This window comes from Symsagittifera roscoffensis, chromosome 6 (assembly GCF_963678635.1).
Source record: "Symsagittifera roscoffensis chromosome 6, txSymRosc1.1, whole genome shotgun sequence".
NCBI classification, from domain to species: domain Eukaryota; kingdom Metazoa; phylum Xenacoelomorpha; order Acoela; family Convolutidae; genus Symsagittifera; species Symsagittifera roscoffensis.
The window spans coordinates 6429372-6717729 of NC_087067.1; the positions used below are offsets into that span (position 1 = coordinate 6429372).

Sequence of the window (288358 nt, forward strand, 5' to 3'; positions counted from 1 at the left end):
CTCTTTGCAGGATTTTTTGGAATCTTTTCTACATCTATAAACAAAATTCTTTTAGACGCACAAATAAAAGAATATAACACAAAAATAGCAACCAGACAGAACACATACGACGAAGAACATAACAATGTAGACACAACGCCAACAGCACCACAGTTACCACCCCTACCACATAACCATCCATTATCCCTAGTCCCACGTAATTTTCGAAATTTAGCAATAACACATAATCCAAATTTTCGACCAACCATATCACAAAGTCCCATCCAACATATAATGCCACACCACTCACAAGATGAAAATACTTATGAACAAATTATAGAACAACCCCATACCACCGCTTTTCAGTCTCAAAATAATAATTTTTTTAGCCCACGATGAGCCGACAACTTGGATCCCTACACCGATCAAATTCCCACCCAACCAACCTCACCACTCCAATCCCAATAATACCACTTTTTGCTTTTCCGCCACCCGATTTCCCATCCAGTAATGTAACATCAGGCATGAATTCCGATACTAATTCACACATCTCAGTTTTATACTCCACCTCACAACTCAGTAACCCGAATATTGAAACCCCCGATGAATTTGCCGACTCTGAACCATCTCCATCCAATAATTTTCACACCAATTCTTCAAATTTTTCCCAACCCCCTTTTCAACCCATACTACCAAATAACCCTGACCCAATCAATTCTACACCCTCTTATGCTTCCCAAGTCACTCCAACCTACTCCTCACTTCATTCAGACCAATCATCTCATTCTCCAGACACCCCCGAATCTCCCCAGAACTAGATAATTTTATTACCCTACAACAACAACCCTACCACCTTGACACCCCAACCATAAACCAAATTTCATCCACAATAGATTCATCCAACCCCCCTACCCCTACACCCTCTTCAATTTATACTGAATCATTAGCACCATCATCCACATCTACTAAATCTTCACTCAGCACTAATAGAGCTTACCGCACTTTTAAAAGAAAGTTCCCCAACCATCCTTTCCCAGCGAAACCAGGAACAGCCCGTGAATATATCAACCATCCAAAACACACTAACACAAAAGAATTTTTAGCTATCACCTTACCCTCATTTCCACAATACACCTTAAACACCCCTCACGACACTAACGAAACACGCAGCTTTGTAGACGAACACGTTTTAATGCCTACACTCCATTGGACATCATATTATCATTTTACTAATCCCCTTTGCCTACCTTTATCTAACACTCACATCGATATAGAACGAAATAAAGACACGCTATATCGACTCACTACACCACTAACACCTAGACAATTTACTTACATTGGATATAAAAAATCACTAAAAACACACACTGCACCCCGAGCTAATGAATATACACTAGAATATTACGATCATAACATCATCAGAACTAACCAAGATCAATTCTTAGACGACGATCGCTTCGCTAACCCACAAATCACCGAGAAATTTTTCATTAAAACACCATATGTATTTACACTAAATATCTTCGACCGCAAGTTTGACCACATTATTTCAGAAGCACTAACAGACACGCAAGCCTACGAAAGTTTTAAAGAACGTTTCCAAATATTTTCACTAACCTTTCATTTCCTTGCACCACATGAAAGAGATTTGCACTGCTCACACGATATTATGTTGCGCACTAAACAAACTCACACATATACATATTATCGTTTCATCCAAAATCACTTTGATCTACACACTCCCTCCAGACAACCACACCATCGTTTTCAATTCATCAATTCCAAATACACCTCACCATTCTTTCTTAACTTCACATATTGCATTAAAGATACTAACCTTCACGGTATTCTTCGAAATTATGATCCCATAACCCAAATGTATATTTTTTGTCCAATCACCAAGACCTTCAACGCAGAAGAATCCCGACCCTTCCTTATCCCACACGAGTTTGTACAACCTATAGAAATCCCCATTTTAGAATTCATCCATAACACTAAATTCAATCACAAATTATATAATCTAATCCAAAACACACCTTATGAATTTGCAGTTGGCACTGAAGAACTAACCACCATTAAAGCACTTCAATTGCTTTGGCCACTGCTTCAAACTAAAAATATCATCCGCACTTTAGCTAAATTACTAACAACTTCAGATCTCATCCACGACATCTTCCCCCACGGTTTCTTCCCCGACGACTAACAGGTAAGTATGAATTATACATATTACTAACTAATTAAAATATTAGAAACTCACCATTCTTTATCCACGTCTTGTTTAGCATTTTAGCCTACATCCAACGATCATCTGAAAAATTCGCAAAAGAAAAATAAAAAATAGCAAACTTCTTCAAAACTGTTTAAAACCCTATTAAATTTTTGCACCAACAATTAAATAAATATAATACCAATGCAGTAATTTAATTTATAAATTTTTCCCCCACAAGCATTAAATCTAATAATGATGAAAATTTGTAACTTAAATTTTACCAACAAATAGCAGTAAAATTTGAATTTCTATGTAATAAATTGATAAAACGAAAATGCAGTACTAACTTTTTGATATTTCCATTCATTCGCACAAACATTCTATCCACACTCGCACAGCTCGCCCACGAAGAATTGTTTAAAATAATGAATTTCAGTTTCAAGCTTTCACACTCAATAACTCTAACACAAGATAACACGTTTCAAACTTTCCTTTAACCCGGTTGGAAAGGAATTATACACTAAACAACACTAACCAACGCAGCTTACTAAACACCACAAATCATAGAATAACAGCATGATTAAGAAAAGGAAACCAACGGTACCCAAACCGGATTAACCCAGTTTAAAACTGGATAATTTATTCTTTTGAAGACTATTATAAAGTCTAAGAAAGAAATAATAAAACACAAAAAAGTCGAAAGACAAACCCATACCACAAACAATTTGATTTTTGAAAAAAGGACACAACCAACAAGACATAAGAAAAACCACAACAAACCCAACATAAAACGTTGTCACATAACAGGACCTCTCACAAAAACCGCATGCAATCATACTCCCACTCCTGGCCTAACACACCAGAAGAGGACGTCCTGAGCATGCTCTATAGCCGGCCTAACCCACCGCGCTACATCCACGCTTTGTGACACACACTCCTATTTTTAATAAGAGCTACTCAAGGGTGAGTAACTCTTCAAAATAACTGAACTAAAACAAAAAGCTTTTGTGAAAACAACTAACTAAAATCATAATTAAAAAATATTAAACTAATAAAAGTTTTATAAAATGTAAATTACATTATGCAATACATAGATCAGAATACAACACCAAGGACGAACATCCAAAGACAAAACGACCCCACTACACTCGAGAAAGAATGGCCAACTACAATCAATATGCCGCTCACAATCACAACTCAAAGGATTTAGAGTACGACTTGACTTCGCAGAAAAGGACTTCATTGAACTAGACCAATGACCACCTCGATGTTCAAGTATACGTACAGATCCGAGTAACCAGGCATCCCCTCCACGCACAATCTCCACGCCATTCCCAGACAAGATCAGACACAAAAGAAGTTCTCCACGAGAATCAGAAAAACCTGACATAGCCAACCATTCTGAAATCAGATTTGAGTTTGTTGCGGAAACACAGTCGTTGTCGCAAGAAGACACAACGTTTGATGTCCCTAATTCCAGCATCCTGGAACTTCTCTAACAAGAGAAAACGGACAAGAAATATGATGTTCGCCAGAAACCAACGTCCATCATCCATCCTTCGAATTGCAGAAAAACTATTCTAAAAAAATCTGTAAAACCCGGATGGGTGGAACCTGATCTAAACTACATTTTATGATTGGATAAATTAGATATTTTACCAATGTAAAGTATTTAATAATAACCAATCATGATCCATCTAACTAACAATCCACTTATTTGTAAGTGCTGAAATTACTTGTAATTTCAGCACCAGAGAGATTTGAATTTAACTTAGAAGTTAGTTGAACTCTCCCGAGTACTTCAGCAGCCGCAATAAACCAGAATACCCTAGATCTATTGAGCCTAGCAGAGACTAGTTAAACAACCTGAGACTAGATAGTATAAGAGTAAGATTAGGATCGGTATTAGACTAAGAAGTTGCACGAATCTATCCGGCCGAAAATAAGATAGCGTGACGAGCAGACGGTGTACCCTATCCGAAATTACTCTATGAGTTATACACTTTGGTCCTAACTCAATTTCAAGCAACGATTTCACAAACAACAAAAAGCAATGCTGATTTTAACACATTTCAGGCTTAATGCAGAGCAGCCAAAAAAGTCACATTGAATAAAACAACATCAGAAACAATCGAGTTTGTGCGTCACTTACTTAAATTTTCCTTAAAACCCGATGTGAACGCCTCAATCACAAGTTTCTAGAAAATTTTGATAACTGAACAAATAACCGAGTTCTTACATATTTTGCTCCTTGCTTGCAAATGACGCCATTTTTTCTGCAATAAACGATCTTACGGCCTAATAGTTTCTGCTCAATCAAGTGAATAAAAATTCCAAATTCAGATGCAAAGTGTGTATGAATCAGTGTTTGTCAATGGAAAGATAGCTCTGCTATAAAATTAAAGAAAAATTATTTATTTTTTAATTCCTCGAGGTTCTACCGTCTCCGCGTCCCAGTTAGAACAATTAAGTTTTATTAAACGGAAAAAAACTAGAGAGTTTGGAACTTTTATTCATTGGATTGAGCAGAAGCCGTTAGGCCGAAAGGTCTTTTTAGCAGAAAATCTAAAAAAGATGGCGTCATGGTAAAATTCGTCTGGTAAAAGTCTTTTTTCACTTGTAGAAAAACAAATTCTGTCTGATAAAATGCATCGCCTGGTTTGACAAAAGAAGTTTTTTCACGTTTGTTCATTTTTACAATAAAAACGCAAAATGCCTCCAAACATCTAATATTCTTTGTTTATTCTCCTGCAAAGATGATGACCTCAATCTTAGTCATGAAATGTTGAAATTATCGGACTCATTTGAAACCCAACTTCGGACTGCGAATTTTCGCATCGAGTACGTCTTGCTTCCCAGTATTTGTGCAGTCGCTGTTTTGTGCAATGTTTTGATAATTTTGGCAGTGTTGCGCACTGGGGTAAGCAGATCGTCCAAATTAATCATCATTCTCGTAGCTGCCACCGACACACTGCAAGCAGTCTTCCTGCTAGGGTTAGTTCAGTTTGAAAAAGGCAGGCTTAGCGCTAGGTTGCAATATTCTGCTTTACGGGATATGCCTAAGTTTTCTTTCAAACAAAAAATTATAGCCCTCAGGAAAGTCAAAAAATTGATTTTCTGATCATTTTTGAAATGTTTTGTTATTATCAAATATGCAATTTTGAGTTGAATTAAATGATAGTGGCTAAATCCGACTTTTTGAATCCTTATATTTTTTCTCAAAACTAGCCCCCAAATCAGACATTATGGGTTCGATGAAGATAGCGGGTGGTGTGAAGTTCCACTACATCAGCGACCACTTCCAAAACTTAGTTATCGCCCTCGGAAAAATCAATTTTTTGAATTTTGACCGTTTTTTGACTTTTTTTCTATCTCCCAAACTAACCTCCCAAATCTGAGATTTTGAGTTCAACTCAAAAACTAGTCGTCGAAACATCCTTTGCACACTCGAGAAGGCCCAAAATTTCTACACAAAAAATTATGACCTTCAGAAAAGCTAAATATTCGATTTTTTGATTAAAATTTGAAAATTTTCAATTTTTCTCAAGAACTACTCTCTCGAATCTGTGACCTTGAGTACAATAAAAAAGGAATTGCATTAAATTCTCCTGCCTATTCGTCTAAGCTCAATTTTTTTTCACAAAAAGTTATTGTTCTTGAAAAAGTCAACGTAACTTTTAACCGCCAAATTTTTGGTTTCAACCCAAAGTAAAAGTTACGTAAATTTCTTCTGCATAAGCAAATTTTTCTTACACAAAAAGCTGTTTCTCAAAAAATCAATATTTTGTTTTGTTGGCCGTTTATTAGATATTTCATAATCACTGCCAGAGGATTTTGTACAGGTGGATTAAAACTATTTTTGTGAAACATAGGAAGATTGCTCGTATCATAGCAACAACCTGTTTGTTTCGACTGCCCGATTTGGTCCAAGGAAAGAATCATTTTTTGAAAGAGTTCAAATCCTAAAAAAACTGAAAATTTGAAATTTTTACAGATTTGTTTTTTTGAAATGTTCATTTGACGCTATGAAGTGTACGAAATTATGTAATTAGCGTCTAGCAACGCATTAACACATCCACATGGCTCACCTCAAATCAAATTGAAACCATTTCTGAGCCGGACTAAACTGCCGTGCTCCCGCAATAATGGAAAGAAAAATAACCCTCGTTAATTGCTCCAATTTAGCCGTTTAAAAGGCTTCATAAAGTTATGAAAAATTATCAAATGTTTTTTTAACTCTGAGCGCAGAGTGTCAATAGTCTTCAGATAGTATGAAAAACTCAGAAATGGCTAGTTAAAAAGTCTAAATTTAACTGAAAATAAAAACCATGCCAATCACAAACGAACCATCTTTTCTTCGGAAGGCGGAGAAAAAATGCAAAAGCTCTCTGCAGTGAAAATGAAGTGAGCAATTTTGTTATCAACCACTGATTTGTCTTTTTAACAGCCAGTTAGCATGCTTTTGCCAAGTAAGCTAAAAGTCACTCTAATGAATAAGAGCTAACTTGGGCTCTTTTCCAGTCCCCCCCCCTTTGTTAAATTACAAAAAGAGATGTTCAAAAATTGTTCACACGGCAATTTTCATGTTAGAAATGTTGTGAATATTTGTTCAGCTGTTCACGCTGAAACGTTTTAATGCAGTTTATAACATTAAAAATTATTTTAAAAAGACTTTCATGTAATGAATTTCAGAAAAAATGAAAGGGGGGGGCGAAACTGGAAAAGAGCCCTAAGTTGGTACAAGCTTGATTGATGGTTGTCGATCGAACTATTTATTTGCTTTAAATTATTCGAATAGATTTTAAAGCGATCAATCCTGTTTTTGAGTCTTTGGTAATAAAATGACAAGGTTGCTTCTTTTAACCACCCAACCACCTTTCCATTGTACTAGTACCACCTACCTAATATAAAATCAATTTTGCGTAAATAAATCTGGTCCGACGTTACAAAATAGCTGAGAAAAAAATAATGAATATACAAAACAAAGAATTGAATATTAAGTATCGATAAAGCTTAGTCTAAATAAAACTCTCCAATTTTTTCCTTTCAAAATCACCCTGATTTCTAACTGCGTGCCTCAGTTAACCACCTTATCCATAGTACGTTCCAAACATCAAAAAGGGTTCAAAAAATTATTACACAACAAATTGGAATTGAATGTTCTATAAAAATGAGGCAAAAACATCAAAACATCAAAATAATTTTTACATTTTTTTGTGTACAAATCGTTTAAAAAGCCCAACTTTATTTTACACAAAATTTATGGCCCATTGGAATAGTGAACCATTCGATATTTTTTTGACAGTTTTTAGAATCCTTTGAAGCTCCACTGCATTACCCGGGTCGAGATCCCGCTCAAAAACCGCTCAAGATATGAGCGGTTTTTCAGCAAGATTTGGGCGGTTTGGGAGGTTTTTTTGGAAAAACCGCTCAAACCGCTCAAATCTTGCTTAAAAAACCGCTCAAAAACCGCTCATTTCTTGCGGTGATTTTTGAACGGTTTTTCAAGCAAGATTTGAGCGGTTTTTGAGCGGTCTTATAAAGAAAACCGATTAAAACCAACAGAAAGGCCTGGAAAGGTAATGTGACCCCGGGTTGACCTCCATAAACCGAAAATGCTTATTTGAAATTTCCCCACACCGACAAAGCTTATCATACAATTGCCTGCATCAAATGTATGGAAACATGCTAATCATACAATTTTCATACAATTTCAAAAAACCATTGAAAAAAGATTCAATCAAGTTTCTCCGGCTATTTGAACCAAATACAACAGTCTGGTGATGAAAAATAACTACGTTTATTTTTTTTTTGAAAAAAAAATGGTTATCATACAATTTCCATATATGAAAATTGTGTGATAACCATTTTTTCATGGAATGCAAGATTTTCAGAAATTGTTCAAACTAGTTTATAAACAAATTTAAATTATTTAAGAGTGCTTTCGCTCAATTTAAAGGACATTGCTCATCAAAAACGAAAATTTAATTTTAAGCTAAAAAAACAATTATCATACAATTTGCATATATGTTTATCCTACAATTTCCATATATGAAAAAATGTTTATCCTACAGTTTCCATATATGAAAAAATGTTTGTTGTACGATTTCTATATATGAAAAAACGCTTATCCTAGAGTTTTTTTTTTACAATTTTCTGAGTCTATGAAACTAAAAAATTGTAGGACAAGCATTTTTTCATATATGCAAATTGTAAGACAAGCATTTTTGGTCAACTCACGCTAAGATGCAGTTGAAATACTATCTACAATTTAAAAAAAGTGCTTAACCGTTCTCAAATCAAGCAATATTTTTTTCGATGTCCTGACCAAAAACAATGTGAGCGACTTTTTTCAAATGGTCGAGCAAAATAACCACTGGAAAATATGTAAGATTTGAGCAGTTTGAGCGGTTTGAGCGGTTTTTTAGACTATTACGCTCAAAATCTTGCTTCAAAATGAGCGGTTTGAGCGGTTTTTGAACGGTTTATCTAAAAAAACGCTCAAAAACTGCGCAAGATTTGAGCGGTTTGAGCGATTTTTTTTAGACAATTACGCTCAAAATCTTGCTTCAAAATGAGCGGTTTGAGCGGTTTTTGAACGACTTATCTAAAAAAAACGCTCAAAAACCGCGCAAGATTTGAGCGGTTTTTTTAGATAAACCGCTCAAAACCGTTCAAATCTTGCGCGGTTTTTGAGCGTTTTTTTTGATAAACCGTTCAAAAACCGCTCAAACCGCTCATTATGAAGCGAGATTTTGAGCGTAATTGTCTAAAAAAAACCGCTCAAATCTTGCTTCAAATTGGGTGAAAAATCTCGACTCGGGTAGCGATAACAATTCCAAAGTTGTTTATACCAAAAGTTATGGCCTTCGGAAAAGTCAACTGTTCTCCAATTCTAACGGAAGAAAACATTAAAGCTGGTTAAGCTGCAATGCACTAGAAGCGTCATAATGTGAATTGAAGTTGCAAAGTTTATTGAGGAATGCGTTTAGGATGGTGAACTTGAGCACGTCTGACCTTGCCTGCAAAGTTTCTACCTGGCTGGCCATAGTGGCTGTTGTTGCCGCTCAGAATGAGATTTGTCTGATGACTGTGGACCGATACATAGCCTTGAAGAAGTTTGTGTGGTATCGAGAAAACCTAATGTACAACATGCGATACCCTGCCATAGGTGAAACTCACTTTCGATCAAAACCGGCGTTCATAAATGTGCTCAAAGAACAGTGCTTACCCTCAATGACCTACGACTAATTTGACCCAGATAAAAAAGTATTTATTGATCAAAAACCAGCTCTGTTGGGTTGCCAAAGCACCGTAAAAACCAAAACTCTATCCTAATCAGGGGCAGGTCTAGGTTTTTCGCGAGGAGGTGTGGGATGAAAATTTTGTCGACCGTTCTTTATTTAGGCCGACCAAATGATTTTCTGAGCGCTCTGAAATACAAAATAGCAACATAGACCTTATTGTGGCCCAGTTTTTGGACCCGCTACTGTCCATTACTGATGTTAATACATTTAAAAAATGAATTACAAAAACAAGGGGCGTCCACCCTTTTGGTTTTTATTCCAAAATATCAAGTTTTGGCCAAATAACCCCGAATCTATATGACATGGACTAACTTTGAGTGAACAGCTGAGTCAAAAGCTTCAATGTTTCATTTGATCACAACTTATTAAAGAACTCCAGGGTCAAAAAAAGTTGACTGATTTGTTTTGGATATGTTAAAACTTTGAGTTCACCATTTGCAGTAACCATATTATGGCCTTGGCCTAATTGTTCATATTGTTATCTATAAATTATATTATGTTATTATTTATATCAAGGTCAATAATGCGTGACCTTTATTGTTATTGAAGAGATTCATTCTCTTAGCTGTAGCTCGGCGTACAGTTAGCCACAGATCTTAGGCTGATCAAACAATACCGTTTCAACATTAAATTAACTCTTAGAAACGACTACTTTTTTCAATATAAAACACCAGAGGTTCTATCCGTTATCACATGGCGCAACCAGCAGGATCCGGTTTTACAGCTCAAGACAATAGGACAGATATGGGAATCCCAATATTCTGGGCTTCTGCAAACTCAGATCCACCGTGGAATTTCGAAACATGGTTTAATCAATTCCTATTAGCTGTTACGGTCAAAGAGAATGTGGATCCAGAAGTAATGTTGAAAGAACCTAAAGTTGTTCTTGAAGAACCTGTACCAGTTCCTGAACCACCGGTACAAAACGAAGATGCGCCTGCAGTAGCAGAGAGAGAAGCCCGCAACAGATTGGCACGGGACAGAGTTGTTCTAGAAAATTAAGAACGGGTTATGAGAGGACCTAAAGTAGGACAACGTATTCTATCACGAAAATGGAAAACGTTTGACATCACGATTATTTCTCGCTTTGGGCGCAGAAGGAAAGAAAAATTTATCCAAAAGAATCTGCTCACAGAAATATCCATGCGGGAAATAGTGCGATTAGCAAAAATCTCATTTGAGAAAACGAAATGTACTACTTACGAGAGATACAAATTGTTTACACGATCTCATGAAACGAATGAAACTCTCGAATTTTTTCATGCGGCATTGACTGCACAAGCAGCAAAGGCGGAGCTGGAAGGACTGGAAGAAGAGTTGGTGAGAGATCTATTTATATCCCGGATGAGGAATGTTGTTCTTCAAGACACACTAACTTTTGAAACACTTTATCCTGAAGAAGTTCTAAAGCGTGCAAAAAAATTCGAACAGAGTAAACAAACTACTCAAGCATTTCAAAAGTCTTCAACGAATACTAACAACTCAGGATTGTTTTCAAGTTCACAAATAAAAATAAAACAAGAACCGGTTATGGCAATTGGAATCAAGGGGTATAACCATAGACGACAAGGTCAGAATCAGAATAGAAGGAAGCAGTATGACAACAGAAATACTACAAGATCTAAGGGGGATCAAAAACAATGCACGCGATGTGGTAGAGTGTTTAGAGAAGGACATCTGAAAAACTGCCCGGCAATGGTTAAATCGTGTAAGAACTGTAACAAACCCAATCATTTTGCAAAAATATGCAGATCACAGCAAGTTAACGAAGTTGCAATTGAAGATTCCAGTTCGGAAGAGAAATGTAATTTAATACAAAATTTTGATTCCTGTGACAAATTTGAGATAATGGCGGTAGAAGAGGATTTAGCTTCTATTGCGGAAATTGAAAAATACATCAACAAACCAGTATTAGCGAATGTGTACGAAGAAGGAAACGACGAGAAGAAAGCGATGATTGCAAAGTCTGAAACTATTGAGAAAATTGAGATTCGAAGGAATCCAAAATCTCATCAAATTAAAGCATTGAAGGCTTTAGTGAAAACTGATAGTCATATTTTGAATATGACTATAGACACGGGTAGTCCAGTATCACTTCTGAATTGGGCGACAACGAAACAAATTCTGGAAGGACCTACGAATTCAAAATTTATTCCAGCGGAGAAGCTTAACCTGTCCGCGCAGTTTGTGGATTACAAAAAACGACCTATTTTGATATTAGGAGCATTGAAAGCGAATCTGCGTTCGGCGGGTTGGGAAGTGTTTGGAGCGATACTGTTAGTCACGGAAAGACGTATGCGGTGTATACTAGGTCTGGACCTTCAAGGTAAACTAGGAATTCAGACTACTCAGAAACCAGCTCCAACACGAAGATCCAGGTTTGATGTGCTACTGTGCGAGCAGTCAGAAGGTTGGAAACAAAAATTCTATAGTCAATTTAAAGACCTTTTTGACAGACAAGGGGAGTCAAAGAACCATACTGTGAATACAAAATTTAAATATCCTTTATGTCCGATCCAAGAAAAAGGTAGGGGAATCCCTCTACACATTCAGGATAAAGTACAAGCAGAGCTAGATAAACTACTTGTGGAAGGACATATTCAAAAGTTGGATAAATGTACAAGTGATTGTTTTATTGCTCCAATTGTCATCACAGTTAAGAAAAATATTTCAATTAAGTTAGCCTTGGACGCAAAACCCATCAATAGACAATTGTATAAAAATAAATATCAGATGCCAAACGTGGATGAACTGATAGATGGGGTTAGTCAAATAATCACGGCAACATCAGAAGGTACACTGTATTTCACTGTGTTGGATTTAGAGTATGCCTACAGTCAAATAAGGCTAACTGCGGACACAGCGAAACAATGCAATTTCAACATCGTAGGAGGTCAGGCAACGGGAACATATAGGTTTCTGACAGGCTTTTACGGGCTGGCGGACATGCCTGCTGAATTCCAAAAAGCAATGGATAGAACATTGAATCATTCCAAAAACACCTTTTGCTTCCTGGATGATATTTTAATTGTATCAAAGGGAGAAGCTAGGGATCTTGAGAAATTGGTTCGAAATGTGTTGCAGAACTTGGATGATGAAAATCTCGCATTGAAAATTACAAAATGTGAATTTTTTCAGCCCTCAGCGAATTGGCTAGGCCATAATTTATCGGCAGAAGGTATAATACCGAAAATTACGAAAACTGAGGCCATTGCAAATCTACAACCTCCCAAGTCACTAAAACACTTTAGATCCTTCATGGGCAGCATTAATCATTTATCTAAGTTCATTCCGAATGCGGCTAATTTAACTGATAAACTCCGACCACTGTTGAAAGAAGAAAATGAAAAAAAGAAAATGAAGAATGTTCAACTACCAGTGAAAAAATTTGATTGGGACAATGAACACTCTGTAGCATTTGAGGAAATAAAAAGAGCAGTAGCCAATATCGCTTTGTTAAACTATTATGATCCATCTAAAGAAACTCGGGTAAAGTGCGATGCCAGTCACAGTGGTCTAGGGGCTACTCTTGATCAATGGTCTGATCAAAACGAGTGGGTACCGATTGCATTTGCATCCCGGTATCTAAATTGCCAAGAAAAAAAATATTCTACTAATGAACTCGAGCTGCTAGCAGTAGTTTGGGCTGTAGATCGCTTCAAACATTATTTATTGGGAAAAGAATTTGTCATAGCACAAACTTGATTTGTCAACAGATTTATCAAGGTTTAACGTCTGCTTTGGGGGAGCATAGATCAAATAAAACGTATCAATCTCGACTAACCAGGTGGGTGGACCGGTTACTACCGTATCAATTTAAGGTTATCCATATTCCTGGAAAAGATATGGGTATCGTTGATTATCTCTCGAGAGAGCCCAATGGAGAACAATGGCCTGAATCTGAATTAGATGAAAGATTTGTAGTGACTTCGATTGAAAATTTTCACAAAGCGCTCGACTGTTTGAGCAGTCGGTTTAGTGAAACGGATCAAAAGATTGCTGTTAACATTCTAGAACATTCTGGAATAACAAGCGAAATTAGCCACTGTAAAGACAACTCATCACACGGTTGCTATGGTGACCGATTTGTTCAAAACTGGAAAAAGCTCGACCGGAACGAAAAAGGACAAAGCTCACGTTTTCAAAGAGAACAGAATGAGAAAAACACATTAAACAAGATGTTTCGTACTAAACAGTCGGATAAAAAGTCAAACAAAAAAAGATTGGAAAAAAATTTCAAACCAATCGGCGATCACTAGAAGGATGGATAAAAACCAATCGGGGTCAGGAAAGTCGAAGAAGATAACGAACAGACAAAATGAAGAACGGCGGGACGAGTTGACAGAGCAGGTGACGGAAACTACCTTTTCCCGGACACGTATGGTGAAAAGAGGAGCGTGCAGCAGGCAGGACTCGGACACTTCCGATTCAGACTTACCACAAGTCGAGTGGCGAACAGTAAAGAGGTCAATCAAACCCAAAGGACGTAAAGAGATCACACCTGCCAACTCAGCAGAGACAAACCTAATCTCATTTTGGGACCTCACGGGGGCAGAAAAATCTGAGAACCCGAAAAGCTTACTCGAACTCGAAGCACGGACAGTATTGGAAGATAGAAACAGACGAGAACAGGATTTGGAGACAAATGTCCAAAGAGAAAAACCACCGATATTAGAAGTGGATCTCACGGCTGAAAGTCCGTCCGAGAGCCCAGAAGTCTGTGTGATGAAAAAGGAAAAGATAACTCACAAATCCAGGAAAGACGACCCTCGCCAAGTGGAGACGAGTACAGAAAATAGTCTCGACAACCTTACCAAGTTGTTCGATAGAAGCCTGTTAGCAGAGTTGATCTCTGAGGATGCTTGGATGGATAGACTTCGGCGAGTAATTGAAAGAAACGATCTTCATAGTTTCGAGTTGATGGGTCCGTATACAAATCCTATCTGGCACCAACTCTCCGTGGTGGATGATTGTATATTGGTGGACAACAGGCTGGCTGTTCCGGGGCAATTGCGGCAAGCAGTGCTGAAGAAAATTCGTCGCGGTCACCCAGGTCAGGAAGCGATGCTAGATGTTTCGAAATACCTGTGGTGGCCGCACATGCACAAAGATATAGTCAATCTGGCGGAGGAATGCAGAAGCTGCACCCGCTACGGTAATAATGCTAAGTACATCATACCAAAAAATGCTAGTAAACCTCTTCCGCTGCTAACGCAGCCGGGTCAAGAAGTTCATTTAGATTATGCTGGTCCACTCGAAGACTACAAAGGGAAATATATATATTTGCTGGTAGCAATAGATAGGTATTCTAAGTTTCCGTCGGTAAAAATCACTAAATCAACAGGGGGAAAATCGTCGACGAAATTTCTTCGTTCCTACATTGATATTCACGGAATACCCGAATCAATAAGAACCGACCAGTTCTCCGGTTTATGTTACTAGATGAAAATGTAACATCAATAAAACTATGTCCTAGTACAATACTTCGTGATCTCCGATAGAGTAAACAAAAAACAATACAAATGTTGCCATTCGAAGCCCATTTTGGTCGATTGCCAAAAACTGAAATTAAAATTCTGAGTGACAAATTTTTACGAAATTCTGATCGTTTAGATAAAGAACACCTGGAACGTTCTGCGCTCACTGCCTCACAACTCAAAAGGCGCATTGACCAGTCTCGTGATGGCCTGAAAATTGTCAGAAAAGGACAAAACAGCCGAGATGTGAGCCCATTATTTAAACAGCAAGTTGACTCCGCACAGGATCGTGCGAGAGCGCGGGCATTGAAGGAACTCTTGGAAGCTAATGCCAGGTGGAAACAAACCAGACGTGATACATCTGCAAATGACCTAAGGCGTACTGTGGAGGAGACGAGTACGATTAACCCCGAATTACGTAAAGGAAGGTTGTTTTCGTGGGAGCGTGGCTTTATCCAGGATAAACCAGAAGATATCGTCAGTCAGCGTCAATGGTCACCCATACTGATCAGGAAAGATGAGGAGAGGAGAAGTTGAAAGGCCCTCACGAAGCCGTTGAAAGGAAAAGTCCTTTCAGAAACGCCCTCTACTGTCAAGGCAGCAGCGGGGGCCATATATAGAAAGAGTGACATTGCCAAAGCTAAGGTCGTCGTGCAGGACAAAGTGAACCATCGTCGTTCTCCAACAGGAGAAGAACTAAAAAAGAAACAGCAAAAACAATCACAACGGCAATCCGAGGAACAAGAAGAAGCTGAGGATAGTGGGTCTGACGAGGATTTACTGCTAGAGCAGCGAACTTTGGATCCAGTAGAGGCACAGAGAAAATTCCAGGACAGTCCGACAGTGGTCACATCAAAAGATATCTTGCAAGGTGGTGGTCTAAATCTAGTGGTGAAAAGGGCTAAACATAACATGGCCGGACCCTTCACCAAACCGTCTAAGATAAAAGGGGGCGGAGGCACAAAAGATTCGAAACAAGTAAATCTTAAGAATAAGTGCCCTGCCGCGGCAGACGAAGGACAACAACCTCAAGCGTGTTCGTCAAACTCAGCGGTGGTCCCAAAATCGACTTCTACACCTCACAGCAGCACAACCGGTAAAACGAAAGAAATATCACGTAATACATCTCCAGAAACCATTCTGGACACTTTCAACAATAAAGATTTAACGGCAGCAGATTGGAATCGATTGGCTGACCAATTGCTTGAGAGAGGAGTACAGCGTACGGCGGCAGATATATTACATTCTAAAGAGAATGCGGGAGATGATGAAGAATCTAATAACCCCCCAGGGTTTTCAGACGAATCAGAAGAGGAAGAAACGTCTGTACGCAAAAGCGGGAGGTCGAAAAAAGGACCGAGTAGATACGGTGATCCAATCAAACACTCTGTAAAGTCAAAATCATACCATAATGATCTCTTGGATTTGAATCAGGCCGAATTAGAGGCTTACAGAATTAAACTAGCAATTTTTAAACCCGATTCGACGAATTCGGTGGAAACGAAATTTGGTCTACTGGAGAAACATCCCTTTAGAAGAAAATTCGGCAGCGAGGCGCTTCATATTAACCGGTCTTGGAATGCTGAGTGGCGGGTTCCACTACAATTTGAAGAAGAGCACGAGGAGAAAGAAGGAAAGTGATGAAACCAAGTCGTGAATGCACAAAAGACAAATTAAAAACAAAGCCAAAAGAAAAAAATTTCTTAAACTGAGTATTAAAACTCCTATGCATTATTATTAAAATTTGATAATGTATTATAAAATTTTCTTGGTCGAGCGGGGTATGTGATACCGCAACTGCTCCTGCATTTGCAGTAACCAAATTATGGCCTTGGCCTAATTGTTCATATTGTTATCGATAAATTATATTATGTTATTATTTATATCAAGGTCAAAAATGCTTGACCTTTATTGTTATTGAAGAGATTCATTCTCTTAACTGTAGCTCGGCGTACAGTTAGCCACAGATCTTAGGCTGATCAAACAATACGGTTTCAACATTAAATTAACTCTTAGAACCCACTACTGTTTTCAATATAAACACCAGAGGTTCTATTCGTTATCACACACCCGTAAAAAAAATCATCATCAATCTGACCTTTCCTATAACGATTTCTTCAATTGGCGAAATTTTGAAAGCTTACGAGAGCTGTTCACCGTAAAAAAAAACTTAGGGATTGATCAGAATAAAATAATAAATAGGGAAAACTTCTGAATAACAGGGGTCGAATTTAGGAGGACTTGTATGCAAGTATCCTTTCTATTACTCTTAATTACCCTTTTTTGGTTGAGAGGTCATTTAAATTTGTGAACAATTGGTTACAATTGGTTACAATTCATAGGAAATTTGAATTTGTGGGTGGGGTTAGGGAGTGTAAGAGAGTTATGAAATGTCCAGTTTTCAGAAAATAACGAAAAACGATAAAGCGAACTTGGTTTTGCTTTATATTTCAGCGACTGTCATCAACTACGCCCTGGGCGTCATCATATCCTCGCCCGCTCTCTTCAGCTCAGTTTTCAATGAGGAGTTTGGAAATTGCGAGCAGAGACAGGAAACCTCCAATGGGTCAGATTTGATGTGGAAGAGAATATTGTCGCGTCTGCCAGGGTTATTTACTTATCTATCCCTATCATTGTGATGACAATTCTCAGCCTAATAATTGCTAAACACCACAGGTAAGCAGAAACAATCGAACGCTTGAAAAATTTTCTAGTTTTACTCAAGTTTTGGTCGTTGTACTTTGAAACAGATAGACAGTCTGTGAAACTTCAAATTTAAAGGGTTACTGGGTGCTGGGTGCAAGTAAAGGGTTACTGGTGCATTGACATTTGTGTCACAGATATTTGTGTCCTTGACAAAACAGTCCGATAATATAAAATTTTACCAGACATTATGTCCCAGACAAAATAGTCCTAAACTGTTTTGCGAAATTAATTTCTTTGATTTGACCTTGTGATCTTTTATGCTTTATTCTTTTGAGGTTGTTTGATCGTACTTTAATTAGATTCTATGCGTACCAATTAGCCATAGAACAGTCAAAATGGGACAAAACTTTCAACAACAATTTGAAATTTAAAAGCGCATTTGGCCGAGCGATGAAGTCATAAGTTTCAGGGACAAAAGGTCTGAAGTTCAAATCTCGGGTCTGACACAAAATTTTCGTAATTTGGTCATGTTTTAAAATTGAAAAACCCAAAACTGGGTAAACTAGGGCAAAAATGAAATAGGTTGACTCGATTGAGCCAAAAGAGAACAAGATGGTAAAAGCTTGATTGCATTGATAACTTTGCCGTTTTCAATACATGTCCAGCTCATTTTTGAAAATTTCTGGGAAAAAGTTCAACTGCACCCTTTTAGGAAACTCAGAAGTTTACTTGGGTTGTAAGTCGCAACTAGTTTTGGCCGTTTTTTGCTGTTTTACTCAGTTAACCGTTCTCTGGTTGGCCGAATAGCTCGGGATTACTGCTGCATTCTTTCTGTGAATGTCTCTTTGGACGGAAAGAATTGTTTGACGTGGTGGCTCATCTGCAACAACTGCTCTTGTTTTGAGAGCTGTCCTGAATTTTAGTTTTTAAACATCGGCTGGATCGGGAAAATGACTGTGATCATTTATGATAGTGATGTTATCTTGGAAAGTGCGCACAGGGCCATTGCATTTAGATAAAAACATATCTCGACGAAATTGAGGTGTAAGCGTATGCATCATAAACTAGCTTTCGTTGTTTTTATTTCTCACAAAAATTCCCGTTGTCAACACGAACTCGAGAGCAATAACTGTGTCACTATGAATAAAAATCACGCTTTGAACCACTAATAGCCCGAAAAATTATTATGAATATATAGAAAATAGCAAAGGGGGCTGGAAAAGAGGGCTCGTTTTCCACTAGCCCTCCCCGCATTTGAATTTTAATTTGAACAAGAGTGCTCACATCAAGGCGAAGCCCTGAATGTTCTTACTGCTGTTTATGGTTTATGGAGCAGTAATAACCTAAAAAAATTAAATGTAATAAAAAAATAAATATTTTTCCCTAAAATTTGAAATTTTTCATGAATTTTTCATCACCCCACACGCCATATAAAGTACAAAAAGATAGATTTCGCTCCTTGTAACAAATCAATTATGGCAAATAAACTTCTTTCAACCAATTTGCAACAATTTCTAAGACGGATTAAATCTCCGCTCACACGTTAATAGCGCGAAGTATATCGCGCGTAAATTGTCCATAATTGGCCAAAAAGTCAATCTTTAAACCCCCATAACTTTACAAAAAATAATCTCAGGTGAAATAATTTTTGAAATTTAAGCTTAGGACAACAATACCTCTTGAATGATGTTAAAAATACCGTCAACAATTGCTAGTTGAAAAGTCGAACTTTGTTTGAAGAAAAAAAACTCACCCGAGCACAAATATTCCGTTACTTTGGTTACGAAAGTCGGTACAATAACGGCTTTTCCCTCACTTTAAAAATTGTAACTTTTTAAACGTTCATTATGAATGAATGCATAATCTTACAATGTTTCCTGAGAAGAAACAGTCGGTTCAGAATAGTTAGTTTGTTCACAGTATGTCAAACTACATTGTGTTATGGCAATGTCAAAATAGTTATACAAAATTGAAACTCAGATTTTGGGGTGGTGGAATAGACACAGAGGAAGAGGGAAGCTTTGTAGCATGCGAGATTTAGAAAATGAAGCAAAAAATAGCTATGACGAATTCTAGACTCGATAAAGACTAAAAATGAAAAAAAAAAAATTAGCAATATCAGGAAAAGTATTTGTGAAAACAGAAAGAAATTAGATGTACTCTTAATATCAACTCACATTGATAGCATCAAGGGCAGTAAGAAGATAAACTACTAGCGTTTCCAAGATGAGTAGCACAAGCGAGTTTAGCACCTGTGAATTTGTCACGTCCAAAAGAAGTCTGAACTGAATCGACCTTTCTGGCTTAGCAGTTTCAAACATGCCTTTCACAATAAACTTGAAGAAACTTGAACTTTAAAAAAGTCGGGCTACGGGAACTAAGCCGACAAAAGCAAACGAGACAGATGATAGTCAGAAAAAGCATTCATCACGGTGGAGGTCAAATTTTGCGTTTTGTGAACTTTATGCATATTCCGCAACCAGGACGCTCCCTTTGTTCTTCTTTTGTTTTTTCAATTTCTATGATTGTTCCGACACATTTCTAACAGTTTTAACGAACAAAACATAACCAAAACTTACAGACACAAAACTTTGCGCCTCTTCGGTGCACAGTTTGGCCTCGTAACGCAAAGACTCTTGTTTCAAAAAACAGGTCCCGGCCGGATTCGAACCACAAACTTTTGCCTTCTCAAGCAGTTCTATTAACTCTACACCAGATGCGCTGGTTGGTTTCTTGAATTTGAATTCATAATTACCAAGCTGAAAATACCTGAGCTGAAACCCTTCAAGACGAATAAAACTCAAACTATTAAAAACTTTTTAGGTGCCTTCAGAGCACACATTCGCCCACAAATTTTTTCCCGCCCTCAAACGGCGCGAAAGTCGATATAATAAAAACGAAAACAAATTTGGCTGGAAGACGACACTTACAAAGTAAATTAAAGAAACTTAGTAAAACTTAGTAAAACTTAGTAAAATAGCTAAGCTATTTACGGCAAAAACAAACGATGCTTAGATGTGGCAACTAAGCCGACAAAACATAAGTTGACAAATATTACGCCGAACATTTTATTTGAAACAGAAAGTTTCTGTTTGAAAAAAAAAAAAACAGGTTCTGGTCAGATTCATTTGAACCCAGGACCTTTGCCGTTCCAAGCGTATTCGTTACCTCCCGGCCAAGTGTGCAGGAGACACTAAGAAACTTACATTCATTATGAACCAAGGTACCAACAGGAGTCCAGATGAATCCTGTGAAAAAACTTATCCACGGGGAAAAAATCTAGCACCCGATTGTAATTTCCTTGCTCGTCGCAAGGGTCAAAAAAGAGTGTCAAAAACGGTAAAATTTTTCCAAAAAAACTTTTAGCAATTTTTCCGGATTTTTTCTCAGATTTGCCATATAACAAGTAAATCTACGGTATTTTCCAAAAAGTTGTAAATTTTGCACAAAAAGTGAAATTTTGTATCAAATGAATTTATCGCAATTTTTTATCGAATTTGCAAATTGAAAATTTGTATCGAGAGTGCAATTTTGTATCGAAAGTGCAATTTTGTATTGAATTTGCAATTTTGTATCGAAAGTGCAATTTTGTATCGAACTTGCAACTTATCGCTTTGTTGATGTATAAAAATTTTTTAGTCGGCAAACTATATCATTTTTTTTGCTGGTCGCTTTGCGGCTAGTAGGTCTCTTCAAACCTTAATTAAGATATTTTCAACAAATTTCTCTCGACAATGAGAAAAATTGTGGATATCTTAAACTGGAACATAAATTGCAGCACAAATCCTTCATAAATTGCGCCACAAATCCATCAAGCGAAAGGACTTCAGTATATTATAGCGCTCAATACTACTAGACTCTAATTCTCATAAATGATTTTTGAGTGATTTAGAAGTATGATCAACTCTCTCGTGGAAATGAATCAACTCGACGAAGCTGAAGCAACAAACGAGCGCAATTTGACCCATGGCACTCTGATTTGCAGCTGCAGCTTCATCGCAGTTGCCTCTCTCACTTTATCTTTGGTTGGAGTCCGGCGAATGGCTGACCTTGGGCTGATCATGGGGAGCCTAACAGGTGAAACGTTACCTTTTAATCAGAGAGTTATAACTGTCAATACTTAAAAACGTTTCCTGAATATAATTTCGGCTCATTTTTGCCCAAAAAATATAACTGGAGTTGGAAGGAACTTGAAACATATGAAATCATCCATGGGATCTTTTTCCTTTTCCTCCCACCTCGTATGAGCATCAATTTTATGATGTAATGAGTGGTTTTACAAGGTTAGTTATGAAGACCAAATATGTTTGTCGTGGCCCGGTTAGTCCGCATGCCAATTTTCTTGTTAATCGGTTAGTGAGAACAGTAATTTTACTTGTAAAAATTGCAGGTGGGGGGAAAAGGAAAAAGAGCCCATCCATGCATTGTGCAGCAGTAATAGATAATATCATCCATTATCCATTTAAATTTCGACAATACTTATACACACATCAGTAAGCGTGCCAAGGGAAGGGGGCGCTCCCAACCCCCCCCCCCCCCCCCCATCCCCCCCCACCCCCAATTCTGGTTGCCAAAATTTTACAAAGGGTACTTCTACCTTTGGTACAATTTAACGACATACATTTTTGGCTGATCAACCTCAAATTTTTTCTAAAGGCGCCTTTGGCGGCGCCAATATAACTAAATTTAAGGTGGGAGCGCGAGCCGAAAAACCGCGATTTTTTGGGTTTTTATAGTATTTTCGGAGAGCTCGGAAAATCAAATTGATCGATCTTAAAAAAAAGCTAATGAAAACTTGCAATTTGAAAAACCTTGCCCCCCCCCCGCCAGAAAAACTTCTGCGCACGCCACGGACCCACATTAAAGTAATTTTTTATGTTTTTCAGCCATTTGATGGCAAATCTTTCCCATTCAAAAATCCACTAATCTACAGAATAGAGTGGAATATTTAGTTTCAGTTCCAGACCAAGTAAGGTGAAACAAAACATTCCGTTACTTTTTACGAAAGCTTGAACAATAAAACAATCCAAATTTAACAGTTTGAGTTATTTTAAAAAAAGTTGTTTTAGAGCCCGCGCAGTTCTCACTTGTGCGAATAATGATAACCAATCTCATCTTTCTGTCCATTTGTCTCAATATGATTATTGTGTTCGCCTGGCTTTCTTTTCAAAACCCCGAATTCAGGGGAAGTCTCAAGGACATTTTTATCTCCTTTTACTGGAAAATTACCCAAATCAGCCAAACAAACAATGAGCCCACAAATGAAATCAACGGCTGCCAAGCAGAAGCAGGTGGCGAAAACAGGCCGGCTGACGAAATTCAGGACAGCAATTTATTTGATGCGAAAGCTCAATTATTTATCATGAGCTGTTTTCTCCCTAGACCATCAAGTTCGAATGTATTTTGTATATGCGTTCACTAGATATGCATGATCAAAATGATTATAGAGAAAAAGAGCTCTAGTCGATTGAAAACGGATGTTTCAGTTTCAGAGAAAACATTTCATATGAAGTTCGAATTTTTAAATCGCTTGTCAATTTATTTGACAAGCGAACTACGCCAACAAAAATTTTGTCGCGGAAGTTTTCTTGTTCGGTGGAGTTTGGGGGGGGGGGGTGTGAAAAACAGGTTTAAGTTAACTGCCCCATCCTTAGTTAATAATTTGGCGGGTAAATGTTACAATTTGAAACCAATCAGAATTGACATTTTAATTCATTCTTTTGAACCGATGAGCACAGTAGGCGCGAGGAGCGGGGTGTTGCTATAGATTGATCTATTAGAAAATTTAGGTGGAAGAAGCTGGTATGACCTAATTGGACCAGGTTATTATCCTCCCCCCCCCCCCCCCCTCTGAGTTCGAACTTTCAGCCAATCAGAATAGAGCATTTTACATGCAGCGCTAAGTAGAATTAAATAAAAATGAACAATGGGACAATGGGGTTGAGGATCTTAACTTGGTCTATTTGGGGGGGGGGGGGATTGGAGGATGTTAACTTGTAACTTGATCCACCTACTTTTTTCCTGGTTGCATCAAATAAATGTAGGAGCCAAATGAACAACCACTTGTCAATCGTACCAACGTATTCCCAAATGCATCATCTATCAACCGAATTCCGACCGGAAAAGCTGCTAATTTGGAGACTGAGAGGCTTCAGATTCAGCTTCGGAAACTAATTCAGATGGAGTACGGCCGACAAGATTCTGACGAAAACCAAGACTTTGATAGGAACCACGTCTCTCACAAAAACCACCATCCTGACAAAAACCAGGAAGCCCATCTGACAGTAAAAGAACCAACAGAACATTCGAATCAATTCACCCATGAAGATAGCGACTTTAAAATTACAGTTTTCGCTAAAACTTCTGCCGCTGCAGTTAAGAAATGGTAACTTTGATTACTGTTTAAGTATTGTATCCATTTATAGAAGCATTTTTATTTCGAATTGTCAAAATCAAATTTAGGACAAATTTAGTGTTATGTTAGGCTTAAAAAATTTTGGTCCAATTATGTTGATACTTTTAAAAGATAAAAACTAATATTTTGCTCTGATGTGAATTTATAATACAAAAAAAAACTTTATAAATCTCCATGTTATTTTCTTTGTTGGGTTTCGTTAATTTGTCAAAATTGTGCAGATCCTCTTTATTAAATATTTTGCTGCGATTCATTAAAAAATGTCGACAAAATGTTGATACTTTTAAAGATAAAATTAATTATTCTGATGAGAATAAATTATACAATGAAAAGCTAAAAAAAGTCTCCAAGGTAATTTTTTCGTTGCGTTTCGTTACTTTGTCAAAATGTGTAGATCCTCTTTATTAAATTATTTGCTGCGATTCATTATAAAAGTAAGAAAAATGATGAAATTTTTTTGATACTTCTGTCAATAATAAACAAATTTCTCATTGTTAAATTATTTGCTGCGTTTCATAAAAATACAAAAAGATGGTGGTTTTCAAATAAAATCTTTTGCTACCACTTCTGTTATTGCTGTCAAAAAACCCAAAATTAAATTATCGTATCAATGGAAGCACTTTCAGTTTCGAGTTAACATCAAATTATTGTTAATTTAAATATATTTTGGTTTCAAATGTAAATTTTTTGCTAATACTTGACTAAGTTAAGTAAATAAGGATTTTTGTCAAAATTTATTGTACATTTTCATTGTAAAAAATATCGAAGCCATTGTCAAATTGTTTAGTTAGATGATTTCTTTGATAAAACTCAAACATTACGAAGCCAAACTGTGCACTGGGTAGGAGCAAATTTAGCATGTTTAGGTTTCCGGAACTCGGAGACAAGTCTTTAAACATATTACAATTTTGTCAGAATGATCGAAGAAATAAAAAAAAGAACTAAGAAAGATCAAAGAGCTTTTTTGGAGCGGAATCTGCATAAAAAATCATAAAATGTATAGTATGGCCTCGTAATGAAGCTAAAATACAACATCCTTTTTCACAACTGTCTCTATAAGAATTGCGTACTCATAAATTCTTAAAGGTTGTTTTTGTTCAAAGTTATTTGTAGATTTTTTAATTAGTGAAACAAAAACTCTCCCCTGATGTGAATTAATATACCGATGGTAAGCTTTCAAAATATCTTTGATATGAATTTGTTGATTGCATTTCTCGAAAGTCTCAATAAAACACATTTCAATGGAGGAAGGAAACAAAAGTTTTCCGAGGTGGATTTTCAAAGCGCAATTTACAAAATCATTAAGATTTTCTTCAACCGATTTTCAACATGGCAGACATTTTTGAAAAAACAGTCAAAAAGTTTCAAGGTTTGTAAAACAAAATGGATGCCGTTAACTTGTACCAAAAGAGGACCCTTTGAGTGGGCAGGGGGTAAGCCTATATCATCACTATTCCCTAATCACATTACCCCTGTCTGATTTAGCACAATTACAAAATGTGCCAAAAATCTTCTTTTTAAAAAAAAACACGATAACATGATTTAAAAATTTTTTGTCAATGTTCGATTTGAACGGTCCTAACATTTCCTTAACAAACCAACAAAAGACAAAAAACGTTAGAGATTTTTATTGCCGAAGTTATTTTAAAACATAGAAAATTTCTTTTTCATGAAGATTTTTTGTTGAAGTTTTTATTGCCAAAGTTATTTTAAACATAACAAAATTTCTATTTCATGAAGATTCTTTGTTGAAGTTTTTATTGCCAAAGTTATTTTAAAACATAGAAAATTTCTTTTTCATGAAGAGTCTTTGTTGAAATTTTCTGTCGCTTTCTGTAACAGTTGGAACAAAAAATCGCTCGTAAGTTATAGCAGTTAAAAATTAATTGGAGCGTGACATTTCTGAAATTGATTCAACAAAAATAAGATAGACCTACATATATTAGATGACCCTTTACATCAAATTTTGACAAAATCAATCAAGTTCCAAGAAAAGAAAGCAAATATGGAAAACAACCTAAAAACTAAGTTAGATGATTTTTGTAGTGCTTTTATGACCCAATTGAAAAAAAAATGCGGGGTTCTGAATTAGTACAATGAGATGGAAAATATTCCCGGCTATACAGTCATCGATTTCAACCGCCAATTCTTAAGCTTCATTTCAATTTTTGCACTTTAAAATAAAGAAAAGACAATAAAAATTGATGACTGTAAGGCCTAGAATGATTTTAATCTTACTGTACCAATTGTGAACCCCACGACACTTCCAATTGGTTTGTAAAATCACTACAAAATCTATTTAACTTAGCTTCTAAGCATGATTTTCATATGTGCGTTCACTTCATTGGAAAAAAGTTCATGTCAACCAATTTTTTAACAGCGGTAAAACGGATTTTTGCAACACTTGCAAGATGTTGAATAGAAAACAAGTCATTCTTCTGAAAAGTTATTGAAAAAATTACTTGAAAAACTCGAAAAAAAAACTATCTACAAAAATTTCACACCGTGGTTTCGGATGAGGCTCATTACCAGCCGTAGTTAGCATTGAGAATCAATGAGTGAGCGGCAAAAAAGATGAAAAAACTTGAGTCGACATTCGTTCAGCCAAAAACGAAACGTCATAAAACGTTGTTTAATTAAAATACAGTATGAATCAAAAACAAAAAACATAATATAAGCTGCTTTTGGAAAAAACGGAAAAGCAGCCGACAAAATTTAGGACAAAAACCAAAAGCCCAAAAAATCAACTTTTAAAAATTAAATACATATTTGAAAAACTAATCCCTTCCTGAAATGAACTAAAAAATAATTTTACTTGATTTTTTGCAGAAAATTGAGCATGTCTGGATTGCAGCAGAGATTGAGCAGATTTTATTAGAAAAAATGTTGAATGTCTGGGAGGATGGATAGGCCGAAATCGCCCCTGTATTCCCTAGGTCATACGTTTTTTCTTACTACACTTTCGCAAACTTGTACCAAAAATAAAAAAATATATATTTCAAATTCCGACATTATTTAGGAATTAAATTTTTCGCTAAATATTTTTTCAGCACTTAATCCCATTTCTGAAATTGATAAGATCACAGCCTTATCATTTCAATTGAGTAGACCTAAAACAATTATTTTACCCCTTCTCAATCTGAAACTGTATCGATTTAAAAAGATAAATTCGTCTGCGTTTGACTCAAAGTATTTGTATTTTGACCATAGCGACCCTAGATGGGTATGTTAAAACTCGTTAAAAATCATTAAATAAAATGATAAGCTCCTCACCGACAAAGTCAAACTAATTTTAGAGATCAGAAATCAGCGATTACACTCCCTACTGCATCAACTCTTTATTACAGTTAGTCTTACTAAAAAAAATCTAACTTTTTGGATTTTTGCCTAAAATCATCTAAAGCCATTTCCTTCAATTTCACAATCCTTTGACTCTCAGTTCGACCAATGAATACAACTTTCTTTTGATTTGGAGTTCGATAAAGTTTTGCCCTATCTGTTCTACTTTGTCGTTTTTTTTTCGTGAGTCAAAACCTTGATTTCTGTCGGTTGTGGATCAAAAATAGTTCGCCTGTTCAACCTTTGCGCTCAAAAAATAAGTCACACACTTCGACCCGGGTTTGAAAAGGAAACACTAGCAAGAACACGACATAAATCAGCTCATGGGTTCTAAAAGTCCAATAAAAAAAGTAAGAATTAGCTCAAATTCGTAAAAACTCAGCGATGTCTCGGACATGATTCTAGGACCCACTGCGACCAAGACATCAGTCTCACTCACTTACCACTCAGCTACGGGCTCTTCGTCCTTCACAAACACTGCCAAAAATAAAGCCGAGAACAGTTGCTATGAAAATTCCACTGCTACATATCATAATTATAGCAAAAAGGCACACGAGAGAACATTTCAAATGAACATTTGTTTGCAAGTTAGGTTAGAAAAAAAGAAGGTTCGTACTAAAACACTAGCTGCTAGCTACCGTAAGAACGAAACCAGAAAAAAAGAAGTAAGCCTGGAATTAGTAAAACTTTGATTTGTATTGGCTTCGAATCTGTGACCTCGAAAATTGGAGTCTCGCCTCTGGGCCACGAACGCTTACCAACCAGCAAACACTAATCTAAAACAAAGCAGCTACATATGCGATTAAATTGCACCGCCAAGCAGCAAAAGTGGCACCAAATACAAACAGGCACAACTTTGCAAGTAAAAATTTGGAATATAACAAACTGAAGGCATCCACGCTAACTTTGCATTGAATAAATTGGAAAGCATAGAACTACATACTGCATAAATTATGTATTTTAAAAATAACGAGATATATTGAGTCAAAAAATTTCTGGAATCAAGTTTTTATTATTCTTATGTTGTTTGAAACAAATGGCTTTTTTGGGTTCATCTGATGAATTAAAAATGCATCAACTTTGTTAACTTAAGAAATTTTTCCTTTTCCTCCAACCTCACATAGGCATCAATTTTATGGTGTAACGACTGGATTAAAAGGTTAATTATGAAAACAATCATGTTTGCCATGGCCTAACGAATCCGCGTGCAAATTTTTGTAACAACCCGACAATGCGAACGGATCAATTTTAAAAATATGCAGGTGAGTGGAAACGGAAAAAGAGCCTCAACTCATTACTATTCGAATGTCAAAGCAGATGCTATCAAAACGCTGTAAAGGTTCCGCCAAAAGTGGCACCATCCGTTAGAAAAAAAAGAATAGTCGTACTATTACACTAACACTATCTAAAGTTGGCAAGTGTAAACACCCGGCAAGACTTCATTGACTTTATTTCAGATTTGAAGCATTAGTTTGAAGCAAGGATATTGAAGTGAACAAAAAATTGTGGAAGTTAACAGCTTTTCAGACTAACAGCTTTATACAAAAAACCATCATGACCTAAATAGGTATCTACACTTAGTTGTTTGAGACTTGAAAAAGCATATGAAAACGAAAAACTGCAATGCGACACCGCTTTGCAAGCTATTGTATCACTTTGCCCAGTGTGTATTTAAACTACTCGGGTTTATATTGCATCAAAACGCGCAAGGTTAGACCATAAATTCAAATATACTGGAACCTGGAAACAAGAACTGACGGCGAGACATAAAATTTCAATCACAAAATGTCAATATTTAACATGTATGATATATATGCAATTAGAATTAGCTACAAAATCCCAAAATTTACAATACTATTTTTTCTGGCACCGGGTTGGAACTATCAGCAGCGAGCGCCGGAACACACCTGCGAGAGGAGTTTTACTGTTCACATGGACTGGTTATGGTGATCTATTTGGGTGTGATGATGACTGCTACTGTTTCTGTCCACTCTGTCCGCTGTTGTAGAATCAAAAGAGTGGTTCATGACTGCTTCGTTGTGTTGGTTCCCGCTGCATGGTTCCTTGTGGTGTTGCATCATGTGGTGATGATGGTACGCATGGGCATAGTGGCCCATACCTGTTTGGTATCCCGACTCCGGCTGGTGTTGACTAGGGTTCCGCACGCCATTTGCATATCTCGCTGAAGATTCATCGGGACCTAAAGAACACGCACTTGAAGAACGCTTCTTAAGGGTAAATAAAGCCAATTTATCCGATAGTAATACACTTTGTTTTCGACTAAACCGGTAACATCATCACACGCTTAAGTTTTGCACAGATCAGACTTCCAACCAATTGAAAAAAGCGCTCTGGGAATACGCGTTCAAGGCTTGTTTAAGCACTTACACATCAGCTGCAGAAACAGATTTTGCGATATTAAAAATTAATTAAAATTTTGAAATAGCGGCAGGCTAATCAAACCATCACGAGCGGAAATTTGTTTAAAGATTTCCCACAAGTTAAACTAACCTTTTAAGAGTTAATTCAAAACGACCTCCGGATCTCTTTTACTATTTCCTGCCAATAGCGAAAGCAGATTCGTTAATGGTTACACTATTAGCACATTTTTAACTGTTGAATTAGTACTTAATAGGGGGCTATTCTTTTCTAGATACCATGCAATGCGGTGGCGGTGGGGGGTTGTGAAAGAGATCCCGGCCTTCAATTTGATCCAAGAGAAATTTTCAGTTCTCACGTATTCACTTGAATAAGTAATGTTCTCAGTTAAAATGTTAAACAGTTTTTTCTTTGATTTTCACAAGCAGGGAGGAAGCCGAGATGAATATTGACCAGCATCAAGCTTTAATTTAATTTACTTTGCGTACACTCACCATGCTGAAATAGAACTCATCGCTGTTACAAGAGTTGAAACGTACAAAGGTAACTGATTAAAATTGAAGGGGCCAAGGAAATTAGACGACAAGAAATTAGACGACCGTAAAGAACCGAAATTTACGGACAACCAGTATTTACTCAGGCAAAAGATAATTTAAGTCTGTAAACAAATTTCACGCAAGTTATTGTCTAAATTTCGTTCTTTTCTGATCGTCTAATTTGCTTGTCCTCTAATTTCCTAACCCCGAAACCCCGAAATTGAAACATCGAATGATAAAAATGAAAATGCTGTCAGTTTATTTCCGACAAAACTATTAATTTCGGAAATGGACTTAGATCTTAACCTGAACAAAGTTCAAAGCAGGGGACACTTCCAAGTAAAAACCAATTTTGTAAACTAATTCAGCTAGCAGTGCATGCGGCCATTTTTGTTGGATGATTAGAAATTTATCAATTCTTTATTGATTCACAAAAATTTATTATCCAAATTTTATTGTATGTCTGAGAGAAGGGTGAATCTAACGTGAAGTGTTCACATCTCTGCTGGGCTCTGACAAGTTGTCGCCATTGGTTCCGCTGCTATTCTGTTGGTACTGCTGCTGTGGGCTCTGAAAACACGCAGATTTCAATTGAGAGGGAAGTTGATGTCATCTAATATGGTAGTTTTCAAAAAACACGACGCCAAATCAAGAAAGAAAAATGCTCTGATACGGCGACGAAAAGATTAAAGACGGATAAGAAACATCGAATCTTGTTAACCATTCTACCCCTATTGCAAAAAGCGTATATGCTTAACTGTTCAATTCTTTCTGAACAAGGGGGATATTTGTTACAAGGTACCATAGGGGGGGGGGGGGGGTAGTTAACAAGATCTGAAATATCGTATATATTGGATATATTCACATTAAAAATAGAACAGTGCATGTGGAACAAAGTATAAGAGACTAATGCAATTATCTGACGTGATCACTGCCTATTAGCACAGTTGTTGTTGTTGTTGTTAGCCCACGCGGGTCGGGTTGGGCTCTTCTGTCTCCAGGTCAAGGAACTTAGCAACCTCTACCGGCCGAAGCCACAGGTCTGCTGGGGTGAGTGGGGAGGGGTTTTGGGAGCAGTTGAAAAGGTGACATGTTGTGTGGGGGGCAAGGGAACAGGTTGGGCAAAGGTGGGAGATGGAGCTGTCGAGGCGGGATAGGTAAGTGTTAAGGAGCCGGCTGTAGCCAGACCGGAGTTGGGAGAGCTTACAGCGCGTGGGACGTGGGAGAGATTTTTCAGAGGGGTCAATCTTTGGGGGAGGGATACAAATAACTTTAGACGGAGGGGTTTCGGCTAGGAACTTGGTTACAAGGGAGGTATGGTTGTCTTTTAAAATTGGTTTGTAGTAGTTAAAAATAAAAGTGGAGACTTCGTCTCGGTCGTCCAGAACTAGAGGGTGGTTTGCGTAGACTGAAAAGTCGGTTAAAATTTTCTGGGTGTCTTCTTTGAAGCAGCTTATAATTGAGGGGCGAAGTAGACGGGGAGGAGGGGGATGTGAATGTATAAAATTAATGGGATGGTGGGAACGATATGTAGAGATAAAAAATTGAGATGACAGAAGGGTATGGTGGTCTTTGACCGTTAGGATTTCAGATTCACTGTGCAGGTGGGCAGTTGAACTCATTAGATTTGATCCAGTAACAACGCGAAGGGATTGGTTTTGGGCAACCTGCAGGCAATTTATGGAGGTGTTACTTGATGCGTGGGACCATGCGGGGGCTGCATAGTCAAGTATGGGGCGAATTAAAGCTTTAAAAGTTAGGAGGAGGGTTTCTTTGGAGTGACCCCAGGTTGATCCTGCTAATGCCTTCAGGATTCCGATCCTGCGTCTGGCCTTTTCAGCGGATTGTTTGCAGTGAGTGGCAAAACAAAGTGTTGGATCAAATGTCACCCCTAAGATTGTTGGATTTTTGTTTAGGGGTAGCGCCTCGTTATTTAAAAGAACACTAGGTGTTTTATTAAATTCTTTGTTATAAGAGGAGAAAAGTGTAACTGATCCTTTAGAGGACGCGAAACTTAGTTTGCGTGAGGTGAAAAAATCGTAGAGCCTTTTTAGGTAGCTATTGAGGGAGTTTGAGGCGATATCAATATTGGAACTGCTTGCGAAGGGGTGGAAATCGTCTGCATACGAAACAAGGTTTACATTATCGGGAGGTGGCGGTGCATCATGGACATAAAAATTGAAGAGTGTGGGTGATAAAACAGAACCTTGGGGTACGCCACAGTGGATTATTCGATGGGGGGATGTGTGTTCACGGAATGAGGTGGCAGCCTGTCGACCATTAAGGTAATTACTTAGCCAGCGGACTAGACTTCTTGGGAGGGGAGTGTCATGAACGAGTTCCACAAGTGAGCGATGACACACCATGTCGAAAGCCTTAGATAAGTCAAGTGTGGCCAGTACCGTACGTTTAGGGGGGCGATTTTGGTTAAAACCGTCTGAAATGTAAAATTCGAGAGTGGAGAGAGCTGTGGTGGTGGAGTGAAAAGGGCGGAAGCCGTGTTGGTGTTTGGCGTTGGGGAGATGTTTGGTAAAGATGGGGTGAACGAGCCTCTCCAGAATTTTAACTGCTGGGCAGAGTAAGGATATAGGTCTGTAAGATGTTGATTGTTTAAGATCCTTATTGGGCTTTGGAAGCGGTGCAATTTTTGAATTTTTCCAAATTTGGGGGATAATGTTTTCGGACAAAGAGATATTAAAAAGGTATGTTAAGTATTGAGTAGCAAGTGGGCCGAGATGTTTAAGATGTATATTACAGAGGCCGTCGGGACCTAGCGCTCGCGATGGTTTGCTGTCTGCAATGGCTTGTTTAGTATTTTCAGGGGTAAAAATTGGGCTGTCTGACAGTGGTAGTTTGGCAATTTTTCTTCTCGTTATACGAAGGAGTTTGTCAGAGGCGTGGGGTCTGGCATTGGTGAATTGTTTGTTAAAAGAGCTGGTAATATCACGAGGTGAGTGTATGGGTTTAGAGCCAAAAGTAATGGGGTGTCTTCCTGCCACGGGCTTAGATCCATTTAAGGAGCGTACCACTTTCCAGAACTTTCTGGCACCAGTGCGGTAGTCGCAAGTCCGGAGGAATTCTCGCCATTTATTTTCTTTGTCCTTTGCTGTCTGTTTCATGAGTCTACAGTTCAGTTGGGATATGACTTCTGGGGGGAGATTTTGTTTTCGGCTTAAATCTCTTTCGGCGGCTAGGGCAGTGGACTCGGGGGAAAGAGAGGGAGTGAAGTGGCGAATACGGCCAGCGGGGATGTGGTGGCGTGCTGCCCTGAGCACCAGGTCCCTCAAGAATTTCTCTCCAGCGGCAACTCCGGAAGGTGGAACCGCTGAAAAGAAACCCTCCTCAATTTCCTCTGTGAATTTGATCCAATCTGCTTTTAAAAAATTTACAAAAGTCCTTTTAGGCGAAAAATTTATAAAATCATCCAAGGGTAGTTCTAGAAGAATGGGTAGGTGATCTGATCCTAGAGATTTAATTGGGGTCCATGATGTGGAGAGTAAGAGCGATTGGGATGCGAGGGAAATATCTGGTGACGAGAGTTGGTTTTCTGAGTTAAAAGGGACTCTGGTTTGTGTGTCATCATTTAATGGAGCAAAGGTGGATTCGGTTATTTCATTGCTAAGTACAGAGCCGCGTTGATCTTCCTCGATGTTGGAGTTCCATAGTTGTGAATGTGCGTTGGCATCTCCGAGTACTAAGGCGTCCCCAGGTTCAAGTAGTTCGGCAAGGGACGCAGAGTAACCAGGGGGACAGCTCGAGCGAGGGGGGATGTAGAAATTATAAATACGAAGCTTGGATGAACTGGCTACCACTGATATGCCCATAGCCTCTAGTGTTCCATCGTTGTTAATATTTATTTCTTCGTATTGTATCGACTCATGTATGGCTATGAGAAGACCGCCCCCTTCTTTTTCTCGATCTTTTCTAATTAAAGTGTAGTGTGAGCCAAGTGAGGGGTTTCGAGATTTCTTTCTTAATTTAGTTTCTTGGAAGACAGCAATATGAATTTGATTTTGAGATAAGAAAGCAGCAATTTCGGGTGCTTTTCCGGAGATACCGTTGCAATTAAATTGAAGGATTTTTAAAAGGCCTTTGGCAGGGTGTGGTGAACTATTTACATTATTAACAGCAGTATGATTAAAATGGTTGTTTGAACTTGAGTTATTTACACTATTTACACGATTACGATTTGCGCGATTTTGGGAGGAGGAATTATTATTCGAGGAGGTGGGAAGGGTGGGAGGGGGAGGGGGGTTAGGGAGGTGGGGTTGGGGGGCGGTTAGGGAAGTTGAACAAGTTTGGGAGTTGGGGGTGGTCAAGTTAGAGGACCTGGTGCCTGGGGGAGGTAAAATGTAGGTAGAGGTACAGGTAGGGCAATAGTAGTCAAGGTGGTGTTGGTTAAGGTGGGTAAGACCACTACATTTAAGGTGAATGTAACCACAGATGTGGCACCAGACGCTGGGCTGGGTGCGTTTGATGCGGAAAGAGCAAGGGGAGCAAAAGTAAGGCCCTGGACCAGGGTTTGGATTAATGCCGGAGCGGAGTAGTAGTATAAGGATGAGCAGACGGAGCAGCCTGGCCGGCTTCAGACGCTCCGTAACCGAAAACCCGGAGACTTCGGAGCTTCTCCCGACCCAATGGGAGGGGGGGCTTGACGCCATTTGCATCTTGGTGGGGCCCAAGATGTCGGATCCACCACTGGAAGGCGGCGTCGTCTGGATCCTGTTAACCATTCTACCCCTATTGCAAAAAGCGTATATGCTTAACTGTTCAATTCTTTCTGAACAAGGGGGATATTTGTTACAAGGTACCATAGGGGGGGGGGGGGGGGTAGTTAACAAGATCTGAAATATCGTATATATTGGATATATTCACATTAAAAATAGAACAGTGCATGTGGAACAAAGTATAAGAGACTAATGCAATTATCTGACGTGATCACTGCCTATTAGCACAGTAATGAATGATCTATAGAACATACAAATTGTTCATACCGTATATGCTGCCATCATGAAATTGTCGAACATTCCGTTGTGATTGGCTGGATTGAATGCATGCATGGGATCCCCTGGCATTCCATGTGGGGGCATCATCATGTGTGGGGGCGCCCCTCCATTGGCCCCTGGGTGGTGAGGAGGAGGGGGCATGCCCATCATCGGCAAGAAAGGGGGAGGGGGCGGCAACATGGGCATGGAAGTGTCGAATCCCATCCACTCGTCTGAACACAAACACACAACAACTTGATCATATGAAGTACGCGCTAGAGTCAAACTGATACAATAGCAGTTATCTACCACCTCGAAATAACTCCCGACCACCCAACCAAATATAAAAATACATCGTTATTTAAGACAAATGACAACTAAAAAATAACGTTTTATTTTTATTATAAAAAAGTTCGTTCGTCTATTAATTGATCAGCCACATACACAGATCATGGTTACAAAACGATTTGTTTTTCCTTTTTTAATTCTCATCAATAGCCATGTATTGAAGATTTCACCCTGGCTCAGTAAACAACTCGCCTAAATGAAAAATCACAAGTGCTAACCAGAAGATTCACAACCATTAACCAGAAGATTTACCCGTTTGATACCTGGATTGCTAATTAGTAGCCCATATACCCACCCGCTCAAATTAATAGGCATATAAATTTTTAGCATGTTCTTATTTGATTTACCTTCAAACGACACGTTTCTCTCGCGGTTTTCATCTGTCAAATTCAAGCAATTTTATAATTTAGATGTAAAATAGAAAAAGCATTGCTCCGCAAAAATTAACGAAGTAAAAATGAGCTTCTTTGGCCTTTGGAGGATTTTTTTAACGGAAAACATGAAGCTCTACCAGTACATATAAGCTACAACGCCGTTCATGAAAGGAACGAGTGTTGTAGCTTATAAAAACCCTTTCATTAGTAATTCGAAACATTAAAAATTATTTCAAAGGGTCTGCACGAAACAACCCTCTTAGAAATTGTAAATTTCTGCAAATAGTCAAGCAAATAAATATGAAGCGAGATGTGTGAGGAGCATAACGCGCCATTAAAGCTGTCTGGCCGAAACGTGTCTCATTTATTTCAAAATTTTCTTAAAGTGCGAAAAAAACCAGTCTGCATTTTCGCTAATCAGACTAAATTAATACAACAGATGCGACGCAAAAAACCTGACACAGAGCGAAGTATGCATGCATAAATATGACCGATTATGCTACAGGAAAAACTGAAAGAGTAAAACTTTGAGTCTACATAATTTCTGAAGTGACGCACGCCAATTATGAGTCTACATAATTGGTAAGTTACGCAAGGCAATTATGACCCAGTAGCAGTACCATCCAATTTGAAAAAAAAATTTACCAAGTAACATGCCTAAATTTATAGAGCGGACGCATTTGAACTAGTGTACGAAAAAGTTCATTAAAAACATCCGACCCTGCCCAGGTTCGAAACCTCTTATTTTGTTACAGGTTTCCTTCCCTACCTCTACGCTATAGATCCATGATACCTTGAAGCTAAAGTGCTATTTGTATAATAGTCTGTGTTAATATCCGTAGCATTGGCTGTACTTGATAGCTGGTTATTGATCTTATGCACATACTGCAATAAAAGAACATTTTCAAAACGAATACTAATATTTGCGACTTAGTTGGAAAAAAGAGGGTTCATACTACCACACAAGCTTTGCTTGAGAAAAAAAAGGTTGAAAAGATACCCTAAAAATTTCTGAACAATTTAATTGAAAAAATAACTATAAACAATAACCTGAAAAGCTGAAAAAGATACAGCTACAAAAACTTCATGGGTGTGTAGAAAAAAAGTTCAAAAACAGCCTTAAAAAGAATTGAAAATCAATTACCTGTTGTCTTTGTTTTAGCAAAAAAAAAAAAAGCCATCTTCACGTCGTTTTTTACACTTAATAAAGTTTTATAGAAAAGAAAATACTTTCATAAATCTAATAAGAACAACTTTAAGAACATAATATATACACTCATAAAGATTTTTGCTCGTCACTTTTTCGATAAAACAAACCAAATTTGAGAAAATTGGATCAATAAATAATTTTTCTTTTCCGCTGGGAAATCTGAAAAATAAACTCTACTTTTGAAACTGAAGTCATTAAAATCTTTTAGTGCTATTTGCACACTTTTGGTTAGCAAAATTTGCATTGCTTAGAGAAAATTAAATTGAACACAGAGGCGAAGTTGCACTTCGCATACACAAGCAAAATATGACCGATAACGCTACTGGGAAAAACTGAATGAGTAAAATTCTGAGTCTACAAAACTTTTTAAGTGCCGCACACCAATTATGAGTCTACATAATTGCTAAGTGACGCAAGCTTATTATGATGCATTAGCAGTACCAGTCAATTTGAAAAAAAAACTTACCAACAAACATACCTCAATTTTTAGAGCGGACGCATTTTAACTAGTATACGAAAAAGTTAATTAAAAACATCCGACCCTTTCCAGGTTCGAACCCTCTTATTTTGTTGCTGGTCGCCTTCCCTACCTCTACGCTACAGATCCATGATAGTTGGAAGCTAAAGTGCTATTTGTCATATAATAGTCTGTGTTAATATCTTTAGCATTGGCTGTACTTAATAGCTTGTTTAAGTACAGCCAACGCTTAATAGGCGGCACTCAATAGCTTGATATTGGTTATCGATCAAAATGAACAATATTTGCGACTTAGATTGAAAAAAAGACAGTTAATACTATAACACAAGCTTTGCAGTTTTTTGCAGTTGTTTGAATTTTGAAAAATTTGATTCCAAAAAGGCGCTAAAACACTCAAACTTAACTATTGTTACCCAAGTAAAATTAAGTTTTTACGTTTTAAATTAAGCTATTATAAGCTTTTATGCAATTAAAATGAAACAAAAAATTAAAACAGACTGGGAAAAATTTCTCGAAATAATATGGTTCGAATCACGACTGTAAGGGCTTTACTATGATATATCACTCAACCCAGTCCGATCATTACTTGTGGTACCTGATTTTGCGTGGAAAACAAAGAACTAAAACACACCCGAATACAAAGTTCCTCCCCATTTTCAATGGTCGCAATAATAAATTCCAAACAATATCAAACCGCATAAAAAATTAATTTTGATCGTGAAAAACCAAACGATCTAAATAAGTGTCATCATTTCGTTCATTGACACTTGGCAAATGAAACTTTAGTTTGCTCAATAACACTCAGTTAGTTGAACATTTAGTCGAGTGTGCATTAACCATCCGAAGTATGAACCAGCCGTAAATAATGTCATTTGAAACAAGCTAGCATAAATGTAACAATCGTTACACACTTTCATAACTGCTACTCATTTGCTAAAAAAAACTATTATGTAACAGTTACACATTTTTTAGATCCAATGCGAACACCTCCTGCTATTCGCATATTAACCAGCTGCCCTTTCCAAACTGCATTATTATCTTTCTCCATGAACATATCATATCGCTCACCGGTATATGTCGGCGAACTGGAGCGCCTGTTCCTGGTCTTTCTTGAACTTTGGTTACCCGAAGACTTCCTAGCGCCCTCTGAAACAAACCCATACACCATAAAAAAGAAATACTTCGCTAAAAAACCACTTGCGCAAATGAACTATACAAAATACGGGGTTCAATCAGCAAAAGTTCGCTACTCGCTGATACGAAATTGTGGCTCCGTTTTACACTTCCGGACAAATTTATTAAAATGAAGATTAAGCATGCAATTTGGTCATCAAGGTCACGCAGAAAAAAATGTCCATAAACTTGGTACAGTTGGTAATTAAGTGAAAAAATACTAGTTTTCCTAAAATACCGAACGAAAATACCTCTTACATTGCTGATTTCATTCATGGATGATGATTCATGGATGTATGACCATCGAACTTCATACCTTTTGACCTGGAGGTGGAGGACCCTTTGGGAGCGGGTGATTCCTCATCCGGAACGCTGTCGGCATCCACGTGCGTCAGTCTAAATATTAATTGTTTAAAATTTGCTCCAGAAGGCAATTAAAAATTACATTTGAAACAGGTGAAAAGGTTTAGCGGACAGGATTCAAAGAGTTCAATTGATTTCAGTTAATATTGCGGTTTCAATGTTGAATCTCATATTTTGTTCGAAACGTTCTTGGTAAAAATAATTATACAATTTCGCAACCAGAAACACTGAAACCAATAAAACTCACCAGCAGAAATTGAAAACGTTTGTTTTTACCTTTTCCTTAGAATGTCATTATCTCGTTGCATCAGCTGCAGTTTCTGCTCCAGTTTACGCGAGTTGATCTGAAAAAGAAACCAGCAAAAAATGACTGGACGAAAGGATTGCGAGTATAATGAAATCTTAGTGGCAGCACGACTAATTGCAGATTTAGATTTCTTAGTGCTTTTTTGTTCTTGAATTGGGCGCATACTGCCTACCCATGATGTGTGAAGTGACTTTTCCAGTTTGGAGATGTCTTCCTTATTTCTAGCCTCCGTCGTCTCCAGAAGCGCCCGCATCTCTTCCGCCTGTTGTCTGCAAATATAAAACCACGGTCCATTATTCTGCAAGCTTGATCTTATCGATATAAAGAGCCCATGTCTTCTAGTTCCTTCCTTATCCTTTGGAAAAACTTTCTACTGACTTTCTGTATTTCCGCTATTTTTTAACATTCAATGATTTTTCCAAATAAGACTTGTACTGAAATTTCTGATTGCTCAGCCCAAGTCCAGTTTTTTTGTCAAATCGCAGCCAACAGGCAGTAAGAATTGACTTCGCTCGCATAAACTGACGGATGTGTTTTTAGTACTAGAAAATTCTTGGTGACAGGAGTCAATTATTTATCGGCGCTTTAATACAGCATCATTGATCTTACTAATTAGTACAGTGAACCAGATTCAAAAACATAGCCCACTGGCAGTTGAAAAAGAAAAATGAACGCAAGGAATCAGAAAAAAAAAACTGACTTGTTTTTTTGAAAAAACTTGTACTTTCGAATTTTAAAGAATAAATAACTGTCTTTTAAGCTCTTTGAATTTCACGAACAATTATGATGGACGCTTTTTTGATAAAATTAATCCATTTTGAGAGCACTGAGCTAATACACTATAATCCTTTTTTGAAAATTAGAAGTCGATCATGTTTCTTAGTGACCTTTACACTTTTGCTGTTCGATAGTGGAGTTTGCCTCCTTTTAACGAAGGAAATGAAGTGAACTTAACTAAAAATCAAATTGGAGAAAATCAAAATTGAACGTGAAATTGAGCGTGAACAAATTTTAGAACTTTTTCCTGAAAAAAAAAACAAAAAAAATCACCAAGACCTATATAAGAGTCTTTAATACGTTCATGACTCTTATAAAAGAAACAAGATTCAAGTGAAAAAACTGACTTGTATGACAGTGAGCTCTCGGTGGCCGAGTGCTTGACTGTTTCGGCCGTGCTCAGCAAATGGTTGATTTGGAACTTCTGTTGTTGCATCTCTCCTATCTCCTTTCTCAACTCCGCCTCTGTCGATTTCCATAACCTTAAAAACGTGAAACCATTGAAAAGTATAACAATTATAATTTCAAGCTAGAAACTTATAGCCAAATATTGTATGAAATTGTTTGGCGAAGTCCAATTTTGGCTGACCAATTCTGAATTTTTGTACATGCGCCTTAGATGCCAATACAGATTAATTTTGAGTCATTGAGGCAAAAAAGCATATTCGAACCGCGGCTCCGAAATTTCGAGTAAAAAGAGTCTTTTTGGGTCTTATGCATAATGAGAAAATCAGTTTCACTGCCAAGCGACTTCTTTTCAGTAGTCTTTACTACCTAAACCCTCCCCACTTTACACTAGCCTCAAATTTACTACAAAACTGCGTATAAATAGTAAATATGTTTAGTCAGCTTAGGAGATATGGATGAAATTACAAATTTTCAACAAATTCTAAAAAACATTAAAAAAAAATCTTTTCCTGATAGCGAAAAAAGCATGCATAGCTAGGGTAGGGGTTTGTGGGTCATATGGCCCCGTTGTCTATCCTCTCCGAGTCTCATTTTAAAAATTACTTATAACGATGAATTGCCAAATTTATGTAACGAATGACCGGAGAAATTTTTCTTTCTTTCATTCTTTCTAGTAACTAGTATATTAATTAGACCAAATGCCAAACTTAATTACAATCGGACAAGAAGAACAATTGAATTAGTAATAAATCGGGGGCGGTGGGGACGGGGCAAAGGAGCTTATTTTTTTTTACCTCTGAACCACTTCGAATTCAATAGTCTTCTTCCCCAGTCGTTTCTCACTCTCATTCTGTTTACTCTCAGCCGACACTGCACGAGCTGCAACAAAACAAAGCATCTCATTTTAAATGACGAACAAAAACTATTTGTACACTCAAAAAAAATTAAGGTAAATTTGCTTCAAAAAATACCTTAAAACACCTTAAAAATTAAGGTAAATTTGCACTACCTTAAGTACACCTTAACTTACCTTAAAACACCTGAATAATTTACCTTAAATCACCCTAAAAGTTAAGGTGCATCAGCCTTCAAAAACACCTTAAATATCCATACATACATTCATACATGCATACATACACACACAAATACATACATATATACATAAAGAAACTTTTTTCCTTATATGGTTGAATTGAAATTTTGATAGGTTGACTACGAGATCCAATGTTTATCTTAAATTCCCTTCTTCCTGTTTAGTTAAATTCATTCCTATATTTTTTAGTTAAAGTTAAAGTTAAGTTAAAGTAAATTACCTTAATTCAGTTAGGGTAAATTTTACTTTAATATTTTTTAAGGTAAAGTTAATGTAATGTTAGGGTAAATTTTACCTTAATTTTTTTTACCTTCAACCAATTAGAGTAATTTTACCTTAACATTTTTTTGAATGTAAGCAAGAGATTATTATCATGAAGAAGTTGAATCGCAACAATAATCATAGGCATAGTCAATATACCGATGGAAAAAAAATAAACCCGAGTAACAAAAAACTACTGGTGTTTTGGGATTTTTAGTTTAGAATTTATTTAGAATTTTTTTTAATTAGTGGAAATATTTAGAATTTGTTTTAAAATATCTCCACTTTCAAATTTCGAAGAAAAAGAATGTATGGCCTTAAGGCTCTTAGAATTCCAAGAACTGTTGCTTTTCTGATTAAGCTAAGCAATTTTCTGAAAACTTCATTTTACACAGAGGCGAAGCGAGAACACGACCAAAAAGCAGCTCTATCAAGTAAAAAAAAGTAGATACAAGCCTCGAATTAGCAAAAACTCGGCTGCGCGTAGGGTGGTTTGACAATGCAATCTTGAAACTTTGAGTCTCACGCACTATCCACTCAGCCACGGATGCTTTAGTTCCCCAAAAACTAGCCACTTATCACCAGGCTACTTAAGCTAATAAATTGCCAATTCGATACCGCAAAAGGGGTACCAAATACAGGAAGACAAAATATTGCATGTAATAAATTGAAAAGCATAAAGCCAAATAATGTATACATTTTGCATCTCAAAAAAAGTGCGAGATTCATTGAAGTGGAAAATTTCTGAAATTGAGCTGTTTATCATTCTACTGCTGTTTGAAACAATTAACTTTTTCGGTTCATTTGATGAATTAAAAATGCATCAACTGTGTTAAATTCTTACTAATCAAATGTTAAAGCACATATCACATTATTTTGCTAACTTTTATTTGCGACTTAGGTAGGAAAAAAAAGAAAGTTCATACTAATACACTCGCTTCGCAAGTGTAAACAAGGAAATAAAGTTAACTTAACCAGAAATCAAAAGACAAACCGCAAAAACCAAACTTAAGCGTCAACAAATTTCAAGAGTTTTCCAGGGAAAAAAATCATCACGACCTCTATAAGAGTTTTCACTGATTGAGCTATACAGAGAAAAACTATCAAAAACAACAACTTTTTTGCTATAAATACTCCAAACCTTTCACAATAGATCTCATACCAGTACTATGGGCACTGTAAGTGGGCAATTTAACTTGTAAGCCAATTTCTGCAGATTATTTCTGAGGAAAAAGAATTCATGAAACTTCAATCGACGTATTAAACCTATGCAAAGGGTCAAAAGAGATATCGTATTTCGAATATTTACACAGAGACGAGGCTCCGCTTTGCAAACACAAGCGAGAAAATGAAAATGCAGCTCTATAAAAAAGAAAAAGTAGAAATAAGCCTGGAATTAACAAAACTTTAGCTATGTGTCGGATTCAAACCAGCGACCTCGAGATTTGAGTCACGAATAAATTACCTTCGCATGCAGCTGCCTTGTCCGTTTGTTCCTGGAGTTTGGCCACTATCTCTGAATGCAATGACTTCAGAGCCTCCAGCTCTTCCTTAATCTGAAACGGATCGTAGTTGACTTGTAATGAATAATGAGTATATCTAGTGGTCTTTTAATAGGACTCCTAATAATAAAACTACAAAATTATGATCCCAGTTAAATTAATATTTCCGACTACCACTGAAAAATCCAAATATCTGCACTCGGAACATTTTTGATATGCGTCTATTTGCTACTTTAACAAACCTTGGCGGCGTTGAATATCTGTTCGATCTTTTCTGCCGCTGATTTCTCATCATCGCCGTCTCCACTGTCAGTGTCCAAGTCGGCATCAAACTCATCCCACCCTTCTCCATTCTCCTCTTTCTCTTTGCCCTCTTTGTTCGCTGCAGTTACTGAAGACTTCTTCCTTTTGCTTCCTCCACTACCATTACCATTATTTCCGCTCAGAATAGATTGCACTTCACTACTTGCTAGGGTTCGCTTTAGCACCTACTCAACACAGCAGAAAGTCAACATTTATCTCCGAGGTAAAAAAAACCAATTAGCAAATATTCAACAGAGAGGTGCGACGCTGAGCTTCGCATCACTTGCGACACAAAAATGCATGACAAAATCATAGTTGTCAATTTTTTGAACAAAATTTGCTGAGCCCAAAATATCCGGAACAAAATTACCAGCACCGTTATAAAATTTACAAGGAGCTTTTGCAATGATAGAAAGAAGCCGAACTTTTTGAGAACAAAAAAAGTCCTTTCTCTGCAACTAAGGCGACAAAAATATACATACTCTAAAATGGCCACAAAACTAGACAATAATTAACTAAGGCAGGCAATAAAATAGCCTAAAATTTTCATTTTGAATAAAAAAAACAGGTCCGGACTGGAATCAAACCCACTGGTGTTGTCGTCTCAAGCATAGGTGTTACAGCAACCTGGAGGAAAGCTGAACCTTTCGCCACGGGAACTAAGCCGACAAAAATCAACAAACTCTCGTTTGCAGAAGAAAAAACGGGTCCCGGCCGCATTCGAAAAAAAGTTTACTAAAGTTCCAGGAGTCGGCTTCACTTGTTATATCAACCCTTTGTTATACCTCATGGAAGAAGTTTAGACATTGAAACATGGGAATAATGATTTCTTTCCTCACCTTAATGTCTTCCTGCAGTTTCTCTATCACGTCGTCCTTGCTCTTTGCCGCCAACTCAACCAAGGCCAATTTCTTCCCCAGTCCATCTCTATCCGCGTTCAATTGCTCAATTCTGAAAAATGGAAAGAATGGAAAACCCTGGAAGGAAAAATGACACAAGTCAGCCAATAATAAGCATTGCAAACCAAACTTTCTAAATTCTTTTTGTTGGGCAAATTTCTAGAAAATTGAATGGTTAATTTTTTCTTGATGAAGTTGAGTAGAACTAATCCGTGGCTTTTTTGTCTTCATGGCAAAGCTAGCAGTTGAAATCGAAGTCTGAACAAAACACGGTGATCAAATGAGATCTTTACACGCAATCTTCAACCCCTCTTTATTCGTTAAGCAAAAACCCCAGGAACTTCTAAAAAAAACAGTATATAAAAAAACAAATTTCAGTATTTTTGACTGCTTCTTGCAATGACTCCAGAAGTGCTATATTTGGAACATAGAAATGTGCAGTTCAGCGGCACGTTTAGAGCTGTAACTGCTCCTCTTTCCCGAAAAATGAGCCAGAAAAATTGACGCTTCTCTTGTGGAATAAATTAAAAATGAACACGGGATGTTTCGACCCTCTCACGACTCGCTTCACACTCTTCACTGCACATAGTGTCTGAGACTTAAGACGAGGTGGTATGCGCTATTAAGTTTCAGACTGGAAAAGTTTGAGGGAGGAAATGTGTGAAGTCCATCAAAAGTGAAGTTGCTTACGTTGCTTGCAAGGCCTCTGAGTGTTGCCTCTGCGACTGAATTTGTTCGTGCTGTGCTTCCAAGTCGATTCGGAGTCTCGCATTTTGCTCCTGCAGCACCCCACACGACTCTGACATGCTCGAAGACTTCTGGCTGAGCTGGAAACAATTCAAACATTCAGCAAATAATTAATTATACTTCCAGAATGAAATTAACAAAGCAGTGGCAGCAAATAACTCCTTGGCACATAAAAAGTTTATTTCATCCCTGCTGTGTCGTTTTTTTTCATACACCGTTCATGAACTTTATCAAGTTGAACTTTCCTCGATTGAAGACAAGTCTCCAACAAGCTGCAATTGCACTAATTTCGAAGTGTGGACCAACTTAAGCTGCAATTTACAGAGGAAAAGGGGCAATAAAAACATTTCACGTTATCTTTAACCATAGCCAACAGACAGTTGGAAAAGAGTTAATGAATGCATGTAAACAAAAAACACTGACTTGTTTTATGAAAAAACCTCAATTTTCGAATTACATCACACTTTCAAATCTAGAAGTCGATCACGTTTTTCGGGACCTTTAACATTTTTGCTGTTCGATAAAGGAGTTAGTCTTCCTTTTAATAATGGAAATGAAATTAAAAAATCAAAAGTCAAACCGCGCAAAAGTAAATTAGAGCCTGAACAAATTTCCTGAAAATAAAAACGAAAAAAAGACCATCGTGACCTACTTAAGAGTCTCAACTGCGTTCAACGACTCTTAAAAAATTCTTTGTTTAACCTGGAACAAATCCTCTTCCTTGTGTTTTTTGGCGGCCACTTCCTGCTCATAGAGCTGTTTGGTCTCCAATAATTCTCCTTCCATCTGTCTCACAATGGCCATATTGCGTTGGTTGTCCTCCTAAAACACCCATGACTCGGTAACGCATTTATTAAGTAGTCACAATTTCTTTCACAGTTTTTGAAAGAAGACTGTTTGAAAGAAAACTGGTCCAGCGTATCAATTATATTAAATGAATTAATATATCTTTAATCATACAAGGATTGAGAAAATATTTAACGCTATTTTTCGGTTGTACGCAACTAAATATTGCAGCATAAGTTCAGGCCAGACCACCCCCCAAAACCATATTTAAATAAAATGAAAAAGCAAAAACTTCCGGCCTTTCTCAACATTGAGAACTTTTTTACCAAAACTTTTCATTGCAATTTGAACCACGACTAAAAAGGCCTTAATTTCCTTTGGCCCTATTTGAAGTTTATCCTGATACCTAGATCTGAGCGCAAAAAAAACACCTGAAGAGTAAAAAATTCTTACGCTTTGGGGGTCAGAACAACACCAAGATAGAACACCTTTTGACTTACCTCCAGTTGTCTGATGAGATTGGCGGCTGTTTTAACTTCCGAGTCTGACTTTGCCTTTTCGCCCATCAGATTCCCGTATTGCACCTTCAGGTTCTCAAACGCCTGTCGAAGTTTGTCGAACTCTTCGGCGAAAGCCTCTTTCTAAACGAATCAACAGAAAACTATATAAACGTTTTTTATTAGCCTCCGGTCCTGCTCAATGCAGGACCAACCATGGGGGAGTATATCAACGTAATCAAGCCCCGTTATCTTTCAGAAAAACAATCAACATACGCTGTAATGGTGCCGATAACTTCCATGCAACTACAAGTTACGTGATTTTTAAAAAATAATTATTTGCTGGCAAATGCTGTATCAACCTCCAAGGTGATATAAACTGCATTCAACAATGTATCTGGGTACATTATTGCATAAAAACAACCGCTTTATCAAAAACTTACTTTATCAAATAGTTATTTCACCTCAAATTACTTCGTATATTTAAATGCGTATTTAACAATTTGGGCAACTTCAATACCTCGGAGTCGAATGAATCAATCTTGCGTTTCATGTCCGCTTTTTCCCTCAACAGAGACAGTTGTCGTCTTTCAAATTCTTTCACGTTTGTAGCCAGCGGATCATTGTCGGTGAACGCCTGTGAACAAAAAACAATCACTCAACGCACGAACTTACAACACTTCTTGAAAAACCGAATCAAAGGAAAAAGCATCGAGGCTTCAACTAAACATTTCCGCCCATATGATGATAATGATGATGGCTTTACCACCTATTCTTCTCACCAAGATGCAGTATAATCAAAATGCTTAGCAAAATAAATTCGTCTTGCGATCTCGTTTGAATTTCTCGCAAATATTCAAATTGCGCACAAAATAGGCAGAGCGTTCCATGTGACTGCTCAATTATCAACAATCGACCTCTTGTGTAGTTCAGAGGGGCAGATCGTTTCTTCATAATTCCTTCTTCTTTTTGATCTTCGTGAGGGTTTGGGCAAAAAAGAAACTAGTCAGATAGCATGGGACACTTTTATGGTGATTTTCGAACATCAGACACACGACGTTCGTAATGTACCTTTGGTATAACTGGAAGTCAATGTAACTTTGAGGAATGGACTGGTGCGACAGTTACGCCTGGCCTTGTCAGCAAGCCTAGCAGTCGCATTTTGAATTCATTGTAATTTGGGATCTACTTAACAATCTCCATCCCTTTCAAGAAAGGGGGGAGATTGTTAAGTAGGTGAAAATGGTCGATTTTTCAACCAATCAGAATGCAGCAAAATTATAATTCTCAATAGAAAGCTCAGTGCTAATTTACTGTATTTATTTATAGGGGTGGAGATTCTTAAGTCGGTACCATAGGGGGGGAGGAGATTGTTAAGTAGATCCGTAATTTGTTCAGTCTTTCTGGCAGAATAGAAGACATTGAGTTGCAATCGTCCGGCAGATGAGAAAAAAACAAATGGCAAATAAATAGGCAAAAGCAAATTATACAGACTATTATATTTCCAAAGTCATGGAGTTTTCAAGATTAAAACCAAGAATTTCTAAAATGTGAATCATTTCAATACGACATTCAACGAAGTCCAAACGACTTCACGAATAAAAGAGTCTTCTTTTTTGCCGAGAAGCAAATAATGCCTGTCTTTCCGTGTAGAATTTCAATTGAAGCTAGTTGAAAAATCGCTCATTAACTGCCATATAAAAAAACTCCTTTCAATAAGTTACTTGAGCAATACACGCGGAGACTTCACTTCGTATTCATTTTGGTAAAAATGGAGCATATAACGGACTAATAATCTCAGGAAAGATTAAGAGAGAATAAATTAGCGGCTTGACGAGAATGATATAAAAACTCAAGTTCACCGATATTTTCTCAATTTTAGAATGATCAATGAATTATATACTTGATGAAAAATTGGTCAGGAAAGTTCGTTTACCCGTTTGAGTAGAGAGAAGAGGCAGTAGGGGATAGCGAGGAAGACGAGGAGGAGAGTCCAGAACCAGAGTGGCAGCTGGAACACCTTCTCCCGACACAGCCATCCCACACTCGCAGAATACTAAACACATAAACACACCACTCAATCTTACTCATCATGTAACTAAGTATAGTTGTGTCGATTGCCCAACACCGACTGATTTTCATCCTAACTTGTGTCGAAAGTTTAACTACTAAGTTTGTATCTGCTAAATGCACATGCACATTTTGACGTGATGTCAGTCCTTCTAATGCGCTCTTCGAAATTTTTGCAACTATTTCCCGGCAATGTATTTCTCCATATAAATCACTAAATAGCCCAGAAGTTGAAGATGAACTATTGAAAACGAATGGCAATTAAAGGACTAGCAAACACAATTTTCAGGCATTCGGTGTTTCAAGCATGAGAAATTTTAAAATCATTGATCGGCGTTGAAAATTATTTGGAATCTCTCCCAGTTTCGCCAAAATAAAACAAGACTGCTCGTATCAGGGCGAAGCCCTGAATGTTCCGACTGCCTTTTAAGGTCTATGAAGCAGTAATAACTTGAAAAAACTTGATAAAAAAAACTGAAAATATAAAGCCATATTTTCAGTTTTATAAAGAACAACGCCATATAAAGAACAAAGTGATAAATTTCGCTTCTAGTAACGAATCAATTATGGCAAATAAGCTTCCTTCAACCAATTTGGAACGATTTCTAAGACGGATTAAACCTCCGCTTACGCTTTAATAGCGCGAAATATATCGCGCGTTAATTGTCCCAAATTGGCAAAAATGCCAATCTTTAAACCCCCATAACTTTACGAAAAATGATCACAGGTGAAATATCTTTTCAAATTTAATCTCAGTGCAACAATAGCTTTTGAATGATATTTTAAAAATTCCGTCAAAAATGGCTAGTTAAAAAGTCGAAATTTGTCTGAAGACAAAAAAAAAACCCACACGGAGCACAAATATTCCGTTACTTTCGTATCGAAAGTCGGAACAATAACCGCGGATCCGACCAGTCTATTGACTAATCTAACAGCTGTGACAACAGTTTGCGCATAATCACTTTAATATCCAATTAGCAATTCAATTTTTGCCTCCGGACTTCAATGCCTCTGCCAATTCAACGCTTGCTGACATTTCATTCACTTTATAGAACACGTGGATTTTTGTGAAGAGCTACTCACTTACGATTGCCACTTTTTTTCATAGCGCTATCTCATTTAGAGAAAATTGGATCAATTTTCAAAATCAGTAGTTTTTTATTCCGCTGGAAATTCAGAAAAGTTTAACCCATTTTTGTTCACCTTTTTTCAAGACCTTAACAAAGTTAACTTAAAAAAATCATGAGTCAAAACGCCAAAATGGTAACAATGGGAATTGCAATGCAGTAGATCGAAGCAGCAATGCAAATTAGTATTTAAAAATGAAACGGCGAGTTCCGCCATCGGGTCATATAGTCGAGAACACGAGCCAGATACGCTTTTATGGAAACTAACACAGAAAGCATTGCTTTGCTGGCGGCACCGCATTGCCCTGCACAGGGGCGGACACCCCCCCACCCCCTCAGGGATTCGACACCCTGCCGACCCAAAGGGTCCCCCCTTTGGTACTTTTTAAGAAATCCACTTTTGGCCGACCGACCCTAAAATTTTTCTAAAGTCAAGGAAATGGACTGAATCTCAAAAGCAACCAAAAATCAAACAGCCGAAAATCAAAATTAAGCATGAACAAATCATAAGATTTTTCCTAAAACAGAACAAAAAAAAAAACAAAAAACATCACGACATATATAGGAGTCTTTACTACGTTCATCGACTAATAGTCGGGGATTTTGTCCACTGGAAATGAGCACTATGGAGCAGTTGGTCCTCTGTCCTTGCGGATTATAATATGTGGGGTTTCATCACGAGGGTTTTAGTCGGAGAGCGTTTTTATATAATTTTTACAGCAAAAAAAAACATCTAAAATATATTTAGGATATCGTAATTTAGTGTTGACTGGAAAAGAGACATGAAATGTTCCTTCTTTTATTTCAATTCAAAACAAAACGTTCATCGGCGTCAAGTCCCATTTTGCATAGCGGCAGCTGTTTCTGAAAGTCCTAAATTCCATCAAGATCTGCGAGGGGGGATTACACTGGTTATATACAATTTAGAAAGATGAAAACATGTTATAGATAAAAAACCATCATTCAGCATGAAAACTTCCATCATTCAGCATGAAAACTTAAACTTTTGTTATATCAAGAAAAAAGTGAAAACATGTTCACTTTTTAATTAGCTACATTGACGTACACAATTTAAGCTCCATTTTGACAAATCGAATAGAGGCGGCCTTATCAGGGAAAATGTTGAAATGTGAAATAGTTCAATCGAAAACACAATCAAAACAGAAAAAGGCACGTAGAAGTAATATCAGGTATTTCATCTTTTACGTACAAATATAAACCACCAAATATCAACAATTAATTATTGCGGAGCTTTCAGACAGAAGTGATATCACGAGTCAAAGAGAAGATTAACGTTTTACATCATTGAAGACGACCTTTTCACCAGAATACAAACAAATCAACGTCACAGCTTTTTTATAACGAAGCCAGAACACAAAAACAACATAGAACCGAAAAGCTCTTAAAGCAGATAGACTTTTTAACTAAAGCAAACGAACCATAAGAAACCAAAACTTCATCCAAATCAAAACTAAAAAAAAACTCAAATTAATTTCAGGATAAAATTCTTCAGATCTTCAGGTGAACTAGATTATGACATCATTTTTACCATGGGGACTACAGAATAAACAAATCCCCGAATTTGAAAAAAAAAATTAAATTAAAATAGTTAAAAACATAGCCAACTAACAGTTGGAAAAAAGTAATGAACGCAACTAAACAGAAAAAAACACAGACTTGTTGAAAAATATCACTTTCGAACTTCTAAGAAAAAAAGATGCCCAGTAGGCTCTTTGAATTTCTAGAACAATTTATAATTGGCACTTTTCTGATAACAACAACTCAACTTGAGAAAACTGGATCAATGGGTGAAGTTTTTATTCCGCTGGAAATCTAAAAATTAAATTCCACTTCCAAAACTAGAAATCGTTCACGGTTTTTTGCGCCATTTCCAAGTTCGTATTTGGAGAGTGCTATTTACGTAACTTTCAGCAGATGGAATTCAATTGAACTCAAAAAGTGTACATATACCTAACTGCATTCACAAATGCATTAATATGTATCAATGCACATCTGGTTATTAGAGCATTTAAGGACTTTTTCTAGAAAAAAAAATCACAAATACCTATTTAAGAGTCTACACAATGTTCATTACTCCTAATTAAACAAAAATAGCCTGACTTATGAGACAATTACATTCAGACAAAAAAAAGCTGAGAACAAGAAAATCGCTCTTAATTTTCGAAATTCAGCTAGTTATTTTTGCCAAAACTAATTTTAGAGGTGTTCTTGCTGTGGAAACAACATCGCAAACAATATAAGGAATTTGAATTACGGGCTCAATTTAGTTTTTTAGGAAGCGTTTGAGTTTGACTTACTTTTTATGCCGACTAAAACTGGCAGTTAAGAGAACTGAAGGAGCTACTTGAATTGTCGTAACAAAACAGCCACAATTTCGTGATAAACTTGCGCTAATGATCAAAATAAGTCAATGAAAGAACTGTTCCCGCGAAAATTTCGGAAAAATTACTGCTACAATCCATGCACAGAATTATCAGTAGCACATATGTTGTGTATAAATTTTGTTCAATTTACATGTAAAGCTCTCAAGAACTTATAATGGAAGTGTGTGGTCAAAACAGAAATGACCGTTTCTCGACGCCGGACCAAACAGCTCTTTCAAGTCTCTTGACTGTCAGTTTTTGGCAGCGTAAAAAGTAAGTCAAGCACAACAGCTTCTCAAAGAACTATTTTGAGCCCGTAAATTTAAACTCCTATTGTTGGCGAGAGTGTTTCCACAGCAAGAACACCTCTTAAATTAATTTTGATATACTGGCTGATTTACGCCTTCAAAACAAGATTTCTCAATTTCTGGCCCGACAAAGCCCTTCCAATAGTTTCATCTAGCATATGTCAAAATTTTAATTTTATATCATAAACAATTGCAGAGAAATTCACAACGTTCACAACGTTAATGACTCCTAATTACACAAAACACCCAGTAAGTATGATGATGGCCCAGCACAATGATGGTAGTGAAGAGTATTATTACTCAAACATCCGCTAAAACTTTGTTAATTGCTTGCAAGTTTTGCCACCTTATTTAGTAAAATTGGTTTTAGGTTGGTTCTGAAACAAACAAAAAACACTCAAAAACAGAAAGTTCGAACATCAGATATTTTTGGGTTGGATAAAGAATTCTATTTTATAAAAAATTAATAAATCAATCAGGTACATTTTGCGCAATTTTCGACCAAATAAACAGCTCCGAGAAGGGTTCATTTCAACATAAAACTTTGGAAATGAAATTCACAAATTAAATTTGCATCAAGTCAATTTTGGCAAAATTCAGTATTTTTCACTCAACCTACTCTTTCTATTTTGAAAAGCAGCAATAAAATTAAAACTTCACCACACTGATTTTTGTACCATGAGATGGCCATAATCTATATATATTTAAATGCGGGTTTAACGGCCTTGCCATGTTCAAGCTTTTTCAACGTATTATTTTTGCATGTTTAACAAAAATTTTTTTGCTCGTTTAAGCTATATCGTATATTTAAATTCCCAAGCTTGTGGTTGGTTTCTCTGCGGGTACTCTCAGGAGTTTCAAGTTGAAAATTTTGCGTCCAAATGCGACTGCCCAGATGCTCTTAATTTCCGAGATGTCACGTTTGTTAGGTCATTAAAGAAAAAAATGCTCAAACTTAAAAAGTTTGAAGTTTGTATCTCTATAGTGAAGCTCTTGCAGTGTACTCCCGGGGGTTGCAAACTTTACCTCCAAATTTGACTGCTCAATTTCTTGTAGTTTTCGAGATAAGACGTTTTTTTGTGATTTTTTCAAAAATTTAACGACAATTTAAAACTAGTTTTCAAAAGTTTTAAATTCCCAACCCTGTAGTTGGTGGTGGTCAGAGTACTCCCAGGTGTTGCGAACCTTGCATCCAAATATGACTGCTAAAATCATTTTGTGATTTTTTTGAAAAGTTTTTCAGAACACTTAAATTTGAAACTTTTTTCAAAATTTAAAATATCTAACTCTGTAGTTAGGGGCTGTCATAGTACTTTGAGTCTTTGCAAAGTTTTGTAGTTTTCGAGATCTGAGGTTTCTTATGGTTTTTTCAAAAATAATTTGGAAACCTTGAATTTGAAGTTTCTCAAAATTTGATATTTCCAACGCTGTAATTCGGTACTGTGAGATTACTTTCAAAAGCTACAAATCCTAAGTCTACATGCGACTGCTCAATTGCTTTTAGTTTTCGAGATAAGAAATTTTAAATGTAATTGAAAAAAATTTCGAAGAACTAACAAAAACTTTCAAATTTTCTTACTTAAAACACAAAATTTTCTTGCCTTCAAACTTGAAACATTAAATTTTCAAAGCTATACAAAACTTTTATGCTTTTTAAAAATTTGAATAAAGAAAAACTTGAATATTAAAATTTTTACAAAATTTGAAATTACCAACCCTGTAATTGGGTGCTGTCAGAGTACACTCAAAGGATGAAGATCTTATTTCCAATATATGCGGTTTTTTATCAGTTGTTAAACATTAGATGCACCGGAGGTGCGTTACACACATGGGAAAGAGTCCAGAGATCTTTAATCAACTCAGTGTGACGAAAAAAGCTTGAAACCTTTACATGAACAAACTCAATATCGAGTAAAAGGACGCGAAGGCCTTAGTGAACCCTGGACTCCACAAAGAGGTCTAAGAGAGGGATGCGCCACGTCTCCGATATTGTTCAACGTTTACCACTCAGAAGCCATGAAGAGAGCGGCTGAAGAGAGAAAAAAACTAGCAGCCAGTAACAACCACGACTACGGTTTAGTGTGGTTGTGTAATCGAGGAAACAACCTCCCTCCTACGGACATAAATAAGGGTATCAAGAGTAGTACACGGGAAGAATATAGAATATCGGAGTCGCTCTTTGCCGATGACTCTACCCTTATAGGTTGGACTGACGAACTGGTACAAGGTAAAGAGGCTGTCAAGAAAGCTATGTACGAGTTCGAGGAAAGGTGCCATGACGGAAAAGAGGAGAGCGCTGCTTTTGGAACGCATGAGATGCGAAAGATAAAGATGCTGGAAACCCTAATAGGCAAGACCGAAGACCGTAATGCGCGGACTAAGCGAGGATCGCAAGCGTGGTTCAAAGTCAAGAAATGGTTGTGGAAGTCCACATTGTCAAAACGCACCAAAGCCCTGATTGTCCAGGGAGTCGTCGAGGCCTCATTACTTTTTGACTCCAATGTGAGATCATGGTCAGCAACCGACACGGACAAACTACAGAGTATAGCAGATCGATGCTACCGTTTTGTGTGGAATAATGGCAAGGCGGGCGCGCTACTACGGATGCAAAATGAAGGAGTCAATAGCTTCCAAATACGGAAGGATCTGGGAATTGAAAGCATCAGAACAAAAGTAGAGATACGAGCCCTCCGGATACTCGGGCATGTTTTGCGAATGCCGGATTGCCGCGCCGTCAAGAAAATTGTACTCGGGAACTGGGCTGAACCCCAGACAAGCTCAGGCTACCTGAGGAATGGCCTCATTAGCTACTGGAAAAGAATGGTTCAGGAGGCAGGGGAAGACTGGACCAATGCAGGAAACCTAGCAAGCGACCGTATGAAATGGAAGAAATTCATACGAATGAGGCACCAATACCTACTGAAATGGGAGGAAGCAGTAGCGGAACATGGTAGGAAACAGGAGGTGGTAAATAGAAAGCAGCAGATACAGGATGATGGACTGACATGCAGGGTGGAGGGGTGCGGTAGAATCTGCAAAAGCAAATCGGGCAGAGCAACACACGAGAGACGCGGTCACCGCCAGGCGGGAAAAATATTCGAGTGCCTTGGATGCAAGCGAGCCTTTCCGGAAAAATCCCAGCTCACCAACCACTACAAAACCTGCAAAAATCGTGACCAACAAAACGACGAAATCACAACCAACAAATACACAGGTCTCAGACCTAGAGTGAAGTGCCCAGGTTGCGGTAGGCCTATCACATCGAACAACCTGACCAAGCATATGACGCGACACGGATGCCAAGATCTCCGAACCCAAGGCCCCAGGGCGTAAATGGGAAACAAGACAAGACAAGAGTCCAGAGATCTTTAATCAACTCAGTGTGACGAAAAAAGCTTGAAACCTTTTTTCAGCCACAGAATTTCCCGAAATAGTAGCTTCATCTTGAAGTTGTTTGAAGATTTTATGATCGAAACTTTCCTGAAAACTTGATCAAAACCTAAAATTTTCATTCGCCTTGAGTTTCTCAAAATGATATCTACTTTTGCGACAAACAATTAAGCTTGATGTTTGGCACCCTTTCGACTTTTTACAGGGGAGCATTTTTGCTTTTAACATGAAAAGTAATAAAAATTTAAACAGAAATCTAAACCCGGTCAAACTTTAAAATGTTTCCCTTAAAAACACTTGATCGAAATAACTGAAAACTCAATTCTTTGAACTTTGAACGACAGTTGTTAAAGAGTCCAATATTTCAATTTCAAGAAAACCAGATATTTCTTCATGTTGCAGATGAATTGAGTATTACATCACATACACAAAGATATCGATTACATTTAACTGATTAAGCCTCAATAACTTATCAGGAACTTAATGATTAAAATTATCAAACTTTTTCTGAAAAAAATAAACACGACCTGAATGAATAAAAAGCATTTCGCTCACCATCAATTTCGAACAAAAAACAAATCAAGTCAACATAAACTGAAAGGATAATTCTTCAAAATACAGACGAACTAGATCAGAACAACATTTCCACCTAAAAAGATTATTCGAAAAGAAGGCGCACATTTAACACAGCCACCTGCGATACCCAACAAACATAGCCTTGTAGGATACGCCATCCTCGATTACACACTAGCCGATTTCACATAAGCCGATTACACAAAAGCCGAAACAAGACGACTACACATAAGCCGAAACAATTGACGCAAATGAATTTACAGCACAAAACTCCATGATGGTGCACCTAGAAACCGTTGAAAGCCGAATACTCAAAAATTAAAAAAAGTTTCAACAGAAAGCTGAACAAACTTAACGACAAACACTCCTTTTTTCACCAACACTCAACCGAAAACGATGAAAAGTCAATCCGCTCAGCAACACTGGCAAAAGAACCAATTACTTCAACAGAAAATCAGATAAAGTTTCTTCATGTTTCAGATGAACTAGATTATGACATCACACTAACATAATTATAACAAAAAAATCCGAAACCAAACTTCCTGAATGAATTTTGTTCATCAACGCTTTATAAAATACAATCATGGAAGCTCAAACAATAACTCTTCTACTTTCAGATGAATAAAAATGCGACATCAATTGCACTGAAAAACTGATTTTAATCATATTGAAAGCAGCATAGAAACCGTTGAAAGTTGCATATTCAAAATATCAAACTGTTTCAGCAGAAAACTGAAGAGGGACCAACGTAACTGATGAACACTCCTATTCTCACCAACATTCTACCGAAAACAATTAAAGTTTACCTCGTTCAGCAAAACATGTAAAAGATCCAAGTACTTCAACAGAAAATCAGATAATATTTCTTCATATTTCAGATGAACTAGATTATTACATCACTCTAACAAACATAATGACAAAAAAACCTCAATACCCAAACTGCCTGAACTAATTTTGTTCATCAACGCTTAAAAAAAAACAAATTATGTCACATAGTCTCAAATGATCTCTTCTACTTTCAAACGAGTAAAAATACATCACTTGCACTAAAAAAAACTGATTTTAAAAAAAGATTGAAAGCAGCATAAAAACTGTTGAAAGCCCCATATTCAAACAATAAAATTGTTTCAACAGAAAGCTGAAGGTGAACCAACTTGAAGACCGAATACTCCTTTTCTCACCAACACTCGACTGAAAACAATGAAGTTCAATTCGTTCAATGATACTAAAACCTCAAAAACAAAACTGCCCGAATAAATTTTTATCATCAGCGCTTTAAAAAAAACAAATGATGTCACATAAACTCAATGATAATACTTCTATTTTCAGATGATTACGAATACATCACTCGCACTAAAAAACTACCAAAGAAAGCGGCTCAAAAACCGTTGAAAGCCCCATCTTGAAACATTTAAATTGTTTAAACAGACAACTGAAGGTGAATCAACTTATTGACGACCAAACACACCTTTTCTCACCAACACTCGACCGAAAAGAATGAAAGTTCCATTCGTTCAACAACACTAGCAAAAAAAACAATTACTTCGATAGAAAATCAGAAAACATTTCTTCATGTTTCAGATGAATTAGATTATGACATCACAATAAATAAGATGATGAGAACTAAAAACCTCAACAACCAAACGGCCTGAATGAATAAAAAGCATTTCGCTCACCAACAATTTCGAACAAAAAACAAATCAAGTCAACAAAATGAAATGATAATTCTTCAAAATTCAGACGAACTAGATCAGAACAACATTTCCACCTAAAAAAGATTATTCGATAAGAAGGCGCACATTTAACACAGCCACCTGGGATACCCAACAAACATAGCCTTGTAGGATACGCCATCCTCGATTACACACTAGCCGATTTCACATAAGCCGATTACACAAAAGCCGAAACAAGACAATTACACATAAGCCGAAACAATTGACGCAAAAGAATTTACAGCACAAAACTTCAAGATGGCGCACCTAAACCGACTTATCATAAGCAGACAAACAAAATGCGGACAGTTTTTTAAACGGAATATGTTCCGTTTACAAAACAGGTACTAGCCAGAAACGAACCTTAGACCTTTGCCGTCCAAGGCGTGATAGTTACCTTACCACATGTGCCGGAGAAGCTAAGAAAACCGAATGGATTTAAAACAAAGCTAATCAAATGATTCAACTGATTTTGTAAAACGGAATTTAAACCCGAAAAAGTGTATATTCCAATTCGATAACAATGCTAACCGCAAGCGAACAAACCGTTGAAAGCCGAATGATCAAAAATTAAAAAAGTTTCAACAGAAAGCTGACCAAACTTTAAGACAAACACTCCTTTTTTCACCAACACTCAACCGAAAACGATGAAAAATCAATTCGCTCAGCAACTCTGGCAAAAGAACCAAATACTTGAACAGAAAATCAGATAAAGTTTCTTCATGTTTCAGATGAACTAGATTATGACATCACACTAACATAATTATAACAAAAAAGAAAATCCGAAACCAAACTTCCTGAATGAATTTTGTTCATCAACGCTTTATAAAAAACAATCATGGAAGCTCAAAAACAATAACTCTTTTACTTTCAGATAAATAAAAATGCGACATCACTTGCACTGAAAAACTGATTTTAAAATCATATTGAAAGCAGCATAGAAACTGTTGAAAATTGCATATTCAAAATATCAAACTGTTTCAGCAGAAAACTTAAGAAGGACCAACGTAACTAATGAACACTCCTATTCTCACCAACACTTGACCGAAACCAATTAAAGTTTAACTCGTTCAGCAAAACATGTAAAAGATCCAAATACTTCAACAGAAAATCAGATAACATTTCTTCATGTTTCAGACGAACTAGATTATTACATCACTCTAACTAAGATAATGCCAACAAAAAACCTCAATACCCAAACTGCCTGAACCAATTTTGTTCATCAACGCTTAAAAAAAACAAATTATGTCACATAGTCTCAAATGATCTCTTCTACTTTCAAATGAGTAAAAATACATCACTTGCTGTAAAAAAAACTGATTTTAAAATAAGATTGAAAGCAGCATAAAAACTGTTGAAAGCCCCATATTCAAACATTAAAATTGTTTTAACAGAAAGCTGAAGGTGAACCAACTTGAAGACCGAATACTCCTTTTCTCACCAACAGTCGACTGAAAACAATGAAGTTCAATTCGTTCAATGATAACAAAAACCTCAAAAACAAAACTGCCTGAATGAATTTTGTTCATCAGCGCTTTAAAAAAAACAAATGATTTCATATAAACTCAATGATAATACTTCTATTTTCAGATGATTACGATTACATCACTCGCATTAAAAACTGATTTTACTGAAGAAAGCGGCTCAAAAACCGTTGAAGCCCCATCTTGAAACATTTAAATTGTTTAAACAGACAACTGAAGGTGAATCAACTTATTGACGACCAAACACACCTTTTCTCACCAACACTCGACCGAAAAGAATGAAAGTTCCATTCGTTCAACAACACTAGCAAAAAAAAACAATTACTTCGATAGAAAATCAGAAAACATTTCTTCATGTTTCAGATGAATTAGATTATGACATCACAATAAATAAGATGATGAGAACTAAAAACCTCAACAACCAAACGGCCTGAATGAATAAAAAGTAATTCGCTCACCAACAATTTCGAACAAAAAACAAATCAAGTCAACAAACTGGAATGATAATTCTTCAAAATTCAGACGAACTAGATCAGAACAACATTTCCACCTAAAAAAGATTATTCGATAAGAAGGCGCACATTTAACACAGCCACCTGGGATACCCAACAAACATAGCCTTGTAGGATACGCAATCCTCGATTACACACTAGCCGATTTCACATAAGCCGATTACACAAAAGCCGAAACAAGACAATTACACATAAGCCGAAACAATTGACGCAAAAGAATTTACAGCACAAAACTTCAAGATGGCGCACCTAAACCGACTTATCATAAGCAGACAAACAAAATGCGGACATTTTTTTGAAACGGAATATGTTCCGTTTACAAAACAGGTACTAGCCAGAAACGAACCTTAGACCTTTGCCGTCCAAGGCGTGATAGTTACCTTACCACATGTGCCGGAGAAGCTAAGAAAACCGAATGGATTTAAAACAAAGCTAATCAAATGATTCAACTGATTTTGTAAAACGGATTTTAAACCCGAAAAAGTGTATATTCCAATTCGATAACAATGCTAACCGCAAGCGAAAAAACCGTTGAAAGCCGAATGATCAAAAATTAAAAAAGTTTCAACAGAAAGCTGACCAAACTTAAAGACAAACACTCCTTTTTTCACCAACACTCAACCGAAAACGATGAAAAATCAATTCGCTCAGCAACTCTGGCAAAAGAACCAAATACTTGAACAGAAAATCAGATAAAGTTTCTTCATGTTTCAGATGAACTAGATTATGACATCACACTAACATAATTATAACAAAAAAAAATCCGAAACCAAACTTCCTGAATGAATTTTGTTCATCAACGCTTTATAAAAAACAATCATGGAAGCTCAAAAACAATAACTCTTCTACTTTCAGATAAATAAAAATGCGACATCACTTGCACTGAAAAACTGATTTTATAATCATCTTGAAAGCAGCATAGAAACTGTTGAAAATTGCATATTCAAAATATCAAACTGTTTCAGCAGAAAACTGAAGAAGGACCAACGTAACTAATGAACACTCCTATTCTCACCAACACTTGACCGAAACCAATTAAATTTTAACTCGTTCAGCAAAACATGTAAAAGATCCAAATACTTCTAAAGAAAATCAGATAACATTTCTTCATGTTTCAGATGAACTAGATTATGACATCACTCTAACTAAGATAATGACAACAAAAAACCTCAATACCCAAACTGCCTGACCTAATTTTGTTCATCAGCGCTTTAAAAAAAACAAATTATGTCACATAAACTCAATGATAATACTTCTATTTTCAGATGATTACGAATACATCACTCGCACTAAAAAACTGATTTTACCAAAGAAAGCGGCTCAAAAACCGTTGAAAGCCCCATCTTGAAACATTTAAATTGTTTAAACAGACAACTGAAGGTGAATCAACTTATTGACGACCAAACACACCTTTTCTCACCAACACTCGACCGAAAAGAATGAAAGTTCCATTCGTTCAACAACACTAGCAAAAAAACAATTACTTCGATAGAAAATCAGAAAACATTTCTTCATGTTTCAGATGAACTAGATTATGACATCACAATAAATAAGATGATGAGAACTAAAAACCTCAACAACCAAACGGCCTGAATGAATAAAAAGCATTTCGCTCACCAACAATTTCGAACAAAAAACAAATCAAGTCAACAAACTGAAATGATAATTCTTCAAAATTCAGACGAACTAGATCAGAACAACATTTCCACCTAAAAAAGATTATTCGATAAGAAGGCGCACATTTAACACAGCCACCTGGGATACCCAACAAACATAGCCTTGTAGGATACGCCATCCTCGATTACACACTAGCCGATTTCACATAAGCCGATTACACAAAAGCCGAAACAAGACAATTACACATAAGCCGAAACAATTGACGCAAAAGAATTTACAGCACAAAACTTCATGATGGCGCACCTAAACCGACTTATCATAAGCAGACAAACAAAATGCGGACAGTTTTTTGAAACGGAATATGTTCCGTTTACAAAACAGGTACTAGCCAGAAACGAACCTTAGACCTTTGCCGTCCAAGGCGTGATAGTTACCTTACCACATGTGCCGTAGAAGCTAAGAAAACCGAATGGATTAAAAACAAAGCTAATCAAATGATTCAACTGATTTTGTAGAACGGGTTTTAAACCCGAAAAAGTGTATATTCCAATTCGATAACAATGCTAATCGCAAGCGAAAAAACCGTTGAAAGCCGAATGACCAAAAATTAAAAAAGTTTCAACAGAAAGCTGACCAAACTTAAAGACAATCACTCCTTTTTTCACCAACACTCAACCGAAAACGATGAAAAATCAATTCGCTCAGCAACTCTGGCAAAAGAACCAATTACTTGAACAGAAAATCAGATACAGTTTCTTCATGTTTCAGATGAACTAGATTATGACATCACACTAACATAATTATAACAAAAAAAAATCCGAAACCAAACTTCCTGAACGAATTTTGTTCATCAACGCTTTATAAAAAACAATCATGGAAGCTGAAACAATAACTCTTCTACTTCCAGATAAATAAAAATGCGACATCACTTGCACTGAAAAACTGATTTTATTATCATATTGAAAGCAGCATAGAAACTGTTGAAAATTGCATATTCAAAATATCAAACTGTTTCAGCAGAAAACTGAAGAAGGACCAACGTATCTAATGAACACTCCTATTCTCACCAACACTTGACCGAAACCAATTAAAGTTTAACTCGTTCAGCAAAACATGTAAAAGATCCAAATACTTCAACAGAAAATCAGATAACATTTCTTCATGTTTCAGATGAACTAGATTATTACATCACTCTAACTAAGATAATGACAACAAAAAACCTCAATACCCACACTGCCTGAACTAATTTTGTTCATCAACGCTTAAAAAAACAAATTATGTCACATAGTCTCAAATGATATCTCTTCTACTTTCAAATGAGTAAGAATACATCACTTGCACTAAAAAAAACTGATTTTAAAATAAGATTGAAAGCAGCATAAAAACTGTTCAAACATTAAAACATATTCAAACATTCAAAACTGTTCAAACATTCAAACATATTCAAACATTAAAATTGTTTCAACAGAAAGCTGAAGGTGAACCAACTTGAAGACCGAATACTCCTTTTCTTACCAACACTCGACTGAAAACAATGAAAGTTCAATTCGTTCAATGATAACAAAAACCTCAATAACAAAACTGCCTGAATAAATTTTGTTCATCAGCGCTTTAAACAAAACAAATTATGTCACATAAACTCAATGATAATACTTCTATTTTCAGATGATTACGAATACATCACTCGCACTAAAAAACTGATTTTACTAAAGAAAGCGGCTCAAAAACCGTTGAAAGCCCCATCTTAAAACATTTAAATTGTTTAAACAGACAACTGAAGGTGAATTAACTTATTGACGACCAAACACACCTTTTCTCACCAACACTCGACCGAAAAGAATAAAAGTTCCATTCGTTCAACAACACTAGCAAAAAAAACCAATTACTTCGATAGAAAATCAGAAAACATTTCTTCATGTTTCAGATGAACTAGATTATGACATCACTCTAACTAAGATAATGACAACAAAAAACCTCAATACCCAAACTGCCTGACCTAATTTTGTTCATCAGCGCTTTAAAAAAAAACAAATTATGTCACATAAACTCAATGATAACTCTTCTATTTTCAGATGATTACGAATACATCACTCGCACTAAAAAACTGATTTTACCAAAGAAAGCGGCTCAAAAACCGTTGAAAGCCCCATCTTAAAATATTAAAATTGTTTAAACAGACAACTGAAGGTGAATCAACTTATTGACGACCAAACACACCTTTTCTCACCAAGACTCGACCGAAAAGAATAAAATTTCCATTCGTTCAACAACACTAGCAAAAAAAACAATTACTTCGATAGAAAATCAGAAAACATTTCTTCATGTTTCAGATGAACTAGATTATGACATCACTCTAACTAAGATAATGACAACAAAAAACCTCAATACCCAAACTGCCTGACCTAATTTTGTTCATCAGCGCTTTAAAAAAAACAAATTATGTCACAAACTCATTGATAACTCTTCTATTTTCAGATGATTACGAATACATCACTCGCACTAAAAAACTGATTTTACCAAAGAAAGCGGCTCAAAAACCGTTGAAAGCCCCATCTTAAAACATTAAAATTGTTTAAACAGACAACTGAAGGTGAATCAACTTATTGACGACCAAACACAACTTTTCTACCAAGACTCGACCGAAAAGAATAAAATTTCCATTCGTTCAACAACACTAGCAAAAAAAACAATTACTTCGATAGAAAATCAGAAAATATTTCTTAATGTTTCAGATGAACTAGATTATGACATCACAATAACTAAGATGATGAGAACTAAAAACCTCAACAACCAAACGGCCTGAACGAATTTTGCTCAGCAACGCTTTGAAAAATACAAATTATATCACAAAAGCTCAAATGATATTTCTTCTACTTTCAGATGAATCAGAAAACGACATCACTTGCACTAAAAAATTGACTTTACAATTAGGTTGAAAGATGCATAAAAAAAGTTGGAAGCCGCACATTTGAGAAGTAACACCATTCTAATAGAAAATTGAAAGGGAACAAACTTACCGCCTTTCAAAACAAGCATTCAAAGACTGAAAACTCAATTCGCTAACTAACACAAAAAAGCAAGGAACTCAACAGAAAATCAGATAACTTTTCTTCATGTTTCAGATGAACTAGATTATGACATCACATACATTTAAATATTGATTGCACTAAATCTCAATAACTTATGCACTTGACCAGCAAATTTATCAAACTTTTCCTGAAAAAATCACACGACCTGAAAAACACCACACGACAAGAGAACCATTACAAAAATCATTGTCTTAACACTTCAGAAAAAATCGTATCAGGGCATAACTTCGCTTCTAATCATAATTTTTAAACTTTAGATTAAATAAAATTAAGGCACAATACACAAGCCGAAAACCTTCATACATCACAATTTGGACGCAAAAATTAACTTGAGAATTAACAAATAGTTGATTTTTCCAAGAATTAACAAATAGTTCATTTTTCCAAAAACCATTTCGTTTTTCCAAAAACAACGAATCGCCAGAAAAGCATCAAATCTTGAAATTGACAAAATCTTGATAACGGCAAATACAATCAGCTTCAATTTCTTCAATTTTCAGATGAACTAGATTATGACATCACCCTCAACAAATTCACTCCATAAACTATCTTGAAGAATAGGATCAATGAGTAAATTTTATTTTGGTTCAAAATCATCCCACCGAAACCTACATCTTAGTTTAAACCAATCTCAAAGGCTCATTCCATTTGTGCTTTGAGAGAGCATAACTTGGGCACCTTTTAGAAAACTGATCGGATAGCTAACTGCTAAAACTCAAACTGAAAATAATTCAGAGAGCTAGAAAACTTCCGACAGCATAAAATAACATGAACCACACTACATCACTTATGCAAAATATAGCGACTAAAATCAGCAAACATTTCTTCATTTTTCAGATGAACTAGATTACGACATCATGTAATAAACAAATCAATTAGAATCTGTTAATACTCACGAAGTGGCCCAGGTTTTGAGAACAATAATCCACTCAACTTAAATTGCACGGGTAAGTCACAGTGTCATCCGCCTCCTCAGAGTGGGACAGAAAACGGCAAAATGGATGCCAGGCATCTCCCCCACGAAAGGAAGGACCACGTTTGACAAGCAGAAATGAGAAAAAAGCTTAACTCTTACGAAAAACATCATGACAAATTTTGGACAATGCAACTTGAAGACAGAAGCGAAGCTCTGAGCTCCGCACCACTTGCAAAGCAACAAGTATAGAGTTAAAACAAAATTAAACTCAAGAACTAGACAAGAGGTCTTCGAACGATGTTACTCTTAAAAAAGATATAGAAAAAAAATTGAAAGTTATTTTTATGTTTAAATTTATTGAAGTGTTTTTAAGAGGTCATAATGGTGCTGAAATTGAGCATTTAAAAATGTGGCGCCGGGGTCTCAAAAAATTTTCAAAAAAAACTGAAAAAAGCAGGAAACAATATATTCGGTAAACAAACCGACAGAATAAAAGACGTCAGCCAATAAGCTGAATCTCAACCGAAACAATTCGGCAAATTAAAATTGATTGAAAAAACATGTACTGCCCATATAAAATCCAAAAATGCCAAATAATTACTGAACGCAAGGTCGTATACTTATTTCGAAAAAAAAACAGCTTAATCAAAAGCAATAAAAATAAGAATATTGAAGATACATAATTAATCAAGCAACTAGATCTAACAAAAATTAAGAAGATAGTTTGAAACACCCAGACAAAAGAACACAAAATAAGCATAGGAAGAAAACGTACAAGAAGTAACGAAGCCGAAAATATCTGAGCAGAAACCCTTCATGCTGAAAAAAGACAAAAATTTAAAATGAATAAAAAAGTTTGAGGACACTTAGCCAATATAAATTTAGTTTTTTGAAGAAAAAATATAGATCTAAAGCTCTAGAACAAGTTATGATTGACAGTTTTTTGAAAATTAACCCAAATATAGAAAATGATAACTAGGTAAACTTGTTATTTTACTTGGAAATCTGATTAATTAATTAAATACCGCAAGGATAAAAAAATAACATTAAGAATTAACAACTCATTCTCTGAGTAAACAAATGGAACACCGAAAAAAAAGAACCTTTGGAACACTTTTTCAATTTTCGGAGAAGTTTAAGAATCTTTTTTTGAATCTTTCAAAAAAACAAACTGAATTGAAGAAAACCGCGTCTAGAGGGACTTGTTTTTTCTTTCCGTTGGGAATTCTGAATTCATTCAAGTTTTTTCGCTCCATTTGACTTCGTTCTACCATATGAATCCGAATTGAACTCACAAATTAATTTTCAAAAGAACCCTCGAAAAAGCTAATTGAGACGTCTTTTTGAGCAAAGCGGAAAAATTAACACGACCTAAGCAAGTGTTTTCAGTATGTTCAATGAAACTTAAAATCCGCAACATAGCATCATCGCGTCACCAAATTTTAGAGAAAAAAAAGACAGTAAAACTTGAGCTCCGCTTTACTTCCTCTAATTTTCAGATGAACTAGATTATGAGGGAGCATAAAACGTTAAATCTGTTACAGCAATTACAATTGCTTTTTAAATTTAGAGAGTAAACAAATGAGAACAATTTTAATTTCACAATCTGTCATGCATCATCGTCAGCTCATCTATTTTTCAAAAACTACGTCCCAAAATTTCAGTTAGGGTAGGCATTACGTCACGTATAAATACAAACTGAAGCAATTTAATTTCAGATATTAGGGCATCGCATACTGCAATTCGATTACAGAAAATCGAGACATATTGTTAGAATAGCGGTCAGTAACTGAAGGAAACGCACAAAGGGATGATTTGCTGCCGTGTTCAACTACACCTTTCAAAAGCCTAAGCGAGACAAGTTGCGAGACAGCGCGGAGAGCTTCAATGAGCAAATATCAAATTAATTAATTAATTAAATCAGAGGGACGTATCATCATTTTTTTCAACGAGAAGATTAACTTTCTGCAACATAACTTTAGCAAAAAAATATCAAGGAACAAATACACTTGCATTTTATAAAATGCATCAAAATCAATGTTTCATCATCATGAAAGTTTTGAAACATTGGATCTAATCAAAAACATTTGATCCGATATGAAAGATCCAAATTACACAATGGTAGCAACAACCAGTCAAAATTCACTTTCTCTGCGCTGACTTACAAATAGGTAAGCCTCTAAATCACTTCTGCTTTTGAGTTTCAGAAACCTTTCATGATTGGCAAGTTTCTTTAAAATAACCCAATTTGAGAAAAATGGGTAAATTTTTTATTCCTTAGGTAAATAAAGAAACTGGAATCCACTTTCAAAACTAGTCATTCACGTTGCTTCGCTATTTGCACTCCTTAGTTGTAAAGCGTCATTGCCTTCCTTTAAACTTATGAAATAGAATTCAACGTGAGAAAAGATAAGAAGCAAACTGCAAAAAATCAAAGAGTCAGCAAGTTTGAAGACTTTTTCCTGAACAATTTATTCCATGCGTCATATATAAGAAATTTTACTATGTTGATTCAAAAATTTAGGACAGGCAAATTTATATTCAGCTATATTTTCTTTTCAGATGAACTAGATTATGACATTTTTCAGATAAACTAGATTATGACATCACATAGATTATGAAATCACACGGCAATTTAAAATGTTAAAATGAGAGCAATGTTTGGATGTACATGTGTAGATTACATTCAGTAAATGAAAAAATATAACTGACTTAGTTTTTTTGAAAAGATCTCAACTTACGAACTTCAAAGAAAGAAATAGATGCCCTTGATGCTCTTTGAATTTCTAAAATACTTGATGATAGACATTTTTTTGATTTTTGCGAAACTATTTTAGTATACAGAGGCGAAGCTAGACTCCGCAATCACAATTTTCAAGCGAAGATGTAGGCTTTTTTCAATAGCCCAAAATTTACTTGACCAAAAATCAGCGGCGAGTATCATCAATTGTTCAACGAAGCGACCAATTTTCCGCATCATAGTTATAGGAAAAATGTCAAGGAAGAGATATGTACTGAAGAGTACTGAAATGCTTCTAAATAGAAGAACCATAATAACTAATGCTCTTAAACTTTGAACTAATCAAACTAAAAGATTGAAATCGTTAAATACTTCTCACGATTCTCCGTCACCATTCCGATTTTCCTTGCACTGCCGTAGAAAAAAGCCTCTAAATCACTATTTCCTTTGATCAATTTAAGTCAAGTTAGATGACCGTTAAGGGAAAAACATCATATAACAGCTTTGAAATTCAAGAAAAACTTTTTTGATTGGCTTTTCTAATTGAACATAGCCAACTGAAAGTTGGAAAAGAGTAATGAACACATGAAAACTGAAAAAAAACCTACTTGTTTTTTCAGAAATCTCCAACTTTTGATTTTCGAAGAAAAAAATAGATGGCCTTAAATTCTCTTTGAATTTCACTAACAATTTATGTTTGACCCTTCTTTGATGAAATTCTCCCAATTTGAGAAAACTGGACCAATAGATAAAATTATTGAATGTTTATTTCGCTGGGTAATCTGATAATCAAATTCAACTTTTGAAACTAAAAGTCGATCACGTTTTTCGAGACCTTTACAAATTTGCTGTTCGATTGTGGAGTTTGCCTTCCGTTTAACAAAAAATGAATTAAACTGGAAAATCTCAAGTCAAACCGCAGAAAAACAATTTAAAGCGTGAACAAATATTAAATTTTCCTTAAAAAATCACCAAGACCTATATAAGAGTATGCACTACCTTCATCACTCTAAAACATCATAAGAATAGCACACAAATTGCATAAATCCGTCATGCGTCAGTAAACAATTCTTCAAGTTCCAGATGAATGAGATAAAAAACGTCACGTATGACTTATGCAAAATATCAGGTCTCAAAATTTCCAGCAAATACATATTGAGCGAACTTAGCTTGAGAAATGATGTTACCGCTTACAACAAAACTATTATAGAAAAGTGAAACATGTAAATAAAAATTCAAGTCAAGTAAAAATACGAATGATTTTCTTGGTTGCTGAAATTAAGCTTTCAAGGGACGAAGTTTCAGAAGACAAATTATGTCACCGTTTAAAAAAAAATTTTTTAGGACTGATGTTATTTTGGTGAAATTCGCCCTTATGATTTAATCAAAATAATATTGATCTAACATTGATCTAACTTGGACACAATTTCGATACACATAAGTGAAGATGCACTCCGCAAACAATGTACGAGACGCTAAGATGTTTATTTTCAATCAGCCAAACATCAAGAGAAGTGACCAAAATTCAGAGATGTGTATCATCATTTGTTCAACGAGAAGATTAACTTTCTGCATCACATGTTTTGCAAAAAATAGCCACAGAATCAAGATATACATCAAACTCATCATTCTTTCTATCGAAGATCCATCATTATAATTGCCCTTAAAATAATCAAATCTAATCAAAACATTGGTTCCAAATAAAAGTTTCAAGTCGCAAAATAAAAGATGACCTACAATCAAGCACTGTTCACATTTCCCTAGTGCTGACGTACAAGTATGGATATCTCCAAATCACTATTTCCTTCCATTTAAATAACTTCAACTTAGTTAAATTACTGTTAAGAACGAAGATTCAGATAAATTAAAGATCAATTGGTACGAACCTTTTTGCATGCCACAGACGCATAATCCAAATCAAGACGCGACAGCAATTTGTCGCATTCTACCAGGTGGCTGGCCACTTTCTCATGATGAATAACTTGTTTCGGAAGTATATGTCGCAGATAGCGTGGAACCGACTGAAATAAAATATCTCTACTTTATTGTTTGACATCGCGGTTCAGCTTGAATTATCAAATACTAATTAGCTAAAAATTCGCATGTAACCAAACCGGAACAACAAGCAAAAATTGATCTGCTTCAAGGACTAAAAAACAAATAATACCTGACAACTTCCTTCTTTAAGCAGCGAGTCATCCGTTTCATGCGAGCAAGAAAACTCATCGAAACCATTTCTTTCGTGATTTTCATTGCCGTGAGAATGATCATCATGACCAAATGAAGGGACTTTATGGTAATGGATTCCATGGTCGTGAGAATGGCCTTCATGCTCGTGAGAATGGCTTTGAGAGTGGCCTTCGTGGCCATGAGAATGGCCTTCATGGTTGTTAGAATGGCTTTGAGAATGGCCTTCATGGTCGTGAGAATGGCCTTCATGGTCGTGAGAGTGGCCTTCGTGGCCATGAGAATGGCCTTCATGGTTGTTAGAATGGCTTTGAGAATGGCCTTCATGGTCGTGAGAATGGCCTTCATGGTTGTTAGAATGGCTTTGAGAATGGCCTTCATGGTCGTGAGAATGGCCTTCATGGTCGTGAGAGTGGCCTTCGTGGCCATGAGAATGGCCTTCATGGTTGTTAGAATGGCTTTGAGAATGGCCTTCATGGCCATGAGAATGGCCTTCATGGTTGTTAGAATGGCTTTGAGAATGGCCTTCATGGTCGTGAGAATGGCCTTCATGGTCGTGAGAGTGGCCTTCGTGGCCATGAGAATGGCCTTCATGGTTGTTAGAATGGCTTTGAGAATGGCCTTCATGGTCGTGAGAATGGCCTTCATGGTCGTGAGAATGGCTTTGAGAGTGGCTGCGGGAATTGATTTCATCATCATCGCCATCAGGAGAATGGGAATCATGATCGTGAGAATGCTCGTCATGGTCAGATTGATTTCCATGGCCATGAGAACGGATATCATCGCCCTGAAGACTTGTTTCTTTTTCTTCGCTGAAATCAGTAATTTTTACAGGATCAGGTTTAACTCCGCTCTTCGACAAATGATCCTCAACAATTCCTTTGTGCAGTGTTTCATGAACATCTTCAGGTGTTGGCTCTATATGATTTTGAAGGTTTGTCGTCAGCGTTGTTTGAGCTTGCAACTGCCCATCGTCAATTTTTGCAACGCCCGGTTCATCAAGCGCCAAATTATCCTTTGATGCATTTTCTACAGAAAACAAATCAGATGACAATCTTTCAATGCTGATATTAACCTGATGCTGAAATGCGCAACTTGCGTTGGAGACGGTGAGCTGATTATAAAACACTGCAGCCGCACTACATTTTCCTACTTTTTTCCGCCCACGCCCCAACTATTGGAGTTAGAAGAAACTTTGATGCAGTAAGTCTTGTTCGCCTGACTCTAGGTATCTCTAGGAAAACTCTGGGGCTAGGATTGGTCAGAGATCATACTAAAGCCCGGTTGATTGGGATGTGCATTCCAAAAAGAAAATCCAAAAATATGCCTGTCGAGAAAAATGTATAAACTTCTGGGCCTAATTCAATTGGATTTTACCGTAATTTGGCTCTTTTATTTTTTAACAAAACTGTTTTAGCTTGAAATGTTCGTTTTTTCAAAGAACAGAGCCAATCGAAGATTGGAAAAGAATAATGAACGCAAGTAAACTGAAAAAAAACTGACTTGTTTTTTCAAAAACCTTCAACTTTTGACTTTCGAAGAAAAAAATAGATGACCTTAAAGTTTTTGAATTTCTAGAAAAATGTTTGATTGGCGCTTTTTTGATAACATTAACCCAACTTGAGAAAATTGAAACACTTAAAAAAAAGTACATTCTTCGACAAACCAGTGATCTTTAAAAAAAATTTATCTACATCGCAGCTGAATCGTGCATCAAAGCTTCTTTATGTTTTATGCTAAAAACACTTGAGACTAAACAAACTTGGGCGAATGAGCAGTCAAAGTTTTTAATTTATTACAAAATAAAAAAATAGCTACATTTGAAGAAATCCAGAACTTTGCCGCTTTAAATGACAATTAATTTTTTTGGGGTTCACCCTCTTAAATTAACTCTCTTTTAGTTGCGGTCAATTAAGCTTAGTGGGTCTGCGAATCGATGTGAAGTTTCAGCCGTTTCTCAGAACATTTTTTTAACGAACTTAACGAAGTTGGGAACTTAACTCTGTTGGGAACTTAACTAAGCTCTCGGTTTGGTTTTGGGGACTGAAGTATATATATATTCCAGAAGTTTTCGCAAATTTCAAAAATGTGTATATATTTGATTTTATACTAAACCAGTTTAATTACTCGAATTGAATTAAATTTGAGGGTAGCCTCTAAATGGGGATTTTTATGTGGCATTTGCCTATCCTCTCCTTTATTGTACTGTCTAAATTAGATACACAGATGCACAGCAGAGCTTCGGACCGATACGTAACAAAGCCTCTAAGTCGTAAAACGTTTCAAACATTTCGAAAAAAGTAGATCTATCTGAATGAAAAAAGCTAGTTTCAAAAAACATGCCAAGTCAATGAAATTGGAAATTAGCAAAGTAAGAAAACTTGAAAAGCATTAAGTCAAAAATACCTAGACAGAAACCTTCTAAGCCGAAACAAATCAAAAAAATACAACGAAAAGTTTTCGAGCCCCTCCCCTCAAAACACACACATACACACAATGCAGGAAAACGACGGTCATCAACCGTCGCTACGAGATGCCATTAAGTCGATATAATATAAGCCGAAACTTATCAATCCAAAAAAAGCGGAACGAAAAAAAGCGGAACGACAAAAAAATTAAATGGGTTGGTAAAATTACAACCTAAATCAAAAAATTTATGCCGACAAGGACGGATATTCAAAATGCTAACATGCTATAAAAATGTCTGCTACAGTTTTTCCAACATAGGTGAAGCAGATTAACGAGTCCAGGAGATGAGCCTTGTGAGCAAAGTTACTTACTGTTGAAAAAATCTAATATCCGATTGTAATACCCTTGCTTATCGCAAGGATAAAAAGTAATGATGAAGATAATTACGTAACTTTTTCTATGTACTATAATTAAGGAGAAACAAGGCTAGCCGGTTACTGTGCAAGTAGCACAAAATGTTCCAACCAGTCTTTAAAAACTAAAACAAAATTAATTTGCCAATTAGTGTCGTGAGCAAAAAAGTAGAACTACTGAGCAAAAAAGTAGAACTTAGGCATTTTCGTCTGTAATTGTAAAATATGCAAATTAGAAAACAATTTTTGAAGACAAATAACAAGAAAAATAACAAAAAAATTAATTTTTTTTCCAAAGTTTTTGATTCCTAAGATGAAGCTGAAAACGCCAAAAACTAACTTCATTTGAGTCGAATTAAATTTTCAAAGCTTAAATTAAGCATTCACCGGGAAAACTTATTTGCAATTTTTTGATGTCGTTCGAATCACCAGGTACTATGTAGAAATGCATATCATATTCAACCCAATGCTTTAAACAGCTCCGGATTCGTAGTTTTATCTGAGGAAAAGACCAACTCTTATGCAGTTTCAGAGCTAGCTTTTGGCGGTTGGAGTGTTCGATTTTATCAAGATCAGTTCGAATTCAGTTGGTAATTGGAAGTAAAATTACGCTCTACAATTAAGAAAGTTTTTCTGTTCAAATAAGTTTTTCTGATGATTTTTGAATTAGCAGCTGTGTTCAGCTGTTCTATGCTATTTAGACAGCAGCGGAAAACAGGCTAGATGTTATGTTGGAATTAATGTGCTCTCACAAGTAATTTTTTTTGCAGAAGAAAAGCTTATTTCCAATTTTGTTTGTGTAATGACCTCACTTGGAAACAATTTCTCATGATTATTATGATTATTATTATTATGATTATAATTATTATTATTTTTATGGTTATTATATCATTATTGTTATTATGATTATTGTTGGGATTATTTTTAAAATAACTGGTTAGAGTTGTTATCTGTTCCTTTTTTTTTTGCTTAGAGCCTCTAGAGACACTGAAGTTTTCACCCAAGAAAGGATCCAACTGCAACTTCTTTCTAGATCGTTCACAGATGAATTCGAGTGACTTCCAAGAAGACAGTCTGCTGGACATGATGTTCACTAGCCCTAAGAGGATCATTATGCGGGTGAGTGTTATTCAAAGTTCGGCTTTTTCTTTAACCAAGTATAAAAACTGGTTCATTTAATTTTGATGTCAAATGACTGAACTGAAGGAAATAAAAATGAATAAATCGAATATGATTTAAGATAACTCGATCTTTAAATGTCAAAATTGCCATATTAAATTGTTGTGAAGATATTTTTTCAGGGCATACGTTTTTTGTATAATCTTTTTCTTTGACTTGCTCATTTCGTTTTTGCGTTGAAAAATCAACTGACTCGATTTTGAAATTTGTTTTTGAAGTCTCTTCAAATTTAAAAGGGATACAATGCATTATTTTTTGTTTTGAAGTAGATATAAGTTGAAAAAAATTAGTATGGGACATTCGTCACTGAGCTATTTGCTGTCATTACACTTGCGACTAGCTAGTGTATTAGTACTACGAATCTTCTTTTTTCTAACCTAATTCGCAAATAAAAGTGTTCACTTAAATGGAAATTTCACTGTAGCATTGCAAATTGCATAGCATCTGTACTCTGCTTTTTGTGACTAGTGTTTGGAAGTAATTAAGCGTCCTTGGCTGAGTGGTTAGTGCGTGAGACTCATAATTTTTAGGTCGCAATAGCTAGTAGGTTCAAATCAAAGATGTAGCCAAATTTTTACTAATTCGAGGCTTATTTCTGCTTTTTCTTATTGCACTTTATAGAGCTGCTTTTTCCGTGTTCTGGCTAGTGTGTGCTTTGCCTCTGTGTATCTTGTGTTTTTTGGGTGTAGTATAATTAGGTAATGTGATCCAATGAGAGACGTTTAACATGAGAAATTTTGTTCAGGGTCAATGTTTTTTCCCGGGAGATTCTTAAAATTGATCGCGCTTAACTTTAAATTTTTCGATGTTTGGTTTTTTGTTTCTTTTTAAGTTCAATTCATATTTATTTGAAAAAAGGACGGCAAATTACGCTCTCAAGTTTAGAAGAAAACGTAATTGTTCCGACCATTGAAAACGGTGAGGGACTTAGAATTCGCCTGTTTTAGTTTTTTCTTTTTGTTTTCCACGCAAAATCAGCTACATGAAATAATTATCGGACCGGTTTGAGTGATATATCATATTAAAGCCTTTTCAGTCGTGATTCGATTGACATCAAAAATATTTTGAAAAATTTTTCCCAGTGTCGAAAAAAGCCGGTTTGAAATTTTTGATTTTTTGTCTTAATTCGAGCAAAGAAAGCAAGCGAGCAAGCTTAGCACAGCTGCATTATCCCTAATTCAAGACCATTAAACCTAATTGTAAATAAGTAAAACTAGTTTTTGGAGTTTTTTTGCTTCATTTTGGGAATCAAAAACTTCAAAAAAAAATGACGTGCAAAAAGTTTTGAAACATTTTTTTTTTAATTTTTCAGTTTTCCTAATCAATTTTCTACAAACATTTTGGTAGAATTTGCCTATATTACTATAGTTGTCTAACTTGACTAAATTATATTATTACGTCACATCCTTCTATTACACCAAGCAGAAAAAACTAGATTAATTTGGAAAAAAAATTTCTGAACCGTAGATTTTTATAGATTATGGTCGGATTATTCTCTGCTACTCGCACAGTAACCGGATATCCTTGTTGTCTAATTTGCCATGATTTTGCAATTTCAATCTCAGGGGTCTTTGGAGTCTTCTGATGTTTAAAAAATTGAGAGAATCCGGGATTCGGTATATTAATTTCGCCTGACATTCTGAAAACGCTTAGCGGAATACCAGGTACTATGCAGAAATGCATATCATATTCAACCCAATGCTTTAAACAGCTCCGGATTCGTAGTTTTATCTGAGGAAAAAGACCAACTCTTATGCAGTTTCAGAGCTAGCTTTTGGCGGTTGGAGTGTTCGATTTTATCAAGATCAGTTCGAATTCAGTTGGTAATTGGAAGTAAAATTACGCTCTACAATTAAGAAAGTTTTTCTGTTCAAATAAGTTTTTCTGATGATTTTTGAATTAGCAGCTGTGTTCAGCTGTTCTATGCTATTTAGACAGCAGCGGAAAACAGGCTAGATGTTATGTTGGAATTAATGTGCTCTCACAAGTGATTTTTTTTGCAGAAGAAAAGCTTATTTCCAATTTTGTTTGTGTAATGACCTCACTTGGAAACAATTTCTCATGATTATTATGATTATTATTATTATAATTATAATAATTATTATTTTTATGGTTATTATATCATTATTGTTATTATGATTATTGTTGGGATTATTTTTAAAATTAACTGGTTAGAGTTGTTATCTGTTCCTTTTTTTTTGCTTAGAGCCTCTAGGAGACTGAAGTTTTCACCCAAGAAAGGATCCAACTGCAACTTCTTTCTAGATCGTTCACAGATGAATTCGAGTGACTTCCAAGAAGACAGTCTGCTGGACATGATATTCACTAGCCCTAAGAGGATCATTATGCGCGTGAGTGTTATTCAAAGTTCGGCTTTTTCTTTAACCAAGTATAAAAACTGCTACATATAATTTTGATGTCAAATGACTGAACTGAAGGAAAAAAAATGAATAAATCGATTATGATTTAAGATAACTCGATCTTTAAATGTCAAAATTGCCATATTAAATTGTTGTGAAGATATTTTTTCAGGGCATACGTTTTTTGTATAATCTTTTTCTTTGACTTGCTCATTTTGTTTTTGCGTTGAAAAATCAACTGACTCGATTTTGAAATTTGTTTTTGAAGTCTCTTCAGTTTTAAAAGGGATACAATGCATTATTTTTTGTTTTGAAGTAGATATAAGTTGAAAAAAAATTAGTATGGGACATTCGTCACTGAGCTACTTGCTGTCATTACACTTGCGACTAGCTAGTGTATTAGTACTACGTATCTTCTTTTTTCTAACCTAATTCGCAAACAAAAGTGTTCATTGAAAGTGTTGACTTATGGAAATTTCACTGTAGCATTGCAAATTGCATAGCATCTGTGCTCTGCTTTTTTGTGGCTAGTGTTTGGAATGAATCAAGCGTTCTTGGCTGAGTCGTTAGTGCGTGAGACTCATAAATTTTAGGTCGCAATAGCTAGTAGGTTCAAATCAAAGATGTAGCCAAATTTTTACTAATTCGAGGCTTATTTCTGCTTTTTCTTATTGCTCTTTATAGAGCTACTTTTTCCGTGTTCTGGCTAGTGTGTGCTTTGCCTCTGTGTATCTTGTGTTTTTTGGGTGTAGTATATGTAGTTAATGTGATCCAATGAGAGACGTTTAACATGAGAAATCTTGTTCAGGGTCATTGTTTTTTCCCGGGAGATTCTTAAATTTGATCGCGCTTAACTTTAAATTTTTCGATGTTTGGTTTTTTGTTTCTTTTCAAATTCAATTCATATTTATTTGAAAAAAGGACGGCAAATTACGCTCTCAAGTTTAGAAGACAACGTAATTGTTCTGACCACCATTGAAAACGGAGAGCGACTTAGAATTCGCCTGTTTTAGTTTTTTCTTTTTGTTTTCCACGCAAAATCAGCTACCACAAATAATCATCGGACCGGTTTGAGTGATATATCATATTAAAGCCCTTGCAGTCGTGATTCGAACGAGATCAAAAAATTTCAAATATATCACTCAACCCAGTCCGATGATTATTTGTAGAAGCTGATTTTGCGTGGAAAACAAAAAAGCCTGCTCGCTTGCTTTGTTCGTTCGAATTAAGACAAAAAATCGAAAACTTCAAACCGGTTTTTCTCGACACTGGAGAAACTTTTTGAAATTTAGTGTGGTTCGAATCACGACTGAAAGGGCTTTAATATGATATATCACTCAACCCAGTCCGATGATTATTTGTGGTAGCTGATTTTGCATGGAAAACAAAAAGAAAAAACTAAAACACACCCGAATACAAAGTTCCTGCCCATTTTCAATGGTCGGAACAATAAATTCTTTGTTTCTACCGTTCTTTCAGCCGTATGCACCATTCAAACCGTTTGGAAGTTTTCTGGAGTACCCGAAATTTTCAAAACAAGTCACATGTCAACACGTCTTGAGCGCTAAAATATTACAAGCTATCAACCTTACCTTCATTAGTAACTGAGGCTTCGTTCGACGTTACTTCTCCCTGTGGTGTTTGAGGAGCTGCATTATATGATTCCACAGCTTCTTCTGTCTGAATAGGCTTCACTTCTTCAACTACTTTCTCATCAGAAATGCCATCTAAAATTCAGACCTCGCTTGAGAAACTAACTGAACAACTTTTTTCTGAGTTAACATGCTTTTCTCACTGAGATATACAGACACATTCTTGCCAGTTAAGATTTCACAATAATTCAGTATTCTAAAGATTTTTGCAGCAGCTGAAGTTTTAGGATCTTTGAGTTAAATAACCGCAACTCATGAATATTAGCCAAGCAACTGAACTGAAACAGTATTGGGTTCGAAAAACATTCAAAGGCGAGTTAATTCACCTTCACGTTAATATTGATAACGCTAAGCGTCATGCACATACATGCGTGATTTGAGGGAGTAGGAACCACAAGCACTTTTACACTACACTACACGAAAAACGTACCAGTGGTGGAGTTTGGTTGACAAAAATAGGGTAACAGGGCACAGAACCATTCACCGATGGCTTCCAACCACTCTAGACATAAAAGAGAAAACCCAACATCACCAGGAATTACAGAAGGGACTCAATTGCATTTCAACAGCAGAAAAAAACCATAACCATGTGACTCTTAGAACCCACCACCTTTATTGATAACAAACTGTTGAATTTATGTTACATTGATTACTTTTTTAGAGATGACTTTCAGTGGAACTCGAGTGCAGCTGTGAGTGTATTGTGACCCTTTAGAGATGGTTCGATTCAAAATTAGGGTATTAAGGAAAATGTGAAGATATTATACATGTCATTTCCTTTTCTTACGTGACATTTGATGCTTTACACGTGACATTTCACAATTCCAACTGAGATTTGACCTTTATGAGTCTGCCATTTTCTAGATGCAGTTGACCTTTACCGTGTTCCAATTAACCTTTACCACGTGACATTTGACCGTTCCCACCCAAGTGACCCCCAGCCTTTCTCAGTATGACGTGACCTCTCCAAGGTAACAATTACCCTTTCCCACGTGAAGTTTGATCTCGACCCTTTTTTGTTACCTTTCAAACGGGCGTGCAATGGCATTCCAGAGTCTACTGAATTGGATGAGTGCGTTTGGACAATATGGGGTTTTACTTGGTCAGACGAAGCTGCGACTGCCAGTATTTTGGCGATTGATGCCGCTTTCAGGTAGAACTGACCCGAGTTAAACACGAAGTCTGATGTCGAGATATTCGAAGAGTGGAGTTGTTTAAACAGATCTGAAAGAAACTGCAGCGTTAACTCAGAATCGTTATCCATTTCAGTTGGTTCGGACGATGCTTCTTTTATTTCCAACTTTGAACTTAACTCGTGCATTTCAGAATCAGGTTCAATTTCAGTGTCAAATCCGAAGCCAAATTTAGATTCGTTACAGGAGTAATTCAAGATATCCTCAACTGTTAAATTTGCGAAACTAAGTCTCATTTCTGTATCGAAGCTTCCTAATTTCTTTTCAAAGCTGAAGTTAGAATGAATTATGTCTGCCGTAACTTTAGCATGAGTTTGATTTTCCTTCAAATTTATCTCCGTAGAAACGTTGCTGTGAACACTCTTAGTTACACTAGTTTCTTTCAATTGTTCACGACTATCATTTTTGGCTTGCCCTATTTTGGCATTTTCTATAGTATCAAGAGCTTCGGATTTCATGGATTTGTCTGGAATTGGTGCAGAGGATCTTAGGTCTAATGAACTTCGCTGCTCAGTATGTTTACTTGTTTTTTCAGTGCCTTCTAAGTTTTCATTAGTCTTCTGATCGATAACTGTAGCCTCATCTTTGCTTTCAATTTTCTTTTGCTTCATTCCTAGATCTTGTGTCTTGTCCTTAAACTGATCTTCATTTGCTAGCGATGATGTTTCTGAGATTATTTTGTTAATCTTAACAGTATTATTTGAATTCATTTCGTTCGTCGTTGGCACTGTTTTGTTCTGAATTAGTTTCTTTTCATCTTCATTAGATAATATAGACATATCTTTCACATTTACCAACTGATCAGTAGAGAATGATTCGTTCACGACAGACAAATTTACTCTCGTAAGAAGAGTTTCCGACTGAGGTATTTTTGAATGACGAAAAAATTTCACCGAGTAATACTTTTCAAGCATGCTCGAGTTTTCGAAACATTTTCTGTCGACTGAAAATTGAGCTCTTTCAACGATCTCGAAATATTCGGTTTTGATACTTACATTAGTGCTAGATTTTTCATCTGCACGTAAGTGATTAGATTGCAGAAACAGTTCGAGGTAACTTTTCTCGAGCATCGTTGAATTTTCGAAACATTTGTCGTCAATAGAAAATTGATCAAACATTTCTGTTTCATTAACCAGTAAATCTGCCGAACTAACAGTTAGATTGACTTCAGACTTGCTTCCGAGTAAATCTATGGTAGTTTTGAAGAATTTTTCCAAATAAAAGTATTCGAGCATGGTCGAGTTTTCGAAACATTTATGGTCAGAAGAATACTCATCCGTTACAGGTTTCGAATCATGACTCTGGTTTATAGCTTTGATCCAGCTAAAAACATCGGAGGGATTTGCAGTGGATATGCTGAACCTTCTGAACTTGTAAATTTCCAATGATGTTGCGTTTTCAAAACACTTTTCGCCAACATCTAAAATGCCTTTTTCCATTGAATTGGTAGCATCAATTTCCCGTTTCCTCTCTTCAGATTCATTTTCAGTCTTCGCCTCATTTTCTTGGTATTCGCGATTAGCTGAGAACTTTGTGTATCGGAAGATTTGAAAATCGGATGAGTTCACAAAACACAGGTCACCAAATTCAACAAAAGCGTCTAGATTTTGAACTTGAACAGTATTCGAATCAAGTGATTCATTGAAACACGTCGACAATGACAGATTCAGGCTAGTTTTTTCATTCAATTCCTTATAACTACTTCTCGATAGAAATGTTACCAATTGGTACTGTTCAAAGCCGCTACTGTTCGTGAAGCAAAATCTATCGGTCTCAAATATATCTCGATTATTCAACAGCTCAAATTGGTCAAAAACTGCATAACTTCCAGCTATCTGTGAGAAATTGCATCCATCTATTAAGAAAATGTTTTCAGGCGACGATACCTCTGTAAATGTCATATTATCTCCTGCGAGACATGTTAATTCCAGGCCAACAGCTGAACGAAACGGTGAAAAACTTCGGTCAAATAACTTGTCACCATTATTTCGATCACCTTTGGCGTCTTTCGCGCCATCATCAGATGGTATCAAATGAACTTCTAAGTGAAAATTAACCGAGTTATTGTCGTTAAAAGCACACTCTAATTGATGGACAAAACACGTGTTACTAAAGATTTCAAATTTTGTTTCAAGTGAATCATGAGAAACTTCCTGGGCATTTTCACAAGATTCAATTTCAGTATTACCGTAATTGATCGCGTCAGTGAAATTGTCATCAAATGACGAACAAACATCGATTGCGTTAAGATCTAGTAGATGGCACATTTCATGAAATTGTATCAATTCTACCGTCGATTCAGATTCGCTCAGATTAATTTTGTCCTGCATTTCAGTGATATGTGAATCTTCGCCTTCTCCGAACTTAAAACTAGCAAGTACTGGCATGCTAGAATCTCTGGATGCCGATATTGAACTTGTTACATTATCAAAAATGCCACAATATGGCCATAAAACAACCCGTTTGGCCTTCTTTTCATCTTCAGTTCGAATTGTAAATGGGAACTCTTTATTTAGATTTCCAACTGACATACTTTTGTTGATATTCGTTTCAATTTGGTCATCGATAGAGTCTTGGATGATAAAATTAGAAGCATCAACTGGACATGTTAATCGTAAATGATTCTGAAGAAACATCTGGTTATCACAGACGTTACGAAGGGGACTCATTTTTGCATTGCTATGCTTTCGAATCGGGGTTGTCGAAGTTTCATTTTCATCATCTCTTGTTTCGTTAGAATGAACCAACTTAGAAGCATTCATTACATTGATATCCATTTCTCGTATTTCAGTTTTAGACGAAATTTGTTCGTTCATTTTTTCTGATGCCTCAACTTTATTATCGAGCTTATTCTGTTCTACGAAGAGTACACCTGCTAGGCTAGAATAGCTCGTTTGAATTTCGGATTTAGTTTCCGCTAATGCACGAGCAATGTACACTTCCAGTAACTTCAATTCAAGCATAGTTGAGTTGTCGAAACATTTTCCTTCGAACTGAAGCTCACCCCATAAGTCAACTCGGGAACTATTTTGCAACTGAGAAATTCTATCTGCAATACGGTCACGAATATTGAATGAGGTTGGTTTGTCGGTTAAGTTCTCAAGCGAATAACTGTTCTGAGATTTATTTATCAAATTTTTCGAATCAGTTAAATTTTGGCCTTCATCTTCAGATTTTATTGTAATATCTGATTTTTTAGGTAAGCCTGCTTCTAACAGTGCTTCGACATTGGCTTCTTTTGTCAATAACAGTGATTCAGAGGTAACTTCTTTTTCCTGTGATTCAAATGTAACTTCGACCAATGGTTCTGCAATATTTTCAGTAGATTGCACTTCAGTTATTTCTTTAGCCGAATGGATTCTAAGCAGAATCTCTTCGTCTATTTTTGCCAAATCAGCATCCAGAGACTCTAGAATGCCACTTGCAGTCGATTCTTCACCCTCAGTTGGTCTTTCAGGCAGAACTTTTTGATCCCCCAACTGCGCTACGCGAGTGGCAGAAGGCACTTGGTCTTGAAGTGAAACTACCCTTTTTAGTTCAAAAAGCATACAATCAAAGATACAACAACGCTAGCACACTAACCCCTTTGTGTTAACATATAAATTAAGAAATCGATTAGTACGTAAATCACAAAAGTCGCTACAGATTAACTTAATTGCAGGCAACCATAATTAAACCGCAGAGCTTCTTTTTCGTAGAAAAAAATCTGAAATACTCATAATTGTATTTATTGGCTTTTTATGCGTCAAAAGTCTTGGAGCTCTTAAGTTAAAATTGATCCAAATATACTCAGTACGAAAAAGTACTCCTTACCTTGGGTAATTGATTTAGTGCCATTAACTAGCGCCATTATCGCTGAATCAGTAGCCTCCTTGGTATCATTTCTTTCTGAGCCCTCGGAACCACTTGCTGAATGTCCAGCAGATTCCTCAATTGATTTGTCACTTTCTTTTTCTTCTGTTTTAAGTCCAGTTTCAATTTCTATGGCCGCATCAGTTGCTACAACTTGATCACGAGAGATCTCGCCTGTTTCGGTCGCTGAACTTAATGTCTGATTGCTCCCACTTGCATATATTTGTTGCTCTGATTCTGCATTGGATTCTTTATCTGTTTTCCGATCTAACTCTGTTTCAGTGTTAAGGGCCAATTCATCACCTCCCATTTCTTTTTCGGACGTCGCAAATTCTTTAGTTTCTGATTTCGGTTCAACTGTGGACGGTGGCTTCTCTTTGGTTTCTGGGCTCAACTTATCCGAGTTCAAATCTCTGCCAATTGCAGCTTCATTTTGAAATTCAGTTTTAGATAAATCTATTTTAGGAGCTGCGATAATCGGATCATTTTCCTTGGAAGCTGCAACTTTTTCAACTTCATCCTTACGATCTGCAGTAGTTGAGATCTCTTCATTGAATCCTGCATTAGTAGAAGCATCTGTCTTGTAATTTGTCCCGATCGTTGGTCGATCTTGACTTTGAACATTGACTGGTTCCTCTCTGCTTGAAATTGAAGAAGTCTCTTTCTTAACCTCGACAGTTTTATAATCCTCATTCGACTCTGATTTTCCCTCCATCGTGGTTCCCCTTTTTGCAGCTTCATTTGATTGCTGCATTGATTTTCCAGCCGAGTTTTTGCTTTCCTCTGTTGTTACTTTCTCGACACTTTCAACTGATTTCGTTTCATGTTTAGCCTCGTCTCCTGTCGTGATTCCATTATTTTTTTCTACGCTGGCTCTGATTAATGCAATAGCCTCCTAAACAACAGTCCCCATTTGAAACATTTCAAACAAAGGCGAAGCGGAGTTTCGCACTAATTACGATCCCATCGGCCTCAAAACACACATGCACGCAAAAAACTTTTTCTCTTGTAGAACGACTCAAAATGAGTTTTCTAGGCCGAATTATTTTAGGTCAACACCTATCAAGCCAAAAACGAATTTCAACAAACATTTGCGACAACACGATCAAAAAGCAGCTCTAGCAAGTGAAAAAGAATAAGTAGAAACTAGCCTCAATAACGAAGCTACAAATGCTAATAAATTGTCAATTAAATGAGCAAAAGTAGCACCAAATACAAAAAGACAAAATACAGCCTACAGCCAAATTATGTTGCGATATACTTTGAATTAGATAATTTTTGAAATCGAGCTTTTTGTCATTGTTTTCCTGTTTGAAACAAATAACTTTTTTCGGTTCATTTGATGAATTAAAAATGCTTCAGCTGTGTTAACTTTTTACAAATCAAATGTCAAAGCACAAATATTTACGACTCAGGTTAGAAAAAAGACAGTTCGTACTAACACAATTTGCTTCGCAAAGCTAAATACCAACAAAAAATAGGAAAAAAAAACATTAGGAAAAAAGCCGACAGAAACAAATTTTTGCAGCTCTTAACGTTCACCCAACGTGCGTATACAGTTAATACCTTCCAACAACGCTATTACGGAAACACAAGTCAAGTACCCGGTTGCAATAACCTTGCTTATCGCAAGGATAAAGAAATCGAAAATCAAACTGAAGACTTGAGCCAGAAGAACCTTTCCTTAAAAAAATGGAAAAAAGTCATCGCGAACAATATAAGAGTCTGAACTACGTTCATCGACTCTTAAAAAGAATAGTTTACACAGAGGCGAAGTTGCACTTCGCATACACAAGCGAAAGTATGACCAAAAAAGCTACTGGGAAAAACTAAACGAGTAAAATTTTGAGTCTACAAAACTTCAAGTGACGCACGCCAATTATGAGTCTACATAATTGCTAAGTGACGCAAGCCAATTATGACGCATTAGCAGCACCAGTCAATTCAAAAGAAATTTACCAACTAACAAGCCTCAATTTATAGAGCGGACGCATTTTAACTAGTATACGAATAAGTTCATTATAACATCTGACCCTGCCCAGGTAGAAACCCACTTATTTTGCTGCTGGTCCCCTACCCTACTTCTACGCTACAGAAACATGATACCTGGAAGCTAAAGGGCTATTTGTGATATAATAGTCTGTGTTATTATCCTTAGTATTGGCTGTACTTAATAGCTGGATCAAAATGAACACACTTTGTCGCAACAATATTTGCGACTGAGGCTGGAAAAAAAGAAAGTTCATAGTATAACACAAGTTATGCTTGTGTAAAAACTAAGTATTTAGAGATACAGAAAAAAACTACAGTGAGGAGAATCTTCGCTTCGCAAACACTTGCGAGAACACGACAAAAAGCAGCTATATTAAGTGCAATAATAAAATTTAGAAATGAGCCTCGAATTAGTAAAATTCAGCTGCCTCTGAGATTCGAGCCGGCGACCAACAGATTGAAATTCTCACACACTAACCACATAGCCACGAAAGCTTAATAGGCACTAAATACTAGCCTCAAATAAAGCAGAGAACAGATGCTATGCAATTTCCAATGCTACTGTGAAATTTCCAAATGAGTGAACACTTTTAATGAAAACTTTTATTTGCGAGTTAGGTTAGAAACAAAAGAAGTTTCGTAATAAGAAACTAAGCTGATCGCAAGTGTTAATAGTTGTTTACAACCAACATAAAAAAATCAAATACAGAAGCAATTCAAAAGATCGATAAGCTCTGAAAAATTAGTAGGCCAAAAACAGATAAGCCTACAACTGGCCCTGACCTTTCAAAGGAATTTGTTAAACTAGTTCGTTAGCCCGAAAAAACTATGATTACGAATTGATAACGCTTGCGATAAAACAGTAGAGGCTGAGTTGGTAAGACGCTAGGCCTTTAACACAAAAGTCGAGGGTTCGAATCCCGCTTCAGTCATGGTTGGAGGATTCCCAGTATCATCCGCCTCCTCAAGGTGGGACTGGCTAAGGCTAAATGGATGACATCTCTCTCCCCACGAATGAAAGGCCCGATGTAGAACGGAGAAAGTGCCGAAGGCTTATTCAAAAAATTGCACGCATAAACAATAGTCTGAGAGCCATTCTACCATCTAAAACTCAGCTAACAATTTTCATGTTTTCCTGAAAACCACAGCGCAGTCAAGTCAACCAGACTTGCGAACAGTTATACTCTGCTTTGGCTAAAAAAAACTGCTTGTGAGGCTTGTCATTTTCTTTCTTATGTCTAAAATGAAGACATCGCCGACTGTTCTGTGATGTTGCAAAAAAATTTAGAATTTCGTATAAAATGGATTTACCTTGGCAGTCATTTTGACTCTGGACGCGAAATTCTTTTTGATGGGCTTCAAACACTGAGTCAGCTGATTGAGAGAGGGATAAGCAGTGATCATCTCCTGCTCTTTGTTCGATCTGTTGATCTGAAAACATAGCCAACAAACAATAGCAAAGAAAAGTGTGTTGAAGTCACGTAAAATCGAAATATATGAATGCCTTGTCTTGAAACTTCTCCAAAAATACAATAGAGCTCTTTTAAACTCAAGAAGTTTTTGTGATCACCGCTTTTATCATAAAAGTAGCCCAATTACAGAAAATTGGATCAATAGGTAACTTTTTTATTCCAAAAATTAGGAAATATGATTTTAGGATATCTAAAAAATCCACGGAACTCCACGAAAAATAGATTAAAACAAAAAGTCAACAAGGATATCCGGTTACTGTGCGAGTAGCAGAGAATGTTCCGACCATAATCGTTAAAAATCTACGGTTCAGAAATTTTTTTTCCAAATTAATCTAGTTTTTTCTGCTTGGTGTAATAGAAGGATGTGACGTAATAATATAATTTAGTCAAATTAGACAACTATAGTAATATAGGCAAATTCTACCTCAATGTTTGTAGAAAATTGATTAGGAAAACTGAAAAATTAAAAAAAAATTGTTTCAAAACTTTTTGCACGTCATTTTTTTTGAAGTTTTTGATTCCCAAAATGAAGCAAAAAAACTCCAAAAACTAGTTTTACTTATTTACAATTAAGTTTAATGGTCTTGAATTAGGGATAATGCAGCTGTGCTAAGCTTGCTCGCTTGCTTTCTTCGCTCGAATTAAGACAAAAAATCAAAAATTTCAAACCGGCTTTTTTCGACACTGGGAAAAAATTTTCAAAATATTTTTGATGTCAATCGAATCACGACTGAAAAGGCTTTAATATGATATATCACTCTAACCGGTCCGATAATTATTTCATGTAGCTGATTTTGCGTGGAAAACAAAAAGAAAAAACTAAAACAGGCGAATTCTAAGTCCCTCACCGTTTTCAATGGTCGGAACAATTACGTTTTCTTCTAAACTTGAGAGCGTAATTTGCCGTCCTTTTTTCAAATAAATATGAATTGAACTTAAAAAGAAACAAAAAACCAAACATCGAAAAATTTAAAGTTAAGCGCGATCAAATTTAAGAATCTCCCGGGAAAAAACATTGACCCTGAACAAAATTTCTCATGTTAAACGTCTCTCATTGGATCACATTATCTAATTATACTACACCCAAAAACACAAGATACACAGAGGCAAAGCACACACTAGCCAGAACACGGAAAAAGCAGCTCTATAAAGTGCAATAAGAAAAAAGCAGAAATAAGCCTCGAATTAGTAAAAATTTGGCTACATCTTTGATTTGAACCTACTAGCTATTGCGACCTAAAAATTATGAGTCTCACGCACTAACCACTCAGCTAAGGACGCTTAATTACTTCCAAACACTAGCCACAAAAAAGCAGAGCACAGATGCTATGCAATTTGCAATGCTACAGTGAAATTTCCATGTAAGTCAACACTTTCAATGAACACTTTTGTTTGCGAATTAGGTTAGAAAAAAGAAGATACGTAGTACTAATACACTAGCTAGTCGCAAGTGTAATGACAGCAAGTAGCTCAGTGACGAATGTCCCATACTAATTTTTTTTTCAACTTATATCTACTTCAAAACAAAAAATAATGCATTGTATCCCTTTTAAAACTGAAGAGACTTCAAAAACAAATTTCAAAATCGAGTCAGTTGATTTTTCAACGCAAAAACAAAATGAGCAAGTCAAAGAAAAAGATTATACAAAAAACGTATGCCCTGAAAAATATCTTCTCAACAATTTAATATGGCAATTTTGACATTTAAAGATTGAGTTATCTTTAGCCATATTCGATTCATTCATTTTTATTTCCTTCAGTTCAGTCATTTGATTCATTCATTTTTATTTCCTTCAGTTCAGTCATTTGACACCAAAATTATTTGAACCAGTTTTTATACTTGGTTAAAGAAAAGGCGAACTTTGAATAACACTCACCCGCATAATGATCCTCTTAGGGCTAGTGAACATCATGTCCAGCAGACTGTCTTCTTGGAAGTCACTCGAATTCATCTGTAAACGATCTAGAAAGAAGTTGCAGTTGGATCCTTTCTTGGGTGAAAACTTCAGTGTCTCTAGAGGCTCTAAGCAAAAATAGAACAGATAACAATTCTAACCAGTTAATATTAAAAATAATACCAACAATAATCATAATAACAATAATGATAAAATAACCATTAAAATAATAATTATTATAATCATAATAATAATAATCATGAGAAATTGTTTCCAAGTGAGGTCATTACACAAATAAAATTGGAATTAAGCTATTCTTCTGCAAAAAAATCATTGTGAGAGCACATTAAGTCCAACATAACATCTAGCCTGTTTTCCGCTGCTGTCTAAATAGCATAGGACAGCTGAACACAGCTGCTAATTCAAAAATCATCAGAAAAACTTATTTGAACAGAAAAACTTTCTTAATTGTAGAGCGTAACTTTACTTCTAATTACCAACTGAATTCGAACTGATCTTGATAAAATCGAACACTCCAACCGCCAAAAGCTAGCTCTGAAACTGCATAAGAGTTGGTCTTTTCCTCAGATAAAACTACGAATCCGGAGCTGTTTAAAGCATTGGGTTGAATATGATATGCATTTCTGCATAGTACCTGGTATTCCGCTAAGCGTTTTCAGAATGTCAGGCGAAATTAAATTTACCGAATCCCGGATTCTCTCAATTTTTTAAACATCAGAAGACTCCAAAGACCCCTGAGATTGAAATTGCAAAATCATGGCCTGAATATGCAAAAATCAAATTTGAGCGTGAATAAATTTGAATGTTTTTTCCTGAAAAAAATCAAGACTTAAATATCTGAAAATCATTTCGTTCTTTTACAGTTATCGCCAATTAAACAAAATTTAGCCGGGTGATGCTCCTAGGTAGGCTGTAACTATTGCACTTCGATTATTTTCTTCTTCGAATTTTTTTTTCGAATATCATTCATTTTTATAATGCCTACTGGATTTTAAATAAAAAGGAAAGTTGTGAAGATGGCGCAAACTCCCTCGAAGAAATTGATCGCAATGACAGCGCCCAATCGATGGTCGGGACTTTCCTGAGACTAATAACCCGCGTCAGTTCTGATGCCAGCTTCCATAAACGGAGCTAGCAAAAATTAAGGTCGCTTTTAGTCTCTTATCAGGCATCACTTTTGTGGAAACCCGAGGAGATGGTAGACGCATTTATTCAAACGAAGAAGCCAATAAAAAAACTATGCCGATGGATACATTTCTCGCAACCACCGCCGCCGACCACTGACATTCTTTCGCTTGCACGTGTAAACCATACTAATTAATGAGGTGGTCACAGCCCTTAGGCTGACAATGAAAATTGTTGATTAACATTTAGTAAAACACGCAAAAAATTTGGCGGTAAAAATTAAAAAAATAAATAAAAAAAATTCCGAAATTATATGATACAGACATGATGGAAAACAGATAATTACTGGTCAAACTGACAAGAACACTACTCTGCTTCCTCCAACGCAGTAATCGGACCAAATTGACTAAAAAAAGTCGACAAATAATTGTTTTTCGTGGCCTTTGCACTTTTGCTGTTCGAAAGTGGAATTTGGTTTCCTTATAACAAAGGAAACGAACTGAACTTCAAAAAAATCAGAAGTCAAACAGCGAAAAAGTAAAATTTGAGCCTGAACAATTTTCAGGACTTATCCCGAACAAAAAAATTTAAAAGTCATTGCGACGTATATAAGAGTCTGAATTATGTTTCAATTTTTTTGCATTTTTTATTTTTCGAGAACTGTTGTAGAATATGCCTAACTTCTAGACTTACGTCGTTCCGATCCTCTTAGCAATTTACGAACAAAAAACGACATAATTTGGAAAAAGATAGTTTTTTTAAGTTTTTTTTTCATTATTGTGGCCGGAATTTTCTGTTCCACCGGCACAGCACAAGCTAAGCTACACTTTGCTAACAAAATCAAGGAAACGGTCATTTCGTGGCACTTTTGCTGCATAGCAATGACAATTTAATAGCAATTGTTTATCGCCATATGACGAATTTCGAAAGAAAAAATAGATGGCATCAAACCTCTCTGAATTTCTAGAAAAATTTATAATTGAATATTTTTTCATGAAATTAACCCAATTTGAGAAAACTGGATCAATAGGCAAAACTTTTAATTCGCTGGGAAATCTGATAATTAATTTCCATTTACAAAACTAGAAAAATCAAAACTAAGCGTGAACAAATTTTAAGACTTTCTCCTGAAAAACAAAACAAAAAACAGTAAGACCTATTTAATAGTCTTCACACGTTCATTACTCTTAAACACTAGTCACCAATAAGGCAGATTAACGCATGCTATGAAGTTGACAATGCTATGCCGCAAAAGTGCCCTTAATTAGCATTTTTGTTTGTGAGTTGGGTTAGAAAAAAGTCGCTTCGTAATTCAACAATACGTTCGATTCTGTAATAAACTGAATAAAAACCCAACTCGAACCCTTGATCTTCAAGTCATGCGTCATTTTTAACCCCTAAAACTACAGAAGCAAAATATAGCGATACATGCGGCTCAAATAGGCAGTTTTATTATTTAACCAAGATGAATCCAAATCTGCCTCTTTAGGACATCAAAAAAATGTGGTTTTACAGTTTATTACTACGCTCCGCTGGTGATATTTTCTACTTCAATTAAAATCTATCGCTATTATATGTACAAACGACTGAGTTTCAGAATAATTACATTTAAAGCTAAAATTCATTTAAAAAAAATCAAAAACAACTTGGTTTCATCTTTTCTTGGAAGATTTTTTCGTTTTCGTTTTGCGCGGTTGTCGCCCTGGAATGATGCGCACAGTCTCAAGTTGATCTGAAAACAACACTCGTTTGTTCGCTGGTGAAATTGGAGGCAACTTTATTTCTCTGTCTTCGTTCAGTATAAGTGGCGCAGGTACAATTCGGAGCGTGATTGCGCCTCGATTGGAACTTGAGACCGTGAAATCATTAGATCGCGACCCTGATTCGGATTGCACGAAAGCTGTGTGTATGACAGCGTGATAAAGAGCATGGCCAAATTCAAAGCTATGAAATGTGGTAACATACGACTTCGTGATCGAAACTCCTTCGGATGTTCGAGGTATTAATTCATTTCTATTCGTCATTAGCTCGTTTTCTGTTTCGATTATATTTGTTTCACCAGCATTTTCCACTATTTTGTTATCGTATTCATAATTTGATTGCTGCTCTACCGATTCATTGTCTAATTCTATTGGCGAATTGGTTCGACTTTTAATGCTAATTTTTCCATCGTCAATTTCAATCTAAACAATTAATTGAAGAACAGATTATTAATAGATCAGCCTAACAGATTATTAATAGATTAGTAGAACAGATTATTAATTATAATCAAACTACTAACCTCCGGCATGTAAATGCTGTAATGACGGATGAGTTTAGCCGGCTCGGATGATGATTCGTCTACAGGGGAGCAAAAATGTCGATGAAATTTTCCAACATGATTCGGTGGAGTTTGCACTGTCTCTTCCCATTCCGGTCTAGGAGTCACTCCTCCGTTGACAAAAATAGATCTCTTTGTCTGCAAGGTTTCAAAAGACTTGAGCCAATCAGATTCTGTTCTGGAAGCTCTGTTTAAACTTGCAACTATAGGACTAGCCCAATCTATTCTCGGAACGGGGTTGCTAGAGTTCGTTTTCGAGTTTGAAGGAGGCGCGCTCAAAATGTGCTTCTTCTTATTTAGACCTTTAAACACACATCTTCAGATAGTTTTTTTAGTAGAATGTTGAAAAGAATTGGAGGAATAAAGGTTACCTAGTGGATCAGTTGCAGCTCCTCCTTGAGAAAAAGACTGTTTGTTCCTTTGCAACTCTTCCGCTGGATCCCTTGCCGTTTTTAAAGCTTCCTCAGTTGGTCCGTTGCATTTTGTGAGAAGCGCCTTTTGGGAAGTGAAATATGGCTGCCACGAAAAAACATTCATTGCGGAAGCGCCAGCTACAGACGTCTGCAGGTCCTGGTGATTCTCCTGGTTGTGATTATGATTCCGGTTTCGATTCTGATTCTGATTTTTTAGCCGGTCTCGGTTTATAAGAGTCGAGTAAAAGTCCGAGTTTCTGTTCGGCTGGAATGATTGTTTATATACACTTTTTACTGTTCTATCATCGTGGATAATGGAGTAAATCTTTTGCCTGTATTCGTCGATTTTCTCTTCAATCAGAAACTTCGACGACGGAGACGATGTTTTACACATTACCGCACGACTGCTGTTCATCTTCGCCAATTTGCAGCAAATTAATTTTATAACCATAAAGTTAGTCAATGAAAATTTATACACAATGCTTCAATAGAAGCCTTTTATGATAGTTTACTCATAGCTATTACATATAGATCGCATTTTCAGTTACCTTCTAATGGCTCACTTAAAGAAGCATAAGGCAGAAAAACAATAAGAACATCATAAAACAACTTACAATAACCGACCTACTATTGATAGAAAACATTTCAAATTATGTGCCATGACTGCTCAAAACAACTTAATTAATCGCAAGCCAAAAATGCACAGATGAACTGAAGCCCCCTTTTGGACTGACTTCTTTGAAAACAAAGTGAATGGAGTAGGCAAATTGGCAAGAAAATATTAAGACTAAGAAAAAGTAAGAGGGATGCTAGTTTTCATGGACAACAACTGAGCAATCTAGATCGCGAAGAAGGATTACAATTACCGAAGACGAACCGAAGCTTCGATCTTTTGCAATACAGAAAAAACGGATGTTTTTATTTTCGAACACCAAAAATAAGCATCAAGATAACAATTTGCTGTTATAAAACTCAAGTCAAATAATCTGCAAGGTTTATCAAATCTATAGCGCGGTAATTTATCCGATAAAATGAGATGAAAGGGATTTAGTCGGAACACTAGCCATTGAATTTTTAAGAATTTTTGTTAAGAAATGGGATTTTGACCTATAAGAAGTGCAATACAAAAACGCTACAAGAAGTTCAATTCCGAACGCTATGTAGACAATGACAAATTTTAAGAAGAAGCAACTAAGCCTACTTATCTTGGGTTGAAGCTTATTGCACCAAACGTCAACTGAAAAAATAATTTCCCGTAGAACCGAAACTATTTTTTTTTCATGAAAAACTTTGAAGTATAAATTCTATTCTAAGAACTTCAGCATTTTGTGCGATCCGGAATCAAGCATTAAACTTATGCTTCCCTTGGAATGACCCCAAATTAGGTCCCTAAGACAATAAAATATAAGTCAGAATCATTTAACCGAATATAGTTTTTAAACGAAAAAAACAGCAAAACATCAAACAAAATATAGAAGTCAAAGCTAGTTATATTAAAAATTGCGGTAGTAATTCTAAGCACTAAAAGCAATTAAATTGAAAATAGTGTGCAAAAAAAATCATTTCAACGATGAGACAACTAAGTCGACAAAACATAAGCAGGCAAACTCGAGGTCGACAATTTTTTGGAAAGGATATTTCCAGTTTAAGCAAAAAAGTTACTGTTCAGATTCAAACCAAAGACCTTGGGCGTCCCACATGTTTTCTTTCTTCGCCTACAGGCAAAGTGTCGGACACGCATAAAAATTTGAATTCCTTATGAATCAAGCTAAAAGTGAATCAAGAGATTCTGTTAAACAAGTTGTAAGCCCGAAAAAGTCTATATTGCGATTTGATAACTCTTGCTAATCGCAAGCGTAAAAATTGAGCATGTCAGCTCAGTGAGTGAATTATTTAATTAGTTACATATTGATCACTTTAGGAAAATCTAATTCCCGCTTACGAGACATAAGCTGTCACAAGTGATAAACAGCCAACTTACAGTAATCAACGCAAGAATATAGAGCTAAAATGTTTCAAAAAATTTCAAAATTGAAGCACCAATACATGCCTTAAGGTTCTTTGAAAATCAAGATAAAATTATCATCGGTGCTTTTTTGATTTAAAAACCCTAACTTGAGAACACTGGATCAATAAGTAAATTTTAAAACTCAGCTGGAAATCTGAACATTAAAAATCACTTTCGAAAATTAACTTCATCACATTTTTCGTGACCGCTACAATTTTGTTGTTCGATAGTGGAATTTGCCTTCTTTTTGAAAATAAAAATGCACTGAACTTAAAAAGAAATCAAAAGTCAAATCGCGAATCAAAATTGAACGTAAACAAATTTTAAGACTTTTTCCTGAACAAAAAAAAATCACCAAAACCTATATAGGAGTCTTCAATACGTTCATTACTCTTAATACTGATTTTATTTTCTCCCAGTCACAGGGGACCTATCAATATTAGACCGGCTTAATAACAGACCTTTCCAATCAAATTGAAACCCATTTTCGAAATAAGAAGTCGATCACGTTTTTCGTGTTATTTACCCTTTCGCTGTTCGGTAGTGGAGTTTGCCTTCCTTTTAACAAAAAACAGAAGTGAACTGAAAAAGAAATCAAAAGTCAAACCGTCAAATCAAATTTTAAACAGAGGCGAAGCTGCGCTTCGCAAACATTTGCGAAAACACGACCAAAAAGCAGATCTATCAAGTGACACAAGAAAAAGTATAAATAAGCCTCGAATTTGTAAAACTCGAATCAGCAAAAATCTGCGAATCAGTAAGCCACAATATGTATAAGTTATGCAATTCAAAAAATTGCGAGATATATTGAGTAAGAAAATTTTTCAAACGAGATTTTGTTATTATTATGTTGTTTGAAACAAATAGCTTTCTTCGGTTCACATGATTAATTAAAAATGCATCAACTGTCTAAACTTATAACTATTCGAATATAAAAGCACACGTTATCAATAAGCTGTAAAGGTGCCACTAAATTTCAAAGGTGCAACAAAATATCTGATTGCCTTCGATGCAGCAAATTCGACGCAGCAAATATTGTTGCTTTAAGACTTAATCCCAACAAAAATCGCAACAATATTTGCGACTTAGGTTGAAAAAAAGAAAGCTCGTACTATATCATATTGCTTCGCAGGGGTAAATACTTGTTCCTGAAAAAAAAATCAAGACTTATATAAGAGTACTCATCACGTTTAGTACTCTTAAAAATAACTAACGTTTCGGCGCATACTTACTACATACCACCAGAGCAAATACAGATATTTGAAAAAAAAACAGAGCCATATGTTGTTTTAGGGGAGAAGGTAGCTTGAAAAAACCTGTTCTGATCACTCACTTGAGCAATTGTTGTCTCCGCAGACTCCCATCTCTTCAGCTTCAGCCGGGGGGTCACTTCTCACACCACTCCAAGCACAAATCAGCAGCAGAACAATAATGAACATCTTTTCTGGCCTAACAGAACGAGCATTTTAGGGAAAATTGAACATAAAAATCATCATATTCATATTTTAAAAAAAAGCTCATTTGAAAAAATTCCTTTGCTATACAAATCTGCAATGAAAACGTTCTTATGCATTGGAAACGTATAAATACCTGGAAAAAACTCTTCTTAATTCGAAAGATACATATAAAAAAAATTCAGCTCTACGTAAGATTTTTCAATAAAGTTTCCAGCGATAGAAATCTCCAGCGATAGAAATCTCCAGCGATAGAAAATGAAGAAAAAAAATAGTCAGTAACGCAGAAAAATTGAAATTTACAACGATTCACGTGTATCTGCAGCTTCTAAGGGTTTCTGAAAATTCAATACTAACATTTTAGATTTATTGAGAGACGTTTCGATTACAACGAAGGAATTTTAATTAGGGAAAAATTTCACTCCATTTCTGTAGTTGAACTTAGTTTAACTGTGTTGCAATTTTCAAGTGTAAGAAAGAATGTTGGTTTTGCGATGCGCATATGGTATAAAAAACTACATGAATAACATGGATGATATTTTTAAAATGTTGTGGTAGAAAAATTATTTTGTTTTATTTGCTGAGATCTGTATTCCATTTCGGTCTCAATGCTCATTCACGCTCTTGTCAAGCTAACAAAATCGCATTAAAATAAAACAAATACTTTTATAGAGACAGCAAGTGTAGCCGGTTGCTGTGTACGTAGAACAGAATGTATCGACCAAATTTGGAGATTAAAGTTGGAAAAGAAGAGATGCTTTTTCTAAGTTTTGAAGTTTTCTTGGTATCTGGCAGGGACTGAACAGCTCAAGGGTCAAAATGATTAGAACAATGTTTGAGCTATAGGCGAAGCATTAGTTTTCTATGTGGACAAAACCACAATCAATAAATTCCACCCTATGCCATAGCTAGTTCCACTCTCCTTGAGTTCTTATATCGATTTCAGCCAATAAAATCGTCAAAATTCTCAAAAACTTTCAGCGTGTGAATCGGAAACATAAAGTTCTCATGATATTCGGTTTTCTCGCCCGACAACGACGTTTTATTCGAAGAATTTAACTCACCGGCTGGACTTATATGAAGTTCCAGATACTGATACAAAGGGTCCCCTTCCCATGCCCAGGTTAGTGACATGTCCGCTGATGCCATCAAGCATCATTAATCTGAAATCAAAAAATTACTCATACTAGGTATTACACACAGAGGCGAAGCTGTGCTTCGCAAACACTTGCGAAAACACGACCAAAAAGCAGCTATCAAGTGAAATAAAAAAAGTTGAATAAAGCCTCGAAATAGCAAAAACTCGGCTACGTGTAGGATTCGAATCTGCAACCTAATGCAATCAAGAGATTTTGAGTCTCACGCACTATCCACTCAGCCACGCAAGCTCAACCACCGACAAACACTAGTCACAATAAAAGCAGCTACTTATTCTAATAAATTGCCAATGACATTCAGCAAGTGACACCAAATACAAATACACTCTATTTCGCCAGTAATAATTTGGAATATAACAAACTGAAGGCAACCATACTAACTTTGCATGTAACAAATCGCAAGGCATAAAACCACATTATGTAGAAACTATGCATTTCAAAAACCTGCGAGATTAATTGAGTTAGAAAATTTCTGAAATAGTTTTTATTATTGTTATGTTGTTTAAAACAATTCACTTTTTTCGGTTCATTTGATGACTTAAAAATGCATCAAATATGTTAACTTATTACTATTCGAATGTCAAAGCACATGGTATGAAAAAGCTGCAAAGGTGCCCTAAAACAGGCACTAATATTTGCGACTAAGCTAGGGAAAAAAATAAGGTTTGTACTAATACACTCGCTTCGCAGGTGTAATAACAAACCGATTATTTAAACAATATTGTCGTAAAAATTACGAAGAAAAAAAGATTTTAGAGGATGATGCAGACGTTTTTAGAGGAAAAATACCACACCCTATACCAAAGGTTCCACATATTAGAACTATCTGGCGACATCAGTTTTTAACATGAAACTTTCTTTCCGACCCTTAAAAATGGGGAAGAACTTTGATTCGAGTGCATTTTAGTTTTTCCTTTTTTCTTGTTGTTTTCCACGCAAAATCAGGTAACGCAAATAATCATCGGACTGGGTTGAGTGATATATCATATTAAAGCCCTTTCAGTTAAAATTCGAAAAACATTAAGAAATTTCCAAAAAATTTTTACTGGTGTCGAGAGAAACCGGTTTCAAATTTTTAATATTTCTTAATTCGAGCTAATAGGGTTACCGTGTAAAAACTTTCTGTAAAAAAATTTGAATTTTTTTTGATTTTTTTCCGTTCTTTCAAGTTATTTTTCTACGTAAATTGTTCTTAAATCCGCTTTATTTTAATATTACTGTCGAATATGTCTAATCCCCAAATTTTTATTCAGCTCATTTTATCACACCATGCCGAAAATACAAAAAATAATTTGTCAAAAAAAAACTTTTTTTGTAACTTTAAGAGTCTGGTCGGAACATTCTGTAACCGGAACATTCTGTAACCGGAACATTATGTAACTGGAATATTCTGTAACAACAAGTAACCGGCTATCCTTGTTTGATTTTGGCCTCGTTAGAAGAAGCTCACACTTCGTTAACAATGCAAATCGAAAAATCGTTATGTATTTACCTGCTCCAAAAAAATTATAGGCCCGCAACCACTAGCACAACAGAAATCGACATCAAATACACGCCACTTAAATTTACAATCAGAATGAGCCAATCAGAATCAAGAAAAAAATATATTTCAATTGTTTGTTTTCTTATCTCGATTGGCTTTCTGCTTGTCTACTTTATGACTGTCTACTTATTACTACGTAACCATCTGATGAGTAACATGGTCATTCTTTTTGTCGCTTAGAAATAACTACATCAAGAGGATGGGGCATTCAAAAAAATTCCCGATCAATGGATAAACCTTTATGAGCGTAAAAACGACACAAACCGTTGATTTGAAGCAAGTTGCAAAAAAATGTCTTAAAATGAAACCTTACTATTTTAACTGTTTTTACAACCCATTTCAAATTGAAAGAGCTGCAGTACAATTTATCATTCGCTCCTATGATTTGAAGCCGTTGATTTGAAACCGTTGATTTGAAGCAAGTTGCAATAAATGTCTTAAAATGAAACCTTACTTTTTTTACAACCGATTTCAAATTGAAAGAGCTGCAGTACAATTTGTCATTCGCTCCTATCTGAAGCTTATTAGTGGCAGAAGAAAACAGCTGAATAAAAACGAAGAAAAACCTTTATTTTTTATCAATTAAATTCTTTATTTAGAGCCATATTGAAAAAAAAACCAAAAAAACTGTGACAGAAAAAATTCAGCCTGGACAAGTTTCATGGAAAAAACGAAAACACACAGGATGATAATACACAGAGGCGAAGCTAAGCTTCGCACCACTTGCGATACATAACAAGAAAGCCTCTAAGTCGGAAAAAATTGAAAATGTCGAAAAAACTAGATCCATCAAAATGAATAAGGATACTTTTGACAAAAAAAACCGCCAAGATAGTAAAACGTGAAGATAGCAACGGAAAAAATACAAAGCGGTAACAAAGCCAAAAACAGCTCAGCAGAAACCCTTGATGTCAAAAAAAATCAACAAGACTTAATAGGTCCTCTCTCCCTAAAAACACACACACATTAAACTTTTTTAGCTCGTCATATGAAACAATTTAAGGCAAATAAGCCAATATAATAAAGGCCGAAACCTATTAAGCCGAAAAAAAAATTAAAAAAAACAAATCGAAAAAAAAGTTTTCATGAAAATCTATAATTTCTAATAAGATTTTTTTGCGTTTTGAGCAATCTAGAGGGGCGCACAGAAATAACGTTTTCATTCAAAAAAATAGGGCACTTAGTCCATAACATATAAGCCAAAATTATCATTTTGGCAGAATAAAGTTTTTAATCGATTAAAAACAAACAAAAAAGAAATATACGAAGAATAACAAACAGCGGGAAAAAATCAGAACACTAAAAGGAACTATAAAGTATCTTGCGTACAAAAAAACAATTCTACGATGCGGCAACTATGCTGAAAAAACATAAGCAGACAAATACTAATCCAACAATTTATTTACCGTTTGAAAAAAAAACAGGTCCTGTCCAATTCGAACCCAGAAACCATTTAAGCCGATAACGAATTCGTATAATCTGCTTAACTGAACAAAAACAATTAATATTGAATATTTTTTCACAACAGGACAAAAATTACAGAGGCGAATCTGCACTTCACACACTAACGACGAAAAAAAATACAGTAAATTAGCCTTTGAAAAACTTGAGCTCTACGTTATTCGAGCTGCAGACTTCCAGGTCAAGATTCTAACGTCCAGACCGACCACTCAGCCACAAGTGCCTGAAGCTTCTAAACACTAGCAACTAATACGCCACATAGATACAACACATGCTATCAAGTTGCTATGCTATGCATAACACATTAAGGCCCTTTAACTCGCAAAACTGCTCGTCCGGCAACTCTGGCATATGAGCCCGCTTCGAAGAAACATCACGCCACCAAAAAAGTTAGTGTTCTAATTGCAGTGCTCTGTTGTCCTACTTTTTACTGGTAACTATGCATCAGCTCAGCGGGCCTGAAAACTTACTCAGTTGAGCCTAAGATTCATTGTTGAATCAACACCTGTCCCAAGGAGTAGGCTCAACTCATGTGTTCAATTCAAAAAAAATCTGTCCTGATTTAAGAGACAGGGGAATACGTTGTTTGTATTATCGGAAGCAGAGTTGAAGCACTTGGGATTAACCGGAGCGATAATGACCGAGCCAGCAGCGGGCCCTGCGCATGAAAGTGACCATAGTATGAGATACTTTTGAGTGATATCATTCAGCGTATGGGGTACGTACATGTAAATATACTTACACAAAGCTCGTCTAGGGAATTATAAGTGTTTTTTTTAACTATGCGCCATCTGGAATTACTAGATTTTTTACATGGGGAGCGTCGCACCTAGTGCGCGAGGGTCAAATTAGTCTGTGACGACTTTTGCTTTGAAGGCACTTACGCCCGAAATGATCGCTCAAGCTTTCAAAGTAACATGGGAGTTACGTGGTGAGATATTGAGCATCCTGCGGGTACATATCCTATTTTGAAGCACATCGTGATTGTACGAGCCGAAATTCGCACTCTATAATTTTCGATAGAACCCTTTCGATCATCACTGCTACGAGATCAGCTCAAAAAATTCTTTTCTTTAGCGCCAGGTGACTACTGGCTAAGTCGTTTAGCAGAGCCTGATTTTTGAAGCTTGGCTGGTAGTTCTTGTAATTTTTCGTAGTTCTCATTTTATGGAGCTTGGGTGATTAATTAGTAGAAGTTGAATATAGCGGAGGTGGCAATGACTGATTGCTCCGGGAATGTTCTACGTATAATTATGAAACATGAGCTCGGGTCTCTAAATTGACTTTGTTGTCTGCCACTCAAGTAGCTCCTGGTCCATTGGTAGCTTAAATCAGGCAGGAAAGAAGCATTCTGCTTGTCTCTCAGGGGGTGGTGATTTAAACAGTCAAAGGCGTCTCAAAGGCTGCAAGTAGTTCTAATTGGGCCTTTTTCTACCTCCACTCTAGAGGTGGCGTTATCATGAAAAGACACAGTTAGTACACAGTTGGTGTTATGTATGGAGTGCGTAGAGCCACCATGTTAGTCTTCAGAGTTAAAAACAAATAGCCTCAACACAACAGACTCTCTTAAAAATGGAAAGGGACTTGGAATTGTCTCTAAAATTTAATTGTCTTTTACTAAGTTTGAATTGTCTTCAGAGAGCTCTCACAATCTGTGACCATTAAATTTCACCAATCAGAGATCTTCATAGGCAAATACGAAGTACTTTATGACTGAAGAGCCGTGTGGTAGAGTTTCATAGGTCATGAGGACAAATTTGCGGGCAGTATAATTTTCGTTTTCACAGAGTTCAATAGAAACATTTACTTGTTCAGTAGCGTTTCAATTTCTCGGATTGTTTGTGATGGAACATTCAATATCCGAGCCGACACTTTCTTATATTGATTTATATGTCCCCGAACGAAAGTAGAGAACTAAGAGATGAGAAAACGGGAATAACTGATACTAGCTGGCAAGTATGAATATTCACACAGAGGCGAAGCAGAGCTTGCGATACAACAATGAATGCCTATCGGTACTCGCAGATGAGCCAACTAATCGAAAAAAAAGTATTCGCAGAAAAAATCCGAAACCTTGGAATGGAACTGAATTACTAGCATCTTTAGAAATTTAACAAAACGAGGCGAAGCAAAGCTTCGCACAACTTGCGTTACAACACATGCACAAGACAAACTAATCAATTAAATTTTTTTGTCATGATTTCGTCCTGGGAAAGAACCTTTCAATTAAATATGCCAGGAAGTAGTACAACTAAATGTTTAATAAGCATCGAAACAAACTTACACGACGCAATAACAAAGCCGACAATTCTTGAGCAGACACGATGGACCGCAGTACCCACTCAAAACTTTTTCATACAGTTCATACAATTCCGAGATATTGTCAGTCGAAATCTCTTAAGCAGAAAAAAGCGAGAGAAAAAATTTGAAAAATAAAAACAAACTGATATACATCAATCGGTGCTGATAAGCTGCAATGGCGAAGACACTAATTGCAGTCATCATCCAAACAAAGTTGTTTACGGGAAAAATGTGTAGCACCCTATTGCAATTCCCTTGCTTATTGCAAGGATAGCACACTTCCGAGACAACAAAAGCATTGAGTAACAAGAGAGCGAATAGAAAAGTAGAAGAACTTTTTTTGAAGAATTAAATTTACTTAAAAATTACTTGAAAAACTAGAACTGCGAAATTTTCATGCTTGTATTAGATGACGTTCAAAAACAGCCTCGAAAAACTGGGAATTGTTTAGCAAGCGGAACCTAAGGCTGCAAATTTTAAGTCGACCCATGCTGAGCCGAAAACAAAGCTGTTTTCATTAAAAAATTTGAGCTATAAAGTTTAAACGACCCATCCATTACGAAACACATCAAAAAATAAGAAAACGTTTTGCAATCAAAAGCAAGCAAAATTAATTAAACCAATGAGCTGAAACCATTTCACAAAACACAGAGGCGAAGCGAAGCTTCGCACCACTTGCGATACAACAAACATAAAAAACGAAGTCGAAAAAATAAAAAAAAGTTAAAAACTGGGTCTACCAAATTTATAATTTTCGCATTTCTCGATGGAAGTTCATTCTAGGCAAGTATGACAGACATTCAAATAAAAAATAGCAACGGAACAAAATCTCAGAAGAGGAAACAAAGCCGACAATCTGCGAGCCAGCAAATGAGGTGAAAAAAAAAGATTTCAAAAAAAATCTCTTAAGTTTAATGTCCCACCTTTAACTGCAAAACAAAACCCTTGCGGTTACAACTACAATGAATTGTTTATAGCACAAAAAACATTGGTGATGGGCAACTGAGCCGACTATTTTCGAGCAGACACCATTTGAACCGCGAAAAAATGAGTTATAAAAACAAAACTATAATCTTTCAAACACACCCCTGAAACTACAATGAAAAAGACTTGCACTTCCAACTGCAATGAAATTGCTTACAGCAGAAGCAAAATCTGTGATTTTTTATTTAGTTGCCTAAACTTTAGCAAAGAAACGAAATTCAATTCAATTTTAACCGAAAAATGTTTCAATTGTATACATACTGAAAAAAAACAAGGTCCAGCCGAGACTCGAACCACAGACCTCAGGGTTTAACGGCGACAGTGTTACACCTAGGCCAAAAAGGAAGGAACCTTGAAAAAGTGAAGTGACAAAAATTAGTGAATAAAGAAGTGGAGAATTTGTAAACACTACAAGTGTAATTAAATCTTAGACCCATGCTTTAAGCTTTCGAACTTCCTAGCTTGCTCTCACTCAAATCGAGAAAACAAAGTTTTTAGCATGTTCAAATTTTTCGCAATGGATCAAATCCAGTAAAAAAAACATAGCCAACGGAAATTTGAAAAGTGTCAATGAACAAGGAAACTGAAAAACAAATGAAGTTTCCATTATTATTAAAAATTTTCTTATTTAAATACTTTCAAATTTTGGAGAAAAAATGGCACCTCAATGCTTTTTAAAATTCCAGAATCTAAATTGGTTGACACTTTTATGATAACTCTAATCTTCTTTGAACACAGTTTCATTTTTTGCAGGGAAATATAAATCTTAAAACCTAATCGTGAAATAAACTTCAAAAAAATCAAATCAAATTTTAGCGTGAACAACTTTCATGATTTTTTTTTCAGTAACAAGCAAAAAAAATCAGTATGATTTTTATAATTGTCTTCACTACGTTCATTGACACTTAATAAACGAGAAATCATTGTTCAATTATCTATCAAAGACAACAAATACTGACTGACTACTATTTGAAAGAATAGAAGCAACATTCAATGCTGACTAATAAATTTCACAGAGATAAGGGAAGGGATTTGAAGAGCGGTGATTCACAATTGTTAAAATTAATACAGATGGTTCTGCTGCATCTCTGTCTGTCTCGACTGCTGATAATTCATGTTCTGACCACCCATGCTTGGGTGTGTTCCTTGTTGGCTGAAATACATGGAAGCTGCTGCTCCTGTAGAGTCCATCATTTCTGACTGGCCTTGGGAGGATATACTAATGTTAACAGGAGATGTTGAGCCGTCCCTGCTGTTGTTGTTTACATTCACTTGGTGCTGCTGGTAGTTCGCCGCAGCAGCTGTCATTTGTTGTTGAGAAGGGTGAAATTGAGGTAGCGACTGTTGATATTGCTGCATGAACATTTGCCCTGAGTTTCTGAGCCCCCCTGTTCCCGAGTTGGGGGGTCCCCCGAGGACTTGCGACTGTTGAGGGGGGTTGAAATTGGGGCTGGCTCTCACTGTTGCGGTAGCATTTGTCTCTAGTGAGGCGGCATGTGAAAACAGTTGGCTGCATTGAACAAGATGCTGGCGGATTTTTTCACTCAGCACATTTTGTCCCACAAAACGGGCTTTAAATACCTGAACAGAGCAAAATTAAGTCGCAAACATAATCATCTTTGTCAAAATAAAAACAAAACGTTACATTATACAAAACATCTTGATATAAATTAACGATACCTTTGTTAATTAAATGAAAATCTTCGCCCTTTGAGAACAATATGCAAAGTATGCAAAAATACTAATAACCCCAACCGCAGTTGTGTTTTATTAGAGTACTCACATGCAGTTCTTCAAGACACCTGTGGCCGACTGTTCTGAGACAAGGTAGCCTCAGCAGGAGCCGGTTGCCTCTGGAAGGATCGTCCGGATGACGGGCAGTGACATAGTCCTCTAGAGCCAGGAACACCTTGCAGAGCAACATTTATTTCTCAGCATTACATTCCATTTTTAAACCCCAGTCCCAATCAAAGCAGGGCCCACATGGGCGAGGGAGGGCCCACATGGGCGAGGGAAGTTCGATTCGAACATACGTCGGATTCGAACATCGAACAAATTAATGTTGAGAGGTGTGTGCCTAGCAATGATAAACCAACGAAAACCAGATCCAAAAAAGACAGGCAACTGAAAAAAAAACGTTCACATTGCAATGCTCTTTCTCGGGGAGTGGATAAAAGATATCCAGTTAGGCTCTTTTCCACTTCCCAATATTTCGAATTTTCAATTTTCTCAATTGTTTCTCGCCTCATTTATGCTAAATGCGTGATGACACAAGGTAAAGTAAGAAGAAAAAATCTGTTCACGATAGTTTCTTTGTTCACCGCACCAATTTTCATTGAACTACGAAAACAATAAATAGTTTTCAAAATTTAAAAACCAAATATGGAAGTGGGTACAGAGGCAAAGAAGCTGCATTTCGCAAACACGAGCAAAAAACGCCGGAAGTAGCTTTGAAATACAAAACAAGCAAAAAAACTAGAGAAATTGACATCGGATAACCTTTGAAAACTACGGACGAAGATTCCACATTTACCCGGAATTTCGAAGTCGTAAAATCGAGGCAAACAAAAAACAGTAATCAAAACTTGCGAAAATTTAAACCATCACAAACTCTAACAAGTCGTTTTTTTATTGGGGTTGAGACAAAAAAACTAATCGAACGCGTAGAGTTACTACATTAGGCAGAATTGACAACAATTTAAAAAAAACACCCGCTTCCTCATTTTTTGCAGCACAACTTTACTTTTTTCTTAAAAAACATTTTGCCAAGGAAGCGCTAAAAGCTTTCAAACCAAGTTTGCTGACGTGAAATTAGGATTCTCGAAATTAGGATTCTCGAAAAAACACCGTAAGACCTAATCGCTTGCTTTATTTGCCCGAATTTAGACTTAAAATTTCAAACCACGACTACAAAAATTTTAATAGAATACATCACGCGACCCATTCCGATTGCTATTTGTTGTAACTGATTGAAATGGAAAACAAATTAGGCCTGCTCACTCAATTAAATCGCTTGAAGTTAGACAAAAAAATTATTACCGTTTTTTTTTCAACAGTAAAAAAAACATTTTTTGAAACTTTTCAAAAGTCGTTTGAATCAAAAGCGATTAAACATGATACATTACTGGTTCTATTTCGATGAAAAATTCATGCGCATAGCTTTACAAACAAAAACATAGGCAACATATTTTTGGAAAAGAGTAAATGAACGCAAAGAATCAGAAAAAAACTTACTTTTAGAAAAATCTCTTTCGAATTTTAAAAAAGAAGATGCCAGTTAAGCTCTTTGAATTTCTACAACAGTTCATGATTGGTCTTTTTCTGATTGAATTAACCCAATTTGAGAAAATTAGATTGATAGGTAATTTTTCTTTATTCGGCTGAGAAATCTGGAAAGATAAACTCTCGCAACTAGAAGACAGTTCATGATTGGTCTTTTTCTGATTGAATTAACCCAATTTGAGAAAACTAGATTGATAGGTAATTTTTCTTTATTCGGCTGAGAAATCTGGAAAGATAAACTCTCGCAACTGATATCGTCTTCTAGTACTTTCGCAACTAGAAGACGATATCAATTTTCGTGACCTTTACACTTTCGCTGTTCGATCCTGGAGTTTGCCTTTATTTTAGAAAAGAATTGAACTGAGAATAATTAGAAATCAAAATAGAGCCGCGTAAAATCAAATTAGAGCGTGAAAAAAATAATGAACTTTTCAAGGAAATAAAAAACTGAAAACAAATCATCAGCACCCATATAACAGTCTGAACTACGTTTATTAACTCTCAAACAGCCAACATACTGTTGTAAAAGAGTCAATGAATGCACCAAACAGAAAAAAAACTTGCTTATTCTTTGGAATTCAAGAACAATTTGCGATTGACTCTTTTTTGATAAAGCATTTCAGAAAACGGGGTTAAAAGGTAACTTTTTTTCCGATGGGAACTGAAATCCATTTTCGAAATACAGTCGATCGCATTTTCGAGACTTTTACACTTTCGCTGTTCGGTCCTGGAGTTTGCCTTTATTGAAAAAACGAATTGAAATGAACTTTAAAAGAAATAAAACAGAACAGCGTAAAATTAAATTTAGGCGTGAAAACATAGCCAACTGACAGTTGGAAAAAAATAGAACGCAAGGAAACTGAAAAAAAACCGACCTGTTTTTTCAAAAAAATCTTGAATTTTTGAATTTCGAGTAAAAAGTTGGATGGCCTTAAGCCTCTATGAATTTGTAGAACAATTTACGATGGACACTTTTTAAATATAAAGTAACCCAATTTGAGAAAACTGGATCAATAGGTAAAACTTTTATTCCGCTAGGAAATCTGATAATTAATTTCCATTTACGAAATTAGAATTCGATCACGTTTTTCGTCACCTTCACTATTTTGCTGCTCGATAATGGAGTTTGCCTTCCTTTTAAAAATAGAAATGCACTGAACTTAAATTAAAATCACAAGTCAAACTGCGAAAAATCAAAATTGAGCTCGAACAAATTTAAAAAAAAAATCAGCAAGACCTTCATAAGAGTACTCACTACGCTCATTACTCTTAAAAATTGTGAGAAATTTTCCTGAAGAAATAACGAACAAAAAATCACCAAGGCTTATATGAGAAAATTCACTACGTTCATGACTCAGAAAAAAACTAAAACACAACCGAAGACCAAATCCATCCCAATTTTCTTAACAACAAGGATAGCCGGATGCTGTGCAAGTGACAGAGAATATTTCAACCACGTTAACCTGAAGCGTGGCTGAGAAAATGTGAAATGAATGTACGGAAAATTGAGACGACTAGAATTGAGACGATCAGGTACACAAGACCAGCAACTGAAAATAAGGAAAAAACTAGCAGTGCCAGATGTCTCAATTAGATGATAATTTGCAGCCATTTGGCAACTATAGCTGAAATAACTTTAAAATGCATTTTAAACTGGATAGGAGGTTTATTCTTTAACTCACTTCTCCTCGTAAACTACTTTGAAAAGCGAACAACTCAAACCCATTCTTCTCGATACTGACAACTTTTTTCAATTTTCTAGCTCGGAATCCGAATCTCGTCTAATAGCGCTTTATCACGATACAGACTTGACCCCCGAAGTGCTTTCCTGGAATTATTTGTAATTGGTCAGAAGAAAGATCAAACCTACGCTTTAGTTCTATCATTATATCTGGCGAAAAATGTTGGGTTTTTGACGAGAAAGAGGGATTCACCTGGTCTCTCCGCCTCTCGATCTCCAACTTCAGATCCTCGGCCAGGTTCTCACTCTCGGGATTGAACAAGATGACCGCTTTCAAGCAGCCAACTTCGGCCTTGTCTGCAATAATCGAGTCCAGCTGAGACTTAAGTTCCAATGTCAATCTTAAACAGACAAACGGCGTTACCATCGTCATCATTATCATATTTAGCATCAGCGCCAACAATTCAGTATTATCAAGCCTTAATTTATTCAAAAGGTGTATAAAACTTCACAGCCAAAATATCAATTTTCAGTCAGTTCGTATAGATCAGACAATCAGGGCAATTATTACTCGGTAAATGAAAAATTAGCTTTGAAATTACGAAGGCAAATTTGAACTAATACAATCAAATCAACTTTGATTCAAAAGTTTCAACAAACATTAGCGAAAAACATAAAGCCGCATAAGTGTCGATGAACTCAAAGAAAACTAAAAAAAACTATGATTTGAACCTTCAAAAAACGAAGTCAAACCGTAAAAATATAAATTAGAGCGTTTAAAACTTCAAGAGTTTCTTTCAAAAAAAATAATTATCTTACTTTCTTCCATCAAATCAACAAAAAATGAGCTCAAATTTCTGATGGATCTTCTCCTGAACTTACCTTCGGATCCTGGCAGCATCTGACACGTGTGATGCTATAGCTCCAATATTTCCTTTTTTGTTGAAGATTAAACTCATGATGAAAAGCTGAGAGAAAGCTGAAACAATCAGTGGGTCGAATGGAGAGTTGTCAGCGTAGTAAGTTTTTTAAATAAAGCCATTTATTTTGCTTTTAGAGCTACATGTTCATGGATTTGAGAGACATGTTATGGATTTAAAAATGGCCAAGGATTTGGTTTAAAAAATTTAGCGCGGTGTAATACAAATTAAGTGGCTCCATAAATTTCAATAACAAAAAGTAGAAATAAGCCTCGAATTAGTTAAAAATCGGCTACGTCTGGGATCCGATCTGGGACCTACTGCAACCTAGAAAATTGGAGTCTCACGCACTAACAATTGAAAAAAATTCAAAATCAGAATTGGTAAATTTCAAAATAATGGCCTGTCACTTACAGTAAAAACGGTTTCAATCAAGAAAAAACCCATGCTTTCGAAATTAAGTGGATAAAAAAATAGTGCATGCCAGATAATATTTATGAGATTAAAAATACGAAAAATGAACCGACAAAAACTAGGACGAACACCACGAATACGAAAAGAAATCAGATTTTTACAAGAATTTTTTTATTCTCAGCTAATTACCACTTGAATGATGATAGTTCTATTTGAATTTTCAAGAAAAAGAGCATGCCAGAAATGAAACTGCCACTCCTAATAAATTGACTGTTACGTGAACAAAGTTCATTACAGGGGGAAAAAGTCTAGTACCCGATTGGAATACCCTTGCTGATCGCAAGAGTAACACAGAGGCGAAGCTGCGCTTCGATAACACTAGCGAGCACACAACAAAAAGCAGCTCTAGAGTTCTAAAAAGTGTAATAAGAAAAAGTAAAAATAAGCTTCGAATCAGTAAAAATTCGGCGAAGTCTCGGACTCGAACCTACGACCTAGAAACTATTGAGTCTTACGCTCTTACCACTCAGGCATGGATGCTTAGTCCAATACAAACACCAGCCAAAAACAAAGCCGAGAACAGTTGCTATGAAATTTCCAATGCTACAGATCATAATTATAGCAAAAAGACACGCAAGTGAAGAACACTTTTATTTGCGAGTTAGGTTAGAAAAAAAAAGTTTCGTACTAAAACACTAGCTGCTCGCTAGCGTAATTACTCTTATATCTACGAAAACCATAGCTGCTGGAATTTTTGCATAGGATAGTACTGACCTGAGACCAAGAGGGGTGTTTTGACGTCATCCGGGAGGTCGACAAAACTTGGTATTTTCATTGCCCACTCTACTGTGTCTCGGAGTGAGTCATCAATAAAAACACTGAAAGTGAGCAGATTGCTGTCTACATTGTTTCCCATTGAGTCTGGCAGCTGTTTTGAATCTTCTGTGAGTTCCTTCTCGGCCGCGATCAGTCTGTCAATGAGAAGCCGGAACCTCTGCTTATTTGTCTCTTCCTCCGGTTGGACGAAATTACTCCCATGTGACTTTCTTCTTTCCTCTTGCACGGCTAAAATTACATTTACAACCTTCTCTGTAACTGTATCACACCATCATTTTGAAATTTGTCATTAAAGTTCCGAGTCGTCAAAAGGACAAAAACTTGAATCGGAACAGTATATATTTCGGATCCTTTTAGCTATTTCCCCTTTTTTGCAAGGCGGGGAGAAATTCTTTTCTAGGTACAAAATTAACATGGCTTAACCATATAATTATTTCTTTGTAGGGCTGGCATATCGTAACCAGGCACGCTAAAGGGACCCTATATTTAAGTATATTAATAATTTTATGAAACTCATTGATTGAAGAGCCAACCAAAAATTGAGATATCGACAAAAATATCCGACAGACGGTAGAAAAAAATAAATCATTATTTTCTTTTAGAGCAAACTTCAGTTTTTGAGTTCAAATAAAAAATATATCGCCTTAACGCTCTTTCCATTTCAAAACTTTTATGATTGAGTTCTTGAACCATCATAAAAATTCGGAGCTTAGCAACACTAAATATAAACGCAAGCATAGCATTGCAAATTAGCTTATAGAGAACGAGACGGAAAAAAATTGTAAACAACTACCACTAACACATCTATAAAACTTTTCTCTCGACTGATGTTCAACTTCAGGAACGCAGTCGAGAAATGCAATCATCAGCTTTAAATTAGCATTAATTATCGCTCAGCCAGCATCCACTAAGCCGAAAAAACTTCGGTAGACTACCGTTCAGAAGAAAATAAAAAACATGCCATCGGAGAGTTTGAAGCGTCAACGAAAGCAGTTAACAGAAAAAACTTAGTTTTTTGAAAAAATCTCAACTTGCGAATTCCAAAGAAAAAAATAGAAGCTCGCTAAATTTCTAGAACAATTTGAGATTGACTTTTTATTTGATAAACGCAACCCACAAAAAATTTTCCACTGGGAAACAGAATTTAATCCACTTTCGAAACAAGAGGTCGATCACGTTTTTCGTGACCTTTACACTTTTGCTTTTCGATAGTGGAGTTTGCCTTCCCTGTAACAAAATACCTATAAAAAAGATTATCTTAATGATTATCTTAAATGATGATCTTAAAAATAATTTATTACTTATAATTTATCATATTCCATAACTAACTTTGATATTATTTTCAGTAAAAATTGAGTGTCCGCAGTCAGGCCGCTTTTAGATAGCACATAATATAGTTGACCACAAATCGTTTTGCCAGTATCAGTGATCAGTGAACAAAGTAAAAGCCAAAGCGGTACGGTAGCATTTGTTCTAAGTCGGAACAAATTGTTCAATATGCTCAATCATACAATTTATTTAGTCATGCACAGAGGCGGGAGCTATACACCACTTGCGATACAACTGTGATGTTCCAATGCTAGGGGTGTTAGTTTGTAATAAAACAGAAGAGTAATAAATTTTAATTTAACTCTTGGTGAAACTTTGGTTTTGTTTAGAGATCATGTTCATCTTTTCATATCTCTCTTCAGATTGCAAACGTCCAAATGACTGTTGCGTTCGGCCAGCATGAATGGCCTTGAATAATACTAACAATACATAACAGAATATTAATACCACTTATTGGCCAAGGTTACTGTGGCAACAGTACTACACCGTACCACATTCCCCTGAGGACAACAAAATTTTATATAATACCTTATAAAATTTTATAATCAATATATATGAGTTTGTATCTCAGTTTACTAAGTTGTTTAATGTTTGATTCAGTTTCCTTTGTTATTTTTCTTTACTTCCGCTTTGTTTCTCGCAGCGCTCCACGACCCAGAATCGTCCAATGATGTAGCCCCAAATTTCCGTTTGAATAGGTGTCTCTCTAATAGGTTGAACGTGTTGTTTTCCGGCGTTGTTTCTTTGTTGTTGAGTTTTAAGTTCGCTAATCTCGTTCTGTAGGCCTCTAGTGCTGCCAAATTTATCTCCGTGACATCGTCCTCACAACTAATAAGTTTGACCGAATGGGATACTGGGCTACCATATCTCTTTGGCCCCTGGTTCTTCGTTTGTCTATTACTCCTTCTAACTGTCGTTTCCTCCTCTTCTTTATCCGACTCGTCAGAAAACCCTGGTGGGGGAAAAATATCGGCTGGTCCTGCTTGTTGAGTTAGTAATTTTTCCGCTATTGCAAACGTCCAAATGACTGTTGCGTTCGGCCAGCATGAATGGCCTTGAATAATACTAACAATACATAACAGAATATTAATACAACTTATTGGCCAAGGTTACTGTGGCAACAGTACTACACCGTACCACAACAACAAACATAAAAAAAACTCAAGTCGACAAAAAAATTAATGTTGAAAAAATCTAGGTGAACCAAAATTTTCTTATGTCTAGATAAAAATCAATTAGCGGCCCAGCTAAAGCTTGAGGGGTTTGTTTGATATTGAATCAATTTGCTATACTGAGGCGGCACAAAAATGTGATTTCAAAAATTTGACAGTGTGACCTCAATTGTTTCTTCAAAATAATTTAGTAGAAGAAAAATTCGAGATAATCAATTTCCCAAAAAGATAACACTTATCTAACAAAAAATTAGGAGCCGCTCTTCTCAAGGAAGCATTATCGCAACAGGTTCTTTCAATTTAACGTTTCATCTCCGGCTTGAATTTCTAATTTGTAAATTAAAAAAGTTTCTAAAAAAACGGTCAAAAGGATTTCCAAAATCCCTGATTTTTTCTTACTAAGAGAAAGTTTTAGCCTTTCAAGCAGAAACGATTCCCAAAACCAAGTTTCTCGATTAAATACAACCTGAGAAACGGCACGACAGTTTTCAAGTGAAGTCGAAAAAGTTTGCAAAAAAATGTCAAAGTTTCGAAACTTCGACTTGCTTGAGGGCCATAACTTGTTTTCTTAGACAAACTGGGCCTAGCCAGATATAAAGGTAGGCTTCCAACAACCTGTTGTTTCGATTAAACCTATTATAACAAAATTGGCACGATAGTTAGCGAAAGAAGTCCAAAAAACGGTCAACTAATCAAATATTTGATACTTCCGATGTTATAAAAAATAGGGCGTATTCGCTTATCCAGAAGGGATTCACTCAACCTGCAATTTCGATTGAACACAAAATCTCATATTTGGAAGGTTAGTTCTCGAGAATTGTCTAAAACTTTTTTTTTTAAAAACGGTAAAAAAGACCTTTTCCGTTGGCCGCAAGTTGTGGTGTCAGAAAAATTTGGGAGTAGTCGCAGTATAAGCAAATGAGCTTTCCAAAACCCGATCTTTGAATTGAACTTAAAATTTCTGAATTGAACCCAAAGGAAATACAAAGTCAGAGTCAGTAAAATAACAAATTGTAAGAGTAAACACAGAGGCGAAGCTGAGCTCCGCACCACTTGCGATATGAATATGAAAATCAAACGGAAAAAAAATTCAGAAAAGTTGTTTATATCAATAAAAATTGCTGCAAAAGCCCAAAATATCCGGAAAAAAATTGGCTGCACCATAAAAAAAACTTAACAGAATGCTTTGGGAATGCTATAAAAAGCCAAATTTTCAAAAAAAAAAATAGTCCTTTCTGCGAAACTAAGCAGACAAAAATAAGCAGACAGACCATCCAAATTGGCCAAAACTTTCTACTTGCAAGAAAAACAAGTCTAAACTTGAATCAAACTCCCGGGCTTTGTCGGCTCAAGCATGGGGGTTACAGCAACTTTGTATAAAGCTGAAGCATCGAGCTTCGGGAACTAGGCCGACAAAAAACAGACGGACGATAATCCGAAAGAGCAAAAAAACTCTAATTTGCAAAAAACGCCCCGCCGGATTCAAACCGCAAATCTTTGCCGTCTCAAGCAGTTGTTTTACCTCTATGCCAGGTGCGCCGGATGGTTGATTGGATTTAAATTTATATTTAACAGGCGGTAACAAAACCGAAAAAATCTAAGCAGAAACCCTTCAAACCGAAAAGAAAATCAGAAAAATTCTTCATTATAAAAAAATGCCAAGTCCCTTTTCACCTCACAGCTCTCACGCGCACAAAATCTTTTTCGGGCGTAATGACGCAGTAAAGTTGATATTAATTTTATTAAGCCGATAAAAAGACGAAAAAATTGAAAAAGGGAAATTGTAACAAATCGAGCTGGTAAAATTACCACCAATGTAAAAGCGAATTCCGATTCAGCCCGATTTTCAAAATGCTTAAAATAAATGCAGTTAAAATTGTTTACAGCTAAAATAAACTGTTCTTAGATGTGGTAACTAAGTCGACAACACATAAACAGACAAATGAAAGGCCGATTTTTTTTTGAAACGGAACAATTACCGTTTGAAAAAAAAAACTGGTCCTGGTCAGATTCGAACCATGGACATTTGCCGTCCCAGGCGAATTCGTTACACCCGGCTAAATGCGCAAGAGACCACAAAAGTTGAATTCATTATGTGCCATGGTACCACCAGTTTAATGACTCCTGTGGACATAAATGTTTACTGGAAAAATAAGTCAAGTACCCGATTGCAATTCCCTTGCTATCGCTAGGGTAAAAACACTAAAAGCAACTTTAAAGAAATATGCGCGCTGCAAAAAAAATGATTTCAAGATGTGCCAACTAAGTCGACAACAGATAGGCAGACAAATAATTGGCCGAAAATTTTATTTACCCGAATATTTCCCCTTACCTACAGGGGCATATTCGTTACCTACAGGCTAAGCTGGCCGGCAACGCATAGAAGTTTGATTTCGTTATGAACCAAGATACACGAGATTCAAATGATTCTGTTAAACAAGTTGTTAACTACAACAAAAATCTATATTCCAGTTTGATATTGCTTGCTAATGGCAAGCATAACAATATGATTGTTGACTTTAACCTGTTAGACAAAAAAAATTATGGGATCAGAAAAGCTTATTGAATTTTTTCTCCGGTGCTGAGCTTCTCTACGATTTAAATGTAACCTCATATACAAGGATGCACTATCAATTAAACGCATTGCAAGCTATGGTAGTGCAATTATAGCCAACTAGACAGGTTGTGGCGGACTTTAAGCAAGCAAATAAAGATCTCAACCTTCTATATTTACACCTTTTCCTGGCTTTCTGGGAGTTTTAGATGATAACCAATTTGTTGCACGTCGCTTCTTCTAACTTGAACGAAGTTACTTGAAACGATTTGCATTCTTATAAGCTTGTGTATGAAAGATCCAAATACAATCTGGACTAACAGAAGCAAGCTATGAATCCAAACTCACTTAGTTCTACTTTTCAAAAAAGGAACATATGAAGAGGCACACCGAAGTATTTTAAACATGTCTCTTATTATTAGATTGTTTCCTGGCGCAGACAAGTTTAGGATAATTAAAAGCACCCGACTTGTTATATCAAGATCTCAATTTTAATGTCAATTTCAGGAGAATACTGAACATAATCCTGTTCAAGAAAACCATTTCTTATTAACATCTTTGTTCTTGAGTCTATATGATATATTTATACATTATAACCACAACCACCACACTTAGATACCAGACGAGAGAAAATCATAGAAAAAAAAGAGAATAGGAACCTTCTTTTTTCATTCCGTGAGCGAGGCACTTTTTGAAGCGACAAGCTTGACATCTATTTCTGAGGTTCTTGTCAATCGGACAGTTCCCATTATCCCTGCACTTGTACGTCAATCCATTTCTTACAGTTCGCTTGAAGAAGCCCTTGCACCCCTCACATGAGAACACCCCGTAGTGCTTGCCTGAAGACTTGTCGTTGCAGATCTCACAGGGCGGGATCGAGGTCTTGTTCATTGCAGCGGCGGCCGCTTGCGCTGCATTCTAAAAACCGCACTCAAAAATTACAAACCCGCGAAAAAAATGGCTCAAAGTGTTGCACAGTCTCTAGGGAATGTTTAAAAGCGAGCCCAGCGAAAATCTCGTGACCTTTGATTCCAAATATCCGTCCTTTGAACATCAGAGAATAGAGAACAGAATAACGAAATAGAATTGCTAAAGTTTATTCACATGAAACGGATATTATGTATTTAAAAGACGATTCGTTATTTTTTAACATGCAAAAGTTGCGAGCTATCTTAATGCATCAAACTTAGCTGCATCAAAAACTTGCGTGAATTCCCCTACAAAATAAATTCAATCACTTATATTTTGCAACTTTTAAATAGTTTTTAAATAAACGAATGAAACTCAACAAACAGCAATAAAGAATAGTTGAAATACTTTGTGTCTGAATAGTTGAAACTTAAGTGTCTTTCCTTTCAATGTTAGGAAAATTGCTGTCGCGGGTAAAAACCGAGGAGCAGCTAATTCATTCGCAAATAAATCTACAAATGAACTCAGCAAATAATTGCCAGATTATTCAACTTGAAACAAGTGATTGCGTTCACAATCGGCAATAGAAGGGTTTACGCGCACGTGAGGATGGGTTCTATCGCGCTTCGGTTTTGTATACTGATTCCTCCAATCGCTAATCTCCTTGAGGAACATTTTTATTTGAATTTGAACAATTGAAATTGGACATCGGAGTGTCTTTTTACTGTATCCGTACAAAATTAAAATTTCAACATCTTGAGCTGAAGCTTTTTTGCTTCAATCTGATTGGCTACAATCAGCCAATCAAACTTGATCACCATTACAAAATATTTTGTTCAATTGTAAGTTGGCTTATAAATTAGCCGATTTAGCCAAAAAATATATACATTGTTTGGTAAACTGTTCAAATTTATTTCAAATAAGCTGCAGAGTTTTGTCCAGAGTAGAACAAAACATAGAAAATATCTCCAGGTCAGAAAATGACCACCACGTCTGCTCAAAATTCGGCCTTGTTAAATATCGGCTCAACAATAAAGTGATTGCATTTGTATAAACCAAACCGGACATCAAGCCAACGGGACTTCAAGCCCATTCGTAAAGAAAAGGACCTCAAGCCGAATATTTTCTCAAAAGCCCTAAACTATGAGTCATTTGAAGACTGATGTTTAGGAAAGTTAGAACTTATAACATCGTTGAATGAGTTTTTCATATTAATATATTATGTATTTCAAAATCCGGCAGACGTAAATTACGAATGCCATTTTTAAGTGCTGCATTGTCATGAATGACATTTATTATGGACCTGCCTGAATTTTAGAAAAAAAAAACATTTTACAGACGAGAAAATAAATATTTGAGGTGCTTGTAAAGTTTAAATTTCGGCCTGTAGTCCCGTCGGCTCGTCCTAGACCCAACAAAACCAATCACTCCGACAGTGCTTTGTTCTCTGCATTTCTATATTGAGCCAAAAATTGTGTAAATGCGATATATTGAGTTGGAAAACTTCTGAAATCAATTTATTTGAAATTGTAAATTGTACTGTTGTTTGAAAAAATCACTTTTTTCGGGTTCTTAGATGAATTGAAAATGCAACAACTGTGTGTTAACTTATTACTAATCGAATGTCAAGCCACATGCAATCAAAAAAACCGCAAGGTTATTTGCAACTTAGGTTTAAAAAAAAAGGAGCCTTACTTTTACACTACGCTCGCTAAAGCACCCGAGTATAAACATAGATTATTCCAAACTCGATTCATCCATTTTCTGTGAGTTTTACTGACAAAAATTAACAATAGAAGCGAGAACCAATGACGTCAAGTACTGTTACAACACTCAACTTCTCGATTATTTTCTAACAATAGTCTTGATGGTGTCCGGCAAATAAGGTGCCAGCTGTTAAGACGACAGCCGTTTTTAATGCGACTTTAAGATGGCGCTATATGGAATTCATCAATATTTCTCAGAAATACAAATCTCTAATATTCGAACCGTTTTAACGTCTAATTGTCGTCTCAATGTCCTGTCGTCTTATTTACCAAGAACCACTCTTGATATATTTTCAAAGATGATGCACGAAATCCCTCATACGCGAAGGATTGAATGCGCGAAAATAAAAACCAGCCAATCAGATTTCAGTAATCTAAAAGTTGGACAGAAAAAAAGAACGTCAACATTTCCAGGGACCTAATATTGATGTTGGCCGAATATAAAAAGGACAGAAGTATGCAAAATATTCAAATTGTTACTGACCGCCGCCGAATTGGAACAAATTTTATATTTCAAGGGTTTCGTTATGAAAGAAGCAAAATATTGCTTCATTTAATTCATTTTAATTGAATGGCAATTGATTCTTTTAACAAATTGACTTTCGGCTAATTTTGTTTTCGGTCCTTCCCCCACGAGTTTTTCGCCCATTCGGTCCTTCGCGCATGAGAATAGCCCAGCCCCCGATAAGTGCCGCTGTTCACCTTTCAATTCGTAAACACCAACGCATTTAACGTCATTTGACAATAAAAAGTCATGATCATTAATTATAGCTCGGAAATTGAGCCACAATAAACTCGTTTTTGCATTCAATTATCCAGAGTTTACAAATGCAGTATATATAAGACAATGATAAATAATTATAAAAAACAACGAACGCAGGAATTTGTTAAATAAAATCCGAACTTCTAAAAAATTCTCAATGTCTTCAGTTCGTTTCAACTTACATTTCTCCAACAGCTGTCATAGACCCATGAAGCAACGAAGCTTCCGTCACTGTTCTGACAACACATTTTTAAATGATTTCAAAAATCAAAACAGTTAGGTTAGTTGTTTAAGAGCCAATTTTCAGCTCTTCTGGGAAGAATAAATTGAGAGCGAGTTTTATTGTTAAAGAGAAGAACTAGAATCCCTCCTGTAAAATAAATTTGAGAAACAAGCTTTAAAGAAAAGCAAAGTTAAGACAAGATTAGCCGATATCCGTGCAAGCGGCACAAAAACTTCCAAACACAGCAAATTTGTGTCAATGTTAGTTGCTTGGTGTAATGCGAGCATCAAAACTAAAGCTTATTACACTAGTAAATTAGTTTAAAAAAGCTCAAAAAGTCAATTAGTATAATAAGTTAACATGAAAGAGTACAAAAATGCAACAACAAAATTTTCTTAAATGGTCTATATTTGCAGATTTTATAGGAACTTTTTATTGACAAGAAAGCGCTAAATGAAGCACCGCAAGCTTGCATTGCTGCGACACAAAAAAATTATGGCAAGCTAGCCGGCAGAAAAAGGAGACGAAGTCCAATTCTTTTTTAATGCCGACAAAAAACAAGATCTACCTTAATCTACACTTTCATATGTTCGTCGGAAAAAAGTTCTAAGGAAAAACGTCAACTTAGTCTATTGGATTTTGAAATACCAACTAAACAGAATTTAACGTATGTCTAGAAAACAGCTTAAAACTTGCGCTGACACCCATTGAATACAAAATTTAAATTTCATACAAATTTTAAAAGCTTATAAAGTTTTAACCTACCTCAAAAGTATTGGAAACTTTTTCCACTCATCAAAATCCGCTCTTTGAGACCACTCAGCAGACAATAACAGCCAAAAAAAAGAGAAAAACTGAAGAAATATTATATCAGATTTGGTAAACTTAGCACCCACATGAACACAGAGGCGAAGCGAAGCTTCGCATCTTTTACAATGCAAGACTAACATTAAAAAAACAGCACATCTAGAGAACAGTTTAATCTAGGCAACCTTGCATAGCAAAGTATCTGAATTTTGAACACAGAGGTGAAGCCGAGCTACGAATCACTTGCGATACAATACAAAACAGCCACTAAATCGGAAAAAAAAATCAGAAATGCCAAAATCTATCAAAAAGAATTTAAAACAAGGCTAGCCGTTAACTGTGCAAGAAGCACAAAATATTCTGACCTTCTTAAAAAAATACAATAAAATTATTTTTCCAATCAGTGTCGTTTTTTCGGCTTGGTGTGATAACGGAATCTGAGCGAAACACTAGAGCTTAGGCATTTTCGTCAGTCATTGTAAAATATGCAAATTGGAAAACCATTTTTGAAGACAAATAACAAGAAAAACAAACTAAAAGAAAAACTAACTTCATTTGAAAAAAAAACTTAATTTTCAAGGCTTAAATTAAGCATAAATAAGCTTATGTAAGCCTGCTCACGCGCTCGAAATAAGACGAAAAATCAAAAATTTCAAATTATTTTTTCTCAACAGGGAAAACTTTTATAAGATATAGCACTCAAGCCAGTCTGATCAATTCTGGTGGAACCTGATTTTGCGTGAAAAAGTAAAAAACTAAAACATATCCGAATACAAAGTTCCTCCCCATTTTGAATGGTCGGACCAAAAAGAATTTAAAAACTCTCACCAAGACAAAAGACGATAAAAACAGAATCCGAAGAAAACTTACCAAGCTGTAAAAAAACCGAAAATAACTGGGAGAAAACCGTTCAAGCCGAAAAAAAATCAAAAACAATAGACTTCACTTCAAAACTAAAACGTTTATTTCCCCTCCCCCCCCCCATTTCTCTCAATACACACAGGCACATAAAAACTTTTTTTTGCTCATTAAACGACAAAAAATGAGGCCAATAAGCCGATATGAATTAAGCCGAAACTTAACAACCCGAGAAAAAAAACGAAATTTAAAAAGACCTTAAAATTTTTTAAAAAGTTGCTGAAGCCCCATCCATTTCAATACACACACACGCACACTTTTCTTTTCGCTGATTAAACGACAAAATATGAGGCCAATAAGTCGATATAATATAGGCCAAAACTTATTACACCGAGGAGAAAAGAGAAAAAATCAAACTTAAAAAAAAGACTCAAAAATATGTAGTTGTTAAAGTCTCACCCCTTCATTAAACACACGTACACAATTTGTTTTTAGTATACTCAAGGACGCAATATGAGCAAGAAAGAAAAGGAAAACAAAAATTTTGAAATTAGAAAAAACAAGCCGGTGAAATTAGAACCAACCTAAAAAGCAAATTTCGACACACTAGCGAAGAGACTATTAAAAAGCCTCAATATAAATTGAAATAAGAAAAGTAGAAATGTGGCTCGAATTAGTAAAACTTTGCTACGTATGGGCTTCGAAACTGCGACCTCGAGAGTTGGAGTCTCACGCACTGCCCTTTCGGCCACGAACGTTTAACAACTGGCAAACACTAGTCACAAATGGAGCAGCTATAGATGCTAACTAACTGCCAATGCTATGCAGCAAAAATGGTACCAAATACAAATGGTCACACTTTTCAAATTATAGTTTGGAATATAAAAACTGAAGACTTCCACACTAATTTTGCATGTAATAAACTGGAAAACATTAAGCAAAATTATTTACAAATTCCGCATTTCAAAAAATTGCCAGATATACTCAGTTAAAAAATTTCTGAAATCGACTTTTTAATATTGTTATCTTGTTTGGAACAAATAGCGTTTTTCGGTTCATTTGATGAATTTAACATGTATGAGTTTCCAACAGAGAAACGACTGCTGCAGTTCAGAGTTCAACGTGCTGAAAATGGAGATCTTGAAATTGGAGATCATCCTGTGGACAAAGTTGTTTCCGGGAAAAAGTCTAGTACCTGATTGCAATAGCCTTGCTTATAGCAAGGGTACTAAGTAACGAAACAAAACTAACTTAGCGGAAACAAAGCCGAGAATCTTTGAAGAGAAATCAGCTGAGCCAAAAAAAATCAAGCCCCATTGAATTACAATGAAGAACACTTACAACTATAATTGAAATGGCTGACACCAAAAGAAAAATCCGTGATCTGGCAACTAAGACGACACAACTTGAGAAGGCAAACGAAAGTACGATAATTCAGTTTTTACCGAAAAAAAATTCCATATATACTGACAAACATTATGTCCGCCATGATTCGAACCCCAGACATTAGGGTATAAAGGGGACCACGTTACTTCTAGACCAAGTCGGCACGAGCCTGGAAGTTGTTAATGTTCAATGATAAAGCAAGTAAGATTTGTAAGAAAAATTGTTAACAGGAAAAATTCGTGTTACCAATTTTAAAACACTTGCACTCGAAAGTGTCAAAACGATTTTCGAAAACAACGGTGATTATGTTTGTTGCCATATGAACGTACAGATTTGAGGAAATGTTTTGGTTTGACTGTATACAGCGTTTAACCAATGAGAATTATCCTGGTCGTCCAATTTTTTCGATCACGAATAACAAAAACTTTTTTTCTGAATTCAATGAGGTAAAAAGGGCAATTTTAACTCCAACTAGCGTAAAACGCACCTCCGGTCTTTCGAAGTTTTAACAACTCATAAAAAAAACAGCTGATATTGGAAATAAAGCATCCTCTAACTAAGTTCGTTGAAAAATTTTAAAACGAATTAAGAAAAGTCTAATCTAGGAAACTAATAGCAGCTGAGATGTCGCATTTGGACGCAAGATTGTTAACTCGTGAGAGTACTCTCACAGTACCTAATAACAGTGTTGGAAATTTCAAATTTTGAGAAACTTCAAACTTAAGTTTTGTAAAAATGTTTTTTAATAAAACCATTCAAAACGACATATCTCGGAAACTACCCAAACTTGAGCAGTCATATCTGGAGGCAAAACTTGCAACCCCTGAGAGTACGCTGACAGCCCCTAACTACAGGGTTAGATATTTCAAATTTTGAAAAAAAGCTAACTTATGTTTTCTGAAAACTTTTTGAAAAATCCATTAAAAAGTCATATCTCGGAAACTATCAAGATTTGAGCGTCAAATTTAGAAGCAGGATTCGCAAACCCGACTGCCCAACTTAAGGGTAGAAAAAATCAAATTAAAAAAAAAAAGAAGTTTTCTGAAAGACTTCTGAAAATCACAAAAAACGTCATATCTCGAAAACTACAACGATCTGAGCATTCATATTTGGTATTTGGAGTAAAGATTCGCAACCACCTAGAGTACACTGCCAGCCCCAATTACAGGGCTAGGAATTTCAAATTTTAAAGAAAAAAATTAATACAAGTTTTCTGAAAATTTTGTGAAGAAATGACAACAAACGTCATGTCGAAACATACAAAGGTTTGTGCGGTCATATTTGGAGGAAAAATCTGCAACTCCTATGAAAACCCTTGCAGAGCCTCACTATAGAGATGGGAACTTCAAACTTTGCCAAATTTCTATATCTAAGTTCTTTGAACAATTTAGAAAAAAAGACAACAAAAATCACATCTCTCAAACTAAGAGCATTTGAGCAATCGCTTTCGAACGCATGATCTGCAATTTGGAAGATCTGAGATCCTGAGAGTACCCTCACAGTACCCAACTACAAGGATGGGGATTTCCATGCTTTTCAACTTTTTGAAATCTAGTTTTCTGAAAAAATTTTAAACAAATCATAAAACACGTCATAACTCAAAAACACCAAGGGTTTGAGCTGTCATATTTTGAAGCAAAATTCGCAATAATTGAGAGCTCTCTGACAGCACTCAAATACATGTTTGGGATTTTCAAGTGTTAAAAAACATTTTTGTAATTTGAGTTTTCTGAAAATTTGTGAAAAAAATCACAAAAATTGTTGTATCTCGTACACTAAAAGGATTTGATTATTCGTAATTGAAGGCCAAAGTCGCAACCCCTGGACACCCTGAAATCGTCCCATTATTGGGTTGCTAATTTCAAGTTAGGTTAAAAAAATCAACTGAAATCAAACTTGAAAACCAAAAAAAAATCTTAAAAAAGGCAATATACGATTTCGCTTAAACGTGAAATAATTGTTTCGTTAAACATGCAAAAATAACACGTTGAAAAAGCTTAAACATGGCGAGATAGTGAAGCCTGCATTTAAATATATAATAGATTTGACTTTAGATCTCATGCAACTCAATTGGAGCTACACATGTCAAATTGCATTGTTCAGCTAGCAAAAAATTCTCAATACAGAGGCGAAGCTGAGCTTCGCACCAATTGTTATACAATACAATATAATATAAAAAGCCGATATAATATAAGCCGAAAACTATCAAGCCGAAAAAAAAGGAAAACAAAACAGCCGAAAAAAAACTGTCATAAAAAACTTTGAACAACGATTTCTTTTAAGATTTTAAGCATTTTGTGCGATCCAGAGGTGAACATAAAAATATGTTTCCATTGAAAGGACTCGAAATTTGTTCACTACGCAGATTTTAAAAAAATAGGCCGAAAACACTTGCGGAGAATAGTTTTAAAGCAAAAATGTATTACAAAGTTAAAAAAAATTGCAAAGGAACAGCAGAGGTGAATCAGAACACTAAAGCAGCTATAATGTTAATTAACTCTACAATTCTACAATGTGGCAATTAAGCCAACAAAACATAAGCAGACAATAAGCCGACAGTTCTTTTTAAACTGATTATTTCCCGTTTTAAAAAAAGGTCCTGTCAGATTTGATCCCATGACCTTTGCCGTCCCAGGCGCATTCGTTACCTCCAGACCAAGTATGCCGCAGACACAGGAACTTGAATTCATTATGAACTGAACCTTAATTTACCATTTCTAATTTTGACCATTCTGTGAACAAAGTTGTGTAAGGGAAAAAATCCAGTGCATTATTTCAAAACCCCGCTGTATTGATCACTTTAGTGCCTGATGTAAGATTTTGACAAGTCCGGGAAAAGGTGCTCATGAAGACTATTTTAATCAATTTTGTTCTGTCAAAATGCTGCGGTAACGTTAAAAAATGCTATGCTGACACAGAGGCTAATCTGCACGACGTAAACACAACCTAAAAACGTCAAATAGCTTTTCAAGGATCAATAAAGAAAAAAGGTACGAAAATCATGATATTAGATAACTTGATTGATAATAATATTACAATCTTATCTATAAAATTATTCTTGTCAACCCTCTTTCGAAGGCACCTTGATAACTAAAAACTGCCAGTTTTAAAAAAATGCAAAAGAAAAGAAGTCAATTATTTTCACCACATATTCATTTGTTTTTATCGCATATTCAATTAGAAGAATTAACCGAATCTGATTGTTCGGGCCCCAAATAAATTATTCGTTTTACACAGCAGCTTTCAAAAAAAATCACTATGTTCCAAATTCTCCTAAATCACTATGAAGACCCCAGTTTGACCAAATTTTCTGCGCAGCAGGCAAAATTTTGAAAAAACCAGGCACAGGCCAAAAAAGGCGTTTTTATGCACTTTATGGAAAATTTTGACCAAAAATTGTGTTTTTTCGGCCAAAGGCGCCTTTAGACAAATTTTAGGCTCATTCAGCCAAAATGGATATCTCAAAATAGTACAAAGATGGAAGGCATTATTTCGAAGACAAAAAAGCGAAAAAATAATGTTCATAGACAAAACTATGTCAAGAGCCACATCCATCAGCAATAAATCAGCAAAAAAATCAATTACCGGGCGGCAAATAAGCCGAAATTAACGAAGTAAACACCACTTGAGCCGAAACCGAAACGTTGTCATAAGTATGATACAAAAAAGCATAACACACTATTACATTTCAAACGACGTAAAATGAGGTAATTAAGTCAAAATACCATAAACCCAACAGATTAACATTTTAAAAAAAAAACATCCTAATTAAATGTAAATTACAAAGAAAGTTTCAACAATAACTGAAATTTGTGGATGCTTTGAAAAACATAGACTCAATCCTTCGTAAAGAAAGCCGATCAAAAATCGGCAGGAAAAGTCCGATAATTCAAATCTTCCCAAAAAATTCTATTCCGACAGAAGAAAAAAAGGTCCGGCTGGGACTCGAAAAATAGACCCAAATAGTCTATAGCGAAGCAGACTTTTTTGTGATTTTTTCCCTAGACCCACTTAATGCTTTATGCCCCGAAGGAATAAAAAAAATTATCCTTGGACAAAGTGAAAAGAAACTACAAGATATTCAGGTATCATAATAAAACAAGATCAATTTCTCACATAATTGTATGGAAAGTCGTACCAATTTAAATTACTTTGAAGAAAGCTCTCAGAGGTTCAAGTAAGGTATCATAATAGAATCCTTTCAGCAAACCCAAAATGGTCGGATGTTTTTTTTCTATTTTCACCCCGCAGATTTCAAACTGAACTTATTTGAATCTAATTCGTCCGGAAATTTCTAATATGTTTTCTCACTATTCTTGTATGTTGTTAACTAGTTCTTCTTCCTTTTTTATTGCATATTTTGCCAATATTTTTTTAAAATTTAATTGCATCAAACTAATTCCGTGGTCGGAACATTCTGTGTTACTTGCACACGTGCTATCATTGCTTTTAGTTACTAGGTACGTGCAACTATACTGCAGAAAAAGATGAATTGAAGACAAAAATAAATGAAAGCTAAAATTATTGTGCTGGTCTTTTTTGTACCGATCATATCACTTGAGTGAAGAGACGCAGACGGAACTAAGTAATAACTAGTGCTTTTTCCGTCAAATTTTAGAATCCTCAAAGAAAATTCACAATGATCAAGAGTGAAATCATATTCAAGTTATCTTCGCCATCATTCGGCTTCCAAAGAAAAAATCAAAAAGGATTAAAAAAAGGTCTGAAATTTTCCATTTTTCCGGCTTAGTCACGCATTATTTTATCTGTTTTATCGTCACATCAAACTAATTCAAGCCCTTCACATGAAAAAAAGAACAAGACATTTATAAATTCAATCATTGTGGTCGCAACAGTCTGCGCTACTTGCACAGTAACCGGCTATCGTTGTTGTACTTTAAGAATCCGAAATAGGTAACTTACCACGGAATTACTGTCGATGTTGAGCATATTCATGTTGATTCCGGGGGAGAAGAGAGGCATGGCCCCTCCCAGAGACTGGTGGCCCATGATTTCCCGGTTGGGGGGAGTATGGGCATTGCTCCCCTCGGAAGCGTGGTCAGCGATAAGATTTGAGTAGTTCATGGAAAAAGCATTTGTAATGGTTCCATTTGATGAACTGCTTTCCACGGGGGAAGACATCTGCTTCAACTCATTTTCACCTGGACTTGGAGTGCTAATCTGTGATTGGCTATTCGAATCCATTGTTTCAACCTCATTGGTCGAATAGATAACCGAATGATATCAATTTAATTTCTCATTAGATATGGTTTCAAACTAGGTGAGACAAATTGCTAATGCAATTCTTAATTGAAATTAGTAGTCAACGCGTTCTTGCAGTCCAGCTCCTTAAGAAATCTTCTTCAATATTAAAGCAACAATGCTGTTAAATTTTTAATTCATCTCAGACGATGAAAAAAACATAAAACATTGTACTCCAGCTGTAACTGAAAAATACAAGCTGATAATATATTTATACTCAACTCTGTTGTCAAATGTAATCGTCTCAAAATTACCTCCGCCAAAATCAACGCAACACCAAAAAATAAACGTAGATTTAATTCGAGATTTTATAGTTCGCTTACACACTAACGAAGTAAGTGCCAGCACATATCGTCAAAAAATTATACGCGATTACTTCTAACTTTATTCTTAAAACATTGAATTGTATCGACGTCGAAAAGTAATCAAAAGAGGCGACAAAAAACTGACTTACCAAATTAAGAAAAATTTCTGGCACATATTACGATGTGTATTATAGTGGAGACTTGTCTGTGTATGCAGCTGCGATCATTCGCCTTACTAGGGTCAATCTGGGTTAGTTCAACAATAAATAGGTTACCTCAATACACTTCTACTAATCGAATCGTGCCTTAAGCTGATTTAAATTCACTTTTTTACGAACATCTTCGGAGATTCGGTTCATATTAAAATTTATATGGCTGAAGAAAAACAACAAAAGCGCATTAAATGAAATCAATAAATCGAGAAAAAATATATTTTTTGCAATAAAAACCGAAAGAGATAAAAATGAAAACAACAGAAGGTTCTGAAATTACATTTAATTGGGAAATACTGATCAATTAACACCATTTATTCAAGTTACTTAAGCCAACCGCTGTATAAGATATAACGTCCATTATTTAGTATTAAGGATCAAAACTCGATGCTTCATATTTCAGGTATGGCTCACATGCATTCCCAACATGTCCATACATGTTAGACAGCTGAAACTGCTAGACGACGAGGGAATTTCAGTCTTCAATTCAGCAGACATTAAAGACGAGACGCTTAGAGCCACTTCCTCCTTCATTCTATTTCACATTGTCAGCTCATTGGCAAATATGTTCTCTTCTCTGGTCTGTTTCGTGGGCCTACAAAGAGACATTAGGCTCACACTACTACCCTTCATATTCACCCTTGTCCTCGGAACAATTGGTTACTATTGCTTCAATATATCTTAATTGCACATATACAGTCTATTATTTGCAACTGATCTTCGGAAAAGAGTCATGAACAAGAGGACACAAAAAACTGTGTTTTTTGAAAATGTTTTATGGCCTTAAGGCTCTTATAATTTCAAGAACAGAATCTGATTGGTGCTTTTTTGATAAAAATAACCCAATTTGAGAAAATTAGATCAATAGGTAACATTTTTATTTCGCTGGCGAATCTGAACATTAAATTCCATTTTCGAAATTAGAAGTCGATCATCTTTTTCGTGGCCTTTACACTTTCGCTGTTCGATAGTGGAGATTGCATTCCTTTTAACGAAATCAAACGTCAAACCACAAAAAAGTAAATTATTTGAGCCTGCACAAATTTAAAGACTTTCCCTGAAAAAAAAACAACAAAAAATCACTAAGACCCATAAAAGTGTATTCACAACGTTCATGACTCTCAATCAAGAGACAACAGCGGATCTCTATAAACGAAATGAAAGCGAATTCTAAGCCGACAGAATTTCAGTCGGAAAAAATGAAGTCAAAATAATCCAAGAAAAAACATGTGAATAGAATAATAATATTAGAAAAGTTCATAAAAACTTCTCTTCTACAAAATTAGCCACTTAACCTCTTAACCACAAAACTAAAATACAGCTACCGACAGATTTGGACTTCAGCACATCGAAAAACAAATGGGCAATCCCAGGCGTAGTCGTTAACTCAAGAACACGTGTTTCCGAGAAGCCTAGAAATTTGAAGAGTCATTATACACAAGCTATCAAGTGATTAAATTGATTTTGTTCACCCCAAAAAAGACTATTTTCCGGTTTGATACCACTTTACTAATCGCAATCGTAAAAAATTAAGATATAAAACTCCATTCATTACTTTTCAAATGTATCAACCTTTGTTGTTTTTGTAGGTGAGTTCGTCATTGGCATTATGTGTTGGATGGTGTATTGGGACGACTACTACTACCCCTTATCAACTGCATGGAGAACTTCCTCGGTCGCTTTCTATCTACTGCTCACAGCAATTAATTCTATACTCATTGTCGACCTAATATCGCTTTACGCTTCAATGAAATACGGTTAGTAACATTAGCATCGGCACTGAACGAACGCACAAAAAACTTAAGAAATTATCCGACCACTCGTGTTTAGGTTACGAACTACAAGTTTAAGCCACAAAAAACTAAACCGTAACAGGAATCTTTAAAGCTGTATAGTTAATACATAAACAAGATTACCCTGTAACTAGGCAAATAGCACCTGGATGTTGCAACAGCAATCGTGCTTGCATTTACAAACAAAATTTACTTAAAACATTTAAAAAAAAATTGAAAGAACATGCCCAACAGACAGTTGGAAAACAGTCATAAACGCAAGGAAAGAGAAAAAAAAACTTTTAAAATTCGAAGAAAAAAATTTATTGCCTTAACGATTGACAATTTTTTGATTAAACTAACCCAATTTGAGAAAACTGGATCAAGAGGCAAACTTTTTATTCCGCAGGCATATCTGAAAATTGAATTCCACTGTCGAAGCTACAATTCGATTACACTTTTCGTGACGTTTACACTGTCACCGCTCGATAGTGGAGTTTGCTTTCCTTGTAACAAAGAAAACGTGACTGAACTTAAAGAAAATCATAAGTCAAACCAAACCGCAAAGAATCAAACTTGAGCGTGAAAAAATTTCTTGGGAAAAAAGGTTTTGAAGCCTTTTGAATTCTAGGAACAGTTTCTGATTGACACTTTTTTGATAGAATTAACTCAATTTGAAAACACCGGACCAAAAGATAAAATTTCTCTTCCGCGAATCAAACCTCGAAAAATTAAATTTGAGCGTGAACACAGTCTTTCGCTGGAAACAATCACCGCGACCTATATCAGTCTTTAATATTACGTTCATCGACTTTTGATACAAGCTCCAGATTTTTTTGAAAAAATTTCTAAAAAACAAGCCAACTTGCATTCCGCGAACAAAACCAAAAAAAACGGCAAAAACGACCTGTTGCGCGACAAAAAAAACAAATGCATGCCGAGAAATAATACAACTTGGAAAAGGCCCAGAGGTCCACCTTTCAGTTGTGGACCCGACGGTCGTGCCAATGTCGCTTACCCTACCCTACCAAACAGGGGGGCGCAAAAAGCCTGCTTGGACGGAGTTTTTGGTTACGAGGCTACCCTCAGATCTTAAACTTACTCCCCTCTAATCCCAAGAAAACGTGTGGGGCAAGTTTGACGATGGATTCATTTCAACCAGCACAGCGAAGCTGCCTCTCCCATTTAAAAATTCGCATTAACGAATGCCAGGAAAATTTTCCAATCATTAAATAGCTCTTAGGTCTGTGGTAGGAACCATCCAATCTTTTTAATAACAAAAAGATTCTAAGGGCTTAATTTATTTCAAATGCCTTCAAGGTACAATACACTATGTTAAGAACACAAAAGCAACGAAGCTCAAGGAGTAACAAAACGAAAAGCTCTAAAACACAGCTTAACTGACTCTCAAATTTTTTATCGCTTGTAGTGGGAAACTCTATTTAAATATTGAAACCGTCAAAAACCTTAAAACCAGACGGCATATGCACTGATTATGACAAATAAATTGGCCCGGTAGCTATTAAATTTTATCACACAAATTAAACCGCTCTTTATCTCTTATTATCAAACCTCAGTAATGGAAAAAAATTCAAGGTCGTACCCCTCCCTCAACCAAATAAAGATCTCAAAACGTCAGAACCTTACCGCCCGGCCAAGTTGTTTGAAGTTTAGATTGGTTATATCACCCAAACCTAACGAAACACATAATCAAAGCCGACCACCAACATGGCTTTCGACTATGCACTTAACTCAGTACTCGTATTTTTTTATCAGTGTCGATTTTCGACAAAGGCTACCCACTAGGACAGTTTTGGCCATACTGGACATATCTAAAGCTTTCGACATGGTCAGTCATCAAACTCTCTTGCATCTGTTACCGGGAAGCCTACCCAGATTGAATAATTATATGAGTGGTCACCAAGCGAAGACACTTTTTAAGGATGCTCTTTCAACGTCAAGGATTGTACGCACTATTCTACCACCTTCTTTGTAAATTTTACGTCCATGATGCGCCATTCTCAACCCTCGAAGTTAAATAACAATCGCACGCAGACATGTTTCACCCCTCGAGAAATTTTTAAAACGCTTCCTTTATTTTAACCAACTTTTTAACAAAGTTACACCACTGTTTTGCCTTCAGACCTCTTGTCTTATTCTTATCAGAAGTCATCCTTTTCTCCTGGTGAAATAAGAAGCTCAAGGCTGGCTCTTAGTGAAAATGGCCAATACTTCAGAAAAGCATTCCAAAAAACTCGGTGCCCACTTTGACCCTTCCTTTAACTTCGCAGAAAACTGCAGGTGAACTCCAGCAAGAGCCTGGCCCAGGCTAGCGATTCTCGGGGATAAATTGGGATGAAGTAAAAAAAGACGCTACTGGTAACCTACAAGTCCTTAGTCAGACCAATTTTAGATAACGCATACTTAGCATAATGCAATGTCTCCAGTTTTACATCTTTGAGCAAACTTCAAAATCAAAACGCCGCTGACCGCACTATAATTGGTTGCGCAATAATGAGTGCTTTAGAACATTTATATTCAGAATGTAGATTTTTAAATATTGCTTACCATCATAAATTACTCTCGGCTCAGTTCATCCTCAAAACATTCATCTGCTCAGACCCTTTGCTTTTTTGTCAGCACCACCCTAAGCCTTCCCGGAATATCCATCCGACAGTTTTTGAGATGTAATATAAAACCCCGGAATAGATAATAACCTACAAGACACAGCAAACGCCTCTTTTACCACTTTAAACAACTCTAACGAACTGAGTTCTTTGCCTCTCAAAATTACAAATCGATACTGAAACAAATAAACTCTTTGGACCAAGTTAACATCCTCAGCCCAGAGTCGTTTGGGGGGATGTTAACGTGGGTTCTAAGTTGGGATTTTCCAGCCAATCAGAATAAAGCAATTTACATTCAGCGCTTAGCAAATTTAAACTATATTACGCGCTGGGATGGATCCAACAATGTAAAAGTCGAGGCTATTGAGGATGCACCTCCCAAAAAACCTATACTCAGGCCCCTCAATATCTCGCTTTCTGAAAATTCTCTCCCCGCGACACCAGGGGAACCCGTACCCTATTAACTACCCGTCATAAAAACTTACTGAAGTAAAACAGACCAAAATTATCTCCAAGCTGTCCCCACTGTTCTTCCCCACATATCACTTTCCACCTCTTTAACTGTTCCAAGAACACCTCTACTTTAACCCCCGGCTTTGAAAGATTGGAAATATTACCCGACTCAGGATTCAAACCACCTCTAGAAAGGACCAATTCAAATTGAGTCAATTGCTCTAGAAACTGCTGTATAACCCTTGCTGTTTTAAATATTAAACAAAGCGAGCAACACACTTGCTATTAAAAACTTGACTAACAAGCGAAAAATTCATCGCAACGAAAATTCACATCCTCAAATCGAAATAAAATGCAAGTTTTTTGCAGATTAAAAAATCCAGAAAATCATTGTCAATATTCATACTTCTCAGCCTTTTAAGTCAGCGAAATAACCAGACATTCACATATAGGATAATGAATTCAAAGCATGATATTTTTTCCCCAACCTTTGTAAATTTTGCCAGCTACATTGGTAAAATTTAGAAATTAAAAACCATTTGGTGGCACGAAAACGCTGCTTTTTTCTTTAATAGTTTCCCAGGTCATTAGTTATGTTCAACTTTTAGGTACAATTTTTTGAACTATGCTTCCCGCTAATTGTGATACATCACAAACAGCATGGCAAGCAAGCCGGCAGAAAAACTAGACAAAGAACTTGGTCAAAAAATAAATCAGAAAAAAAACAGAAAACAGTCAACCAAAAATTTCATACGTACCCTCGAATTAGGTTGAATTTTAGGGGAAAAATTTGGGTCAAAAAAGACAATTGTCAGCAATTAGCGAAAAAAAGAAACCTTTAAAACCGAAGAAACAGTTAAAGCGAAAAAATTGTAAACGAAATGCGAAGAATTCAGAGCAGTAGGTTTACAATCGACGTCAATACACATTTTGAAATAGAGACGAAGCTGCACTTCGTGAAAACAAGCGAGAAAACGACAAATAGCATATTTAACATAGACGAAGCTGAGCATCCGCCCACCACTTGCAATACACAATTAAGCTCCAAAAATCAAAAGATAAATGGTCTTAGACGAAAATTGAAAAACATGAATGAATTTTGTTGAAGAAATCGTAGGCCCAAAAATCAGAAAAAATTTTATTGCAATTGTTACAGAAGTCAATTACCTTCAAACAAAGGAAGGATTTGGGCTGAACGCATACATTTCTTTTTGATAACAAATAGATGAAAACGATAAGAAAACATTTCGGTCAAAACATTGAGATACCATACTTCCTAAATGTACTCAAATACTTTTCAATAAAACTTGCAACCAAACAACCCGCATATCCAAACATAGCCAATCGAAGATTGGAACAAAGTAATTAACGCAAGTAAACATTGTAACATTCGCCCAAATATCACACAGCGACGGAGCGTAGAAAAAGTACCTATCAACGACTGGCAGGCGTCAGTTACCTTAATTCTACTCGTTTTTCACCGTCTCGACCTTGCCAGTTGATTTTCTGGTCTGTTTAGGGCAAAGTAAAAAGTTACCATTTTTAGGCCATCAGTCAAACGACTTTTGATCAGCTTTCGTTTGCATGCGAACACAACCACATAGCTGAGTCTCGGATCCTCAGACTACGTGATTGTCATTAAAAACACGGCTCGAACAACCTATTTTATTATGTTTTTGTGTGACAGTTTTATATTAAATCCATTGGAGATGGATTGACCCTTTCCTTTTTCTATCTACTCATGCTCTGAAATATTAAATAATAACGGTGTTAATTACGATCTAGGACATTACAGCAGCTGTTATAGTTAGTTTACCCAGTCCCTTCACATATAACAGTCTCTGGGGGACCAAGCCTCCGCTCCCGTGATTTTCTTGAGATAACACTCTTATCTCCTATATTTCGTGTCCCGGGAGGGTTCCGTGGTATTTCTCTTCCCCCCACTGAAGCCTCCGTCTCCACAAATATCTGTCACTAAGGTCCTTATCGTGTGTTATTGCCACGATAAGAGGCTCCGTAATTTTCTCTTCTCGGATACAACCGTTCGTCACAAAATATGGCGTCGTTCTGATTTTTCTCTATTTTATTCAAAATGGCCGTCTTTTTTCTATTTCTCAGAAATGTTCTCCTTCAAATCGAAATTTTAAAAATAAAAATTCCAGAACATTCTGACCCTCCGTCGCAACACTTTTCTGTTCGTAAGGCCTTTAGTCACTTTTTTTTCCGTCGCGGGAAGGTTATACTGTGTCATCCGGCGGAATGGCACATACTCCCCGGACAAGTCTCCATCAATGTCCCTATTGATCGCACAACACCGGGTTATCGTCAAGTAGGTATCCAGTTTTCTGTAACCAATCTTACAAATCGCATAAGAAAATGAAATTTATCTACTCCACCTCAACTCACTACGTGTTCACAAATGGCATCGTACTACATCTCACTGCCTTTCAACATTTTCACAAAAGTTGCACCATGAGGAGTGTCCTAGATAAAATTTCCTTTCTGACTACTTACGTCATCTCGCCATAAAACTTCTTTTCGCTTCTGATTAAAAAGTGGGACGTGGCACGGCCACGCACCCGTTAAAATTAACTTAACTTCACTCACCAAGTATAATTAGTCATTTATGCGGTCCTTTCAATATTAAAACTAAGAAACTCTGTGGCTAGGAAAGTTATTGAGTTACCCACCCTTCTCGAGCGAGTTTACTCAAACTTACCATGTCGCCACACAGTGAATTTGTGTCTTACACAGGTTAAAAACTTCAGTCGGGAATAAATAGGTAAATATACTCACCTATGCTCCTTATATACATACATAGATAAAAGTAACTAAAATCAACAATTTCAACAATTTTAACAATTGCAACAATTTTCAAAGTTTGGTCTGACCAAACTAAATCAAAACAAAAAGTTTCACAAGTTCAATAATCAAAACTTGGTTGATTTGTTCAAGTTTTTACACACAAAGACAATCAAGTTTTTTCTCCTTCTCTTCTCTTCCTCCGTCATCTTCATTCCATCATTTCTCCATCCTGATGTTCAGCGTCACTGTCTTCCAGAACTTTCTCTAACATGTCCAGAGAGTTGCGGGCCGTGCCCCAACCCTCCTGCTCCAACAGCCTCGGTTTGCAACAAGGTAGTAAGTCCACATTCACCTTCTGCTCCCGGTTCCTGCAAAAGCTGTTGTGAAGACACAGGCTCACGTTTCGTTCTAGGTCAGCTCTTAAGACCTCTTTCTTTTCATCTTCAGTAACACAAGGCGCTCCAGCTACTCGCTTCACCGCAGTGGTGACCGCGTTTCTATGCGTCAGGAAAGCTCTCTTATAGGCTCCTGGTCCTATGTCTAGCTGGAAAGATTGATAGGCTTCCGTGTTCCTTGACATGTGACGCTTCGCGCGTTCATACATCCAAGATGTCATCACTGCACGGAACCAAGGCATCAATCTTTGCCTTGACCATATTCTTTCAATGGCTTTAGGTATTCTCAGAACCTTGCAAGTGGTTCTGAAAAGATCCAATTCACTACTCATTTTCACGTTGCTCAGCTGTTCAGGAGTCGGCACGGCCATCTCCTGCTCATTTGTGTCCGCATAAGCCTCCAACCATCTCACTGCTAGCATGGCGCTAACCACCACGATTGACACTGGTTGATTCTGATCGGGCAACCCCGTGGAGTACAACTCCTCCACGTCCCAAATTAGGATCAGGTTCCCACGTTTGGGGTACCACAACGTCTGCGCTAAGCAGTGGCAAGGATATTCCCCGTGGGTTCTCACTATGTTCCTTCGGGTTCGATACCCTGAGGCTCCCAGCAACGGTTCCACTTCCATCAGGATTCTATGTAGATCGTCTTTCTCTTCTATGGTGGGGAATTCAGTGGGTAACGCTCCACTCGCTTTCTGCTTCTGGAACTCACTCACGTTGCCTTCGTTCAGTATCATGAACTCTTCACCCACAACGTCTTGCAACTCGCCTTCGGATCTCTTCGGGACTGCCCGAAAGATCTTTGCCAACAAGTCATATGACCTCTCTGACATTCTGGCCAACCTCACGCATTTTGGCACAGAGAAAAGCTGGTCAACCAACACCTGTTGCGTCCTCGCATCCATCACCACCATGTGCGTAGGATACTTGCTATTGCAGTATGGCGCGGAGCTTGAACCCACCATATATTTTGAACCAGTAGGTCTGTGATAGGCTTCACTATCCCTCAGATTCATTTCATTCTCTAGGGCTTCTCGCCAGCCTCCAATCTTTTGCTCTGTCTGTAATGCTCCAGGGAATATCTCCACGCTGAGGGACGCCACTAGCTCATGGGCACGCTCCAAGCGCTCAAGCGATTCTATCGAACTCGTCATGCTACAAAATCCCAAGGCTGTGATCAGGTTTACGTCCGTCACCCCATGGCAGTCTGCGACCAATTCCATGGCACTCTTATCTGACATGCTTAATCTTCCATACAATCGTGCCAGTTGTCGATGCTGCTCGCTCAGCGTAATCAGGCAGTGTCCCACGTTACAAACATGTCCTTCCATCCCACTGTGTTGAGCCAAGCATGTGCCTTGCTCCAACCAATCACTCGACGTACCTTCCTCGGACAGCTCCGTGGACGGGTTGCTCTTCTTCTTCATCAATCTCATGCTTAGCAGGTGATGTATCATGGCCAGATCATGTAAACTCGCATCATCATCCCTTTCCAATATGACATCCGCGGTCATATCCCAGATTAAGCCTGCGTTAGGATGGGGACACCAGGAAGGCTTCATGAGTTCCCACATCACCACTAGACTGGTTTTCAAGGGACCGTCCCAAGAACCACAATCAAAACTCACTTGCCCTTTTAGCTCGGGAATCGAGGGTTCGACTACTCGTTCCTCCAAAATAATTCCCAGCTTGGGTTGTTCCACCATCAGCATTCCGATCTCCTTAATTCGTTCAACCCAGAAGTTGAGCACTGTGACTTGCTCGTAGTCGAAGTATGCTTCCCTGGCTTCTTCGTTCACGAAGGGATTATACGCCATCCCTGGTATGCCAGACACGTATTGGAACGACTTCAGTCTCCCTAGGGTTGCAAACTCTTTTTGTCCTCTGACCGCTTCAATCAAGTCTCGACTCACTTTCAATTCTTTGTTGGAGTATCTTCTCACTTCTTCCAACTTGCGATAGCTTTCCATATCATTCGACTCCTTGTTTGGCACGGTCAATGGCATGTCCTGATATAGCTCTAGGAGTGCCCTAAGGAAGTTCCTTTCGCAATCAACTCCCTTTTCCCGAATGATCTTTATACATTCTCCCAACACAGGAGTGGGGATGCGATCCACCACAAACCTGACAAAGCAAAGGGCATCCTTCCGTTTAGCCCATGCTATCGCTGAATCGTCTTTTGAGATCAATGTTCGTAAAGCTTCCATCAATTCTAGCTCCTGTTCTCGTGATTTCGAGTCGTTGCTGGCTTCATACTCCGCCCTTTTGATGCCCATCAAGCACCAAGCCAGTCGTACTTGCAGATCAGTTCTCACGCAAGGATGAGCCAGGTATGCTGCTACAGTCGCAGGTGCATTCATCGTCTCATCAAAGTATTTCTGGAGGGCCGCCCTCCAAGAAATCTCTAGCAACTTTTCTAATCCAATTTCGTTCGCTTCTGATGACATTACTGTCCCATATTCTTTTCGATTGATTCTTCGTGTAATCTCTTCTGATTCAGTGTCAGTAAACAATTTCCGATCAATCAAGATCTAAAAGACAGGTCGCGACTTAGAACCATCATTTTAAGATGCACATCAATCAATTCTCTAAAACTCTCCATTGAAATTCTCTTTTTCAATTCTGATTTAAAATTTTAGCACCAAGGTGGATCGTCCACCTTTACTTTTGTCAGAGTAGCATGAATGTACGCTGTCACCTTGATGACCTGGGGTGCCCCAGGTCTTTTATGACACTAACATAAAACATAACATCACAATAACATAACATAAACATCACATAAAAACCTAATCCCTAATACTGTACCTAAGACCTAACCTAATCTAAAACTTGACTCTAATTCTTATCGAGCAACTTAATAAAAACCACTTATCGCCGAGCGCAATTCTTAGCATATGCTCAGATAGTATTTTTTATGTAAGTAAACCTCTATGTCAGTCTCTGAAAATATCACATGCACAAGAGCGTACAACTCTCTCGGATGTAGCTTTCCCCTATTAGGATCGTACACTGGCAACGAGAGAGAGGTCACACCTCTCTCAACCAGGAAATCCCTAAGTCGAGTCAAGGCCAACACCAAGCTCTCCGGATTCACGTGTTGCCTATCAGTAGCTTTCGTAACCAAAAAACACAAATATTTCCCTGGTATCTGTGATGCAACAGGGGGCAACGCTATCACTCCTCCTACACCCGGCCTCTGTTTCCACAAAAACTCGATATTCTTGTACTCCCTTTTAAAGTCGGCCGCTAGTGCTGTTTTGAAGCTTACGTCCGCAGTTATCGCTATGGCGCATGTGCGTTCCGTGAGTATGAAATCGCTGTCCGTTATCACGATATTGTTCGAATAATGGTTCGGGAGATCAAAATACGATTCAAAGATTCGTCCAAAAGGTGGTTCTTTAGCATTCTCGCCCTCTGTCTCTAGTTCTCCGGTTTCCCTTGCCGATTTTAATTTTTTTATCATGAGATTTTCGGTGTGGGTGAGTCCTACCCCCACTCCCCGGACAAAAATATCCATCGACGTCCCCGTCGATCGCCCAAAGTCTAGGAGACCGAGGTTGGATTGTGGAACACGTAGAGGACCATCTGGGGCGACCCAGTTGGACTCGGTATTGTCATGACTGATGTATCTGACGCCATCTCTGTCGACGTCCTGAATCGTCAGGATCGTCTCTTTTGGATCTGTCGGCAGATCGTGGAGCCATTCGAGCACGCGCAAGTTTGTTAGTTCTTGCTCATGAGTCTGTTCCGCTTCTGGTTCGAACTCCACTTCCGGTTCTGATCGATCGTCGATCCAATCTTGATCCATATCGTTCACAAGGTCGATTTCTTTTAGGATTGCTACTTCGTCCAGCCCCACCAGCGAGTCTATGACATCACTCACTACTACCCGGTCTACAACGAAGTCCTCGCCATACGGATTGTATTTCTTCTGGTTTTTTCCCCTCTTACTTTGGCGTGTCTCCATAGTGAGCGGAAAGTCAGGCTGTATTCCTTTGTCAATTTCGGTTTGTTCTGGGCAATCCCAGTCTTCTTCGGCATATGGTAGAGTTTCATCGTCCACCTCTACTCGCTCAGTCAACTCGAGATCCAGTGGTAGATCACAATTGTCCACCATCTCATTCCCGTCGTTCTTGTCGCGAGTACCCCTTTCATTCACTTCACAAGCAGGATCCACTATTAAATAGTCTCCCTCTTGCATGTCCGCTGGGATGCACCAATCCTCGGACGAGGCGTTGTGTGGTTTGATATTCTCGTAATGAGCCGCTCTTCCGGTGCTCAGCCGATAAAAACGACCTCCTTGATGCACCTCTGTTATCTGAAATGGACCACGCCATTTCTTTAATAGTTTCTTGGTTCCTTTTGGTGGAACCACTTCCTGGAACACCCAGACGTAATCGCCAACTGAGTAGGCTTTTGCATCGGCTGTTCTTTTATCAAACCTCCTTTTTTGTCTAATTTGCGCCTGTTGCGTATTCCTCCTGCATAAGTCATTGAGGTCCTGTTGTCTTCTAATAACGTCCCGCACGTACGTTTGCGGTGCTGTCCTCTTCCCTTCATATTCAGGGTAGAAGAACGTTAACGGGAGTGCTTTTTCATGACCCGTGAGCATCATATGCGGACTTATTCCCGTGGTGGAATGCTCCGTGCTGTTGTAAGCACCCATCACTTGCGGTAAGTGCTTGTCCCAGTCATCCATGTAGCGTGAGCAGTAGACTCTCAACATGGATACCAGTGTGCGATTCTGCCTCTCGACTAGGCCATTCGTTTGCGGGTGATAAGTGGTCGAGTGGGCCTGCGCTACCTGCGACCTTTTCATTAACTCTTTCGTGAGATCACCTACGAATGCTTTGCCATTGTCAGATTGGAACGTGATGGGGCAGCCATGCCTTGCTATCCACACGTTTATCAAATGATCGCACGTTTCTTCTGCCGATGCTGTCATGCAGGGTGCCGCCTCCGCATACTTCGTAAAATGGTCGATCATTACCAGCACCTGATTATAGCCCGTTGCTGTCATGCAGATTTTCTGGTGATCAATTTGCACCACTTCGTTGAAACCTGACGATTCTATTGACTGTAGGGGGAACCTTAGTTTCCTGGGATCCTTTGCCTGTTGACAAGACAGGCATGCGGCTATCCATTTCTCACAAGCCTTCTTCAACCCCGGCCATTCGAATCGTTTTTGTATCCTGTTATACACTTTGTCCACGCCTTGATGTCCCATCTGATCATGTGAGCGAAAGAGCAACTCAGTCTGGTACAACTGTGGTAACACTATTGAGTTGTATTTATAAAGGACCTTGTCCTCCTCCTTGCGCTTACAGGCTACGATTCCGTCCTTATTCAGGTACAACAAGTCTTTTCTCTTCAGGTAAAACTGCTTCAGGATTTTGTAGCTGTCTTCTTCCAAGTCTCCCTTGTCAGGTGCTCCATTCTCGATCCATCTTTTCAGACTGCTCGTCATTCTATCATTTCGTTGAGCCCTCAGGAGATCCGACAGCCTGTACCTGGCTTTCAAATACGTCTTCACCACGTTCATTTGCCCACTCATTATCTCCGGAGCATGAGCATCGTCCATCAACTTGACACACCATATCTTTTTCAAAGGCGTCGCTTCTTGCACAGATGGTTCCAGATTGGTACGGACGACCGTACCATGTGGCAGCAATCTGGTTGGGCGTTTTGAAACTGCTATCAGTTCGAGCTCGTCTGCGGCATTGTCTACCACAGTGCCCTCTTCATCTGAGGTGTATCTGTCCCTGTCTGGATCCTGATGTATTTCCCGGTCCAGCCCACGCTGCTTCCAGTCTACCAATAAGGAGTGGATCGCAATCTCTGACACATCGGAATTGGAAGTTGTTTCAGACGTGTTGTCCCAGGACTGGGGTCTCGAGTCACCACTTGAAACGACTGATTCCTCAACATCATATTCCAAGTTGTCTGAGATGTTTCTTGACTCCCCGGACAAAACTCTGTCCATCGGTCGCTTTGAACCCGACTCCCCAGACAAAATTCTGCCCCTAGGTGGTCTAGTCAACCTCTCCCCGGACAAGTCGTCCTGCACGGGCTCAAAGATGTCTGACTCATCAGAGGAGACGTCCTTGACTGGCTCGAAGGTGTCAGACTCCCCGGACATTGTCTCGTCCATGGACGAACAATCTGGGCTTGGCTCGTATTCCTCTTTTGCATCCGTGAAGTGCACTCTCCTCGTGAAGCTAGATTTCGATCTGATCCTGACTTCCTCAGTAGCTTGGTTTTGATTCGATGTTCCATATTCAGTGAACGAAGTTCTCAACAATACTTCTTTCGGCATCGAGGTCACCAGCTGGTTGACGATCGACCTGCAATCCCGTTCAACGCCTCGGCTGCGAATGGACACTGGCCTCTTCTCCGTTCTCTCGGTGACAGTCAACCTCTGCATGGTTTCCCTCCATTCACGATCATGCCTATCCACTTCCCTATCCAACAAGTCACGGAGTTTTCCCATGACGTCCGGCGCCACGTTCACCGTCTTATTCAATAAAGCGATGCTGTTTATACCCAGCCTGGTCAGTTCTTGCTGTACCAAGTTGGATCGGACTAGCAGATCCAACGGAACGGGTTCGCCTCTGGCTAAAAGCTTTATCTCCGCAGCCGTCTCCACTGGAAGGTCAGGGTGTCCAGGTATAGGATGTCCTGATTTGTCTAACCACCTAGTAAGTGGCAGCTCATCATAGGTTTCTTTGTCCAGAAAGGAAAACCCGTCTTTGATCTCTGATTGGTTAACTTGCTTCTCTTCGAGGCGCTCATAAAATTCTGTCTTTTTGCTGAGGCTATCTGCGTTCTGGTGCTTGTCACGGGTACGGTGCTCTATGATCATGCGGTATCCATCCAAGCGCACGATCCAACGACCAATGTAGCTCTGGTCCATCGAATAGGTTTTCAGCCAGGCAAGGGCACGATTGTCCACACGCAACTTGAAGGGAGCACTCCCCAAGTAGGCCCTGTACTTTTCCACAAACGTGATCACAGCAAACATCTCCGCTTTTGGTGCGCCGTACTTCATCTCAGTGTCACTCAGGACTTTACTTCCATAAGCTATCGGACGAAGAACCGTTCTCCCGTTCCACTCCTGCTCTTGGTGAAGTATGCCTGATATCGCAACCACTGATGCATCCGTGTCCAGCACGAACATCCCCTTCTCCGTTGGCATGCCGAGGACCGGTGCCTCGCAAAGTTCGCGTTTGATGTTTTCAAATGAGACTTGTGCCTCATCAGTCCAGGTGAACTTTTTGCCCTTATTTCTCATCAACTTCTGCATGGGGTATATTTTGTCAGCATACCCCTTGATGAACTCGCGATAATAATTGGCGAATCCGAGAAAACTCATCAACTGTGTATCTGTTTTAGGTGCCTTCCAGGTCAGCACCGCTTCAACCGCTTCGGGATCTGGTCTCACTCCATGTTTGTCAACCAGGCGGCCCAGATACTTTATGGAATCTTTGAGGATTTCGCACTTAGAGGGTTTGCATTTCAGACCCGCCTGCTTCATGCAAGAAAACACCTCTTCCAACCTTTCGATGTGGTCTTCCAAGGTTGGTGTCGCGATCACTACATCATCGACATAACACATGATGAGATTCCCATACTTCTTAGTGACGCTCGTGAGTGCCTGAGCCATCAGTCGCTGGAATGTGGCTGTCGCGTTGCACAATCCGAATGGCATCCTCTTCCACTGGAACAGTCCCAGCTCACAAGCGAAACCTGTTTTCTCTCGATCTTGCTTTCTGAGCGGCACTTGCCAGAATGCTGAGCCCAAATCCAACGTTGTGAAGAACTTGGCGTCTCCCAGCTTGGATAGGCTCTCATCGATGCGGGGAATCGGATATGCGTCCTTTATAGTCACTGCGTTCAGATAACGGAAATCGCAACAAAATCTGAGTTGTCCCCCTTTCTTTTTTGCCATGACCACGCCACAAGCCCATGGGGACTTCGACGGCTCGATCATGTCGTACTCCATTAACATCTCGATTTCCTTCCTACACGCTTCTGACTTGTTTGGGGTCATTCTTCTCGCCCCTTCCCTATGAGGTACCGAGCCCTCTTCTATCTCAATCTCGTGCTCTACAAAATTGCAACAACCTATGTCGGCTTTATGTTTCGAAAAAACGTCTGCGTTCCGATTTAGCACCGCCCTGAGCGAATCTAGTTCCTTGTCGGATATTTTACCCTTCAGATGCTCTATCTCAGGTAGGACAGGCCTATTCGCTGCTAACTCTGCTTCCGTCGGTCTCTCAGGAAAGTTGGAACAACTAGACAGCCCATCATCTGTTTCCGACTTCATTGAAAACAATTTCCTAGAAGATTTCAATTCAATTACTCTTTTCATTATACATTCTTGGTTCGCATGTAATGGACACTTAGTTACATCAAACTTCTTCAAGTTCTCCACACTCAGAAAGTCTGTGTTCAGAGGCAAAGCGTAGCCAAGTTTCTTTCCCCTCTGTATTGTCACTGTTGTTGCCTCTGTGTTCAATAACACACTCACACACAGTCCGCTCTGAGTGAGCGAGAAGCTTCTTCCTAAAATAGCCGAGCTTTTACTGTTTGGATTTGGTACCAGACACACCTGTCTGTCATTGCTGAGTTCATTCAAGTTCCTCATCCTAAACGTTGCTATTACGGCTTGGTTCGGTTTTAATCTAACTTTTCGATCCAGAAAAATCGGCACCTTGGCCTGATTAATTAAGATCTTATTAAGGGGTCTTTTCTCATACTTTCTTTCAGGATCCCTGATCCTAATCAATCCGTCATTGAGATCTATCGTGACGTCAAAGTTGCGAACGAAATCCCTTCCTAGGATGAACTGGTCGGATTCGTCCAAATTCTCTACTACTAGGAAGCTCATCCAAAGATGTCTCCCTCCGAGCTGCAGTGAGATGATCGGGGTTCGCCCGGTGACATAGATCGCTCCCTGATTGGCAGCTGCCAACCTGATGTTTGTCGGTATGAGATCCGACCTCTCAAAACCCATGTCGGTCCAAGTTTTGACTGGCATGACACTGACTACTGCTCCCGTGTCTAGCAGTCCCTTTACTGAAAGCTGTCTGCCTTGCACGTCCAGAACGTGTGCGGCCAGATCTGCCTCGCAACCAATATGCACAGCATCTTGCTCGAGCATCGCGTTGTGTCCGATTCGTCTGACCTTCAGTTCCTCTTGACCAATGTATATCCGGCCAACCTGATCGTTCGCATCAGTTATGTGAGCTTTCGTGTAGATATTGATGCCATCCACGTTCATCAGAATCGGGTAAGGGCCATGGACATCGATATAATGTCCGTCCACTTTCATCAGCCTCGGACCTCCCGTTGTGAGCAGCGCTCGCACTGCCCTGGAGTCCAGTTTGGGATCCTTCTCCTTCAGGTAGTCGGCATAGATGTCCAGGTGGACCAGTGTAATCTCGGATGGCTCGCTCAGGTTCTTGACCACCTGGTGCCCTGCGACTGAGATGATAGACATTATTTTGGTCCCTGCCTTCGTCATGCCGAAAGTCTTGCCAGATATAACGTTCAGTTTTAGTCCCTGTTTCTTGGGCTCTTTTTCATCTTCTGCTCTTGTCGTCTTACTCAGGACATTAAGACTTTCCCGAAGATCTGTGCTCTCCAGCTCCGACCTTACCCATTGCTCCACTTCTTTCGTGGCAAGGTCCTGTTTGACATTCTGCAGCGCTGTCCTTGCCGCCAGGCCGTAATCCACCTTGAGTGGACTAGACGACTCTGCTTCGAGGTTCGAGGCTACCACCTCGTCAGGCCATGTCTTAACCTTTTTGGTCGCAAAGGTGCTCGGTGTCGTTTCCTTTCTCCGAGATTCAGCCTCGTTCATCAGACGTGCTCGACTGGCCTTGACACCCGAAAGCGCCTCTTCGTGGCGGGGATGTTTCGCGTCCGCTACTGCGTCCCAAAATTGAGTACAATCCGACTTGAAGTGTCCCTCCAAATTACAGAAGAAACACCTCGGACCATATTTCATGATGAGCCCTCTCACGTACTCTTCATGATCCTCGTCGGTCGCGTCAGCGTCCTCGAGAAAGTAGCCTATGGCCTTCATGTTCTGTTTGTATGCAGAACACGCAGAAACGTGATGGTCCATCGAACCACAATTCGCACACGACCTCCTCTTGTCCATGTCATCGCGAGGTTTGTACCAACTGGAATTCGCACCAGTGTTTGTCCCGCTATAGTTGCCATAATTGCTGTAACGGTTTTGCGCCCTCGGTTTTATCAGTAAATACTCGCGTGACTTCATACGCAAGTCGTCGGGCGTGGGTACCTGGTCAAGCGACAGGGTGAAGTGAGTGGCCAACATCGTCTTCAACTCCTCACTCCTTACCCCATCCATGAACTTCGAAGCGATCGCCAAGTTTCGTTCGGATATTCTCTCATCCGGGTTGCTCCTCCTCCTGAGCAATTCAAGGTCGTCCAAGAATTTATCTATTGATTCTTCATCTCTCTGACGCCTCTTCTCGAACTTCACCATGGCCTGGTGCCCTTGTACTCCAGAGCCGAAACGATTCAGCAGGATGTCGAATATCTTGCGAGCGCTATCCCTCTCATTGGCTCTTTTCGCCATTACACAATTTAGTGCAGTACCCTCCAAGTTGCTCGTCAGCGCGCTGCACTCTTGTTTCTTGGAGAGATTCTCTTCCTCAAAGTGTAACTTCATCACCTCTATCCAAGTATCAATGCAGCCGTCCGACTCGTCTTTATATGACTTTGGCTTTTTCAGTGTTCTTCTTGACCTCTCTCCTCTCTCTGTTGACTTCGAGAGCTTGGTGATGAATGTTTCAAGAGATCTGTTCAGAGGCTCAAACATCGAGGCATACATCGTTGTGTCTTGTGAGACTGTAGTCAGATCTGGTACTGAACTGACTTGTGGCACGTTTGGCAATCTTGTCTCCGGGGTGGCATCTGCCTCCGGTGGGACTGGATTTGTCCAGCCAGGCCTCTGCGGGGCTGCCCTTGGCCGCTCCTTGTTTCTATGTTCGTAGTTCGTTCTCGAGCCTTGCTGGGCTCTGGCACTGTTGCCCGTACCATCTCCAACATTCGCATGGCGTGAGCGCTCCCTTGAGTTGGAATGCTCCTGCCAACTATTCCCATTCAGGATCGCGTCAAGCTTCCGCATCATCAAGTCAGATTTGGCGTCCAACCTCCTTTCCAGGCCAGTCATCGTTTGGGCGTAGGTATTATCATGATCATTCAACAATCGCTCGATCTCTCTTGTCATCCTAGCCTCTCTTTCCTCTGACTCTTTGTTTGCCTGTGCCAGGCTCTCGGCCAGGCATTGATCGGTGTCACGAATCAATCGAGCCTGATCAAACCTCGCCTGCGACTTCACGTGCGTTAGCTCATCTTTCAAATTCTCTCGACCATGGTGAGCTCTCTCGTCAACTTGATCTATCCTCTTAGTCATGTCTCGCCTCAATTCATCCAGGCCATTCATCACACCAGCGAACATATCACTTATGTCACCAGCTGCCCCCAATGGCGGGGTTAGCCCCAGAGAAGACGAGGTCAGCTGCGGCGGTAGCCTAGTACTCGATGACGCACCGTCCTTTTGCTTGTGCATTGACGTCATTAGTCTGTCAAACGTTGATGATGCTCCCATCGTTATCCCATCTGACATGGGTCTGGTCGGCGAGACTGATGACGCCTTCCTGCTCTTCTCGTTCCTTGGGCACGGTGTGAAGTTCACATCCGGATGGGTTATCTCCGGGTAGTCATCACTGGAAGTCAAACCTACGGTTGGTAGTGACGCCATGCGTTCGTCGTACAAGGACTTCCAACTCTTCTTGGCCTTCGAGAACGTCTGCTCTTTACCCGGACTCATACTCGACATCATCGCGTTGTTACTCTGTTTGGCCAAGGATGAGTGTGCACTTGTCAGATGTGAAGGTTCCCTTCTCCATTTATAGCTCTTAGTCTCTGACTTGGACATTCCCCTGTACAACACCTCCTCCCGAGGTTCGACCTCGGAACGCTCCGAGGTCTCCTCTGTCCTCTCGACTTCCTCTCGTTCGAGGACCCCGTCTGGCTCAAAGTCGGGTCGAATGAGCGTTCGCTCCCCTTCGTCAAAGGGATCCACCGGCGTTTCGCTCGCAGGCTCGGCCTCGGCGCTCCGCCCTTGATTGCCATCAAGGTTTTTCTCGCTCCTTAGTCTCATTTCGATCACTGAAAGATCAGGTTGACCTTTAGTCGATTCGTCTTCAGCAAACGCGTCGGAAGCGCTGCTAAACGAGGTTTGGCTACGCCTAGTTCTAAATTTCCGCGTGCTTCCCTTGCTTAGCCTGGGAATTTTAGTAGTCGATCCCAACGAGTCCCTGCGCTGCATAGTTTTGTACAAAATGAAAGTATTCGTAATTTGATGGCAATGCAAACGTACCACAAACAAGATCTAGTTAAATCACTTAACGCTGCCTACTCGATTCCGTCAGTATCAAAATGTCTCTTAGATCTCTCACGACTAAATTAGTGACTCAGCTAAAGTTACACACAGGGTCTACCCAGTATTGATATAATGCTAACTCAACCCGGTTGTATAGTATAACAGTATCACTAAGTTTCCACAAGATATAATCGACACACAAAACACAATCGATAATCAGATAAGAATATCCTACAGGTGACAGCGACCTTTTGTCAGTATCAATTTATCGCCACACAATTTATCAAGTCACTGCTTTGTTAAAATTAAACAATCTTCGATAAAAAGCAGTGATGATTCAGAAATAGATAAATAAAACTTAGTCTTAAAGAAAAAGACTTCCCCCAATCGGAACGATCCGAAAGAACGAAGCCCAGGACACAGTCTTCTCAAGTGGGTGTGTATTTGCCTAATACACCCACCGAGGTCTTCTTTTAGGTGTCCTGCGATTGCCCGAGCTGTCCTACTAAGTAGCTCAAGGCAACCTCTTGGTCGAAAATTCGTCAAATCTATGAAAAAGCTCTCCCACACTCGGACTGCTCCAAGTGCACGAGAGTAGGGAACAATTCTTCTTCTCAAGTGGGTGTGTATTTGCTTAATACACCCACCGAGGTCTTCCTTTATTTGTTCCCGGATTGCCCGAACTTTCCTATTAAGTAGCTCAAGGCAACCACTCAACCAAAATCACAATCAAAAAAAAATTTTGTTCGGGTACTTCTAATACACCCAATATAGAATCCAAAGTTGATCACGAATTTCCGGGTCAGAATGGATTCTTATGATCCTGATAAGCACGCCTAATATCCTAATATGATCCTAATTAAATGGATATTTTCCGTTTCCCAAATTGCCACAGAAGGTTTACTCAAGTCTCTTACAAGGAGGGTCGCTAGAAGGTTTAAGACACTCCGGAGGGTTACCTCGGAGGGTACCTCAATCACTCAAGTTACTTAGGAGGGTATCTTAATCACCCAAGTTACTTCGGAGGGTCCCCTTAAATTTACTAAGGAGGGTCAATAAGATGCTTAATACGCTCCGGAGGGTCACTTCGGAGGGTACCTCCAAAATTTTCAAATTTTCTGATCTCACTTGGAAGGTTCTCCTACTAGCTTCAAAAAGCGTCAAAATAAGCTAAGGGTTCTAGGGGGAGCTGTTTCAACTTCTTAGGGTGATCTCGTGGAAATTTTCCACTAAGGAGGGTTGCTAAAGGGTTTAGCTGACTCCGGAGGGTCACTTCGGAGGGTTCCCCCTAAAATCAAGAAAAAGGGTTAAATCACCGCAGTAAAGCCTCTGAAAGCGGTCTACCTGACTTAAGACTAGGTTGGCTGACACGGTCAACCTTCCCAGTTGAATAAAAAGATGTTTTGATAAAATTTTCTGCCGCTCGGAGGGTTGCCCGTTACTTGGACCCTCCGAACCAACAAATTCTAAAAAATTTTTCTTTTCCGAAATAATCAACCCAAAAACGGTTGCGATTCGGAAAAGTGGTCAAAAACGTCGACTTATGGTACCAAAATTATCCCGATCGGATAACTAGTCTTTGAGAAATCGCCAAAAACGCGTTCGTCAAAATGGCCTTTTTCACCACCTGTGTAGGATCTGAAAGACTTTTTTCGCAATTCCGGTCGAAAGTGCCTAAAAATACTTGAAATGAGCGTAGTAGCCCTGTACGGCACTGGAATAATGCAAAAAACCGGACCAAAATTGGTTTAGAAACAAAAATTTGGCCAAAAACTATCAAATTTGGACCCTCCGATTCCTTCCTTTTCCAAACCTTAAGTCGTTAGCTCTGTCCACGGAGCTACTCGGAGGGTTATCCAAAAATTTCTCTAGTAACCGAGCACGTTATGCTAGCACGCTCCTAACGCAAAAAATTTTATTGCTCTAACTCTAAAAACTCAAAAAATCGATCCCCAAAACAGATTGACAAAATACAGAAAATTATCAAAATTTTGGTCGAAAAATTCTCGTTTTCCTAACTTCTACTGAATCTTTGCTCACGCGGTTTCTTTAATAAAGGGGATCGAACTACGTGGCTACTCTCTATATAAAAGCTTTTTGCCTATCGGAAAAGCTCGGATATCCGAAAATTTGGGGGTCTACAGTTTGGTCGAAAATTGGTAATTTTCGACAAAAAAATGGGTGTTTCTTGGGTCTAAATAGGAGATAAGTAATATATAGTAAGGACAATAATCTATAAATAGTCGTTAATAAATAGTACTATACCCTCCTTTGCACCAAAATATTCGAATTAAGACCCTTAACTCGGAAATTTGTAATCGATGGAGGGTACAATCGGACCGCGCCAATCGTGCCCCCCACCACTTAAGTTTTAAGGAAATAGTACCCGAACGATACTAAAATTGCTTCAACGATACCCAACAGTCGTTGCGGATGTTGTCCTTGATGTCCCTGTTGAGTGTGGAACACGTTGATCAGCCTGCCACTCTACCCTCCGGTCACCGGCAAAATCACCATTAACGTGCTTAAACACTCAAATTACACTCGAGGGAGGGTACCCAACCCTTCACCAAAACACACAATCTCTCTATCAGAAACGATATAAATCAATCTGAAACAACAACAAATAGGAAGGTCAGATCACATCTCGTCCGGAAATAACATATAAACTGTCACTTTATGTTTTTTTACTGTTTTTGGTCTTTTTTGGATTTTTTTTTTGTTTTTTGTACTTTTTTTGTTTTTAAATAATTATTTTTGGCTTTTTCTTGGTTATACACTATTTTTTGTTTGGTTTTACGCTTTCTCTTTAATTGTTTTTGGTCCTGGGACCTCAGGACAAGCGGGCTCTAGATTTCCCACCTAACCCTCCGACCCCCGGAATTTTCGGTGTTAACTAAGTTAAAAAGCTAAATCGTACTAGACGGAGGGGTACGCACCTTCCCCCTAGTACGAAAACGGTCATTAAGGCCTCTAACTCGGGCATACGCCCGGAGCGGAGGGTACGTCGCTGAAACGCTTGCTGATCATGATGGTTTCATGCCTTTAACAGGCCCACCCAGGAGCGCCATAAAAACGTCTATGTAACATTCGCCCAAATATCACACAGCGACGGAGCGTAGAAAAAGTACCTATCAACGACTGGCAGGCGTCAGTTACCTTAATTCTACTCGTTTTTCACCGTCTCGACCTTGCCAGTTGATTTTCTGGTCTGTTTAGGGCAAAGTAAAAAGTTACCATTTTTAGGCCATCAGTCAAACGACTTTTGATCAGCTTTCGTTTGCATGCGAACACAACCACATAGCTGAGTCTCGGATCCTCAGACTACGTGATTGTCATTAAAAACACGGCTCGAACAACCTATTTTATTATGTTTTTGTGTGACAGTTTTATATTAAATCCATTGGAGATGGATTGACCCTTTCCTTTTTCTATCTACTCATGCTCTGAAATATTAAATAATAACGGTGTTAATTACGATCTAGGACATTACAGCAGCTGTTATAGTTAGTTTACCCAGTCCCTTCACATATAACAGTCTCTGGGGGACCAAGCCTCCGCTCCCGTGATTTTCTTGAGATAACACTCTTATCTCCTATATTTCGTGTCCCGGGAGGGTTCCGTGGTATTTCTCTTCCCCCCACTGAAGCCTCCGTCTCCACAAATATCTGTCACTAAGGTCCTTATCGTGTGTTATTGCCACGATAAGAGGCTCCGTAATTTTCTCTTCTCGGATACAACCGTTCGTCACAAAATATGGCGTCGTTCTGATTTTTCTCTATTTTATTCAAAATGGCCGTCTTTTTTCTATTTCTCAGAAATGTTCTCCTTCAAATCGAAATTTTAAAAATAAAAATTCCAGAACATTCTGACCCTCCGTCGCAACACTTTTCTGTTCGTAAGGCCTTTAGTCACTTTTTTTTCCGTCGCGGGAAGGTTATACTGTGTCATCCGGCGGAATGGCACACATAAATAAAACATTAACCTTCTTGAAAAATCTTAACTTTCGAATTTCAAAGAAAAAAAAGACATGCCCTTTAAGCTCAAGCTCTTTCAATTTCTAGAACTATTTATGACTGGCGCTTTTTTGGTAACATGAACCCAACTTGAGAAAACTGGATCAATAGGTAAGTTTTTATTCCGCTGGGAAATCTTAAAGTAAATTCATGTTAGAAATAGTTCACGTTTTTTCGCTCCATTTCCACGTTGGTATTTGGAGTGCTTTTTACGTCACTTTCAGCAGATGAATTTCAATTGACCTCAAAAGTCCATTATACCTAAGTGCATCAAAAATTTGTCTTTTTCCTGAAAAAAAAACAAAGAAAAATCAGCAAGACCTATATAAGAGTCTTCAACACGTTCATTACTCTTAATAAAAAACAACCGGGGATAAAGTGCCTATCCGTTATAGTATAAAATCGAAATGAAAAAAAAACAACATTAAAAACGAAAAAAAATCATGACTTTTCTCAAAAATTTCAGCCAGAAAGAACCACACGCCTAAATTTTGTGCAGAACTTGCCGCCACATTCCTTTGTTGACAAAAAATTGAAACAAATTTGCAAAAAAAAAATTTGTTCATTTTCTTGAAATTTTTTAACAAATTGAAACAACACGTTAAACCATCAACTTGATACGATTTCACATAAAATTGCTCAAACCATAAACACTCCTAACTAAACAAAACTACAACTAGTTTCAGGTACTTTAGAAAAAAATTCAAAAACGATGCATCCGAAAAAAAAACTGAAAATTTATTTGCAAAAATACTATAGCAGAAAAATTCAAAAAAAAGTTTTATTTCTAAGAGAAAATTTTGGCGCCTATCAAAACCAAAAAACCATGAACTATATTTACCCTCATCAAAATGAAGGAAAAAAATATCAAAAAATCTACCAAAAACCGACAAAAATTGGGTCGAAATCAATAAGCCGACAAAAAAATCAACGTGCATCTTAAAATCTTTTTCAGTTGTAAAACAATTATTACTTTAGTCGGAGTAGAAATAGAGACACATTTGTAGATGACCGAATTTCAGTCATCATGTGGACAAAGTTGGTAACGGAAAAAAGTGTAGTACCCGATTGTAATACCCTTGCTTATTTCAAGGGCAAACAGTGGAATAAGGGAAAAAATAGCGAACATGCGAAGCGGAGCTAAAACTTAAATATGCTAAAAATCTTTCGTTAAACATGCAAAAAAAGTATAAAAAGCTTTAAAAATGTTCATATGTTGGATACGCATTTAATATGACTCCATAAGATAACCACGAGGCGTATGATGTTCCAAAAAATTGAGCCAACCTTTTTCTTCGAGAGTAACCAAACAGACCCATATGCCAAACACTTATGCGCCGCAGACAAAATTGTTGAACTAAAATCTTCGAAGCAAGTTTTCGCATCTTTAAATATTTATGGTTAGTCTGACAAATGATTGTCAAAAAAAATACAACAGGGTGACACTTTGGGTGATTAAGGTATCGTAGGGGCTTTTTGCTGATGCAAGCAGTCATGTTATATACTATATACTGTAGATAGAGAAACAAAATACACAAAAATTGTAGATTATGGCCGAGCGAATTGAAAATTTCTGCCTACAAGAACGATACAAGAGGATGCAGCAACTCAATGAATAAGTTTTAAAAACTTAATTCAAAACATCGTGGACCTAGAAACACATTTATGCATTCTCCAAAGCTACTTGGGCACACTTTCGAAAACAAAAAAGAAAAGAGATGAACATAATTTAACCAAGTACATACATAGATTACCATAATTTGCTGCTAGAAGCAAAATTTCCATTGTTTTAATTTTAGGAACAGGATTATCAATGACAATGAACGACAAACTAAAAGAATCTGTAAACGAAGAACCTGTTCGTAACCATTCGTTAGACCGCCAATCAACTCCTAGAGCTCTTCCACCTCCTCCAGTGCTCGACGACAAATGTAAAGACATAATAGATTCGACACTGTCGTCGCATGCTTCATTCAGGAACCTGCAACTCGATTTGACTTATATGAACTCAACGCAGCGCACAAACTCCAAAATGCTAAGCTTAAAAACTTTGGGCTCTATCAACAATACACTAACACGACATTAATTCAACAAATTCACTTTATAATAACGACATATCAATGTAAGAAACTAACATTTAAAGTAATGCAATAACAATTTCCGGAACTTTGGTTTAGAACCAAAATTAATGAAATTTTTGTATAGAACATTTGTAAATTGAATTTATATCGTCATTTAGATTAGTTTCTAGTAACAGTCCTTACGATGCACATAATTGCGGAAACGTCTAAAATTTAATTCTTATCCAAAATTTCTTCTATTTATACCATTGACATTTCAATCTTTGCAAAGAAACTAAGTTTCTTTGTTGATCATTTGAGCAGTTCGCGAGTTGATCAAAAAAAATTATATATGAAAAAAATGGACTAAGTCAACAGACGATGCAACACAGCTTCGCACGACTTCAGATACGAGAAAAACATAACCTTGCAGCTTAGCTTTCAGGTAAGATGTGGCACTCAACAATGAGCTGAAACTTCTGTACACTCCTTTAGAAAATTGATCGAATGTAAGGACAACCGGAACGTTCAGTTTTACTGAAAATGAATATCTGTATTTCATTTAATTTGCTTTGCAGGGTATCTATGTTTAATCACGTTTCTCGAATCACCTTGAATTTTTCCCAAAAAGGAGGTTCAATTAGAATGGGCCTTTCCGCCATGTGACGGTCCGTACACAGGTTGAATATGGCGATACCAACGCTATATAAATACATTGCCAAAATTGACAATTATCAAAAAAAGAATTGTCAATGAAAATCTAACCTCCTCGATGATAGCACTGATGGAATTGTCAATGTTGTCTGTATTTTTAAGTTTTTAGTACACCCTGAAGCAGAGAATTGCACTTCTCAAAAATGCAAATCTTTTTTTGGATCTTGCAAAGTTTATTGTGATGATTCGTTCCGTTATTCGCTTAATTTCTCTGCTAGTTTTTGGCCATTTTAGTAGAGCCGGGTGCTGCTCCTCCAGAACATGCAAAATTAGCGGAACAAAGCTGCAGTGTTCTGCATCCAGAATTCCTTGTTGGTATTTTAATGTTTGGACACTGATGATAGGTGTAGGCTTCAGATACACTTTTACGGCAGATTTGAGCTCTGAGGAGCTCAATTTCCTGGATGTTATGTCTAAGGTTATCTTCAGTAAAGGTTGTTTTGTTGCGAAATTTTTAGCCTTTCAACGACTGAAATTTCGACTCTATCTCAACATGAGGTCATAATTAGTCCAGGAGTGTCACAGTGGTGTTTCGAATTGAATTGTGAGTGTATCCACCTTCTGGACAAATTTGAGAGTGGATGAGTGTAAACCGTGGTCCTCATGGGCATGCACGTGGAGTGTTTGATGGTTCCAATCCAAATCACAGATGCAAACCATCTTTAAACTCTGGATTGTAGTTGGAAAAAAAGTATTTTGTGATGTTAGAATTAGCGTTTTTTCCCTCTGATGAGCAATTTTGAATGATTTTAGCCTTTTACGAGAGTGTGATGTTCTGTCTCTCAGTTTTGATGTCCCAATGGCGGCAGATGTTTTGCCTGTACATATTATCATTTCGAATTATTTAATTTCTTTGTTTAATTCGCACTTCTTCTCTTTTATTTGTCTAATTTGAAGAGGTTTTGCTTCAGTGAAAAGTTCGTCTTGTATGTTGACATACTCGTCTATGATTGGTTATTTTCAGACATGGTTGTTTAAAACCAAAAGGCTATGAACGAAACTGTAAAAGCTATTTTTGAGAGAGGAGTGAAACAGTATTCACTGATGACTTTTAACTTTTTAAATTGACATCAAAAATAATTCAGTTATGTGCCAGTCGTTTAGCGATAGTGTGAAAATTTTATATGGTAGTGAATTTCGGAAGGTAGATAAACTTAAGTCTGCTGCAAACTTCTGTAAATGACCACTGGCACTGTATCTTGAGCGACACTCGGGTTTCTGGGGATTCACTGACAGGGACAGCACGCGATGAGGACATCGATCTTGAGTCCGGGGAGTATGTGCCAGTCGGTCATATCTGGAACTTTGACCTTGAGGGACATAAAAATACGTGATTTTCATGTGAAGTTTTTATTTTTCAAAATTTCGAATGGAGCCTGTCATGCTCAGTTTTCTCGCACCAACTGAAAACACAAAAAGAGAAGAATCAGAACGACCGATTTACAATCGCGGGAAAGTGCTTGAATAGAACAGCGGGAAATTGCTATTCGCAATTTCCAGATATAAAATAGGACACGAGTAGAGCTGTCTTATACCGAAATAGGAGGAGAGATAATAAAAAGAAGAGAGGACAACTATTCGGAACAAACTAGAGTGAACCTTCAATGGAAAGGTGGACAGCTTGAGTGTCCCAATGGTTCATACAAAAACTCAAATTCAGAATTTGCTGAAATTCTGAACTTGAGTTCTCAAATTCAGAACTCAGAGTCAGAATTTACTTCTGTTACCAAAACTGACCAGTATTAAACTTATCTAGTTGTAATAACTAAATCTTGAGTTGCTTACCAATTTAATTACTCCTTTTACTCGAGTGCATCAACATGTGAGTCCCTAATTTAATTTTCTCGAGTGTGTTTTATGATTGTTATGTTGAGATAAGGCGAGTTTTGGGTTGATCCATCTGAAATGGATCAAAGTTCCACTGTCCAATAAAAAGTAACTTAACCGATTGTTCCGACCCTGTTTTCAACGGCGTTCGTGTATTTTGGGCATTTTGAGACCTAAGTATGGGAACGTTCTTATTTTCTAGAGTGGGGGGATATTTTGGTAGTAGCCTTTAAACTATAACGGGTAACGGGTTCTAGTCTCATGTCGCTAGCGAACCGAATTGGCTCCGACCGTTCTTGAGGTAGAAAAACACAAGAGATAGTGTCCCTGACTCTTGAGCCAATGGTTATAGGGCCTATTTTTCTGAAGCCTCATATGTGACCGAAATAGGCGACTGTTACATAGTGTTTTTATGGCGCTCCTGGGTGTTTTTACGACATCATGACTACGGAGTCGAACCCACTTGACACAGCTCCGGGCTGCATGCCCATTCTAGAGTACCGGTGGTACGGTTCAGCGGGAACGTGTAAACCTTCCGGTTGTACCGTGATAGCTTTTTAAGAAAACTTGAGAAAACTTCCTGGTACGCTCTCCGAACGAGGCCTAGCTAACCGAGTAAAGGGGGAGGGGCAACTAGGGAAACAAAAACAAGAAAAAAGTATAGAAAAAGGAACAAAAACCATAAAACGAAAAGACAGTGACTTCGATACCGGACCATTTGGATCAAACCTTTATATTAATTAGATAGTATACCCATACTGTTTTATAAGACCGATCGTTTCGATCAATCTAGCAATTTAAACCAGTGACTTCAATAAGGTGCCCGAGTGGGGGGCGTTGTTAAGGGTTTTCAGATAGATTGCAACCTAGCCGGACTACTAGGAGACTTGACTGGAAGAGGTGACCAGTCGAGTGGGAAAGTGGTTCACAAGGATCGAACCGGACCACTAGGAGACTTGACTGGAAGAGGTGACCAGCCGAGTGGGAAAGTGGTTCAGAAGTACTGAGCTGAACCCACTGGAAACTTGAATGGAAGAGGTGACCAGCCAAGTGGGAAAGTGGTGCTGCTGTCAAGTGCAGAACAGAGACAACCAGCACAGGGTCACTACAAGAGGACGCACAGGAGTGTTCTCAAGTTGGGCAGCGGGTATCGTTAGAATCCACATTACATTATAGGAGATAAGTGTAAAATTGGATAAGCGGAGCCCCGTTGTTTTGAGGAAGTTTTTGCACAAGCAGGCCTGGAAACAGGTCTACGGTTTTCTCTCGAGAGGTTTAGCACCCGGCGCTTAAGGGATTTTTCGGCTTAAGAGGGGGGCTAAAAAGGGGGGAGGTTACCAGGGGGGCTGGTTAAGTTAGAGGTTAGCGGTTGTAAACAGGGAGGACACGTTAGAGTAACTAATTGTTCGGCATCGTCGATTTAATTACATTAGATATTCACACGCGTTGGTTATAAGAAGCGGATATCCAAAATTAAAATCAGGTTAAGGTAGGTACCCTGGTCGGATCGGTAGGGGGGAACGGACATAGACAGTTTTTGTGATACCCCATAAGATTGCTAGCAGGGGGGAGGAAAACGCGTGGCAATCGGGTACCAGACATTTTTTTCGGACAAAGATTGACATCGGTCAACCTTGAATTTCAGGAGAATTCATCCATCTGTTTTTGAAATTTTTCCAGTTTAAATTTTTGCGTTTTGAAAATTTGTTGTTGATATTTTAACGAACAGGTGATCACAAGATACCTGCGGGGAATTTAAGGTTTCAAATACAGGGGGATCAGTATTTGGGTTTTGACTAGTCAGATAGGGATTTTGGGAAAAATTTTACTAGAGCTTGAGTGGTGGTAAAAAGTACAGTGGTTCAGTAGTCCCTACAACGAAGAAGAAGAGACCCGATATCCAAACACTCAGTAACGAGTCTTGGGACAGTACCGAAGAAGTCTTTGGACATTGCAGTCTGGGGACAGTCTTGGAGCAACACGGTCTTGGGACAGTCACGGGACAGAGCAGTCTTGGGACAGTCTTGGGACAGTGCAGCCTTGGGACAGTCTTGGACCAGAGCAGTCTTGGTACGAAACAGTCTTGGGACATCGGTCTTGGGACGTTGGTCTTGGGACAGTGGTCTTGGGACATTGGTCTTGGGACAGTGGTCTTGGGACAGTGGTCTTGGGACATTGGTCTTGGGACAGTGGTCTTGGGACATTGGTCTTGGGACAGTGGTCTTGGGACATTGGTCTTGGGACATTGGTCTTGGGACAGTGGTCTTGGGACATTGGTCTTGGGACATTGGTCTTGGGACATTGGTCTTGGGACATTGGTCTTGGGCCATTGGTCTTGGGACAGTGGTCTTGGGACAGTGGTCTTGGGACAGTGGTCTTGGGACATTGGTCTTGGGCCATTGGTCTTGAGACAGTGGTCTTGGGACATTAGTCTTGGGACACTAGTCTTGGGACATTGGTCTTGGGACATTAGTCTTGGGACACTAGTCTTGGGACGTTGGTCTTGGGACATTAGTTTTGGGACACTAGTCTTGGGACAGTAGTCTTGGAACAGCATAAAGGAGGGGGGTACTAAAAGAGTACTAAGTCAGGGTGAAGTAACCAATTGTAAAATCAAATTCTCTATCCAACCCTAACATATAGAATTTCCAAGAGCTCTGGAAAAGTTGTTTTTAACAAATTGTCAATTTCTTTTTATAAAATTTTGTCAAAAGAGGTTTTAACCTTAGAGTAGAATTTTGCAGATAGTAATACTGTAAATAGCAACAATTGTAAATAATGAGGCGGAGCAGGGTACCGGTAGCTGAAAAAAGATCTACCGAAGCGAAGACAAAGTATAACTCGTCGCTACGTAAAACAACATCAATGTGTCCGAAGGTAACAAAGAAGAACTTTTAGGTTAGTATGGCCAGCACGAGGAGTACCACGGAGAACAGAGCAAAAGAGGGCACGGAAGGGGAACAAGTAGAACCCACCATTGAGATTGATCTAGAGACACCTGATCAAAGTGTGGATGAAGCAGGAAAGAAGACGTCAACTCCAATGCCCAATGCGGAAGAACCTAACCTAAAACCCATAGAGTTCTCACCGATAGACAACGTGGAAGACACAACAGGCAACACGCCAGAAACAGTTAAGGATGAGTCTCAAAAGATAACGTCTTTTACTGAAAGATTAGCGATGATGGTCGGAATGAGATCAAAGGACGCAGCAGTGGAGGAGACGAAAGTCGAGAAAAGCAAAACATTCGGAACAGTATCCACGAGAACGACAGAGACCGATCAGAACGAGGGTCAGAGAAAACCGGGACCAGTGACCGACTACAGGACAACAACGGACCATGGAACCACGACTCTTGAGCTAAGCGACTTGATGGCGAAGCTAGATCAGATAGATGAGAAACTGAAGCACAGCGAAGAGGATAGAAATGTGATAAGAAAGGAAATGAGAAACAACAAACATGAGTACTTGGACAACTATTTCCATCTAGCGAGAGCAACGGAGGAAAAGCTTCAAAAGATGTCTGACAAAGTAGAAACTACTGATGAAGAGCGAGACAAGAACATCAGAAAAGACATGCGAGAAATGAAGCAGCGATATGACGCAGTGAATAGCCAGTTAGGGAGTTTAGAAACGAGAATGGATACTATGAGTAGGGAACAGGCTGAGAGCTCAAGTGCAATACAGACAAAGCTAGACGCTATTTTGAGGAATTCAACACAACAAGACAGGCCAGCTGCAGAGCGGCCACAATGTAATAGAGTGGACTTCGTGGAGCCTCAAAGGAACAAACGACAGTCAACACCGTTACCAGCAACCCGGGAGGCCGCGATTACGGCACCGGTGGGGGCCAGGGCCATTATAAAAAATGGAACAGCGAACACAACCAGTGGTCCAGGGGACTCCACGACTCACAACAACGTGGGACCGGATGCCATGACGTGGGCAAGCACCTGGGAAATGATGAACAGGACGCTAGAAGCCTTCGCCACAAGGAACACCGATTCGAGTGACAGAGGAAGCAACAAATCCAGGAAAACCTTCAAGAAACCAAAGGAGTTCAAAGATGATTCAGATGGATGCATTGACACTTGGTTAGAAGTCATGAAGTTGCACTTAGAACAAGACAACTTGAACGATGAGAGACAAGCATGCACGGCGTTACTGAGCAATCTGGAAGGCACGGCATTGAAATGCATGGTTGCGAAGAAAGAAGAGGAACGCGATACAGCGGACAAAATCTTTGAAATATTGTTAAATCGATTCGGCTCAGGCATGAAGGGTCATCAAGCGATGATGCAATTTGAAAAGAGAAGACAAAGAGACGATGAGTCGATAGACAGGTTCCTAGATGATCTTGAGAGCTTGAGAAGAAGGAGTGACCCGGAAGAATCTACCAATCGAAGGAACTTCAGCATCGCCTCAAAGTTCATTGATGGGGTAAAGAGTGATGACTTGAGAACGATGTTAGCAACATACTATACATGGTCGAAAGACAGTGCACCAACTCCAGAAGAGATGAGGCAGAAGTCAAGAGAGTACATGCTAATGAAACCCAAGAAATACTCGTACTCAGACAACAGGAACACACAGGGGGGGAGTCAGCCACAAAGGTCGTCATGGTACAAGCCCAGAGATGATATGGACAAACGCAGATCATGCGCTAACTGCGGGTCAGCTGATCATCATGTGGCGGATTGCACGACATACAAACAGGGCATGAAGAGTTTGGGATATGCACCCGATGTGGAAGATATGAGCCAGATGGAAGAACACGAGTTCTATCGTGGCTTGATCATCAAAATAGGTGCAAGATGCTTCTTCTGCAACCAGGAGGGGCACTTCAGGATGGACTGTCCGTTGTTTTGGGAGGCGGTTAAGAATCAGAGTCATCCAAACCACAAGTTGGCGCTAGCAGCGGTACAGAACCAGAGAAACAGACAAGGTGAATTTGAAACGAAAAACCAAGAAAGGCCAAGTGCGGAGCTACCGACAAAAACAGTGAAGGCTGTAACACAATGTAATAGTGCAATAGAGGCCACGGCAAAGAACGCCCTAGAAATAAATTATGAGAAGGCGGCAGCGGAGGCTATCAACAAAGTGAAACAGGACCTGGCAGCGAAAGAAATAGAACAACGGCTGAAGCAAGAAATCGAAAGACATAAAATGAAAGAAGCATTAAGTTGCTCACAAACAATACCAGAAGCTGCTGAGGGGTCGACAAAAAATGGAAACTGTAACACTGTAAAGATGGTTACAGGAAAGCCATTTGGCATAACAAAGATTGGGGCAAGAATAATGTCAATAATCACTGTGGGCGGCCATGAAGTAACGAGAAACTTGAACGAACCTAGTGATCAGACAATAATGTACATTGATGTGTACGCAGATTACTTGAGTTGCATAAGCCCACAGACGACTTCTAGAGCATTGAGGGCACTACTCACGAGAGGGGGCAGCAAGTCGGTACGTGTTGATAACAGGTACACAGAAGCTTATGGTCCACATGAGGTGATGCTAAATATAAATTGGGATCAACATCTATACGAAAACAATGATAACATGTGATGAAGACCTAATTGGGCAAATCTACGAGGGAAAAGAAGAGTTGAAAGTGAGATCCATTGGACACTGCGCCATGCTTGAAGAAGATGCAATGCACATCGGGACAGAGGCAGATGTGACAGGACATGTGCTAGACATAAGTGGCAAAAAGACTCAGTTACGTGGGTTACTTGATACGGGAGCAGTCTTGAGTGTCATACCAATCGAAACTTGGGAACGAATGGGCTTCGACAAAGATGATTTGATAGGTTCGAGAATACGGTTGTCAGCTGCAAACAAGGGGGCCCTGCTTACGGAACCCGGATGTTCAGGATACGGAACCCGGATAGGAGGTACGCAACCAAACCGGTAAATTTAATAATGGCAAATGAAACCAAAGCACCGGTATTCTTGAGTAGGAGGGTGAGGTTAAAGGCGAACGAGGCGGCGATCGTAAGCTTACGAATGAAAAATTACAATGAACTAAGTGACAACAAGCAGGTATGCATAGTCCCAAATCCAAATAGTCAAAGTGCTGCTGTTTTAGGAAGATCCTTCTCGATCACGAAGAGCGGCCTCTGCGTGAGTGTCTTGTTGAATACCCTTGACATGCCAATCACGATACAGAGGGGGAGGAAACTGGGATATGCTTTACCTGTAAAAACTCGATATGAAATGACTGAAAACCATAAACAAAATGAAGTTGTTGATTGTCCCAATCATAGGGACAAAATTTGTATCTTGAGACGATTGAATAAAATAAAGGATTCATCAGGTCTTGTGAAGTCACTTAAGTCAGAGACAGACGATGGACTATCGAGCTGTTCGAATTTCCCGGAACGGCCCACATTAGACGAAATACAGAATGATAAACCGGTCCTACCGGAAATTGAACACTTAAGAGGCAGGTTGACGGACGAACAGCTCGAAGCCATCAAGGACGTACCTGAACGGAACGAGGACGTTTTTTCAGACATAAAGCAGACATCGGGTGTTGTAATTTTGTTGAGCATGAAATAGAACTTGAGGAAAACGAAATACCGCACAGGGAGGGGGCGAGGCGCATGACCCCACACAAATCGGATGCGTGTAGAAAGGAGATTGAGACGCTACTAGAGTATGACATGATAGAACCATCCAAATCACCGTGGGCGTGTGGAGTAGTGATGGCCAAAAAGAAAGGCGACCAGTTGAGGTTTTGTTGTGACTTTCGATACCTGAACTCCGTCACGGTGAAAGATGCCTATCCCATACCTAGGATTGATGAGAGTCTCTCGAAGTTAGGTGATGCAAAATTTTTTACGACTCTTGATTTAGGCTCGGCCTTTTGGCAAGTACCACTCAGGAAACAGGACAGGGACAACACAGGGTTTGCCTGCGAGTTGGGTCTGTTTCAATGGAAACGGATGCCGTTTGGAAACTGCAATGCCACAGCCACGTTTCAGCGGTTGATGGCACACGCGCTGATAGGCGTGACGAAGAAGTATGGCAATCTGGTAATGTGCTACGTGGATGACGTGGTAATAGCGACACCCACACTGGAGGACCACATTGAGAGACTTGACGAAGCATTTGCGTGCATGAAGAGGTCGGGGCTGAAGTGCGAACCGTCAAAGTGTGAGATACTCAAAGACTCGATAAAATACTTGGGCAGGATGGTGGACAAACACGGCATCAGACCAAATCCGGACGCAGTAGAAGCAGTTCTAACTTGGAAAGCGCCGAAAACGGAACACCAGTTGATGAGCTTCCTGGGTTTTGCAAATTATTACAGAGAATTCAGAGAAATCAAAGGCTATGCAGACAAGGTTTATCCGATGCAACAGTTAATGAGGCACAAGGGCAAGAAGTTCACGTGGAACAACGCAGCGGAAGAGTCATTCCAGAGAATAAAGAAAGAGTTGTGCGAGGCACCAGTACTAGGGATGCCAACAGAGAAAGGGATGTACGTGCTGGATACGGACGCGTCGGTAGTAGCGATATCGGGAATACTCCACCAGGAACAAGAGTGGAACGGGAAGACAGTCTTGAGACCGATAGCGTACGGGAGCAAAGTCCTAAGTGACACGGAAATGAAGTACGGAGCACCGAAAGCAGAGATGTTCGCGGTGGTTACCTTTGTCGAGAAATGTAGGGCATACCTAGGCAGTGAGCCATTCAAGTTGCGAGTCGACAACAGGGCACTAAGCTGGCTGAAGACGTACTCAATGGACCAAAGTTACATTGGGAGGTTGATAGTTCGCCTGGACGGATACAACATGATAATTGAGCATAGAACACGAGACAAACATCAAAATGCTGACAGCTTGAGTAAGAAGACGGAGTTCTACGAGAGACAAGAACAGAGGGAGGCAGATAGACCTGAGATCAAGGATGGCTTCTCCTTCATGGACAAGGAAACGTACGACAGTCTTCCTCTCACGAGATGGTTGGACAAATCAGGCAAAACAATAGAAGATCACCCCGAGTTACCAAAAGATACTACGAAAGAAACAATCTGGAATAAGAACAGAGGAATGCCGATAGGAATAATGCTCAAGTCAAAGATCGTGAGGGAGACGCTCAAAGCAAAAGGCTACGATCTCAACCAGGTAGAGACGGGGGAAGCACAAATAGACGATGACTTAAAGAGGTTACTCGAGAAACTAGCAGATGATAAGCCCGTGATTCAAGAAAGCTGTAAGGAGGAACCTGAGGTCACAATACTGCGAAAGAGCGGGACAGCTAGTGATGGAAATCCCTCGAAGGTGACTAACCTTGATGGGAAGGAAGTGGTGCAGTCACTGGTTGAGAAGATCCCAGCTGAGTTACTTGAACAGACCAGAGTCAGGAGAAAGAGAGTGGAGTTCAAGGAAGAAGCTGAATACCTGGGAATAGGTCAAGAGTCCGGGGAGCGGTCCACGTCCACGGAAGAAGAAAACACTGAAGGAGAAAATTTGTCCGGGGAGTGTGAACTGTGGGATGAGGACTCGGAAGCGAGCAGTGACAATCAAGATAGTCTCTGCATGATATTGGCAGAATAAAAGATCAGACACCACGACCGGGAATTACAAACGGATCCGTCCTCAGGAACGTTCAACTTGGACGTGCAGGAAATACGAGGTGGTGAAGAACTTGAGAGGATTGCAGTTTCGAGGAAGCCATTCAGGGAACTATCATGCAATTCAAATGTGAGAACAAATCTGGTGCCAGAAGATGACATGAAGGTAGTAAGGAGGATAGTATGCGTGAAGCTGAATGACGACACCCACAACCCTGGGGAGATGAATGGGCAGATCATGGCGCTGAAGGAACATGTCAAGGCGAGATATAGGCTGTCGGACCTGATAAGAGCCCAGAAGAATGACAAGATGACAAGCAATCTCTCCAAATGGATCCGAATGGGGTCCAAGGAGAAAGGGGAACTTGAAGAAGACAGCTACAAGATCCTAAATCAGTTCTACAAAGAGAGGAAAGAGTTATTCTATCACACGGCTGACGGGGTGGTAGCATGCAAGAGAAAAGACGAGGACAAGATACTACACAAGCACAACCTCATCATATTACCACAATTGTACCAGACAGAAGTGCTGTTCAGATCACATGACCAAATGGGGCACCAGGGGATAGACAAAGTGCAACAAAGAATACTTCACAGGTTCGATTGGCCGGGATTGAGGAAAGCCTGTGAGAGGTGGGTGAATGCATGCCTGGCATGCTTGCAAGTGAAAGATCCAAGGAAGATGAAATTCCCACTCAAGTCGGTGGAAAGCTCGGAATTTAATGAAGTGGTGCAAATAGACCATGAGAAGATCTGTATGACGGAGTCGGGGTATAACCAGATACTGGTTATAATTGATCACTTCACAAAGCTGGCAGAAGCGGTGCCGTGTCAAACAGCTTCGGCAGAGGAGACTTGTGACCCCTTGATAACCCATTGGATATCAAGGTATGGTTGTCCAATGACTTTTCAGTCAGACAACGGCAAGGCCTTTGTGGGGGACTTGACTAAGGAATTAATGAAGAGGTCAAGCACACTCAACGACTTACCATCCTCAGACCAACAGGCTGGTAGAGAGACAGAATAGAACGTTGGTGAACATGCTGAGGGTATACTGCTCCAGATACATGACGGACTGGGATAAATATCTGCCGCAAGTCGTAGGGGCATACAACAGTACTCAACACTCAACGACGGTATCAGTCCATTCATGATGTTGACAGGCAAAGAGAGAGCGATGCCCCTGACGTTCTTTTACCCGGAGTATGAAGGGAGGAGGACGTCACCCCAAGCTTACGTGAAAGAAGCGATCAGGAGACAGCAGGAGATAAACGAGCTATGCAGGAGGAACACTGCGCAGGCACAAATGAGACAGCGCTAGAAATATGATGAAGAAATATTACAGGCAAAGCCATATGAAGTGGGCCAGTATGTGTGGGTTTTCCAGAATGTGATACCGCCCAAAGGGACGAAGAAACTGCTCAAGAAATGGAGAGGACCATTCATGATAACTGAAGTACATCAGCAAGGACGGTTCTACCGCTTGAGTACTGGGCGAGCAGCACATTATGAGAACCTGAAGCCTCATGTCCCATCCCCAGAGGACTGGTGTGTACCAAAGGACATGGAGGGACTAGAGTACCTACTGGTGGAACCAGCATGTGAAGTGAACGAGAAAGGCACCAGAGATAAGAATGATGGCAATGAGAACTTGAGTTTGGATGACAATGAAAAAATAGACGCGGACTCTGAAGCGGAATCTTTTGTGGAAGAAGATTGGAACGATCCGGAGCAAGGTGAGGTGCCGAAGTGGACAAAACCAGAGTTGTCAATACCAGCGGGGACAAGGAGTGGCAATCGCAAACGCACAGGCATGAGGTACAACAGGTACGGGGACGATTTCCTGATCGACAAGATACAGCCCGATGACCTAAGCAAAGAACTAATAAGTGTGGGCGAGCTGGCGGCAGATGGTGAATGGCAGATCATTGATGATAATAAACACTACCCACAGGAAGACTACTCAACACCGGAGCGGGAGACGGATTTAGAACAGAGCGAGATAGAGAGGAGGGAGAATACGAACCTGATGATATTGGAATGGATGCGCGATGTCAAGAACGGAAGCGAAGAAGGACAGAGCATACAGCAAGTTGACATATCAGCGGGGAGGTACATGAAAACGGAGGATCCTCTTTTCGGCTGGACAGCAACAGACAGCCCGCTCGACATTCCGCCAGATAATTCAGACCCAGCATCATCGACGGGGACGTCGATAAATATTTTGTCCGGGGAGTGGGGGTAGGACTTACCCACACCGAAAATTTGATGATAAAGAAACTCAGAGAAGTTAGAGAAAAGTGCGGATTGGAACTGGAAGGGGAGGAGGCCGAGCCTACCATAGGACGGAATTTCGAAACGAAGTTTGAAATACCAAACGAATACTCAGAGAATATCCTGATAACGGATAGTGACTTCATTCTGTCAGACAGGACTAGCGCAATCTGTATCACGGCGGACATGAGTTTCAAATCAAGACTGGAAGCTGACTTCAAGAGAGAGTACCAGAACGTGGAGTTTATGTTTAGACAGAGACCGGGACTGGGAGGAATGGCCGCGCTTCCACCATCAGTAGCACAAGTCCCGGGCAAATACCTGTGCTTCCTAGTGACGAGGGTCAATGACAGGAACACGATCGATCCTAACACGTGATGTTGGCACTAACGAGACTACGAGACTTCATGATTGAAAGAGGGATAACGGAGGTCTCAATGCCGGTGTATGACCCAAACAGGGGGAAATTGAGCCCAAGGGAATTGTACGCTATCCTACATGTGGTCTTCGCAGAAACTGAGATAATGGTGCATCTTCACAAGAAATACTACTTGAGCATCGCCTGAGTCGCGTACTCGGGGATCTTGAGTTGGGCATGAGGGAAGAATCTCGAGTTAGGTGTGGGTGTACAAAACAGGTAAAAAATCTTAGAGGTGATTGGCATGACAATAAAAATTTTAATGATTTGATGGTGCTAAAACATAAAATGAATCTGCATGTTTTTAGAAAATTTCCAATTGAACTATTTTAGTAGGACGAAAAGGAAAGGGTTTTAGCTATAGTAGTAAGGGGGGTTTTTAGGTAAGGAACAAAGCCTGTTAGTCTAAAAATGGGGTGTTATTTTCTGATTGATTTGGTAAAGTCAAATTGACTACTCAACTGTATTCAATTGAAGAAAGAGAACACACGTTGAACGACGCCTCAAGAAGTAAACTCAAGTTGCTCAGGTAAACTCAAGTTGCTAATACTCAAGTTGCTCAGGTAGAACTCAAGTTGCTAATACTCAAGATCACTTGGAAATTACGGAAATGGCAGATCGATTCTGGAAGTCCATGCCATCGGCTTTGAAAAAACCCACACTTGACGAATTGTACAGACGTCTAAGGGACCTGGATTATACTCAAGTGGATGAGAGAATGACAGTGATGTTGAATGCCATCCTCCAGTTGGAGGATGAGGGCGAGTGCCGGGAGTCTGCGACAGAAGCAGTTTTGATGGTGGGCTACACCACCGATGGAATATCCAATCAAGAGCAAACCAGGTGGCTGTCCTGGAACGTAGATGGAGCAATAAGGGGGTTCGACTTGGCAAGGAACCCTGACTTGAGTAACAATGTTGAGTATGGTGCAGGGGAGTTCCCACTGCCGGTCAGACCATCAGTCAGATCCACGGGCCAAAGCACGAGTAAGACACCATTGATGTCACGGGCGCAGCAAACGGGGGAAGCGAATCCGGACGTCAGTATCATGAAGAGAGAGCTTGAGATGACTCAGCGGGAGAGGAACAAGGCGAACCTCGACCGGGATCAAGCGAAGCTCGAGAGAGATCAGGCAAAACTTGAGAGGGATCAAGCGCGGAGGGAACTGGACATGTTGAGAGCTGAACAGCTACAGGCGGAAAGGGTGCGAGAGAATGCCGCGAATTGCGAGCAGCTGAAGTCGGAGCTTGAAAGGATCCAGCAACGACAACGCGAGCTCGACATGCAGAAAGGGGCTAGGCCCAAAGAGCGGGTGGTGACCAGCTCAAGACCAGAGTCACGAATGGAGGTGGATGAAGCTCCTAGGTCAAAGGGACAATTTAACCTCGATCGCGCGGCTCAAGAAAATATGAACGAAGGGTTGGAAGTGTGGATACCGACTGAATCAGCGTCCTCCCTGCGTGGTCTAGAGACACAAGTAATACGCCCGTTGATGGACGTCGCGCTGCCTGGATATTCACCAAGTTCGACCCCGGGTAGTAGTCAGGTGAGTGGGAGCTCGTCACGTCTGAAAGAGTTGCACGAGCGGCTACAGCTAAGGAGTTGCGAGAGTTCAGCAAGAGCGGAGCAACCCTCGACGTGGGGGGAGCAACCTGTCAGGAGCGTGGTGATCTCAAGTTACAAGAAGAATACGGAAGGTAGATACCACAGGCACAATCGGATTGACTGGAGCACGGCGCAGAGAGACAGATGAGATTGCTTCCATGACGCGGCTTGGGTGGAATACCTCACGTAGCCACGTGTGCCCGAGGGGGTGGTTCACCTGATCATAGGAGACAGCTTGTTGCGGGTGCTGACCCGGATCCAGTCCCATTGGCAAACGGGGATCTTGAGCTTCGCTGGAGCTGCGACGCCGCAGATGTTAGCAACACTTGAGTTGCTAGGGATGGCAAGAGTATACACGGTGACTCTGATGGTCGGGACGAATGACGTGTCCAGGGGGAAGCAAGGAAGGTGACGAGGCTGCACGACAAGATGAGCTGCATTCTTGAGGAATTGCGGATTCAAATGGATCCGGCTATTCTTACGGTGTGCACCATCCCTTACAACATGAAAGCGGACCAGCATGCGATGGAGATGAACACAAAAGTGCGAAACCTGAACGAAATAATCAGGCAGATAAACCGAAGAAGTGTCCTCCCCGTTGGGTTGTTGGATGTGGCCGAGCAAATGGAGCTATCTGCTTTCCCTGACGATGCATCCTCGGATGGGATTCACTTTGACAGGCCCAGAGAGGTGGAGTGGTTAAATGACGTCTTCCAAAGGCACATAAGTGCATTGGAGGCAGAACTGCTAGAGACGGCACAGGTCACATTCGGACCACCCCCAAATCCACCCTTCTTCAACCCGAGGGCTTTGTCCAGTAGCTTGGGTGCGATGGCCGATTCTAGAGACAGTTCGAGGAGCAGCCGGACCAAGTTGCCGGGCGCCGCGCCCATGGAGGCTGAGGAGGCAACGTCATCAACTCCTCAGGAATCAGTAATATCCTCGGTGGTGGCGGAGAAGAAGAAACCAGCGGAGACCAGCAGGTCGAGATATATGGAGAAGGTGAAGGAGCTCGACTTGGAAGACCTGGAATGCAGGCAGGAGTTAGCGAAAGCTTTAGGTCTTGAGTGGGTGTCGCACGAAGACTTGGGTAGACACCAGTGCGTGGACTGGCTGAAGGCTCACGAGACACATTTCTCGAGAGCGAAAATGATGGAGACGGCGGATCTGACTGGGTTTCCTACAAAATCGGTGATGGGACCTATCAACTACAGACCTCTCAAGTCATTAGGGAGTCCGGGACTCGTGGTGGAGCCTCCCAAGCACCGAACCAGCATTGCCAGAATTAGGGTGGCCACACCAGCACAGTTCAGGGTGGTGGACAAACTGATGGATCCGAGAGAGATGGAATTACCAGACGCCGCGTATGAAGGTGCAAGATTGGCCAACGATCCCAGATATGGGAAACCCTGCGGGAATACGCAGCTGGCCAAAACCTTGGCAGTATATGACAGGGCAGACCCAGCCGCTGCGAGGGTGGTAATCGTGGCGGGATCGGACTTTGAGGGAACGTCTCCCAAGTTATTTTGGCCGGAAACTCTGATATATTCACTGCCGGGAGCGGAGCTAAACCAGATGTTAACCCTGATGGTGGCGATAAAATCGGAGATGCCTTGCGAGCCTGAGCTACTGCTGTTTGCAGGGATGAACGATCACTTGCATGCGATGGGGTTTCTTGAGCAGCTCAAGGGGGATGAACCGGTACCGAAGAAGATCTGGGAGGCCATCCAGACATTATTTGCGGCCATGAATGAAGTACAAGAGAACGTCGCCTCACGATTTGGCTCCAAGACAAAAGTAGCGTTCACGACGTCCCCCGGGTACGCGAGCATGCCCCCAGCTCTGCAATTTGTGTATGCGATCTTGATCTTGATAGCAGAGGGCAATGGGTGGCGTGTTCTGATGGCAGCTCCCAATCGGGAGCTGGAACCTACGAACTTGAGACTTCGCAAATCAGAACTGACGGCGGCGTGGGCGGACGTGTCCCACGCGTTGAGGGGCTTCTACGAGTTGGCTGACATCCTCATCGTATTGGACGAGGTCCTCTTGCTAGAGATATCCAACTTCGCTAGACAACTCAAGCTCAGTCCGATTATAGGGGTTGATCATCCAGTGGTGACTCACCTGACGGCCAGTCTGTGGTTTCGAAGCATGGAGTTGACCATCACAAGTTCCACCAGTGAAACTAGAGGGCCGAGCAACGAGAGGAAGAACGTGGCCGCAGCGGAGAAACAGCTGGAGTCGATGGTGTATCGACTGACGCAAGAGAGAGGCAGGTGGCCCTTCCTGACACCAAGGCTGGAGAACGTCACGGAGAAGACAAGGGAAGGTGCACCACTTCTGGTAAAGCAGATCTGGGATTTTCTGAGGAGCAGCTGGAAGTGGCCGAGAAGAGGGAAATGACGGTTGGCAGGTTCGTCACGGCAGCCAACGAGGTCACGATTGGAGGATTCTGGAGGGAGCACGCAAGGGGCGAGCTGAGGACGAGGAGGGATCACGAGATTCTTGGGTTCTTGAGTCCTTGTTGGAAAAAGGAGTTCCTGGCTGGAGTGTACCGCGCGAAAGAGACCATCTTTGGAGCCTTCATACAGGAAATTTTGAATATGCCCATCAGTCTGTTGCTGGCACTGTACCTGGTTTACCCAAGGTACCTGTTCAATATGGGTCCAGCGTACATGTTCAGTCGGGGCGTGGACACACTCCGGATTGACGGGTACTTGGCATTGGTGCTTCTAACCCACGGGGAACTGGTGTCATTTCACCGACTGATGAAGTACGGAGAGCCTCTGTCGATGGGAAGAGCACACTCGAGCATTGACACCTATTCGTATAAGTGTGCTGCCGGACTAAAGACGCTGCTGGTGCAGTACCTACTGATGCAAAACCGGCACCTGACTGGTGAAGAAAAGAGCCCAAAGACAAGAGACGAGTGGAGGAAAGTGAATGGAGGCATGCCTCTGTTGACGGACCTATGCCTGGCCATGAGATCGGACCCCATGGGGATGATCCGGGGGCTAGAGGAGGTCGTAACCTGTATCTATGGACCGGCCGTCACGTTCGCGTTTCCAGATCCTCTGGTGACAACTTATCGATACTCAGTGACCCACGTGAGCCTCATAAGCATATTAGATGGGAAAACACTCAATTGGTGTCAGCAGGAGGTGCTAAGGGCACAGATGAGCAACACGGTGCTCTTCGGAAAGGTGAAGGATCCGGAGTTGGTGGTATACAGTTTCCGAGGACAATTGCAGTGCAGGATGGGAGGCAAGCACGAAGGCCCCATCGAAACCTATCCCAAGTTCTGGAATCTAAATCCCCTGACGGCAAATGGACAAGAGATCTTGAGAATCCCCGCATGGAAGAATAGCTTCGAGCTGGTGAAAAGGGAGCTAGAGGCGATATTAGAGAAGGAGGTCCTGCCAGCAAGCATTCCATAATTTCCAACAGTGAGGAGAATGACCCTGGGGATGAACAGCTCCCTGGTGGTCCCGTCCCTTTTCGCCAGAGCGGCAACCGAAGAACAGCAGAAAGAGTTCATCGACGGCTGGGATCCTCTCTTCATCGGCTACTCTGCAGCCATTTATTTTCATACTAGCGATGCGAAAATAAATTCTTGGACAACTCAAGCCAAGAAGATGAGAGGGTCGATGCCCCCGAAATTTGAAGTACGAGATGCCTTGAGAACACTCGAGCGGGCGGGTCTAGAGAACAAGTTGCCGGTGTGGGACGATGGCAGGATGATCGTGAATGAAGGACATATCGCGCTGAAAGGAGACGAGATGGTGTTTGACACAAGGAAATACCGGGCACCTTATGGACTAGAGCAGGTGGAAATGAGACAGGAGGGAAAGGAGCTGGATGCAGCAGGCCCATTGTATGTGGCTCTGACAGAGTATAAGAAAACGGGTCCAGCGACACCATCACTCCTATCAGTGGACACCCCTGGGGATAAAAGGAGTGGTCCCGTAGAAGATCGATTCAGAAGGATTCTTGAGAGGATAGAAGCAGAATCGGGAGAGGAGAGCATGGATGAGACTCTCAGTGAGGCAGGAGAGGATATGGATGTGGGAAACACACCGGAGCAGAAGCCATCAGAGGAAGAGTTCACCACGCAAGAGCTGTTGAAAGATCTGAGTGGAGAAAATTGGGCAGACACCCCCACGCCACCTCTGACCTCATCTCCCCGCAAGAATCTAGAGTTGCCACTGACGAGCGACAATCCCAACATGGGAATGATCTTCCTGAGTGCGGAGAGAAGGGAGAAGAACACCTTCGAGGGAAACAGGGATGCCTTCCTAGGCACTCTGGATGAGGAGGCTTGGCGAAAATTCTTGAGTGATTTTAATCGAGAAGTGGAGGACGACACCACATTGGACGATTTTAAGGAGGAGCTGTGGGACACGGTGGTGGAATTTGGAGAGCCTGTCCTGATGGGGACAGGTCTGGAGGAGAAAGCTAGAGGAGAGCTGCTGAGCAAGATGGTCGAGTTGAGGAAGGCATCACAAAAGACCAAAGAAGACAAATGTAAAGACAGCTCTACTCTGAAACAAAAAACTAGCAATAAAATAATTGAACATGTAAGGGGGGATAAGGTCGGAACTAGTAATATAATTAAAAGTACTAATATCCTTAAGGCTCGAGCAGGGGGGAGGCAAGAGTTGGAAGGGTTGGATGGAGACAAGGAAGTCGAATCAGTGATGATAACGACAACGCCCCCGAGTAGAGACGTGAGGTCTCGCAAGAGGAAGAGAGACGTGGAGGGATTGGGCAGTCCTTCAGCGGATGCGGTTTCGGACAGGAACTTGAGAGAAACAGCCCCCATGGTTCTGGCACGATGGAAGACAGCAGCCTACAAGAGTAGCTACGAGCCGAGGAAACTGCTCGACGTAGAAAGAGAGATGGAGATCCCCACATGCTCAACAACGGAAGAAGACTTCAAACCTCAGAGGATAAAAATGAAGCGAGGTTCGACGAGCGGAAGACCTGGGAAGTGGACGTCGGCAAAGAATGGGTCTCAAATGAACACCAGGCTACCGGGAAGCGGGTGACTAGCAATCCTCTTGAGAAAAATAAAACGAGGAACACCGCCCGACCGTGGTGGGTGGCCCTGGAAACGTTACAGGAATTGGAAGACTGCCTGAAGAAGCTCGACAGTGGAGTGTCACGCAAACGACGCAACTGGGCTACCCAGCAGAAGGCTGATATCAATAAATTGGAATTGGGTAGCCAACTGAAGAGAACTTGGCAGAACTTGTTAAAAGATCTTTTTGAAGAAGCGATGAGAACATCTTCATCGGCATCGCCGTTGATGGCGAATCCCTTTGTTAGGACCGCAGGACAACTGATGTTCGCGTGGAGCCTGTTGGGGATAGAGTTAGAGACACTGACTTCGTACGACAAGTTGAAGTTGGGAGGCAAGAATCTAGAGGTATATCGAATGCTGATGCAGCACGTTGCTAGGGACAACTCAGGCTTGAGTCTGGCAAGGAGGAAAGATGCTACCTGTTTCTTGAGATGGACAATGTCGATGATGACTGACAGTACCATCCTAGCATGTCACCAGAGAGCAGTTGGAAGCAAGACGCTGGAGAGGAGAGTCTCCACAGGCATCTTGAATGTGTATCAGAGTACTGGGATAGAAAAAGAGGATGGTTCTAGGCAATCTCTAGAGAGGGTGGAACCCATTTTTAGTTCCAAGTAAAAGGGTGGAACTAAAAATGGGTAACGGGAACGGCATGTTGACCACGAATCTGGGAGTAGTGTGGAAATTGCTCAGGCCCTCCTGATGTCCACATCCCCATGCGAGCCTGATCGAGGAAGTCACTGAGCGAGTGAGATTAGCGCCGACCGAGGATGAAGATTTAGCGACCTTGAGTATAGTACATAGACTGATCCTGCCTCAAGTGAAGGAGTCAAGCGAGATGACGAGTGGAATAGGGTCGATAAAAAAGATGGAGCCGGGCAGTTGTCTTGACTCGACGTGTGGGAATGGCGAGCACACCTGCGATGGACGATCATGTGTCAGGATACAGTCTTTCCAGAAAGAAGACCTAGTCACCTGGTTTGAGGACGTCACCGAAAGGGAGAAAAGTGAGATACAGATAGTAGCTGAGTGTTACGCGAGTACCACGGTGAACCTAGCAACAGCTCTGGGATTCTTCTCAAGAATGTGCAGTCTCCAGTCACTGGAGAGGCTAGAGTCAGAACACAACTTGGTGACCGCGTTGAGCGTGGAGTCATGGCCCGGAGTGTTGCAAGTGACCCAGAAACAAATCAAGAGTTGGAAGGTTGGACTCGAGGCGGAGATGGGATTTCCCATGAGCGCAGCCTATGGTCTGCCTCTAAATGCGAAGTCCCTGGTGGGGTCAGTGATGGCCAACCTATGTGGCAGCCACTACCCATTACACATGGCGATGGTAGAAGTGTCCAGCCAGAGGGTATTGATAGACAAAGCCTTCTCAGTGCCCAAATGTGTAAGACTGGCTCGGATGCACATCATTCACACAAGCTGTTGAAGAAGATCCGAGGAACAGTGCCGAAAGAGCAAAGGGACGACTTGAGTGAAATCTGGGGTGAAGAACTTCTGGGCTTGGAGAGCGAAAATACAAGTGACCACGAGAGACAAAACATGATTGGGAAGCCCATAGTAGGTGCTCCAAACTTGGAAGAAGCCGACGTGATACACGAGAAGATGATGGAACTTGAGCCTCTCCTAGAAGCCTCGGGAGAACGCAATCTTAGGAGCATCGACCTCACACACGGGGATTGTCCATGCCACTGTCTGGCGCAGACAGTGTGGTACCCAGACCACGCCAATCTCTGCCTGATCTGGGATGTAGAAGAAATCAGGTCGTTGCGACTACCCGAGCATCAACAAAAAGTGACCATCTTGGTGGTGAGCACAATGCTGGCTCTACGATGGATGGAAGAAAACATAGCAAGGTATCGGGAATCGAAGACGCCAACAGCAGAGTCGATTCACGCGATAGACTACAGCCGGAGACTTGAGTTGTTCGAGACCGCATGCAAGGTATTCGCCATACCAATGGAAGTCAGACACATGTGGAGCCGCTTGAGATTCTTTCCTTGGTTTCGCGCGACGTTAGTATCCTGGTTATATGTGGTGACGAAGGATCACACGAGGAAACATCAAAAAGAATATCGACAATTCCAGGCCGAGATAGGGCCAGATGCCTTCAAGAGACCTCTGCTGACCCATCGAAATGCGATCACGACGGGGTGGAAAAGAGTGGGTAGAGTATCCAGAGACAACACTAGAGCGAGGGAGTCGATCCTGGAGGAGGACCTAGCGAAGAATGAAAGCCTGAGTCTGCACAATTCCTTCTGTTTGAACCGGGAGTCGAAGGTGAAGAGATTACCGAATCAAGTGAAGAGATTGCAAGAGCAAAGGGAGTGGATGCGATCCTATGAACAGCTGAAGGCTTGGGAGGAGATTGTGATCAGCTCCGATGATGAAGAGGCACTATTGAGACAGATCACAGTGTCAAACATATCTGGATCGGGTATCTCGAGGGCGAAGAACACGAGGTGAGCCGGTGGCTCAAAAGGAAATTCTAGAGTCTTGAGTCTTGAGGGGGAGGGGGCTCAAGGATGAACTCGGATGAAATCTGGGTTCACGAAAAAGAAATTTTAACAAATGAGATATTGTTATTAATATGCTAGATCTATTATATGAATCAAAATGCTGCATGACAATTTGTTGATCGAATAGGACAAAAGAAATTTTAAATTATCAGCTTAAAAAGCGAGAATTCAGAAGTGCAGGTGTGTGCAGATTTTGATTGCTGTTTAGCGATAGTGTGAAAATTTTATATGGTAGTGAATTTTGGAAGGTAGATAAACTTAAGTCTGCTGCAAACTTCTGTAAATGACCACTGGCACTGTATCTTGAGCGACACTCGGGTTTCTGGGGATTCACTGACAGGGACAGCACGCGATGAGGACATCGATCTTGAGTCCGGGGAGTATGTGCCAGTCGGTCATATCTGGAACTTTGACCTTGAGGGACATAAAAATACGTGATTTTCATGTGAAGTTTTTATTTTTCAAAATTTCGAATGGAGCCTGTCATGCTCAGTTTTCTCGCACCAACTAAAAACACAAAAAGAGAAGAATCAGAACGACCGATTTACAATCGCGGGAAAGTGCTTGAATAGAACAGCGGGAAATTGCTATTCGCAATTTCCAGATATAAAATAGGACACAAGTAGAGCTGTCTTATCCCGAAATAGGAGGAGAGATAATAAAAAGAAGAGAGAACAACTATTCGGAACAAACTAGAGTGAACCTTCAATGGAAAGGTGGACAGCTTGAGTGTCCCAATGGTTCACACAAAAACTCAAATTCTAGAGTCAGAATTTACTTCTGTTACCAAAACTGACCAGTATTAAACTTATCTAGTTGTATTAACTAAATCTTGAGTTGCTTACCAATTTAATTACTCCTTATACTCGAGTGCATCAACATGTGAGTCCCTAATTTAGTTTTCTCGAGTGTGTTTTACGATTGTTATGTTGAGATAAGGCGAGTTTTAGGTTGATCCATCTAGACATCCACACGTAATATTATAAGAGAATATGGGCAATTGAAGCTGCCAATCACCAAAATCTTGATGGATTCCGAACAAAAGAAACTGCTCATTTTCAATGGAAAACCCGAAAATGTTCCTTTATGATTTGCACGATTCCTAGCCTATATTGAAAATAAAAATCTAAATGTAGTATCTGAAAATCTTAGCAAAGCCAACAGAGATGCTAATCAGAGAAGTTGTATCAGAAAATCTTTATGCACCTCAATGTTGCTACTTTGCAGCTGATCACTGCTCAGAATAACAAGAATGGATTCGAAATATAGAAAAACTTGCAAAAAACATTTGGGCAGATTTGAACACATCAAAGAATTGTGCTTTGGCGAGAGTTTCTGGAACTCAAGAAGAACGGTGAATCAATGATAGAAATTCTAAACAAAGTGGACAAATTTGTGTTCAAACTATAATCTGCAGATGAAAAGATCAGCAACAACCTGAAAATAGTCACAATTTTTACAGCATTGCCACAAGAATACGACTCATTCATAGCTGCAATACACTTCCAGCAGATATCGCATCTACAATTGAAAGATCGACTGATTGAACGGTCACTTGGGGGGAGCTCAAACAAACAAGATACGATTTCTACGGCCATTGCAGCTTCAGCGATTCATAGAACTGGTCGAGATCGATAAAATGGAGGAATGGAGGAACTGGACAAGGAAATAAGAAAGCCTTGTACTGTACCAAGTGTGGACGTAACAATCACACTGCTGACACGTGCTATGCAAAGCAGCATGTAAACAAGCAAAATTCGAGTAACCGTCAAGGCGGTTTCTCTGGGTTTGCACTAATTGCAACTTCAAATGGGTCGATGGATATTGTTATAGACTGTGGATGCACAAAAAATATCATTCCGGTCAAATCAATGTTCAAGACGCTTTCTATGCTGGAAGGGGACGAAAGTGCGATGCTTATTATTAATGGGATGGGGCGCAATAGCGAGTACTTGGTGTTGGAGAAGTTTGCCTCCCATTTTACGATTGTAATAAAGCTAAGTACACGTTTAATCTCCAGCGCGCATTGTATGTGCCGAGCTTCAAATTTCAATTGATATCAGTTTCATTTCTAGTTAAGCAAGGAAACACAGTAATTTTTAACCAAAATCCGCATATACCTTTGGGACAAGAGAAAGCTTATTTTTTGAAAGAGATGGTCTTTTTTGGTTTTAACATAGTGCAAAAGAACCGAATATGTCGGCATTGTCTTTTGCTAAGTGGCATGCGAGGTTTTCACATGCAAATTAAGAAACTTTGAAGAAAACTGCATATGAAGCAGTAAAAGGCTTGGTTATTTCCGGTTCATTGGCAACCGATTAGCGTACTACCTGTTCAGAATGTAAGATATCTACTTCTGACGTATCTAAAAAAAACTCAAAATAGGGCAATATGAAAATTTGAACTAGTTAGCATACGTTCTGAGCATGACGTTTGTGGACCTTTTCCGGAGTCATTGCATGGAAACAAATAAGCATTATATTTTATTGGTGGTTTTTCATGATATGCAACGGTATGTTTTTTGGCCTCTAAAGGCAATTGGTTAGCAAAACTACAAATTTTTTTAAAACGGTGGGCCAACCATGTGATGTAACTGGACTGACACTCAAATCATATGATGGTGGGGAATATTTTTCACGCAAATTTCAATTTTTTCTTAAAAATAACAGCATTGCACAGCAATTTACAAGTCCTCAAAATGACATGGCCGAGCGCTATTGGCGAACAATTTTTGGCAATACACGGGCTTTTTTTTTATTGTCAAAAGTACCAGAGTCTGTCTGTGTAAGGGCAGTTGATACACTAGTATACACAAGAAATCGTGTGCTAACATCTGCTATGGAAAGCAACCCAGTGTTCATCATTTAAACGTTTTTGGTTGCTTATCTATATCAAAAATTTAAACCCACCAGCGCAAGTTATTAGCCAAAAAGCAAAAAAGCAGTTTTTACTGGTTATGACGGTTCAAGTCCCGCATACATTTTATATGATTTACTGAAAAAGAAACTTTATCGCTCTCGGAATGTGACATTTCACGAAGAACAATTCCCAGGTCTCAATAACGGATCATGGCCTACTATTGTTTTGCTTTTTCTGGGCAATGATCCAGTGGGGGCAGTCACAGATTCAGTGGGGGTCAGTAATGCACAAACAAGTGCAACTGATGAAAATGAAGTATTGCCTACTCTTGAACAGCCGTTTTTACCGACAGGGCGAGCTACTTCTACAACTATTGATATTTCTTAAAGAGTATCTTCAGCATCTAGTCCTCAAAAAATGCAAATCGAGCTTTAAGACACTCCAATCTACTTAGATAAACGTGAAAATTACACAACTCACAAAGAAATTAATATATCTGATGCCATTGAGTCTTTTCCTCACACTCCAACTGCAGACAACTGAAAAAAAACTACTTTCCCCAATCCTGACAGTTTGATACACTTTTTACCAATACATTCTTCATCATCTCAATCAAGAGAACAATCTGTGAGTGATGAAAAACATTTTACTGCTTTGGGACTTGACATTCCTACAACTAATAGCACTGGTCGGATGATTCGAAGACCAGCATGGCACTACGAGTTTGATTTTTCTACTAATGAAAACTGTAGTTTTGCAATGGCTGTAGCGTCAATGGCAATACTCCATTCAATTTTGAGGAAGCAATTTTGTCAGCTGATGCTGAAAAATGGCAGGCTGCATTGTAAAATGAATTCAATAGTCTTGTCGAAAATAAAACATGGGTTCTTGTGTTTTTACCTTCTGAAAAACCAATACCAAAAGGCAAATGAGTTCTTGATATAAAGCGTAAAAGGGATGGTTTAATTGAACGATACAAGGCACGTTTTTTGGCAAAAAGATTGAGTCAAATTTATAAACAAAATAGTACCGATAATTTTTTACCTACTATTAGTATGACGGTTATTCGCTCATTATTTGCCTTTGCAGAAAAACATGGTTTAAAAATTCAAAATATTGATGCCAAAACAGCTTTTTTGAATTCTACTTTAGAGGATGAAAATTTCGTTGAGCAAATTTGTGGTTTTGAGTCTGGTGAACGTGATGTATGCAAGCTGAACAAAGGTATTTACGGTTTAAAACAAGCAAGTCAAGCTTGCAATCAGTTTCTAACAAAAGGTTTCTTGGAGCTTGGATACTTGAGAAGCTCTGTAGACACCTGTTTATTTGATCATTTTAAGAAAAAGAGTTTCTTTGCTGTTTATGTTGATGACATAATGATTTTTGATGTTGACGAAATTTTAGTACAAGAGCTGAATGCCAATCTTGGAAAGCCGATTCGTATTGACGATAAGGGCGTTACCGAATGGTTCTTGGGAATAAAAATTCACGTTGGTAAAAAACATATAATACTTTCTCAAGAAGATACGTCAAAAAATAAATCGAAAAATAGAATATGGAAAATTGCAAACCTTTATATGAACCTGTGGTTACGCCTAAAAATGCAATTGATAATAAAAGTCTAACAGATCGTTCCGTTTTTCAGCAATTAGTGAAGGCGTTATTGTTTTTAACTGTAACAGCAAGGCCGGATATTGCTTTTGCAGTAAGCTTACTCTCTCAAGCGTGCAAAAGTCCAACAGTGCAAGAGTTTATTGCAGTACAGAGAGTACTACGCTATTTAAAGCGCACGAATTATTTCCTGACTTATTCACGACATGATAATGGTCTAGGTATTTTTGCGTACAGTGGTGCTGATTGGGCAGGCGACGTAAAAACCAAAAAATCTGTATCTTTTGCTTAGTGACAACCAATGAGCAATCTGTGTAGCTCATGAAACAGCTTCAAGATCGAGAGCCAAATATATCGACATTAAAATACGCTCTGATCGAGAACCAATTCGCTCTGGTAAGATGATGTTAAGATAACTTCCTACTACAATTATGGTTGAGGATGTTCTGACAAAAGGACTCATTTGGCGCAGATATGCAAGCTTCTCTTTGGAATTACCTTTTGAGGGGGAGTGTTGAAAGAATCGTCTGTGATTGGTCAACTTTCAGAGACAGGGTTGTTTAGAACCAAAAAAATCTCAGCGAAATTGTAATTGCTATATTTGAGGAAAGAGTTAAGCAATTTTGACTTATGACCTTTAACTTTTTAAATTGATATCAAAAATATTGCGGTTAAACAAGGTCGTTGATTTTGGATTAAACCAATTTAATGGAAAATGAATGATCAGAAATTATTTTTATTTTTAAACGTCAAGACGAACTATTATAAGACTGTAGGCCTCGCTTCCGCAAAATTACGCGGCTGCTTAGGATTTTTAAGATTGATCCGTTGGTTACTAATTCAGTAATTCAGCAGAAAAGAGGGAATCAAGGCTGTTTTCATTGCGACGTTATCACATTTTGTTCCGTTTCAACTATTTTTGCATCACTGTTTTCTAATGGATCACAAATGGCGCGTGATCATGCAAAATTGCCCTATAAGTCCTTGTTACTCGGGAGGCTTAATCCTCCCATTAGTGCCAGTCCTTCATCTCTAGAAGTTTCAATTTCCGTTAATTTGGCGCTCCTAATTATCCGTTGCTTATGTCATTGATGGAGATGTCCAGCCAGAAGGTAATGATCGACAAGACTTTTTCGGTTCCCAAATGTGTGCGGTTGCTGAGAAAAAAGAAAAGAGGCTGCGATCTTCATCTGGTACATGGTTTTCACCAGTACTACTAGGAAGTAGCTACCCTGATAGTTTTTTTCAATTTCGTCCATTGTTTGAGGGCTACCGTATTTATTCTGGTTAGGAAGCTTAATGCTTTTTGAGCTCCTTTCGTGTAGTAGGAGTAAACAATTTATGATGATATTATAGCTCTTTTGGAAAACTTTTATGTTTTTTGTTAGGGTAACTATCTTTTCATTTTCGTTTTTCAAATTTTTACTGCCTGCTGATAATGTTCCTATGACCAATCGAAGGATTCTAAAACCATCCACCAGTTTAATATTTACGCCTTCGAAAATTTTTAAGGTGCATTCTCCATGTTTTCCTTTTCAATGAAATTACACTTAGAAGGCTCCACATCATAGCCGAAAACTTTTCCTTGCCCACCGAGTTTGACGATTATTGCGCGGAGAATCTTAAGATCACCTGAGGCGCTTCCGTCATCTGCATACCAATATTGGGCGACCTTTGGTTTTTGCACGAGCTCGGTTAGTGGGATTATCCCTATTCCGTACATAGCCATTGCGAGGGGATCACCTTGCGTTATGCCTTCGGAAGATATGCTAAAAACGTGTTGCTGACAACAAATTTGAGGGATGTTTATATGAGTTGACCAGCGCTTGTTGCAGTGCCGGAGATAGGGCGTCTAATTTTTTAAGAGTAAGTTCTGAAGAAACATATTGAAGGCATTATCTGCATCAATAAGTTGTATTGCGACTGTTTCTGGTTTCTCAATTTCGTTCGCTAAGCTATCGATAGCTATTCGACTCCACATTTGTGACCTAAGCAGTTTTGAAAATTTATTCCAACTTTTTTAAGGTCTGATTTTATACATGATTTGTCAATTGTTTGTCTCAGAAACTCGCTAATACTATTAGGCCTCACCCTTGGGGTTATGCCCAGAGGTATCAGTCGACACGATTTGTACGCTGTTAGGTTTCATGTGAGAAAATTGACCTGCTTGTGTTATGGATAGCTTGGTAATTGTATTGCAAAGCTCAATGGTTGTCTGGTTGAATTGAATAAACAACATTCTCCATTCGCACGCATTTAATTGTGAGGAACCGTGGCTTTCTTGTGTGTTCAGGGTTGGTTTTCGAAATGTATGTGCGTCTATTTCTTTGACTATGGAGGGGTGGTATTTCTTAACTTACTTCAGTTACATAGTTAGTCTTCGCTGCATTGGCTTCGGACTGTTTTTTTTTTTCAGGATACTAAGGAACATTTTTTCTTCATTGACTTTGTTTATGGGAAGTACTCTTTTTGTTTTTTTTTTGTCGGCAAGGCAGCCATGGGGGCAGTTTTTTTGGCTCTACTCATTATTTTCTCGAATTAATTAACTTCCACGTTTACTCCGCACTTTTGGATGTCTAATATGGAGATGGACAGATTTTGCTTGAGTGAAAAATTCGTCTAATTGGCGTTGCTTCCAAAAAACTATGCGCGGCTCAGGGTTTTGGATTTTGATCCATTTGTTTCTGATTTAGTTTTGGGGAGCAGCAGAAATGAGAGAATCAATGCTGTTTTCATTGCGACGTTAGAATTTGTCGTTTCTTTGCTTATGACAGCAGCATCAGGTTCAGTAATTCTATGAATTGAAAACCAGGCTTCTTCTTGCTTAGAATTATGAAAACCGGTTCCCAGTTGAGAAGTTTGTTATGTCTTTTATTTCCTTTTCAAATTCTTGTTCGATAAGTTTCTAGGTATCAGAGGGGACTGTAGCGACTGCTGGGAGCGAGGGATTAGATTGTGTTGCTTTCGGCAGTACGTTTGTTTCTGGTGTTGCCGGTGATGTTGCTTCTTGAGACGTGATGGGAGATGTGCTTGGTGGAGTTGGACCCTTTTGCAAAGTTCTCGATGGTGCTCTGTATGTAGGAGAACTCATTGTAAAAAAAACTTGCTGCCATGTACCCAGCTTCAAGAGACGTAGATATATGCTTTGCAAATTACACGCCAAATGGTATACCTGAAAATCATCAGGTATAAAAAAGTTTTAAATTGTACAAAATGATCATCAATCAAAAACACAAACTAAGACAATCGCTAAAAAAAATAACAAAAAATTAACCAATCAAACCTTTGCGATTTAAAATTGGCGCCTACATAGGTATCATATCAATTAAGTTTCCGAATTATTTAGTTAATTCTTTCTTATCGCTTTAAATTAAAATTTAACTTTTCGCTTTGCCTCATTTTCGGATTTCGAAACAAGTCAGTTTCTATCTCGATATGCAGATTTCGACATCTGTTCTTTGAAAAGTTTTTTTTTCTAGGAAAAGTTAGAGTAAAAAAATTGATTGAATTGCTAAAAATTTTTTATTTTTTCACATCCATCATTCTACTGCACGAAGATCATCCTGTGCTTGCCAGAAGAAAAAAAATTAATGTCTAAAATCTTCAAATAACTAGGGCTCTGAAAAAACTTAAGACATCAGGTTGATCATTTTTGAATACACAAAACAGAAGAAGTTTTAGTACCTGTCCTTCGGGAAATCATTTTGGTTTCCCATTTGTACTAGCTCATAATATCTACATTGCTGAAACCTTGTCGACTTTTAAGGTAATCAATTAGTACCCCAAGGACGCGTCACCCATTGCAATGTTCAAACTTGTCGTATTAACTCAAAAAGGTGCAAATTATACAACGCTGTTGTAAATTTAGCAAAGAAGAGGTTGATTTGGGGTTTCTGTTTATTATCTATTGCTTCACATTTTTTTTCAAGAAAGAAAGAATGCAGGTTTCAAACATTTGCATTCTGATAAAACCCTGTCTTGATTGTGCTTAGAATCCCTTGGACTGATTATACAGTGCTATTTATACGCGTTCCTCACATTTTCAGTAACTAAACTTAGAAGGGATACAAGCCTGTAATTGTTTTTATCCATCTATTTGATTTTTGGCAAATGAAGGATTTTGCTGCTATTATCCAGTTTTGCTGAAATGCCCAATTTTCTCAAAATTGAAAGTATAAATGGCATATAAGTCTGAAAATCTTATAATAAAACTGTGGTGGTATTTTTTGGTTTCCTTGATTAGTTGATAATTCCTGGTTTCAAATTTTTTTTATGATCTTTGTTGTTTTATCTAAATAGCTCAAAGTCGGCATCCTCAATTCAATATCTTCTATGCTGAAAAGGTCTTAGGATGAAACATTGATGGCAAAACGCATGCGTATCTTCAAATTGTTCATGTAGGGACATTTTTATTCCCCATGTATGAAAACTCCTGATAGACTAGATGTTTCGCTTAAAGGTTTCTATAAATTAAAGACTATATTAGGATCATGTCTTCGGTGTCAGGATTTTTGCCACAAATCAATTGGCCCTATGCCAACTTGTCCTATACTAACTTGCCCTACATGGCAACTTGTCCCATGCCAACTTGCCCCACATGACATTTTGTCCTATGCCGTTTTGTCCCATACTTAACAATTTTGCTTGATTCTTTGATGTTCAAATTGAGGATTAAAAACAAGAGTCTTTTGTAGACTGGACTCGTTTTGAGATAACAAAAGACTCTTCTCAGTTGTTTCTCTTGATCGTCTATCTTTTCTTCCTCAAAGACTGCCTCAATGTTTTATATATCACCTGATTGTTCATTTTGCAAGAAATTGTATTCTATTAAAGTTTCGATTGATTTTCAACACTATTTTTTTCAAGCGTTTAGTTCGTTTTGTCAAGTTACACGTCAAAAGTTACTTGTAATTTCCATTATTTATTTGTTTTAGTCGGTGTAGCACACGACTTTGAATTGATTTTCTTTGAGGTGTTCCTTGATGCTATCACAATCAGCGTAACTAAAACTTCTGAGTTTTTTCATCGATGGTTTTGGCTTGATTTACTGTACAACCCATGGATTGATGGGCAGCTTCTTAGTCTGAACAGCTGAAAGATTTCGAAAAAAATCTTTTCCCGCTGATGGAAAAGCTGCGGTAGAGGGTATATCTAGAAAGTTATTAGAGCACATTGGAAAATAAATAGCTTGTCTAAAAAATTTTTACATAAACATTTCAGTTAATTACTTCTTAGTAGCAATAGATTTTGTCCGTTTTTTCCAGTCTGTTTGAGTAAAATTTAAGCCGACGTAAATCAAAGATGGATTGTTTATTACAATGTTTTCCAAGAATCATAGGGAACTTTTACAAAATTTCATTTTAATATTATTGATAGTTAGTTAAGGACCGCAAAAGAAATCACTTTCAATAACTTTTTAAAATGCTAAAGAAGAACAAGTTAGACATTACAAAATTATTCTGAAATTAGGGCTTTTTTCAGTCATTGTGTAATTCTTGGGCTCAATTGACGTCTCTGTCACTCTTGCAGATGTGGTAGTCGATTAAAAAACTTTGATGAGTTCATTTTTTTCTTTAGCAAGGTTTCACATAATCAAATGCATTGTAATCAGAGCTCATATCAGGATCGAAAAAACATGTTGTTTGCTCACATATTTTTAGAATTCTCGTATCGTGTTGTTCAAAATAAAGAAGCCATAGTCAGATTGGATTAACCTTTTCAGTGTCTAACTTCATTTAAATCCATCATAACAGAAGTATAAGTGCCGAATTTTCAATTTCTCCCTGTGACTCCTCCTTCAAGTAGCTCTCGCAGTTTCTTCAGTAGTTGAGTCACTTCTATTGCATACCCCATGGTGAAGGTCGGTAGAATGGAGGAATCTTTCTCCTCAAATTTTGCTCTGATGCTCTGAGTTGTTGACACTTCGCAGGAATACTTCTTGACTGTTTATTAGAGTTCTTTGTGTTTGTAAACCACTTGGGTTTTTTGGAAGTCGCTGGATGTGGATGTCAATCATACAAACCGCAGCTCCATTTGAATTTTTGACAAAATTTTTGGTCTATGACAAAATTTTTAATCTATGATTGCTTTGAATTCTCTGAGCTCCTATTTTCCAAAATTTTTATTTATTTTGCGATTTTTTGAGACTTCTACTTTTTGACACTATTTGTTCTATCTGCTGATTTTTCTATAGCAAAAATAGCACCATAAATTTTCTCCAATTTTTGGCGAGAAGTTTTTTTTTAAATCCAATTCTATAATGTGTCCAAACGATGATGAAATTATAGAGGACAGTGTTTTGTTGCGGGGAAAACTCGAAATTGTAAGGAAAATTGAACTTCAATTATCTGAGCTTAATGGAGCACCCACAGATTTTCGATGAAGTAGCATCACGTACACATGTCATTATGTTGATTTTTTGTAGTTTGAGATTAAATGTACATGTAGAGTTTTTGTTCCAGATGAGCTCTGATTTAAATAAAAAGTATACATACCGATAATTTTTTAAACCTAGTCACCGAAAAATTCGGGTACCGCTGTTATTTTGTAGGACCTCCAAAATATATGAGACGACACCCATGTGATGGTACTGAAAGTAGCTGCAAGTGGTTTAAAAACGCATCGAGTCACTTTTGTGCCCAAATTTCGAATTTGATTTTGTAATTTCCAAAATATAAATGCAGAAAACGAAACGCTGATTGCACTTGAGTGATATATACATTTATTGTCACTTTTTTATATAGCTGACTTCCGACAAAGCCAAATTTTGAGCAGAGTTTGTTCATCTTTAATCATTATTGAATTTTTTCATGCTGCAGCTTTTTTCTGTTTTTTGTGATCCTGCCAAAATTCTGCTGCTTATTTGAAATAACTTGGTCATTTTTGGTCATTTTGGTTTATGTGTAAGTCCATTCAAAGCTGTGAAAAAAATACTTCAAAGCTGGCACTGAAATTTGATTAGCTAAATTCTAGTTAATCAGATTCAGGTTGAAAAATTTTCAGTTTGAGAAATGGAAATATTCATTTTGGGTACAGTGAGCAAAAAGACACAACCAATTGATTGTTTTTGTCTACAATGTAGATTCTGGCAATTATTAAAAGTCCCGGCCTAATTAGCTATGAAAAAAAAAGTAAAAATTATATCAATTTTTTTATCAATCGGTTTCCAGTAAAGTCTTTTCATAAAGTTTATATCAGTCCTTCAATAAATGTCTAGTTAACGCCGAATGGTTGGCAGTATCCTTTTTCAATCAACAAATCTGAAAGGAGTTAAAAGCTCATTTTGACTGAAAACTGGCGATTTTACTCGTGCTTAAAGGTGTCAATATTGCCAATCATTTGACAAGAATTAAAATGTTAAATATTTACATCAACAATCGGAATTGAAGTTTAGACAGGCAAAATGATGTCTAAGTGGTGGGAATTTATCAGGGAAGACAGTGCTCTCCATTAAGTTCACGAGGCTTGCTCCACTGGCCGAAGAAGAAGTATCCGGTTGTAAAGCCCATGATTATGGACACGAAGAGCCATACATTGAACGTCATGGCCACAAGCATGATCAGATATCCCATGGCCACTTGAAAGAAGTGCAGAAGGGTTTGCAATAGATGCTTCTTCGTCAACAAGTTGCTGAAAAATAACCATCTCAAAAAATAATCTTAATACAAATGTGCGAAAGTTTATCTATGCCAACTCATGCCTTAGTTCAAACTTAATGCTGTCAAATTAGAGTTGTTCTTCCGAGTTTCGAAGGAAGTGGCGAAAAGTTTTTGTTCTCGGGGTGTTTTTCTCGAGCTAGCAAGTTTTGACCGATTATTTTTCCATGTCATTCGAAAGGTATAGCTGTTTTGGGCTCAAATTTGAATAGATTTTTCACCTTAGATCTTTTTGTTCCGACTTTCGATACAAAAGTAACGGAATATTTGCGCTCGGGGTGGGTTTTTTTTTCTTCAGACAAATTTCAACTTTTTAACTAGCCATTTTTGACGAATCTTTTTATAAATCATTCGAAAATTATTGTTGACTTGAGCCTAAATTTGAAAAGATATTTCACCTGTGATCATTTTTCGTGAAGTTATGGGGGTTTAAAGATTGCCATTTTGGCCAATTTGGGACAATTAACGCGCGATATATTTCCCGCAATTAACGCGTAAGCGAGATTTAATCCGTCTTAGAAAACGTTCCAAATTGGTTCAAGGAAGCTTATATGCCAAAATTGATTTGTTAGGAGGAGCAAAATTTATCACTTAGTAGTTATTATGACGTGTGGGGGTTGATTTTAAAAAAAAAAACTTTCAAATTTTAGAAAAAAATTTTTCATTTTATTTAATTTCGTTTAATTTTTTTGTTATTACTGCTCCATAAAACTTAAAAAGCAGTCGGAACATTCAGGGCTTCGCCCTGATATGAGCAGTCTTGTTGTTCCGACTTTCGATACGAAAGTAACGGAATATTTGTGCTCGGGGTGGGTAATTTTTTCTTCAGACAAATTTCGACTTATTAACTACCAGAACTGATGGAACTTTTTTACATTTTTGACAAAATTTTCACCTGTGATCATTTTCCGTAAAATTACGGGGGTTTAAAGATTGCCATTTTGGCCAATTTTGGACAATTAACGCGCGATATATTTCGCGTTATTAACGCGTAAGCGGAGAGTTAATCCATCTTAGAAATCGTTCCAAATTTGTTAAAAGATGCCTTTTTGCCATAATTGGTTTGTTACAAGGAGCAAAATCTATCCTTTTGTACTTTATATGGCGTGTGGGGGGATGATTTCTATAAAAAATTTCAAATTTTAGAAATTATTTTTTTTTTCCATTTTGTTTTATTTTTTTGAATTTTTTAATGTTATTAGTGCTCCATAAACCTCAAAAGGCAGTCGGAACATTCAGGGCTTTGCCCTGTTACGAGCAGTCTTGTTTTATTATGTTATGGGGGTTTACAGATTGCCAATTTGGCTAGCTTGGGATAATTAACGCGTGATATATTTAGTGCAAATAACGTGTAAGTGGAGATTGAATCGAGGCGTTTTAAAACTTTGCTCTATGCGAAATGCATCATTTTGCACTCTTTGAACATTCATCAAAATTTTTCAAATCGAACACAATTCCATGAAATTTAAAATGCGATTGGAAATTTCAGGGCTGTGCATTGATACGAGCAATCTTGCTTCAATCAGGATTTGAATTGCAAAAAAAACTTGAAAAGTTCTTTGGAATCGAAACAAATTGATAGAAATTTTGAAATTTGATAGAAAATTTGAACTGCAGTAAACCAAATAAAATATGACCCCACAGATATTTTTTCAATTTCCACAAAATGTTTTGTATCGATACCGTAATATTTGACTAAATTGTCCAAAAACTACTATGACATCATTTTGGCATATTTTGTAAAAACTTTTATGCGCAGAAACCACACCATGTCCCGAAAAAACTGAAACCCGCCATTGAAACAAACCATGAGTGGATTTGGAGAGAAGCGCGGGAAGAGGGCGCTGTATCTCTCAAAGATTCGACGTTTTGCCTCCCAATGGCATTTGGTATTGTTTCACGACATCTGTTTTCTAACGGCGCAATCTGTGCCAATTTCTGCAAATTTTGAGGGGCAAGCGCGCCAGTCTCAGCTTTTTTCAAAAAAATTTTGCTGTGCATAAATTAAAAATTTTGCAAAAAGGATCTTTTTAGTGTTTGGGCAGCTCGAAAAATCAATTTGGCCAAACTAATTTTTTTAAACAGAAAGTTTTAGAGTCCCCTTTGAAAAAGTCCAAGATTCACCCCTCAAACAACCCATTAAAAATATTTTAAATTAGGTGCAAATAAATAATGTTTTCATCAGGAAGGCAGATTTTTGAAAAAAAAATGTTGAGGAATTTGGAGCTGAAAATGGAGAGAAAATGGAAAATGGTAAAAAATTTTGAATACTTTGTCTGTCTTTTTTTTGTATGTTGATCAACTTAAGTACATTTTCTGACGCCAAAAAAGCCAATTTATGCTCACAGTTCTGAGCCGCTTCCAAATTTGTGAAATTACCACAACGTAATATTATAGTTATAGTTATAAGCAAAACTGTTTGAATGTCAGGCGAAATTTTAAATGTTCCGACTGCCTTTTAACTTGAGTCGAATAGTTTTTGCCACAAACAACTGATTGAATATACTCTCAATATAAAATAATAAGCGCTTAGATCTGAGTTCTACTTGGAATACAAAACATCAATTAGCTTACTTATTTTTAATTAGAACAATGTTGTGTGCAAAAAAACTACCAGGCATAAATATTTCTAACAGGCGACAATGCATAACAGGCGACAATTTGTAACAGGCGACAGATTTTAACAGCGCATTGAGAAGTTTTAAACGCATGATCCGGTTTGCTCAGCTGCGCTTATATTGGATGTTGATAGTTGCGATAGCGCGATAGTTTGTGTAAATCAGTGCTATCTGCTAAATCTAATGTTACTGAGTGATGCGCGTTATTTCGAAACAGGCGATATTTTGCAGCAGTACACTAATTGGTAAACACTGAATTTTACGCAGTGTTCCTCTCGAGCCAAGTTTAAGTGCAGCTGAGCAAGTATTTGCTACATGCCCATGCATTGTTAGCAAATATTGGTTGTTACAAAATTTTACAATTTGTCTTCTGTTAAGAATCGTCATCTTTCCAATTATTTCAGCCTCATAAAAATCTTCAGCTTGAAATAGAAGAGACAGAGACAGAATTGCATTTTTAAACTATTAGAACTTTGCAAAAAAACTACAACTTTTTCGAAATCAAAAAAAAATTAAATTTTTTGGATTAAAATAATTTTTATTAAAAATTAAGAATTTGTTTGCAACAGTTGGTCAGAATAAAAAAACTCAAGCATAAGTTTTCCTTCTACTGCACGTATATTGAAAAATACTAAATTGCCCACACAGAGGGAGGTACTGCTGGGATATTTTGAGTTATTTCCGCAGCAATTGGTTATAATTGCTTATTGTTTCTATCTTCGAAAATAGTGACAAAATACGTGATGGTTATAGTGAAAAAATACTTGTGACGGTTTTTTTCTTCCTCTATCAAAAATCTCAATTCCATTTGAAAAATCTTGATGTTTCATTTTGAAGCTCTGCAGATTTCTATACAGTAAGAGCAGTTTGAATTTTAGTCGATTCGAAAAAATAAGGTGCGTGATTTGAAGCACATTTTTTCAGTCTTGAACGACCGAACGCATATAGGATATAGCAGCCAAAAATAAGTTGATCGTTCAGAAACCTGAAAAAAAAATCAGCTGGAACTGAATTATTTGGACAGTATAAAGAGAATTCACAGCTTAAAAATTACCCTCAACATTGTCCTTTTTTCAATAAAATAAGCCCACAGAGTTAACATTTTACAACGTTCGTGGACAACATTTTTTTTCAAACTGAATTGAGGTGACCAAAATAATCAGGTAATCTGTTATGAAATGACAAATATATTAATTTGTTTTTTTGAGACTTGTGGTGCATTGTCAGTGGCGGGATGTGAAGTAAATTTGAGTATGAGAAAATTTATCAAAAAAATTGATATCTATTGAAACTTTCTGTTTTGGAAAATTGAAATTATTCAATTGCTGACAAATCCATCAAAAATTTAGTCAATCAAATTCTACCAAAAAAATTGTTTTTTTTTGTTTTTTTATCAATCACATATTACGCCAAAAAGATTTGTTCAATTGCTAACAAAAATTTATCACATTGAGCCGATTATATAGTCCAACAAAGTTTTCAATTTTTCAAAAGTCCAACCTTTTTTTTGATACCAAGGGGAGGGCGATTGTTAAGTAGATCCAAAAGATCTCCTTAAGATGCTCCAAAAAATCTTGCAAAACTAGGGCTAACACGGATTTCACCACTTAATTGAATCATATTCACGTCAGCCGACTAGCAATTGAAAGAAATGTAAATCTAAGAAATACGATATGAAAGCAAATCCTAATAGACATTCCGGCTATCCGAAAATAAAAAAAAATTAGTGTATTCGTTAACAAAAAAAACGGTTGGACGGGAACATTTTTTTTCATCTTTCTGTGAACAAAATTTTTTGGGCTATCTGGGTGTTACCAATTTGTAGCTCAATTATTTTATTTCAAATCCGCTTGAGTTCCTTTTGCTTATATAAGTGCCGAGAGACGGTCGAGGTTAACTACAAAATTTTACTCCTACCGGGGAATCTATCAGGACAGATAGACCTCAAGCCCGAAAGCTTTTTTAGCCAATTAGTATTCAGTATTAGAATGTTTGAACAAAAGTTAAACCGGAATTCGCTCCTTCTATCATAAGAAAAACCCCAAAACTTACCTGAAGTATCCAGATGCAGGCTTTTGTGAGCCCAGAGTGTAATTTTTGCTGCTGGTGCTGTTATTTGGAGTCCCATTGTCATCGAGGCTCTTTTCCGGTCGCCCTGTACAGTGATATTGCTCTTCTTTCAAAGCTTACACTTTTCACAAACTTTTTCTCCCACATTGAGATCTTTTTTTTATTTGACAACTTTTTTAGAGTATCAAATATCTCAACCCACGACAAAATTTTTAATAACCAACACTCGGTATTTGTATTTACAATACTATGGTATCCAGCCAGAAAATATAGTTTCAGTTCACATTTCTTTGGTTCTTTTGTAATTATACAATTGTTCCAGAGGAAATGAACAAAGCTTAACAACTGGGATTGCAGTCAAAAGGTAGACGTGTCCTTCCTGAATCGAGATAAGAAAACAAACGTACAAAATAGATAATTAATTAGTATTGTTGCACACACTTGCTTAAATAATCGGTATTCTGATTGGCTTCCGACGTGCCTACTTTACGACATGTTGTTACGTAATCAAAAAACTGAATGCCTCATTAGATTTAAAATAAAGGGAGGACTTTTCTGCTTCTTCGTATCATTTTAAGAACCTCAAACGATGAAATAAAAGATGAGAAATAAAAGAATTTGACATGTTTGGGGAAAGGGAAACTTAAATGGTTTGAAACAAGGCGTCGCACGGGGGCGTCGTACCCTCGTGATGATGAGTCAGCCTCTCTCTCGCAGCCTTCAGACCCTCGTAGCCAACTGAGACACCGAACCAGAACACACACGACAACAGGAGCTCTAAATTTAGAGAAAAAAAACATACTTATCACGTTTCATTGTGATGGAAAAGGTTTATTGTTTAGTTTCGAAGAAAATAGGGAATAACCATGCTTGTGGTTACTGTTTTTTTTTCAGACCAATTGTGGCGATTAAAAGAGCTTAAGCAAAAATTTTTGTATCCAAACGAAAATATTGAATCCAAAATAATCAACCCATTTGCAAAAAAAAACATTGCGTGCAATCTTTTTGGTTCAGTTCTGGGGGGTCGAGAGAATCGTTTAGGACGGAGCTAGGCAAGAAAGACGTGACTAGCGCGTGTTTTGAAGAATTATTACTTGATGAAAAAAGTGTACGAGCAAGTTAACTTGCGGCGGGTTTTCTCGCACTAAAAATTGTTTTAAATTTTTGTATTCACTCAAAATGAGGCAGGCTCGTTAGTGATATAATTTTGACTCAAACTCTTAAGCTAAAGTATCTTACATCATCTGTTAACGGGCAAAATACTTCAAGTAATTAAAAATTTGCAGTTTAAATTTATTTTTTCTGCATTATGTGTTAAAATTCATTATGTGTTAAAACTATGAGTAAGACCAACTAGGATTAAGGGCTGGGATTAGAGACTGAGATAGAATCTGAGGTTTGAACTGAGGATCAATAAAAGATAGTGATCGTTGAAGAATGAACTAAGCATCACAAAAGTATCAGTTAAATAACTACTACCTAAATAAATGATCGCTAGTTGACCTTGTCTGAGTTTTGACTATTTAATCAGTTTTAACCTCCAAACTGATTGGATTCAATTAACCTGTATGAAATAAGATGGTCTGATCTCAACACCCCTACTTAGGCTCAATGGGCTTTGCCCAATGTCAGGCTGCAACCCATCAAGTTTCGATGATGTTGCTCCACCTTAACCTCACTCGGGGCTTTCGTCAAAAGTCATCTTCCATTATCTCAGTAGGGCAATACTGGAGTTCAACTGTCTCAGGTTTCACTCGTTCTCAAACAGAGTGGTATTTCACATCGACATGCTTCGTTCGCTTCTACATCACAGGATTCTTGCATCTTGATACAGCTCTGGTTTTCCTCTATTATGACCGTTGGTCCGTCACTCACCACGCCCCTCTCATCAAAATTTCAAAAATTAATCGCTGACTTAGAGCTTCATGAACAACGGCTGCCATTGCTTGGTACTGAGCCTCACTGATATATATGGTTGCGATTGGTTGCTTTTGGTGGTCCAACTAATTGCTTCCCCTGCCTTATGCAAATGAAAGCTGTAGCCAGTAGTTGACATTCTATCATCCAGATCTCCAGCCCAGTCAGCATCTGGGTATCCATATTTTACCAGTGTTTTTTTTACTATCAGCGTCAATGGTGCATCACAACTCCAGATATTTGCTCCCCTTCAGACAACGAAGAATCCTTTTTGCAGGAACCCAAAGGACTCTTCCCGATTTCTCCAGGAAACGGAAGAATTGTCTCACAATAGTTAGGATATCCGGACTTGTTCACAGCAGTCCTTGTTCGACTGTTGAGCACTGATTTCCGCTGGTGTGCCCACTGGCTTGCAGTCAGCTGGGCCAAAACGCTACAAGCAGTCGTTGATGTAACGTGATTGATTCACTGTTACCATCCCAGGTAACTGCTTGACTTGCATTCACAAGAACCAGGAGAATGCGCGTCTGTCATCCATCTTGAATTTTTCGGAGAAACGACTCCTCATTTTTTAGCTTCTTCCTGACATCCGCTCCCAATGGTGATGCCATCTACCCAAACCAGCACACAAATCAAGGCATCCATCGTTCCCGTCATCTCAAACAAACAGAAGCCGTTGCAAGAAGGAAACTGCTCATCGTCTGATTCCACTCTCTTACTGCCTGCCGCAGCACATTGAGACTTCGTGGTGGCAAGCACACTTGGCAGTCACCTCTGATGAACCTTTCTTGCTGCTCCCTGGCTACTGTCACTGTTAGAGGAGAGTTGAGGAAGACTGATTTAATATCCATCTGATGAAATTCAAGATCATGTTTGACCTCCAAGGCTAACAGTATCCTTTTTGTTTCGGGTTTACAGGTCTGAGCTAAGGTCTCATTGATAACAATTCATTCCACTTGAATGAACCCTTCCATTACATATTGGGCTTTGAACCGCTCCACTTGTCCCATCGGATATCTCCTCACAGCAAGAACCCATCGTCCAGGAAAAAAAAATCGAGATCGTGGTCTATCAACAAATGTCCATGTTCCTAAGGCTTCTCGCGACTTCGCCTGTGAAACCATGCCTGCCAGCCATTACTACTTTTCAAGTCCAGGCACTGCTTTCGAATAGCCCATTTGCTCCAGGGTTCCACTCGATGAAGCATGGGTATAAGCCAGTCAGTATCGACTTTTACATTGGAGGCTCAATAAATTGTGATTCAATTGCTTCCTCCTAGAGCTGATCCTTTTCAATAGCACCCACTGAATCTATAGCATCACCCTCAATTGGTGCGCTTGTCGCTTAGCTGGTTGTCGGCCTGCTTGGTGGCTCAATATCAATGCATCCCTCGATTGATAGCCCCAGGTTTTGTAATGGCTCAATGTTCAGCTTGAAGTTGTCTGAAAAGATGTTCTCATTGAATGCCACGCTTCTTGCTCGCACCACTTGTCTCCAGATCCAACAGCTAGTAGTTTTTGCTCTCCTCGTCCGAGCCGAGTAATTTGCCATTCTTGCCTGTTGGATACAGCTTCCGTCTCAGACAGTACGCGAAGCAACCAAACACACGCCAAGAGCTTTTTTTTGATAGTTTCCCATAGAGCATCTCCGTGGGTGAAAAGCGCTTTTCACTGCTGGATTTGGGACACAAAAAGCGAACATTCACAGCCGGCGACATTGCTCGCACACAGAAGATCTTCGATATCTTTACTTCGGCCAGCAGACATCGAGACATCTCCGTGATCACTCTTCTGTAGCCATTCTGTTTTGAGAACGGTTAGCTCATGTTTCAACTAGGATTCTCTACAAAAAAATCCTATAAGCATTCGAAGAAAACTGGCCTCCATTGTAAGTTCGTACGCACTTCGATGCTTCTTTCTCAGCCACAAATTCCAGGAATTTTGGCGCAGAATACTTCTCCAGATTCATGACACAGCCAGACGACTAAAGTCAAGCTCAAGGTATAGCACGCCCCATACAGGCTCGGTATTTCAATTGGTCCCTGGATATCACTGAAGATCCGCTGCGTCTTTGCCGATGCTCTGATGTCAGTCTTATTAGGCAATGCTACTTCACGCATCTTGGAAGCTGTACACACTTCGCAGAATTCTAGCATGCTCACATTGGCAAGCGATGAGAGGTCCTGCTGGTTGAGGTGTCTCAGTCATCGGTGCCACAAACTTTTGCCAATGGTGTCCCTTTTTGTCTTCGACACTAGAATCATCGGGTTTGCCAGTAGATAATAAGCACCTGTGGCGAAACTGAAGCTTGACCCTCTGCTTGTCTTACAAAAAATGCTTGTCTTACAATTTCCATTTATGATGAAATGCTTATAATACAATTTCCATTTATGAAAAAATGTTTATCCTACAATTTCCATATATGAGAAAATGTTTATCCTACAATTTCCATATATGAAAAAATGTTTTTTCTACAATTTCTATAAATGAAAAAACGCTTATCCTAGAGTTTTTTTTAAACAATTTTCTGAGTCTATGAAACTGTAAAAAATTGTAGGACAAGCTTTTTTTCATATATGGAAATTGTAGGATAAGCATTTTTGGTCAACCCACGCTAAGATGCAGTTGAAATACTATCTACAACTTAAAAAAGTGCTTAACCGTTCTCAAATCAAGCAATATTTTTTTCGATGTCTTGACCAAAAACAATGTGAGCGACTTTTTTCAAATGCTCGAGCAAAATAACCACTGGAAAATATGTAAGATTTGAGCGGTTAGAGCCGTTTTTTTTAGACAATTACGCTCAAAATCTTGCTTCAAAATGAGCAGTTTGAGCGGTTTTTGAACGGTTTATCTAAAAAAACCGCGCAAGATTTGAGCGGTTTGAGCGGTTTTTTTAGACAATTACGCCCAAAATCTTGCTTCAAAATGAGCGGTTTAAGCGGTTTTTGAACGGTTTATCTAAAAAAAAAACGCTCAAAAACCGCGCAAGATTTGAACGGTTTTGAACGGTTTTGAGCGTAAAAAAAACGCTCAAAAACCGCGCAAGATTTGAGCGGTTTTTGAGCGTTTGTTTTAGATAAACCGCTCAAAACCGTTCAAATCTTGCGCGGTTTTTGAGCGGTTTTTTTAGATAAACCGTTCAAAAACCGCTCAAACCGCTCATTTTGAAGCAAGATTTTGAGCGTAATTGTCTAAAAAAACCGCTCAAACCGCTCAAATCTTGCTTCAAATTAGGTGAAAAATCTCGACTCGGGCTAGCCACCGCTGAGCTCACACTCATCAATTTTACACGCTGATATCTTAACTAGGGAAATTTGACCTATGAATTGGCCTATTGTGATTCCTATCCATCAACAATGCGTTTGTTAGCGCTCTTCTGGTAATAAATCTGAATTTTATGATATATTTTTTTAAAGTTTTGGTCTGCTAAAAAGTCGACTCCAAGTGGAGTGTATTTCAAACCCCCATCAAAATACATTACACCAAAGCCCAAGTCAAACAGTGCTGAACTAACATGATGTTCAATAATGTGTTCAATACTATTCTCATACATCTAGAAAATTTTGAAAGCTATATTAGTTACAAGCTGGCTGAAAACAAAAAGCAATCATCTTTTTAAATTGGCATGATATTGTAAAGCAAATAGAAACTGTGCGAGCGTGGCTTCATAAAGCTTGATAACAAAAATCGGAAAGGGCCTAGTATTGGACAACTTCATTGTCTAGAATGAAGTTGGTTGCAAACAAAAAGTGTTTATTATCACAGAACTGATCGAAATTGGTATTTTTTTGAAGTTTGATTGATAATGAGTGATAATCGTTAATTTTTTTAAGTTAGTCGAATTTTCGATCAATCAGAATGCAGCAAAATTTGAGTTATAAATGGAGCGTTCTAGTGCTAATTTTTTACTGCTTGTGTTAAAAGGTGTGGCAATTTTTTAGTAGATACCAACAGGGTGCGATGAGGTGCGATTGTCAATTTTTTTTTAAATGCATAACTTACTCTGACAATAAAAATCTGATTTGCGGTTGGACAACCAGTGTTTAATAGTACAAAATTTAATACGAGTCTGAAAACAAAATGTCACGCAATTTGCATGCAATTCTTTACTTTCGGGTTGTCTTTTTTGCTGCTCGTCTAATTTCTCAACCCCTCAATCAGACAAAATTCCTATTCTAGATGTTTTTTCACCAAAGTAATACACGACTGCTAAAATCCTTTGTTTTTGGCACTCCTGAACACTTATTCATTTTTGGCACTTGTATTTTAGTTTTATAGAAAGCCCTACAAAACTTCTCAAAAAATATACGGATTTTTTTTGTTTTTGAGCTCAGATGATTGATACTTCCGTCAGTGATACCTAAAAAACGTCTGGATGAAATTGATCTTAAGAAGAACCCAAATTCGAAATTAGAGACTCACGCCACCAGTTTTTGACTTTCCATGACTCCCAAAGAATCAGCACTTCGTCTGTCCCGTAGAATGTCATCTGAAATCAGAATTATAGGACCAAGTTAACGGTGATGTCCCATTTGTACCATAGTTCATTTGTACCAAAATAAAAAATCAGTCCCATTTGTACCAAAATTTTTCAACTCGATTTCTGATTGGTTGAATTGTGAGCGAACGAGTTATTAAAATAATTTACTACTGTTCAAACAGAAGAAAACTAAACAGCTGAATAGAGAACGCCGCAGCCGCTCCAACGTGTTGCGAGCTTGCCAAACAGAGGGTAGGACTCTACACGCAAATTAGAGCCGGTTATCTGTTTCTAAGTTTGCCTGTGATTTATTTTTTTAATAATTCCGTTTTAAAAAAGTTTAGAGGCAAACCTAACAATTAAAGATTTGCTGAAGTTCATCCACCTGAAGTTTTTCAAGTATTTTTCAAGTGGTCGGGGGGGGGGCATAACTTTAAACAAGAACCAAAATATGCTCTTCGTGAGATTTGAAAATTGCCTTATTTACCATTTACGACGCCAAGCGCGGGTACTTCGGGTACTTCGGTTTCAACAGTGCCGAAATAAATTAGTGACGAAACTGAAAATTTGTTCACCAAAAATTTATGATATTTGAAAATAGGAGTTCTGTTTGTAAATAGTTGGCAATTTTGCGTAAATTTGCGTAAATAGTTGGCAATTTGCGTTGTTCGCAATTGTTGTTCCGACTTTAGATACGAAAATAACGGAATATTTGTGCTCGGGTTTTTTTTCTTCATACAAATTTAGACTTTTTAACTAGATATTTTTGAAGGAATTTTTTAAAATCATTCAAAAGGTATTGTTGTCTTGAGCTTAAATTTGAAAAGATATTTTACCTGTGATCATTTTACGTAAAATTACGGGGGTTTAAAGATTGCCATTTTGGCCAATTTGGGACAATTAACGAGCAATATATTTCGCGCTATTAACGCGTAAGCGGAGACTCAATCCGTCTTTGAAAGCGTTTCAAAATGGTCGAAAAAAGCGTATTTGCCATAATTGATTTGATGCAATGTGCGAAATCTATTTTTTTGTACTTTAAATGGCGTGTGGGGGGATGATTTCATTTAAAAAATTCAAATTTTAGAATTTTTTTTTCATTTTCTTTTATTTCATTTAATTTTTGATGTTACTACTGCTCCATAACCCTTAAAAGCCAGTCAGAACATTCAGGGCTTCGCCCTGATACGAGCAGTCTTGTTGTTCCGACTTTCGATACGAAAGTAACGGAATATTTGTGCTCGGGGTGGGTTTTTTTTCTTCAGACAAATTTCGACTTTTTAACTAGCCATTTTTGACGGAATTTTTTAAATCATTCAAAAGGTTTTGTTGTCTTGAGCTTAAATCTGAAAAGATATTTTACCTGTGATCATTTTTCGTAAAGTTATGAGGGTTTAAAGATTGCCATTTTGGCCATTTCGACCAATTTGGGACAATTAACGCGCGATATAATTCGCGCTATTAACGCGTAAGCGGAGATTTAATCCGTCTTATGAATCGTTCCAAATTAGTTGAACGAAGCTTATTTGCCATAATTGATTTGTTACAAGGAACGAAATCTCTCTTTTTGTACTTTATATGGCGTGTGGGGGGATGATTTTCATTAAAAAATTTCAAATTAAAAAAAAAATTTCATTTTTTTTATTTCATTTAATTTTTTTATGTTATTACTGCTGCTCCATAAACCTTAAAAGGCAGTCGGAACATTCAGGGCTTCGCCCTGATACGAGCAGTCTTGTTTTGTTTAGTTCGCATTTGTTTTGCTGAGTTGTATCTTCGTTCAGAAAAATTTATGGCGCCAGGCTTGGCAAACTTTTATTTGCTTTATCAAGCGGCAAAAAATGGCTTTTTTTTCTTTTCAACTTTCCGTCATTTTGAGTTAAACTACTTTAGTGCTTTGAATTGATAACAAACAAACAATCAAACAAAAGATTTCGGCACTGTTCATCACCATTTCATTTTCGGCACTGTTGCACTTCGGCACATTTTACTGCCCTATACTTCCATAGCTTTCGTTAAAACTTAATTAAATTTTTAAATGAGGCCGAAAATTAGCTGGCTGTGCCTTTTAATTTTAGTTGGCCAAACATTTTATTAAATAACTTTCAAGTATTAGAATGATTTTGTTGTCATGCATGCTGGCTTCAAAAAGAACAGTCGTTTTTGTCTGACCTCCATTTTTCACTTACCTGCATCGAGTGCATAGTCATGTGCATGGAGCTACCATCACCAGGCATTTCCATTTCAACTGAGCAGTCCCTTCAAGGTGTTAAACTGGCCAAGAATACAAACCAATAACTTTATATTTCAGTTTTTAATAGACAAAAATGGACTAACTTCAAACAGAACAATTAGAAAAATGGTCACGTACTTATCATGAACAAAATTTTCTTCACTTGCAATGTATACTGGAGATTATAAATAAACATCAAAGCCATTACTCTGATTTGTTAGAATGTATACACACCTCTGTACAGAACGTTCAACAGATAGTTTTCGATTCATGGTTTCTACTTGTGTTTTTATCAAACATAAATAATAAAACTTGCAAATAAACTATGGCCATAAACTTTTGAGACCCCTGAGCTAATATTGATTACTTTTGCACACAAATTTAGTTAATAGACCAGAAAAAAGCGTGAAAAAAAGTTGACTAAAAGTTACAGAAAAAAAGGAGTGGATGTAATTTGACGAATAACGGATTTCCTGGAAGGCGGATCTCTCCAGGGAGAGGGAAGATGGTTGGGGGGATGGGTGGGAGAATTTATGGTAGATATTTTCCTATGTTTTCTCAAAAAACTTCTTAAAAACATTGTTGAAATTAATTTTTTACTTTCGCAAAAATTTTGATTTGCAAAAATTCTGAGAATAACTGTAAGTACAAACTCAACGTTCTATCGATTATTTTTCGAATTTACAGAAAAAAAAATTGATAAATATTTGCGTTTGGTGCATTTTTTTGTTTGATTTCGGTATTTTAATTTTTATAACCTCGCAAGAAAACCAGTATATACCAGATCTATTGAGACTACTATCAGCCCATTCTGAATGATTCCAGAGTCTCTTCCGTAATTTCCTCCGGAATTTGATATCTTGGAATTTTCCGAGAGCTTGTGCTAATTCTTTAACTCGGTTAGGCAAAGATGATGTAGATATTTTATTTCATTCTTTTCAATTCCCTCTAAATGATGTGTTGGATCTACTTAACAATCTCCACCCCTTTCAAGAAAGGGGGGGGGGGGAGATTGTTAAGTAGGTCAAAATGGTCGATTTTTCAACCAATCAGAATGCAGCAAAATTATAATTCTCAATAGAAAGCTCAGTGCTAATTTACTGTATTTATTTATAGGGGTGGACATTCTTAAGTAGGTACCATAGGGGGGGGGGGGAGATTGTTAAGTAGATCCGATGTGTTCAATGTGAATTTAGATTTTCTTGTCATAAAAGTACGTTTTGGCTTACGTTTCAAAATTTCTACAACCTTTGAAGATTGTTATGTCATATCATTAAGAGCAATTGCAAAATCTTCCTATTTTGATATCGCAGAAATGAACTCAAGGATCAGAAGTAAAACGCGGGCAACCTCATGCTGCATGATTGGCAAATTTGGATTAATGTGCGGAAACAACTATGTCACCAACATGTTGGTTGATTGTATGCTGAAAATTGCATAAAAATTTCTTGACCGATATCCACTTCATAACGGTTTCCAATATGTCCCAATTCCCTCTTCTTCAACGGCAAAAAACACGCTTTCGAAGAAAGTTGTAACCTTTTAAAAGTGTTGGAATCACACAAATCTCAATTTTTTTTTTGAAAAAAATTGCGTATTTAATAAAATTGGCCAAATCAAGTTTTTTCCTAATGATTATATTTTTTAGAACAACCTGATCAATTAAACAAAAATGATCTTTTTAAATTAAGTCACTGCTTAATTGTAATTAGTTTTATGATGCATTTTGACTGCAAAGTTTTGTCATATACAGTTTTATGTTATTGAGTTAAATTCTTGGCGTTGACAGTCATTCTTGGTGCTGAAAACGACGCCGGGAGAGGGAAAACCCATTGGGGATAACGGCCTTTTGATGGAGCAAATGCGTTGAACCACCGATTTTTGGTATCATTAGATCAACCGGCTCATATTGGGTGTTATTACAAAACACGGGTTCAATCTGACGTCTCTTTATTTCGATGAAGGACTCACGACAGCGCAAATTATGGCGCTTTCAGCGGACGTCATGGAGAAAACTCGAGTGCAGACGGAGCAGACACTCATTTCTAACCTCTACTTGTGCCTCGGTGAACGCGGAAAAAATGAGTTGCACAACCAAAAACCCAGTCTAAACTTAGCAACGACACGCTACCACAGAATTTCGAACAAATTTGAAGAAATCATCAAGATGGAAAGAAGCGAAACTTTCAAAACTTACCAGCTTCTTGTGCGGAAACATTGTGACAGTGAAACCTTGGAGCAATTTCATTCGGTTCTGAACGAAGTAGTGGCACGGTTTTATCTACGGACACTGGAGAGGCGCATTCTTACGGCGGTATTCATCGTTAAGATGAGGAACAAGGAGAGACAAATGAAGTTGTGTCGTTCAAATAAGACTCCGGACGAGGTGTACAGCATCGCGCTGTCAAACGAGAGGGGAGATAAGTACAAAAAAATTTATAAAATATTTGGACGCGCAATAGCGATGACGCCGGCGGCCGCACTACAAAATAAGATAGAACCAATAAGCGCTACCCGAGGGGATACAGACGGCCATACCAACGGAAAAGCCGAGGAGCGGGGGGCGACTTCAACAAAGTTGGGAGGACGAAGATTCCGATTTCGCATCGGATTTCGAGCCAGCACTGTTTCCGTGCGGTGTTGAGGCACGCGGGAAAACGATGGAGAGCGGATTTGGGACCAGCGGAGCGACTGGGGATAACGAAAATGCTAGGATCCGAAGAAAACTGCGGCGGCACCGGGATAGCGCAACGAAGATACGCCGGGAGAGAAAAGAGTTAATAGCCCAAACATACAGCAAAAGAACACGCCATAAAATCGAGCTGAGGCGAATAGTGAACACAAATGAGCCAAAGGAGAACCCAGACGAGAAAAAAAGCGGGACGACCACGGAAACAGAGACTAGTTTCAGACTCTAGTCAAAACTCGAACAGCCAGAGTGCGACAAGCTCGTGAAAATTTTCCGAAATTGAACGGCAGTAACAAAAATGCGGCGGTGATGATCGGTACCATCACCAAAGAATGGGAGAAAAAGGAGGGGTAAAGACAGGACAGGGAGAAAGAGAATATGTAAGACTCTTGCTTTTTTGAAACTCCTGCAAACTCTAAGGCCCAAAGAGAGTTTAGTCCCAAACTAGGCCCTCTTGTGTAGGCCCTCTGAGGCCCAAATTGATTCTAGTTCCAGTATTTAATTTTTCAAAATGCATTTCAAAACTACTCTGTAACAGGGAATGTCATATAAATAGTTTTGTGTTCATTTGAGTTCATTTATTAATGCTGACCTTCGCGTCTGGTGCTGACTGTTCGGTACCTGTCAGCAACCACAGCTCGATTCGTGCTAAAACAGAGAATGTGATTTAGCTTTGATAGACATTAATTTACTCATTGGAGAATTGTCTGAATTTACATTATCGGATCGATCAGTTTTTCACAATTTGAAAAATTGAAACATTTGAGTTTTTTGTAGAAAGTTTTTGTCGAAAAGTTAAAAATTAGCAAAAACTGTAATTGAATTAGTGTCTTTACCGCAGATAAATTGAGCATTCCAGATTAAAGTTTTTCTCTCTGATTGCAGATACTTTGGTCAAGTTTGTTTTCTGATTGAGTTGAAAAATGTTTTTTTTTTCCATTTTATTTCAGTGTCCACTGAATTGCTTAAAAAAGCTGTAGTTCAGAAACAGTTTTTATTCATATTGCTTTGAATCATATTTGAAAAGTTCAGTCATAAAAAACTTTATTTATCTAAGCAAAATTTTTCTATGATTTGTACAAGTACCAATTTGTTTTCCGCTTTTCATCAGCCTGCAGAATCGGCGAAGTGTTCAGTCAAAATAAATGAGACAAAGGTGCAGAAAAACACCCATTGTTGCTTAAAATAATGTCACGGGAAAAAAATTCAGATCTCAGTGCCTGAATTAAAATCAGAAAAAAACCGAGTTCGAAAAATTTTAAATTTAAAGTACAAATCAATTTTGGTGAAAACTTTTGACGGCTTCTTGCGATGTGGACAGATTTGCTCAGAGCGTTCAGATGAGAAATTGTTCAGAAAAAGTAACTGAATTGAAATTTTAACCTAAGCTAAAGGGTTATATTTTTCTATAAACTTGTTCGTACTTTTAAAATTGAGTTAAGGAAAGTTAGTAAATATTTGTAAGAAAACTGAATCGGTATGTTCCACCAATGTTATATAGTCTAAAAAGTTGAGTTAGGCATAAAATCTTTATAGAATATGTAAAGAAAAACACAAATGTGCAAATAAGAATCGCTGTCCTGAGTTCAAATTTAAAGAGATGTTTCACTTGTAATCTTTTTTCGTACGGCTATGGGGACTTAACTTAAAGATTACAATTTGATCAACTTGGGATAAAAAAACGAGCAAAATTTTCAAATTAATAACAACGAAAGCGAAGATAAACAACACTGATCGTATCAGGGCGAAGCCCTGAATGTTCCGACTGCCTTTTAATGTTTATGAAGCAGTATTAACCTTTAGAAAAATTAAATGTAAAAAAATTAAATGAAGATTTTTTTTTCCAAAATTTTATGAAAATAGCGTTACATTCACCTTTTCTGTGAATCAACCTGTCCATTATTTATTTCAGTGGAAATATTGACACTAAAATAAAGATTAGAACAAAATATTCTTCCCTAAAATGGTTGTTGTTCGTGGTGCTCGAATATTTGTTCTCGGGGTGGATTTTTGTCTTCAGACAAATTTCGCCTTTTTAACTACCGGAACTGATGGAACTTTTTTACATCATTCAAAAGTTATTGTTGTCCTGAGCTTAAATTTGAAAAGATATTTCACCTGTGAGAATTTTTCGTAAAGTTATGGGGGTTTAAAGATAGGGGCAATTAACGCGCGATATGATTCGATATAATCCGATATAAGCGGATATTTAATCCATCTGAGAAAATTGTTCCAATTTGGTTAAAAGAAGCCTATTCGCCATAATTGAATTGTTACAAGGAGCAAAATCTATCTTTTGTACTTTATGTGTGGGGTGATGTTTTTTTCAAAAAATCTCAATTTTTTATTCAAATTAATTTTATTTTCTCTACATTTGAGCTTTGCTTTATATTACTGCTCCATAGATTTTAAAAGGCAGTCAGAACATTCAGAGCTTCGCCCTGATACGAGCAGTTTTGTTAAAAATTAGAATCTAATATTGGTCCAATTATTCTAAAATTTTTATGAATATATTTGTATTATAGCATTGCAAAACGACAATTAAAATCAAATGACTGAAGGCAAAAAATTTTTTTGTCTCTAATTCATATTATGTTTATCTGACTTTTTGTACGAAATACACAAATATGCTACTCAAAGACTTTTACATTTGCACTTTACTTACCAGATTATGTATTTTTCGATGAATTTGATGGAGAGAAGTGTCTTCGTGCACAGCGATCTAGCTCTGAAATGTAAATTTGTAAACAATCCGCAACTTATAAGTAATTTTACTGTTCACACTGCTTTCCTATTGTTGCAAAGTTGGCATGCGGATTAATTAGGCCATGAAAGCATATTTTGTCTCAACACAAAACCTTATAAAATCACTCGTTACACAATAAAATTAAAACTCATGCGAGGAGGAGGGGGAGAGGAAAAAGAACTTACAATCCAAGAGTATATGATAAGCAGTAAAAATTGCAAGTATCTTGGCCTTCGGTTTTCATAGGAACTCATCTAGTATGAGTTTTTTTAAATGTTTTGTCTCAAAATATTCGAATCATGTTTTAATTAAATTTTTTTTCATAACTCTAGTGTTTGAAACAAAATAAAAGCACATGTTGTTGCTAACTAAAACGTTAGTTAAAAGGTTAACTAACTAAAACTAAAACAAACTGAAAGACAATTACTAACTAAAACGCTTTGAGCAGACACTTGACTTTTTTATTTTTTGTACCTCCCGGGTTGGCAATATTTATGAAAAGTGTGTGACAAGCATTTGTTCCGTACAATCAAAACTGAAAAATCCTTCAAGTTTGTCTTAAAATAGCTACGTTTGTCTTAAAGTTTGTCTGAAAATTTTTGCAATTTTTTTCTAATGAAAGACATTTTCAATGCAAAAATTAAATTTTCATTGCATAAAAAAACAGCCTAATATACAATTTTAATTTAAGAGAATTGTATGACAAGTTTTTTCTTCCTGCAAATCCTAAAAGTGAAGAAAAATTTATTCGGGTTTCATTATTGTCGCTATATTAGCTTTATGAAAAATGAAGCAATTTCCAACGTCTTCTTGTTACATGCAAAAAAATCAAACTTTTGCCTATAACGTAGTACAGGCCGAATCTTTTCACGCAGATGAATCAAAGACCACAAAATGAGGTTATCTGTGGTAGCCAAAATTATTTTTTTGACTTTAGATGACATTTTCCAGCCGAACTCTAGAAATGAAGCAAAATTTATTCGGGTTTTATTATTGTCGCTAAAACAGTGTTATGAAAAAACCATAAGATAATAACATATAAAGCTGAAGAAGTTGTGCAAAAAACTTCATAGAATTTGGGGGGTTTTCAAAAAAAATGTTGAAAACGTTGTCCACTTTTTTTTAGGTCGAACAAATTGCTTTTTTGCGCTCTCCAAAACCACTATAAAGACCCTAATTTGACAAAAAGTTTTAAAGCACTTTTTGGAAAATTTCGACCAAAAAATCGCGTTTTTTCGGCGCACACTCGCCCTCAAAATTAGTGTACATTGGCGCCAAAGGAGCTTTTAGAAAAACTCTGAGGTCAGTCAGCCAAAAATGGATATCTCAAAATAGTCCGCCCACCACCATTTTTTGCCGTTTAACCAATTATGATGAAATCTCTTAGTTTTTTATTTTTTTCATAATTGTTTTTAGAAAAGTAATAAGATTGAAATAGTTTCACAGATTTTTCATCTGAGGAAAATTTTAGTTTTGTGTTTCAGGACAAAATAGGAAAATGCAAGGCAAGTAAACACACATTAAAATCTATGTCAAATATTAAAATCATTTTCAATCTATGGTAAAAAAAGCTTGTCTTATTTATTCAAAAATGCTAGTCATACAATTTCATTGACGGAAAAAATGCTTGTCATACAATTCCATTAATAGAAAAAAAAGAAAAATATAATCATACAATTTTCAAAGGATTATTTATATTTCTTTGAAATTATATGGAATTCATTGAAAGAAAAGCTACCTAATATCTCGTGTCACTATTAAATTTATAGTTACTTTCAAAATTTTTTGCTTACCTATAGAAATTATAAAATCGGTTGATGAACAAAAGGTTGGACAAACAAGTAGTTTTATTGTGAGATCTTTCTCTTGATTATTTTTGTAATTTTGCTTTGATTTTTATTAGGTATCACAGAATATAAGTCACTAGACAGTTTTAGAGATGTTTATATTTGGGTCGAAAAACTGATCGTTCAACTGATATAGTTTTTTGGTTATTTTTTCTTTTTACATAAAAAACCATACAAAAACAACCTCGAAAGCCATGAATTGCAAAACATTTTTGTGTCTGAGTTCCGAAGGGTGGGGGGCATTAATTTGACTGGCCTTCATATGTGGGGGCATTAATTCTCTGGTACTACCGGGTAGAATAAAAAAATTGATTAAGGAACACAAAAAATCCTTAAAAAGCATCTTTCATTACATTTATTTACAGCGCAATAAATGAAGGTTTTCAAAGAACAGACGTGGATTGATTACTGAATTAGCATCGTAAAACTCTAAAGGATTGAATTTTAATTGTATTTCTGGAAACAGCTATATTCATCAAATTGAGATTAGACAACAAAAGAATTCAGAAATACAAAAAAATTGCACAATCAAGCACAAAGAAATCATTTTGAGCTCATCCGATTGATGATTTGAGTCTAAATTGACATCTGACAAAATTCCTTACTTAGCAAATTTTTTAAAAAAACGCATAAAATAAAGCGTAAGTTGTGAGCGCAGAAACGATGGTTCAACTTATGAAAAGGAGTTTCATCTTTTAGACGTAATCGGTCTCGCTTGTATTTTTTGAGAGGGATGTACCCGATATTTGGTCTTTGCCAATAATTCACGAGGGTGGGAGCTAAAAGATAAAGCTGGATTCGGGAGCTTACATTATTGCCGATTTAAGTGAAATCAAAAAAGTGCATCCAATCGGAACAGTGACTCAAAAACGAATTTTTAAATTCCCAGTTCCCCGTTCGAAGCGCGCGACTTTCAAGATCAAAATTCCGCAAAATAAAACTCATAATTTGAGGACAAATCCAAACTCCTCGTATCCGGATAATTTGAGGACAATATTTTGAGGACAAATCCAAACTCCTCGTATCCGGATAATTTGAGGACAATAATTTGAGGACAATTCCAAACTCCTCGTATCCGGATAATTTGAGGACAATAATTTGAGGACAAATCCAAACTCCTCGTATCCGGGCAATGCCCTGAATGTTCCGACTGCATTCAAAGTCTATGAAATAGTGTTCGCTTTAAAGAGTTTAATGCAATGTTTAAAAAAAAAGAAAAAACTTTGAAAAATCCCCCTATGCGCTATGTAAAGCAAAGTAATGAATGGACCAGTTAGAATGCCTCAATTAAATTTCTAACGATTTCTAAGACGGATTGAACCTACGCTTACGCGTTATAAGCACGAAAAACATTGCGCGTTGAACAAACTCGATTGCCATAATGACAATCTTTAGACACCTTTAGCATTACAAAAATTGATAACCGGGGAAATTTGCAGCTCAGTGCAACAATATTTTTCGAATCACATGAAAAAAAAAATCCGGCAAAACATGCTAGTTAAAAAGTCGAAATTTGTCCGGACAAAAAGAAACCACCCCGAGCACAAACATTCCGTCAGATTTTTTCAATAGTCGGAACAAAATTAAGTGTCTCAAAGAGTAAGCTTCGAATTTCATAAAATGAAGACAAAAAAACACAAAAAAACTATACTGCTCAAATTTAGTGCCTCTTAGCGCATATGGAGTAGTGATAAAACATAATTTTCTCAAAAAAAACGGAAAAATGAAACTTATATTTGCCTGGAGAAAAAAACACCCCGATCATAAAAAGGCACCGAAAGCCGGAACAAAATTGAAAGTTTTCGAGAAGCAAAATTTCGTAATCTTAAACTCGTGTAATTAATTGATTAGCAAAAACCGTCTAAGGCCATCACAAAATGGTTTGCAGAAGTCATACAAAAAATATAAAATCACGGTTAGTTTTTTTCGGTCGCGCCAGTCGTAGCTAATTTTTCTTTAGTAGCACCGTTGATTTTTCGTTGTTGGTGATTTGCCAAGGTAACGCCCATCGCCTCCACGGTCTGCAAAGTCAGAACTTATCAAACTTTGCTCGCGATGGTCGGAAAAACCAATTTTCAGTTGCGACAATCTGGAAATAACAAAATTTGGTCGCGGCAGCCTAAAATATCAAAATTCGGTTGCGATAGTCTAATCACAGAATCACAACCTCGTTCCGGGTTAAAATTTCGAAACATGATTTTTGGAAAGTTTATCTTACCAATATCTTCAGTTCAATTTAATCAAGCTGAATTTTCATTTTATCCCCGGCACGCCTCCCCAAAAACTTTTTATCCCTCAGTATCCTCCGAATATTCACCTGCTAATTAAATTCTGTTTGGCTGAAAAAGTATGACTTTAACCAACTGAACGATCCCCTCCCTAAATGGATTTAGGAGGAGATTGCTAACTTGGTGCCACATTATTTATTGAACACAGACCCCTGTAGCAGAACCTTGATGCCCAAAAGAACCTCGGTGTCACTTTGAATTACTAATGTACGACCTGACATGGAACACGGTTGAGCGTATGGCCGCCTTAAGAGGACTCTTATCATGCATCGCGAGACCGTCTCTATCTAATCTCGTCCCCATTCGATCTGGAAGACAAGCCCGCTCTGGTTAATGGCTCTTGTCCAAGGAACAGATGATGAAATTGACAGAATCAACTGGAAATTTGAAATTAGTTTTTGAACTTGCAGATCCAATGCGTCTGATGTTTTGTCTAAAAATAATAAGTGATCTTCAGCAAGTATTGATGTTTTTTTTCCTATTTTTCTTGTTTACTTCTAAAACTATACGTGCCGATACAATGAATAATTATTTAAAATTTGGAAAAAATTTTTTTTAAAACAAATGAAAGCAAAATAATATAGGTCGGAACACTTTCTGTATTTGTTTTGTTATCTTTTTTTAAAGTTCAGCTTCATCTGTTTATTGAGTGTCTGCCTATCTGTCTGTTTCTTTAAAATACAACCCTCCTCCTCGTTATAACTGATTATAAATGCCCCCAATTCCTCAGTGTCTGGTAAATAAGACGAAAGCTGTTAAGACGACAATTACTTTCAGGGGGACTTTCAGAAGACAAACAAATAATAACAAGAAAGAAAGAATCAGCCCAATTACTTTTGCTTCATAACGTTCGAGGCTCGCGTGCATTTTATGAAAAAATTGTAACCATAACTGCATAGCTGCAGTTTTTTTTCTGCATTTTTGTCTTCATTTTTTCATTTTTTGCTTCTTTTGATTTTTCGCCCTCATCTTCTGTCGTCTTATTTACCGTAGCAATTATCCCTCTGCAATGTTGTCAGTCTAAGTCCAACGGAGTGATCTTGAAGTGTGACGATTTTTCCCGTGGAAATTCAAGCACAAGGTAAGACTAAATATTCCCTATCTCTTTTTTAGAATTCAAAATAATTCAGCAGAACCAAAAACCTATGCTGTATTCATTTCGTTGAGCCAAAAAAGAGAAAAAAAAAACTATTCGTCGCTATTTTGGCGAAATTTAAAACATCACAAAGTCATAATTCTGCTCTTGTATGACCTACACAAAATGACCCGGTGCAGAGGTGGATGCAAGACTTTGCGAGGGGACGGCATTTTAAAAACCTGAAGAAAATTGGGAGCAAAAATTTGTTCTACAGATATTTTTTAAACTTTTCTAACAACAAATCATCATAAAAATACTTAAGATGCTTCAAGCTCAAGCCAGTCGGTAATCACTGGCGTTCTGTGATCAAAATTTTAAATTTTTGTCACTCAATTCCAATGGATGTTTCAATTGAAGCCAAAATTGGAAACATCTGTTTTCTTGTTAGTTACCAGCCTAGTTTTTTAAAGCAAAAACTTTGAAATGTAGTTCCGCAATTACAAAATTGTCAAACTCTTCTGATTAATAAAATTGAGCCGCACAATTGAATGGCATAGTAAGTATAGTATGCTATGCGGCTTTTTTGTTATTAGAGCAAAACAGAAAAACATTGAAAAAACCAAAGAAATGTATAGAACTAATCAAAAAAATGAATCAAAAGTTGAAAATTTCATTGACTGTTCTGATCAGTCATATTATGAAAAAAAAAACATCTAAAAAAAAAGAAGTATTCTAAATTTGAAGAAGAACTGAGTTACAATTCTTTCCAAGATTTTTTTGAGAGGTAGCTCAAAACTTCTGAAACTTAATTGAAAACTACCCGCATCGATATATAGGCTTGAGTAACCGATTATAAAAATTTTCATATGCAAATCTTTGTCACGATATTAATTGGTTATAATTACCAAAAGTAATTGTTTAAAATATTTATAATCAATGTTATTGTCAAATTTTTCACAGACTTTAATTTTTTATTGTTCCGACTTTCTGTACGAAAGTAACGGAATATTTGTGCTCGGGGTGGGTTTTTTTTTCTTCAGACAAATTTCGACTTTTTAACTAGCCATTTTTGACGGATTTTTTTTATATCATTCAAAAGATATTGTTGTCCTGAGCTTAAATTTGAAAAGATATTTCACCTGTGATCATTTTTCGTAGAGTTATGAGGGTTTAAAAATTGCCATTTTGGTCATTTTGAGCAATTTGGGACAATTAACGTGCGATATAATTCGCGCTATTAACGCGTAAGCGGAGATTTAATCCGTCTTATAAATCGTTCCAAATTGGTTGAACGAAGCTTATTTGCCATAATTGATTTGTTACAAAGAACGAAATCTCTCTTTTTGTACTTTATATGGCGTGTGGGGGGATGATTTTCATAAAAAAATTTCAAATTTTAGAAAAAAAAATTTTCATTTTATTTTATTTCATTTAATTTTTTTATGCTATTACTGCTGCTCCATAAACCTTAAAAGGCAGTCGGAACATTCAGGGCTTCGCCCTGATACGAGCAGTCTTGTTATCAATTATAATTGAGTATTATTTATACAAAAAATCTCTTCAAATCAATTAGAATCAATTCAAAACTTTTATTTTATCATAAAATTATATTCTGTTTTGTCATAAAGTTATATTTTGTATATATCTTATGAATTATACTGCTAATGTCGATAACAAAATCTCGAAAAGTGAGATGTTTAATTGCCTTTTTGGTTCCTCTGATCACAAAGATTTTCCACAACACACAATTTTCATAAATATTTTTTCATAGTAATTGAAAGATTGCCGCGGTACGAGAAAACAACACTAACAAAATCATAATCAAACTGAAAAAAAGTGCTCACTATTTCTTGGTGAAGCCAAAACAATTAACTTGCTTTTCAATGTAACTCAAATCAACATTGAAAATTTTTCGAAAAAGCATCAATCAAAGCATCATTTACCAAAAACATGAAGCGAGACTGGTTTGCAACAAAATACAGCGTATAATTTTAAGAATGTTAAAGACCATCATGTGCAAAATCATCAAACAAACAATATTTAGTGAAAACATTCATTTCTAAGATCAAAATTTTTTGTATAGCCTAATTTGTCTGGTTACATGGTAAGCAGATTGAAGCGTTTTTCTCGAGAGTGAGACTGCAACTTGATATGAATAATCTATAAAAAGCAACAAGGATAGCCCGTTACTGTGCAGGTAGCACAGAATGTTCCGACCATAGTCTAAAAAATAAAACAAAGTTTTTTCAAAATATTGTGTTTTTATCCGGCGTGGTGTAATAAAAACAGCTCAGCAAAAAACTGGAGATTCGACAATCATAGTAAAATAAGAAAATTGAAAAACATTTTTGTAGAAACATTACTTGAAAAACAAAAAAAAATTTCGAATTTTTTTTTCAAGTCTTGCAGTTTTTTGAACTTTTGATACACAAAATAAACTAAGGTTACTCAAGTAATACTAAGTTTATACGTTTTGAATCAATCTATTAAAAACTTTTAGGCAATTACTTTATGTGAAATGCATCCTAAAGGAGAGGCGTCCAGCCCTAAATCCATCAGTGAACCGGCTGTTTACGTTACGATATTTAATCGAACACGGCACCAATTGTCGACAATTACCTGCATTTTATAGCCGACAAAAAGTACCAAAGCAAATGTCTGTTTTGGAAAAACTCCCACTTTTTGATACAGAGAACACAAATTATAACGAGGGCAAAAATTTGTTGAAGCTATAATTTCAAACATCAATGCCACATAGAGTACAGATAGTTTCGGAACGTTGTTAAAGAACGTTGTTAAACGCTGTTAAAGAATGGCATTTGTGTTTCTAAGTATCTTTCTAGCTGTGTTTCCAGCTTTCTTAACTTTAGTCACGCACTATAAGCCCCTCAATGAGTTCAAAAACTGAAACTTAAGCAAAATCTGAGCGGTTTGGGTGGTTTTTCTAGACAATTACATTCAAATTCTTGCTTTGGAATGATTGGTTTCGGAAATTTTTGAGCGGTTTTTGTGCAGTTTTTTTTCTACAAAAAATTTAGCGGTTTTTAATTTGAGAGCTTAGGAGACATAATTGACTTAACAAGTAATTTTTGCAACCTAGAACGTTTCAGGTTGAGTTTTTATATTTATATATTTCCGAAAAACGGTAGGTTAGTTCAAATTGTTATAGAGCTGGTTGTGGGTGCATAAAATGTGTCCCGAAAATTTAATCCTGATTTATTTTTTGCCCACACAACCAGACTTATAAAGGTAGTTTCTTTGGTCGTTTCTTGTTTAGATTTGAGCGATTTCGAGTAATTTTGATGGTCGTTTTTTTTTGCTAGGATTTGAGCAGTTTTCGAGCAGTTGAGGCGATTTGAGCAAAATTGTCATAAAATAACCGCTCAAACCGCTCAATTCTTGCACAATTGAGCGAAATTGCGAAAAGACAAACCGGTTTGCCGAACTTGTTCATATACCATCTAAAGGAGATCGCTTAAATGGACTCAAAGTGGAAACGATTTTTTTTACATCAGATCAATTTATGTAGTTACGGGAACTGAAATTTGCTTATTTGACCAGCCCCGAAGGCTTAGAGCATGTAGCGCTTTTTCTAACACGCTTATGCGGTGAATGAATTGTTCCGTTTTTCGTAACGAAAGTAACGGAATATTTGTGCTCGGGGTGGGTTTTTTTATTCAGACGAATTTCGACTTTTTAACTAGCCACTTTCGACGGAGCTTCTTTATATCATTCAAAATTTATTTTTATGAGCTTAAATTTGAAAAGATATTTCACCTGTGATCATTTTTTGTAAAGGTTGCCATTTTGACCATTTTGGGACAATTAACGCGCGATATAGAAGAAATTTAGGATAAATTAAAAAAAGTATTTCTGTTGTATTACATATTTATACATTATAATATATATGATATTATGCTATTATGACGTGCACTATTGTACAAATGTCTGTTGGCAATGAATGCCTACCAGCCAATTTTGTTTTGGTTTCTGAGTGTACCAATTAAAAAGTTTCTCTTTCTAAATTTCGCTATTAGAAATCGTTCCAAATTGGTCGAAAGAAATTTATTTGCCATAATTGATTTGTTACTATTACAAAAATTTATCATTTTGTACTTTATATGGCGTGTGAGGCGATGACTTTTACAAAAAATTTCAAAATAAAAAAGAACAAGACTGCTTGTATCAGGGCCAAGCCCTGAATGTTCCGACTGCCTCTTAAGGTCTATGGAGCAGCAATACCATAAGAAAATTAAATTTAAAAAAATGAATAAGACTGCTCGTATCAAGGCGAGGCGTTGAAAGCTCCGACTGCCTTTTAGGGCCTATGGATTAGTAATAACATGAAAAATTAAATTGAACAACAATAAAACATTTTTTTACAACTTAAGATTTTTGCAAAAATCATCTCCCCACACGCATATAAAGTACAAAGTGATAGATTTCGTTCCTAGTAACACAAAATTTTTGGAAAAAAAGATTCGTTCAACCAATTTGGAACAATTTCAATTTGGATTGAATCTCCGCTTACGCGTTATTAGCACGAATTATATCGCGCGTTAATTGTCCCTAATTGAACAAAATGGCAATCTTTAAACCCCAATAACTTTTCAAAAAATGGTCACAGGTGAAACATCTGTTCAATCTTAAGCTCAGAACAACAAAACTTTTCGAATGGTATAAAAAAAGTTCCGTCAAAAATGGCTAGTTAAAAAGTCGAAATTTGTCTGCAAGAAAAAAACCCACCCCCGAGCAAAAATATTCCGTTACTTTAGTTCCGAAAGTCCGAACAAAAGAAGTTTTATTTTTCTTCACTTAATTTTTTCATGCTATTACTGCTCCATAGACCTTAAAAGACAGTCGAGTCAGAACATTCAGGGCTTCCTTCGCCCTGGTATGAGCAGTCTTCTTCAGTTTAAATTGAATGAATTCCAGCAATTTAGTTTCATTTTCACGATACGAGACGCTGAAAACATCCATTTAAATTTTATATAATGTGTTAGGATAGACCCAAGACAAAATTGGGACCTCACTGCTTGTTTCACAGAAGAGAGCCAATTGTTTAGCTAGGTTCAAGAAATAAAACAATTTTCTAGGAAATTAAAAGCAGATAATTTTGTAAATTAATTCAAGCTATGAAAAGTACAAACTGATGTAAATAGCGTAAAGCAACGTATCAATAGTTCTAAATACTCGCCGCAATTCACATTGGAGCAATTTTGAAGCAGGATTTTACTATCGCTCTGGCGATAAATTTGCTGAAAAATAAAAAAAATTGTTTTCATTTTGAGAGCAGTGCGCCATTTTTTTTTTTGGATTTTGTAAAACTTTGAATTAAAAAGCTAGTTGAAAAATCAAAAATTGTCTGAAAAAAAAATCACGCCTAAAACAAATATTTCATGTTTTTTTTTGAAAGTGTGAACAAAAAAATTGATCATTTTTTTCATTTTGTTTGGATAATTTGATCAATTTTTGAAGTAAAAAATCTTCAGCTTTAAGGGGCACTCTGAAAGTTCAAAGCTTTGCTTCCGAATGTCAAATATCTGTTTGAGTGTTAAAATATTCAACTTGGGCTCATTAAAGGGCGTTTAAATTTAAATAACAACATTATATGGGGTACAAGGAGTGTTTTATTGGTTTTCTTATTACAGGAGAAAAATATAGAGCCAATGAAGAAGAAAGAAAGCTCAGTTTAAACATCAAAGGATAATTGTGAAAAAGTCGGACCTTCGATTTAGCGTAACAAGCAACAACTTGTGATACAACAATTTTTTTTAAAAAAAAAGAAGATACATAACATATTGGACTTGCGTAAAATGATTGAGTCATCTTAAATATTTATATTCTAATAAAAAATAAAAATTTCAAATAATAGTTTGATCGATACCAGGAGCACTAATTGTCTTACAAAGTTACAGTTGGTTTTTTTTCTCTTAAAAAGTTCCCTGGCAAGCATTCTGGTCACTGCAAAATTTCACTTTCAAGCAAGCACTTTTTAGATCATTTACTTCTGCTTGTATCCATTTGCAATATCAAAAAGATAACTCGCTGACTGCATATGAAAACACAGAAAACATTGTTTGCATTAATGATCCCACATTGGGTAAACTGTAAGTTTTAATGACGTCTTAATTTAATAAAATTTCTTGCGAGTAAAATACGTTTTTTTTATGTTTGAACTCAACGAATTGACATATCCCACATGGTTTAGTTATTCTCGGTAAAAAAAACTGCTATTTAGATGGTTAAGTTCGCCTGGAGAAATTACCATGCCGATTGCCTGAAGAACAATTTTTTGTTGATCCTTCAAGGCAATATCTATTTTGTTTACTTTTGTAGAAGAAACCCAATTAATTTCACTTAGTCCTTTATTTTTCTGACTTTCGAAAGAAGCGGCGCAATAGTTATATTTATGTGTTATATTTTCCGCAAAAAAGAAGGGTTCGAGTTTGCCAGTTTGGACAATTTGGAATAATGAAATCCCAAAATTTCTCGTGCTATTAACGCGTGATGTGGTTCCACTTTATATACTCTAGCTTAGCTAACGATTACGTAACCATTCTATCAGGTCACTTAGATATGATCTTCACTCTTTCATTCTCTCCGGCGGAGAGAATGCTCTCTTCACTTTTTAATGTTTTAACTTAAGATTGTTCACTTTTATTTTTTTATTCTTTTAATTGTATAAAGTAGAGTTAGCTACAACAAAGTAATATTTTATCATGGCGCAGTCAAATAATGAATCTAACGTGAGAGGAATACCTCCATTTTGGCAGAACCATACGGTGGACCCACCTATACCTTGGGAAGATTGGAGTGATCTCTTCCACTTGGCAATCATCGCGAAAAAAAATGTAGACATCGAGAATCTACTGAGTCCTTCGGAAAGACATCATTCCCATCCACTAACTCAGGAAAATCCGACAGAAAACGAATCGCAAAACCAAAGAAAAGTTGGGATAGAAAGAAAAATCCAAGATCAAAGACGGTACGACGATGGAGAAACGGCATCTATTAAATCAAAAACTACGAAATTTAACGGAATGGGTATGGAGGAGCCCGCCGACAAGAAATTAGGTTCTATCCTGTACCTACCCCTAGAAAACGAGGGAAAGCGAATCTCCGGACAAAAGTTTACAAAAGTAAAAGTACTCCAAATTTCATTCAAAGAGATTTGGGGACGGTTAGCAACCGCTTTCGTCAGGAAAACTAACGTCACATTCGACAGGCACAAGTTGTAAAATAGGAAACAACAAGACAGAGAGTCACTTGAACAATTTTGGGGAGCTCTTGCCGAAATGGCTAAAAGTTTGACATAACCGCCGGAGAGGACGAATGGATCAGGGATATCTTCATAATTAACTTGAAAAATTCAGATATACAACGAAAACTCCTGACCGAAACCCTAACACCGTGGAAAACACTCAATGTCGCCCAAATTGGTGAAAAGGGAATTTTAAACCATTCAATATTAACAAATAATTTTAAATCCAACGGATCATCCGTACACAAACCCCACAACCATTTTAACGTCAAAAAAGAACCTACCCTGAATATTGAACGGAGCAACACCTGTTTGAAATGGGGCGGGACTTTTTCAAAAGGACATCTGGCTGTTTGTCCAGCGAAGGACACAACATGTACATCCTATAAACATAAAGGCCATTTCACCAGACTCTGTAAATCTCGTGGTAAAAACGTAAGCATTGTAAATACTCAAATTGTAGATAATGCATATTTGAATCCGTCGGATCATCCGGATGTAAATGTGGACCTTGTAAATAGAGAAGAGAATGTTGTGGTGTGATTAACGGCTGGTCAAAATCTGGACAGAGTGAAAATGACGACTATTCTGTTTTTAATGTAACTACAATTTTCGACGATGATGGAAAAGAACTTAAGCAACTAATAAATTTTTGCCTCGGGAAGGAAAACAAAGTAATTTTAAACATACAAGTGGACTCTGCAAGCCCGGTCAGCTTTCTCAAGAAGAACGTTCTTCACGAATTGAAGTTACGCGATCCAAATATGAAAATTCATCCAGTGGATAAAGCAACCAAGGACTTATACTGCGGGTTCACAGACAATGCCATCAACATCTCTGGCAAAGTGACACTGCCGATCTTTTCAAATGGATGGTCGCTCAACCACTGCCATTTTTTTTGAAGAAAGGGCATGAGAAAAACATACTCGGAAATGACAACCTGTCCAAAGTGGGGATAGAAGTATCACAGAAGTACTTTCCTCACTTCCAGACAAATAACATGTGAAAGTCAATAAATTTTAATTTCCACCGCAGAAAAAGAAACGAAAATTACTAACATCGCTGGGACTTTTAAAAACTCATTCCTTCGGATTGGGAAAACAAAAAAATCAGATGAAAATCACTCATTTTGCCCGTACACCGCTAAAACCCATGCAATTAAAAGCAGTCCGTCTCCGCTTACTTGATTCAGTTAAAACGGAAATTAATCGACTTAAAAACGAGGGACACATTAAGAAGTTAGGAGATTGCGATGAAGACCATTTTATCAGCCTCAGCCGAATTGTCATTTCTTGCAAAAAAAAAACATATCGATCAAGTTGTCTTTAGATTCAAAATTTATTAACAAACAGATCTACGAGAATAAATATCAAATGCCGAATCTTGACGAACTTGTAGATAACCCAGCGGCACAAAGTTCAAATGACACCGTTGGAGAAGTTTGGTTTACTATCTTGGATTTGAAAAATGCATATAGCCAACTCGCCTTAGACAAATTTTCTAGTAACCAGTGTAACTTTAGTATAGTGGGCGGTGATATTTTGGGTACCGTTAACTGTTTTCAACTGATTTTATGGGTTAGGCGATATGCCTGACGAATTTCAAAGAGTCATGGACTCATCGCTAGGTACGATTCCTTTTACAAACTGTTATTTAGATGACATTTTAATTGCATCCAAAGGAAGTTTCTTAGACCACAAAAACATTGTTTTTAAAATCTTATCATTTCTAGACGATTACAATTTTGCCGTTAAATGGTCAAAATGCATTTTTTAAAAAAAAGAAATTGAATGGTTGGGTTTTAAAATCTCCAGAATTTCTCCGTTATTGCACAAAACGAAAGCAATAAAAGACTTACCCATCCCAAAGAACTACGATAATTTTTCGGGTCTATAAATCAAAATATTAAATTTGTGCCTAATATAGCATCCTTGGGAAGCCCGTAACATCCTTCGTTGAAAAATAAATCTATTTTTTATTGGAAGTTTGAACAGGCAGAAGCTTTTAAGAAAATCAAACAGAATATTATCAATCTTACAGAAAATACGCATTTCGACATAAAACGTAAGACCAGAATAAAAACGGACGCACCACAGGAGCCTCCCTAGAACAAATCTATGGGAATGACTGGAAAATGATTTCATTTGCTTCTCGATTTCTAAACCCACATGAATCGAAGTATTCTACCAATTAATTAGATCTTTTGGGAGTAGTCTGGGCCGTAGAAGATTATAAAAATTACCTTTAGTGATCGGAGTTCGATATAATTACAGATCATAAAGCCCTATTTTCCACCTTATCAACAAACCATGGGAATAAAACATACCAGAGCAGACTAACAAGATGGGTTGATCGCTTACTACCGTTAAATTTTACAATTAAACACCTTGCAGGAAAAGACATGGGATTCACTAATTTAATTTCAAGATTTCCTTCTGGAAAAGCCCTACCCCCATCATATTACAACAAAGAGGTTGTAGTGGCGAACAAAGATGAAATTAAGAAATCAATTAATCCTTCGGATAATCAAAGAGAGACAAGCTCTGTTATTGGTTCAAATCTGGAAAACTCCGATTACGCAAGATTACGTAGTTACTTTTTAGCTTCAGTACTAAGACTCATTAATTCGACTTTCCCAATTTGCTCAACAAATCAAAATCGAACTAAGTTTTGTACTTGGAAATGTATTCCTTCGGATTATTCAAACACTAGTTCCTCAATCATTTCTATTTCCAATTCCGCATTTTTATGTTTTTTTAATTCTTAATTTCAGCATAATTAATTCAGCTTCATATAGAAAAATTGTGAATACCGGTAATATGGAAAATTGTAAAACTGTAATTAATCCGTCCACTTCCGGTATTCAAGTTTCCCTAGAATTTCCAGTGTTATCTGACCACGTAAAACTTGTAAAACAAATACCGAGAAAATTTGAAGTTGCCCGATTGTCCTCTGGATTTAAATACGTCATTTAATGTTAAATTAGTAGCTCTTCTAACCGAAGACAACCCAATCTTGAGCCCCATCATTAAGGCACTTCAAAACAAAGTAGAGACGATTAACGCAAATCAACCTTATTTCAACCACTTTGTACGGGTTTTTACATGAATCCAACGGATTACTATACATGGACTGTAAATTAGTTATCCCTTTTACAGTGAGATATGCAATGCTAAAAACTATCCATGAAACACATCCCGGTCAATTTGGAATGAAATAATACTTGGCCCAATACATCTGGTGGCCCCATATTAAAAGACAGACATATTTTCACGGCATGAATTGCTCAGAATGTTTACAGACGGGTAAAAATTTAAAAAGTATAATTCCTAATTCACAAATTAGTGAACTTCTCCTCTTACTGGAACCCAACGAAAAACTCAATCGAGACTTCGCCGGTCCTTTAGATTCTCTCTGGGGCACGAATAAATAAATCTTATTTTGCATCGATTGATTTCCAAAATTTCCTTCGGCAAAAATTACTACATCCACTTCGTCAAAAACAGTCGTCGAATTTCGTCAAGATTACATATTTTTTCTTAGCATACCTTACTCAATTAGAGTACATCACGCATCTTGTTTTACAAGCCCTGATTTTAACTTATTTTGCGATTCGAACAATATCAAATTAATGTTTTGTACAGAAGGAGATCATCGCTACAACGGATTAGTCGAGGAGCTTGTACATTTCTAGAAAGTTAAATTTTTGGCTATGTCTCAAGAAGCCCAAAAATCTACATTACATGACGCTGTCTCAAAAATCATCTGGAACGTTCGGTCTTCTTACCAATCAAAAATCAAATGCTCTCCTTTCGAAATTCATTTCGATAGAAAACCAAACACTATTTGGAAACAACTGGTGTCTGGTAAACCATCATATGGAATTTTAGAAAAATGAAAATCGACTTTTTCTAAAGAACGGGAAAAGGACTGGAACGCGAATGACAGAGTGGAGGATGGATACAAGGATACGTTAATCCCCAAGAACAACCAGACACATGTAGAGAAGGGATACGAATCGGACTACCCGTTCCCAACAGAGCCTTCCTCGACTATAATTTCCCTTTGAACTCCATTTAAGGGTAAAATCCTTCAAAAAACGAACAAGAGCATCAAAGGAAATCCGTTTTATAAGGAGTTAAAAGAAAAAATTATAAACACCTCTTGTACGACCGTGGAGTTATCCGACGGAAAAATATTCAGAAAATCAGATATCGCCATTCCACGATCAAACTATTCAAAAATCCGATCTTTAAAGGCAACATATCATTTTCTTACTTTTCTAACCGTAATGTTGAAGTAGGTCAGAAACGCGAGAAACTCTGGAAACAAAAAATCCACGAAAACATCAACCAAAGACCAGGAAACAAATCGAATTGGGATCCTCAGACAATAACACCAGGACGCGAGTGTCGAGACCTTCTACGAACCCTTCTCGAAGACAACCTCCACGATCTAAGAAGTCGACTATTTTACCAGGTTAGCTGGCATCTGACGAGTCTATGTTTATTCCCTCGGATACTACCAATATAAGCGATTGGGAATGGATAGCTGGAGGTTTTCCTTGTAGAGACGTAGTTATGGAGCGAAATATTTCCGACTCCGTAAATGATTTACACCAAGATAACAACACTGATAACTCTCCCGAAGCAAATGGTAACATTAAGTTTCAGATTTTTGAAGATAAACAAGATGAAGATATATTAACATCGCAGTGCCCAATCAACATCATTCCGGCGGAATCTACTACCACCACGCCAGAAAGGGACTGGAAGAATAACTCAACAACACCCCTAAATGAGGACTCTCCAGTGAACTTCCCAATTTATGAGATAGTGGACTCAACTGATGAAGCCCTACCTAAGCCCAAGTCCACACATACACCCGTTAATGAACCACCCGTAAGCCGGTCTAACCGAAACGTGGGCCGGCCGAAACTCTTTGGTAAGAGATATTTCATAGATGTTGTAGATGAGCCTCAAGTGGTTTCTGGCATGGCATCAAACCCTATCGTCCTGGACAACAACATCAGTAAACACTCTGACTTAACTGACCTATAAACTCCTCCTCACCTATTCAATCAGACCCTTCTTCACCAGATCTTCATTCATCTTCATCGACGGACGAATCCTTAAGAAATGCTGTGGACAATTTCGACGACAACATGGATCTTGACAGCGAACTATTCAATGCCGAACTCGAAAACTTTATAAACTGCTACAGAAACTGTTTACTCAAAAACTAATCATAACATTTCGCCTATCTGGTGCTATATCTTTTTATTTATTTACTACAATACTCTTTGGATTTTTAACCGCCTAGGGCACCATTAAAATTCCTTCGGATCAGTACATACACTTCATCTTAATATTTGGCTACCCTTAAAATTTAATATTAATGCTTTATACCCTAGCACACTTAATTACATTTCGACTCACTTACATTCCAAGGAATTTAACTTCGTAATTCTTTCTGATTTCCAATTCGACCCGATACTCTTACATCCGGCGGATGTTGGGTACTTATTTTAATCCAGCAGTTAATTTCATATCCTTAACGGCCTTATTTAAATACAATCGTTAATTTGGGGTCTCTAACCTAGTACACTTATGTTGGTTATATTTAATTTTGTTTCCCAAAGGGGAGAAAAGTTGCAGTTAGTTAGTTAACTAGTTGATTTTTGCAAATCAAATTTTCCCTGCTTAGAGGAATGATGTGGTTCCACTTTATATACTCTAGTTTAGCTAACGACTACGTAACCATTCTAACAGGTCACTTAGATATGACCTTCACTTTTTCATTCTCTCCGGCGGAGAGAATGCTCTCTTCACTTTTTAATGTTTTAACTTTAGATTAATTCAAATTTATTCTTTTATTCTTTTAATTGTATAAAGTAGAGTTAGCTACAACAAAGTAATATTTCATCAACGCGTGAGCGGCTAAGTAATTTGACAGAGAAATGATTTCAGAAACATTACTTTTAATATAATACAGGGGAATTTTTTTCAAAAAGGAATCAAACAGTGTTTCTAATTTTTTTTTTTTAAATTAGTCTATTTTTGTAAATCAAACACTATTGCATAGACTGTAGAGTGCAGTCAGAAATTTCAGCGCGTCCTCCTGACACAAGCACCTAATGTTTTTTTTTCTATTTTGGTTCCAACTGCTAAAACTGAGAGTGAACGATTGACCTCAATCTAGCCTCACAATGATACGGATCTCTGCACATAAAGATACCGAATAACTCGAAAAAGTAATCGAACTTCTATAAAATGTCAGATTTCTTTAACCACCGCACCTCCCCACCCCCCCCCCTCTCTCCTAGGGTAAGTATAGAGCAAACAGCCCTATAAAACTAAATGAATGGTTAAGCTTGTTCAGATTTGCACCTGGCAGCGAATACCCCCCCCCCCCCTTTGCAAAAGGAGGAAAATAATGAGAGAGATACAGAAACGCTTCTCAGTCAGCTTGGGTTTCTCACATCAAAACAAACAAACAAACATACTTTAATGCTAGCTGACTTCGCTGACCTTTGATTTGAATGAAAGGGATGGCACGCACCCGGGGATTATACCGAGGAGTCTAACACTTTTGAAAATTAAGTAGTAAGTAACCTTAGAGGAAGAAGGTTAAGCTTATTAAACTTAGATTCAGACAAGACATAATTGACAGGCTGTACTCAAATTACATGCGACTGTCAACAAACATGCATTGAGTACTGCCTACATTTATTTGAAGTGTTTTCTTAGGAAAAAAAGTAATTACCAATGGATCTTGTTAACGATTAGCCTCTTGCCCTTTAACGCAATAGTGGGAAAGTCAAACAAGATACATATTTTTCCAGATGCTTAACCGTTGAATTCGTTATATAAGAGGGGGGGTGGGTTAGTTTTCTGGATTTCTGCTGCACTCCCGCACCGAGTTAAAATAGTTAGTAGTTAGCGGTTAAACTACCGTTTAACTATAATTTTTGGGTTGAACAAAAATACTAATCATTCAATTTTCATATACGGAAAAGTGCTAATCATACACTTTTCATGCTATTCCATAAGTACAGAAAGTTGCATGAAAGGTCTTTCATTTGTGATTTTTCATATATGGAAATTGTACGACTAGCAATTTTCAAAGAACCAAAAATATTGATTTCTTACATTTTAATTTCTCAAAGTTTTTTGGTTGTGTTCATAAGTGACAAAAACCTTGGTTTCTTTTGTATGGCATGTTTATGTAGGCCTTGATCAATGTCTGATAAGTTAAAAATTCAAAACATTCAAAAAAATGCAAAAACTGCATTGGAAATGGCCTGAAATGTCTTAAAGATGTCTTTCAGGAAATTATCAAAATTTTATATTTGGCAAAAAACTTCAACGATGATTATTTTTGAAATTTGAATTTTGAATTTATCAGACATTGATTAAGGCATACATAAACATGCCATACAAAAGAAATTGGCGTTTTATGCGTTTTCGAAAAAAGTTATTGGGCGAAAAGGAAAAAAACTCAATATTAGTGCATCCAGGACTACTTTATGCACACAAAAAATTAAATTTTGCATGCAAAAAAAAGTGTTTTGAAAAATGTTTGTTTGAGTACAAAATTCGTTTTGCGGTTGAAAAAAAAACACAATAAATTTTTTGGGTCAATTTCAAAATTACTTGTCGTCAAAAAATGCTATTCATACATCTTTCTTTAATTAAAAGTTAAATGATTTGCAATTTTTTGACAAAAAGTTTTTCTTTTTTATTTGGTACGATACACCGAATTTTATGGCAAAACCAAAAAAGTTCTCGAAAATTCGATGACACCATTATAGCAAAATGTATGAAATTTGTATGATTAGTGTTTTTTCATAGACTTAGTTTTTGGAATTGTACGATTAGCATTTTTGGTCTATGGAGGTCGAATGATAGACTTTCGGCTGTTTTTGTCCGTGCTCCGTCGCCTATGAGTCGTGAATTGTTGGCAATTGTGCGTAAATACTGTTTTGTTTTGGAGCGAAAACGAAAAAAAAACTGACAATCTGCTGAAATAATTGTTTGTTTGGAAAATTTTATGATGCTGCGCGGGGGAACTTTTGTTTGTTTAACATGCGACATTAATCAAAATGGCCAATTGTGTCTTTTCATTTTCCGTCCATTTCAAGTGATTTATATGTCAGTGATTTGGGATGAGTAAAAATAGTATTAAAAATAATTTTCGGCACTGATGAACAATGTTTTATTTTTCCGCACTGTGGTACTGCCCCTCAGAAAAACTTGATGATCCATGCTCAAAAATATAAAAAATTGGATCTACTTAACAATCTCCGCGCCTTTCAAGAAAGATGATTTGGTAAGAAGATCAAAATTATCGATTTTTCGACCAATCAGAATGCAGCAAAATTCGAATTCTCAACATATTCTCTAGTGCTAATTTACTGTATTTATTTATAGGGGTGGAAATTTTTAAGTAAATACTATAAGGGGGAGATTGTTAAGTTGATTCAAAAAACCTTTTTACTATGATTTTTGCCATTTTAAAAGTTCAAATCAAAATTTTGAAAATTTTTTTTTAAGTTCAAAACAATTTTTTCAAAAATTAAGTTAGACACGGTTAAGGGAAATGAGAACAATCAAGGCTTCACCCTGATATATTTAGCCTTGTTTTAGTTTTCATGCAAGAAAAAGAAAATTTGTCATGATAAAAATATTCAAATTAAGTGAAGAACAAGTCAATAATTGGGGATGAGTAAAAACAGCATTAAAAATAATTTTTGGCTCTGTGGAACAACATTTTAATTTCATTTACGAAAAATACACGGAACTTTATGTATAAGGGTTTCAACTGATTTTATGACATAAACACAACAAGTTACCAATGAATAATTTTTTTTTGATGATATCTGCTTAATAGATAGCAAATCATTTGAAAACCTGAAACTGGCGTTTACAATTATATACTGATGTATAATTTTCGCGGTGCAATAGTTGATATTTTCTATTTTAACATGGTTCGGCAGCTAAATGTCCGCAAAAGTATATTTCAGCAAAAGTGGGCTCTTTTCCACCTACTCCAAAATTAAATTACGTTTTTGAAAAACTAATCTAACATCTTCATTATAAAATCAAATTGGATCAACTTAACATACCCCCAACAGTCCAATTTAAGATCATCCAACCCAGCGCTCAATATAAATTAAATTTGCTAAGCGCTGCGTGAGCCCAATTCTGATTGACCGAAAATTCCCACTTAGGACCAAGTTAACACATCCTCCCCTAAACGTGTTTTTTGGGGGGGGGCGGAGGATGTTAACTTGGTCCCACAAATTTTGCATGGCGAACAAACTGGCTATCGTGTAAACGCAATGTTCTTCTACATCACGCATCCAGCCATATATACACGCAACACAACTGAAAAAATTACAAATTGAAAAGTGGGGGGAGGGACATTGGAAAAATCCCAAAAATGTTGCATCGTGCGCGTTATAATCAATTATTGATGAACGTTTGATGAGAAAAAGCATGTTTATTTACCCACCCTTGACACAATGACACATCACGTCTCTCCCTCCAAAACCAAAACTACCCCCCCCCCCGTTTATGCCACATTGGGTATAGTGGTTTTTAAAGTGGGTGATGTAGTATGAGGGGTTTTAAAAAAAGAAGAATGATTAAAAGTCATCAGAAACTTACTTTGTACCAAAAAAATATACGAGAAAAGTTGAAAAAAATGTGAAGAGAGAAAATAGGAAACAAGACATGACTGCTCGTATCAGAGCGTAGCCCATAATGTTTCGGCTGGCTTTTAAGGTCTCTGAAGTAGTGTTCATTTTCAGAAAAATTGAAAAAATATCGAGAAAAAAAATGAAAAAACTTCAAAAAATTGGAACGATTTCTAAGACGGATTAAATCACCGCATACGCGTTAATATCACACAATCATTTTCACAAATTAATAAAATTAGCTATTTTAAACCTCCATTATTTTCCTAAAAACAATCACAGGTGAACTTTAAGCTTAAAACAGTAATTTTTCGAGTGGTACAAAAAATATTGTCGAAAAATGTTAGTTATAAAATGTCTGAAGATAGAAACACACCGAGCAGAATCATCCGTCACTTTCTTCAGAAGTAAAAAATAACAAATTTCTAAGCCAAAGAAAGTCTCACCTTAACTAAAGCAATATGTCTTCAGCAAACTCAACAGTCAATTTTCGATTTTAATGAACGGTGTTTGAAACTTTCCGACAAAGTTTAGACAGAAAAAGAAGTCACATATTATTAAATGCAATGCCAAATGCTCTATGGATGCCAAGCTTAAGCGATTTACTGGGAGACAAGGGCTAAAAAAAAGGGCGTTGGATATAAGGCTAAAGCAAAAATCATGAAAATTTTAGAGTTCATTCAATTCCAATTTGGAATAATAATCAACTTTAGATCTATATTTAGGCCCAGACAAAGTGTCTAAACAGATCTTGTTAAAATTCTGAAAAGAATATCATCCAGATTTCAATGACTAATTCAAAAATTTGAATTTCCCAAAATCTTTCTGATATGCTGTCTGGATTTTCTCAGGGCTTGCAAATTTGGCTCCAAATATGTCTGCTCAAAGCCTTTTAGCTTCCGGGATTAAATTTTTTCTAATAATTTTCGAAAAGTTTTGAAACAAATTGGATTTGAAAAAATTCGAAAAACTAAAATTTGCAACCCTCTGTTGGAATACTGTCATGGTTTTTCAGGGTTCGCAAATCGTGCCTCCAAATGTTTTTGCTCGAATCTTTTTGGGTTTCTTGATATATCGTGTTTTAGGTTTTAATTTTAGCATTTAATTTTTAAATTTCTAATAAAACGTTTACTTTTATAGAAACTTCATAAAAAATTGAAAGTAGCAAACCTTTAGTTGGTTTTTTCAAGTTATTGTCAAAAGTTTGCAAGCCTTCCCTCCAAATATGTCTGCTCAAATCCTTTTAGCTTCATAGACATGATGTTTTATTTTTTTAAAAATTTTTTTAAACAAATTAGCAACAAAAAAATCAAGAAAATATGAAATTAGCAGCTTTATGATGGGTTGCTGTCAAGGTACTTTCATGGACCGCAAACCTTGCTTCTAAATATGTCTGCTCAAGTTTTTTTAACCTCCAATGTATGCCATGTATTGTGGTTTTTGAAAATATATACTTTTTCAATTCAAATTTAAAAAGCTTCAGAAAGTTTGAAATCTAGATGGATACATAAAATTAAATGAGTCACCGGAGATTTTTTGTAAGCCTGATACTATAATTTTGATACGAAGCTTTTTAGAGAACATTTTTTGCATTTGATTACTTGTTCATTGATGTTTTTTCCTGGTGCCCAACTATGCCTAATGTTCCACGTTTAAAGCTGAAACACTTTGAATTATCTAAAAGAGTCTTTGCTTTCTGCAAACCGCATTGTTTAATGGAGACGTGCCTTCTCGTTACAATCAATTGTAATCGATTAAAAATGGTTTCATGGGATGCAAACCTTGCCTACAAATATGTCCATTCACATCCTTTTACCCTTCGACATATGATTTTTTGTGGTTTTTTTTAAAATTGATTGATATCATTTATATTCAGATTGATAAAGCTTCACAAAAATTAAAAACTATATGGGTTCTTAAAATTAGATGTGTCCCAAAAAGTTTTTTAAATAGTAGAATTTTGATACAAAGGTTTTCACAGAGCATTTGTTTACTTGTAGTTTTGAAGTTTTCAGAAAATTGCGGAACACATCTTTCAATTTGCTTTTTCCTGGGACCCAACTATCATACTTGTATCTCGTTTTAAGCTTAAACACGTTTGAATTGTCTCAAAGAATCTTTGCTTTCTAATCAATTGTGATCAATTGAAAATGGTTCCATTTTTTTGAGAAAATTTTAATTGTAGAAAACATTCCTAAATAACTATAATTGTTTGAGTTTTCACTTTTTTTGAACGGTGTTTGAAATTTTCCGAAAAACCTTAGACGAAAAAATTAGAAGCCATTTTTAATTTAAAAGCAACGCCAAACTTTCTAAGGATGTCATGCTAAAGTATTTTGCTAGGAGAAAATGGCTAACAAAAGGCGTTGAAGATAATTCTTAAGAAAAATTAAGGTTATTTTAGATTTCTTTTTGATGCAAATTCGGGATAAGAATCCACTTTAGGTCTATTTATAGGTCTATACCAAGTGTCTAAGCAGATCGTATTAAAGTTTTGACTTTCCCAAACTTACATGGAAATTTTGGCTCCAAATATGTCTGTTCAAACATATTTAGCTTCCGAGGTATTTTTTTGTGTAATATTTTTTTTGAAAAATTTGAAACAATATGAATTTAAAACTTCACAAAAATTGAAATTTGTCTGCGAAATGTTAAGAGGGTCAAATTTTTCCTCAAACAATGTCTGCTCAAATCGTTTTAGCTTCAAGGTATAATATTTCAGAATTTTTTGAAGTTTTTTAAACAAACTATTTACAAAAAATGCAAGAAAATATAAAATTAGCAGCCTTATTAGGGGTTGCTGCCAAGGTATTTTCCTTTGTTGCAAACCTTGCCTCCAAATATGTCCGCTCAAACCTTTTTAGCTTTCGAGATAAATTTTTTATAATTACTTTTTGAAAATTTTTGGAACAATTTTGATTTGAAAACTTCAGAAAAATTAAAATTTGCAACGCTATGGTGGAATGCTGTCAGTCGTTTTTAGGGCTAGCAAATTGTGCCTTTAATAAATCTGCTCAAATCCTTCTAGCTTTCGTGATATATCTTCTCTGTAGATTTTTTTGATTTAGGAATAAGTTAAGATTTAGAGAAACTTCATAAAAGTCATAAAAGTTGAAAATATCAAACCTTTACTTGGCATTTGCTATGGTACTGCCAAATTTTTCCTCCAAATATGTCTGCTCAAATCCTTTTGAGCTCATAGATATGATGTTTTATAATTTTTTGAAATTTTTCTAAACAATTAAGATACAAAGTTTTTCACAACACTATGAGGTTAGTAGCCTTATGATGGGTTCTTGTCAAAGTACTTCCTATGGGTAGCTTACCTTGCCTGCAAACATGTCTGCTCAAACCCTTTTAACCTTCGACACATGACTTAATTTTGGTTTTTTGAAAAAAAAAACTTTTTTTAATATCATATTTCAAAAGCTTCACAAAATTTAATAATTAGATGGGTCCTTAAAATGAGATACAAGAATTTTGATACAAAAAAATATAAAAATTGTTTTGCATTTATTTACTTGTGTTTTTGATTTCACAAAAATCATACTTGCTTTTTCAAAAAATTGATGCCTACAATCTTTCATACTTGCTTTTTCCTGATACTCAACTATCGTACTTGTACCTCGTTTCAAGCTGAAACACGTTTGAATTTTGAAATATCTCAAAAAATTTTTGCTTTTTGTGAGCTGCATTGGTTATTGAAGACGTGTCTGCTAGTTACAATCAATTGTAATCGATTAAAATGGTCTAATTTTTTTTTTTAAAAGTGTAATTTTATAAACCATTCTCAGTTGAATATAATCGATTGTTTCAGGACTTAATAGACTGTAATAAAAATCATATGTGAGAGGTTTTTTTTTCAAGAAATTCCAGTGGGGTATAAAAACAAGTTTGTCTTCATTGCACAAAGAAACTGTTTTGCATAAATTTATAATTTTTAAAATATTTTACCGAACGATTTTAACTGTTCTGCTTTTTAAACACATTTTCTGCCATTGAACCACAATCCGAGCTCTGTCTAAAATCGATTATTTAGGGAGTGAATACAAAAAAGTGGCTACTTTGTACTTTTTTTTTGAATTTTTGGCGCTATTGTGATGAACCATTATTTGGTCTCAATAAATCAAAAAGCAGTACGAACCTAATTTTTGTAAAATAGGATCTTGAGTTTATAATTTTTTCGATGTCCTAATTAAATTTGATTTGCGACAAAAACATTTCATGCTTTGCGTCAAAATTCCTAATTAACGGCTCCATTATTGATACTTGACTTCAGCCTCCAGGAAATATTTCAGCAGTTATTTCGTTTTTTCAAGCGTGCTTGACACATAAATAATAGAACATACAGACCTCTACGTCCTTGTTTTTGATGATCACGCTTCTAATTTAAATCAAAATTTCCTTTTTCGGGCAGATTTTGCAATTTTTGTAACCTTGTTTTGCTGTTACAACCATCTTCCAATTAAAAAGACTTGCCAATTCAGTCAAGAATTGAGTTCTTTGATCTTTTCATCTTTTCTATCGAATAATTCTACTTGATTAATTAGGTATTAGAAAATTTGGCCGACTTTCTTTCATTGAAAGGTCGACCGGTTAGATTTTACGAGCTTTTCTCGTACCATTTAAAGACCCTATCGGACCAGAAAAATTGTGAAAAAATGCCAAATTGACGTTTTGAGCTTTGTTAAAAGGTTTGGCCAAAAACCACTTTTCTTGGGCACAGTCCACCCCCCCCCCCCTCCCCTCCAGCAAATTTATTGTATAAACTGGCGCAAATGAAACTTTGAGAAAAGTTTGGGCTTCGTCAGCCAAAATTGGGTTTCATAAAAAAAGGCCGAAGTGGAGCCCTTTCAAAAAAATTGGCAACCAGAACTCAACAATCGCCACGACCGCATTCCTCACCCCCTTTGGCACTGTTGAGTATCATATACCTGTTCCGCGTGTCTTATTTTAAAATTATAAAACGGAAGATTGGTCGCTTTATTTTCTTTCTAATGAGTTGTCACCTATTTCTGCCCATAAATTTTGGTAGAAATTGGTGTTTGAAAATTTGTAATTCCATTGAGCAGGATTGATAAAACGTGGAATTTCAATCCGTTGTTTAACAACTGAAATTGAATTTTTTAAATCAGGACTCTGATTTAATGGTCCGGGTAGAGACAGACAGAACACATACTGATTGACAGACTTTTTTACTTTTTGCCTCAACCAGTTCCGTTTTTGATATCTTTACTGATGAATTCGTTACTGAATTCGTTACTGAATGAGTTTGAAACAAGTGAATCACGACTGATGGGACTTCAATATAATAATTAAACACAATCATGTTTTGTGCAACATCAAGTCTTAAGAAGTTACTCAGCCCGGGCTATAAGTTCTTACTCATTTTTCGAAGAGTTGTCGAAGCTATCAATTGCAAAATACTTTAAATAAGAATCAAGAAACTATGGAAAGATGGTAAAAATAAAACTAATCTTCTTGTTTTCGACTGCCAACAATTTGACCAGATTTTTAAAGGCCCTGGTAAACTATAGTCCATAAAAAATTGGAAAGATTGTAAAATGACCCGTACCTCGTAAAGAAAGGACATCTAATTTTCCTACCAATTTAATTTACTATGCACTTGAACCATTTATGTATATCATTGTTATGGTACAGTTGTACAGTTATACGTATGACTAGAAGTTTCTGCTACAATTTTTTTTCCAATCCTTTGCACATTTTTCACAAAGCTTTTGACAAATCTTTTCACATTTTCAGAAAGCTTTTCACAATTTTTTCACATTTTATCTTTCTTTTCTATCGGCCTCTTGTTTTTTTAGTTCGAAGTAGTTGACCCATTTTTGTTCAGCCCCACTTTACTTTCAGGGCATTGAGATAACTTAAATCTGACGTGTTTTATTGATTACTCAAGTTTATTTGCAATCTGAACTCCGCTCTTTATATTTTGCTGAGGCAACTATTGAATAGATGCCAAGTTTTCTCGGCCTCAAGATATTGAATTTTCATTTCTGTTTTATTACTTTTTCTTCAAATATCGATTTGCTCATTATGGTTTTTTGATCTATATTACTAAATAAAGTACATTTGACTTTCATCTTCAACAAAAGTGAACTCTTTCAGCAAAATTTGGTACTCATTTAGGGAAACCGGCCTATTAGCATGTGTTTCGACTAGCATGTGGAAACATAAAATTTGTAGATTCGCTTTTTCAATTTTTGCTTGATCAATTTTGCAGTTTTTATTTTGCACTTAAACGAAATTTTATTTGGGCAAAAAAAACTAATTCTTTAACAAATCAAATGGTTTTCTGAACTATTTGAAAATTTATGCTAATTTGATTTTCATCGGGATGCTCATCCAATTAAAACACTTATTGCATGCTAATAGGCATACATGCTAATCGCTACACCTTCTCGTTTAGGAGTATGCTCTCGCCGTTTTTCATGAGACCCGTTTGAAAGCTCGTTTAAAATTGTAGTCCCGCATAACCACTTGAAAAACAGTTGAAATACTTCAAGTGGACAAAAACAAAGAGAAAATTTCTAAATATTTCTAAGTTAGATTTGCTAAGCAAATCTTTGAAAAAACAACGTAGAAAATATTTTTAAAAACTTCTATGTCTGACTTTTAAATGAGTCCATTGGTAAGTTTACGTTCTAAACGAGACTTTAAACGAAACGAGACCATACTTCTAAATAAGTACCCTAAACAAGCAACCAAACATGAGATCACATTTTTGATTAGTGTTGAAATATAAAATCAAAATATCAACACTATCTATCAACTCTAACTACAATTTTTTCGCTCGTAAACTGATGAAACTTTTTAACTTGACCGTTATGCATCATCGCCAACTTATCAGTACACAATTATCCTTATTGTTCCGAATTTCGATACGAAATTAACGAAATACTTGTGCTCGGGGTGGTTTTTTTTCTTCAGATAAATTTTGACCTTTACCTAGCCATTTTTGACGGATTTTTTAATCCGTACGGAGATTTAATCCGTCTTAGAGCTCTTTCCAAATTAGTTTAAGGAGCTTATTTTCTGAAATTGATTTGTTACAAGGAGCGAAATCTATTCGTTTGTAGTATATATGGCGTTTAGTGAGATGATTTTCATAGAAAAATTTTCAAATTTTAGAACAAAAAAATTTCAATTTTTTATATATTTAATTTGTTAATGATATTTATGTTATTACTGCTCCATAAACCTTATAAGGCAGTCAAAATTACTGCTATTACTGTCAATATTCATGTCAATATTTATGTTATTACTGCTCCATAAACCTTAAAAAGCAGTCTTGTTTCTTAAGCTTTCGAATGAAGTGATGATTTACTTGTTTTTGAGATGGTTTTTTCTACAGACAAATTTTGGTTTTTTAGTTGCAATTTTTAACGTAATTGGTTTTAACCAGTCTTGGAAACTTTGATGCCTGAACCTCAAAATTCTAAAAAACCATTGGTATTAGTTTTTATAAACTTATGGGTTTTTCGAACGTGCTAAATTTGGCCAAATTGTGATTTTTAATTAATCTTATTTTGCATTTTTGGAATGCGTGAGCAGTCAAACAATGTGGTCTACAAATCACTCCAAAATCAAACGACGCAATTTAAGTGGTCTTATTAACACCTTTAAAAATCCCTTTGTACTTTGCAAAGAAAATACAAAAAAATTTTCTATTTATTTTCGCTTACGTTAAGTTGAAAAATATTACGTATTTATTAAGTTGAAAAATATTGCTCCTTTTTTATCCCAAGTTGATCAAATTGTAATCTTTAAGTTAAGTTAAAAATAATAATTGTAGTTCCTGCGAATCGCAGAGGAGATATCAGTAGGCCTTAAAAGTCCTGTCGAGGATAGTCCATTTGTATTATCTCCCCACATTCCAGTCAGTGTTATTTTTGCTGAGCGAAGCTGTTTTTTGCGACTAAAGGCCGTTTTTTTTGCGTCTAGAACTTTTACGTGGTACCACTATTGCAGCCAAATTTGGTCAGGTTGTGGTAGACCTGAAGCTGGAGGTCAAGTGAGAGCTTGTCCTCACACACTATCATTGCCATGTCATGGGATCGAATACACGATCTGACGATTTCAAAGTGAACGCCTTACCACTGTGCTAAGTGCCTCTTACACAGTGGTAAGGCGTTTTCGTAATGCTTTTCACATAGCATTACAAAAAGATCACAAGTGAAACGTCTTTTTAAATTTGAACTCAGGACAACGATACTTTTGTGCACACTTGTGTTTTTCTATACATATTCTATAAAGATTTTATGCCTAACCCAACTTTTTAGACTACAAAAATGGTTTCTCTGAGCTGCAAAAATCACCAATTTTTTTTGTCTAATTGTGTTACATACAATCGATTTTTTACTGCAAAAGTTGTAAATGATTTCAATCTTAGTTTTGCGGGTCGTTCCAATTGATTCGACCCTGTTCGACTAATGAATCGGCCCATGTTTCGACTCTATTCGACTCATGATTCGAAGTTGTTCCACCCTTGTTTTGACTTTGTTGTCTCTGTTCGGCTCATGATTCGACCCTGATCGACTCATAACTTGACCCAATCAATTTTTTTTACCCTGTTTGGCTCATAAATTGACCCCATTTAACCCGTGATTTGACTTTGTTCAACTGTAGCCTTCGTTCAACCGTCTTAAATTTGCGACAAATATTGCATATCTTCTGACTATATTGGTCGAATCATGAGTCAAACACCTCAGCCCGAAAATTTGGCCAAAATGGCTGGCAATATTTGAACGCCTATAATTTTACAAAATATGATCACAGGTAAAACATCTGTTTATATTTGAGCTCAAGACGACAATACCTTCCGAAAGATATAAGTAATTCTGTCAAAAAATGCTTTTAAGAATCGAAATTTGTCTGGAAAAAAAACATCCCGAGCACAAATATTCGTCCTTTCTTCGAAAGTCGGAGCAAAAAAGCAATCCTATCTAGTGTGGGAATTGTGTGAGGTGCGCTTTTATTACCCCGGGTGTTGCGTCCCTTAACAAAAAAATTCTACTAGTGTTTACTTTTTTGAGTCAAATGAGTCTTGACAATTTGGTACCTTCATATCCCCGTGTCGCGATTAAACTTCCATTTACAATTAGACTCTGTTGTTTTACCGTCGTTATTAATTGATTACTTGAAAACTTTTTTCCGCATGGTTGCTACAAAAAAAATGTTGTTTATTTGGCGCATAAATGATTGATTAAAATTGACCGCTTTTAAATCGAAACTTTGGATCTTTAAAAGAATAAGAAATTAGTTTTTTCTTAAAGTCCAATCCCTAAATCCAACAAAATCTAATCCCTAAATCCAATCCCTAAATCTTTAATCTGCCACTAATTTCGATTGAGGGGTAAACTTAACAGAAGGGGGAATTTGCCTGGAAAGACACCCTTCCGCCGCAAGAGACCCTCACTACGCTCATCTTTATCGACCTTTCCCGGCATTTTTCTAAATATATATTCAACTTTCATTTACCTTTATTATGAGGAGTGAGGTCGCGATTTTTTTGCGAAAACTATTCAAAAAGTTCGTAAATAGAGGTCAGACCTCAGCCATTTCAGTTTCTACAGATTTGATAGTATTAACCGCGGGCATTCAATATGTAACTTAGGGGGCTATTTTTTATCTTTTTTGTCATACTCTGTTCTTGCTGCTTGTGTTCTTGTGATTAAAAGCTAAGATCTACTTAACCCCCGTCGTTACTTGTTAAATTGTTCGTGTATGCTTATTCGTCGATAATATGGGCGTATATTTTTTACCATAGGGGAAATATTGGTACAGATCCAAAATTCTTACAATCGAATAGGACGCATATACATATAAGGTTTCCTCCATAAAAGGTACAACTTGGAGCCGTTTTTAAAAGCTTTCATTCATTGAAAAATAGGAGCAATTTTGCCCAAACTGAACTTTGGGCGAGCGAGCTGACCTAACTAAAAGGCGCCCCCTGGCTTATCAAAAGAAATAATCTACCCTCGCTAGAAACATTTATCGATTATTCCAAAAATCCCACCCAACAAAAACAAGCGCAAGTTTTAACATAGTAATATTCACATAATTAAATCAAATAGCTGCACTGTTTTATTTGACTTTTTAGCAACGAGAATTACCGCTGCGATATGATAATGATTAAATAAATTAGTTTTTTTGGTGCTAATCGAGTCAAATTGAGACTATTTTTGTTTTTCAGCGGACAGTTTGAATCTACTGAGCAATCTCCTCCCCTTTTGTAAAAAATGGGGAGATGAAAAGTAATGAAGAAGCAGATGATCCAATTAGCCTTCATAATTGGCATACACGTTTGGACTTTTTTGTGAGTAAAAAGTTGGATTTTTTGTGAGTAGCGATTAGTTGAAACTAAAGAGAACAAACTGTTCAAATTTTTAGACATTGAACCTTTTTTGATTGCTCATCTTCAGTTTTCAAAAAATTGCGATATCAAAATATTGAGCGGCTAAATATTGAGTTTTAATTTTTTTGAAAGAAACAAAAGTATTTTAAATAATTTTCTAATCGTCAATCGCTTCTAGTAAACAATTTTTTACCATGCAATTTAAGGCTTTTTTAATGTGTTTAGAAATTCATAAATTGATGATTTTCAGAAAACTGGTGACAATCATAAAACAAAATGTTTTACAAAAATGACTTTTTGTTTATTCTTTTTTTTTGAAATTTTCGAGTTGATGAAAGCTTGCATAAATATATTTTACCGCAAAAAAAAACAATTTTGAGCTGACTGTATTATAAATCCTCTTTTCAGCATCAATTGCAAACGATAATTTATATGATTTGATTTCAGCGACAAACAAAATTAATCAATTGGCTCATTTCAAATCAATTTGCACGCTTTCGAACCATAGGGTTAGGTTCAAAAGCGTGCCAAATTGATTTGAAATAAACATATACTTACAGGTGGTGTGAATTTAATTCAATTTGTAACGCAATGATCGGCCGCCTATGCGTGTTATAAGACCGCAAAATTTTGATTGTACAATATCCCAACTAAGCCAATTTAGCCATTTTCAATTTTTCATAACTTTAAAAATAATGATCACAGGTGAAATTTTATTATCTAGTTGAGCTCCAGGCAACTATATCTTTCAGATGATTTGAAAAAAAATGTTTAGTTAAAAAGTCGAAAAATGACTAAACAATAAATACTTCAAACATTAAAAATCTGCACTTTCTTTGAGAGCAGTAACAAAAATTGTTAGCCAAACATTTGACCAAAATTCTCAAAATAATGTTCTGGTGCTGATTTATTGGTTTTTTTTGTAAGCGGTGGACTGTTTTTAGATGCTCTAAGAAGGGGAGATTGTGAAGTAGATCCAATAAATTCAGTAAAGCCGTCAAGTACTGTTTAACAAAATTGATTTAGAAGATTTTCAATGAACTCGATATGAGACTTTACGTTTCATTTAGCATTGTTACGCCTCTAATTGGCTGGTTATTTTTGACGCTAAACCGAAGACTAGTTTCAAGTTTCCAGTAAAATCCATTAAACTGACGAATTTTTTTCACGCTTCTGTGATTTGTTTTCTGCAACCACTAAAGATCCAGAAGGTTTTTGACAGTTGTGTATCCAAACTAAGCTCTATTTTAAAAGAAGTAATTCAATTTGAAAACTCTAAATTTGACTGTTTCTTTGGCTCCTAGAATAATAAGAAGAAGAAAACCGGCAACCAAAAAATTCAGTGCAGTAGGAAAATTTCATTTTAAATAATAGCAAAGAAAACGACAGAAACCTATAAAAAATGGTCCAAGGGTATAGATTTAGGCGATTTTGTTTATAGGTCCGTTCACTCACTTGAATTTAACGGCAATGGCAATGCAAAATGGTCCCTTGGGCAATAAACTCAGCGGTGCGACCAAGATTCCTTACTATACACAACACCGAAAATATTAAGTTGGTAGTAAGTATTCTGATGGAAAATATGTCATTTGCATCTCTTGTACTACTCTTAGGTTTTCCCGTCCGCTCTGGAATCGCCAGAGTTTCTTATTGAACTTAAATTCAGAAAATATAAATCTAAATACAGAAAGACCTAAATGACCAGAACATAATTTTATAACCTAATATAAAAAGGGCCGCGAGTTATCAGCACAACTGTTCAACTGCAATTTAACTTCCAGTTAACTCAAATAAATTATTCTCCTTCTCTAAAGATTCCTAACTAACATATTACACTCAATTTTTAGGTACAATTAACCAATTTGACCTGCTAAAGTTATTATTGCCTCAACGCATCACAATTAGTTTGAGGTACTTTAACTGATTTCTCCAATTTCAAGAAACGATGTTCTTATCTCTGATTAGAAACAACTACTCAACTGCATTGCACTCATCGTTCTCTAACTGAGAACCAACTCTTTTGAAACTGAGCACCAACTGTTCTACTGAGGGTAGGCTGCAAGTCCTGACATTCACTCTGGTACCCTCGCACAAGGTTCTAATCTGAGTTTTTCCCTGACGACGCTAGTTTTGAATGCAAAGTTGGCCTTAGACAACTTGAACTTTGTAAGCTATTTTTTGCAACCATCAGGTCCAATCTCACCTCCGAACCAGAATTTGTTTACGAAATTAATCTGCCAAGGTTTTTTTTTTTTCATTTTCTCATAACTTTTCCCTTCTCCCCTGGTGAGAGGAAAAGTTTTTCAGGGGAAAAAACAGCCTGTAAAATTTGTGAAAATCCCATAAACAACCTCTTCTAATTCTAACATTTTGGCTCCTAGGGATAAGCTATTCCTTTCATTGAGTCCAATTGGGTCTTTAAACGACCACCATGAAACCAATAGAAAAGTTTGTTTCATCGATTTATTTTGGGGTCCTAATTCCCATTCCTTTTTTATGTATGATCTAACTCCTTTTCTCTCGTCTAATTGTAATTCTTTCTTTAGCATAATCACCAAGCTAAATCAAATTCAATTTCTGCTAAATGTTCTCTGATTCAATCCATTACACTTGTGTTGCAACGTAAAACTTTATCCCTTTCAGCATCTACTTTTGTTACAATGGACAAAATTCCTCTAAATAAATAGAAAAGTGACCAATTCCAATTTCGGCAGATTGGTGCTGGCCACTACGCCACTTTCTGGTGTTAATCTCGGGGTTTTCGATGAATGTCATAAAAGCCTCAGAGTCATTCAAAGATCATCCAGGGATCACCCGGGGTCTATCTTCCGCATTCAAATTTAGACTCTCTTTGGGCTCCTACCTATCAAAATTCGTTCATATCCCATTAACACTTCCCAATTTCTCCATTTTAGGAATCTTTATTGCTTTTCCCATGAGATGTGAACCGGAAGGGGTGGTCGAAGCGGTTTGGGTTACTGTGGGTTCTTTTTTAAGTATGGGTTTTAATGTCTATTGCGGTCACATTGTCGTCAAAAAACACTTCTTCCTTATTTTGCGTAAATTGCCTACTTCGGGTTTAAGAGTTTTTGTTCCCAAGTGCTAATGACCTCCAGTCTAGCAGTCAGAGTTGGTTCTTATTGTGTATCATATGAGACGTAACTTGCTTTTATCAATCATACCATATTACAATGTCTTGGCTGCCTACGTTCAGTGGGGGGGGGGGGGGGGAGGGGCGAGAAACGGCTTCCGTGCTTCCGGGATGTGAATTATTTACTTAGGTATTTTCTTAGCACTGTGTATCTGGAAGTTTCATTTCCTGGTCTACTAAGGATGTATGTAAGCACCCTGGTCTACTAAGGAGTTCTGTAAAAAGAACCTCTATGGTAAAATCTAGAGATTCAGCCTGCATGTTAGAGGGTTCCTTTAATTTTTTCAAGACTGAATACCTGGTTTACCTGGGCAAAAGGTTGATTTTCCGAGATCTCAAGAAGTTGTTACTTCTTCTTGTTACCGAATTCTTGCAGTTCCCTATTACCGCTATGCAGGGGCCTGTGAGGGGTGAGGACGTTGCTACACATTTATAAAGACTTAATGGCCGGTGTTTCGGCAAGTATCGGCAATGAAGTTGAAATTCTGTTATTCCATGTTTGAGCTTTCTCTAAATTTTGATATTCCTGATTTGTTCACCTTATTTCAATAATCACTCATTTGGGTCCTTAAACTATCGTAGCATAAAATTATAACCCACTATGAAAGCAACATGATGGTGTCCAGAGCAAATTTGCTATTAGTTGATTTTTTAGTAGAGTCGTCATTTCCGCAGGCTTTCTTCATAGCCTAATTTTCTCCCGGTTAATATAAATGAATTTTTTAAATTACAGACTTTCTACTACCTTAGTTAACCATATCGAACCTCATAAATTAACATAGGCTACCTTTCACAGCTCTATTGGTTCTATTAGCTGTTAGGCTTGCCCGTCCCTCAACAACAAGGTAACCTCCTTCTTTTTTCTCTCAATCGAATTACCACTTAACAATTACGCTATTACCTAACCTTATGATACTTCCTTCTATTTTCTGTAAGATTTTTTTCCAGTTTAGCTGTGGACCCGTCAGTCAGTCTCTTTCAGGTTAACAAAACTCATACAAAGACTATCGCACAAGGAGAGTCCCATCTAGGAGACACGGTTGACTCATAATGAATATGCGTTGTTCGATTTAACCTCTCTCATAAAAAAAATTGAGTCGAAGAACAACAATAACATATTAGTCTGAGGTGGAGTCGCTATTATATAGAAAACAAGCACCGATAAACTGAATAACAAATTTTCTGATAAATTAGTTGAAATTAATAAAATCGTCGACAACAAGCCGAACTAGTGAACGTCTTATTTGAACTGGTTTGATTTCATCTTCAGTCCCAATTTCCATCAGAGATTCAAATACAACCGTCTCAACTGTAGTAATTATCGCTTCATTTGGAAGATTCGCTGCCTTCAGTCTCCTCTGAGTCGTATCTGTCCACCAAATCGCTCTCTTACCGCAAGTCTTCGTTTCGCCCGTTAGAATAACTAGTGGCTCTACACTTTAACGATTTTTTTAGCCAAAACATCCTCAAGGGTTCTTACCTTGAGCATGGATCACAATAGAATCCCTATCCCTCCAAATTGTTCGCCAACAACACCTCGTCTTCGACGTGCATCTCCAATCAAAGTTTCTGTCGCTTTCTTGCAGTGGTTTTGTCTGATTGCACTTATTCGTAAACCTAGCGTTTCAACCTGTTGAAGTTCAGAAACTTCCTTTTAATGGGAGTAGGTTGCCTTCCCACCTTATAGTTCTCTTTGGGACATTCTGGTCATTACAACAAATAGTCCTTCCTATTGATCAAAAACTTCTTCGACTTAATTTTCACTTTAGACCATACCCAGACCTTGTCACCAATCGCATTTCGCAGACCTTGTCGCTAATCGAGTTTCACGTGACTTTCTTCCAATACTGATCCTTCTGTCAACGTAGGTCCATACCCATTTACGTGTGTATTTCGGAACTGCTCGTCTAGCCATTCCGCAAAACCATCTTCCGTCAACGGTTCGTTGTGGGGTTCTGCGTAGAGCAGGTCACTGGAATTCCTGTCATGCACCAAACTAAGCGGTATAGCTCCCATTTTCCGATTTTTCGTTGTATTGAACGGAAATTTTAAGTACCGCAACAACGTGTCCCACGTCTTTGGATTCTTCGCACAGTATTTTGAAAGTGCATCAACCATCTTTGCTCTGTTCCTCTTTGTCTGCCCATTTTTTTTGCATTTTTTGGAAGAAAAACTGGGTTTTTTTGATACCTAGGTGTCGACACAACTCCTGGTTCAATTTGCCTCCAAATTTTTTCCTTGATTCGTATGCAAGTCGTTGGGAAAATTAAGTTACCAATGCTCCGCTATCTCTTTCGTAATTCTGTTGACACCAGAGGAACCGCAACCGCAAAGAACGCGAATAGATCCGTTCTCAAAGATTTAGTCGTCGTTCTGGTGTCAGTCGCCCACGTCACTGTTCCCAAGCTATCAATTGACCACAGACTGAATCTGATCCTGCGATCAATGGAAGCCAGGACCGCCGCTGGCTTCTGTTTCTTTTCTGTACTCCTGCGTGCTTGGTTAAGTCGCCACTAAATTTTTCTTTCAGCGTAATTCCTCTTTGTTGGCTATTAGGACCTCTTTCATATCTTAGCCGGATTCTTACCAGCTGCGAGTTGTCCTCCCCTCATTTTCCTAGAATGCAGTTGATTGAGAGTATCTTTACCACCCTCCATTGGAACATCCGTTAGAAAGTTGGGCGGAGAGCTGTCCCTCTCAAACCATTATGCTCTTATGCTCAGCTGTGGTTCCATCGCGTCCAGTACGCTAGCACTTCGGGTCCGTACTAGATAGCGAGATTTGTCTCGAATGATTGCATGTTCCCCACTTCGTCCCTTAACTCTGCCTTGTAGAAAACTTGGGCTTTAGCTTCGGCTCATTTCTGCAGAGAGGAAATCTCACTGGGCGTTCATTCTCAGCGGGTAGCCTCTACTTCGTCGTTCTCGGCCTCGCTGAAGGTGGCTACCTCCTCCGGGAGGGGCAGTCCTATTCTTCTCTTTGCTTAGTCTAGCGAAAATACTTCGGGGTAAACTTCACTGGTTTCATCTTTGTTTTGCACAGAATCAAAAATCCAATTTATTTCTAACTCATCGTCTTCCTCTTTCAACCATTCTATGTTTTGTTTGTGATCCTCATAATGATCTATAGGCTCCTTACACGATTGTGACCTCTGACACTGTTCGGCTCTCTCTGCCCTCCTAGATCTGTTGACATCCTTGGTGACTGTATCTTAAATAGTTTGAGGGTCAAGTACCAAACCGGTATTGTAGACCCTTCCTTCGGTCCAGTTCCAAGTAGAATCGAGAGAACATCTGAGTTACTTCAGTGATCGCAGTTCCAGTATATCTGGTTTTTCAGCCCGTGAAACACTAGCGCTTGACTATTGTCATCAGTCTCTCTTTTCTTCAGGTTCGTTAGGATACGTATGTCAACATGCATTCCTCATCCCTATGCTGTATCTTTAGAACCCTCGTATCATCGGAATGTCTTTTGATTACGAACATGGAATAATGCTAATCGGGACTCCATTATCAAATAACGCCTCCTAAATGCTCCACACATACAAGCATCTGCAGCTGCCCTGTAGGGTTTGCCTTTCATCGCTCGACTGAAACTAGCATTCTCGTTACATGTCTTCGTTTCCAGCTGCACACTCATCGCACACTCAGTGCAATCTCATCGCTGCACACTCATCGCTGGGTAGTTGATGGAAAAGTGACATCTTTGATGGCTGGAATGGCCGGGATAAATCCTTCTTCAACGCATACTTCTCCAAGCCTTGGTGTTTTGATTAATTCGACGCGCTTTGGTGTACTTTACAAGATGACCAGTCTTATCGCATTCAAAACAACTTTTCTCGTTCCAATCGTCTTCACAACATAGCGCGCACCAACGTGCTTCTCAACCGCCAGCTCATCGTGCCTCAAATTCTGCTTCTATCTCTGCGAAGCCAGTTCGTACACCATCTTGTCAGTACTAGTCTGTGCTTTAACTCGTCTAGCGCCATCCAGTTCCTCAACATCGCATTCAGACAAGTTTCTTGAATTCGGCTCTGGCAGCTGCTCGACTCTGAAATAGCATCAACCGTTGATCCAATTCCCCTAGCATTCTCTCTAGCGTGGGTTCCGGGAAACTCTCAAATTCTCCTGAAATGGCCCGAAATGCGCGTAAATTTATCAAGCGCCCTGCCAATCGAGAAAGCACACAGCACCATCCTAACTTGTTTGCTTTTCCACCGGTTGCCATCTGCAACCCGAGCGAAGTATTAGGTCCTGTCTGCCCAACTCGGTACTTGCAAGAACTAAATTAATCTGGCCGTATTGTTCCAAAACCGAACAATCCTTGATGCCTGTCACGGGAATTCGCCGCTGCACCGCAGCCTCAACCATTGGGGCTTGCCCTGCCTCATTCCAAGGAGCATCAATATATAATTGGGGGTTCGTTTTCTAGATCTGTTTTTGAACTGTACTTTAAAGTCACTGCAAATTGGTCCCTTGGGTAAGGAACTCAACGGCGCCACCGATATTCATTACTGTGAACAAAAAATCCCGAAAGTGTTAAGATGGTAGCAACTATTCTGTATGGTACTATATCATTTGCCCCCTTTTTTACTGCTCTTAATGTTTTCTATTTTGCTTCAATTGAGATAAGAAAAACTCAAAAACAAAAGTATCTAAATGGCCAGAATATAGTCTACTAGCCTGATATAAGAAAAGACCATAAGTAATCAGCATAGTTATCTAAATTCCAATTGTTTTAAATAAACTATTCTCCTTCTCTAAAAGTTTTGAAGTAACCATTTACACATAGCAGTTAAGAACAACTAATTAGGTTGACCTGCTGAAATTAAAAATATTTATACAGATCACTATTTCTTTGAGGTACAACGTAGCTGTAACTTTTCCACTATGTTTTTCAATTGAGATTTACTTAAAGTCAAAGTTATCATCGAGCCTACAAGTCCCGAAATTTTCTGGCACCCTTGCTTAAGACCCTTTCTCTGGCTGACACTAGTTATGAATGCCAAGTTCAACATAGGTACCTTCAACTAAATTGTGCAGATGTCAAATGCATTTTTTAATTACAAGCCAGGTTATGATCAATTGAATATCCTCCATAGATTTCTGTTAAACTATGTCAAATTTCTTTTTCCTCGCATGGCCAGGGGAAAATATTCTTCAGGGGAAAAGCCTGCCTGTAACGTTTCCAAAAATGATACAAAAAACCTATGCTAACTCTCCAGCTCCTGGTGATAAGCCATTCCTCTCTTTGGAATTCAATTGGGTCAACAAACTACCACCCGGAAGCTTTTAGTTTAGCCCGTGCCGTCGAATTACTTTGGGGTCTTAATACACATCCCTGGCATAAGCATGAGCTAATTATCCTGGGTCTGTGTTTCTGTGGTCTACTCGTAACTCTAATAAGAGCATTTTCGCCGAGCTAAGTTGGACTCATTGTCTGCCAAGTCCGCTCCTATTCAACTATTCAACCCACTACTCCAAGATTACAATGTAAAAACTATATCCATTTCAGCATTTGATCCAATTCCCAATAGATAAGTTTCCTCCCAATTATTAGAATCGTGACATAATTCGGCTTCAAAAGGATACGACTGGTGAAAACGCCACTTTCCGGTGTTAATCTCAGTTTTTCGTGCATATTTGTTCATAAATACCTAAAATGATTTGAAGGTGCTCCATAAAATACCCGGAGTCAATCTTCCGTATTTGAGTTCAAAATCCCATAGGGATTCTACCCACCAAAATTTGTTAATATCCCATTAGTGCTCCCAATCTTAACTCATCTCAAAATTCCGCTATCATCTTTCCTATGAGAGGGCTATTAACACAGGAAGGGGTCGTCGGAGTGGTTCGGTCACCGGGGGTACTTTTTGGGGTGAGGTTTCTAGTGTCTATTGCCGCCATAACATCAAAATTCGCTCGGTCATATTTTGGTGTATTGCGTAAATCGCCCAATTGCAGTCTAAGAGGTATTTTTCCCTGTGCTAACAACCGCTCCAGCTGTTAGATTTGTTTCAACTTAGGACACATTGCTATTATGTGTCATAAGCCAAAGTTCTAGGCTACCTGGGTTCAGTGGGGGCCGACAAACGGCTTCGGGATTTCCGGGATGGGAACGATTTACCTAGAGCATTTTTCAGCGCTGTATATCTGAAGGTTTTTATCTCCTGGTCTACTACGGGTGCATATGTTCCCTAACAGAGCCATTAAATTTTTCGAAATCCGTCAACTGTCAAGACGGGGATGTGAAAGTTTTTTATGCCCTCTCTTAACACATAGACAATAGGTGTTTTTTTTCGAGATCCCATGAACTAGTGGTTTCCTCCTCCATCGGGCTTGTACACGTGCCTTATTGGTGCTATGAACGTGTCCGGTTGTGAAACTTTCAGGATTCGGTCTTCTTGTTGGAGGGGATTTCTATATTTTTTTATTGCTTATCAGAAAACATGGGCAATAGGTGGATCTTCCGAGAACTCGGGAATTTGTTGCCCCACAAAGGATCGTTTTCTTGGAGCTCCTTATTAGTGCTTTATAGGGGCTTGTGAGGATCGAGGATGTTGCTACTCGTTTATAAAGACTTAGATGTCGCTTTGTGTGACGTGACAACTTGATTTTTCTCTAAATTTTGATTGTCCTGCTTCGTTCACTCTAGGTTAATAACCACTCAACTGGGCCGTTAAATTATCCTAGCATACAATTCTAAACCTCTATAAATGCAAGGTGATGGTGTTCACATCGAATTTGCTATTAGTTGAATTTGTAATAAAATCACCATTTTACCAATTAAAAACAAAAACTTTCCTTTTCAAGTTTTTTTCACATGACTGTAGATCGAGTTTTTTAAATCAGCTTTTGAAAAACTATATTTAACAAATAAAAGAGAAAATTGATTTTTTGACCATAATATAGCGTTTTTTATTTTTTTTTATTTTTAGTATCTTTTAGAGCCAATGCTTTAGTTTAAAAAAGTGGTGCTTGCCGAAAATGGGTCTTATGCACAGTATCAGACAGGGGACCCTTTGGGCCCCCTTCCCGCGCTCCCACCCTTGGACCAAAACATGTTATGATAAGAACAGTGATTCCCAACATCCGCAGTTGAAATATGGTTAAAACGATTTAGCTCAGGGCAGGTGAAGGCAAACAAACAACACCCCCCCCCCCGCCCCCTAAGGGCTCCGGCCCCTCACCACCCAGAAGTAATATCCCCTCACCTCCCCATTTGATATTTTACAACGTTCTTTTTTGGCCATCAACCCTTCGGTGACCACACCCCCTTCGGATTTATTAAAAATCCCCCTCGAGAAAACCATAAAACCGCCCCTGGATGAAAAGCAACATTGGCTGTAGTGGCCCGTGTTTTATTTATTCGTCAAAATTTAGGATACATATTATTATAAAACCTCAATTCAACAAGTTGAATTGTCATTATAGACGAGCAATGAAAGACATGAACAACAAATAGGTGCTAAGTGCATTTAGAAAAAGTATAAATTGTCCACTTAAAAAGCAAATTTTTCAAAAGTTCTCTCGAGTAGTTTTTACGTTTTGAGTTTGATAACGGCCATTTTTCAGCAACGGGAGCATTTTATTCATCGAAAACTTCAGTTTTCATGTGAATACGGCGTATCATAAAATTTAGGTATATTAGATATTTTAGGCAATTTTCTATACAAATTTTCCTAAACTGAGGGGGGAAATAGGTTCTCACTTTAGTTGCTCCTTTGTCTAAAAAGAATGTGTCTAGACTACAAAACCGGCAAAAAATTTAATTTTTTTTTGCAGTCAAATTTTGGTTAAGAAATGCTTGCATGGGCATAGAACAGATCTATGCCCAAACATACAGTTTCCGAACAAAAATCTGCAAGCAAAAACTTTTGAGTCTTTACTACGTTATCGGCAGTCTTTTAACACAGAAGAAATTAACAAGTAAATTTTCAATTGCTTTTAGAGCATAACGAGATTTAACCCAAGATTTACAAAAAACACAGACCACGGCTTTCAACTACTGAGATTTCTAAAGAGGATTTGTATCAAAACTCAAAAAAAAATGTTATATTACTGTATGGAAATTGAGATAGCTTTATTTGATAAAAACAAAAAGGTTGTTTCATTTACGATGATATTAATTTTCAATTTATTGGTTTTTAATCTGAACATTTTTGTTTGTATTTTTCTGTTTTCATCTATGGAAAAACTGCTGGTCATACAATTTCAACTGTGGAAAAATTGCTAATCAAACAAACTTATCAACAAGAAAACTACGAATCATGCTAGTTTGATTTACAAAATTGACAAAATTTTGGAATTTGTATAACAAGATTTTTTTCATAAATGCAACTTCAAAGATAAATTAGTGTCTATAACGACAGTCAGTTTCTCAAAAAAATCATTTTTTACAAGGTTCTTTTTAATGTATATAGCTGAACTCTAATTTTCATTAAAAACTTGATTGGTACAAGACTCTTTGGTTGGTTGAGAACTACAAAATTTTTAAGGGCGAGAAGTTTAACCAAAAAATTTTTTGCCTGTTTTGAAAAATCAGGCAACTTTCTCAGATAGTTTTTTAAAATCAAAGGTAGACGTTTGAAAATTGCTAATTTGTTCATTTTGGGATAATTAAGGCGCAATTTGTTGCGTTATCCCGAGTTTTAAAAAAAATCAAACAAATTTTATATAAGGCAAAAATCTAATCATACCTTTTTAATGTAGTGCTATAAGTACATAAAATTGCAAGAAAAAGTTATGCTAAGGTAATTTTCCATATATGGAAACTTTATGACTAAAATTTTCTACGTAAACCAAAAAATTTAAAAAAAAATCCAAGTTTAAAAAGTTTTCGTGTTGCGTTCGCAGCGGAAAAAAAATGAGGAAGACTTTGGTTTACTCAAAATCAAAAGTTGGACGGATTTGCATTTACGATGCATATGAAACAACGTGAATTGTCTCAGAATTGTTCTACACAAACGATATAATGAAACTATCAAATTTTAAGATTTTCGCAAAAAAAAAACTTTTAAAGATAAAAACTTCTAAATTTTGAAACTTAAATTAATCAGACATTGATCAAAGCATAAATAAACATACCTTATAAAAAATAAGCGTTATGCGACTTTTGAAAAAATTATTCAACGTAAAAAGAAGAAAAAAATTCAACTTTCGTGTATCCAGGACGACAATATGCCCACAAAAGTTTAAGCTGAGCAGTCAAAAAAATTAGAAAAGGTTTGTTCGAGTACAAAAATCAGCTCATATTCAGTGTTTGACTTGTGCAACAGCTGCTGTGGATGAAAAAACACAATATCTGATACAAGCATGGTTTTTGACAGTAAACCTTAATTTCTCATACAAGAAAGCGTTTTTGACAGTAAAAATGTATTTTGCTCAGATTTACGGCCTATCGATTCCGAGAACTATTATTCTGATAATCACGCAACTCTTGAATAAAAGCCAACAAATTGCTCAGAAAAAAAATATTTGGGCTAACTTTCGAAACTACATTTTTCACCGCATTTTAGATGCGTTCAAAATTGAATTGAGGCCAGCAATTTAGTTTTTTTAAAACAATAATAGACGCTAAACACCCTTTGTAAAGTATATGTGAGGGAATTAAATGGAAAAAAAAACGAAAACAAATAATGTTTTTTTTTTAAATTATTTTGTCAATTATTCAACCAAAAACTATTTAATTGGCCTTAAAGTGCAGTCGGATTATCCAGGGCCTGCCCTGATACACAAACCGTCGCATTTTTTCGATATATTTAATTCAAAATTGAATGAAACGAAATGAGTATGGGTAACTATCATGTTTAATCGCTCCATTCGCTAAATAGTGCACGATATTACAAAAACCAAACCAAAGCTGTTCTCGTAATTAGCTTCAAGGCTCAGACCGGAATCATGAATCAGCTTTGATCTGCTTCTCAGAGTAACCACGGCTATTAGTTTGATATCCACTTGGAGAAAGATTTAAATTGATCGCCCTCTATTCTAAATTTCCTCTTCAAATCTCTTTCCACTTTCAATTCTTTTCAGCGCTTAAATAAGCCGCCAATATATTTCCTCTAAAGCCACTTGATTTGAGTTTTATCCGTTCTTCAATACCTTCCTTTGACCATTTCGAGAGACTTCATTGCTTGAATCCAAATAAATCTGCTAAGGGATCAAATAATTTACGATTCCATCTGAGAAGCACTTATGAAAATCTCAGATTTAATTCTTTTTCAACAACTGTTGATTTTTTTCAGCTGATACACGAAAAATTGAGACATAAATTTTGAATAATCGAGATTATTACACAGACTACTCGCATCACACGCGGCTCCAAATATTAGGAGTGATCAATAAATCTCTTAGATCTCCAACAAGACTTCTCGTAAATCAGGGCAAAGCCTTGAATTGAATGTTCCGACTGCCCCTTAACTGGTCTCGAAAAGTTACTGATCAAATTTTTTTATTAAAACTATAAATTTTGTACCACCAATATCAAATGCAAGTGCTAAAATTTGAGTAGAGGTATTATGACCAATTAAAGTTGGCCTCAATTCAATTTCGAAAGCTAATTTGATCGTGGTCGCCAATTTTACCAAATTGGTCCAATAGCAACTTTCAAACACCCATAGGTGAACGAAAATGATCACGGTAAAATTTATTTTTGTATTTGAGATTTGGATGACACAATGTTTTAGATGCAATTTAATATCCATCAGAAACTTGGAGCTAAAAAGCGAAAGCTGAATAAAAAACCACTCAAGCAGAAATAGTTCGTCACTTTCTTCGAAAGTCAGAGCAAAAACTGATCAAAACTAAACCGAGACTGACCTGACACTGAAACGATTACTCAAGTCACAGACTTCACACAACCCTCAATCCTCAATGAAAATCCTGAGAATTCCGACTGCCCTTCAAAGTCTATAAATTGGGATATGGTTCATAAAATTTGATGAAAGTTAATTTTTTTTGAGATTTCTTGCATTTTTTTTCAATCACTTTGTAAACAAGGTTGCTCATATCAGGGCAAAGCCCTAAATGTTTCCGCGACTATCCATAAATTGGTCTCGAATAGTTTTTGCTTAATTACAATCTATGAAAAATAAGATAATAATAATCTATTCAAAAAAAAACTATGAATCTTAAGCTGAATATTAAGAATCGTGTATGGAATTAAAAGACCAATTAGCCAGCCTCAGTTGAACTCGGAACAATTTTGTGCTGCGGCATAATTCGACACTCGCGTTTAACTTTCAGCATCAAAGTATCACGCACTTTTATAGTCACGTTAGTCTATAATTGAGCGTTTCACAGCATCCTTTAAAACAGAAAAGTCTAGTGGTGAGCACGTTCTTTTTGGGAATATGAATACTCCGATAGAAACAATTTTGAGAAATTCAATAAAAAACCACCCCGAGCATATACATTCTTTATTTTCTTCGAAAGTCGTAACAAAAAAAAAAGAAAAAAGACTCAATTCAATTTGTACTGATTTCTCAACCGAATTAATAAGCCGCCTACGCTTTGATATGACGAGAAATAATACTTTTCTAGCGAATTAATTCATCCTATTTGGCCAAAAATAAAACCCCTATAACATCGCAAAAAATACTCACAGGAAAAAATGAAATAAAAAGTGAGGTCATAACCTAAAGAGTTTCCAGATAAACTTACAAGTCCTCGTTAATTAGCTTAAAAATCTAACTTGTTAAAAAAGAAACAAAACTGCTCGTATCAAGGCAAGCCTTGGATGTTCCGACTGCGTTTTATGGATTATGGAGCAGTGTTTGCTCCTAGAAAAAGACGAATTTTTCTATCAAAAATGAACAAAAAAAGTTTTGTGATCTTTTCTAGATCATCCCCCACACGCCATATTAAGTACCTAGTGATCGATTTCACTCCTGGAAACGTAGCAATTACGACAAATAGTCCGCTTCAACCAATTTGACACGATTTTTTAAATCGATTAAATCTCCGCTCACGCATTAATAACGCAAAATATATCGCGCGTTAATTTTCCCAAAGTGGCATTTTGGCAATGTTTAAACCCTTCCAACTTTATAAAAAATGATCACAGGTAGAATATATATATTTTTATAAATTTTAGCTCAAAATTGCAATAACTTTTGGCTGATACAATGACCGATGAAATTGCTTTGTTTTTCGAAAAACAAAAGATAAGATGTACGAACAAAGAACTCGAGGCTTTTTTCAGAAAATGAATTTTAAAAAAGATTTTTAACTGCCTCAAACATTTTCAATAGCAGTGATTTGTGGAAGTTGAAAACAAAAAAACGCTAATGAAGGCTCCATCTAATTGTCTCCCGTTAACAAAAATAACTATAAACCGGTCAAGAAGTCACCGATATCTATTTTTTAGTTGCAATCAGAGGGTATTTGTATTCATGGCAGATATGGGCGCATTTGTGAGCAGTCGTTTACATGAAATGCGTAACCATCAATGCACGCATTACTAATAGGTGCGAGAAATCAAATGCAAGAAATCTCGCAATCAGATTGATGCAAGAAATATCTTCTTTTTTTTCGGTTTTCGCTGGTCTAGAAAAATTGGTTTAAGCCTCAGACTTTTGACTTTTTATCTTTTTTGGGTGCATTGCGGTAAAATGACTATTTTCTACACTTTTCTGAAACACTTTTTGAGTTCAAGTTTTGCTTTTTTGTTACAAAAAATCAACCATTTTGAGCAATGTGTTGTTTTTATTAGCAGATGTGAGCCAATAAGTTGAATGTTTTGAGAAGTCGTTATTTTTAGTATTCATTATAACACAGAAAAATTTAACCAGACTGCTCCTCAAACAGACATTACCAACGGGTAAACAGGATTTGAGCGGTAATCCACTTAGTAATCTCTATCTTGACTGCACAAGCTCTCTGCTGACTTGTCGTTTATTTTCAGGAGAAAAAAAAACAACATAATAAATAACACCAGCAGATTTTTTACCTGATCTTTTTTTAATTCTCGAAAATTTTAATGAAATTAAAATCAACGTCGGCCGATCTGCGTTGATTCGCTGATGATAAATAAAAACAAAATAGTGTGGGAGATTTGATATAATTTCAGAAAAAAAAATCTGCAAGAAATCTCTAAAACAAAATATTGACGAAAAGTTCTAAATTTATGTCGATATAGAAAAGAAAATTGAAAAAACTCAAACTATATTACAGAACTGTAGGAATAAACAAAGTTGAAGAACCGTTAGCGAGAGTTGAGCAGTCACTGAAAACTTTCATTGTAATTTCAAATTCCAATTAGATATGAAGTTCGAGTGAGTAGAATTATTAACTACTCTCAAAAATTTTACATATCTTTTGTGATAGACGAAAAAAAGCTAAATTTTCAGCTATTAGTTTTACGAGTACTCAATTTACCATATGCAGGATACCAATTAATGGGAAATTGTTCAAATGCTCGCTATGAATATGAAACATACTCAAACATACTATGACACTATACAGCAGCGGATTTAGGGGGGGGGGGGGGGGGGGGTGCCTCTTTCATCAGGGACTCGACAAAAATTTTTCGGAGAAGGCGGCGCTGAGCATTTTGTCAAAACAGGGTCTTTAAAGTGTACTGGCTGGAATTTTTTTTTTGAAAATCTAGTTCCACCCTCTGAAATCAAGTAACATAATGGCCATAGCCAGGCAAATTTTCTGAGAAATACCCAGCCAAATCGAATCAATTCAAAACAACTTCAAAAGACCAGGAGATTCCGAAACTAGCAGCCGCTGCAGTATTAACTCACGTCTACGCTCAAGATTATAGACAGTATTTCCACGAGAACAGAGCTAAATTTACATAAAAGTTGTAAAAACCAACGTTTTTCACAGAGTTGACTACTTTATAATTTGAAACCTTAAAGTGTTGGACTCTCTCTATTTTAAAAAACAAAAAACACATGCGAGATGACCATGTATGAGTAAAACATTAAATTCACCAAAACTTGTATGTGTCGCAAAACTTTTTTGACAGGATTCTGTGAATTATTTTCAACATCAAAACAATCAACTCTTAGATGCCCAAATCAAACAGTGTAACGAACACCTGATCAAATGAATCCACACGCAAGAAAAAACGAACCTCGGACAGAATCACTTGAATTAAAAAACACGACCGATAGCATGTCTACACACAACACAAGTGAATTACTTTCATCTTACAAAAAAAGACAGCTAAAAATGTACTAAGCCTGCACGAGATTTTTCCAAGGTAACACATACCTAAGTCTTCACAGACGAAAAAAAAATCAAGTACAGGCAGAAGCGGATCTAGGATTTTCTCGAGGGGGGGAGGGGAGGGATGGATTTTCAAAAAAATTTCGAAAGCACTAAAAGACGCTGTTTTGACCGAATTGTCTGCGCCGCAGGCAGGTTTTTGAACAAACAGGTTAAAAAAAGCCAGTTTTGGACACTTTTTGGAAAATTCTGAATAAAAAAAGGGTTTTTTTTTTTGGCGCGCACTCCCCCTCAAAGTTAGTATATATTGGCGCGAAAAGCGCCTTCAGAAAATTTTACAAAAAATGGATTTCCCAAAAAGTACCAGAGGGGGGACCCTTTGAGTAGGCAGGGGTCGAATCCCTGAGGGAAGGCGTCCGCCCTTTAAATCCGCCTCTGAGAACAGGTATTCGAACAACAATTTTTTCATTTTTTTAAGCTTGCAAAAAGATAATCATCCGATTTGTCAAAAAAAAACAACTCCGAGCTTTCCGAGCCTCCTTTTTGCTTTGGTACTCAAGGTTTTGGCAATGATTATTCGCAAACCCCAGGCCTTGTTACTTGTGAGATCATCAGGGGCGGATCCCCCCTTACCTCGGGGAATCGACCCACTGCCGACCCAAAGGGTTCGCCCTTTGTACTATTTTGAGATATCCATATTTAGTGACGGACCCTGAAAATTTTCTAAAGGAGCCTTTCGGTGCATATATATACTAATTTTGAGGGGGGAGCGCGCGCCAAAAAACGCAATTTTTTGGCAAAATTTTCCCAAAAGTGCCTAAAAACGCCTTTTTTGGCCTGTTTTCAAAGTTTTGCCTGCGGCGCACAAAATTTTGCCAAAAAAACGTCGACATGCGAGATGACCATGAATGAGTAAAACATTAAATTCACCAAAACTTGTATGTGTCGCAAAACTTTTTTTTGTCATGATTCTGTGAATTATTTTCAACATCAAAACAATCAACTCTTAGATGCACAAATCAAACAGTGTAACGAACACCTGATCAAATGAATCCACACGCATGAAAAAACGAACCTTGGACAGAATCACTTGAATTAAAAAACACAACCGATAGCATGTCTACACACAACACAAGTGAATTACTTTCATCTTACAAAAAAAGATAGCAAAAACTGTACTAAGCCTGCACGAGACTTTTCCAAGGTAACACATACCTAACTCTTCACAAACGAAAAAAAAATCAAGTACAGGCAGAAGCGGATCTAAGATTTTCTCGAGGGGGGGGAGGGGAGGTATGGATTTCAAAAAAATTTCTAAAAGCACTAAAAGACGCTGTTTTGACCAAATTGTCTGCGCCGCAGGCAGCTTTTTGAACAAACAGGTCAAAAAAAGCCAGTTTTGGGCTATTTTTGGAAAATTCTGAAAAAAATGGGTTTTTTTTTTGGCGCGCACTCCCCCTCAAATTTATTATATATTGGCGCGAAACGCGCCTTTAGAAAATTTTAGTGTCGTTCAGCCAAAAATGGATTTCCTAAAAAGTAACAGAGGGGGGACCCTTTGGGTAGGCAGGGGGTCGAATCCCTGAGGGAAGGCGTTCGCCGCCCTAAATCCGCCTCTGAGTACAGGTATTCGCACAACAATTTTTCCATTTTTTACGCTTGCAAAAAGATAATCATCCTATTTGTCAAAAAAAACAACTCCGAGCTTTCCGAGCCTCCTTTTTGCTTTGGTACTCAAAGTTTTGGCGATGATTATTCGCAAACCCCAGGCCTTGTTACTTGTGAGATCATCAGGGGCGGATCCCCCCTTACCTCGGGGAATCGACCCACTGCCGACCCAAAGGGTTCGCCCTTTAAACTATTTTGAGATATCCATATTTGGTGACGGACCCTAAAAATTTTCTTAAGGCGACTTTCGGTGTCAATATATACTAATTTTGAGGGGGGAGCGCGCGCCAAAAAATGCAATTTTTTTGGCAAAATTTTCCCAAAAGTGCCTAAAAACGCCTTTTTTGGCCTGTTTTCAAAGTCTTGCCTGCGGCGCACAAAATTTTGCAAAAAACCGTCGACAAAATTTTGATTTTTTTTTTGAAACCCGCCTCGAGAAAATCCCAGATTCGCCTCTGGAGATCATCTACACATTTTATAAATGAGAAATCTGTTTTTTTTATCTTAATCTACTAAATTTAAACTAATATAACTGATTTTCTCGCAGTATTTATTCAAGCTTTTTTGCAAATAGCACCAAACTGCAAAGTTAAAAGTATAACCCAATTCCTGGTGAGACTTATTGACACTGTTTTAAAGACACATCAATTGACTGGAAAAATGCTCGTATAAATCAGCCAGTGAAGCTGCTAATCGGCGTCCGTTGACTCTATCAATCAGCAGTTATTAACAAATTTAAGCTTCTCTGCTTAAGAAACCAATCATGTAAGGTTTTCTAGACTTCTAAGTACTAAAAATCAATTCTAAATTTTCAAATCATCAATTCGCTGAATACGTAGCACCCGATTGCCAAATATTCGTATTCGTTCGTATTCAGACTTAATCAGCGAATATGAAAACTTTCTTGAAGCGGAATGGGAAAGTAGAAGAGAACTATCACTTAACCATTGCCTCAAACATCTAGTTTTTATAACTGTCAAACAATGTTTGCAGGTACACCGACTTGTTCTCACAATTTATGCTTTTAAAGTATAATCTGAGAGTCGCTAAAAAGATAGATTAAAGCCACGTATACACTTTATGTATATACGCTGCATTCTATATTTCAGTTATTGCTGTGGCGTCAAGGTCGTCCAACAGTTGTGCTAAGCTATCTCACAAACAAACCCTATGGGCTATAAAAAAATCATCCGTGTGCATATCGGATTATGAATCAGACCTAACCTTCTTGTTACATTAGTTCTAACAAACTTTATTCATTGATTATATCATCATTGTTCTATGGTCATAATGTTAATTAATCTGTTCCTATTCACTACATTCCTGATACATCTAATCGATGTACAATACCTAATTATATAAACTAACAATTCGTTTTTTACCGAGTTTTATCAGCCTTTGCATTCGGTAAAGGTCTTGGCGCAGTCGGCAGTATTCGAACCTGCGCGTGAACATCACATCGGATATCGCGGACACGACACTGGAAAAGTTTTTTGCAAAAATCATAAAGATTTAAAACGAAACCTTAACAATCGTGAAGTTATAGCTAAAAGGGCCGCAGCACCCAGACAGGGAGTTTGGGAAGAACAGAGCTCACTTCCAAAGAAACTGCGCCAAAAGACTCAGCTTCGTTGCAGTTCCTGAAGTGTAATATCGTGCCAGCTCCATACAGACGAACAGCGGAACCCCCGTGGTTTTCCTGTCAGACTCCGACATTTCAGACGCAGTTAAGCAAGCGAATTCTCCAAAGTGGTCCTGCAGAAATTTGTCATCTACAAGCCGAGCAGTGAGGGTCAGTTCAGCTCCTCCTCAATCACTCATTGCAAAAGATGACGCCAAACGACTTCGACACTGTTGTACTCACCAATGCTTCTGGAATTGCTCGTGCTGGGGCTTAAAGTGTCGCAAAGCTCAGTCGCCACTCTGCCAGCGACCGACCCATCAGGAACGAAAACTCCGTCACTCAGGTCCCGATACACAATCATGGGGGCACCACTTACACCAGCGTCCACTCCTGTTTCAGCACCAGTCGCTCCCAGAGAGAAGGCAACTACTTCATCGGCTAACTAGTCTTGAGTCGAGCCCAAGCAACCAGATGTCACTATTGACAAGGAAATGCAGACATCCTCCTCCTCTAGGGCCAGGAGGTCACGCAGGCACACGAAGGCTCCGGCCAGATATGGAAGCCCAGTTCGCCACTCCGTTAAGGAGGTGGAAGAAAATGTCACCACTTCACCAGTACCCGCCTCAGATACTGCCTCCTGACCAATTTCCCCGAAGCTCCGATTCATTCGGAGCAACATCAAAAGTCTGCCACAGCAAGGTTCGCCGCCAAAAAAGCAGTATCCGAAGGGCATCGTGTTCAAAGAATAAATCAATTAGTGCAAGCCATCAAAACTTTCCTGCTTTCAAACTTCAAACACAAACTTTCCAGTACCTTAAAACGTTTCTTGAGTATTTTATTTAGTCCATATAATGTCGTCATTCTATACTCATCTTCACCCAGGTGGTCAGAGGTCAGCTTTTTTGTTGTTGTTAATCTCAAACGTGCCTTTTGTTGTTATTATTTTCAAAGTCTTTTCATTTTAAAAGATTTTTTCTCGTACCACCGGGTATGTCATGCCACGTAACCACTATATGTATATACGCTGCGTTCTATACTGCAGTTAGTGCAGTAGCGTCAAGGTTGCCCACCAGTTGGGCTGAGATATCTGATATACGGTGCTATATAAAATCATCTGTCTGCATATCGGCTTACGAATCAGACCTAACTCTTTTGTTACATAAGTTCTAACAAACGTTATCCGTTGATTATGTCATCAATACTCTATGACCATAAAATTAATTCATCTGTTCCTATTTACTACATTCCTGATACATCTACTCGATGTACAATGCCTAATTATAATAATTAGCATTTCGTATTTTACCGAGTTTTATCAGTTTTTGAGTTCGGTAAATGTCAAGTCGAAAACAAATGGTTTGGCGTACAGATAGTGTATCGGAACACAACATAATATTTGCGATAGTAACTTAATGAAATAATTGGCAAGGACCGATTTCATTTTTTAAACTGAATTGTACGTTTCTAAAAAACTTCTGAAAACAAAAGTTACGTGAAAAAGTGTTCTTAAAAAAGCGTTTCTTGAAAAACAGCTGTTCGTTAAAAACCTTCTTACTTGAAAGTTTGCCCTGAAAACCCAAAATTTGTTTGCTCAAAATCTATTTCTTGTAGCTTTTTCCAATGCCAAACACTCACATTAAAACAAAAGTCATCATAACATCGGCGTTCTTGAGTTTTTTTATCGTAAAACGAGCAAAAAATGTGTCGTGATTAAGAATTATATTCTCGATTATCAATTTTATCTTGGAGCACTTGTTTTTTTTGATAGCTTCATCCCACTTCAGTCTAATTATTCATCCCAATTCCAAGTTTTGTATATAAAAGATTCTGTTAAATGATAAAAATAAACTTTACGTGATTGGCAACATTCCTCCTGCAAATAAAACTTTTTAAAATCAAAACCACTCTCATAGGACCAAAACTGTGGACTTTCCTTTTTAGTTGTTTTTCGTTGTTTAAAAAAATTAACTTCAGATTGAGATTAAAAATTTTCACATTGCTTCAAAAATAATTTAGCATTGTGTGTTTTTAATAAAATATTCTTGTCACTTAAATTTGTTGTTGAAGCAAATCTGTCCAGGATAAATATTTTAAATTTTAAGGTCGATCAGCCAAAAATGGTTGTCTTCAAAGGGTATTAAAGTGGGGACCCTTTGGGTGGGCTGGGGGTCGAATCCCTGAGGGGGGGGGGGGGGCGTGCGCCTCCTCCCTTCCCCTAAACCCTCCCCTGTATTCTGTATTAACATCAGACTTTTCTGATTTTTAACTCTTTCGAAGAAATTGTGCGATCAATTTGTCTGCCATATTTACATCAAACAAACCCTTTGAAAAGTTTCATGGATAAAATTGGATAATATCTGTTTTGATTATTCATTTTAGTTTTCGTGGTTAATCTACGCCATTATTTTCTACCCAGTTGTGATTGAAAAGAAAATCACGCCTCCGAACAAAAAATGATATTCATTTCAACATAATCTCGAAGTATATTTCTATCTATCATATAAAAAGTCAGGATTTCCATTTATCACATGAAACATTTAAAAACTTGCGTTTTAAGAAGTGAATAGAAATCGATTAATCACAAAGAAAAGTATATTTTTTATGACTACCATTATCACACCTGGGCGGACTAAATACTCCAGGATCAAATCCCCGTGTTTTAAAACGCGTGTCAAAAAACGCGAATTTTTAATCAAAGCATTCAAAAACTGCCCTTAAATGACTTTTTTCTAAATAAAAATTTACCTGCAGAAGCAAACTTTCAGTCCGTCAAAGTTTTCTGGTCTTTTGTGTCGTTTTAAGAAAATTCTAAAGTCAATTTGGATTTTAAAAAAAAGAACAATCCAAGATCGCCACAACACGAGAAAATCCTAGATCATCCCCTGGTTTACTTATTCTTCTACACCGCCTAAAAAATTGTTGCTCTTCATTATTTTACGAGCGAGATTTTTATTCGCTAAACACCATAGAAAAAGAAGTTATTTTTTATTTGTTGCAAATTACAAATTTTCTAAATAAAATTTGCTCTTAAATCAACCAATAAGAAATTAAAGATGCATTTTCGTCACAATAGTTGCCAATTTTTTTTCATTTTTTTTCAAATTTAACCACGAATTTCTCAATCGAATTGTTTCAGGCTCAGAATCAAACGGAAACAAAAATATCCATCTCGGCAAGTTCACGACAGCAATTTGAAATTTAAGCTTCTATCTTGCATAGAAATTGGTGACAATTTTAAGCATCAACCCTTCTCGATTTCCTCTCATATCTCGGAAGTTTACTCGCCGTATAGGCAATTGACATTTATTTTTAAGTCCAGAATTTGTTCAAGTTTCTCTAATCTTTGAATAGGTTCTAAATTCCAATGGTCATTTACAGATTAACTCTCAGATTGAAGTTCACGTTGTTTTTAGCCTGACCGAAATGAAAAAGAATTAGCCTATTATTCATCTTCCACGAAGTCCTCTGCTAAGCTGACGGATTTTAAATTAGCGAAAAAACTTCAATTCAGAACCTTAAAAGAGTCCGAACTAATTCAAAATTGAGCTAATTCGAAATCCACGTTATGAAACTATACATTTTGTTTCAAATTGTGTCTCATTTTATATTTCTGATATTCAGTTTAGCTTGGATTTTCGAACTCTTTTGTCAAAAAAAGCGGGGTAATTAAATTCAGTTTTGCTAATTATTTTTGTATTAATTTTTATATTTAAAATAGAGTTTTTAAAATTTGCCTGGTTTATCTTTGAAAATGTTTTATTTCTGTTATTCCATATAAAATTCACCACTTTTCAATTCAAAGCTTATCCATCTGTTCAGTGTGTTTTATTTACCAATTTTGAGATTTCTTTTTGGTTCAACCTTCGGATTGAACACCTCACATTTTGCTAACTAATTAATAATTAACTCATCCTTCAGATTATTCATTTGTTTAAGAAATAGTAGCGAAGAACTGCATTCCATATTCTCTTTGCTTAAAACATCCCTTTAATTGCAAATTGATCAAAGAAAAACTATTTACTATAAAAAGTTTGTTAGTATCAAGCAAACATACCGACTAAAACTCATCAATTTGTTGCAAATTTTGTTAAGTTCAAACAGCGAATTGCAAAAAAAAACAATTAAAATAATTTTGCTTCATTACACAAGTTGGTCCGATTTATCAAACTTAAAATTTCAATCATTTTTTTTTATAAGAAATTTCATTATTTCCCTTAATTTCGACATTCTTTGTGTTTTAACGTTCATAAAAATGACTAACGACAAGGCGGTTGAAGAGTCGACTGTTACGACCCCATTTGAAGTGGGAACTTCGAATCAAAGCCAGTATCCCGATTCCCTCTGGTCTCCCTACTCCTCGTTCTTTTCAATATCCATGGGACTCCTCCACTTGACAGCTTTCGTAGTCTCCTTCCTGGGAAATGTGTTGATTCTGTCGGTCAAGATATTTTCCAAGAGGGGCAGAGCCACTAGGAAAAGTAGCTTCCTATTGTTGAATTTGGTGATGAGCGATCTTCTGACGAGCATCTTCTGCCTTCTACCAGCAACAGTTCAGGTGATTTTAACACACTTTTCTTAATCTCTAATGTATAAAATTAGCTCATTTTACTTTTTCCAACCAAAATATCTCTATTTTCGCATCTTTAATAAACTAACAAATTTGTTCAATTAATTTTGCAGTCCCGTATTTAACTTCAAGCAATCAGATTTGATCAAATATTCTTTCTGTTTTCATGTTTTATTGTTAGAATTTTGAATTTTGGGGAACAGAGTAAAAAAAACATTAATTTGAACATGTCGATTTTCCTGCAAATTCGAAATTTTTGTCGACATTTTTTTAGGTTGACAAATTGATTTTCCGAGCTCTCCCAAAACACAAAAAAAAAACTTTTTAAAATTAGGTTTAGAAACTACTTTTTAGGGTCTTTTTGAAAAGTTTTGGCAAAAAGTCCGCTTCTGATGCATACCGTGATTAATCAAGAGGCATAAAAACCTATCTTTTAACTAGGTTCTGATTATGCTTTAAATCATACATACTTATTTAAATTCAAATTTCAGTTATGTAAGTTGATAGAAAATGAAAACATAACTTTGAAGATATCTTAGTTTTCTACTTCAGGTGTTCTTCCATGGATACTGGATGTTCGGAGAAACCCTCTGCTCAGTGTATGGCCTACTAATCTACACCGGGGTCACGTGTTCATACGTGTTCATGACCTTACTAGGAAAGTAGTTGCATCCTCATCCACACATATATATTTCAATCGTTGAAATTAGAAAGCATAATAACAATTATTCCGACCATCCCCTCCATTAAGGGATGGATCTATGGCGTGCGAGGGATTTTTGTTCAGTCGATTCTGTCTAAAATCGACTGGCTAAAAAGAGGCAAACGTAATAACGTAAAAGGGGGTGTATAAACATTTTTTATTTGTAAAATCTGCTTTTTGGTAAAAATGTCAGTTGAAAACATTGCGAAGGGTAACTTTTTATGAGATTTTAAATCTTATCTGAGCTTGTATTGATAATCGCTGCCGGTTCGGCAACTCTTCATAATAAATGCAGCTTGCTGCTTCGAATCAAAGATACTTAGTGGCCTTAATTTCTTGATGACAATTTTTAGATAAATCTTACCAATTTCGTTTTTAGGCTAGTCGTTTTGGGTCTTCTCACTTATTCCGCCCAAAATTCAATGCTTCAGCATCTTGAAATGAAACGTTTTTGCTTCAGTTTGATTCGCTAGAATTAGGCTATCAAATTTCAGCACCATTTCAAATTGTTCTATTCACAACTTTAAGTCGACATATAGAAGAACCAAAGTAGTAATAATTATTGGGAATCTATCCAAGTTTGCTTCAAATAACCTGCAGAGTTTTACCCACGCTAGAAAAGAAACACCACAAACTGGCTACAAAAAATATGCCAAACATGTTCTCAAATTTCGGCCTTGATAGAAATCGGCTAAAATTTAAAATGATCTTATTTGTTTTAACCAAACGAATCAGTGAAGAAAATTCACAATCAAAAAATGAAAAGAACAAAAAAGTTTTTCTCTAAAACAAAGTGATTATGACTTTTTATAAGTAATCAAAAAGTACGCTGAAACTAAGTAATTTGATGAGAAAGTTGTATCAAAAGAAAGATCTTACATAGCCTAACAAAACTAAAATTCAGAAAGTCTGTGTAGAATCATATATTTTTGTTTGATAGCCAAAAATGGTTAATTTAATGTATAAAAATCAAAATATTTGCTGAAAACATTTTTAAAAACTTTTACCTAACTTTTGGTAATCTTACCCTTTTAGAACTTCGTTGCGCTGTATATGAGGCCTTTTTGATAGAACTTTTTCTCATCAACTTACTTGGAAATTTCAGCGTAAATCTTGACGCCCTACTTAAAAGACTCATTAAATCGGAATTTTTTTATTCTTGATCCGAATACATTATCTAGAAATTATCAAAAAATTATCATACATAAATTGAAAACGTTTCTCAAACTTGTATCTTGAGCAGAATACCTATCGCATGAACTAAAACGTTTTTGCTCTGACTTTCGAAAAATGTGATTGGAAAAATGTGATTGGTTAATTGTCTTTTTTTCCATTTTCTCAAGACAAATTTCCACTTACTAACGAACAATGATTAGTAAACAGTTTTTTCACAGTTTGGATTCCCTGAGTTCAGAATTAAAACGTGAGTATTTGACCACTTTCCATGAAAATATGGGATTTTGAGTTTGCTATGATTATAATGAGCTATTTATCAATTTTTGTTGATCTCGAGAACTTAATATAATGATACTCTGGGCCAGAGATGGTTCTTAGAATTTCTCGAGTGGGACGAATTTTCAAAAATATTCCGAAATATTTGCCGACTTTTTTTCAGACTCCGAGCTTAAAATAAAAAAAAATTAACAGTTTGAAAATTTCCATTTTTGTCAATCTGCCATACTTGAATCGTGCTATGTTTCTGATTTAATTTGTCTCTTCCGCGGATCGCCGGTCACAAGCGACAAACTAACCCGACACAGAAATTGTTCCATATTAAATTGACGCCAGTCAAGTTAAAATCGAAATGTTTTCTTTAAAAACTACTTGGGAGATAATTGAAACAGCCAGGGCTTCGCCCGCATGCAAGCAGTCTCGTTTAATTAGTCTCGGACCGCTTGGGTCATTTTTCTTCTGAAATTTTTGATTTTTTTGATCAGTACCCAATTTCGGGTCGTTTTATCTGCACAGCAGTGTCTTTTTTTCTAACATAACCTTTTAATTTATTTCAATTTGAATTACAAGCATGAATGACTTCTTTTGTACTTTTTGACTGGCACGAACTTTGAATCTCCTTCCAACGTGGAGCTTAGTTTCTTTTTTTTTCGTAGGAATCAAGTAAGCAAATGATTATGTCAATTTCAAAAAACTAAGAAAAAAGAAAGAAAAATGATAATTTTGAAGCAAAAAGATGTTGATCACAAAAAAAATATATTAGAAAAAACATGTTTCATTTGAATACTTGAACTAGTAGAAGAAAAAATGTATAAAATTTACTGTTTTTTAGAAAAAAAAACAATTTTTGAAATATTGCGTCTTTTTTAAACAATGAAGTGGATATAAATAATTAATATTTTTGGCCGACGCTTCTGAAGTTTTTTAAACGTTATCGTAACCGAAATTTTTTTGATTTCTAAATTTTAGTAATCGTCTATAAAAAACTTAGAAGTAAAGAGACGAAGATTATAGTGTGTCAGCATTTTTTGATCTCGAATACATTTTTGATTGTTTTTCGAAAAGAGAAAGCACAAACTTAACTTTTTTATATTTCAATCTATTCGTAAAAGTTTAATAATAAAAAAAATAAAACTTAAACAATCCAGCATTTTTCAAAACTGGCTTTTGAAAGTAATTTCTACTCGTTTCTTAGAAAATTTTCAGTCTATCTTAAGTTTAAAGGTGAGCAGGAACGTTTTCTTTGTTGTGCGTTTTCATTATTTAAAAACAATTTTCCAAGCAAAATCAGTTTTGGCAAATCACATGAACAAGTCGAGAGATATATAATTATGCAGCCATTTCATTGAAACAAATATATCTTCTACAAAATTTGACAGTTTTTTTGAAAAATTATTTTAACTATATTTTTATTTTCAAAAAAATTTATAGCTCAAAATGTCTAATAATCTATTGATACCAAATATGCCCAGTTCTATTTTTTTTACATTCTCTCGTCATAGCCGACAAAAACGACACAAATTGAAATCAGTTGAATTTTTTTGTTTGTTTTCTCTTGTGACCGGAACTTTCTGGCCAGATGTACATTCCTATTTACGGATTTAATTATTTTTTCCTCAAAACTCTAATAAGCTGTCAATTGAGCGCCAGCTCTTCCGACAAAGTCGGGGGATGTTCTCATGATGGAGGTATCGCATGATGGAAAACTTTCAACCAATTAGAATCGTTAGATTGACGTTCCGATTGGCTAATCAAATTTTTCACGTAACACAAGAAATATCACAGAGTGTGGAAAAACAACCGACAGTTTCTCTCAAACTATCAAGACTAATAATAGATAACTTGAATTGATATGAGTTAATAATGATCATAAACGTTTTCTGCAATCCCTCATCAAAAACAAGGGTGAGTGATTTTCACACTCTAAGCCATTTGCCAACACGTTCAGCAGGTACCCACCTTGACACAACTCAATTAAGATCAGTGATTGGAAAAATGTGATTGGTTAATTGTCTTTTTTTCCATTTTCTCAAGACAAAATTCCACTTACTAACGAACAATGATTAGTAAACAGTTTTTACACAGTTTGGATTCCCTGAGTTCAAAATTAAAACGTGAGTATTTGACCACTTTCCATGAAAATATGGGACTTTGAGTTTGCTATGATTATAATGAGCTATTTATCAATTTTTGTTGATCTCGAGAACTTAATATAATGATACTCTGGGCCAGAGATGGTTCTTAGAATTTCTCGAGTGGAACGAATTTTCAAAAATATTCCGAAATATTTGCCGACTTTTTTTCAGACTCCGAGCTTAAAATAAAAAAAATTAACAGTTTGAAAATTTCCATTTTTGTCAATCTGCCATACTTGAATCGTGCTATGTTTCTGATTTAATTTGTCTCTTCCGCGGATCGCCGGTCACAAGCGACAAACTAACCCGACACAGAAATTGTTCCATATTAAATTGACGCCAGTCAAGTTAAAATCGAAATGTTTTCTTTAAAAACTACTTGGGAGATAATTGAAACAGCCAGGGCTTCGCCCGCATGCAAGCAGTCTCGTTTAATTAGTCTCGGACTGCTTGGGTCATTTTTCTTCTGAAATTTTTGATTTTTTTGATCAGTACCCAATTTCGGGTCGTTTTATCTGCACAGCAGTGTCTTTTTTTCTAACATAACCTTTTAATTTATTTCAATTTGAATTACAAGCATGAATGACTTCTTTTGTACTTTTTGACTGGCACGAACTTTGAATCTTCTTCCAACGTGGAGCTTAGTTTCTTTTTTTTTCGTAGGAATCATGTAAGCAAATGATTATGTCAATTTCAAAAAACTAAGAAAAAAGAAAGAAAAATGATAATTTTGAAGCGAAAAGATGTTGATCACAAAAAAAAATATATTAGAAAAAACATGTTTCATTTGAATACTTGAACTAGTACAAGAAAAAATGTATAAAATTTACTGTTTTTTAGAAAAAAAAAACAACTTTTGAAATATTGCGTCTTTTTTAAACAATGAAGTGGATATAAATAATTAAAAAATTTTTGGCCGACGCATCTGAAGTTTTTTAAACGTTATCGTAACCGAAATTTTTTTGGCTTCTAAATTTTAGTAATCGTCTATAAAAAACTTAGAAGTAAAGAGACGAAGATTATAGTGTGTCAGCATTTTTTGATCTCGAATACATTTAAGATTGTTTTTCGAAAAGAGAAAGCACAAACTTAACTTTTTTATATTTCAATCTATTCGCAAAAGTTTAATAATAAAAAACATAAAACTTAAACAATCCAGCATTTTTCAAAACTGGCTTTTGAAAGTAATTTCCACTCGTTTCTTAGAAAATTTTCAGTCTATCTTAAGTTTAAAGGTGAGCAGGAACGTTTTATTTGTTGTGCGTTTTCATTATTTAAAAACAATTTTCCAAGCAAAATCAGTTTTGGCAAATCACATGAACAAGTCGAGAGATATATAATTATGCAGCCATTTCATTGAAAAAATATATCTTCTACAAAATTTGACAGTTTTTTTGAAAAATTATTTTAACTATATTTTTATTTTCAAAAAAATTTATAGCTCAAAATGTCTAATAATCTATTGATACCAAATATGCCCAGTTCTATTTTTTTTTACATTCTCTCGTCATAGCCGACAAAAACGACACAAATTGAAATCAGTTGAATTTTTTTGTTTGTTTTCTCTTGTGACCGGAACTTTCTGGCCAGATGTACAAGAACCAGCTGTCTTTGCTATCTTAGATTCCTATTTACGGATTTAATTATTTTTTCATCAAAACTCTAATAAGCTGTCAATTGAGCGCCAGCTCTTCCGACAAAGTCGGGGGATATTCTCATGATGGAGGTATCGCATGATGGAAAACTTTCAACCAATTAGAATCGTTAGATTGACGTTCCGATTGGCTAATCAAATTTTTCACGTAACACAAGAAATATCACAGAGTGTGGAAAAACAACCGACAGACTCTCTCAAACTATCAAGACTAATAATAGATAACTTGAATTGATATGAGTTAATAATGATCATAAACGTTTTCTGCAATCCCTCATCAAAAACAAGGGTGAGTGATTTTCACACTCTGAGCCATTTGCCAACACGTTCGGCAGGTACCCACCTTGACACAACTCAATTAAGATCAGTACTCAATGACCAGCACTATAACCTTCCGTCATAGCAACAAAACACATACATAAGGTGCGTATCTCCTGCCTTACCACACTTCCCCTCCTTCATCAAATTTCTGAACAACAGAAATTATAAATTTTCAAAAATTTAAAATTTCAAAATAAATTTTCAGAGTTGAGTTTCAGTTTTCACTTTTACGGTATTTCTTCCTTTATCTCGCAATCTACTCTCCTACCCCTCTTGAAAGCTCTCATAATTTTTCCTGGTGGTGACGGTGATGATGACAGCTCTTCCGCTGAGACGGTAATAGTCGCCCCACTGGGAAACCCCGAAGTGCAAGCCTCCGATACTTTCATTACAGCATGACGAGTTGGACTACCGTAAAACTGTTTTTGCTTCTTAGTAGGTCTGAAGTTCTTGTTGAAGAAGACTCATCTCAATCTTGGTCTGCTGTTGTAGATTTCTCTGGGCTGTCCACGGATTTGTTCGGACTTGATTCCGTTGTTGACTTGACTACGGTCAAAAGGCAAGACTGCAGGGTGAGATTTGGGTTTATCACTGAATCCTCCTCTAAAGAGACTAAGCCAGCCATATCTGTTACAAACTCGGTACTAGGTTTGATTACTACTCTCCTGTTCTTGTTCGCTTAGCTGTTGTCCACCTTGACTGAGATCAGCGCTGAGTTAGAGCAAGACGGTTGATCTAATGAGGAAGATTTCACCACTGATGAGTTGATTATCCCCTGGAGCTCGAAGAAGACCTAGTGAGATCTATTGAGGGGACTGCTGTCTGAGGCGTCTGAACTGGAGTGCTAGTTCTGGTTACCTTGGGTGCATTTTGCCGAAGCTTCCCTTGTGCTGAAGTTGGAACCGACATTTGCGACGTTGCCGTTAGCAGTTTGGGCAGTGCTGGTACCTTCGATCTTAGCGATTCATCTGAGGATGATGGCGTCGAAGTCCTATGTTGACTCTTTGCCCTTCTCCAAGAAACTGACTTGCTAGGTCCTTGGCGAACTGAAAATTTTTCAATCTCAAGCTTTAATCACTATTCCTAAGGGCTTTTCCCTGACTCCGTAAAATATGTCGACGGGGTAAACTTAATAATCTTATCCAGATAACTTTTAAAGAACTGTTTCCCCAATTTCCGATTTGCGATCTTTCTGTAAACTACAACTGACTACGTTTGGGTTTTGAGGTAGACACGTCCATCGGATGCGATCTGAACCTAAGTGTTCCCAAATTTAAGCTAGTTCTGAGATAGGCCGCTTGATGTTGATTCCTGTCTTTTAAAGTACGAAGTGGCTGACAACCCTCTCCATGAGACAACTTCTTCTTCCAGACCAACCACTCACTTGCCGATTGAGCTAGCTATTCTAGAGAGATCTGTAGTATGGTGTGTCCGCAACTGATGAGCTATCCGATTTGAAATTAGACGATAGGTCTCGACTTTGGCAGTTTCTCCGCACTACTGCATTCCATGGTCTACTGTCGCACGTCTCTCTTCCGTCATCGGTCTCTTTCCATTTGTTGTCTGGTCTGAAATTAATTTTTTTAAAATTTTTCTTTCGTTAACGACCTTTCAGTATTTGAAATCCTGCCAAAAAAGAACTCAAACGGAGATAAGCCAGTTACCGATTTTGTTTGTCTACTGTATGTCTTCAGTTGTCATTTTTAGAGTTGTTTGAATATCTGATGGGTTTTCTTCTAACTGTATGATTCCAAATTTTCGTTTAATTGTCTTAACTGTACGTTTTACCAATCCACATCCTCGTTGATCACCGACCGAACAAAATTTATGTCTTATTCATTTCGATTTAGAGAATTGATCTAACGCCGTAATCTTATAACTTGAACATTGACCGGTTTTAATTGCTTTCGGGGTACAATGTAAGTAATTACAATTCTGCAGAAATTTTGAGATTTTGCCGGCTTCAGTTGATTCGGTGAGTATAGCTGTAGGATACTTGGAGAATCGGTCAATAGATCAAAAATGTACACATGAGTTTTTTTGAACCATCTGGTAACAGACCGGCGTAGTGTAATTGAAGTTCCGCATCTGGAAAATTTAGAAATTGAGGAGATTTGTACAAGTTAAAAAAACCCGTTGGTCTTAGGTTCTGACTAAACTTGGAGCATTCTTTCTAGTTCTTGCATAGATACACGATGTCCCAATGAAGTCGCGGCCACCGCAAATACTTGGCTGTATCGACCATCGCTTCTGACCTGGATGGGATCTGTGCAAACGGGTCAACATTTCCCGTTGAAGACATTTCGGTATTGCGATTCTGTCTTCAATAAAAATGCAGCCATCAACCACCGCTGCTGAAATCCAGAATGTTTTAATGTAATGATCTATTCTGGCTAACCCTTCATATTCCTCGTTCGTTATTGCCGTTTTCATGAGTTTGAGCGTCATATTTTCTTCGAAAATTCACTGAGAGTATCTGCATTTAAAATTCCAAATAAACCCGGTATTAACTTCTTGTCCTCTGACACAACTATTTGACCTAGAAGAATTTGGTTCTTATGTTCAGATGTTTTATTAGGGCTGGACATCTGCTTCCTTGGAATGTTCGCGATTATGGTGGCACATTTGGTGCGTCGCAAGTGACCTACATCTGCTGACGACATCCTCCTCGGTTTTAATGCTTTCTGTATTAAGACGGTTCTGGAACGACCCAAAAGTACGTTATGCATTGGTGAGAATTCATATAATAGTCTTTGGAAGCTGTCATCCATCACCGGTTCCTCTGATACAATCGACATATCTCAAAACGTAAACTTTGTACAATTTGTTGAATTGGTTTTATCAGAAAAAAATTTTGACATTTTAATATAGATGATTTAGATATGTTGCCGATATGAACAGAAGAGGAATGAGTTTTGTTACAGAGTTTCGGAAAAGCTTGTGCCAGATTATTAAATACGACTTCTCGAATCTGATTGGTTCAATTTTGCGCATAAATTAACTGCGGTTTCTCGCGGTGAGCATCCATAAGTTAGTTTGCTCGATTCTGATTGGTCCAAATCTGCGCATTAATTAGCGGAGCCCTCTTGCGGTATGCATCCAACATTGATACTTGAATTCAATTGGCTTAGATTTATGCATCAATTAGTTGCCCTCTCTTGTGGCATGCATCCATTACTTGGTCTTGTATCTGATTGGTTAAAATTTCCGGATGAGCTTCCACCATCCTCTTGTGTTTGAAAGCCACTAGTTTTTTTTTATTTCTGACCGTGATTTTTGAAAAGGAATGTATCACCACGATATAATTTTTTTTTGGAATTCTTGGTCTGAATAGACCGTTTTATGTACAGAATAATTTTTTTACACGGAATATGACTTGATACATTTTGTTTGAGATTGGAGCAGATACAATTTCAAACCCCTTGTGGTAAAGGTTGTCGGTTGTTGAGCAAGCAGAAAACAAATTTCGGATTGATTTAAAAACAACTTGTTTACAAAAATTTGAAATTTGAGGGGCTTCGAAAATTAGAGACGAGATAGACAATCCATTGTTCCCAGTTTTGTCCCAGCAATATGTATGACTTTACTAATGAATGGGAGTAAACTATCTGCCCATCTGGTGAGACCTTACTGCTGTGATTTGTTTTCTCTAATTTTCTGGATATCCGATATAATCGCCTTGTGGTCGGTAAGGAACTCGAATTTGTTCCCCAACAAACAATTTTGGAAACTTGCGCGTGACCACACTATAGCTAGCAGTTCTGGTTCGTTAGTGCTTTTTTCCTTTCCTGCATATTTAAAAATCTAGATGCAAAGGAAATCGGAACACAGAACCATCTGTTAACTCTTGTCCCAAAGCTGCTCCTAGTCTACTGTGGCTAGCATCGCATTTTACTCTAGACTGTCTTTTTTGGTCAAAACGATACGTTTTTGTGATGTTGGATGACAACTTCAGTGTAAACTCGAAGACTTTTTGTTATCGGGTTCCCTAACAAAATTTAGTTTGTAACTCATTTTCAGCGAATGTCTGAATTGCTCGGTGAGTGAACAAAAGTTCGGTAGAAATTTCTGTAGATGGTTGAGAACTCCCATAAGAAACGGAGTCGTTTCAAGTTGTGAGGAGGCTTAGGGTCGAGTACTCCTTGGACTTTTGACAACTTGGGTTGGTAACCGGAATCGTCAATATTAAAACCTAACCATGAAATCCTATTTACAGAGCATTCACACTTTGAGAGTTTAAGGGTAAACTTCTCCTCATCTAACTTTGAAAATACATTCTCTGTTGTTTTGTTGTGATCTTCCACTGAGCCTTTCGAAACTATAAGCATATCAGCAAAACACGCCTTCGATCTTTCATAGCGTGTTATCCAATGTTTTTCAGGGCGTATCTGTAAGACCATATATGCCGTTTTAAAACGATAAATACCTGTTGACTCTTATCTAAAATTGCATTGGCTATTCACAATGTCGCAAAATAAAAATTGACTAGAAGCCTAATTTAAAGCGAGTGAGGTAAACCATACTTTTCCCCAACTTTCCGCATTGATGATTTGCTTTGCGCTGCAATATCTAATTGTTCTTGAAGATTTGGCATATAACACTTATTTTTTTTAGATCTGGGCACTCATGGGTTTTGTGTCTATGGCCAGTTTGATAGATCTATCTTTATTGGCTGTGATAATTATCTGAGCTAGAAAACTATCGCTGGTGCAATAACTTAGTTGTACTCTTTGATGAGTTTCTTGACCTGAGAACCTACTATCCTGGATGTGAGTGGAAACTCTACGCCCCTTCTCTTGAATTGGTACAATGGGTCTTTGAGTACCACGCGGTGGTTCTTCGATCTGCCAAGTCTGGTCTGCCAACTCCTCCGTGAAAAGTTTTCTCCAAAAATTGGAACCAATCGGAGCTGCTGAAGTTTCCAGGATCTGTGTCGGTCTTGACTTGGTGGTTTGCACCCCCAATGAACCTTGTAGATCTAGGAGGCATCTAGTTCCGTTTGCTGAGATTGAGACCATGACTGATTGGATATGCCAGCCCAGTGATCAAAAGTCTGCGATTGAAGTACCAAATAGTTTTATGGTTCTTCTGTTGTAATCTACATAATGGGTGTCGATTGGCATTTTTGAAACTCACAGTAATTTCACGTTGACGCAAGATTTCATTAAAATATCTACTATTTCCTTCTCGATAAAAAAACGGGCTGCCCATATCTACAAAAGCCTTAGAAAAAATTTGTTGGCTCTTAAAGTAACCTGAATACATTTCGTTTTTCCTGTAGCTGATTTGATAATTTCTAGGTTTTTGAATGAGCTCTTGGGATTTCGGACATGTTGGTAAACTTCACGCATTTGTTGAATCTTCAGTACCGAATAATCATGTTTACTATCGGTTGCGACGAAGTCGCGTTCTTCCTCTGCTGTGGTTTCTGAATCTTCGTCCACAACTACTATGTTACTCCTAGAAAAGCAAAATACAGCAAAAAGGCCCTTTTTGTTGCAATTCCTGCACGTTACATTCCTTGCCTGACAAGCAATTTTGTGATTAAGACAAAATTTTCTTCTGACAAAAAAAAACATGGGTTGGTTTCTCGTGGTTGGTTTTGGTTTTGCCGATTGTTGAACCTTCCTCTAGATTTTTGTGCACACTTAGTTCTGTTTTGAATTTTGTTCTTTTGCTGAAACAAAAACATTGTTTTTTTTTAAACAAGTTGGAGTAGATTTAGCCTGCATTAAAGTTTGACTTAGAGAGTCCTGAGAGACGCATCTGTTTCTGTTAAAAAGAAGCAGTGACATAGCTTTTCCCTTGAAAAAGTGCAGATTTGCGAAGTTGAACCGGTGAGTTTCCTGGTCTAATGCAAAGATCACGCTGTGCTTCTTTGAACCTCTCTTTGCCGATAAAACATTGCGTACGATTTCCTTTTGTTCAACCACATTAGGCTGCTTGGCTCGACAATCCCAGAAAAACTTTTTCTGGGCTTTCCCGGTCTGATTGTTGCATGTTGTACAGGTTTGTTGTTTCGATAATATAATGTTTATCCATGTTGAGTAAAGGTTCGCATTAGTTGTCGAAACCTTGAAAAATGGTTGTTGCGATGTCTACATGGGCGTGGCGTTGTATGAATCTTCCAGCGAGAAGAATAACTGTGATTTGATCCTTCGGTCCGCTTCATGGAAAAATACATTTGGTGCAATTTTTGGGTCTTTTTGTACTTCTTTCTTCATTGAGTTCGTTGGTTTTGCGGATTTCGGTTTGATCTTCCTTCAATACGATTAGTTTCTTCTCTTGTGCTTTCTGTCTCACCTTTTTTTTCTGGTCGTGGCGGGGGTCGTCAAAAACTTCCACTGGATCGCTTAGAATAATATTGGCGTTGCAGTGTTCTCTTAGGTTAAAGGCTGAGAAAAATTGCTCAATCCACGATTCCTAGGGCAATAAAGGTTCCGTTGTTGGTTTGGGCCAGAACGCTAGCACCCCTACAAGATCAGTTCGGTCGACGCCGAACGAAACTGCTGGCTGCGCCATGTGGAAAACAACCGACAAGCTTTCTCAAACTATCAAAACTAATATTAGATAACATGAAGTGATATAAATTAACAATGATCAATAACGTGTTCTGCAATCCTTCATCAGAAACAAGTGTTAGAGAGAGGGAGAGAAAGAGAGTGTTTTTGACACAATTCAATTGAAATCAGTTCTCAATGATTAAAGACTATAACCTTCCATCATAGCAATAGTACACATACATAAGATACATAAGAGGCGGCACTCCTGTCGTACCACACATATAAACAGTTGTAGCCGCACAGCAAAGTCTTACGGTACAGTTTGTGCAGATAAACAATATTTTTTATTTTTTTTGTCGTCATTTTTGCTTAGAAATCAATTTGTAAAAACTCGTGTATATGCTGATTTTCTTATCGGTCAAAATTAATTGTTACGGCCTGGGTTTACTCTTCTTGTTTGATACTTTTGTAATCTTTTGAAATTCTCAATACTCAATTTGGATTGATTGAAAATAAGTGATTGTAAATTTTCAACATTCAGTCCCTCAATCACGAGGGACGTCACTGAAAATGTCATTATTCGAAAACTTTTCCTATTTGATATTTTTGATTAAAGTAATCCTCATTCCAAGTAGTCATACCAGAATTTCAATTACGAGATCAAAATACTTTGATCCCTTTTAATTATTATGTCTGATAAGCGTTGACGTGAAAGGCCAAATGGCAAGTTAAAAAAAAGCTTTTTTTGTCGCCAAAATAAGTCATACAGGACGGGGGAAATTACTCAAGCAGAGGGAACGAATGCTCGAAATTATGTTAGCCAATCACAGTTCAGCACTCGAAGCGTTAAATAAGGATTAGAAAATTATTCAGAATTAGACAGTTGAAAGACGTGAATAGATTGAAAGTTTTTTTGCGCATTTGGTTGTTCTTTTATATGATTAGCCCATCTACGAAGCTTGTTTGAGCAGTAAGGGTTGATCTGAATGATTATATAGCCTGTTTATGGCTCATGATTTTTGCTTCCTTATTTCGCATGCAATCAAAATTTATAAAGTTTTAAATTACCTTATTTTTTGTGGAAATTAGCTAACAAAAAATCCAATTGACTCAAAACATTTTCCATGCGTATCATTTTTGATTTCATGGAATTAGATAGTATAGTAAAAAAGTGCGACAACTTTGATCCTCAATATATTTTTCGGCTATCCAGGATCAAACTTTTTTTTGGCTATCAGGGAACATTTTGTTTCGATTATCTAATACATTTTTTTCTACTATCCCGGAAAATTTTTTTTAGCTATCTAAAATACAACCAAAATAAGAACAATATTGAACAGTTGATTTGAGATGGACGCGGGGAGCAGGTGCCAAAAAAGTGTTCAACCTTCAATTTATCGGCAACATTTTTTTCAATCATTTGCCTCTGTCATATAAAAATTTGTCCAAAAAATGACTTTTACAGCATTTTGGAGTAGTTCAAATTGAAACGATCCAGAAAAGAAGGGTCGATAGAATTTTCTTTTTTTTCAATACCAGGCCAATGTAGGTCTCTGGAATCCAGAGACAAGTCTGTAAACATGTTTAAATTTTGTTGGAACAATCAAAGTAATTGAAAGAGCAACAGAAAAACAAAGAGTGCGTCCTTGTTGCGGAGTCCACTTACAATTCACAAAACACATAGTTTGGCCTCGTAATGTTGAAGCAATTCTTTCACCATCATATAATTTTTCTTAATGATGATCTATAAATTAGTTGGTGGGGACTATAAGTGAAAAAACGTTTTTAATATCTGATAAAGTATTTTAAAGTTTTCAGCAATTAGTTTTGGGCGTGAGCAAATCGGGAAATTGATCAGAGAAAAAAATTCGACTATCCAGGAACAAAAAGAAATAATCGGCTATCCGGGAACGAATTGGTTTTTTTGGCTATCCGGTAACGAATTTGTTATTCGGCTCTCCGGTAACAAATTTTTTTCGGCTATCCGGGAATTCGGATCCGTGACCCGCCACTTTCAGAAGGGATGTTATTGGTCAGTTGTTGTAAATTATGACATTTATTTACATTTTTGTATAAAACTAAAATTTGTTGTCATGCTATTTGAGCAAACTGTTTTTCAGTTTTTGGATTGTTTTGTTTTTATTTTTTTTGTGTTTTGTAGAAATTAAACAGCAGTAGATGAGCGAGGCTGTTTTTTGACTGAAAATTGAAAAAATATATGCATTTTGAACATTTAAATCTTTAAAAAATTTCACTACCATAGCATCTAATTGCTGAAAACTAATAAACTGTTGCACAATAATTAAATTTTGAACAGTGTTAAAAAACACATAGCCATTTCACGTGTAGAAGACTCAGTGTAGTTGAAAAAAAAAATGGTTCTCAAAATCGATTAATAATTACTTTCCGAGATTGATGTGGTTACCAACTGGGAGTTCAAAAATTATCGCTGTTTCAGTGCTTGATGTTTTTCAGTATCATAGACTTCAGAGAAACTTAGTTGAAGTGAATTTATATTAGATGATTCATTAAAGATGCACGTGTTTGTATCGTACTATCTTATGGAAATATAAAACAACAGTCACTTTTATTTTTTCTCTTCAAGTCTTTTTTTAATTTTTTCTATTTGCTGTTACTTTTATCAGCAAACGTTTGACCATACATAAAATTTTTTAGAACACTTCTTTTCATATTCCCATGTAAAAATACATATTCCCATGCATAGAAACATTCCCATGCACATACATGTAAAATTTGTATTGTAACAACTTATTAGAATAAATTAAACACACAAGTCATTAAGTTTTTTCCCTATTATATGTCCCTTCTGCCAGCAAACATTTTATCCAGTTTTTAAAGTTTTGGACAACGTGAGTCTAAAAATTCACATTTACATGCGAATACAGATAGAGTTTCAGGGTTGTAAAATCGTTTTTCTAGGGGACCTTGGTAACTTAAACGCCTTAATTGTCAGTGAGACTTAAAAAATGATAAGGAAAATTGCACGAGTGTAATTTTAACTAACTAAAAAAGAGGTTGCTTCGTAAATTATACGCATTTTTAAAACGCTACTTTTTCCAATAAAACCGATTTTCTTGAATACGATATCAACAGATAGTTAATTGAATACATTTTTCAAATATGTTAAAAGAAAAAAGTTTTCAATTCAGCAGCTGTGAAAATGCCAAGTTATCACAGCGCGTCATTTTTCCATTTATTTCACGACGTTTCGTGTTGCCCTTAAAACTTCGGCATTTGTTGTGGCAAGGAAAAAATTTGCTACCAATGGAATATTGTAAGGAAGTTAAAACTACCTTCTAACCAATGCTGTTCAAGAGTTTTGATGGTATAAAGCAATGCTAGAACGTTTCTGTTCTGGCGTGATAAATTTAAGTATAATAAGATTCATGGATAGAAAACACCAGAAAAAATTAACCTTTGGAAAAAAATACCTTTTTTCATCGGGCGATTGCACCGGACTAAAGTTTGTTCAATCTAGTAAAAACATGTATTCAACTGTCTATCTCATGATATAAATGGTTTGTCCCGATGTATCATACACGTTAATCAGGTTGCGTTTCAAATTGCGCAAATGTTGCAAAACGCTCTGTAAGCTGCAAATGAAACTTGAATGTCACTAAAATCTATGTTCCCTCGTTTTTTGCTCTTTTTCAGGTATCTATTACAAAATTTAAAAAAATTTTAAAGCCTATTTTAGACCTTGAATCATTTAGATATTCATAAAAAGTTCCACGATTCTACAATTTTTGATTTGGTGGTCTTTAACTCGCGGACACCCACACAATCTTCTTTATTTTGTTTTAAGTATAGATACCTGGTTCGAAATCCCGACCAAAGAGTCTTGAAAAGATATCACACTTAGATTTTCTTGAAAATGCCAATAATTTAGACACTTTTTCCTACAATTATAGCTTCTTTCTATTTATGACATTGGGTTTAATAATTGCCAAGGTACTTAATACTGGAACCCTGCAGATTTATAAAGTGCAGACAAACTTTTGCTCGAAGACGATTGTGTCTTGTCTTTTTAGTAATACGATAAACAGGTCTCACACACTTCACAATTTGACTGTTTGATTCTGTTACAAAATGGTTTGTTTTTTTGTAGAATTTTTGCAATTCTACAAAACTTTTTTTACGACTTTAAAAAATGACGGAATGTTTGTGCTTGGGGTGTTTTTTTTCTTCAGACATATTTCTTGGACTTTTAAACTTTCATTCGTTGACAAAAATATTGTATATCACTCAAAAAGTACCGTTGTTTTAAACTCAAAAATTAAAAAAAAATGTTTCACCAGTGATCTTTATTTCTAAAGTTATGGTTTTAAAAACTGTTGTTTGGCAAATTTGAGACAATCAACGAGTGATATATTTCGAGCTAATAACGCCTAAGCGGAGGTTTAATCCGTATTAGAATTCCTTTCAAATTGGATTGAGGCATGCTTTTTTGTTTATTCGAACCTTTGTTTTTTGCAAAGTGTACCACTTTGTGTTTTAAATAGCGTGTTGATGAATGAGTATCAAAAAACATCAAAAAAAAATTCTGAATATGTTTATTTTAGTGGAAGTTTCATCAAATAGTTTATATAAATTATTTAGCAGTCTTCTTTCTTTTATGATATTACGTACCAAAATGTTCTTGACATTCTTTCATAAATCGGTGCCATTTTTCCAAATGATTAACGCTTGGCAGAAATTAGATTCTAGTTCATAATATTAGCTTTGTCTTAAACAAAATTGAATTTCATTATTCAATGAGATATATATATTTAATCGGTTGCGCTGAGGAGTTTTTGAAACGTCTGGCGTTCGTTTTCTGCAAATCAGTTTTTAATTTCATGAGAGAAGAATTCGGAATATTCAAATAAATTTTTTTTTACAATTTATAATGAATTATAATAAAATTTTACTGAGTTTTCATAATGAATTTTTATAATAAAAAATGACTTTTTGCACTTTGAAGTGACTTAATTTGTTTTTACATTCTGCCATGCAAACATGGTAAAACTTTTTGTTCCGACTTTCGATACGAAAGTAACGGAATATTTGTGCTCGGGGTGGGTTTTTTTTCTTCAGACAAATTTCGACTTTTTAACTAGCCATTTTTGACGTAATTCAAAAGGTATTGTTGTCCTGAGCTTAAATTTGAAAAGATATTTCACCTGTGATCCTTTTTCGTAAAATTATGAGGGTTTAAAGATTGCCATTTTGACCAATTTGGGACAATTAACGCGCGATATAATTCGCGCTATTAACGCGTAAGCGGAGATTTAATCCGTCTTAAAAATTGTTCCAAATTGGTTGAACGAAGCTTATTTGCCATAATTGATTTGTTACTAGGAACGAAATCTATCTTTTTATACTTTATATGGCGTGTGGGGGGATGATTTTCAAAAAAAATTTCAAACTTTAGAAAACAAAATTTTCATTTTATTTTATTTCATTTAATTTTTTTATGTTATTACTGCTGCTCCATAAACCTTAAAAGGCAGTCGGAACATTCAGGGCTTCGCCCTGATACGAGCAGTCTTGTTTTCTTTTGTTCCTGATGTTATTGTTTTAAAACTATATTGTTTGAGATATCCAGGTCGTTTTGGTTGTAAATGCTAGTTTACGTTGCCAGCATACTTTCGTGAACCAATGTTCATTTTTGTCGCAATCGAATTACTCTCTCTAAATTGGTAACTGAAATTATTAACCGTAACTTGACTCTAGAAAGCACTTCAGAAAAGCCAAATTTCAGTTAAAAGCGACAAGATTTATGCCAAATGCTTTTAAAATTAAGCCTTTTAGGCAATGAAAGTAATTAAATTTAAGAAAAGCAAAAATACATTCAAAGCGACCCGATCGCAAAAGTACTAATGGCTTTTTCTCCTATTTCATGAAAGCTTTCAAGCTTCAGGGAAAATGGTTGAAAAGAAATCCAAATTTGATAAACTTGAAGGAATGAAGATGAAAGAATTAACCGCTTGGCCAAGCACAACAAAAAAAATCAAATTTTTCCTACAAAATGTTGTCCTCTAAATTTGGTAAAATAAATCAATATTAAGTTGTAACTATTGGATATGAGGAAGTTGTACAGCAGGTTAAGTTTGCTAAACATTGTGCAATGTGTTACATATCCATTTTCAATGACAATTAGACAATTTGAACAACAATTTTAACGATACCCAATGATATTTAGTTGGTGTGCAAATAGCACAGAAAGTTCCGACCAAATTGAATTAAGAAAAAATTCAAGAAAAATTGAAAAAAGTCTAATATTTTTAAAAATTAATTTTGTCCAAACTTCCTGTTATTTTTGATATGAGAGAAAATTTGAAAAATGATAGAATGAGTGGTAATAATAGACAAAACAAAGCAGGAGCGGATTTACGAGGGGAGGGGGGGCGGACGCTTCTCTTCCTCTCAGGGATTTCACCAGGGGCGGATCTAGGATTTTCTCGAGGGGGGGGGATTTCTAAAGATTTTTGTCGACATTTTTTTTAGGTCAACCATATTGATTTTCCGAGCTCTCCCAGAGCACTGTTTTTGTCCCTAATTTGGCCAAATTTTCTGCGCCGCAGCCAAAATTTTGAAAAAACAGGCCAAAAATTTTGACCAAAAAATAGCATTTTTTCGGCGCGCGCTCTCCAGTCGACCCCTGCCGACCCCCTGCGTAGTATTTTCCAATATCCATTTTTGAAGGACCTTAAAAATTTTCTAAAGGCGCCTCAAAATTAGTATATATTGGCGCCGAAGGCGCCTTTAGAAAATTTTTAGGTCCGTCGCCAAAAATGAATATTGGAAAATAGTACAAAGGGGGGACCCTTTGGGTCGGCAGGGGGTCGACTCCCTGAGGGGCCCCCGCCCTACCCACCTAAACCCGCCCCAGAATTTGACCACCTGCTGACCCAAAGGGTCCCCCCTTTGTACTATTTTGAGATATTCATTTTTGCAGACGGACCCTAAAATTTTTTTAAAGGCACCTTTGGCGCTAATATATACTAATTTTGAGGGGGGGGGGGGGGGGGAGCGCGCGCCAAAAAAAAACGCGAGTTTTTGGTCAAAATTTTCCAAAAACGCCTTTTTTTGGCCTTGTTTTTCAAGTTTTTGCCTGTGGCGCAGAAATTTTGACCAAAACAGGGTCTTTTTAGTGATTTGGAAGAGCTCGGAAAATCAATTTGGCCGACCTAAAAAAAAGGTCGACAAGGGTTTGACAATTTTTTGAAAATCTGCACACCCCCCCCCCCCCCTCAAGAAAATCCTAGATCCGCCCCTGTTTAAAAGTGTAATGTGTAATGAAGCTTAGCAAAAAAAACAACTGAGCTGAACTCTTGCTGATCGACTTTTCGTAATTTACTCCGAACTTCAGTAATTTGCTCCAAACTTCAAAACATTAAATTTCATCACACATATAAATTTTTGGATCTGATTAACAATCCCCCCCCCCCCCCCTTCCAAGAAAGAAATTTTTTCTGCCTCGGTTATTTTCAATTGGAGGTTATATAGAATTTGATCATGGATTTCTTTTAGAGCAGTGACGTGCACAAGCAGTCGGGTTTACGGGGGAGAGGTACACGCCCCTTTCTCAGGGATTCGACCCTTTCAGGACCCAAAAGCCTCTTTTTGGCCTGTTTTTTTTTTAATTTGGTCGTAATAAGGTGTTTATAGTGATTTGGGAGAGCTCAGAAAATCAATTTGTTCGACCTAAAAACGTCGACAAAATTTTATTTTTGTGCAAGTGTAAATTCGGTTCGTATCAGGTCAAAACCCTGAATACTCCGAATATCCTTTAACATGACTGGATGAAACTTTTGACATTTAATTACATATTTTTACCACCATAACTTTCTGAAAATTTGAACCCAGAATGAAAATAAATGAGGATGAAACTAATGTTTTTCACCAATCACAGCTCTCGAGCGCTACTTCGTCATTCGGAAACCCATGAGCCGAGGATCCGACAACGTCGTGTGTGTGAACAGCTCCGACCTGTGGAAAAACAAACACTTCCTCCGAACGATTGCAGTGATCAGCTGGATCTTCTGTTTTGGGAGCAATATTGTGTTTTACTTTATGTATGCAGTTAGTATTCCGCAGTTTGTGACCATATTAGGAAAGCAGTTCCAGGCTGAGCTGTGTCAGAACCATTGGAGGACCAATTATGAGTTCATGCAGCCAGTTGCCGGGGCACTTCTGCAAATACACTTCTGGTCAGTAATGCTTTTGGAGTCTTTCACCAACACCACCCCCCCCCCTTATTCAATCCCGATTCGAAACTTTGTGCCCAATACCAAGCAAAACTTGAGCGGTTTGAGTGTTTTGTTTTAACCGACAAGCTCAAAATGACGCTTCAGAAAGAACGGCAGGGGCGGTTTTTCCAGCAAGGTTTCAGCTCAAGAACAAACCACTAAAAGAAAATATGAGAGCAAAAATATATTATAACACCGCATCAATTTGGTGATAAAAGTAACAAGACTGCTCGTATCAGGGCGAAGCCCTGAATGTTCCGACTGCCTTTTAAGGTTTATGGAGCAGTAATAACATTAAAAAATTCAATGAAATAAAACAAAAATTTTTTTTTTC

The 288358-nt window shown here is 37.3% G+C and overlaps 6 protein-coding genes and 1 long non-coding RNA gene across 8 annotated transcripts in view; 2 read left to right on the plus strand and 5 right to left on the minus strand.

The window, feature by feature from the left end:
* Positions 1-29078: 29078 nt before the first annotated feature.
* On the minus strand, positions 29079-97824 carry LOC134847869 (uncharacterized). Its single transcript, XM_063865122.1, has 27 exons — positions 97730-97824; positions 96545-96660; positions 89307-89452; positions 87269-87388; positions 83927-84860; positions 79944-80144; positions 78861-78995; positions 70888-71936; positions 70607-70741; positions 48735-48854; positions 47319-47435; positions 46802-46942; positions 46218-46337; positions 45459-45595; positions 44709-44820; positions 43809-44054; positions 43530-43620; positions 41505-41589; positions 40650-40784; positions 39698-39794; positions 39495-39562; positions 39172-39251; positions 38751-38828; positions 35968-36000; positions 35282-35505; positions 30773-30857; positions 29079-29572 (listed from the first exon to the last, which is right to left on the minus strand). The coding sequence occupies exons 1-27, from the start codon at positions 97822-97824 to the stop codon at positions 29301-29303; spliced, it is 5172 nt and encodes a 1723-aa protein (XP_063721192.1). The 3' UTR covers positions 29079-29300.
* LOC134848425 (uncharacterized) lies at positions 91973-94128 on the minus strand. The gene is made up of 3 exons (XM_063865864.1): positions 93162-94128; positions 92752-93092; positions 91973-92653 (listed from the first exon to the last, which is right to left on the minus strand). Exons 1-3 carry the CDS (start codon positions 93652-93654, stop codon positions 92123-92125), a joined length of 1365 nt encoding a protein of 454 aa, XP_063721934.1. The 5' UTR covers positions 93655-94128; the 3' UTR covers positions 91973-92122.
* Positions 97825-104909: 7085 nt separating the features above from the next.
* LOC134847577 (retinoic acid receptor RXR-alpha-B-like) lies at positions 104910-128479 on the minus strand. The gene is made up of 7 exons (XM_063864673.1): positions 127936-128479; positions 116960-117218; positions 111183-111473; positions 109957-110053; positions 109328-109475; positions 105895-106020; positions 104910-105692 (listed from the first exon to the last, which is right to left on the minus strand). The coding sequence occupies exons 1-7, from the start codon at positions 128215-128217 to the stop codon at positions 105174-105176; spliced, it is 1722 nt and encodes a 573-aa protein (XP_063720743.1). The 5' UTR covers positions 128218-128479; the 3' UTR covers positions 104910-105173.
* An 87-nt stretch (positions 128480-128566) lies between these two features.
* LOC134847578 (uncharacterized) lies at positions 128567-155600 on the plus strand. Its single transcript, XM_063864674.1, has 4 exons — positions 128567-128829; positions 129195-129450; positions 130381-130548; positions 155089-155600. The coding sequence occupies exons 1-4, from the start codon at positions 128761-128763 to the stop codon at positions 155373-155375; spliced, it is 780 nt and encodes a 259-aa protein (XP_063720744.1). The 5' UTR covers positions 128567-128760; the 3' UTR covers positions 155376-155600.
* On the minus strand, positions 128993-131897 carry LOC134847579 (uncharacterized). Its single transcript, XR_010162861.1, has 2 exons — positions 130927-131897; positions 128993-129386 (listed from the first exon to the last, which is right to left on the minus strand). It is a non-coding gene; the product is annotated as an uncharacterized LOC134847579 (long non-coding RNA).
* A 34409-nt stretch (positions 155601-190009) lies between the features above and the next one.
* On the minus strand, positions 190010-204001 carry LOC134848210 (protein SLC31A2-like). 2 transcript variants are annotated; one of them, XM_063865584.1, is made up of 5 exons: positions 203778-204001; positions 201531-201597; positions 195873-195966; positions 195172-195270; positions 190010-190475 (listed from the first exon to the last, which is right to left on the minus strand). In XM_063865584.1, the coding sequence occupies exons 1-5, from the start codon at positions 203829-203831 to the stop codon at positions 190274-190276; spliced, it is 516 nt and encodes a 171-aa protein (XP_063721654.1). In that variant the 5' UTR covers positions 203832-204001; the 3' UTR covers positions 190010-190273. The 2 variants fall into 2 exon arrangements, with proteins under 2 accessions (XP_063721654.1, XP_063721653.1); XM_063865583.1 differs by having other exon boundaries at positions 195172-195274; positions 195874-195966; positions 203778-203997.
* Positions 204002-287691: 83690 nt separating this feature from the next.
* The window catches only part of LOC134848329 (uncharacterized), a 5975-nt gene continuing 5308 nt past the window's right edge, over positions 287692-288358 (plus strand). The window contains exon 1 of the mRNA XM_063865730.1: positions 287692-287985. Coding sequence (XP_063721800.1) covers positions 287720-287985 — 266 coding nt within the window. The 5' untranslated portion in view covers positions 287692-287719. The remainder of the gene's footprint in view (positions 287986-288358) is intronic.

What these genes read in the sequence shown, in the direction of transcription:
- LOC134848425 (XM_063865864.1), bottom strand. Translation starts at nt 93,654, where the DNA reads ATGGTTATAAAATTAATTTGCTGCAAATTGGCGAAGATGAACAGCAGT. An exon ending in AGCTGCAACTGATCCACTAG is followed by an intron (nt 93,093 to 93,161) that starts GTAACCTTTATT and finishes GTGTGTTTAAAG; the next exon opens with GTCTAAATAAGAAGAAGCAC. An exon ending in ACAGCATTTACATGCCGGAG is followed by an intron (nt 92,654 to 92,751) that starts GTTAGTAGTTTG and finishes TTAATTGTTTAG; the next exon opens with ATTGAAATTGACGATGGAAA.
- LOC134847869 (XM_063865122.1), bottom strand. Translation starts at nt 97,824, where the DNA reads ATGATGCTTGATGGCATCAGCGGACATGTCACTAACCTGGGCATGGGA. An exon ending in ACTTCATATAAGTCCAGCCG is followed by an intron (nt 96,661 to 97,729) that starts GTGAGTTAAATT and finishes TCGTTCTGTTAG; the next exon opens with GCCAGAAAAGATGTTCATTA. An exon ending in CGGAGACAACAATTGCTCAA is followed by an intron (nt 89,453 to 96,544) that starts GTGAGTGATCAG and finishes ATTTTTGCTTAG; the next exon opens with AGCCTCTAGAGACACTGAAG.
- LOC134847577 (XM_063864673.1), bottom strand. Translation starts at nt 128,217, where the DNA reads ATGGATTCGAATAGCCAATCACAGATTAGCACTCCAAGTCCAGGTGAA. An exon ending in ACATCGACAGTAATTCCGTG is followed by an intron (nt 117,219 to 127,935) that starts GTAAGTTACCTA and finishes TGCGGTTTTTAG; the next exon opens with AATGCAGCGCAAGCGGCCGC. An exon ending in AACACCCCTCTTGGTCTCAG is followed by an intron (nt 110,054 to 111,182) that starts GTCAGTACTATC and finishes TGATTGTTTCAG; the next exon opens with CTTTCTCTCAGCTTTTCATC.
- LOC134847578 (XM_063864674.1), top strand. Translation starts at nt 128,761, where the DNA reads ATGTGTATTATAGTGGAGACTTGTCTGTGTATGCAGCTGCGATCATTC. An exon ending in CCTTACTAGGGTCAATCTGG is followed by an intron (nt 128,830 to 129,194) that starts GTTAGTTCAACA and finishes TTCATATTTCAG; the next exon opens with GTATGGCTCACATGCATTCC. An exon ending in TTACGCTTCAATGAAATACG is followed by an intron (nt 130,549 to 155,088) that starts GTTAGTAACATT and finishes TTTTAATTTTAG; the next exon opens with GAACAGGATTATCAATGACA.
- LOC134848210 (XM_063865583.1), bottom strand. Translation starts at nt 203,831, where the DNA reads ATGGAAATGCCTGGTGATGGTAGCTCCATGCACATGACTATGCACTCG. An exon ending in TGACTATGCACTCGATGCAG is followed by an intron (nt 201,598 to 203,777) that starts GTAAGTGAAAAA and finishes TTCTGATTTCAG; the next exon opens with ATGACATTCTACGGGACAGA. An exon ending in CCTGCATCTGGATACTTCAG is followed by an intron (nt 190,476 to 195,171) that starts GTAAGTTTTGGG and finishes GTTATTTTTCAG; the next exon opens with CAACTTGTTGACGAAGAAGC.